The 288,358-nt window shown below is 40.6% G+C and overlaps 8 protein-coding genes across 13 annotated transcripts; 1 reads left to right on the top strand and 7 right to left on the bottom strand.

The window, feature by feature from the left end:
- Window positions 1–117,028: 117,028 nt before the first annotated feature.
- kdm4b (lysine (K)-specific demethylase 4B) lies at window positions 117,029–177,362 on the bottom strand. Of its 5 annotated transcripts, none has more exons than XM_049588724.1 (23): window positions 177,234–177,354; window positions 172,359–172,460; window positions 169,323–169,753; window positions 169,004–169,179; window positions 167,197–167,311; window positions 166,595–166,788; window positions 154,357–154,406; window positions 145,775–145,878; window positions 143,686–143,823; window positions 134,888–135,084; window positions 134,541–134,788; window positions 133,442–133,692; window positions 132,856–133,012; window positions 131,399–131,559; window positions 130,936–131,131; window positions 128,944–129,020; window positions 128,596–128,651; window positions 128,101–128,209; window positions 123,533–123,721; window positions 122,878–123,054; window positions 122,219–122,338; window positions 120,436–120,528; window positions 117,029–119,132 (listed from the first exon to the last, which is right to left on the bottom strand). In XM_049588724.1, exons 3-23 carry the CDS (start codon window positions 169,725–169,727, stop codon window positions 118,689–118,691), a joined length of 3,657 nt encoding a protein of 1,218 aa, XP_049444681.1. In that variant the 5' UTR covers window positions 169,728–169,753; window positions 172,359–172,460; window positions 177,234–177,354; the 3' UTR covers window positions 117,029–118,688. The 5 variants fall into 5 exon arrangements, with proteins under 5 accessions (XP_049444681.1, XP_049444685.1, XP_049444684.1 ...); XM_049588728.1 differs by having other exon boundaries at window positions 133,457–133,692; XM_049588727.1 differs by having other exon boundaries at window positions 133,442–133,689.
- A 1,041-nt stretch (window positions 177,363–178,403) lies between these two features.
- On the bottom strand, window positions 178,404–195,428 carry uhrf1 (ubiquitin-like with PHD and ring finger domains 1). Its single transcript, XM_049588732.1, has 17 exons — window positions 195,318–195,428; window positions 191,584–191,746; window positions 191,197–191,460; window positions 190,130–190,284; window positions 187,546–187,761; window positions 186,947–187,062; window positions 186,585–186,771; window positions 186,325–186,448; window positions 185,916–186,023; window positions 185,674–185,778; window positions 185,452–185,558; window positions 185,178–185,340; window positions 184,840–184,977; window positions 182,249–182,351; window positions 181,864–182,012; window positions 181,127–181,225; window positions 178,404–179,916 (listed from the first exon to the last, which is right to left on the bottom strand). The coding sequence occupies exons 2-17, from the start codon at window positions 191,734–191,736 to the stop codon at window positions 179,770–179,772; spliced, it is 2,334 nt and encodes a 777-aa protein (XP_049444689.1). The 5' UTR covers window positions 191,737–191,746; window positions 195,318–195,428; the 3' UTR covers window positions 178,404–179,769.
- A 1,787-nt stretch (window positions 195,429–197,215) lies between these two features.
- On the bottom strand, window positions 197,216–212,113 carry kcnn1b (potassium intermediate/small conductance calcium-activated channel, subfamily N, member 1b). Its single transcript, XM_049588731.1, has 10 exons — window positions 209,759–212,113; window positions 207,329–208,459; window positions 206,773–207,210; window positions 206,413–206,508; window positions 204,592–205,010; window positions 202,594–202,735; window positions 201,589–201,699; window positions 201,156–201,283; window positions 200,947–201,016; window positions 197,216–198,883 (listed from the first exon to the last, which is right to left on the bottom strand). The coding sequence occupies exons 2-10, from the start codon at window positions 208,442–208,444 to the stop codon at window positions 198,596–198,598; spliced, it is 2,808 nt and encodes a 935-aa protein (XP_049444688.1). The 5' UTR covers window positions 208,445–208,459; window positions 209,759–212,113; the 3' UTR covers window positions 197,216–198,595.
- A 149-nt stretch (window positions 212,114–212,262) lies between these two features.
- Window positions 212,263–215,513, bottom strand: ccdc124 (coiled-coil domain containing 124). Its single transcript, XM_049588737.1, has 5 exons — window positions 215,376–215,513; window positions 214,574–214,751; window positions 213,374–213,566; window positions 212,986–213,091; window positions 212,263–212,839 (listed from the first exon to the last, which is right to left on the bottom strand). Exons 2-5 carry the CDS (start codon window positions 214,730–214,732, stop codon window positions 212,635–212,637), a joined length of 663 nt encoding a protein of 220 aa, XP_049444694.1. The 5' UTR covers window positions 214,733–214,751; window positions 215,376–215,513; the 3' UTR covers window positions 212,263–212,634.
- Window positions 215,514–217,151: 1,638 nt separating this feature from the next.
- cluap1 (clusterin associated protein 1) lies at window positions 217,152–222,675 on the bottom strand. The gene is made up of 13 exons (XM_049588734.1): window positions 222,588–222,675; window positions 222,043–222,110; window positions 221,831–221,942; window positions 221,559–221,643; window positions 221,275–221,454; window positions 220,714–220,809; window positions 220,442–220,525; window positions 220,202–220,335; window positions 219,841–219,982; window positions 218,952–219,027; window positions 218,732–218,842; window positions 218,510–218,559; window positions 217,152–217,493 (listed from the first exon to the last, which is right to left on the bottom strand). Exons 2-13 carry the CDS (start codon window positions 222,062–222,064, stop codon window positions 217,317–217,319), a joined length of 1,269 nt encoding a protein of 422 aa, XP_049444691.1. The 5' UTR covers window positions 222,065–222,110; window positions 222,588–222,675; the 3' UTR covers window positions 217,152–217,316.
- Window positions 222,676–227,426: 4,751 nt separating this feature from the next.
- slc5a5 (solute carrier family 5 member 5) lies at window positions 227,427–246,446 on the bottom strand. Its single transcript, XM_049588733.1, has 17 exons — window positions 246,401–246,446; window positions 245,485–245,872; window positions 244,940–245,005; window positions 242,913–242,964; window positions 241,113–241,180; window positions 240,384–240,538; window positions 239,187–239,327; window positions 235,645–235,774; window positions 235,120–235,208; window positions 233,100–233,212; window positions 232,743–232,813; window positions 232,510–232,596; window positions 231,082–231,284; window positions 230,777–230,874; window positions 229,775–229,860; window positions 229,316–229,411; window positions 227,427–229,049 (listed from the first exon to the last, which is right to left on the bottom strand). The coding sequence occupies exons 2-17, from the start codon at window positions 245,830–245,832 to the stop codon at window positions 228,924–228,926; spliced, it is 1,929 nt and encodes a 642-aa protein (XP_049444690.1). The 5' UTR covers window positions 245,833–245,872; window positions 246,401–246,446; the 3' UTR covers window positions 227,427–228,923.
- A 6,838-nt stretch (window positions 246,447–253,284) lies between these two features.
- On the top strand, window positions 253,285–271,488 carry jak3 (Janus kinase 3 (a protein tyrosine kinase, leukocyte)). The gene is made up of 24 exons (XM_049588729.1): window positions 253,285–253,619; window positions 255,911–256,117; window positions 256,281–256,398; window positions 256,545–256,662; window positions 257,132–257,277; window positions 257,378–257,681; window positions 257,893–258,012; window positions 258,154–258,311; window positions 258,398–258,509; window positions 258,903–259,083; window positions 259,914–260,038; window positions 260,215–260,346; window positions 260,467–260,554; window positions 260,973–261,097; window positions 261,238–261,376; window positions 262,247–262,398; window positions 262,655–262,805; window positions 263,125–263,252; window positions 263,507–263,696; window positions 266,331–266,455; window positions 266,596–266,768; window positions 266,977–267,094; window positions 267,217–267,330; window positions 269,140–271,488. The coding sequence occupies exons 2-24, from the start codon at window positions 255,919–255,921 to the stop codon at window positions 269,257–269,259; spliced, it is 3,336 nt and encodes a 1,111-aa protein (XP_049444686.1). The 5' UTR covers window positions 253,285–253,619; window positions 255,911–255,918; the 3' UTR covers window positions 269,260–271,488.
- A 2,024-nt stretch (window positions 271,489–273,512) lies between these two features.
- LOC125896293 (N-acetyllactosaminide beta-1,3-N-acetylglucosaminyltransferase 3-like) lies at window positions 273,513–286,112 on the bottom strand. Of its 2 annotated transcripts, XM_049588735.1 has the most exons (3): window positions 285,988–286,112; window positions 283,746–283,852; window positions 273,513–277,676 (listed from the first exon to the last, which is right to left on the bottom strand). In XM_049588735.1, exons 2-3 carry the CDS (start codon window positions 283,778–283,780, stop codon window positions 276,524–276,526), a joined length of 1,188 nt encoding a protein of 395 aa, XP_049444692.1. In that variant the 5' UTR covers window positions 283,781–283,852; window positions 285,988–286,112; the 3' UTR covers window positions 273,513–276,523. The 2 variants fall into 2 exon arrangements, with proteins under 2 accessions (XP_049444692.1, XP_049444693.1); XM_049588736.1 differs by lacking the exon at window positions 283,746–283,852 and having other exon boundaries at window positions 285,988–286,092.
- Between the last annotated feature and the right edge of the window lie 2,246 nt (window positions 286,113–288,358).

Raw genomic sequence — 288,358 nt, 5'->3', positions numbered from 1 at the left:
CATATGTAAGATTTGTTTGATTATCAACAGCTTATTCAGGTGCCTATGTTTTTCACCATGAATACTGTAGGGTTTGATTAGCTCAGTATTAGGAAAAAGTGACGTTAATAAGAATTATTAAACATAACCACTTTAATTATTCGTCCAGTGATATAATTTCATAGTCAGACTAATAAAACCACATCTCTTGTTGATCAGACAAAAATGTTTAACGCACTTTGGGGAAATTATTAATTATCAGTTGTCAATTCAAATAGAGCTCAAATAGCCAGGATCTTTGCACCCGTAAAGTGACTGAATGTAATCCTACAGAAAACCAAGACAACGAGTTTATAGACAAACATTTATTTTAGACTACTGACGCAGAAGACCAAGATGCAATACAACTTACAACAGACAAGACAATGAGTAAATGCAACTATGAGTGGAATGAAATGAATACAGCGATGCTAATGAATGAATGAATGAATGACCAGAGTGAACCAGATGAAGCAGTGAGCAATGGTAAGATAATTATCAGAGGAAACTTTGACATGAACTGTGAAAAGCACCATTCAACAGCTGAGAGGCATGGGAAGCAAAAAAAAAAAGGAAACATCTGAAAACTTAAATTAGATTTATCTAATGCTCCCTACCATACTTATTAAACTATGCATCGAACCCCAGCACAGGAAAATTATGTTGTTTCACCTGAGTTGTAGCAGACCAGAAAGAAGATGCTCTGGAGGGGGAAGAGTCAAAAGCAGCGCTGCTCCTTAGTGTGAACCGCTCCTGGTGCTGTCCCACGGGGTAGTCTGCTCAGCTGGTCCTTCTCTTCTCCTCAGTCGAACTTTTTGGAGCCCTCGGGCACTTTTGGGCGTTCTTGAGCCCACATGGCAACTTTGGCTCGGTGAGCTTGGCTCTCCATGTCGGTCATCTTCACACACCCAGTGTGGGCATGCAGGAGTCTGCCTTTCTTCAGTCCTGACCTGTTCTTTCTGTTGGGTTTTAGCATGTTCAGTTCTGCTCAGGATGCAGTCAAACTGCCTGGCGGGGCCATGCTGGAGTTCTTCTTTTTCTCTCCTCTTTACTTTTCTTCTTTTACTAACTTAACAAGACAAAAAGTCTCTTCTCATCTTATAGTTGTTCAAAGGGGTTGAGACTGGCAGGCATGGTCCAGCCTCTGCGCTGTGATTGGCCTTGCCAGCTGGTCCTCCGGCTGATGTCCAGTAGGAGCAGTTAAATGTCACTGGCGGGACATTTCACTCCTCCCCTCCTGTACCTTTGCTAGTTTAAAGTTTAATATACTTTAATTGCTTTCTAGATAGTTAATGAAGCTTAGAACATTTCTAATGCTTCCATATTTACCAACGAGGCAATGTCTGCTATTGAATGGTACCAAACACACATTGTTTGCAACAGGATATTACCAACTTATGAATAAGTGGTCAACAGACACTACTAATTCAGATTTAAATGTTATACATGGTGATCGTGTTATAACATCATATATATACAGTACAGGCCAAAAGTTTGGACACACCTTCTCATTCAATGCGTTTTCTTTATTTTCATGACTATTTACATTGTAGATTCTCACTGAAGGCATCAAAACTATGAATGAACACATGTGGAGTTATGTACTTAACAAAAAAAGGTGAAATAACTGAAAACATGTTTTATATTCTAGTGTCTTCAAAATAGCCACCCTTTGCTCTGATTACTGCTTTGCACACTCTTGGCAATCTCTCGATGAGCTTCAAGAGGTAGTCACCTGAAATGGTTTTCCAACAGTCTTGAAGGAGTTCCCAGAGGTGTTTAGCACTTGTTGGCCCCTTTGCCTTCACTCTGCGGTCCAGCTCACCCCAAACCATCTCGATTGGGTTCAGGTCCGGTGACTGTGGAGGCTAGGTCATCTGCCGCAGCACTCCATCACTCTCCTTCTTGGTCAAATAGCCCTTACACAGCCTGGAGGTGTGTTTGGGGTCATTGTCCTGTTGAAAAATAAATGATCGTCCAACTAAACGCAAACCGGATGGGATGGCATGTCGCTGCAGGATGCTGTGGTAGCCATGCTGGTTCAGTGTGCCTTCAATTTTGAATAAATCCCCAACAGTGTCACCAGCAAAACACCCCCACACCATCACACCTCCTCCTCCATGCTTCACAGTGGGAACCAGGCATGTGGAATCCATCCGTTCACCTTTTCTGCGTCTCACAAAGACACAGCGGTTGGAACCAAAGATCTCAAATTTGGACTCATCAGACCAAAGCACAGATTTCCACTGGTCTAATGTCCATTCCTTTTGTTTCTTAGCCCAAACAAATCTCTTCTGCTTGTTGCCTCTCCTTAGCAGTGGTTTCCTAGCAGCTATTTGACCATGAAGGCCTGATTCGCGCAGTCTCCTCTTAACAGTTGTTCTAGAGATGGGTCTGCTGCTAGAACTCTGTGTGGCATTCATCTGGTCTCTGATCTGAGCTGCTGTTAACTTGCGATTTCTGAGGCTGGTGACTCGGATGAACTTATCCTCAGAAGCAGAGGTGACTCTTGGTCTTCCTTTCCTGGGTCGGTCCTCATGTGTGCCAGTTTCGTTGTAGCGCTTGATGGTTTTTGCGACTCCACTTGGGGACACATTTAAAGTTTTTGCAATTTTCCGGACTGACTGACCTTCATTTCTTAAAGTAATGATGGCCACTGGTTTTTCTTTAGTTAGCTGATTGGTTCTTGCCATAATATGAATTTTAACAGTTGTCCAATAGGGCTGTCGGCTGTGTATTAACCTGACTTCTGCACAACACAACTGATGGTCCCAACCCCATTGATAAAGCAAGAAATTCCACTAATTAACCCTGATAAGGCACACCTGTGAAGTGGAAACCATTTCAGGTGACTACCTCCTTGAAGCTCATGGAGAGAATGCCAAGAGTGTGCAAAATCAGAGCAAAGGGTGGCTATTTTGAAGAAACTAGAATATAAAACATGTTTTCAGTTATTTCACCTTTTTTTGTTAAGTACATAACTCCACATGTGTTCATTCATAGTTTTGATGCCTTCAGTGAGAATCTACAATGTAAATAGTCATGAAAATAAAGAAAACGCATTGAATGAGAAGGTGTGTCCAAACTTTTGGCCTGTACTGTATATATATACATGTGTATGTATATCCACTGAAATAGAAAGAAAGGTGAAGCATAAAATTTCAGTCAACACGTTGGTTCCCGGAATCCGCATTTCTGTCTGTCCTCTTAAAAGACAACCGCAGGGAAAGTTGGGTGTTATCATATTAGCATACAGTACACACAGGCGTCTGCACCATAGGGGCATCTCAACTTGAATCTTCTTCCTGGATAATACCAACACCAACATGTTAAATAATGAAGTTACGTTTGAAACACCTTTCAGGCCATGTGGCTGAGTCTGTCTCTGAAGTGACCCAGTGGTTGGTCACTGATTCGTCTCTGATGTCAGGAAGCTGGAGGGACAACTACGCAGGTTGATTTTAGCGCTGGTCATCATGGACTATATTGCTTGCATTGTTCATTTTAGTCAAACCATACAGTTTGACAACAAGGCGCAGCTCCAACAAGAATACAATGTTTTGATGCATTGGATGCGCCAAATGTGCATATTAAGGCAGTACAGGAGGCAGTGCACATTAATAATCCTCCAGGACTGTAACATGCTCATGCTTGTTTAATGTGTTACCCTTCAGTTACAAAGTTACATCCATGACCCTTCAAATGGACAAAAATGTCCATTTTCTAGAAACTTTTGTAGTGTCCAACAAAAGGTCACAGGGGGGTGATTTTTGGCGGGGGGGGGGGGGATTTGGGTTATATATTGGGTTATATTTTTTTCCTATCCATGACCCTTCAAGTGGACAAAAATGTCCACCTGTCATTTAGCCATTTGTTATTGTTGCTGGGATAAAAAATGCATTACAGGGTCAAATAATGGATTTTCATGCTGAAAGTTGGGATTTTCAAATTTAATCCAAAATTACCCCCCTTGACAAAAATTACCCCCCTGTGACCTTTTGTTGGACACTTTCTAGAATGGACATTTTTGTCCACTTGAAGGGTCATGGATAGGATAAAAATGCATTATAGGGTCAAATAATGGATTTTCGTGCTGAAAGTTGAGATTTTGAAATTTCATCCAGAATGACACCTCCATGCAAAAAATCACCCCTCCTGTGACCTTTCATTTGTCTGTGAGGGAATTTTTGAATTTTGGAAATGGACAAAAATGTCCAGGAGTAACACAAGGGTTCACCCAAAGAATGTGTAATGTGACTGCAGTTGGTTCAGATCGAGGTCAGAACATGTTCTCACCACAAACAAACTGCACCAGAGTTCGTTTCTAACCGGACCGGGACCACCTCGAGGGTGATTGCTGTGTTCACACCTGCCCAAATGAACAACACTTAGGGGGCAAATGAACTTGCAAAATGAATCACACATGACCAATCATAAACATGTCTAAACATACATATGATTTCAACAGGGGTCACTACATGCTGCAGCAGAAGGAAGCCCCATCTATATATCCAATCCATTACAATTAATGGTGATAACATTTTACTGATTTCTTTAAATAATGATGAGACAGTGTAGGTCCCTTGAAGATAAAATCCATTTGTTCTACATTTTGGTCTTACTTTAATCAATTTGTTCAACACTCGGAAGTCAGAATTGACCAGTGTCTGCTCTGGAGAATACTGCTGAAACATTTATTGTACAGAAAATATTCGTCACAAGGAAACTTGAGCAGAGAAAATCTTTGCTTCAGTCTGTGCTGCTTAAAATGGAGCTGCACTCTTCTTCCTTCCATTTACTTGGCACACATTTCCATCTACATAGAGTTGAAAGTGGTTCATTATGTTTCAGGTCATCTTCTTTTATCCAGAGTGACCCTCAGGATGGGAAATTATCTCTATAACCTGCGGGCCACTCTGCTGTCACTCTTGGGGTTTGTGTTAACAGTAAATGTGGTCAGTACTCGATCACTTGAAACCATCCTGAAGCAACCAGTTGCTTGCAGAAAGAAAAGGAAGACGGCACCATCTGGGCATGTTCTCAAGGCTCTCTCAAGCATAACACACAGCACATGGCACTCAGACACATTGAGCGACTCAGCAAGTATGTAACACCAATCCCTGCATACGTGACAGCCATCCTCGTGAGATGATATCCCAGAACAGAGTTCTTATCCTTTGCTGTAACTTTCTGAACACATGCCTTAGTTGTAGTTAAGAAAAGTTTTTTGCCAAACTCCTCCAACTGCTGTAGCTTCATCCCCTGGGGAATGCACACAAGAAAGAGCTAAAGGATCATTGTGCATGAGCAAAAAAAAAAAAAAAAAAAAAAAATGCATCTGAGCGAAAGAGTCTAAAGCTAAAAGGCAATGGAGCTCAGGCTAAAAATAGACAGTAACTACCAACCTTCACCTCAGACGAAAGTAGAAGAAAAGAGGAGAGAGGGAGAAAGGGAGGAAAGAGCTCATTCGATCGGATTGGACTTGAAAAAGTGGCAGTAAAACTGAGAGTGTGCAGGAAATGAGGCAAAGTTTTTTGTGTGAAGCACTAACAGTGAAGCTCTTCCACTGGGATACAGTTGCTGTTTGAGGTTTTTGCTGCAAGAAAAAAAAAAAATGCTGCCTGTTCTATTATGAAAAGTATATTTCACACGGCTGGGAGACTGTTGTGCACACGGACACCTGAGCGCAAACTGTGGAAAATGTGTGTGCAAACACTTTCTCTTGACAAGCAACCTCAGGATGTCACAGTACCTTCTTTCTGATTGAAACTACAATAGCTGCTTTCAATACATTTACAATACCTGTAGCTAGAAGAAGGAATTCATTCTTGAATGCTGTTGCCATTTGGTGGACATTTATATCCAGTATTTATTCTTAATCTGTCAGTGTACCTCCTACTACGCCGTGCTTTATGGGTTGCTATGCCAACTCTTGTGGTAACTAGAAAACTAATTTGTCCTTAACATGGTGATTTTTTATTTATTTATTTATTTTACAGTACATGACATCCGTTATGGCTGTCTTAGACCAAATAAGTTAAGGAGGCTTCTGCAAGAATGGTTATAGTGCTGCTGATTATACAAGGCCTCATATCCACTTCTAAATGATACTGTATCTTAGTTTTGAAGTATTGTTGCTGCATTTGAGGCTGGGCAGATGGGTATAATCATACCTGCCTGCCCTGTAGACTGTGTAGTATGTGTATAGATGCACAATTAGGGCCCAAGTTGAGGTGCATTCTGGTGGCACTTTCTTAACCTAAATTGAGAAGCATGATCGTTACTATGAATTGCCATTCATTTCACATAATGCTTTCTGTCTAACACTATGTTTGTGTTTGTCGATTTCTTGAAGGTAGCTTTATTATTTCATTTTGTTTTGCCCCAGCCAGTCAGTAGATAGTGTCATATCCATCCTGTCGATATCATTTTCAGACACAGGCTTGTGGTGGGGGTTGATAGGAGCAGATAACTTAATGTTGTTTTTTTATCCTTCTGCACCTCTCTTTTTTCTTGTGAACTTATGAATTTCCTCAAATTTGGCACAAACTTCCAGTTAGACTCAAGGATAAACTGATTACATTTTGCTGATCAAAAGTCAAGGTCACTGTGACTTCACTTCCGTCCTATTCCTGTGAGCATGATATCTCAGGAACGCCTGGGGGGACTTTCAATATATCTGGCACAAACATCTACTTTGGCTCAAGTATAAACTGATAACAATTTGCTGATCAAAGGTCAAGGTCACTGTGACTTCACTTCCGTCCTATTCCTGTGAGCATGATATCTCAGGAACGCCTGGAGGGACTTTCAATATATCTGGCACAAACATCTACTTTGGCTCAAGTATAAACTGATTACAATTTGGTGGTCAAAGGTCAAGGTCACTGTGACCTCGCAAGACATGTTTTTATGCCTCTGTGCCGGTGACAGCCATGGTGAAAGGCATTGTGTTTGCAGGTTGTCTGTCCTGCCATTCCATTCTCAGTAACGCCATATCTCAAGAATGCCTTGAGGAAATTTCTTCAGAGTTGGTACAAACGTCACCCTCGACTCAAGGATGACCTGATTAGATTTTGGTGATTAAAGGTCACAGTATAAACTTTGACTTCACATCTGTCCGACTTTGGTGAACATGATATCTCAGAAACACCTGGGGGGACTTTTATTACATCTGGCACAAACATCCACTTGGACTGAAGGATGGACTGATTAGAACCTAGTGGCCAAAAGTCAAGGTCACTGTGACCTCACAAAACTTGTTTTTGGCCTTAACTCAAGAATTCATATGCTAAATATGACAACATTTCACACAAATATCTAATGGGTTAAAATGATGAAGTGATGACGTTTTACATTTAAGAGGTCAAATGTCTGCATCACTGTGACATCAGACATGCATGTAAACAGCAACTTGACTGGTTGGTGGAAGCATACAATCATGAGGCGATAATTGTTGGATTTTTTTGTTTGTTTGTTGTTTGTTTTGTTTTTTGTTAACAAAGTTACAAGTGCTTTACATGGTTGATCCTGGATTTAAAGGGATAGTGCACCCAAAAATGAAAATTCAGCCATTATCTACTCACCCATATGCTGACGGAGGCCCTGGTGAAGTTTTAGAGTCCTCACATCCCTTGCACATTGGCAGGGGGAGTGGCTAGCACACCCAATGGCAGACGGCGCCCCAGACTAATGTCCAAGAGCACAAAATTGAATCCACAAAGTATCTCCATACTGCTCATCCGTAGTGATCCAAGTGTGCTGCAGCCGCGACATAAAAAGTTGTTTTGAAAAACGTCATATGAATGCTGTTTTTAGCCTCACTGTAGCCTGTAGCTCTGACTGCTTCTCTGTGCTCCGCGTTCACATGTGCGCGCTTGTGCGAGACCAGGGAGGGAGGGAGAGACAACAGTAACCCCAGTCGCTAAGATAATTTGCACTACGGCCTTTTAGTAAAGGACAGCCCAACATTTCTGAAGACTTTGAAATTGAGGAAGAACAGCATTTCTTTGTTGAGCCATATTTGTTTGAGCCCGAGTATACGCACGGAACTCAGGCTACTGGACGAAGCAACCGCTGCAGCTCATGAGCCTAACCCTCAGCCAGCCGCAGAATACCGGAGTCGAGCACTGGAAACCTGGTGGTGTAGTTGTTTCAAATGCAAAGCAATGCCAACGGATGAGGAAAGTCTTTGCTGCTCAGACTGGGAATTGGTGATGCCTGCACTTGAGAATCTGGACATCAGTACTGACGAGACTGCTGCTCTTCAGAGATCACCAATCACCCTGAGCACCCACACGTGAACGCGGAGCACAGAGAAGCAGTCAGAGCTACAGGCTACAGTGAGGCTAAAAACAGTTCATATGATGTTTTTCAAAACAACTTTTTATGTCGAGGCTTCAGGACACTTGGATCACTATGGATGAGCAGTATGGAGATACTTTGTGGATTCAATTTTGTGGTTTTGGACGTTAGTCTGGGGCGCCGTCTGCCATTAGGTGAGCTAGCCGCTCCCCCACCGATCTCAGCAAGGGATGTGAGGACTCTAAAACTTCACCAGGGCCTCCATCGGCATATGAGTGAGTAGATAATGGCTGCATTTTCATTTTTGGGTGCACTATCCCTTTAAAACAATCAGGGATTCAAGCAAATCAAATGAGGCAATTTCAAGAAATACAAAGAACAATAAAAAGCTGGCAACTAATTTCCCTGTAGATTGTACTGTGGTATATTAAAACAAACAATTAGAATGATACAAAAATAAAAGAATACAATAACCGATGACAATGCAAGATATTAACATCAAATGAGACATATATAAAATAGACAATGTGCTAAAATAAAAAAAGGCATTTTTGAACAGATAAGGTTTTAGAAGTGATTTAAAATTGTTTCTGAATACTACAACTACTTGGCCCACTATAAATGTGGCCATTTCCAGCACTGCAAATGACCACGGCTTGTTTATTACATCCTGCTGGTTGATCAACTAAAGGACAACAAAAAGGATGTCTTAGTTTGAGACTAATACGACATATTGTATAAAAACAATTAATTCTCATGTTTGATATACATATAAGATGTTGCCATGGAAACAGGATGCCTGACAAGGGGGTACATGTGGCATAAAGCAGATACCACAACACCATGATATTTGGAAATATATCAAGTTTGTAGGAATGTCAAACTGCAAGATAAAAAAAAACACTGGAGAGATTTGTTTAAGCATTAAAGTCTACGCTTTGAAATAAGAAGCTCATTTACTGGAGGAAAATTTACTTTTTAAGGATGCATGGGGTTATCATAAAAGGCTATAAAAAAGTTGATACTAAAAACACCAAACTGTAATCTTCTACAACTTCCTTCTTTATCCTCGGTCCATAATAATATCCCACAGAATGAGATGACTTGAGAGCACTTGCCAATTTATCAGCAATATGGTGACAATCCATCTACAACACAGCGCTTCACAACTGGCTTGTGTGTTTATTGGCTGATGAGTTAGACAACTCAGGGGCTCCCACTGAAACGGAAGACACAAGACAGACGCATTTGTCAAAGCAGCAAAGTAGGTTGAGGGGGGGAATAATGAGTCTGGATGGCACTAGCTCATTGGCAAGGCTGCCTGTCAAAGCGATGCCACACAGCGGCTCCCAGCCTGCCGTCTGCTGTTGAGATAAAGAACGAAACTAGACCGACATGGAGGAGGCCTTTCAACATGACATGTTTCACTTCAATTTATTACGTGTCACAAGCCACTAAAAGGAAGTCATGATATCGGTTCAAGACTAGGTGAGAGATGTGACAACGAGCGAGCTGGTGAAATATCACACCCAAGCCTGCAATGTGAAACATAAAACGCCTCTCTCATCATTAACTGAGTTGCTCCACATTTTTGAATCCGTCTCCATTTTAAAATTCCCTCTGCACCAGGCCTGCTCCTCCTTATCTATGTCATCGCATCATGATTGACACGAGTTTAAATGTAGCAATCCTATAACTGATAATCTGTTGTACTGAGACACTAGGGAGAGTAATATTTTGTACATTTAATACACTCATATCAAGCTTTTTTTTCATGAAACAAGTATAAAAAAAATATGCCACTTCCCTGAGAACTTTATGCCATTCAGATTTACGTGGTTCAGGTATTCTGTAGTATCGGCTTGTCTTCATTTTGATGCAGCGACTGGCTTTATTTCTTATTGTTCTAAGATTCATACATGGGTTGACAGGTTGGCATATTCATAGTGCACCGGCAGATTGTTTCTCTGCAGGATTAGTTCTCCCATCAGCCTCTTGTCGTTGGTTTGACAGTGAAGATGTAAGTCATTTGTTGGGTCCAAGAAAAAGTACCAAGATAAACTAACAAGCAGAGTTTCCATTGCATGAAATATCTGATATAGGATGGGATTCCATGGATTAGTAACTATGGTAGACTGTATACACATTTCTGTAGTGGACGATCAAACCTGATGCGCCAGATGGTTTGTTACACAGAACTATCACAGAAGCTGTTATTGGAAACAGTTTGGAAAAGGACAGGGACTCTCAAAAAAAAATATTTGTCAGGTGATTGGATGAACCATCTGCTTATCACCATGTATAATGGGGTAACTTCATCCAGTCAGATCAACTTACCAGCAAGACGGCAGAATAGCCAAAACATCTTTTTCATCAATACAAGCCTTCAGTGCCGTGCTGTGTTCTCCTTTCAATGATGAACAGCTCTCAAGTGCTATAGCAGCATCTGCGATAACATCTTTAGGAGCCGCCATCAGTTTGAACAAACGGTCGCCTCTAGCCCCTAGCTGCCAGTAGCTACTCACAGGTAGCTGATTGGTCTAAAACGCTTGGTACGTGGACACACACACATTACTTGAAGCCTGACTAGATGGATTTTCATGTGATATCGTGGCCCCATGATTCTTGTATGATCTTGGGATATCGGAAGAACCTAGCTTCCATGCAAGATGATCCACCATCTTCCTTTATCCAGTAGCTGTAGTCAAGGCTATTCAAGAAAGGCTGGGACACAGTCTTTGAACCCATGGGAGCTATGGGGCAGTGGTGCCAGCAGCTGTAATCCTGTACCCACTGTACATACATTTCTTTCAATGATTTATCATTCTATCTTGAAAATCAAATTGTGACAAAAGCAGCAGGTCGTGTCTTTGGGTTAGTTTTTACTGATGAACGTGCCTGAGATGCATTTTTTGGCTGTGTCCACTCGCTTTTGCGCAAATAAATTTGGATGCCGATCATTGGTGCACATCACGGGCCAGAGGTCAGTGTATGATATACATTTATGGCGCTCAGTTGTGATGCTAGCAATATTGTGTTACTTATTTTGTGTGTTAACAAGCAAAAGTAGTTAGAAATGAGCAAAAGAAAACACATTTTCAAGCTTTTGAAATAAGAAAGCAAACAAGCCTGCCAGCATTAACATACAACAACAGAGACTAGCAGCCAGCTACATGTCCAGGATCCACCCGGTAAGAATACTACATACAGTAACTCTCTCATCTGGTCTTTTTATTGTTTATTGTAGCAGCTTGGTTCAGGCTTCGTGTTCTATATTGTTTCTGTATATTGTTTATACCTAACTGTTGATGTTGTTGCTGTGTGATGCTGCTGCACAATAAGGGAATCTATTGTCTGCTAAACACCTGTACGTTTCTCTGGGCTTTATTCAGTGTATTATATTGTATTCTATTATTTTGCTGGCTGTTGTTGTCAGGTCTGTTGGCTTGTCTTTGAAATGCATGTGGTAGGCTAATCAGAGTTTTATTGTCATGCTGTGTCTGTAACGTTAATGTTAATCTCTTGCTCAGTCAGTGAGTAGATTGCATAATGTCAATGCATGGGAACCCTTGTGTTAAAGGTACCCTACAAGTGGGCAGGTGGTTCCTGTGCGTAGTATGACATGTAATCTTGCCAGCGCCACTCCTTGGATGCACTCTTTTTAGCCTCCTTGGGTGTGTTTGGCATAACAGTTAAGTACATTCAAATGGATGGCAGCCAATATACAACGGAACGTTTAATTTAGAAAGTTTATGGTTTATTATTAAAGGGAAATTTCGGTTCATTTCAACCTGTCTCCTATCGTCCTAAATTTGTTTCAAGTGACTAGTGACATAAAAATAATAGTTAGCATGTTAGCCGTTAGCCTAGATACAGCGGGGGTGCATAGTAGCGGCAGACCTGTTAAAAAGTAAGTGAACGGGCATACTTCAAGTGCAAAGTTAGTCCACTAAACAAGCTTTTTCTCCACAAAGACCACCTCATATCGTTAGGATAAATGTCAGAGAACACATAGAAAACGACATGTAAACGTGTTGTCTTACCTTACCGGTGTGCTGCCATGTTTGTTTACCATTTAGCTCTGCTTTCCAAAGTGCGGCCGAAATATATCTCGCGAGCTCTAGATAAAGCCCAGCTGGATACTACTCCAGGTGGAGGTGTCTCGTCCACGGTCACATCCAGACCTTGAAAATAAGGCTGCAACCGGTCCCATTCCTTGCAAGAGAGGCACTCCTCTTCTGTGGGCATTGGGGCACAGCATTCACAGGTACACCACCAATCTCCAGAGCTACGCAGCCTTGCAGCAGCCATTCCTCCTCTCTCGTCCTCTACCTGTTGCACCTCTCTCTCTCTCCCCTCCGTTCTTCAATTTCACGAAGCTCTTCGTCAGTGTATTCTGGCTCAAATAAATAAGGGCGGCTGCTTGTTCTCGCGATATTTCGGCCGCCCGTTGGAAAGCAGAGCTAGATGGTAAACAAACATGGCAGCACACCGGTAAGGTAAGACAACACGTTTACATGTCGTTTTCTATATGTTCTCTGACATTTATCCTAACGATATGAGGCGGTCTTTGTGGAAAAAAAAGCTTGTTTGGTGGACTAACTTTGCGCTTGAAGGTTGCCTGTTCACTTACGTTTTAACAGGTCTGACGCTACTATGCGCCCCGGCTGTACCTAGGCTAACGGCTAACATGCTAACTATTATTTTTATGTCACTAGTCACTTGAAACAAATTTAGGACGATAGGAGACAGTTGAAATAAACCAAAATTTCCCTTTAAGGACTCTTCAGTAATTGCAGATTTGTAATTCTCACCAGTATCTTTATATTTTGTATTACATATAATCCGACTCAAGGCCGACCACGGACACCACAGTGCAACAAATCAATCATCCACATGTTCTACAATAGAGCGCAAGCTGTTGAGCCTTTCACCGCGCATGTGTTGTACCCCAGTGATATGACGTGATGTCACCTCCTCTTTTCAAACTCCATGGTTGTGGTGGGACCAGACATTACTCATACAGTATAAATACAAACAAGGCTTGGGTTATCAGGTTAGGAGCTCACAGTTGAAGCTAAAATTTTTTGCACAATAACACACTGATCTCTGTTGTGGTGAGACATAATTCAAATACCACTTAACTGGAAGTCTGCTGTTAATTTGATGTTTTCACAATCCCACTGGTAAAGTGTGATGTACTGGGTTTATGCTGCATTTGAATGTGTTAAAATACAAATACATTGTATAACATATTACCATGCATTTCCCCAGTTGCTTTAACAGCTGTCAGCCATAACATAAATATGACCTGTAGAGTATAATAATATTTATGAATATAAGAGTATCGTATCTAGTTTCATGTAAATGTGTCAGTTTTGACTTCATAAAATAGTTAAACGGTTATAATTATTTAAAACCCATTAGTGAAACCAGCTTTGTGAAGGACTTATGGTTCATTATCTGCCAATACAGGCTCTTTAATCCATCACAGAGGACCATCTCTATGCACCGTCTGACCCCTACTTTGCAGAGCGTGGAATGCATACTTACATAAACAGAGTGCTATGAAAAATGTGTTCAGGGTAAATATGACCCAAAAGCAGACTCTCCAGGCAGGTCAAGTATAGTTAAAAGGCTCTTTATTCAAAGGTCAAGTAAAGGTCTGAACCCAGGCGGGCCAAATGATGAAGCATTGTGTTTTATGACTGTTACACCAATAATCAGAATTAGAGAGAACAGAAATGTGTGGCATGACAGGGTCTAAAAAAAAAAGAGGTGGAAACACAAGCACACAAACTAGAGAAAGAGAGGAGCGAGAGGGAGAAAGTGCAGGCACCGCCCTGAGAAATGTTTGTCGTCTCTGAGAGGAAATGCCAACTGAGGACACCCCTGTGAGAAGATTTTCTTGACTATTTCCTTTTGATATCAGTGTGGGAAATAAACTTTAACCGAGCATGAATTCTGTCTGACCACACTACACTTCAACCGAAGGACATTTGCTTGAGTTAAAGTCTCTAGTGGTTAGCACGTAACACATTCTTACTCCAACCTCGTCAGATATTGACGTTTGGTCATGGACTTTCCACGTCCACATACTGTATGACGTTGAAGGTACCCTTGGTGCATTGGTTGTTGACATTCTGGTACACCGTGTCAAGTTCTGTCTGTTACATGCATTGTCTTCTGTCAAAATACACTTCTGTTTTCACAGCAAATTTAACGTTTACATACAGTCTCTTTCAAAATAAACCCACTACGTCGATACAACACTGCAAATTGATGTTAGGTTTACGAAAAAAGAGCAGGGTTTGGCTTTATAATCTTACAAGGCACGAACACCGCTCTCTCAGGTGAAAGTGGGTGTTTGTTGGACCCATCCACCACCCCTCCTGCCCGCCCCAGTCGGACATTCGCCGCTATAACTTTCGTCCTGGGCACCATTAAACTATAACGGCAACTGGTCACGTATCATGCCGACGTTAAAGGACGCCTTGTTTCATTGGTTTCTGACAGCGCAAGTCATTGCCCAAGCGCCAGACTTCGACAACTTCGGAGTGAGACAGGGCTCTAGCAAGACAACCCAATAACTGACAGGTCACAGTTTCAACCCTAACTACATCTGATTTGTGTCATAGTAGTTTATGAGCATCCCTCACCATATATGGGAGCATAATCTTAATCCTTAATGTGAATCCTTAGTGGATTTTTTCCCTTACTTAGACAGCATATCTGAATCTGCATTGAACTCCCATTGGAGCTTAAGAGGTTAATTTCAAGTTCACTCAAAACTTTAAAAGAGCAAATAACCAATTAACCAGCGCTCATTCTCTTTAGAACTCATTTAATCAAAGCTAAAAGGTCCATTGTTACTCAAGTAATACACCAGCCTTTGTGCTGCACGGAGACACGCTGTACCCTGAGATATTACAGTTGAAAATGTGACTTCATTAAGGTTAAAAACTATCTTTCAGGACTTTTTGGATAAGATTAAATGAGATACTACAGCCTGGAGCTATTGTTTGAAACAGCATGGAAGAAAATCTGTTAGATTTTCCAATTAAACGTGTTTAATAATAATAATTCTATTAGAAGAGGAGATACAAGACAAGAAATGAATTCAAGAACTGCACTAAAAAATTAGATTCTTCGGGCTGTGTGCAGATATTGTAAGGCAGGTGTTTCCGTATGTAACCTGTGTTAGCCAGTATTGCCTAATTGCCTATTTTTATTTGTTTGGGTGTTGAGTTTGCGCTGCTAATTGCCCTACTTTTATCTGCATGTATGAGCACAAATGTTACAGCCTTAATAAGACGTGGTTATTGTTCAGGTAAGTAATACATCTCAATAAACATGAGGGAAAGATCACTCCCATTAACAGCTAATAATAATTATTGTTATTTTTACCTCGTAATAATTGAATAAAATGACATTGTTGTGAGACTGGATGGAAAGCCATGCTTCTGGTGTTAAAGGCAAACACATTATTCCCACCCCCCTGACCTCCAGTCTCTCATATGATTAAACCCACTCCAACTATTAATCATGCTGTGCTAGACTGGGAGTTAAGAGGACCTACTTTATAAATATGAATATATGTATCCTATCAATGTGTTGAAACGTGAGTATGTATACAGCATGGAGATTTGATAAAAATGCACTCAGTAGTTCATCAGAAAGATTGAGAGCAACATTAAATTGAAGATTTGAGCCATGTGTGCCTAAATAAAAATGAAATAGATAATTATCAACCTAAAGCAGCTATTTATGCATTAACACAAATACAAAACAAATGTAGGAAAGACAAGGCAAAATAACTAATATCTGAAAACAAGAGATGTTTTGTCACGATTTTCTGTTGGAGGAAGACTCTGTTGTTCCCTCCAAATCTGGGACAAACTGTTCTGTTTTCTGGACACTTGATGTGGTTACTGCACCTAACTCTAATGATCCCTCTTTCTCAATCTCTTTCTCCTCTTCTCTCTGTCACACTGAGCTCGCTGATTCTACATGCTGACAGCTGGGATTTAATCTCTCTACACTGTGCATCTCCTTTACCTTGCTATAAATGCTGGAAACAAACTCCTGCCAAATGTGGATCCCAGACAGGGTAATGGGCGGAAGAGGTGTGATTTTAATTAATCACTTTATTTGTCACATGAAATCACACAGGTAGAGTTCTAGTGGAATACAATCCCATCAGTTCGATCAACTTGTGCATTGCAATACATTTGTCTTTGCCTCCTTTACTGCTCTTCTTACATTGTAGGATGCTGTAATTGTCCATGTTTCCAGACAGGCTCCAGTGTGTGTTTATGGCATCCTGGGTGGTTCTGGTAATCCATGGTTCCTGGTTATGGAGTGCTTTAACTGTAGTTTTGACTACACTTGCTTCTGTTGTTTTGAAAGTTAAATAAACCACTGACTCAGTGATGTGATTTGTGAGGTCAACAGTGGTGTCCTACAACATGCTCCAGACTGCGTCGTGTGGTACAGATTGTAGGGCGGCGTCTGATTGGCTCCATCTTCCACATCACTGCAGGCATGCGTGGTACTTTTGTTTAGATTTTTTTTCTTGGCAGAGTCCTTTGTTTTGTAGATCAGATAGGTATATGGAGCATAGCGTTAGGTCAGGCAGGACACAATGTCAAGCTCAGCTCACGTCCAACATCAGCTGATCTCAAGCAGCTCAATCAACTGATGGAGCAGCGGAGTCACGAAGGTAGTCTGATAGATCATATGATTCCTATCTATGCAACCAATTGGTGAATCTCATTCAGGGCGCCCTATTTAAACTACTCTGGCCTGCCTACCGTTCCATTGTCTGCAAGCTGCTTTGCAACCCGCCTCCACCCCAGCTCCTTCTTTTCATGCTGTGTCTGACTTATCAGTGTCATCTCTGTTTGTCACTGATGCTGCTCTGTTCTGTTCCCGGGGGCATCTTTGCTGCTGCTCTGCCTGCCTTGAGCTTTTCTTGTTTGCACGTTGAAGGGCAGGGAGGTTTGCTCTCTCTGCCTCAGGTTTTCCTCACTGGCATGTGGAAGGGCAGAGAGCTGTGCTCTATCCGCCTTAGGCTTTCCATGTAGGCACTCAGAAGAGCAGAGAAGTGTGCTCTCCCTGCCTTAGGCTTTCCATGTAGGTGCATGGAAGGGCAGGGAGATTTGCTGTCTGTGACTCAGGCTTTCCTAGTTTGTGCGTGGAAGGGCAGGGAGGTGTCTTCTCTCTACCTTAAGGCTTTCCACATAGACACGTGGAAGAGGTTTTCTGTGTAGGCCTAGGCCCCAGAACAGAGCCATACCGCCAAATATAATACTGCAAATGGAAATAGAGTTTTCTTTGATTAAAGTGTTCCTGACTAAAATGGGTTTTACAGGATATTTGGCAATCAAAAACACTATTGGAGACTGTGTAGCATGTAGACTCATTCATCCGTGGTTTTAGCATGTCGCAGTAATAAAATTGTGTCAAATTCATCTACAGCAGATATGCAGTGGGGGGCGCTGTGGGTAGCTGCACAACGAATCATAGTTGTGAGTTGAAATGGCTTTCTAATGACTGAAGGTGGACATAAGTTTGTTTGTAGATTAGATTAGTAGGTTTGTTTAAACAATCACTTTCTATTTTATGCTATGATAAACAAATAGAATTTAAGAGATCTAAAGAAGGTAAGACTCCGGATGTCCCTGCATTGTTACCGCAGTCAAACCATATCTCTCGCTCAGACAAAGCCTGCTGGGAGGCAGGCTTTGTCAACGACAGGTCACACATCCTGAACCAAAGATTACACTATTTCAACTACCCCAGGTGGGTCCCACCCACATTAGTTAGCCTTTTACTGGTTGTTTTTGAGATCTTTTCGATGAGAATTGATAATGGATGAAAAAAGATAGTTCTTGCAATTAATCAGTTAGTTGACTACTCTTTGGGAGTAGTGGATGATTACTAAAATGCAGCTGAGAATGACCTAATATGTATAGATCTGTATTTTTGCCCACCAAAACAAAAGGTTGGGCTAAGGTATTAGGTTAACAATGGTCATGTTTAGGTAGGTAGGTAGGTTCATGTTCTGGCTAAAAGTGTAGATGTAATAAAAAAAAAATGTGCCAGATCTACAAGCATCACATCATTCCACTGATTTTTTTTTTTTTTTTTTTTTTTACATTTACATTTTTTTTACATTTACATTAAATGTATGGCTAATGAGCCCACCAGAAGCTCTCCACTCACAGTAAATGAATCACTGAAACTGCCAAAGCACAGCAGTCACTGTAGGTCAGCCATAGCTCAACGACAAATTTTCATCAACTGCATGCTTAAACTAAACACAATTTATGTTATGATGTGCAGCGAGTAAAAGTGATGACATACATTTAGTATGGGAGCAGTACACAGATATTATATAACGATATACAGTAGACACAGAATACACAGAACAATAAGTACGTTTCCCTGTTCAGTAGATGAGTTTAGTGTAGAGTATGAAATTCACTCTCTAAACACAATGCTGCCATCATTTTAGATTATGCGATTTTCCAGTTTGTAGTAAAATAACAAACTGCATCACTAAGCAAAATGATTTTTTTTTTTTTTTTTTTTTTTGCAGCGTAGACATCAAAGAGGGGGAGCTCAGTGATATGGTAAAAACAGGCACAAACACAAATCTTTGCAAAAGCCTCAAATCCAGATGAGATTAAACAAATACCTGGCCTTCTCTGTTGCCTGGATGATAAAAAATCCTATATTGTGCACTCCTGGTGTGACATTCAGGTATCAGCGTGGTACACTGGTTTATTTATAGCCACTGTGCAGCTGAGATGGCTTCTACACAGCAGCTTAGTCCCACAAGAGAGAACCATTTTGCTCTAACCTTGCCCTAACTTTAAATACATTGAAACAAAATATTTTACTATTCCGCAACAGCCACAGTCTTACTGTATGTTAACCCAAGCAAGCCACTGAATCTTGTTTTCATGCTCTATGAAATGTTTAATGCTGGTGCACAACCTATTGCTAAAGGAAACCATTTCATAGCAACAAGACTGCTAAAATGAAATTTGTATTTGCTGATATAGGTTAACAGTTGTCTGAGCCAAAATGGCAAGTCATTCAGTAGCATCACCTTACCAAGCAGAAAACAACCTGCTAATCAGGTGGAATCACCAGTGCCATGTTGTTGTTCTGATGGCTTCTAATTCCGAAGCTGAAATAGTCCAAAAAATGTTGTGAAAGCCCATTTGTACGACAGCCCAGTATGCTAAAAACGAATGCACATTGCTGTTTTAAAAACAGGCTAATGTTGTCATCAGACCTTCTACTTGGTAAATAGACTGCACTTGTAAATCACTTTTCTAGTCTTCCCACCACTCAAAGCGCTTTTTACACTAGTGGTCACATTCACTCATTGGTGACTGAGGCTATCATACATGGTGCCACCATTCACACACACTCACACATTGATGTAACAGCCAACAGAAGCCATTTGAGATCCACTATCTTGTCCAAGGATACTTCGACAAACAGACTGGGGGAGCCGGGGATTGAACACCCAATCTTCCAATTAGTGGGCAACCCACCCTACCTCCTGACTTGACAAACTTGCTAAATGCAGGTCTGTTTTAATGATTAAGATGGCCATAGATAGCCTATAGATAACACAGATAGCCCAAGTTTAAAAAATAGCCTTGGTTTTTTTAGTGGCAGAGGGCATAAAATATACAAATAAAACAAATCTTATATCCATCTATCATATTGAAACAGAGGTTTCATCACCACATTGTATACTGAAAAAGTGAGGGTGTAGACCAGTGAACATCATTTTTATTTTTAAGTATGTTAACGTTCCCTTTAAGGGGTTGGTTTGTTTCATCCTTTTACTCTACCCCACCCAACCCTGTCTTTTTTTAAATTAAGTTTGTATATTACTACATTGCATTCACAATTACACTGAGGTGACAGTGTAATCACTGCCTCGATAATGCTTAGAGACAATGTGACTTTGAGTTAATGAAACACTACATTTATGTACCACGCTGCATTTGCAACACAGAGGGTGGCGCCCACACTCAGGTCTGTGGTTAGATTCAGGCAACAACAGCACTTTGTTTAAGGTCAGGGAAACGGGGTCATCCCTATGTTTCTAGGGTTCTATGTTGCCCGCTCAACCAAGCGGGAAACATAGAACCCTTTTTGTGTAAGCGGGGAACATAGAAGCTTTTTTGCAGGGTTAAGTGGGGAACACAGAACCCGGGAAACATAGAACCCTAGAAACATAGATACGCTCCTGTGTTGCAAGATTGTCTATTTTGGCAGAAAATAAATAAAATGCATTGTCAGTAAAAATTATGCTGATACCTTGAGTATCAGGCACATTAATTACCAACATTGTATTACGTTCATAGAAAATGTAATTTGTTCAGGACCTCAAGTGCTGAGTCATTGTCCAAGTGATGTCATGAGTAGTTGAACAATATACCAAAGTCCCAAGACATCTACAAATTTATCATCATTATTATATTAATAAATCAATAAGAAAGGCCATTGTATTTTTTTCATTTTAAAACAGCTCGTCATATAGCCCTGTCTAATTAATAACCAGAAACTGAGATTAGTCATATGGTATTTACACACTACAAACCTCTGAGATGCTCCTCACAAGGTGCTTGTGGAGAGTGTATGCTGCCTGTGCTCTGTGCTGTAATCCCATTGTAGGACCTTTCCCCTCACTCTTCCACTATCGTCTGATGAAACTTCAAAGCCCATGGTCCCTAGCAGGAGTCAGTCACCTCTGACACTTATCTCCTCTGACCTGATTGGGTGGCTTGACATGGGTGTGCTAACCCAAAGGGTAGGCTTGTTGATAATCCTCATCCATGAAACATTTTGGAAGGAAGTGGGAGAGCGTGATTATAGCCTAGCGGTAAGAGGAGCCTGTGTTTGGAGCTGTAGCTTTGACTTTCTTTCTGAGGCAGAGTAATGGCTCCCTCATCAACTAATGTTAGGATGGGCATGAGTAAAGTACTTATTTCTCCTCAATTCAATAGCCACTAGAAGGCTGTGGTGTCGCTGAGCACCTACCATATATTGACTTCTGTCACTGAGTTAGGAGCTGGGTTTCCATTAGGGAAATCATTCAGGCTGAGAATGAAGCTCTCCCTCAGGCCACTCTGCACACACAAACCACAAGGGCACTGTAATTATAACCTTTTATATTACTGCTCTTTGCTTAAGCTCATCAAGAGCTAGCCAGAATATGCATTCATGTATTTAATACTTTAACACTCCTGGATTATAAAACTTGCACCTGTCACGTCCTTAATATTCTCAAAGGTCTTGTCCAGGTCCTGTGTGCACTTGTGCTTTCCATACCTCACTGTACCTATTGGCGTGACTGCATGATAGTAAGGTAGTTCTATTTTCATTGCTGAGGAAACGAGACTACATTTTAACTAATAAACAGTTTTAAATAACAAAGGAAAAAAGGAAATATCTCACAACATGGAAGTAGCTACCTATTGCTTGTCACATCAGGTGTCTTGCTGAAATGTGATGCGTCGCTACAGGTAGTCATGATGAAATGGTGAAATTGACATTTAATATTCAAACCTGCCTCACCTTAAAGGCCTTTGTTTTTGTGTTTACTCTATTTTAGCTTCTTATTATCCTGGTTTTGAAACTTTTTGCAAGTTCTGAACACAGTTCTTAAAGAATTTATCAAGATCTTTTGGACGATAAGTTTATGGTGTGATACGTAATGTGAAACCAATGCAATTTTAGAATGTTAGGCAGATACAGGTATCCAGATGTAAGTCATACAGACAGTCAGTGATCAACCAGACTTTTTTGACTGGTGTGACCCAAGCAGGCTGGAATGGCATTAATGCCTCCACTCCTCATATCTGTATCTATATCTGTGTTTATTCTTGAAGTCCTAAAAAATAAATCCTCCAAAATGCACATTCAAAAATACAGTCAGTATTAAGTACCAACAAAGCTAAAATAAGAAGCCTAATATCCTGCATCTGATGGGGCAGTCGACCAATCACAGTTTAGGACAATATGACACTCCCTGGACACACCCCTGCAGGATGCCACACACTGCAGTTGTAGTTGTCATAAAACAACTGGAAGTTGAAATAGTGACACCCAGTTGTTCTTTGTGGTTTGCTAATGGAAGTCTAAATACTCTACAAGCACTAATGCCACCTAATAGCACCTTGAAGCTTCACAGGAAATAGCCTTTGACTTCCTGTCTGAGCTTTAACCAGGAAGTGGGAGCACATGCCATGGGAAGTGGCTCCTTTTAGACCATCTGACAAAATCAGCAGCATCTGTGCACATCTTATGCCTCTGGTTGCATCGTCGGTATGTAATATAAATTTGTGTTTATTCACCATTCGTAGTTAATTGTTTCATTCAAGGTGCCACATTTGTAAGCTTTAGGCCTGTAAGTGAGATGTCACCTAAGGCCATGTTTACTGATGTTCTTTAGGCTAGTTGTGAATTAGGATAATTGTGGTCTCCCGATTACTTTGCGATATTTGTGAGAGTTTATTTTTAAAGCACTTGCATAAAACACGTATATTGCTACAGATATGTGCATGTAATTGAGCACTGAAGACTGAATCCTGATCTCCAGTATATTTTAGTATATTTCCCCAGGCTGTGTAATGGTCTCTCATCCACAGAGTTAATAAACACAGAGTAAACTATGCAGGGTTTTCCTTGAAAAATAAATAAATAAATAAGCATATATACTCATACAGACGTAATCCTTCTCAATCATTACTTGCTGCACTAGAAGTTTGTGATGATGTACTTTTCTGGAGAGACTCTGCCCTCGGCCTGTATTTTCTTCTTTTTTTCTTAATTTCTATATTCAGGATGTTTATGGGTGTGTACCCCCACTGTGCTTTGGTAATGTCAGGGCTTTATAAAAAAGGTAGCGACTAAATGGCAGACTGCAAGCAGCAGGCACCTAAAGCTCCATTTCCACCGAGCAGTATGGTCTTCCATATATCAGTAAACTATAACTATAAAATGGAATCCATATGCTGCAAAGAATAAGAATTCAAGGTGGAACGTTTACTTGTAGTGTTGCTCGGTGCATGAGTTAATGATGCAAATCGGTGCACCTTATTTTTCAATATGTCAAATTTGGATCTTCAAGCGTTTCAAAATATATATCAGTTTTGACCGGATTATGTGAACCGCATATATTCTAATCCGCATTCTGGGAAAAAATAAAGCTTTACGGAATGCCGTTCGTTTTGGCTACGGCAACACTAAACCCCTGAGCTTGCCTGAGTAGGACTAAATGCACAAACTTGCTATTTTTAAATATTCCATTGGAAGAGACTTTCATTCTTGCCTGTTCTATTTTGTTCTGAAAATATCAGCGTGCAACCCTGTTCTGTTGACGATAGATGAGGTGCAGACAATCCTCTTTGTCACCGGTAGTGAGGAAATACAGTGAGTGCTGGATGGAGCACCATCCACATTTAAGTACTGTTTGTTGCCAATATCTCAAACAAGAGTGAATCTAGAGTTGGCTTGTTACGCACAGTAGCCAGCTATCCTGCATAGTAGGCCTTTAGGGACCAGCGTGTTCGTAGAAAAAGGTTGAATATCCCCAAAAAGACACCCATCACTCTGTTTTTTGCAAAAAAATATTTACCGCAGTTCAGTGAATGGAAAGGCCCCCAATTTACATTTGAGTTTTTGCAACATCTGAGATGTGTCTCAGTGTTTGCACAGCCACTACACACAGTTGATTTCTTTCTCCTGCTTGACTCTCACTCCCTCCCTCTCTCACACACACCTTTCTCTCTGACACAAACACCTCTCTCTTTCACATTCTTATTTTTGCTCCTGTTATCTTGTTTGATAGAGATGCCCACACAGTTTCCATGGCAACACAAAAAAAGGATGTCTTTGACTGGGGCGTTGCCTGATACGAACCGAGACAGAGGAGAGGGAGGAAAGGAGCACAGCACGAGCATCAACTTTTAAACCGATCCAGTGTGCCATCGGTGTACCTGGACTTTTAAAAACATTAATAAAAAATGAGCTATGAGGAGCTGTTGTGCTGTGAAAGAGCATCTGATCACAGCTGAATGATTTTTCACTTCATTTCACTGACCTTCTCTTACACTGGGGTTTCTAGTGACTGGTGTGTGCGTGTGCATGTGTATATAATAAGTGGATACAACAAACAGATGCTACTGGTGTGTGTTCATTGTGCTTGGCCACACTGGTTGTTTTCAGGGTCATCTACCAAAGGCCTGTGGGACTGAGGATTGTTGCATGTGAAGGCTTGTACCTGTAACCTTTCTTGTCCTTCTTCTCTGTGTGCACGAGTGATTGCGAGAGCATGTGTGTGTGCGGGTCCACCTGTGGGGCACTAGAAGGAGAGGCATTAAAAGATTGCATCTGACCCCACTGAGTAATAACTTCTCAGTGGCCGCAACTGCACGTCGGGGAGGAGGACTAGCTTTATCTTTGCCTGACAGTCTTTCTTTTATTCCCTCTCACTCTCTTCTTCCCTCTGCTTCTTCATTTCGTTTCTCTTTCTGTTGTCAGCGGTTTTAGTAGAGCTGGATCACATCTCCCTCTCCCCCACGTCTTCTGTCTGTACTCACACATTGTCCTGATTACATTTTCTCTTGGCTTTATTCTTGCGCAGATGACTGCAGAAAGCACAAGGATTTATGTTACGCCATAGTTAAGACACACATGCACTTTACATTTATTATTAATCGAGGTAACGTATGCAATGTTAGGCCATTATTCTGTAGATTTCCATATCAACCACAACTGATTCAAACCAAATATCAATACTAGTGCTAGTATGACCACCAGTATAAAAGGCAAGTATTTCTAATTAAGCTGAATCCAACTGGTAAAACAATAGGTGAAACATGCACATGTCAGTCAAGTGTGGTCTTGTTTGAGGAAAAAAGTCAGCAGACAGTGAGCAATGGACTTCACATGACAATATTCACAACTTGGATTCATTTTTTATTAAAAACTGTTTTGATTCTGTAGATCAGTGGACCCTTATGGACTAAAGAAAAAAGCCTGTTAATCTGAATGAATTGTACTTTGGTGCCCATGGTTTCTGTAAAATGAACAAAACAACAATATCTAATTTGACAAAAACTTACAAATGTATTTTTGCCTGTGCAATTTAACCAGCTTAGCCCTAGCACAAGCGAGTAGCTGACAACCCAGTGTGCGTCAAGAGGTTTTATGCATCCCAAGAACTACTTTAAAAATTAACTGCTTGTCAGTGTTGAGGGCATCAGACCACAACTATTTAGTCGCATTTTGTAACCATGGAGCACATGGGCGACTTGCAAATATTACTCATATATGAACTGGAGAGCTGTTAGTTCGTTTCCCACTCAAATTGAATAAAGCCACATTTAAGGCTGTCATAGTACAAGTTTGATTATATTGAGTTCAACAACAGTGTGAGCAATCAAGACGTGTGCTTTGTATCACCAGGACACCAGATCACAACTATTAAGTCGCATTTTGTGACCATGAAGCACCACTGTGACTTGGAAATATTATGTATATACAAACTGTAGAGCTGTTGGTTTGTTTCCCACTCACAGTGAATAAATCCATACATTTAAGGGCACCACAATAATAGTTTAACTTTTAACAAGTTTACAGACAGTGTGATCAGGTGAGGTGTGTGTTTTTGTATCTGACCGGCTCCAGACCACAACAGTTTAGTTTAGTTTTGCGACCATGGAGCACTAGTGCAACTTACAAATATTAGTTTGTTTCCAGGTCACAGTGAATAAATCCACATATAACAACAATGTGAGCAGGAGAGGCGTGTGTTTTTGTATCTGCAGGGCAACAGACAGCAAATATTTTAGTCCCATTTCCACCAAGCAGTACGGTATGTTATAGTTCAATTTGGTATACCTTTTTTCTGTTTCCACTATGAAAAGTTGTGGATGGTACCAATGGAACTGTTATGTAGGGTCCCCATTTTTGGTTACCCCTTCTGTTGGGGTACCTAGCACACAGATCTGATAGTAAAATGTGGAGCTACAAACACTGCAGTCCGTTGATTGGTCAGTAGCGGATGGTCACTCTTGCTTAGGGCTGAGCTGTGGCTGGTTTTGAGGCTAGGTAATCTCTGTTCATACCATGTGAGTTTTATTTGTGAACTGTAACTCTAAAATGAAAGAATGACAACAACCCCGCCCACACGAAAGAATACTGTTTGCGATGGAAATGCTAAGCTGACCTAGGGTCTAGGTATTTTTTCTTTGTCAGTGTGCGTGTGTGTGGCCTGAAGCTGAGACGTTTGAAACAATATACACACACGCAAACATACAATAAAACTAACTTGTTGTGTCTCTTCTGTTATCCCCTTACATCATCATTAGCAACAATGAGATGAAGCCCAGCTCAAATTAAGGGGAGGTACAGGAGAGAAAGCTACAGTATAGCAAGCCTCTTTGGCGTAATGGCTTTTCAGTGTGTCTGTAATTATGCTGTTTCTTATGGGAGTTAAAGACGTGAGAAATGAACCAAATAAAGGAAATGGCAGTGTTATTCTGGTCCCTGGCTCTGAAACAAGAGGAAGATAAGCTCCTGTATCATTCAAGGTGATTGCTGGACCTTGCTGTGGCTTGGTGGGGCTCTTTGTCTCCAACATGAGGAGGATTTCTTGGCAAAAGGCATCCAGCAGTGATACACATACACACACTTGTGGGGGCAGTCACAGTGAGGATAATAGGAGCCATTTTGCCCTGTTGTGTGAAGGCCTTGGCAGCATTCTTCCCCACTGTTTAACACACATGTAAGCTGCAGGCACACTTGCAGATATGCAAGGACACAACTTTCTGGATAACAGTTATTTATTCAGATATAATAATGCACGGCCCACTGTCTAGTCTGCAGACAAAGATGTGGTGCACAGCCTTTGATAACTCCTTATTCACTTCAGGCTTTTGTGCTAACGTGATTTTCCCGAACAGCTTCTCACAACATGTGCCATGGAGGTGTATATCACTCAACACTTCAAGAGCTGATTGCACTGGTTATGCGCTCCTGACTGCAGTATTTAATAGCAGCGAAATCCTGCAGACTTTTGGGTCTCAGTGACACATGGTTGGGACTCACTGCACCATGACATCCTGCTGCACCTGGATAAATAACAGTTTATGTTTCCAAGCTCGTCATCCCACACCAGCTGATATGTAAGGTTACACAGGTCATTCCTCAGCCCCCATCAGCCAGCACCACATCAGCAATATTAAATAGGCCGAGGCTCGGCCAGCCCTTCTTTTATTTATCACCTGAGCCTTATCATCCATGAAAAGTGCTGAAAATGTGGGGATCAGGCCCAACACCCCCCACCCCCCACCCCACTCCCCCCACCCCCCATAGTAGCAACCCACCCATCCATCATGTACACCAGCTCTTAAAACCCTCTCACCCTATCTCCCCCTGTTCTCCCCAAACCTGCCACTGGATCTTAATAACTGGTGAAATCACTGGCACTGGGGAGGAGACAGCAACATCGCTGCCTCACCTCAGATGATAGATGGAAGATGCTAAGGATATCATATTGGGTGGAGAGGTGATGCTTGACTGTTTGTGTAAGAGTGTGTTTTTGGAGGTGGGGTGCTACAGGTATGTGTGTGTGCAGTGAACCACAGTGTGGACACTTCTCAGTACCTGAATCGTGTATTTCTTCACATCTTCAAAGCCCCGCATTGGCATCTTAAGAACAGCAGGTACTTTCTTGGCGCTCACTGTTCTTTAATGTCCAGCTTTAACTACAGTTGAACTTTCAGATCCGGTTTTTCCACTGCAGGCGTGTTTCCATGGTATTTTACATCGCCAGTTCCAAAGAGTTCCCTTATTTGTTTTCATTTTTCAATCAAATCCTGTAAACAAGACAGCTGCCAGATGACAGTAAATGAGATACAGGTTTGAGGTTTGGAGTGTGAGTTTTTTCTATCTGTCTTTGTGTATGTTTAAAATTAAATTTGCAGTGTAGGCAGTTCATGTGCAAACACTACTGCAGCACCGATTGCTATGATTATTTTAGCAACCATCATTTGCTAAGTTAAGATATTGTAGAGTAATGGCGTCTTGAGCAGCAAATGAAGTCAGGCTATCTCTGTGTGTTTTAATCCGAGCTTCACTGTGGTTAGCTGCAGTAAGCCCGTCTGGCCACATGTGCATGTTGGTGTATTTGTGTATCCAACTGGCTAGCTCATCCTTGCCACTTTGCGCTGTACTCATACGGTGTCTCCTGCTAATATCAGGACGGCGTCATTGTGGAAGCATAGTGCTCGCCCTTAGGTTCTCCCTGGTTAGCATCATTAGCTCTAGGGGCTATTAGGGGTGGCAGTAGCTTAGTTCATATGGACGTTGCTTGGGAACCAGAGGGTCGCCGGTTCAAGTGCCTGTACCGGCTAAGTATGGAGCATGGATCATAGCTGGAGAGGTGCTAGTTTGCCTCCTGGGCACTAGGTGTCTTTGAGCAAGGCACTTATACCCCAACTGCTCCGGGTGCCTGTCCAAGGCAGCCTCCTCACTCTGACATCTCACCAATCCTCGGGGATTAATAGAGTATATCTTCTTCTTCTTCTTCTTCTTCTTCTTCTTCTTCTGTCAGCACTGTTGCTATTGTTTAGTGCTCTTTATGGAGTTAGCATCGTTAGCTGCTAGCCACCGGCTCAGCTGCCGCCATGTTGAGAACCACATTTAGACTCATACACTCTGCATTTGGCATAGAGCCCCTGAATCACTGGAGTTTGGGAAAGGCTGTCATACCCGGCCTTTTCTCGTTGTATGCTCAGTGTCCTTACACCTTCTCTGCCTGCCAGACATACTGGGTGGTGAGTGGTAATGTTGTGAATACCTGGTCATCTGTGACAAATGCGATAATTGGATGGGGGATGAGAGGTTCAGGGAGAAGAGAGTTATTGACCTACTACCAGTAATAAGAATTCTAGAGGGAGCTTTTGTGATAGGGAGTACACCCATATAAACAAGCAATAGTACAGTAATGGAAGGAGTGAGGGAACATTTCTGATTCTGAACTGAAATTTCAAGCCAAAACTGACACAAGAAATTTGACAGAACAATTACGCAATATGTGTTCATAGCTTGCAATGTCTTGCAATGTTAATAACACTGAAAATAACCTTTGTATCTGCCCATTATTCGGATCTGCTCCAAAATTTAAGTTCTTTCTTTCCATGCTACAACCTTCCACCAAGTTTCATGAAAACCAGACCAGTAGTGTTTCTGTAATCCCGCTGACAAACAAACTGGACCAAAAGCATGACCTCCTTGAGGTAATAACAATCTATGTGATTATATGTACAACGCAAAATAATTATATTTATTTTGGAGTCCTCTTAACACTTATAAAGGCATAGTAAAGGTCATCACAATACACTTTCTAAGTTTAAAAGTAGGAGCTTGGTTCCTAACCAGAAGATGACCTATATTGGCAGGATACCATTACATTGCCACAGGTGTCAGATTTGTGCGTCAAACTGTCAGGTGGATGCTCGCTACCAGCTCCGACTACATAGTGAAATCATTGCAGGTGAAAACTGTGTTTTTGAGGTGACTCTTAGGACACATATTGCTACCATTGTCAAGTGCTACTGCTCGTTATGTTGTGGTAAATGTGGTGGTTATGTTTCAGTCAGTATTGGTGTTCTCTCATTGGGTCTAATTATCATCAGGTCTGTTTCAAACCTGTTCTGACTCTGACTTTTGGATCGGAGGCCTGGACCATGAAGCAGGATTTGGAGTTAGCGAGGTAACTTTAGGGTTAACTCTGGGTTTTCAGTACTACGAAGCTGGTTCACTTTTTATTGAGATAAATCTCTGTGGTAACTTATGCTGAACATAACCTTCTCTGAAGCAGGTTAATACGTTCAGAGTATCGGACAACATCCCAACCTCTGACCAATCAGATCACTGAAGAAAAAGTATCCATGGACAAAAGTTCGGAGTCTCACGTAAAAATAGAATAGCCTATATATTGTTGTAGGTCAGTGGAATCATTTCATTGTTTCAGGACTCTGTTTCCATGGTTTTAGAACACAGCTTCTAACAAACACAGAGATCATTTACAACACTAAACACATGACTTTAGCTGCATTTTAACTTGTGCAAAGTTTATTTCAGTCCACAGTGATAGTGTTGCTATTTTACACTCTGATTCCATCACTGCAGCTTAAAATAACGAGACACCTGTGTCGTGACAACTGGGAAAAAAGATCAGATCTTATTAGAAAAATAATCCACACACTTTTAATTGGCTCCTGTTATTATAAATGCGACAATTCTGGTAGACAGACCTCACCCTTTACTTTGGTAGCAGAAGCAGTCTGCCATCACTTTAAAGTGTTTTATGTGACATATTCATCATCATCCAATTAAATTTTTAAAAAATACTCTACACTAATGTCACTTATAGCCCAGTGATACCTACACGTAGTTTAAGTCTCGGCCGATGTTGATTTTTTTTGGATACCTCTTTCACATGAACGCACCCTTTGCTGGATAGAAAAACCCAGAGTTGACTGAACTAGTTGATAACCAGCTTTGTAGTACCAGTTATCCAGATGGCCAATGTTAGGGTTAGTCAAGCTAGATACTAAAAAGATATCCTGGGTAAGCTGAACTAGTTTCGTAGCACAGGCCTCTGGTGCTCTTGTTTTTGACAAATGTATCAATACATATCCATAGGTATCCTATGGGTCTGTTTTGGATCAGCTTAAAAATTTAGGACCTGTTGACGTGTCATGTATAGTGCATTTATGACTATTTCTATCTGCCTCATGCATATTTATGATCGCCAAGATTGACATATGATTAACGTTGATATCTACTGAAGAAATAGTCCCTATGAAAAACTATTGAAAATTTGTCGATTATATTTAATGTAAAAAGTTAGTCATTTGCATTCATCCTCCATAAATGCTTTCGCCAAATTTCATGACATGTACATTCAACTGTAATAAAATATTTCCTTCTGTGTCACTCAAAAAACTGTACGTACAGCTTTAAACATACTATCAGGTGATGTTCCTCTGAATCCTCACATTATGCATCCTTATAGAATACTTAGCTAGAGTTTAGCTGTGTTGGTAAAGCTGCTCCTGAAGAAATCATGCGACTGTGTGTTACCCACTGAAAATGCATCATGGTTTAACTGTACCCAAACAGCTCCTCAGCTCAGGTACCCAAATGCTAACTGACAGAGCAACAGTCCCGCTGTGTGAGTCAGAAATGAGATATTTTCTCATTAACATGTTACACAAAAGACTGGCACTCTCAACTCTAAACCCTAATGAATATGAAAAAGGTGCAGACTCATGGATATTATGGAGGATGTCTGCACTTGCAAAGGCGTGATTTAATGCTTCTTTATGTGCGCGGCAGCAGTCAACAATGGGCATGTTTTAGTGCTAAGTCCATCCCCATAAGAGCATAAACACTGGTGACAGCTTAGAGCTGAAATATGCTTGTTGTTGACTAATGCAGTGCACATACAGAAGCATAAATTCACAACTGTGGACATCCTTATTTCAACAGTCTCACTCATTAAAATGTTCCTTTTGTACAAATGGACCAGTGTGTCAGTGTTTCGTAGATATTCCATAATCTGAAAAGAAACCTTGGTCCTCTTAGTACATGGGTGATTTTGATGTAAAACATGTATTAACATAAGCATTACTGTAATATAGAGCATATGGGACAGTGCAAAGCTTACAGTATACCCTTCATATTACAGCATTACAGCAATAGTGGTTGTCAATCTTAGCCTGTGACCTGCATCTGAAACTGTTGCTGGGTTTCTGTCCCACCAAGTATCCAATAACATCCACCTGGATTCCTAGGAGCAATTAAAGGGATACTTTACAGATTCCCAACCAGCTTTATGTCATAACCAGTCATTACCAGTGCCCAATCTCTCTGCTCATTTCCCAGCTAAAATCCATCGGATGATGTGGTGCCCATCATCCGATGGATTTTTGATTGCTCATGCGCTGTTCCTCGAAATTCAGATTGTACTTCTGCATTTTCGTATGCCCGCCACTATGGACACAAAGAGTATAGAAGTGGATCAATAGGGAGAGCCACTCCTCTGTTTCTCTCAGTCTCAAATTTAGACCAATCTCCAATCAAATTGTAAAACGAGACGTGTTGATCAAATATAAACCAGCATCTTGTTACTGTATTGCCTATTTCTCAGTCTTCATAAATATATTTTAGTGCACTGTTGGGCTGTAACACAAGAGTTTGTGAACAGATAGTGGGTGCCATAATGTTTCCTCTGTTCTGAAAATGGCGGCTGAAAAAACTGAAATCAAGCTCACCCAAACTCACAAGCGTTTATTGATCCGTTGTGGCACAGTGCATTCTGGTAGTTGGTAAACACAAATACACAAATTGGCTTCATAATAACTTCATATCATTCGTAGACAAAGCACAACGAAAAGGTAATACAATTAATGTTAATTACGGCACTTGTGGATCAAGGCACTCAGCATACGGGGAGAATTCCCTGTATTCATAGCATTCACAGACAAACACTTGTCTTTATCTGGACAGGGACAACAGCAACATTTAACAAAGGTAATGTTACAAAAATAGGTTCCATTACAACTCACAGGGTTTACCGACAAAACAATTGTCTTATACTAAACAGGTTTTCCGAACAAATATAACATGCTGACATTATTAGCACAAACGTAGCCTATGGCATTTTACATTGTAGAAATTAGCCTATAGCAAATAGAGATTTGCTCTACTCATATAAATTGCAGATAAATCACACAAAAGACTTAAAATGCTATTTTGTGGAGGCTTTATTGTCTTCACAATCTTATCTTATCAGCATGTACTTAAATTTTTGGGGAGGTGCACATCAGGCTACAGCGTAGATGGTAGATAGGCTCGACGTCATAGGTACAGCATTGATTCAACGCAGAAGTATAAATCCTGCAGTAGTCTTCTTATACCGTCACTCTGCCTTAACATTGTTGATGATTTTGACCTGCTTGCAGTTGATTAATCTGTCCTACCCTTAAAAGTGGGACAGCTTGCTAAAACTTGTGCAGGTATTTTGAAGGTCACTAATGTTCCTCACAAATATTTTATGTGGAGCTAAATTCAGGAGGCACCGCTTGATATGTTACCCAGCAACACGACAAAATGATCCTGCAATATGTAGAAGTGACAGTGTGCAGTTACACAACAACTGAAGTTGTTCTTGGCAGTTTAAGTGGTTGTGATAGTACATGTCACATCACAATGGAGAGCTCACAAACAGAATTTAGTGTAGTACTGCGCTTCAGTCAAGCCATTAAGCAAGAAGAAGGGGGAAAAAATCCACAGATGCATGACACATAATAAAAGCTGGAACAGTTCCTCGGCCCATTAACGATAAAGGGGGAAGTGGGGGATGATAGGCACGCTAATGCATATTAAGCACAACACTATTGCTGGCAACTATCATCACTAGTCTTTATGTGAAAGAGGCTTTAATGGATAATTGATTAAGCCATAAATTAGCACCCCACAAACAAGCAAATCAAAAGAGTGGAGACAGGCAATTTCTCACTGGCCCTGGATGTCGCCAGTGGAAGGGGAGGAGACAATGAGAGGGGGTTATGGAGAGGCGCTTGATTTGCGATATTGTGTGTATGCGGTAAAAATAATTTGCATCGTCTAACACACAGCTGCATTCACTTGTTCATTTCCATCTGTCCATCTATTTGTCAGTCCTTCCAACCCGTAAGTTTATTCAGTCACAGCTGTCTGTTCATTTATTTGTTTACCACTCCTTTTTTAACCATTCATCTATCCATCAATTAGCCACTCCTTCATTCTGCATCATCAATAAATCAGTCTTTCCTTTATGTATCCCTTCACTTAAAAAAACATGCAACTGTCCATCATTTCTGCAGGGTGTCATTTATCCATCCACTCATCCATTGATCTTCCATGCATCAACCCATGAACTTTCCCATTAACTTTTTCCATAACTTCCGTTCATATCCTACCATGCTTATATAATTCATCCGTCCATCTGTCCATCCACTAAATCATTCATTATCAATCCATCCTGTCCATTTGTGTAATCCTATCCCTCCACTACATAGTTACTCATCTGTCTCCCCATTCAGAGTCTTTTCTTTAGCTACTGTACCTGTCAGTCATTCCATTGATTCATCACCTCACTGTTGTATCAACCATCCTTTCATCCCCTCATTCCCCTACCTATCCATCAATCATGTGCCCATTCAGTCATCCGACCAATCCCTCCACTGTTTTAAACCAGCTGCTGTATTCCTCCGTCCATTCGTCAGTCAATAATTTATGAATTCCTTGCCCTTAACCCTTTCATTCGCACATCCGTTTATTTTCCATTTAATCCATTCATAGCACATTAGCGCTACTTTTGTTCATAAGTCACCAACAAGTGCTGACCTTGGGCCACCACAATCACCCTGCCCAGGACCCTCTTCCCCGGAGAGACCATTTCAGCTGGAGAAATACAGCGGACAGAGCCAGCAGGCATTTGACATTTCTCTGACATTTCCGTTCTTCCCTCTCCATTCTTTGTACATACACCTACTTGTAAACAGTATGATGGCTTTACACAAAAGCTTGGGTTTTTTTTTTTTTTTTAACAATGGGCGACTGGGAAGCACATAACCTTTTACAAGGCACAGGGTGCAAAATGCAAGACCTCAGAATCTCTCGTTCTTTAGATCTCACTCCCTGCTTCTCCCCACCTTGTACTGTGAAAGTGAAATATTGAATGTGGGATGTGTGTGTGTGTGTGTGTGTGTGTGTGTGTGTGTGTGTGTGTGTGTGTGTGTGTGTGTTGATGAAAATAAAAAAAGATGTGTGCACACATTAAAAAGCTATTGTGTTGTTGCTAGTCCTGTATAGTGCTAAACAGCGTGTTATGAGTTTATATTTCACGTTTATTTTACGTGACACACACAATCTCGTCCCCAAAACTGGCTGACTTTTAATCTAAAAAGAATAAAACAGTAAAAGGACAGATTTTTGAACCACGCTGCCCCCTCTGTCATCCCCCTTCAAATAAAACTATCCTTCTTGGCCTAACCAATTTCCTATTGCTTTACAGTTCCAAGGTTGTGTCCTTCTCTGACATCCTGTTTCAACGGGAAATAAATCAAATTAAGGAGGTAAAAAGCCATTTTATTGGGAGATTAGTCACCATTTAGATTCTGAGCTGCTACAAACTCTCATTATCTCCGTTTTGATGTAATGCCAGTGGGAAACAGTATCAGACAACAATGCAGTATACTGCATTCATCTGCAACAGAAACACAGAGGGAATCTCGTCAATATTCTAACTCTTGAACACAAAAGTTGTCCAACAGATCAGTCTTCTAAATGTGTGCCGCATCTCTTTAATTTATCTGTTTTGTCAGTGGTGGGTGTGTCGTTGCTTTCAGTGATTCTGCAGATGCGTGACTACAGCTTCACATCTCCCTCTCACTTGCATTCACACACTCAAGAACACAGACAAACAGACACACAAAGCTCAAACACTCATGCAAACACACCACATGCACATTTGCACAGCCGTGCACCACCCTCCCCAAATTCATTTCCCTGCATACCAACATAAGCATGTGGGAATTCTACCACATGCAGATACACTGTACACATTTATACACATTTGTATACACATACTGTACACACTCCATTAATTAATCATTGGCCGCAATCTGTACCGCAGCAGTCATAATTATGCCATCATTCAACATTGCAGGGTAACTGAGTCTGAATGGAAATGAAGCCATCGCTGTGCCAGTGTCTCGGCAACATTCAAATTGCAGTCTTACCCAGCCCTTAAAGGTCAGCTCAGTCCTTAGCAGCAGTATGATCAGAGACGCAAAATACATGCATGTTTGTCCTAATCCTGGAAAAAGGCTGCCTTACATTCCAGACATGCTCTCTGCTGCTAGACAATGTTACCGCCTGGATTATCGTACATTCATTATGATAATGTGCTAATACACAGAACTGGAAAAGGTTGAGGTGAGCAATGCACTGTAGACACGACATAAGTTATTATTAATGTGACAATACACAAATCAGTCTGTCTCCCCTTCATCTTTTCTGTAAAGCTTTAATGTATTTGTGTTTATCAGAAGCACAGAAGTTTTTACAGTGCTGTAACTTGTGCAGCTGAGGTCACCTAATTATCTCCCCCGGGATGCACTGAGTGTTTCTGCATGGAAAGTGTCTACTTAAATGTTGAATTGAATATAAATACTATCAATTAATCACTTTACAGGGGCAGTTTCTCTGCCATATTTGTACGCATGTTATTTTTTTCTAGAATTTTCCTAACTATCAACATCGTGATGACGCAGAAATCTTACACAGTCTTTGTTTAACAAGTTCTTCTCTGCTGTCAGTCATGTGAACACTCTAACCCAGTTTTGCCTTTTTTTCCCCCATTTACATATTTTCCACTTAATATGTCTGACTGCTGGAAATGTCAAAAGTGCTGTGTTCATAACATCCATTTTCTCTTTTCTTATCTCATGTTCTACCCTTCTTCGCTCTTCTTCTTCCTTGTTACTACTTGCTGCTGCAACAGCAGTTTCCCCACAGGGATCATTAAAGCTGCATAACTTCACACACTGGCAGCCCCAAATAGTAGTGAAAGGGAAACATGTTTGAAAAGTTTTTACTTCAGTACTGAAATATCTTGTAAGGTGATATAAGTAAACTGCAAACAGCACGGTCATAGAAACCAGCTGCTGTCAGGAAATAATCTTTATGTGACACAGGATGCGAGTGGAGCAGAGTGTCCGCTGTACAGCTTTGCCGGTAGTGTTGAACCGTCCGTCTCAGTGCACTGCAGTGAGTTTTTATGGCTATGGTAAGCCCTGAGGGGAAGACGTGTCACAATCCACACTGCTAAAAGTTTGTCACAGTAATTAAGGTGGTGTAGACTACGACTGAATTAAGGTTGTTGTGCTTTCTTTGCAATCACTGCCAGTGTGTAGTTTGTGTGTTGGTTTATGAATATGCAGAGCCAGGAAAAGCGGTTGTCAAACGAAGAGTAAGACACTGATATACTGGAAGCACTATGCAGACCTGGTACGAACCAAGCTCAAAAGGGAATATGTGTATATGACACGGTTGTTTGTTTTTGCCCAGCACCACAAGATACTAAATACACAATGAAAAAAATACAACATGACCTCTTATTTTGTCATTACAATTTAGACCATTTGTATTTTGCACTTTGATTGTACTTTTTCTTTTTACTTTCTGTGTGAAAAGAAATGTTAATAACTGTATTGCGTTTGAGTAAACATGGTTTTTAAGCTTTGTCAGTTGTGATCACATTTTCCACTACCTGCCACTGCCACTGTCTGTCTGTCTGTCGTTCTATCTATCGTTCTATCTATCTATCTATCTATCTATCTATCTATCTATCTATCGTTCTATCTATTGTTCTATCATCGTTCTATCATCGTTCTATCGTTCTATCTATCTATCATTCTATCTATCTATCATTCTATCTATCTATTGTTCTATATATTGTTCTTTCTATCTATCGTTCTATCTATCGTTCTATCATCGTTCTATCTATCTATCGTTCTATCTATCTATCATTCTATCTATCTATCTATTGTTCTATATATTGTTCTTTCTATCTATCGTTCTATCTATTGTTCTATTGTTCTATCGTTCTATCATTCTATATATCTATTGCTCTATCGTTCTATCTATTGTGCTATCGTTCTATCGTTCTATCATTCTATCTATCTATCGTTCTATCGTTCTATCATGCTATCTATCATTCTGTCTATCGTTCTATCTCGGTATATCCATCTATCGTTCTACTGTATCGTTCTATCGTATTTTTGCACTGTGGTATTACTCCTTTTACTCGAGGCAGCCCTACTTTTTGCGGATGGAACGGTATTGTACACATGTACATATAAGAACATGCCAGCCTATGGTGGAAAGACATGGCAACTTTAGAAGAAACAGGCAGTGCTGCACTGGGTTTAGACACTGTGTGGTTAATTGTAAAAACTAAGGTGCAGGCAATATATTTATATTTTATATTTTGTATTATTTATTATTTTATTATTTATATTTTTTATTTTTATTTTTTATTTTTTTTATATTTTATATTTATATTTTATATTTTTATATTATATATTTGCAGGGCAAATAATCACGTAAAGATAAAAAGCAACAACTGGCTAGCATACTTGGTGTAACAGTCCATGGTATAGGCAGGCAGTCCAAAAATGCAGCCACAGCACTCTGATTGTACGTGGTTAAAAATCCTTTATTGATTCATGGGATGGGTAAACCCTGCAGTATTTATCCAAGGGCAAACTGAGAATTCAATTGTAGGGTAGTGTGGAAATATGTATGGCCAAAACAATCGGACAAATAATAATAACTCCATAAGTGTGGGGAATGTTGCTGTAATGTTATAGGGTTATCATGCACGAGTGGCTCGTCTCGTCTACTGCTGCTGCCGCTGCTGCTGCTGCTGCGGCCCATTCTTCTTCTTCTGGTTGGCAGGTGGTGTTGAGGGTGCATTAATATTTTTTACCTTTTTTGTAACTGTATTATTATTATTCACAAAAATTTACTAGTTAGACTCCAAAGTTTCATCCCATCTCTCATGAAATAAAATAGATGTACAGTATGAGCATCTTCTTATCACAAATATGTCATTACTGCATCACTGAGGCGATATCCCTGCTGCATTTACCCTTACTGGACTGAACACCATGCGTACTTTTCCCGAATCCACACTGTTCACCAAACCATAGAAAATTGTCCTGATTGGCCGACATGGAGAGGAAGTCAGGGCGGTTGGGTTCCTGCCTGATGCGATTTATTGCCCTGCACACAACAGACTAATGGCCCATTGGCTGCAAACAGGGAGCAAAAAGAGGCTGCTGCTAATGAGGACTGTCTGTGAGAAGAAGGTAGAGAGGGGAAGACCAGAAAAGAGGTGAAGACAGAGAGAGAGGAGGAGAGAAACAGAGAGGCAACACAGACTGGAAAGAGAGGGGTGGTGGCAGATGGAGAGAAGGGGTGAGAGCAAGGGACAGAGATGGTGACAATAAGCGGAAGAAGTGATAGAGACAGGAGTGGAGGGAGGGAAGAGGAAAGGAGAGAAAAAGAGACGGGAGAGAAGCAGTGTTGAATAGCTGAGCATTACTGAGTAACATGCTGTAATGATGCACATTCTTTTTGGTGTTTAGTGATGTATGTTGTTACTGTGATATAATTGGCCTTTCGCTAAGCCCCGCCCCATGTGATGGTCGAACAAGCTGTTGGAGTAAGCAAGGAGCCCACACTGTGACTAACTGCACCCCCTGAAGAGATATTATCATATTCTTGGAAAAATGAAACAGTGATTCCAGAGAGAAGCAGACAGAGGGGTCTACAGTCTGTGTTTGAAGGATATATCCAGGATGTCAAACTGACTCAGCAGCAACAACAGGTTAAAAAGACAAAGATAGTTAGAAGCTAAAGCCGAACTATAGGCTACAGATCACAGTGTAAAAGTGAACCACCTCATCACTGCTGATCAGCACAGATGGCAATGGGTTTCATTCATGAAACGTGAGCAGAAGGAATTTGTGTGTAAACTATTCACAGACGGAAATTTACATACATGTCCGCATTCATCAATATTTTAGTAGCTCCGATCTTTTCATAGCTACTAACAAAATCTACTCCTGCTCCTGACCACTCATAGTGCTTGTGTAAATTTAGTAGAGCACATAAATATTGCTTGTCACTATTGGAAATTACAATTTTAACTTGTATTGCGCTCTGTTATGTACACAATACACAGATGCCTTTGAAACACGTAATCTAAACATGACAAAATATTAAAAATATAACACATTTTGTTAAATTAGTTGGCAATTAGCAGGTTTAAGATCCAGATTAGGTTCATGATTGTGAATTATCTATGTAAATCGACTCAATAGATTACACGTTCTTTCTACATGTTGAATGATGATAATAAAAATATCCGTCAGGACAGACAGATCACGGCCCCTTCGGCCTCAGTGCCTGGGTTCAGCAGGGGCAGCAGGAGCAGCAGGTGGTGGAGCCATGAAGGAGCACGCACCAGCTGAAAGAATTATTTGAGACAACACATTTTTTTGTGGCTTTTTCATTTGAATGAATAAATCTGATTTGAAAAATGTTTATTTTACGTTGTATAAAACAGAGCTTTAGGCTATTAAGATTCAAATAATTTGAAGACGATGCATACAAACTGCTGTAGGCTATATGTTATCCGTATCATTTGTTAAAATAAATGTTAAATGGCTCTACATTCCGACAGCCATCACTGATTTAGAGTTTATCCATAACGCACAAAACATCTCCGGCTTCTCGTTCCCACTTCATTCAAAACCCCACAAATGAATCTTCTGTTTGTTTGTTGACCGCTGTATTTTTTGTGTGTGCTTATGCGTTTTTTTGTCTCCAGTTTCATATCAAACCATTTACGCTTCACCTCTGACATGGTTCTTTGTACCACGGAGACAACATTAACAGCATCTGTTACCTCTCTCCAGGCCTTTACTTTGCCTGTCTCTGTCACACCACTGCTAACTGAAGAAAATAAAATGTTTTTTCTTAAGTCCACTTCACCCAAAATTATTTCGATCTCCACTTCGGAAAAATTATTTTTCTTTCTCTCTTTTTCTTTGTTTGCTCCATGACTGACAGGTCGACTGGATGCACCTACACCTCCTTATATGGTGGTCATTGGCTATTCATGGGCAGGGATTTATGCTAATTGCTGATTACTGGGAGCGCGCTGTCACTTTACGATGGATTGGCATTCATGATCATACACACATGTTTACGATCAAATCTGAGTTTCCCACTGCGTTCCTGAATCCGGAGAAGGTTTTTAGTAGCGTAGGGTTTTATGTGCAAATCTACACACAGATTTACTCACTTTTCATGAATGAGACCCAGTGAATATAAAGGGAAACTGTGCCAATACTGAATCAGCTGTGTGGCATTGCAGTGTGTGCAGATGAACAGTGTTTGGCTTCACCCCCGTGCTGCTGCCAGCACCTGGACCTCCGCTGCCGGAAGGGCGGGGATCTCTGGGGGAAGTCAAACAATGTTCATCAGCGCACACTGCGATGACACACAGCTGGTTCAATATCAGCAAAGTTTCCCTGCTTCACTGGTTCCTGTACAGCAGGGTCGGTCTTTTTTCCACTGTTATAATCATTAAAAAGCAAAAGCATCATGTGTATACATTCAGTAGGCTATATCTTCAGTAGCTAGCTAGCTAACCCTACACTTTTCTGGCTCTGATTTTGGGAAGAAACGTATATCTTTTTCCAATCTCTCCAGGTACATTTAGCTCCAAATCCACAAAACCAGCCTGAAAATGAAGGAAATCTGAAGCGTTTGCATTAGAGTCAATGGAGCACAGCTGTGTTGTTGTCGGACCCTGGTCTTATGATTGGCCAATCTGTATCCAGGGGCGGGACTTAGCTAAAGGTCAATCACTCTAACATTTTGGGGGTCGCCTTGTTTGCTGTCTTACCAGGAGTTATGTGGGAGGGTTGGTGTCATATCTGTTTGTCCTGTAAAGAGATTGGTCCAGGACCTGTTAGTGTAGCTTGGTGCAGTGAGTTGTGGTGGGGGGAGACTAGCCTCTGCTAGCCTCTGCTAGCCTCTACCAGAAGTGGGACATGCACATTTCCATAGCTTCAAAGATGTAATTATGTCCTTTCTCCCTAAAACTAAGCACTTTGCACGTGCACCTTGAATGTCAGGGTAATCACTGACATTCACGTCACTTACAACACAGAGCGCTGCTATCCTCGTTTATTCTTTGGTTACATATATTGATTATTGCAATTCTGTCCTCTTTGGTCTCCATCTCAAGTGTCTTAATAAACTCCAGTTGGTCCAGAATTCAGCCGCCTGTATCATTACCAGAACCTCCTCCATAGATCACATCACTCCTGTTCTCCAGCAACTTCACTGGCTTCCTGTTGAATATGACATCGATTTCAAGATTCTGATTCTCAAGGCCCTTCATAATTGAGTCTCTTCCTGCCTGTCTGAACTCCTTTATATATACACATTCTCCCATACTCTTAAATCATCTTCTGCAATCCAGCTCACATCACCATCTGCCCACTTGACTACCGTGTGTTCTAGAGCCTTCAGCCGTTCTGCCCCCTCCTCTGGAACTCTCTCCCCTACGACATTCGCAATATTGACTTTCTTTCCACTTTCAAATCCCGTCTGAAAACACACCTTTTCAAGCTGGCATATTCGGTCTGAATTAATGGTGACACACATATTTGATGATGATTTTATACCTAATATTTATAATAACGATTTCTCTTGTAGTCTTGTAGGATGTTCTTGAGTACTCTGAAAGGTGCCTATAAATAAAATGCATTATTATTATTATTAATCTCTGGTGAGTGCAGCTAAGGCTAGATAGCCTACAATTTTTTTTTTTTTTTTTACCTGGGGGGGGGGGGTCATCTTCTTAGTTTTCTCCTTCTGTTGCCTGTGACCAGTATTTTTACAAGGATCTGTCTGAATGACAGGATGTCAGTTGTGCAACATTTTATCCACCACATATCCAGCCACAAGCTGCTTTAGTTCTTTGTCAGTCGTACCCTGCAGCTGTTCATGATTAAAAACCAGTGTTGGTTGTTTAGCCAGTGAAAAGACAACAGCCATCCTCTGCAGCCGAAGAGGGCCACTGGAAGCCGACTTTGAAAGAACTGATGACATTTGTTAAGTAACCTGCCCAACACTGAAAAAGAGATGGAGAAAATGGTGTACAGCTAGGACAGACAAGAAACAAGGGAGAAAAAAAGCAGGCAAAGTGATAAAGAAAAGTGGAAAAGGAAACAGGAAGTGAGAAAAGAGAGCGAGAGAAGGATGTCGCAGTGTTAGAACAGTGTGCACTCACTCCTGACAGCTCCCACTTTAATCACATAGAGCACATGGTGATATGAGCGCCAGTCAGACGCTCGAACAGAAGGACATGTCCATGCATGTTCAAACACATGTACTACATACACTGGTACACGCACACAGACACACACATTGAACAGTGTAGTTTCTTTGCACTGCGGTAGCCATAGAGACCGCAGGCTTGTGACCAGAGGGTTTCTAGTTCAGATCCATGCCTTTCCTACAGGGATGAAAGTGCTCTGCCCACCTGCATCGCAGTGCCTTTGTAAGGCTCTTAATTTCGAACAGCTTGAGCGGAAGCTGCTCAGCGGCTGCAGTGTGTTTGTACGCATGTGTGCTACCCACACAATTCAAATTAAAATGCATCCTAAAGCAGTACACAGAACAACAGCCACAGGAGATGTACTTTGTCATTCTGGGTCCATTTTCTTATGTTGTGATGTGGTTCTATTATTTTTGTGTGACGCCCCATGTTTGGTGGCATTTATACCTTGAATCATGATACCTAAGAGGTTCACTGTGGTACTTTTAGGAGGTGGCCGGTGTGTTTTTAATACCAGGAAAGAAATAAAAACTAAAAGATAACGATCTAAACACATCTTGTGTTACTGTTTTTGTTGTTTTGGTGTTCCTGAAGGTTTTGAGAGGCAATCAACCCATGCCCAGTCTCCGTGCACTGCTGTTAGTCCAAATTTGTTTTGTTTAACAATCTCCCTCGTTCCACTTATACCCAGTAGACTGTTGTGTGTGTGTGTGTGTGTGTGTATATATATATATATATATATATATACACACACACAATATTCAGATCTCCAGACATTTTCTGGAGTTGATATGAGAATACGAGTCTCCTCCAGATAATATACTGTAAAACAATTAATAGCACAGGCTATTATTTGCTTAAGATTGATTGATTTTTATTTTCTTAGAAGAGTGTCGTGCACCGAATTTAGATGCCCAGCCCACATGGACTTATAAGACACTACAAAAACAAACTCAGTTTAAATCACTGAAATCAACAGGCCTATATTTGGGACAGGCCTCTAATTTCTTTCACATAAAACTGTTGCTCAGCAAAGATCAGGACACAATACAATCAAATTGTTTATTTAAACCAGTATGAATATTACTTGAATCAGTTGTGAGTCATTCATTTGATCTAGGACAGATAGAGACAGAGAATTAATAATACATTTTTATTTATACAGCGCTTTTACAGCTCCCAAAGACGCTTTACATTTAAAACCAAAGAAAAGAAGTACATACATACAAGTGCAAAGAGATAAACAGAAGACAATGACAATATACAACAACAAGGTGCAAAAGCATAGTGCAAAACAAAAAAAAGGAGGGCACATGAGAAACAGAGAACGAAAAGGTAATATAATTAATGTTAATTATGGCACTTGTGGATCAAGGCACCCAGCATACAGGGAGAATTCCCTCTATTCATAGCATTCACAGACAAACACTTGTCTTTATCTGGACATATTCTCCCCACATATACAACATGCTAATGTTTATAGCACAAGCCAATGGCATTTTACAGTGTATAAATTAGCCTAGCAGTTGGCGGATTTTTCCTCTACTCATATGAAGCCAGGGACAACGGCAACATTTAACAAAGGTAACGTTACAAAATTCGGCTCAGTTACAACTCATACGGTTCACAACAAAACAACTGTCTTATAATAAACCTGTTTTCCAAACAAATGTAACATGCTAATATTATTAGCATACATTGTATAAATTAGCCTAACGACTAGCGGAGATTTCCTCCACTCATATGAAGCCAGGATAAATTACACACAAGACTTAAAATTCTATTATGTGGAGGCTTTATTGGTTTCACAATTTATTGTTTCTTGTCTGTGAAATTAAAGTGAATAAAAGCTTTGTTTCCACTGAGGGAAATGGTTTCAGCTTACAGAAACAGACAGGAAGTCTGCGTCGCCGTGATGTGTACTTACATTTCTGGGGAGGTGCACATTGGGCTACGGCGTCGATTCTACGCAAAAGTGTAAATCACGCTTAAGTTGATGAGGTTTCAGGGTAATCTGAAAATTTGCATACTCCTCTGTGCATCTTTAAATGTGTATTCGGTCGCGTTACTCAATAACAGATTAAAGTGTAACTTAACACTAGGCTGAAAAGCATTGTTTCACTGAATTCTCTTGTTTCAAGCCTGTTTTACCTCTGACAAACAGACAAACATGGACACACACACACTGACTCATCTGAGCACCTACTCAGACATAGAGGAAAAAAAGCAGGTCTGCGGCTGAGCTTCAAGGCAGCCAATCACGCAGCTGTTTAGCCTCAAGTGCCCACATTAAAGTCATCAACACTGTTAGCCAACAACCTTGATGAACCTAAATGGGTGTGTATACATCTACTTTCAAAAGAAGGGAAGCAACTTTGCTCCAGTTTCCTGACAAACAAATTGAATTTCAAGTACTTTCTTTGCTTTAGTATACTAAAACAAGTTGGGCCACATACGTCAGTCTTCAGTCACTGTCTTTAACGCCTGCACGGTTAATAAAAGGAGCACCTTGTAGTGCCAAACATGTTTTTGAGCAATCTCACAGCAGACTAACAATGTTTCACATCACACACCAGCAGCAAAGGTTTGTTATGATCAAGATCTTTTTGATTTGCAGCCTCCTCGTCTGTTGTTATCGCCCTGTATCTGAGCTGAATGCCGAGTCTGAGACACTCATCATAGCACATCACAGCATGATGCAACACTCCCACTCCCCTCTATTTTTTCTGCTTTCCCCCTTTCTTACCCCAAACTCACACTTCAACACCCACATCTCTGCAAGCAACAAACTGTTAGCAGGAAGAAACATTTATAGATCCCCCTGTAAGATTTGTCTGCAGGAGCCACAAAATATATATCTACTGTATACGGCATCCTCCTCCTCCTCCTCTTCTTTTGTGACTTAACTGGCTGTGCCCTGCAGTGGAAGGTCTCCAGGGTGTTAAGGTCCACGCAGGGAGTTACTCCCACAGCAGTGCTGCGGAGCGAGCTGTCACTGGCTCAGCAAACAGGAGGCACAGAGGCTAAACGCCTGTTCCTGCCAAGGGAACAAGGCAACAGAGGAGAAAAACGATGGACGAGAGCAAACGGCACATCACTGCCTCCATTTAAGTTCTAGGAAAAGATGGATTTTTACAACCCCTTGCTTTAAGAAGTGCTGAAAAGGTAGCTACTGTATAAGCCTCACTTTACTGCATCTATCCTGCCTGTCCCGTTTTAATACTGCTCACAAAGCTGTTGCAAAGCTCCATCTTCATTGCATTTATCTTTGAACAACCCTGCACAGATTTTTCTTTTCTTTTTTAAGAAATAAATAATGTCAGAGAAGTGTTGTCTTTCTCAGCTGGTGTATTAGCTCACCACAATCCCTGTAAATTCAGAGAAGATACATTATTCAGTTTTTCCTTGCTGGAGCCAAAGTGCAATATTATTTCAGCTTGGTAAAAAAAAAAAAAAAAAGAAAAAAAAAGACTTGGACTCCCACAACAGTCTCAGCGTGTAATTGTAGTGGCACAGTGTTTTCAATATGTGTCACAGCTGTGTGCAGACTGCCCGTGTTTTACCAGAAACGTTACAAATCGTTAGTTTGGGTCTAACAATGCCACAGAATTGTCACTGTAACTAACAGCTCTATAATGAAGATGCTGTATTTACAGTAATGTGTAATCCCTCCATGATTAGGAGGGGTCTCAGTGCCGTGAATCTCAAAGCCAAGACTGAAGAGCGACACCCAGTGGCCACCTGTAAAACTCTATACCTCACCAGAGCTTCACAGGGAGCTGTGAATTTTTACAACTGTGTACCTGATGGTCCAGCAGTGTACAATTCCATCTGTCAAGCCAGAATGAAAGTTAAAACATGCATAAATTTACAAGAGAGATTAGTTTCAAAGTCTGATCATCCCAGCACCAGTCCTTGCAAACCGCCTGTGTCCTCGTGTGTTCATGATTTAGTCATCTGTTGGAATCCTTTTTGCTCGTTCCTCCGTTTGCCAGCTATTTTCATCACTAACCCTCTGACGCAACAGCGCAGCATCCACCTCATCAGAACCATCAGAAGTAACACATGAATCGAAATTGATGCAGTCCAATTCCTCGCTTTGATCTATTATTTCTAACCTTAAGTCAAGCTCACATTACTTAAGATCATTTATGCATGTTGCATGTGAGGAGAATCTTAACGTATCCGTCTTAAAGTACAAGTGTTATGTAAAAGACCAGGCTGCCAGACTTTTTGTTTCTGTAAATGTATGTGACCTTGGAATAGCAGTTACGCAGCTGTTCAAGCAGAAGGGAAACGAACACAGCTTAGTGCATCATGTCAGTTTTAAGTTCTTAATAGTCTGCTGACAGTAGAGACAAAGAATCTAATAAAGGTTTATGATGAATAATTTCACATTACAGAAATGGTGCTGCAGATAAAGATGGGCTGAAAACAAAACAAGCACAATCTGGATTTCCAGTCTGTGTGTGGCAGCTTTTGGGTTTTTCAATAAAGGAAGAAAACCAAGCTGAAGACTGTGCAAGTATGGTAAGAGAAGAAAGATTGACAGCAAACAACATGCTGTATTTGTGCCTTAAATCTAGTTTTTAGGACAACACATTCTCACTCCGACCTCGTCACATATTGACGCTTGATCATAGCTATTCCACGTCCACATAGGATGTGAAAGGTACCCTGGGTGCGTTGGTTGTTCTGCCCGTTAGATGCATTGTCTTCTTTCAAGATACATTTTCACAGGAAATTTGATGTTTATGTACAGTCTCTTTAAAAATTAACGCAGGTCGACACAACACTGAATTGATGTTTGATATGGTTAGGTTTAGGAAAAAAGAACGGGGTTTGGGTTTAGAATCTTATAGGACACGAACACCGCTCTCTCGGGGTGAAAGTTGGTGTTTGTTGGACCCATGCACCACCCAGCCCGCACACTCCAATCAGACTTTCATGGCCTTAAGTTTTGACCTTGTCCCGGCATATTTCCTTCTGTCGCCGCCGTTAAACTATAACGGCAACCAGCCGCGTATCATGTGGACGTTAAAGGATGGTTTCTGACACTGCAAGTCACTGCCTAAGCACTGGATTTCGACAACTTCGGAGTGAGACCAAGCTCTTTAGGAATATTACAATTGCAGTTTTTTGTTTTTTTGAGAAATCCTCCTGGTTTCACATCTATAACCTTGATTTTGTTAGACTTTAATTGGCATCAGTGAGGTCTTGCAATGTGTAAAACAACTTTCAGAAATTTAAGAGCTGAGTTTGTGATGAACAGAAGATATAAAAGGGGACATTTTCCAATTTTCCTTGAAACGTGAATCTTGAAGCAGAACTCTAAATTGAATCTTTACATGTCCACCAGGCAGAGGTAAGGTCAAAACAACATCACTGTTTTACTGTTGGCCACATGAAATCATTCAACATTGTGCCTTTTTTACTATTTGTGCATTTATAAGTAATCCGTCCAATATTTTAAAATATATAGGTTTCTCTTGTTTACCCTGGAGTGGCATCTGGAGCACAGCTGTTTTGCCTCCACACAGTGCTTTTACCTTTGACGCGTTTAGTATTCAGATGTCTTTTTGCTATCCATATATTATAATAAATTAATATGCTACAGCAGTTTCAAGAAAAGCATATTGCAACTATTTGCCTCCTCTCTTTATTAGGTTATCCCACTTTGCTTCCACTTTCCCTTTTTCCATCTAGATTGATTTTTGCATCAAAAATATGAGCTTTTGTTTCCCTCTTTCTAGTCTCCATGTGCTTTCATCCCTTGCCCTTCCTCTTTTATGCAGTACATTTTATTTTTAAGTATTTAGGCACTGCTATTCTGTGACAGCAGATTAGGGTATTAGGTAAAAACAAAATAATGATATGGAGCTGGGGGATGGAGGATAAAAATAATAAGCCTACGTTGACTCAAACAAGACACAAACCCCACTCCCCTGGGTGAAAGTCCTGTGCTGGATCCATTCATTAACCATGATTTCATCACTAAGAGGACTATGTTGCTCTTTATAATACATCAACTTACTTTCCTGCAGTAAATTTGTCACTGTTTGTATTGTAAATGTATGACTTAAAGCTCAGAAACTCAGAGATTGTTCTTGGAATATTACCTTCCTCCCCTGGCTCAGTATTTTTAGCCTGTAATGGTGTCAATCACGTTCGTAGGTTCGTAGTTACCCAGAATGCATCATTACAATAAACAACCTTTTGTTTTGTGATCATTCTGCCCAAAAAATGCAGCTATCTGTTGTTCTATACCGTAAAAAATAAATATATATTTTTTTCTATCCACATGAAATCAAGTAAAACAATAACAGCCTGACACTGTTGTGAGTTGTTGAATTTGTTGCAGTGTCCCATAATCCTTTCTCTGCAGAGCAATGTACAGGTTTTCCTGTCATTTTTGATTTGCAGTGATAGGGTGAAATAAAATCTTTTGTTTTTATGTCTTTATTTTTCCTTCTTAACGTTTCTTTCTTTTGCATCTCCCCCTCCCTCTCAGACCTTCCAACCATGGAGAAACCTAGAAGCCATACCTCCTCTCAGGCGCAGTGGAAGCCATCTGACACGCTCCATTACGTTGTGCTTGTTCCAATTAAACCTGACACCATTTGCTGTCAAGAGCATGGTGATACCCTGCAGAAAGGTAACCCACCTCTGCTACACCCACTGCCCAGCGGGGGGGTGTTAAGTGTTCCTGGATGTATATTATGTTGTTAGAAGAAGATCTATACTGTCAGATGGCAATCCAAACGTTGGACCTCCAAAGCTGTCCCTGAGGGAAAATGTGTGCTTGGTGTTCACAAATGAAGTTTTGGAAATTCAGGATTTGAAAGCAACTTAAAATGAATTAATAGTATAAAAAGGCTATGGGGAAACTCAGGTGCAAAATGGTGGCACCTTGTATGCTAAAGATGTCATAAGACTAATGCTCTCTCTTCTTTGATTAATAGGTTTTCTGCCTCTTGAGCAAAAGCGAATACGACAGCCCTTCCTATGTGTTTTCTGCGGTCATGTAGCACCAGTTTCAGAAGTATTTGTGTTTTTCTACTGCGTAGACAGTCCAGCTTTATGAAAGACCATCTTTCCAGCAGTGAAATATTTCTTTAACAAGTGAATTCACACATACACAAGTTATAGGAAGTTGTGTTTGAAAAGTAGCTGTAACTTTTTGTCGCATCATGTGGGGGAACACCAGCGTGGAGGCCTCAAACAGCAGACTGACCAAGAGGAATCTGTTTGGCTCCCAAAGCTATGAGCAAAAGTTCATCCACAGCCTCCTCCTTTGGTTAAAAATACAAAAACACTGAGTCAGCAGGCCAGACACTCAGCCTCTGTGTCCCATCTGAGCCCTTGATATTTAGACAAACACCAAACCAAATGTAAACCCAAGTATTGTACTTTGCAAGCATTTCATAGTATAAACTTTTAGACCTTCTCGTGTGATGCTACTTTTAGAAAATGTATCTATCATGGCTGTTTACATGATTTGCTTTGACTGGAACTTTCCTCTGAACGTCTCATCAAGCAGAGTAATGTTAATGTACAGAATCAGGGGACAGTGGAGCCCCTGTGAAAACTATCTTTTGGGCACTCAAAGCAATGAGGCTGAGAGAAAGTTAATCAGAAGGCCCCTCCTTTGATGAAATGACCCCAAGTAAAGTTGTGGAGAAACTCAATATGTTTCCTCTGCAGCGGGCTGCAGTCCACCGACCACCCAGAACCAATCTGAGGCTTATGACGGCGGCAGGGGAGAAGATACATTAGGCCTCCCTCCAGTGGGTAATGAATGGAACTAATAGGAAGAGGCAATCCTGGTCCACACCACTAATATATGTAGAAAAATACGAGATGCAGCCTCTGTTGTTTGTTCCTAAAGCATGCTGTGATGGCAGTTCTGAGCACCACATCGTAGCCAACGTATCCACATACAACTGTTTGTATGATATCTCAGGAAAAGTAATGCACATGGTTGGTATAATATATTACAAATTAGTGCCTCCACCAGACAGATTAGATATCAGAAAAGAATGGTTGGGTGTCATCACATAATGTACTGTACTTAATAGATATATAGATGGATGCACATTCATGCTGCACTCGGGATAAATGATCAACTTTAGCAATCTTAACTTTTCATGCAACATCATCAGGTCATCATTTTAGTTTCACTAAACTAATAACTAAAGTCCTGCAAAACTAATTATATTTCCATCAACCTCAGCTGTATTTAGCTTTAAAGAGAAATTTCGGTTTATTTCAACCTGTCTCCTATCGTCCTAAATTGGTTTCAAGTGACTAGTGACATAAAAATAATAGTTAGCATGTTAGCCGTTAGCCTAGATACAGCCAGGGCGCGTAGTAGTGTCAGACCTGTTAAAACGTAATTGAACGGGCAATCTTCAAGTGCAAAGTTAGTCCACTAAATAATTTTTTTTTCCACAAAGACCGCCTCATATCGTTAGGATAAATGTCAGAGAACATATAGAAAACGACATGTAAACGTGTTGTCTTACCTTACTGGTGTGGTGCCATGTTTGTTTACCCCTTTAGCTCTGCTTTCCAAAGCGCGGCCGAAATATCGCGAGAACAAGCAGCGATCTCATAGCGTGCCTGAACAAGCAGCAACAGCTGGAAGGCAGAACCGGACAGTAGCCTGAAAAGTTCATTCATTTATTTTATGAAAGATTTATAGAATAATGGCTGACTTTTTGCCAGACTTCGACTTCGACCTGACGCTGCTATGCGCCCTGGCTGTATCTAGGCTAACAGCTAACATGCTAACTATTATTTTTATGTCACTAGTCACTTGAAACAAATTTAGGACGATAGGAGACAGGTTGAAATAAACCGAAATTTCCCTTTAAGTTTATTATTATTATCACTGTGGTGTATCTACACTGATTTTCCAAGAAATATTATTCATTCAAACAGTGTAACAGTCACTGTTATAGATTTCAATCAGCTGAGACAAGGAATGAAGTAAAGATAATATTCCATTAAAAAAAATATGAGTGTACAGATTAACAGATGATTTGATCTGATTAAGATTCAACAGAAGTCTTCCACGCTTGGACACCAGAGGGAGATATTTGTAAATGAGGGACATGAGCGGCAGCAGGAAAATCCTCCCATGGAGTCCAGATACTGTTGGTGATGGTGGCTGATGACTCTGAGGGTGCTGAGACGGATGAGGCTGATGAATCAGTAAAGAGAAGGCGGTGATCGGGAGGTGGAGGGTGAGTAAAGAACTACAGCAGAGAAACAACCGTATTTAAAATGGGGAGCAGTAAGATGATAGGCTGACAGAGAAGGTGTATCGCTGTGCTATTGGTTGATTGTGAATTAGCTGATGACTCATTGACTTACAGCTTGAGCATGAAAAAGTATTGTCTTCCTGACCGAACTTTCACGAGAGGTTTATTTGTCTGGTCAGTCTTTGACGCATGGAAGCTGCTTTTCTTTTTGTTCCGTTTTGTTTAATAAATTAATGAAACTAATTTAAGAGAACAGTCCTAAAATATACCACCTCACATGCACCAGATAACTTTTCTTTGGCAGCATATTACCAGCTTGTAACAGTAAATCAGGACTGGTTTAGTTAAGTTGAAACAAAGGAGCAAAATGAACATTAATATAAAAAATGTACTTCAATTTATTACTTTATGGTTTTATTCATCTCTGCCAGTGAGTTATGATGCAATAAAACACAAAATGTTGGCTTTAGTCCCAAATTTCACCACAGCACCAGGAGTCTTTTACTTCTGAATTTGATTCTTTAGTTTACACAACATTTATGTAACACCATGTAGAATTAATTATGTATGTTGGTTCCATATTTAAAAAGCCTACATTCTCATCATCATTATATTTCAATACATAACATAGACCCAAGCTCTAAACCAGTGGTTCCCAACTGATGGGTCGTGATCCAAAAGAAGGTCATGAGTCCATTCTGAAAGTCACTTGCCAACATGTCAAGTTTGTAAAAAAAAAAAAAAAAAACGCTTAATTTTTAAGTATAGTGAATTTCTGGCACAAAGCTTTTATTTTGAAGTGCTGTTTCCTTCTGTACAGTGAGTGGCTAATGGACAGCTCCTTGACAGAGACATCAAACTAGCTGGACGACATGGGCAAACGCAAGTATGGCGCTTAATATATCAAACTGTGTGGACCTTGAACTAATGACAAAGGACAAATATTGAAGAAATCCGGATTTGTTGCACACGATGTATTGCTGCTCCCGTGCTTTATTCCCACACCAAACAAATAAGCAAACGTTTCGCCTCACGTAGGAGGCTTCATCAGGCTTACAGAGTAAAGGGCAGTCCCTCTTTTTATAGCATGTCCTCCAATAAGAGTGAGGCTATCTGTCTCCAGATGCAAGTCATTGCATCAGATGGTATTTGGATAGATCATGTAAACAATACAGTATAGGGCTGCACGGTGGTGCAGTGGTTGGTACTGTCACCTCACAGCAAGAGGGTTTGGGGTTTGAATCCACCAGCTGGCTGGGGCCCTCCTGTGTGGAGTTTGCATGTTCTCCCCATGTCAGCATGGGTTTTCTCCAGATGCTCCAGCTTCCTCCCACAGCCCGAAGACATGCACATTAAGTTAACTGGTAACTCTAAATTGCCCGAAGGTGTGAATGTGAGCGTGAATGGCTGTCCGTATGCATCAGGGCTGTGATAGATCTTTCCAGGATGTATCCCTTCCTCTTGCCCAATGACAGCTGGGATAGGCTCCAGCACGCCCGTGACCCTGTACCAGGATAAGCAGTTACGGAAAATGAATGAATGAATGAATGAATGAATGAATGAATGAATGAATGAATGTGAACAGTACGGCTAAACTACATTTTGTTTAGTAAAGTGAGTGAATTAGACACATAGGTTGCGGTTTTGAAGCCGACCCCAACCTTAGACAGTCCGAGAGGGGGTTGGGAATGTTGGTGTATAAGATTAATACCCCACAGTGATCAATAAACTATCACATTACTATAATTCAATGGGGCCCATGGGAGTGGATCTGACTACTACAACTGAGAAACAAAGTCCGCATTGCAGAGCTGGCCATAAGTGATTTAATCAAACACTGACTCCTCAATCATTATTTTTAATCTTTAAACTGAATGTGATATTTTCATAATTGAATACTCTTTATGAATTTATTAACATTAGATTAATCTTGCTGAAGTATTCTACCATATTTCAACATTTTTAAACAAAACTTTAAAGTGATTTGATTAACCCTGACACATTGATAAATTTCACTGGAAACCTTTTTCTACCTTGTGTTACAATTCAAAACAAGATTAAATTATTTGTGCTGATGAATATTTCCTCCAATGCGCAGCGTGGAACTCAGTTGCGTAATATACAGGCTCACTTCTGAGGCATTTCTTTTCCTAGGGCCATGGCTGCATGTCAGAGTGATGTAACAGATCTGTATGCCAGGCAATTCAGTATCCACTATTTATGAAGGCTCATAAAAGGGAATGTAGAAGTGTCATTGACCATTTGCATAGATATTTTGATCGTTCGACTGAGTCTTTTGACAAATGTATTCATGAAGCTCTTACAAGAACAAAGTGCATGAACACAGATAAGAGGAAAACAAGAAGATAAACAACAAGAGACAGACTCTATGTCAAATCTCTTGTAGATTTTCTCTTCCAGGGGGGATCTTTTGACCATTGCAACAGTTAATGTCTAAAATTCGTAACCCTGAAAACACTTTAATGAAACTTGAGAAAGTCTAGACTTAGAAGAATGCTTCTGAGTAAGACTTCCAGGTATGCAGAGCCAGTCCATCTCAACTCACTGCTAATGATGAGCAAGACTGAGACGCAATCCCAATACACCCCTTTCCCCCTGCCACTTAACTCTTACCTCTCTGTTTTGAGTGTTCAAGTCCATGGGTAAGGTGTCCTGATTCTTGTTGGAAAAGAAGGATAGGGCAAAGTGCAAGAGCTACATGGCCCTCCAAATGTAGGTTTTTGAGTGGCACACTTCAAACTGAGGTTTATGAGAAATCAGAGGCAGGATGGCTGTACGAGCAACAAAAGACACCAGCGACTGTACGTTCTACATTAACAAAGATTTAAAGATTCAGATAACCATCGTATTATCTGTATTACAGTCCTTTTCTTTCTAACAAGCATAATGTAAGAAATCGCTAGTTTGCCAGTATCTCGGTAGCTAAACAGCTAGCATTACATTGTTATTGTTGATTTGTGTATGACATTCCCACATTCTGACTGTTTGATGCCCAAAATGTAACTTAAGTCCAGCAGCAGTGTTGCTCAACTTGTTATCACTCCTCTGATATAAGAGCACACTGGCAGGGTCGCAGTACAAGTTGCTAATATTAGCCTACAGAGCACTGCTAGCGGTCTGGTAATGAAACTGCGTTCTGTTTTGTTTGACTTGTTTGATCAACTGACAGCATGAAACTTAAGTTGTGAACAGATTGTGAGCATCCTGACAACTGCAAAAGGATAGGTGCAGATAACGCAAGAGAAATCACTACTGCAGAAGATGGCATATTCACAATGTCTGGCAACACTTACATCTCTTTATATAAATGTCAGCATACCCATGGCGTATCAGCGTCTTGATTTTATAGAAGTTTTCAACCACATTGCTTTGTACCTCTGTTTTGAGGGGCAAATTGGCAGTCGAAAACAAGGGATAGGGGTAACAATATGAACGGGGAATGAGCCTTAGTATCAGTGCACTAGTATCAAAACTTTAGGTATTACACTGCCCACCACTACCACACAAATTACTAGGGCTGCCCTCAACTAAGAATTTTCCTAGTTGACTAATAGTCGTCATTTAGGGCCATTAGTCGACTAGTTGCTCGGATGTTTACCATATTAATTTAATTATTAAATTATATATTTTGGGCAGGGAAACACAATGGTTTGAGTTGAAGGTGTGAGAAAGAATAGTATCAGTAACATTGTTAACACTGTGCTACATTACAGAGAAATACAAAGCCGTACTAATGAACCTTCATTAATATAGGCCTATATTTTATCTACAAGTGCACATCACACACTGAGCGAGCCATCTGTTAATGACGCTGTCGGCAAAGCAGTAATGATTGTGCTAAGTGGCTAATGGGCATGTAGCTATTTACATGTTTCAGATGATACGTCATGTTTGTAGTCGACCAATGAAGATGAGTTTACATATCACCTTGGGTTCGTCCTTCACCTTCTCAAAATGATCCCACACTTTGGATTTCCTGCCCGACATGTTATTAACTAGCCTGTGGAATAACAGCAGGTACCAGCCCTTTGAATTGAAGGCCGTGCAAATGTCTCGTCTTCAACCACCTGGAAACACTTGGTCAGGCCCCTGGCGCTACTCTTGTGCCTTTTTTTGTGCCAGCTTTCAAGAGCGTGGTGGCAGATTGCATCTGAGGTTGCTAAGCAACCTTAACAAACATTGTATAGCCTATTTACCTGAAATCCTGAGTGCAGAGCTGATCTGCTTCCAGGCATTGTTTGCGTGTGTAGACCTATCATTCATGGGACAGATGTAAAGTCTAAGTAGCCCTGCACCAAATAATCACCTTTTCTGTGTTTATCAGACTGATATTTACAGAAAAAGAGAAAGATATCTGTTGGCTGTGATTGGTTTTTTATGCGACTCCTAATACTCCAACTCTTAAAACAGTTTCACATTTTGTTTTGTTTTTTCTGCAACTAAGCAACCAATGGAATCTTACCTAACTAATGACCTTTCTGGTCGACTAACATTTGGTCTACTATTAGGGGGCAGCCCTACAAATTACGCATTCCAGGTGACGTTCCTGGCTGGCAGATGGTCATGGCCAACTTTGGAGTTCACGGCAAACTGCAAGTGGTACAAGTTCTGAGAAAAATGAATGACAAAAATTACCCCTAACAGATGCTTAAAGCGCTGGCTTTTAGCATGTACTATACTTTACTCTTATCAACACATCGGAATAAAAACTCCATTAAGACCACACTAATGCACCCACTCACTAATTTCCTCAAAGATGAGGAAAGCTAGAAAAGCCTAAAATCTTTATTTCTAAATTCAGGAAAGCAACAAAGCAGCATGAGGTTATTACATCTATTACTTAGGGGTGCTTTAACAAAATCCAAAATATGTGTTAATAATTTCCCAAATGTAGGAGTTGATGTGTAGTGCTGCACCACTCTGAAACAATGTTTCGTTACACTTGCTGAGATGGCAGAACAGTCGACACACTGAACCACAGAAACAAAGACAGTGGGGAAATCAATTTCAGTGACTAGGCTCGCAAACAAAACCTCATCAGTGGAGAAAATGGCTTTTTACAACCACTGCAAATTGTAAGCTTTTATAAATTTTGCAAACAAGACAAGGGTAATGTTGGTCGTAAACATTTAGCTCAGCATAACTGCTATTAGGAGGTGCAGTTTGAGTGTGGTGTTTGTCTGATAAGTGCGTCTGTGGATCTAAACTTGCTGGATCTAATTCACCTTAATGACAGCCTTGTCCAATATCCCAATACAAATTAATTTAGGCCATACTCATTTTATTTAAATATTGATATTTAATATCTATTGATAAATGTTTTATAACTGGTAAGGATTGAGCAACATCTCTGCTTAATATAGAGAATGTTTTAAGCTTGTCTTGTTATAAAACCAGATCTCTTGCTACATTTTTGATTGTCATTGCAACACAATGTTTCGTTACCTTCAAAGGAAGTTAAGTAGCTGAAATAAATCATCACCTTCTTTAACATCGGCAGGCACACACACTCAGTGGTATAAACCATAGTCAGGTCAGATCCTGTGCATCCGCAGGCTCAAAATAAATGATGTCAGTTTTATTTTGTTTGCCGGTCAGTGACATGTATTTTGTGGTGGACCGACTGGTCAGCTGTGGATGTCTCGTTTTCCAAGAAAATCCTTCAAAGCAAATTAATGCCTCAGAAAGCCTGAAAGAGAAGCTCGTCAGTAAAACATGGGCAGCATCTTTAAGGCCGGCAGCTGAGCTCTGAATAATGCAAGGCCACGGCCTCCATCGAAACCAGCTTTAATTGTGTTTTTTCCCTGTTTTCTGATTTGGCTTTAAGTGGGTTTGCTGAAAAACATCTACTCCCGAAATCCTTTTGAAATGACCGGGGGGTAAAATCAATTGTCTTCCACTTACAGGGAGGCTGTGTGAGTACACCTGCAGGCACGTGTGAGCCCACGTGTTACTACTGTATGTACGCTGACTGCAGTCATATGTGTCTATACTGGCCGATGGACTATACAGATAAAAGCCCTGTAGTTTCTTTCTGTCACCAGAATGAAAGGACAGGAAGCTGACAGCTGACAAGATGCCCCACTTTTTTTATTTGCATCACCTTGCACTGCCACAAAGCAATCTCGCGGCTCACTTTATGCTGACTGGCTACTTCTCTGAGCAGCGGTGGATAGAAAAAGGGAGGCAAAAAAGGAGAAATCAGTCCTCTGAGAAGTTTATGTCTTTCCTCTACTCCTTTAACTCCCAGACTGCTGCCCTCCGTTTCCTCACTGGTGTAATTTGTGTCTGCCACAGCCGTTGCCTTTTAAGCAGACAAATGAGTCACGGGAGGTGGCACTTATGATTATGTCTACAACCAAGGGAACAAGCATCCGAGGCAACAACCATCTACAACCAAGGGAACAAACCTGCAAGTGTTTCCCCATTTTCTGCAAAAACTTCCCCATTATCCCCACTGGAGGTGTGCCTGAGGCTTGGTAGTCAAAGGGGGAGTTGAGGTTGAGGGGAAGAACAGAGAATTGTATGTTTTAACCTCCTTATGTTGTAAAGTAAGGCAGAATTTATACTTCTGCATCAAATCGACACCATAGCGTGTATTTGTGGGGAAAATGTGTCCAGATAAAGACAAATGCTTTGTCTTTGAAGCTGAATCATGTACTTGTGTTTGAAATGGGGTCTGCCCATTGGTCCGATATCCCCTTTTTCCGACCATATTAAACCCATTGTTCCGAAGTCCCGTTGTTCCAAAATCATCATGATGCCCTGTGGTTAAGGTCTGGTTAGGTTTAGGCACAAAAACCACTTGGTTACGCGCACCATCAAGGCAGAAATACGCCCGCCGGGAGCCATTCAGCACCGCGGAGAGCTCCCCACACAACCCCGACCCCAGAGTTAATAACAGGAGGTTATGGTGTTTCACTCTCTTCTCTCTACGGCACTTGTATCTCGACCAGTAGCCTACTTTTGTTGCGTTGCTGATCCTCTATGGCACACAAATACAGTATAGTCTAGTATAATCACATATCAGAACAACGGGACGTCGGCACTTCACAGAAGCCTCCACCGCCAACTAGTGTTCTGGAGGTGTAACTGCAGAGTGACCCAGACTCACCAGCGCAGAAGTATAAATGCTCACAACGCCTGGGCCACATGTGTAGGCTACAGTGTAGGGTCTGCAGCACAAGTACAAATCCCCCTTAAGTTATCTGATGCTTAAACAAAAAGTTAGGCCACATAAACTAAATTATTGATGATAGAATCCTGGATTTTAACTACGTTGCAGCTTAGCTCCAGGGATGGGAATGTCCGTTCACCACTTTGGTACAGAATGAAATATCTCAACAACTATAAAATAAAATGGCATTAAAATTTTGTCAGGACATTCATGGTTTGATCAGTCCAAAACATAAAATGGTATTTGTAAAGTAAGACTGTGGTGAAAATGTGTGCACCTTACGCATTCTTCAGGCAAATTATTTTTGAGTGAAACATTTCATCATTTTTATTTAATTCATCTCCCTGTTTGTGATCGTTAAATGTTATCCTGAAGCTCTTTGTAAGGTCTGTTTGAACATGAGCACTAAATCATTGATCATCATTCTGATGTTTAATTATAATGATCATGGTTTAATCATGATGATGGTCTGCAGAAATGTGCTGAATTAGTGGTACGGATGCTACAAATAGCCACAGCCATGAATGACAGCCACTCTGGCACTGTTGGAGAACCTTGTTGATGTGACACAAGAGAACACAGAAATTGCATTTCTTTACCACATTTAATATTGACAGTCAAATCAAAATTTGGTTACCCTAGAGTTTGAAGTTCTAACTTAGGTGACCCTCTGACTTTTCATCTAGTGGGATCATCAGGTCGATTGTGCCTATAGTTTGGATTGTGACCTGCACAACGAATGACATTTCCATGAGCTTCAGCTTGTGTTTACCACTAGTTTGCCAGTGCTATATGCTAACACAGAATGAATGTGGCAATCAGTAAACCTGAAAACATCATCATTTTCGCATTGTCATTGTGATCATGTTAGCATGCTGATGCTAGCAGCCAAGTCTACTTATTCAGTTGTCTAAACTTTAATCAGATGGGAAGAGGGAGCATTCCCACCAGCCCGCTAGGACATCAAATATTTAAAAAAGAATATTTGTCTAATTTGTCATTTGAAGCCTAACGTTTAACTCTCATAAAGCACTTAACACTCAGAACAGTAGAGGATTGAGTGAATGTCAAATGGGGTATTGGATTAAAAAAATCATTCCTGCATCCTTGACAGACACAGAGCCACAATCCTGCCCTAAGGAATGTGAGTCCTTCAGCAATGCATCACTGTATATGTTTATGAAAACGTTCGCAATCATTTCCCTGGGTTTGCCATCGCTGGGCAAACCCTCACTTGACATCTGATATTAAGTACAGTGAAAGCAGGGATCAGCATAATGCAAACACTTATGAGGAAAATAATGATCCACACAGTAAAGAGCGATCCCCACTGAGAGGAGAATTACATCTCGGTACCACAAATACGAGCTGATTGAGCTCTTGCTTTTCCACTACATTACAGCTCTCACCTCACAACAGGAGAGACACTTGAAATATGAACTGACTCCAGTGGTGTACCCTTTATATAGCCAACACCAGTAATGTTTGAGTTACAAGGAATTTAACAGTTTATTGAGTTCTGGAGCAACTGTTCTTACAGCAGATAATACCTTGGCAAATAACAACCACAAAGTGGAATACAATATTGTGTTTCCACAAATCACAGCAGTCAAATATCAATCATATTTTCGAGTTTAGATTGTCAGAATTAAATTTAAAGGTATGGAGTGTAAGATGTAGGGAGATTTAGTGGCATCTAGTGGTGAGGACTGCAGATTGCAACCAGCTGAAACATCTGCCGATAGGAATTCTTTCAGTGTTCATCGCTCAGGAGGTTTTTCACAAATCATCCACAGAGGTCTCTATCTCTTTAAAACAAACAGACCAAGGGTCCCATTTATAAACACTATTATGCACAAAACAAGGCCTGAAAGAGGTGTATGCCACTTCCCACGCAAAAGTTGTGATCTGCAAAAGCAGGCTTGATGGGAGAAACTTTGACCCATGCTTACCAATGCTTTGGACACAGGAAACTGGCGACGCAAATGGTGAGGTGGAAACCTGATTGTAGAAATCAGCTAATATTTTTTGGCGTGCACCATTTTTGGCTTTTGTCCAGACGTATATTTTTAGTATGGATCCTACGCATTGTTTTATAAATGAGACCCCTGGTGATTTAAAGTGGTAAAACACAGAATAAAGCAGTTTTAGGTTACAAATCAGTGTTTCTCCAACTCTGCTTGGCAAGTCAGAGATGGGCTGTTGGTCTAGTACCTGCTAATGTGTGTTTACCTTTTTACTCAGATAACTTAAGATCCAGAAGTTCAGGAGGTTTTTACTGGAAGACGAATTATCACCAGAGGTCTCTCCAAAACAATTAGACCCAATGATTTAAACAGAGAACACACTGAATGAAGCAGTTTCACGTTTAAAAATTGTGTTTTTCTGATGCTGCTTGTCATGCAGGGGTTTCTAACTACAGTGGCGGATGCAAAAACACGACTGGCCCTGTCTAGAGCCAGCGTTTGGTTTGTCCATTGTGGGCTATTGTAGAAACATGGCGGTGAAACATGACGGTCTCCATAGACGAGGACCCGCTCCCTATGTAGATATAAACAGCTCATTCTAAGGTAATGAAAACACAGCAAATCTTATTTTCAGGTGATTTTACACTAAAGAAAACACGTATTATTTTATATTCCCTTTTCTAAATCCTACATACCGGACCTTTACCATTTGATTTCTTTAACCTACCAAGAACAGGAAGCAAGAAAGAAATTCAACTCCTGATGGAAATTAAGAATGCATTCTAAGGAAACAAAGTTTTCCTGAGTCTTAGAGGATCTCTAAGTATATCTGGTGAAGATGCCAGTAAGTGTGTGTGTATATTTATTTGTGTGTGTGAGAGAGAGCGAGAGTGAATACATGAGAGCAGATGAGCAACGCATCTTGGCACCTATCAATCAGGGCACTTCCAAGAAATGTGACTCAACCGGGCGGTAAAAAGAGAGAGAGAGAAAAAAAAATCCTACCCACAAAACACCTAACACAACATTCAGGCATCACAAGAAAAATGCTCACGACGCAAAAGCAACCCACCTAACCTGGCTTAGAAATCACTTTCACAGACACTCATACGCAGCAAGGAAACAAAATAATTATCAGTTGGTTATGGCAGTGCATGCATGAAATGAGTCCAAATTCAAACTTCTTAGTGTTGTATTTTGTATAAATTGTGCTAATTAGTGCTGTAAAAAGCCAAATACAAAAGAGTCAGGAGTCAGGAGAAGTCAGGAGATGAGTAGTATCTTAAATATCATGAGCATTACTCCATAAAGTCTAAAAAATCATTATGAATTTGCATTTTTAAAGGTGAAAATATGACTTTCCTCCACTATATTAATGCAGGGCTTACATATATTGAAACCTGTTTGGGTGCTTCCTTTTTCTCACCTTAGACTAAAGAATGTACATCATACTGTTTGATTACAAGTGAACCCAACTCATTTCTCCGTCATGATTTTAAGCTTGACCTCCACAGTCGACCAGCCGCCGTGTCCAGGAAAATAAAATATTACCGTTTCCTGTGTTGCTTACAACCAGCCCAGAGGGCGTGTAGAGGCCCCGCTGGTGGAAAATGTGGTGGTGATGTAGTGCTGAGGCTGATTATTCACAGTCACACTTCAGCGGCTCCCCTCGCTAAGTGAGAGTGATCACATCGATAACACATCCTCCAGGTTGTCGATATGCTCCTCTTCTCCAACACTTTGCACCTCCGTGTGAAACACGGTGAAAACATTTGGTTTCAACCTGAAAGCATAAATGGCTTCATTAATCAGATAGTTAATTCATTTAGAAATGTGCTAAGAAAGATTTTTGCTCGGGTTTAAAACACAAATTGGATGATGAAGAGAAGCAATTCCTCAAATGAGATGCTGAGTCAAGGTTTAAGTGTCTGAATAGTTCAGACTTTAAACGCTATGTCTATTTCTATTAAGTCCCTTTTAGACTCGTATGATCTCACTTGATAATAAATCATGGTATAGACAAACTCTTTTTTGTTCTCTAAGCCCCTTCTGACAAACTTCATCAAGAGGAAATAGTGAAAATATTGGCATGGAAGGACGAACCATATGTGTATGCAGCTGGAGAATTAAACAGTGTTTTCTTCTACGTTACTTTCAGTTCTTGCTAAACTTCCTACATTTCATGCAAAAATAAATTCAGATTAACTACTTAGCTCATTACACAGATAACTTTGCAGCAGCTTTGCATCTTTTAACTGACTCACAACTCAGCGAATACCATCTGCCAGGAGAACTGCATTAGACACAAACTCACTGCTGTTTGAAAGAAGTAAACAAGAGGTCAGCACACCGGACACTGCAGCAACAGAACAACTGTGGCACTGGCTCAAGGTTATAACTCAGTATGAATCTGTTTGGATTTGTTTTCATTTTTTGAATTTATCAACGCAAAAATTATATTGAGGCAAAGATAATATATCAGACACACATATTACCAAATGATAAAGATGGTGCTAAACAAAAGAGGGCTGCACAGTGGAGCACTGGTTAGCATTGTTGCCGCACAGCAAGAGTGTTCCTAGTTCGAACCCAGGGTGAGAGAGCCCTTCTGACTTTGCATGTTCTTCCCGTGTCAGCGTGGGTTTTCTCTGGGTACTCCAGCTTCCTCCCACAGTCCAAAGACTTGCAGGTTAACTGGTGACTCTAAATTGTCCGTAAATGTTGATGTGAGTGTGAATGGTTGTCTGTCTCTATGTGTCAGCCCTGTGATAGTCTGGTAACCTGTCCAGAGTGTACCCAGCCCCTTGCCTAATGTCAGCTGGGATAGGCTCCAGCCCCCCCCGCAACCCCCAACAGGATAAGCAGCAGACTGACAAAGTACAAATACCTCCAGGAGTTCATAAGATATTGAAAGCATATTTCTGATTTTGTTTATGTGGCTATTGCTTTCGAGTAGTAACACATTTGATGTATACAGGAAAGTGACATGAAAGTGGGACATGATTAAGTAAAAGGAAGTTATGTTTAAGAGTGAGGTGGAGCAGGCATAGTGTGAGACTGTAACTTTACGTGAGGCACTGCATGTTAATTTATTTTGACAAGTTTCTTGTAACTTGAAGAAGAGTTTGTGTGATCTGATAAGTGAAAGAGAAAGATGCCTGAAGGATGAGCGGGAAAAGTGGGCTGAGAAGTGACATGGAGGGACAAATCTGTTTTTAAGGAGTTTATGAAGTGGAGTAAAGTCACTGTCTTTTTTTCCATATTGTGTTTTAAAACACAGGGTGCGTTCTGAATCGCATACTTTTTATCTTTATTTTAGTACTGCAGCTGCTTTGAAAACGGGAACTGCCCATTGGTCCGACAGCCCATTGGTCCAACAGCCCATTGTTCCGACCATATTAAACTCATTGTTCCGAAGTCCCGTTGTTCCGAAATCATCATGATGCCCTGTGGTTAAGGTCTGGTTAGGTTTAGGCACAAAAACCACTTGGTTAGGGTCAGGAAAAGATCATGGTGTGGGTTAAAATGAAAAAGAAAGTGGCAAACACATAAGCCGTGAGCCTGCTTCGCCTCAAGCCTTTCCCAGCTGACCCAGAGCCGGTCACCGCACCATCAAGACAGAAATACGCCCGCCAGGAGCCGTTCAGCACCGTGGACCGTCGGACTAATGGGATGTCGGACCAATGACATGGACCCTTTGAAAACGTGCATACTGTTGCATGCAGTATGCATACAGTCAGGACACACTACTTCCTCCTAACATTATGCCCTAAACTTTGACCCTCTTACTCATATATCCGTTAGCATGGAGACTGCCAGAAACGGAGGTCAGCCCAGACAGCTCTGATGCTGTTATTCTGCAATAAGTAATAACTGCATACATTGTAGATTCTAACATATTATACTCATGATAGTAAAATTAAATTACAGAGGCTGCACATTTCTCTGTCATTGCTATTTAATACTTATGCCCCTTTGTTGCTGGTTATATTTATGATTATTTTTATTCAATTAAACAATTAATATTCCTATTATTACTAATCGACTGGTCATTGATCACCTGAATGTTCTGTCATCCATCATTGCGACTTCTGACAGTCAATGTGACATATCGTCCACTGCGCAGAGGTTTGTGGGTCAGAATGGCCAGGAAAGCATGCTGGCTTGCATACTGCAAAATCGGACTGCATGTAGTAGAACATCCTGGTATTTCTGGCATACTGTATTTCACATACTATGTATTGGGACATACTAATCTTTTTCTGGCATACTATATAGTATGGTAGTATGGGTATTGGAACACACTGTTAGTTTTGTCAGGCCTAAGGTCTCTGAAGTCCTTTTGCCGTTTTCTTGAGTGGGTTTGCTCTTACTGATCAGCAGTTGCAGAGCGGTATTTCAAAGGCTGAATCCATATAGCCTTTTGCCATTGGCCTGAGTCTTTTATTTCTAGATGTGGGCCGTATACGTCATGCACAACATGGCCGGAGTTCAGTTATCGGGTATTCAGCTGCACCTCTTAGTACAGTTATTGGCCCATGTTCAGCCATTTTACAACAGGCGATGTCGCTTAAATCAGCTTTGTTTGGGACTGAAGAGAAAAGTTTGGCTCTGCCTTCCCTATGCTCCTGCTTACTCTTCTTTCTCCCTTTCCTCTCTCCTACTTTTCTATCCATCTAACTCTTTGGCTCCCATCCGGACCACCAAACAGCACTATTTCTCCTACTCATAGTCTCAAGTATGTTCATCAGGGATTGTAACATCTAGTCCTTAACTGAACTGATTGAAAATGAGAAAATCTGGTTGCATGGTGCTACCAGACCTCTGTAGCCTGCTTATCTCACAGCTCAAAGCTACATTAGCCGCTACTAGCATACCGAACCCCCAACCAAACTGTCAGTGGTTTGTGGCTAACATGCAACAGGTTTTGACAAGCAAGAAGAATGTGGAATAAAAAAGAAGATTTCTCTGGTTCTGCTGCATCAATTTTGAGTTTCATCTGTGAGGGAAGCGGAGACAAAAGGCCCGAGGTGTGTGTAGGCAGGTAGAGTTAGAGCTGAATTTAATTTAAAAGACACCCCATCCACAGAGGCCAAAATGGCTCCTGCCCCCACCTCATTTAGGCTATATAAACCAGTGCTCACACTACAAAACACACTTCACACAAAATTGCTGCTGACCTGCAGTGGCCGGCTGACCTTTGACACTCGCAGTTTGAGAATGACAGCGGCTGGCAGCACATGCACGGATAGGTCAAGTTCAGTTCAGCAGAGTTCATTTCCTGATGTTGTGATGCTGAGTTGGAGCTAGAATGTTGCCAATTAAATTACTTTGGTATAAAAATAGTCCCATATGTAGAAAACTGAGGAGATAGAAGTACATTAAAACATAAAAGGTACAGCATTTGCATGTTGAATGTGGTCTTCGACTGTGACCAACCATCTGCTTCTGGTCTTTACTTCAATTAAATTGTTAATTTAAATAATAATGGATATCATGAGCATGTTTTGCTCGTCGGTTTTAAAGCAGAGGAGATCACCTCGGCTTCAGGCAGCAAAATGGTCAGAGCAAACCTTTTTCTCCGGCTGTAACTTCAACCCCCCAAAACTTTGCTGCGGATGATCTCATTAGTGTCTTGGCAACTCGTGGGACAAATTGTCCAGATAAGTCGATCCCCAATGCCGAGGAGAGGCACCGTGAAGCATCACCAGACATTTTAAAAGGCTCCCGTCTCATCCGGGTGAGTGCCTCGACAAATAGGGAGGAGAGGAACGACAGGGGAAAGAGATGGAGGTGAAGACAGAGGTGGTGGAGGAGGGGGAATCAGTCAGGCGGAATGGAAACCCTGTCGAAGGTTAATGAGCAGAAAGATAATGTTTAAGCTCCAAATACGACCCTGTCACTATCTGAAGCCCTGGTAAGAGGTATAATGGAGGGAGTAGGGTGTCAAAGAAAGTGAAGTATGAATGTGTGTGTGTTTGGCAGTGAACGTACCCCTGCATGCATGCTTTTGTGCATGTTATATCTTTACATATAAGGCACCTGGTTGACTCTCTTATCTAAGATTACCTAAAACGATAAGCCGTACCTGCAGGTCTAAAAACATATTCAAAAGTGCTGAAAGATTTTTATGGATCCCAAAAAGCAAAGCAAACTCAATAACATAAATGACATGAATCATGTAGTTGTCACTTTTGTTTTATGCTTTACTACATTTATGCACTTCCAGTTAGCCGCAGTAAATTCTACCAACAGGCTTGTGCACTCTCGGATTACCAGACAGCAATAATACAACATGCCTGCCATATTTTGTTTTCACTGCACCTGCCGCAGCAAACACCGTTGCATATCATGTCCCTAAACATTTACTCTGGTGTTGTCCTTCGTCTTACGCTGTTGATTTGTCGTTTCAGAGCTTTCATTAACTTTGTTCAGTCAGAAATGGAGTCTATGCAGCTGCGACACAAATCTCAGCGACGTCTGGTTCATCATGCAGATGCACTGGAGAATTAACTTTGTGCAAATAAAACAGCAAAGACAGAAAAATATGAGGAGCTGAAAAAGATTGTTCTGGTGTTGTAAATTAGTTCACAAATTAATAAACCATTATTACAATAACTAACAGTGGTAGAGAGAGTATCCCGATATTTTTATGAATTTAAAGTAACAATAATACAATTGAAAAGTGTTAAAGTGTTACTCTTACAGGGAGAAGCAAAATAAATCAAAAAGGGTCGAAACCCCAGCAACACTTGTGGGTTTTAGAACAACTTTATTGCAACCAATAAAGACCAACGCATTTCTGCTTGTGGCCTTGATCGAGGTCATCCATTAGAACTGAGGTCAGAGGTCACCTACAGTCATTTTTTGGACTTTTGGGAAGACTTACAACCTGGTCTCACTCACTCATCGAAATCCTGCACATGGGCAGTGACTTGCGGTATCAGACACAGACAAAAAAAGTCATCCTTTAAGGTCAGCATGATACAGGACTGGTCGCCGTTATAGTTTAATGGCGCTTGGCAGCATCAGGGGGAAATGCGGCGGGACAAGAATAAAAACTAAGGCAGCGAAAGTCCAAGTAGGGTGGGCGGGGTGGTGGATGGGTCCAACAAACACCAACTTTCAATCGGGAAAGTGGTGCTCACATACCGTAAGATTATAAAGCCAAACTCTCTTTTTTCCTACACCAAACCTTGTGCGTTAGTTGTTGGAGAAAAAAAAGCTTTGTTGTACCGACAAAGTGTCTTTTGAAAACAGACAATGTGTACAAAAGGCTCCAAAATCTATGTGGATTTTTGGGATAATCGTTATTGTAACAAGGCAGATATATATTTCAGTTTAAATATTTCATCTTCGTGTTGAGGCGGTATTGCTGCGTTCGTTTTGTACTCGGAGGTCAGAAGTGGGAATGACGTCGCCTCCGAGTTGACAACAGTTTTTGCATTCTAGTTGACGACGGTGGAAAAAAAACATGGACACCCGCAAGAAAGCCTTTGTTGCCCTTGCACTTTCGGAGTATAGACAGCTTCAAAAACATCATGCACTCCAACTGATGAACGCCGCAGATGAGGCTGGCCGAATGTAAAACAATGAAGATAAAATTGCTATAAACAGTACTTTAGCAGAGTGTTTACTCACTATGTATGTGACCGGCAGCCATCTTGAATTCATAAGTCGGGGTTGATGTGGTTGCTCCGAGTTTCCGAGTTGGAAATCCGATCTCAGGGTGCGTTCGAGTTTAAACTTCTGACTGGGAACTGGGAAGTGTGTGTCAATGACGAAGTAAGTTCATGCACCCCTCATGTTATTGATGTCTTTATGGGCAGTTAAACGCCATTACCGAGTGTTTATTGTTGGCGGAGTTAATGACGGTAGTTACGATCGTAACCTGGGTGCTAGGAGTGCGGATATTGCTCTGTATTAAAGCTAGCTAAAGACTTTCTCTCCTTAATTATCAGGTGTTGTTCATACTGGATAGCTTTAATTCTGTGTCTGAGTGTAAGAGTAACGTGGCTACTGTTCACATAGTTCCCTTGATGTATGTTCAGGCTACAATGAATATCTAGCTAAATGCCTACTAGAGTGATGAGAGAAGCATTAGGCTACCTATAGTGTGGTATATACATGTAATTTGCTCCCATTTTAAGTTGTATATTTGGTTGTCCTGTGCAGATAATGAGAGGAGTATTGCATTATTATTTTAGAACACCACACACACACATGAATACAGTCAGGCTGAACCATCCCTGGGTCTCGACTCTTTTGTCTCGGCTGCAGACGTTGCGCTAGACTTTTTTATGACAGAGTCATAAAAATCTGGTCATAATCTATTTTTACCGGTCATTTTAATTTTCGTTTTTAAATGATAATAAAGATATTCAAAGACATTTAGTTTTCATTCGTTCGTTTTTAATAAATCCAACAAGCAAGTTATAAAGTGTGCATTAATAAGGACATGAACGAAAAGATGAACGGACATCCACACACCCGTGCAATTAGGCTTCGCCCTGGACACACTGGACGGCACTAACACGTCACTAACACATCCGGTGTGTCCAGGGCGTTATGTAGTTATGCCTGTAGGCTTGGTGACACAAAATTAATTGGTGACTGTTGTGTTATTTTAAATTATAAACACGGTACTTTCTCCTCACATTCCTCAGTGCGTGCTGTTATTTTATTTTGAAAATTGGCCGGATTCTCTCGTCTTTTCTGTATCCGACTTCCTGTTTGGTACAATCCGCTCGATCCAGCTTGACAGAAGTGCTCGCGGCTCCCGAGAAAAATAGACCAGACGCCGAACTGAAGCGCTGCCTCTACTCCGCGGGCGCTCCACTCTGCTCAGCGGCCTGTATGGACAGTCAGATAGGTTAACATGGGCGCTGACTGAAAACTGCCTCTGCTGCTGGGCGCCGTGCTTCGGTTCCATGTCCGACGTGTCCATGTCAACAACGCTACATGAAGCAGATAAATGACTTTTTCTCTGCAGTACTGTGCACTCCGCCACCAAGTGGGCAGGGGTGGTAATTGCAACCGGTCAAAGTGACGGACGGCCTTCAGATTTTCCGGTCATTGTTGTAAAAAAACGAGAATATCTGGTTAACGCGACCCCTGCTCGGCTGTGTGAAGCCCATGCCTGCACCTGCACGACAGAACCTACATCCGTGCCTTCAATAGTGTTCTGGCCAACACTCCAGGTTGAGAGCAGTGATTAAACACAAACAGGACCTTACAGTCCTGCAACCCAACAGTTATCTCTCCTACACAATGCATGTAACAGACATAACTTGACCAACATCCCAGAACGTCAACTTGACGTGAAAGATCCATGACCAAACGTCAATAAGTGACAAGGTCGGAGTGAGAATGTATTGAATTTCTCTACGTAATTGCAAGGTGGGTCAATGTCCACCAGGGATCTATGAAATTTTTCTGATTCCGATCTTCATGTTGAAGCAGGTGGAAGACACGTACTTTATATACTGTTTGGTGGCATTAGTAAAAATATATATGACATATTTTTTTAATTTATATGTTTTGTAAATTCAGTTCTAATCTGAAGTAACTTGTAGCTGTAAACTAAATGTAGTGGAGTTAGAAGTACAATATTTCCCTCAAAAATACAGAGGAGTTAAAGTATAAGGTAGCATAACATATAAATATATATTTAAGTACAATTATTTTAAAATTTTACTGAAGTACGTTCCACTACAGGTAATGAGAACAGATAAATCAAAATGCTGGTAATGTTATTGGTTCCCGGACTGCTGTAAATGGACAACTTAATTAGAATTTTCAAAACCAGTCTCTCCATGTATCATACTGCCCAAGCTTTCCAAGTTAATTTTCTCATCCCCACCAGTTACCCAGGATTTTATTTAAGATTTTTTCACCGTGTAGTTTCACACTCAGATGATTTTTTTTTTTCCTCCCCCACTTCTGTCATTATTGGATGAAGCCATCTCCATGTCTTCAGGATGGTGGAAATTGATTGTTAATGGAACAGTAATTGCCTCTTGGCCCTCACACATGACAGTGAGATTCATCTTGTAATTCACAGAACCAAGGCTCCTTCTTCATTTTCCCTTCAGTTTCACTCTGACAGACTCTCTGGACGCTGCCTGAACCTTCTTTAATGAGCGTTTTAAACCAGAAGTCTCGTTTTGCTTAGCAGCTCCACGTAAATTATGTTGTCTTGGGTGTTTCTACTCTGGATCCCATTTGCTATGTTAATGTTTTCTTCCAGAAGCTGCCTCTGTAATAGTTTTAGATTATTAACCTTTGCCCTGAGTGTTTCTGGTGTCCTCTCTCAAAAGCTCAATTAAGGTTTTATTGAACTCCACTTAATATTCTGTAGTTGTTCAGTCATTGTTTGTGATATTAATGTCACTGGTTCATCTATTTCTTTAATATCTAAAATATGAGATCTGATATAATCTCAGATCTATTGACTGTTGATTTGTTTGCTCTTTCTTGTTCTCATGTGTGTCATTGGACATTTAAATCCAGTTTAACACAGATTATTGATCAAATAATGATCCCTTTACTCAAGCTTAATATTTTTTTTATCATGTATTGTATTTTAAAAAAGGCAAAATCTGGAGTTAGCACCAAGCTAAGCCTTACTGTTTAGCCACAGATATTTACATTTGGCTCTCTGAAACCTAGAAAAACATTTTGATCATAACCTTAAAGCTTCTATATACGACATTTAGAGCATTAGCAAATAACTATTTGCTATGTAAAGATATAGTGGAGTGATGGCATCCTGAGCAGAGAATAAAGTCATACCTTCTGTGTTGTAATCCTTCTCTGATTGTTGTTGTCCACAGGATCTGTTATTTCTACACTTCCCATTCATTGTCTATGTAAGCAGCTATGCTATGCATTCGCGTAGTGCTGCGTTGCGCTTCGAAAGACAGAGCGTCTGCTCTGCATTTGCATAAAGTTGAATATAGGCTACTTTATGCACATCAGGGACGTCCTGCATGACTGCCAAAAACCTTTGAAACTAACCTATGTCAATCTAAAATGAAGACAGATTCAGCAACTGTATGGCTTATTTCTCGCCTCAAATGGTTTCAGCAACATATTTCAGTGAATGCTGAACTATGCTTGTAATATAAGAGAAAGTTGCCAAACAAGCCACCAGGTTGGTCCGGTTTTAAATCCCAGAGCAGACAGCCCACATGCCCACTGGCACGCCCATCAAGCATCCAATGCTGGGATCAGCACAACCTGTTGGAAAAATGCCCCTGTGGACACGCAACATTAAGCATGATTCACACTTGTGCGTAAGCTCTATGCAGACCCTACGCCGTAGCCTGTGCACATGGCCAACACCATTGTGAGCATTTATACTTGTGTGTCAGTGTCACTCTGCAGTTACACCTCCAAAACACTAGTCAGCGACAGGGTTTCTGTGAAACACTGTAAAGTTTAATTATTTCAAAGCACACATGAAACACACATTAAACATGGCTTAAAAGCGACAAATTCAAACACAAGTACACAATTTTTCCTCACTAAAACTCGCAGTATTCACAGACAAAGCATTTGTCTTTTGCTGGACACATTTTCCCCACAAATACAACACGCTAATGTTTTTAGCACAAGCCTGTGGCATTTTACACTGTGTAAATTAGCCTAGTGGCTAGCAGACTTTTCCTCTATTCATATGAAGCCAGGGACAACAGTAACATTTAACAAAGGTAACGTTACAAAATTCGGATCCATTCCAACTCACAAGGTTCACCAACAAAACAACTGTCTTATACTACACACATTTTCCAAACACACAACATGTTAATGTTATTAGCACAAGCCTATGGCATTTTACATTTTATTATTAGCCTAGTGACAAGTGGAGATTTCCTCTTCTCATATGAAGCCAGGATAAATTACACAAAAGACTTATTGTCTTCACAATTTATTGTTTCTTATCTGTTAAATAAAAGTAAATAAAAGCTTTGTTTCCACTGAGGGAAATGGTTTCAGCTTGCAAAAATTGACAGGAGGTCTGCGCCACCACAATTTGTAGTTACACTTCTGGGGAGGTGCACATCAGGCTACGGCGTAGGGTATAGTGTAGGCTCTACGTCGGCGTAGAGTCTACACCATAGGTAAGGCGTAGATTCGACAAAGAAGTATAAATCCCACTTTCAACTGCACAGCTGCATGTTAGTGCTTGTGTGTATCACACTGGCTAGTTAATCACTGCTGCTCTGCACTAAGCTTATACGACAGTTACCACCGATAATCGCAACATAGCAAAAGTGTAACGCCCGCCCTTTGGTCCCCCCTGGTTAACACCATTATCTCCATTAGCACTGTTGTCTTTATTTGCACTGTTAGTGCCGTTAGCATCATTAGCTGCTACCTGCCAGCTCCTCCATGTTGAGAATTATGTGCAGACAATCTGGCTCTAACTCTAAACCATTGATATGCTCTGAATGTCTCAACAGCTCCTTCAAATATAGATATTGAGCATTAGCAGAAGCCAGAGAATCAGCAATTTGGAGTTATTTTTACCGACCAATTTTAGCCATCCGCAGAGCAACAAGCTTCCAACTTCATAAAACACGGATCCTCCAGAGACTCGGAGAGGGAGGGAGAGAGAGGTAGACAGTGAGAAAGCTGAGGCAGAAAGAAAGCCAGCAGGAGGAGGAATAACCGAAAGAATTGATCATGTGTTCAGGGGGAATCGGGGGAGGGGAGGAGGAGGGGGTTGGATATATGGAAACACAACAGAAAATGAGAGGATGGAAAATTGGACAATCAAACGCACACACAAACAGAAAGCAGACAATTTCAGAGGGTTGTACAGACGTCTAATCGATTTCATTCCCCTCATTCTCAGCTGAAGCAGCGTCCACACACACACACACACACACACTGGGAATGACAGCAGGGTACATAATGAATACTGTAATCGAAGGAAACATCTCAGATGGCTTCAGCATGTTAATATTGAATAATCACTCCCTCATTTCTCTCTCTCTCTCTCTCTCTCTCTCTCTCACACACACACACACACACACACACACACACACACACACACACTTCCTCTGACTCTCAGATTTATTGACGGAATGAAAATCAAGGCTGCTAAAAGAACAAATTAGAGGGTTGGAGAAGGAACACTTCCCCTGCGGGCGAGGGGACTTCAATTACAATGGAGAGCCGTGTTTGGCAAAAAACTAAATAAATAAATAATCATAATCATAATTCAAAAAAAATATATACAATAAAAATTGTCTGGTGGATTTGCCGCTCGCCTCTCCCCAAGAATCAATTTGTCATATTCAGGGACGTACATATATGAGAAGCAATCTATTTCACACTCTGAAAGAATTACTCATTTCCAATTTTCCTTGTTGACATTTGAGCCGTAGGGGTGGGGGCAGTGTTTGTTTCTGTGTGTGTGTGTGTGTGTGTGTGTGTGTGGCTGCAGTGTTAGGAACTTGACATCTCTTCTTTAAATCCCTCTCTACTTCTGCTTTCATCATTTTTCTTTTTTACTCTCCCCCTCTGAGATGCACCACCACACTCTCCCTCCAACACACACTCTCTAACTCTTTCTCTGTCCACTGTGGAGTCCACCCCACAGCAGTATAAGTCAGTGAGGTGTGGATCAAATGCAGACGATGCAAAAGAATAAAAATGACAAAAGGACTTGTCCAACACCAAAACCAACCCAAATCTTTGAACTTCTTGGTATTTATCTTAACATTTTCTACAAGTGTGGGCACAAACAACAGCTTTTTGTTCACACGTGACTCTGATGAAGCATAAACAAAACATGCTCATCTGTTTGCAGTAAAAACTAAAATAAATGCATGAATAAAAAGTTTTAAGTTTTAAGAGAATAGTTTTTTTTTGTTTGTTTGTTTTTGTAGAATAGAAATGTGTAAATAATTAGGGTATAATTTTTAATATTATCTTGAAAATTCATATCGTGATACTCACGTCCTGAGTGTTTTTATAAACAGCCCCGGACTTCTCAGACTCTTTTAGCAAGTTACCGCTCAGAGGGAACTCATTCAGCAGGTCCTCTGGCAGCAGCACAGCGTCTCTCCCTCTTCTCTCTCGCCGTGTGCACACTGGAGTTGGTGTCGTCATGTGATTTTTGTCATAAAACTTTGGTAATGTAAAACCTATGTGATGCTCGCGGCTCGACAAAAGCTACATATATGAATGTGTGATAGTTATAGTATCATAACAACCTGTCACAGGTTTCAGTGTGATGATTAGAGGAGAAATGGCAGAGCATAACAATCAAAATAACTCATTTAGGATTTTGCTGAAAGAGAAGGAAATAGAGTGTGCCAGTAAACCCGGAACTCTGTTAGCGCTTTTAGCACTTCCGGTTCTCTCATCTAAAAGTTAATACGTTTTTGAATGGGATTTTGGTAAAATGCCTCAAATAAGGTCTGTGGTTAACAAAAGCTTAAGCGAGTTTCAGGTTTTGTTCTACGACATAAAACACGTCAGTAAATACCCTACTTGTGAATTTTGAAGGTTTTACGTGTCGTAAAAAAGGCAGTTGCTAACAAGTTGCTCAATACGACTACAAACCCTGTCGGGGACATTAAACGTCATCACCCCCGAACAGGCGAGAGTGCTGGCAGTCCACCATTACAGCTTCTTATTTAGCTTAAACAGTCCGATTTCCCCATTATACAATGTTTTTAAAATAAAGCGGCCGAAATCAGTTGAAAGCTTAGTGGCGGTGACGTCAAGAGTCATGCGACCGTGGAGTAGTCATGTAGTCCGTTAAAGCCTAACGTTAGCTTTTTACTTCTGGCGATCGCATTTAAGCTTCAAATGCAGTATGAAAGGTGTTCATATGTATAATATATATATAAGATTATCTCGCTGAACAAAACCTGTAAGTATCATAAACTTGTGTTAGCCACAGAGCTTATTTTCTGACATAATCCAAAACGCAATGCAAAAATCACATTCACTTTCTCTTCAGGAACCAGCGCAATGCTAAACTTACGGGTTTTGACGTCAGCCCTGGCACACTCTATAAAGCTACAGACCAGCTACATTACTGCCAAGTTGCCATTCAAGTGTTGGTCCAGTGCTCATTAACGTGTGTGTCTGCTAATGGCCACAAAGCACTTCAACTGAACATCATAAAGTTTGTGGTCATAATAATACCCATGTTTTTGATCAATGTCGGAGCCCATTTTTTAATACCACATTTCGCCACTCCACTGCATCCTCATCTGCACCGCAATGCACTTAAAGCTAACAAAGTGTTAGCTAACTAAGCTGAATGACACAGGACCACAGCTAGACACAAAAACATAATAGATTAGTTGGCCAGCTCAACTGTGATTTGTAGCACAAACCAAACTGGCACCCATCTCCAGTGAAAGGTGTCGGGCTTCAGTTTGTAGCTTCATGTTACAGGCCTTCATTCAACAGCTTACTTGTAAGCATAGCCTACCTACTTAGCAAGCTGACTCGCTAATATTCTAGCCTATTGGCAAGCTCACTCGTTAGCATAGCCCCTACTTAACAAGCTAACTCGCTAACTCTGCAGTAGCGTACAAGGTTTTACTAGGTTGTTACTAAGAACTTTGTTGTAATTGTATTCACTTTGGAAAACTAGCTTAGCTCGAAGAAGCACAAAGGAATTTTGGAAGAAGCACAGGAGCAGCACACTGAGATGTCAGATGGCTGTGATTGGTTGATTGCAGTGTTGGTCCTGGAACGTGATGTAGGATGTTGATCCAGGAGCATGTCCTACTTGGCAAAATCATGTCGTGCTAGTGTGAACACAGCATAAAAACCAAGGAGTTTTTTTGGCTTATTTTAGGATGAGACAGTTTGACATCTGTTGTCAGTCATTGGGCCTAACTGCAGGTCATAAAACGTACATAGAAAGTGGTTTAGACAAAATTTGTTTCGATAGGCTATCTTGCCGTTTACCTACTGCGATGTAGACAGTTCACTAACATGAACTAGAGCCTATGTAAGCTACCACTTGTTGCAGTCGCCGCCACAGAAGGCCCGTCTCTCAGTACATCAAATCAAACAACAGAGGTAGAAAAATATGAAGTTGGGCACTCTTTCAGGCATTCAGGGGGAAACTGCCCATTGGTTCGACTGCCCATTGGTTCGACATCCCATTGTTCCGACCACATTAAACTCATTGTTCCGAAGTCCGTTCTGAAATCATCATGATGCCCTGTGGTTAAGGTCTGGTTAGGTCTAGGCACAAAAACCACTTGGTTAGTGTCAGGAAAAGATCATGGTGTGGGTTAAAATGAAAAAGAAAGTGACAAACACATAAGCCGTGAGCCTGCTCCGCCTCAAGCCGGTCGCGGCGCACCATACACCTGCCGCGAGCCGTTCACTACCGCGGACAGTCGGACTAATGGGATGTCGAACCAATGGCCTGTCGAACCAATGACATGGACTCATTCAGGGCGCTCCTGCAAAAAAATGCAAGGTGTGTAAAGCAGAAAAACATGAGCAACCTAATAGCAGCAAGCAGAACGCTTCACTCATTTAAAACAATCGCAGAAATCCACCCCAGGGTGCTAAAACGCGCTCTGTCTGACTGGGGCCATATTCTTTTTCTCCTTCTATACTGTCCGTCTCTTTCTCTCCCACATACTCTCTCCCTCCCTCCCTCCCTCTGTCCCTCTGCTTGGCTGCACCGCCAACTGGGGTCAATTAATCATCAAATACTATTTGCATATTTACAGTTGGGCTAAGCTAAGCTGATTACTGCTAGTCCAATAGCCGCTGATTCAACAGGGCTTATGCTGCGACATAATGTGATGAGGATTTGGGGAAAACGGCTTTAGAGTGATCTGATTGGCTCTCATCCCTGAAAGCCTAAATAACAGAGGAGTGCAACATCAGTGACCTTCACAAAACACCTCGCCGTCTTCTAAATCCTCACGACCGCAGAAATTGATTCTGTCCTCTCACCTGGAATTCTCTGTCGCTTTTTGTCTACTTCCTGTCACTCTGTGTGTCCATGCCAGGGACATCATGGCAAATAACCTCAGTTTTTGGGAGATTTCTTGGTCAAAGCTCCAGATCCCAGTTACGTTACTTGCCGTGTTGAGAGAGTCTGCAACTTGATTTCTATTCAGACTATATTTAGTCCAATCAGTGGTGGCTCAGAGTCTGTTGCTGTGGGTCTCAGCTCTGTGTGTCAACCAAAGAGAGGACTTGCAGATCTGATGATATGGTGTCTCATAATCATCAAGAGAGAAAAAAAAAAGTGCTTTTTGAGGCGAGACAGTGTTGACTATGAAGTGTATGTACTGCTACTCTTTCCACCAGGGCTGCTCATTACAGTAATTGGTGGCACATCATGCTGTTACCAAGTTGGTGAGCTCGCTCTATTTGGGTCTGTTCAGGTCAGCTGTGTTTTGGATCAAGTCTAATTATCTACAGGTCTCTTTCAGACAAAGTTCAGACTGTCCTCACTGTCAGATTGTGTCTCTCTTTGAAAATTAATTTATGCGCAAAGGTTTTGGGAAGGGAGACCAAAACTCTGGAACCAAGTTTTCTTTACTTGAATGAAGTCAGTGCTTCGGTGCAGCATGGGTGCCAACAAAGGGGGCTCTGACAGAACAATGCAGGGTCATCTATCAAGACACTGCGTCAGGCAATCAAATACAGGCAAGGACACATTCCTGGTATATTACTATCTAACAAGAGCTCTGTATTACTACTGTTTACCTCATGGTCATAGTGATGAAAGATGCAATAGCTGCCCCTGAGATAACTGCAAAAATGTATTACAAACCGTTGTGCAGTGTTTTGGCGTCTGATAAGCTCTTAAACATATTTATCCGTTACTCCAACTGGACTTCCTGGATTGTATTTCATTGTCTCACTGGTACCTTGAACAAGAACTGTTTTCAATCTGAATCATCACTTACAATGGAGGAGTATTTGGTCTTTCATAAGGATGACAGAAATGTGACCTTATGAGAACAAACACAGTCTATGGTCTGAAGAGTCATACATTGTAAAAACGTGTACCATCACCCACCTTCTGCACTTTCCATAGAAACTAAAGGTAGTCCTTGTTCATGTCCTTGTTCGTGACAAACATCATGACTTCTGAGATACACTCAGCAGGGTGTATGTGAGCTATATCTATCAATATCTATACACAGAATAGACCAGATGTTGCTTTTCTCATCTGCCTCCACTCCCACCCATTCTGCCTCTTACCCCAAACACCTCCTCACCCCTTGCCTTTACTCACCTCTCTACCCCTCAAATCACCTCCTCCCTTTCTGGTATCTCTCAGCCTCCTCTACCTTCTTTCCCTGCTTCATGAAATGGGGCGGGGAGAAGTGGGGGGTGGGCAGGGAGTATTACGCTGGGATTAGGTCTCAGCCGGCTTTAATTCCACCTCCTGAAATGAGATCCATGCCGTAGCCAAAGAGGAGGCAGCTCACAGCCCTCACACACTCACACACACACACACACACACACACACACACACACATAATCCAAGAACCTACTGTCCTCTATTTGTGTGTGGGTTAGTAAAGTAGTAGAAGACAAAACTATGGTTTACATATTGCTTTGTATCCAGACTTGTCAACGTCACATGTCTCATTCGCTGACCCCAAAGTTAATTAAAAATCAACAGTTATGTTTTCAGGTTGTCCGTACGTCCGCACATACCATCCTTGTCAACACAACATCTCAAGAAGACCTCAAGAGAATTTCTTCAAATTTAGCACAAATGTCCATTTGGACTCAAACATGAATTGATCAGTTTTTGGTGGACATTGGTCAAAGGTCAAAGTCACTGTGACCTTGTCTGTGTCATCCTCATGAATGCTATATCTCAAGAATGCCTCAAGGGAATTTCTTTATTTGGCACAAAGGTTGACTTGGACTTCAGTATGAACTGAATAGATTTTGGTGGTCAAGGGTCAGAGGTCAAGGTTGCTGTGACCTTGCATCCATCTCATTCTCATGAATGCGACATCTCAAGAACAGCTTGAAGGAATTACTTCAAATTTGGCACAAATTATCACTCAACAATGAGCTTGATTTGAGTTTGGTGGTAAAAGGTTAAAGGTCAATGTGACTTTGCATCTGTCTCATTCTTGTGAACATGATATCTCAAAATCACCTTAGGGGAATTTCTTAAAATTCGACACAAACGTTCACTTGGACTGAAGAATAGACTAATAAGAATTTTGTGGTCGAAGGTCAAGGTCAGTGTGAAATCACAAAATATGTTTTTGGCCATTACTCAAGAATTCATTCTAATTGTGACAAAATTTCACACAAATGTCTAATATGATAAAATAATATGTGATAACATTTTAGATCCAAGAGGTCGAAGGACATCATAATGTTCTGCATTACTCAGCGTCAAAATTTGGGAACAGAAGTGAAGACATTTGTTCAGGTACTTAATTGGTGACACTAATCTTGGGCGCCTGCCTTGAAACTGTGCTGATTGTAAAGATCTTCTGTGCTGCTCAGGAGGAAAATGTGTGTGAAGCATCCATGTTTTTTTCAGACATGGATGTATGCTGTAAGCAAAGTTTGACTGGTGTGCAAAGGCATACAACTGGGGGGCAGTAATTCTCATTCTGTTTTGTTTGTTTTGTTTTGTTTTACAGTATTTTTATTGAATTATTTTTACCATGAAGAAAACTAAAACTACAGAGGATTAACAGGGCCAGGTTAGAAATCAGGCTGAAACTAATATGTGTACTGTATATATTATTTAATGCTGAAACTAAATGCAAAACCATCTATCCAATTTTGGAACTTTTCTGAGTTCAAGTTCTTAGGGGAAAAAAAAGGTTTTTAAAAGGCAGAACAGATTAGTTGCTAATGATTTTTTTTTTTCCCCAAGATATTTTTTTGGGCTATTTTGCCTTTAATGGACAGGACAGGTGGGTGTGAAGTAAGGGAGAGAGAGGGGGGATGACATGCAGCAGAGGGCCACAGGCTGGAGTCGAACCCGCGCTGCTACGGCAACAGCCTTGTACATGGGGCGCCTGCTCTACCACTAAGCCACCGACGCCCCAGTTGCTAATGATTTTAAATTACAACTTTACTTTGATTGTCGACAGCCAAAAGACGCCACAGTAAAGTTCAATTATTTTTGGCTGCTGAAAATGTCTCTTACTTGCTGCTACATAGCAACCCCTTGTCAACTGGCGCTCGCAACTAAGTAAGCATATTAATCTTAATAATGCAATTGATTGTGTGGATGATTTTAATATCTATAGTCATTTGCTCTTGTTTACAGAATTCACATGTAAAGAGCTGACAGTATATCCCCTGGTTTTCCTTTAAATACACCCACACGGGGACTGAGAGGAACTTACCTGACAACGCTCTGTTTAAAGGAGAAATGGTGGAATGGTGATTGCTCAGATTTTGCAACTGACAGCTCTGCGTCAGGGTTTAAGATTTAAAGAAAAAACTGGTGTGACAATTTAAAAACATGCAGTAAAAAGTTAGCTTTATTAGAAATGGTAACACAGATTGAAATATTTCAAATGTTGCTGTATTATGTTTCCAAAATCAATGCACTTATATTGACTGAATGTAAATGTGTGTGTTTGTGTGTGTGTGTGTGTGTGTGTGTGTGTGTGTGTGTGTGAGAGAGAGAGAGATAGAACGTGGGTGTGGACCAGTTAACACAATGTTATCATGTGTGAACATGTGGAGTTTTACTGCCCCCTAGTGGCAACATATGGACAGAGAGTTGACCAGTTATGAAATGAGGGGCAGCTGTATGTGTGTGTGTGTATGTGTGTGCGAGTGTGTGCTTGTGTCTCCGTGTGTGCACACATGCAACTCTGTGTGTGAGAACGACGCAGCGAGATAAATTCGGACGGGGACAGAAGGGGTGTGCTTGACAAACAGAGCGAGAAAAAAGGACTGAAAGGAGGTACAAAAAAGCAGACAGACAGGGTGCAGGCTCGGTCACACTTGAAACAGTCTCTGCAAACACTCGCTTCGACTCTCATTCACTCGACAAATTCAAGAACATGTTTCCTTGTGGCTGAAATATTGAGTCCATCCAGTTTGAGAGACAGGGTGAGACTGACCTGTTCAGAAGATATTGATTGATTTTATCCTTGTTTATATAACTTTGCGGTGAAAGAAAATAACCAGCAGAGTAAAAGACATGCTGTATGGGTGGATATGAGAGCAGGGACGCTGGCAGACAACAAAGTGCTTGATTTTTGTTGTTCCCGACCAGTTCTGGTATTATCATGGGAAAAAAAAAGGATAGAAGAATGGAAACACAAAAATATAAGCATGAGGAAGGTGAGTCAGAGAAAGGCAAAATTGGGAGGAGACAGAAAAAAGTGGGCTAGAAATATAAAATACAATCAAAAGAAAGAGAAAAGTCCATCTAAACAAAGCAGCACGTACAAGGAACTGTATGTATATTAAAAGAGATGAGCAGAGAGTGCAGGAGCAGATGGAGGATAATAGCATTTAGACTTTCCATTTAAGGGATTTATACACAGCAGTGTTGATGACCCTTTAACTTTGAGAGGCTGCACAGCACACACACACACACACACACACACACAGAGTGCAGGACACAGGTCACAGATGTTCACATCTGCAACGCACACATTCATTCGTTCCTATTTCTGGTTATTTGTGTTTAGGGCTGTGTGAGGTCCATTCAGGAGCACTATTCACAGGTGTTAATTGAATGACAGCAGATGCAGACATTTTGTAGAGGTGTATGGGAAGGTGAAGTGGGGGTCAAAGAATTCTAAGTGTTGCAGTGAGGTGCGAAAAGAGGAGCCAAACTCATCTTTATGCTAATTTCAAGTGTCTGCAGCAATTGCACAGATACAGTAGCGAGCGTCCACTTGACTGATGTGAGTTCATGGAACATTATGTTTAAACAAGTTCAAATTAACTCGTTGCTACCAGGCTGACCTGATTTGATTGTGGCGGTTAGAAGAAGTAATCACTTGTGATTTTAGATGGTGACAACTACCGTAACTTTTGTGATTTGCTTTTTTGTTATTAACTTATAAAGCGCAATGCAAACGGTGCAGAGTAGGCTATTATGGCTCCACATTACTAATGAGAAGATGAAGAGATGTGAAATATAACAATCTCCAGTGGACTTCACTCTTAATCACTATTTTTGTAGTGCCAGGAGTTGTAATGACCCAGTTAGAAGGTGTTTCCCCTTAGACATAATTTTTGCAGGAGGCGTGTGATCAGGTAAGTGTTATTTCTTCTGTGTGAAACCTGCTGGATCTTCACAACATGACAGTGATCAGACACCTTAAATTATCTAAGATTAAACTGTTAAAGCAGCATATATATCAGTGGTTCCCCACCGGTCCAGCCACAGGCTCCAAATTTGTCCTTAGTTATTAGTAATAAAGCCACACAGTTTAATACATTAAAGTGACAGTTCAGGTTTTTGGACACCATCTGTAGCTCTGATGTGACGGTGTCACTACTCTCAACAAGCCTCCTGCTCTGAGAAATCACCCGTAGCTTACCGGAGTAGTTCTGAAGATGTACGGGGGACATGTAACCAAAAGGTTTTAAGCTACAAAAAAGTATGCATGTGTTTTGTTAGACTATTTCAATCATTTTAAAACATCCCTGCATTACGTCAGACCTTGCTATCAATTGGGACTATTTTCTGGCCAGTATCACTCCGCCGTGCAGGCCCACAAGACAGCACGGCAACAGAAATCAATTAGACAGTTCATCACCACCCCATGCAGGTGCGCAGGATAGCAACGGCTAACGAAAACTTCATCGGCTGTTTCCAACAGAGAACCAGTAGGCTATTATTAGTGAGGAAAAAGATGTACTAGCCCTATATATACCTACTACTACAGCGCAAACACCGGCTCAGGCTCACGACACACCCTCGTTAGCTGCTGTGGGTAAACAGAGGAATACCAAAATGGTGCCAACTTGTGATTTCCCCAGCTGTGGGAATAAAAACATTGACAGCTCCCATAATAATAGCCTGTTGTGTTGTGGAGAGTACATTATACGCGGCCTCGTTTTACCATAGGCATTTAGTTTATTATATTAGGCTAACTGCTAAATCCATGACATGAGTAATCAATCACATAGAAATGTGAATTCATGTGTGATTATGACCAGTCTCTGCTTTGTTCTGGTGGTGGGTTAGCCAAAGTTGCCTACGGGTTACATCTGTAACAGGAAACCGATGGAATTGGGAGCCGGCGATGTTTTTATTCCCACAGCTGGGGAAATCACAAGTTGGCACGATTTTGGTATTCCTCTGTTTACCTACAGCAGCTGACGAGGGTGTGTCGTGAGCCCGTGCCGGTGTTTGCGCTGTAGTAGTAGGTATATATAGGGCTAGTACATCTTTTTCCTCACTAATAATAGCCTACTGGTTCTCTGTTGGAAACAGCCAATGAAGTTTTCGTTAGCCGTTGCTATCCTGCGCACCTGCATGGCGTGGTGATGAACTGTCTAATTGATTTCTGTTGTCTTGCGGGCCTGCATGGCGGAGTGATACTGGCCAGAAAATAGTCCCAATTGATAGCAAGGTCTGATGTAATGCGGGGATGTTTTAAAATTATTGAAATCTAAAAAAACACATGCATATTTTTTTGTAGCTTAAAACCTTTTGGTTACATGTCCCCCGTACATCTTCAGAACTACTTTTTCTCCGGTAAGCTACGGGTGATTTCTCAGAGCAGGAGGCTCGTTGAGAGTAGTGACACCGTCACATCAGAGCTACAGATGGTCAGCGTTTCACACAACTTCATGTCCAAAAACCTGAACTATCACTTTAAGCGTCATACTTGCATTTGGCCATATTGTTGAGCTAGTTTGCTGTCTTTGTCAAGTTGCTGTCCATTAGTCACTAACCTACAGCTGTAAATGGCGCTTCACAATGAAAGCTCTTCACCGGAAATTCATTGTACTTAAAAATAAAGTGTGTTTTTACAAACCTGACACGTTCGTGAGTCACTTAAGGTCCATTCAGAATGGACCCACGACCCACCTTTACACCGTGACCCACCAGTTTGAAACACTGTTATATATTACATTTATCTACTTTATAACCAGAGGGGTCAGAGGTCAAACCCTGCAGCGGGTTGCAGGAAGCTGCTGGAGGACTCTCTGACGAAGATGAAGATAGCGTCAGTGTTTGTGTTCGTCTACTTTTTGATCAGCCTCGCTCTCTGTCTCCCCACAAGAATTTCCTGCCATCGCCCTTTGTCAAGCAGTTTGTCGTGGCGGCCTGATTAGGTGCTGAGGTTGCCAGCTTGAGTCGTGAAGTACAGAGCAAGAGAGCGAAGCCAACAGGCAGCCTCTACTTACAAGGCCAAGAAGCAGCTGCAGTTCTGGAGTTTCCATGTTGGCAGGCACGGAGACCAAGCTGTCTGTGAGTCTGTCTGGTCTGAGCTCTGGCAGTTTGCTCACATGCCTAGATGTTTGTGCAGTCACTTTTATCAGCTGTGGAATTTGTTGGTGATTTTAAATCTACAAACCGTGTCTGTAATGTGTATTTAGTAAAGTAATAGTTCCACTTTAAATTCAATTTCTTTATGTAATTAAAGTTAAGGTATGGGTTGTGGTGAAGAGGCAGCAGCTGGATGGTTATACGGACTCTCCTATAACAATGTGAGGATAAGAGATTGCAAGATGAACAAGACCCAACCTAATTTACTGTAGGTTTATCAGTGATTATAAAATTCTAATCCTTAAAATTTCTGTCCTAGTTGATGTGACAACATCAGTGGTTACTGGTGTCCATTTGCAGTAGCTGTAATTTAACACGACTCAAATATGGTGTCAGGACAGTGAGCACTAAACAGGGAGGTTATCATCAATTGCGTTTACATGCACAAAATATTAGTTTTTGCCTTATTACGAGGTGGTTTAATACTTCTACACATTACAGGGGTTGAAGTTCTCCGGCACAGCGCTGGATTTCCAGCGTGGTGATGTTTCTGTCCGGCACGGGCAGAAGTGCTCTGCAATGCGAGTATTTCACTTGCATTTGCCCCTAAAAATATATATATGTGCAAACCGGGAAAATGATTTAGGCGCACAGTGTGTGAGTAAACACAACCTATTGTTTACCATAATCAACATCGGACGTTTTTTCATCGATAAATGATCAAGTAAATGTATTTTAAAACTCCCTCCTTTGGCTCTGATGCAACCGTCGCTTTCTCTGCCTGCAGTCCCCACTGCACTGGGCTTGTAACAATGTCCCACCTACAGCCCCCTCTGATTGGTTACACAGCACAAGTGATAGCCAATCAACACTGACGCCTGTGCATGCTTTCACATCATGTCACATTGAGACACAGAGCTCAGACAGAGAGAGAGGCTCTGGTAAGACAGCAGTAATTTTGAAGGTAAGGTAACAGAAACCAGACAGAAACGAAAGTTGCAATAAAAGTCCTCTATGCTGAAGTTTTAAAGTCACCACCACAATGTTATATGATCCATTTCAATGATGACATGCTTGCCCAGAGGCGAAATTTCGACGTAACTGCCTGTTTAACTCACATCAAGCGCAATACAATTTTGCAAACAGCCTATGATTTAGCTTCTAAAAATAAATAGCACCAAGGCAAAAAAAGAGATGTAGGAGCTATAAGTCAAAAAGTCTGGTGACCACTTAAAGTCTAATCTTTATTTATAAACTCATTATACTATAAAAGTTTAATCTGAAAAGTAACTACTAAATCCAAGGTAATCCAATTAATGTTTGTTTGTTTTTTTGTTTGTTTGTTTTATTTTGTTTTGTTTTTTTTGTTCCTTGTTTATTTATTTGGGCTTTTTTGTCTGTGACTTGGCAACCAATGAAATCATGCCGACTAATGACCTCTCCGGTCAGCTTATATTTGGTCAGCTATCAGGGGGCAGCCCTAGTTTTTATTGTGGTTGTTGTTTGGCTGTAGCTTTTTGTTATCGTTGATCTCAGTGGAAATTACTTGGTTAAAAATGGTTTAAAACCATCATCTTAAAAATGTCTGCATTGCAATAATTGTGCATATTCAAAAACCTGGTGATACCCATGTCTTTTATAATGTTTAAAATTAGGTTTGTTTCTTTTGGGCACGCATCTCTACCTCAGCATTGCAAACTGTATACATGTCCAAAGAATGCTATTAAAACTTGAATAATACCAGCATTTACTGAGTGTCTTAATCTGAAAATGCTAAATTTATAGAAAGGCCTAATTGGGGAAGAAATATGTTGTTTGCATGATCTGCATCAAATTCAGAATGCTGTCATATTCAGAATAGCAGTGAAGTATTAGTTTGTGTGTAAACATAGGTCAGTTAAAGATGGCTTACATGCACCCTCCATCCTAAATACCTTGTGCGTTTAAGGGTATGTTGGAATGGTAGACTCCGCCACTAACACTGAACACTACCATGTAGAGAGTCATTAACAACATGGAAATTGAGTGGTTGACTATAAATAATACCAAAAACTTTAAAGGTCAAGGTCACATGGTCAAGGTCACATTTATTTCTATAGCACATTTAAAACAACCGCATAAAGGCGTAACACTTTAAAATATTGGTACACCCAAATCACAGAAACATATTTTCTCATCTATCCAAGGTGATATCTAACCATGCAGATGTCAATCCACCAAACTTTTGCCAACCCACCTCAATGGAGGTAAATGGAATTTTGTTTGTGCTTTCAAAGTACTGAAAAGTTGTATTTGAAAAACTCAACGGTAACTTGTTTCTTTTTTTTTTTTTCAAAACAGTTTTATATGTCTTGTAATGGTAATTTCTAGACCTCAGAGGTGTACTGATGCATATATGCAGTTATATATTCACTGGGTTTCTTTTAAAAGTAGAAAACTGTTATTTTCAAAATCACTATTTCTTAGTGAGATAAAGTGACATATTGAATGACAGGCTCCAAGTTTTAACAGCGTGGGATGCCTAAAAATACAACCCGAATAGTAGGAAAGAAATAACTTAAAAAAGAAAAGTGCAAGAGAAATTATATTCATCATAAAACTTTTCTCTACGTTTGAAGTCGCAGAGGAATATTTGGGGCTGGCAATAGAGGCTGAGTTCCTCCTTCACATTCACCTCTTGTGGTCGACTTTAAAGACAGGTAAGATTTCCAGATACAACGCTATCAAAGAAACTGTGACGGTGAGCAAAATTCAGCAAATCCTGGAGCTTATCACCGCCACAGAAACTAAGCATGACTCTTAGTTTTAAACAGCAGATTATTTAGGAAGAAAAGGCAGCAACATTAAGCCGCTTTGTTCTTTCATACTGCAGGATTTGGGAGGGTTGGGGTTGAATTTTCCATGAAAGCTGTAAATTCCTTTCCAGTGGGATGTTAAATAACATTTTCATTAGAGCAGAGAGGACAAGAATTGTGTTTCAAATGGTAAGCAGGGCTTCTGTGGCTGCAGTGTTGTTTTGTAGCCTGGAAAAACATGAAACTAAAAACATCTTAGTGGTGGTACCATTACTGTAAATCCAGAGAGTGGGCTACACAAACAATTTCAAACATATTTGGTCTTTAAGACAAAGCAGAAGAGAAATTGTTTTCTGGCAATTAAGGCCACAGCAGTTGCCTTCTCATTCAACCTGAATCTCGTTTCAGCTGCGATGAGATGAGCACATTTGAAGTTCTTACGAAACTGCCAATTACTTGTTTTCTAATTTAAAAAACAACACGAGGTATGCTGAAAAGTCTGCAGTTTCTAATATTTAAAGTATACTGTATCAGTGGTGTAAGGTAGTTAGGACGGGCCCCGGTGCACGCTACTGTGCACATATCGTCTTGTCACATTACCCAGTAGTCATCAATGCATATCTGTATATCACAAAAAATACCAAAGAAAATAAGAAATTATTAATTTAATTTAACTATTTTATAGCTGATTTATAGTCACAGACTAAGCACATAATTTTGGTGTAGATGCTACTGACTGATTTACAAACAATGCAGATGCACAGATGTCACAGATTGTTTAAAAGAAACACTTGTTAACATTTCAGTTATCACATTTCTTATTTTAATTGTTCCAATACTGTCATGGGCTTTCCTTTCATGACATTTTCCAGTAAAGGCATGAATTATTTTTAATTGGTTGCTTAGTTAGTTTCTGATTACTGTGTACTTGAAAAAATGTCAGAATACTGTACAGGCACATATGCCATTTGTGCAGAACCCAGCGTAACATCTTTGAACTACTTATGTTGTTTGAAGAACAGTCACAAAGATATTCAATTACATTGCTATAAAACAGGGAACAGCAGCAAATTCTCACATTTGAGAGGCTGAAACTTAAGAATGTTGCAATTTTCTGTGCTAAATGACTGATAATGATTATTCAGAATTGTAGCTTAATTTTCCAGCAGTTGACTAATGGAGTAGCTGAGTAAGCAACATGTTACTACAGCTTTAATCCACAGTTTAATCTATATATTTTAGCTCTAGGTCCACCAACAAAAGCTCCAAGGATGAGTAACGACTTCACAGAGGTCACCTCTGGACAGATATATTGGCTCATTTATGTCTTGTTTCCACTTACGTATGTTTACAGAGACGCAGCAACTGGAAGACCATTTATGCCTGTGGGAATCTCCTTGATATCCAATGTGCCTGTGAGACTCTTCTCTTCTGTAATATTTCAGTCCAGAATTGCCTCGAGTACATTAAAAAAAATTGGACTTTTGCGGTGGATTTCTGAGCGACAGTATAACAGTGCGCTAGCTTAGCTAACAGGCTATTTTCTTCATTTCAATTGCCTGTGGTGATCATCAGGTGAGTTTGTCTGATTATAAAGAACTTCTTTATCTAGTTTTAACATATTGTGAATCTGAGTAATGTTACTCTGCTAAAATATGGTTAGTCATTATATACAGCCAGACCGTCATTATGACTCATTCAGCTGTTAATTAGCTGAACAAAGAAAGAAAAAATTTGCCCTGTCTCCCAAGTAGTTGCTATCAAGTTTCTATCCATCTGTAAAAAAAATGCACTTCCTTGCGTTGGACACTAGAGGCATCATCCGTATATTTACGGATCTGCTGATAGCAGTCACATACGTATGTGGAAACAAGGCATTATCCTCAATGTTAGATACGTATACGGACACAGACAGAGCTCTCTGTCCGTACCCTGCATTGATGGATGCAATGGATTCAGAGTTTGCAGTGATGCCAATTATGTTCCGCCTCATTAGTTCACCGCACGGACCGTTGCAGTTAAAAAACATAGACACATCAAGATCCAGGCACTGCTCAACTCAGCACCCCCTTACTGTACAGCCCTTATGATGAGGGTTATTACGATTGCACATCCAAGGTCCCTTCATTAATCAATAAAGCTTTATTTTCTTCTAAGAGAACTTTTTTAAACTAGTCTGTAATTTTCAAACCATTTCCTTTCTTATTCTCAATGCAAATTTGGCATCAACAGAGAAAATTGATTTTATTGCAGATCAGCTTTGTTTGCCATATGCACCTGCAGAGGATTCTGAGCTCCTGGACAGCACAAAATGAGTGAAAGATACAGGGTGAAAATATAGCCAACAAAAAGAAGCAGGTGGGAGCATCAATACACTAACTGCTTCATTGCACAGTCAGACTGAAATAGAAAGCTCACGCAGAAGAGGAAGAGTGAAGCTCCTGTGCTGTATTTATCCTCATCACCTGATACAGAAATCAATGCTGCTGGTTAAACCCATAAACTGTATATAAAGATGGACGATGCATCTTCACCTCCTCCTCCTACTGTACAAAAATGAAGCTAAAATATCCAGGGGGGAAAAAACGCTGCTGCCATCTTATGCTGGTGATGTTATTGGGGCCAGAGTCTGCACAGTAGCAAACCTCACAGTTATAAGTTCCCGCCCATACACCCATCCAACCAACTGACCCTTTGCTAAGTCCCCCTGACGCAGACTGGCCAATCATAATGTAGCATCGTGCTGGCTCAGACCAGGGTCCAACAACAACACAGCTGTGCTCCTTTGACTCTAATGCAGTTGTTTCAGAGTTCCTTCATTTTCAGGCTGGTTTTGTGGATTTGGAGCTAAATGTTGTGCCTGGGGCACATCGTGTATTAATGATACTCGTTACCTGGAGAGGTTGGAAAAAGATATACTTTTCTTCCCTGTTCCAAAACCAAAATCAAACCCTGAAAAGTGTAGGGTTAGCCAGCTAGATACTGAAGATATAGCCTACTGAATGTATACACATGCTGCTTTTGCTTTTTAATGATTATAATACCGAAAAAAAGAGTGATCCTACTGTACAGGAACCAGTGAAGGGAAGCAGGGAAACTTTGCTGATATTCAACCAGCTGTGTGTCATCGCAGTGTGTGCAGATGAACGTTGTTTGACTTCCCCCGGAGATCTCTGCCCATCCAGCGGTGGAGGTCCGGGTGCTGGCGTCTGCACACACTGTGATGCCACACAGCTGGATCAGTCTCAGCGAAGTTTCCCTTTATGTTCATTGTCTTCTGTGGCGATCAGCAGTGATGTGGTGGTTCACTTTTACACTGTGATCTGTAGCCTATAGTTCGACTTTAGCCTGTCGGACCATCACAAAGGGGTGGGGCTTAGCGAAAGGTCAATTGTTAGCATGGATCGGGAGTACATGGATTTGCACATATGGCCAATTCAAAAAAAGGAACACTTGAACATACTAAAATGACAGAAACCATGGGGGAAAATGGAGGGGGCGGGGTTTATGACCTGTACTGCAGCCTGCCACCAGGGGCTGATTGAGATATTTTGGCTTCACTTTTGGGGAGCTCACATCGTCTGTATTTATATACAGTTTATGGTTAAGCCACACACAAAACACCAAGGCGTGTCTCTACTTTTAACCATCTGGTTACGTACGGTCCAGTTTTGTTTGAGGCTGAGCCAGCTGTAGCCTCAGTGTACTAAACCACCTTAACTGTTACTGAACAAACACTCCACGGTAACTTGGATTACATTTCTTCCCGTTTCTAATTGGTCTAAACATGCCTGCGTGCCTTTATGCCTTAGGTTGCTGCCACATGACTGTCTGACTAAATATTTGCATTAACGAGCAGGTTTGCCTAATAAAGAGGCCACTGAGTGTCCATTCATGCCACCAGTTTCATGCTATTCCACTAATGGACAGTTGATGGTGACACACAAGCAATAGTGAAGGCAGTAATGAGAAAGAAGAGGCCAGCTTGCAAACAAGGACGTAAACAATGCAGAAATAGGAATATTTTTTTTTTTTGCTTTGTAAAAGTTTTGAGGAAGGAAATGCATTCAGCTTGTTTTTAAAACCCCAAGGATACACAAAGTGCATTTTGGCATGAAACACTGAATGTAAATATAACTTGTGTTTTTTCATAACTCCACATGGCACCCTAGAGGAAAGGAGATTCAAAGTAAGATCTCCCCTATGGCCAGCCTGTTTCACCTGGACATAACTGGGCTCAATATGACACCAATGTATGATTTTAATCATATTCTCATAGCTCTTAAATTCAGCTCCTGAGAAATAAGATGTTAAAATACTCTTTTTCCTCTCTTGCTGCAGTAATCTTTATTTAGCTTGAGATAACAGTAAGATTGAAATTAAAAAAAGAAACTTGATTAGCTCATAAATGAGCCGGGGAGGATTACTTAATCAGAATTAAGTAATCAACAAATAAGAAGTTGATGTATTTCTTATGAGACTTATTATTTTATTCTTTGGAAAAAATATTGTTTTGTTGACCTTGAGTTGTTCTAGGCGTTGTTGTATTTTGCTGCAGCGATGCAGAAGGGTACACTGGGTGTGTTGGTACACTGTGACATTATCAGCTGTGGTTACAGGTGCAACAACAAACTGAGCCATTCTGCAGATGTCAAAAGAATGCAGTGAAATGCATTTTTTTAGCCTGAAATTAAAGTTGAAGATGCTTTTTTTTTTTTTTTTACAATTTCAGACTATTATTGTCATTAGACAACTCAACGAAACCCGGAGTGCTACTTCTGTTAATGTGCTGGAAGTTAAAAACCAAATCCTCCCTGCATTCAACCATCCAATTTACACAATGATAAACAATAAATAAGTGTAATAGGTAAAAGAGTACACATAGTACGTCTGTGTGTATTGCACATATAGTGTAGTAATTATACCCAGAAATAAAGGTTCATCCTGTGTATTTGAATTCGTTCAAATACCTTATTGCTGTGGGGGAAAAGCTGTGTTTGAGTCTGTTTTTCCAGGTTTTGGATGATCTGTGGCACTTTGAATATTTATTCCTTTACATCTATCTGTTACCTTACTGTTGGCAGCAGCCTGTGCTGGGGTTAACCCTGCTGTGCTGCACATGGTATCCTGTCAGAAGTCTGATTGTACAGACAACAAAATGACTGAAGCTAAGAATCATAATCGCAATCCCTTCAGACATGAAACATTTACAGAAAACAGCTATCTGAGACTGAGAAGTATTTGCGATTTAAGAAGCCTTTTTCAGACCGCTGCCATCACTTTCTGTTCTGCAAGCAGCCCTCTGCAGCAGAGGATGAGCGGTGTCCTGCTCTACAGCTGGGAGGGACGAGCAGCCAATTACATCTTCTTCCCCTCTTAAGTCCATTAATCACCTCATTACAAAGGCCTCCCTTCCCTTAAAGGAGAGTTCTGTCCTGCTATAACACTTTATCACATTAGTGCTTAATTAAGAATTATGTCCTAGCATCTTGGATTTAATTCTGCGAATGCCCGGCTCCATTTGTAAAGTAACCGTGTGGTGACATGCAGCAGCATGCAGGAAGGACAGGGAGGGAAAACAGGCTGTGGCCTTTTGTTGAAGTAATGAATTTAGCTGTAATGATGGTGGAATGGAGGGCAGGGCTTCCAGGCAGCTGCAGCTTATTTGGAAGAGCGAACATTGATGCAATCAAAAGTAAAATGGGGGGGTTGTGAAGTATGTGGCATGTCACCTTACAAGGCCAAAGATGAATATAGATCCACAGGCGAAAGTTTCATTTGCTGACAGCTGTGATACTGTCAGCACAATACAAGGGCTGCTGCAACGAGAATGTTTGTGGCTCCTTCATCTTCTTCCTCTAAACATATTTTGTTTTGAAGAGGGAGGATAAGAGCTGCTGTTATTCACAGGGAAGCTGATGAGACTGCTGCATGTTTGTTGTCAAGAAGGTTTAGTCCTTCGACTTCTCCTGCTGAACTTTGTTTCCAGAGCAACACATGCTCAGAAACTGATTCACGGCGGGTTGACACGGCAGACAAAACAGAGGTAGCAGCAACAATAAGCCGACAAATATTCATTTAAACATTCAACCTTTACCTGTACATGATGTGTCCAATAAGAGCAGATCACTCCTTTGCATGGGCGCCTTATGTACAAAAGCAAAACATTTAGAGAAACATTAAAACTTGCATTAAAAGATGAAGTATAAAAGGGCAGAACTAGAGAGAAAGCCATAAATAAAATAAACACCACACTGTGGGATGAAGGCCTAGTTGACCTCAAAAATCTATACTTCACTCACTGCTTTACAAAGATACAGGTAGACTGTATATCCCATCAGATTGACATGAGGATCTTAAAAGAGATTGCCTGGTCAAGAACTTTGAATTTGCCCACTCCACAAAGTTGGAGTTGCCAATTCTGTCTGATATCAGACAATAAAACAGACACAGGCTGTGGGACAGGCTAAAATACAGTGTAGCGCAAAGTAACGACAATAAGTGAAAGCAATACCGAAAGTTGGCACTGAAGGCTTGTTCAGATTTTTAAGGTGCTTTCAAACCTTTCTCATTTTACAGCTAAACAGTGCACTAAAATATGTTTCTGAAAACATTTCAGGTTAGAAATAGGCAATGCAGTCACAGAATCTTGATTCATATTTGATTAGCCCTGCCTAATTGGACAGGTTCAACAAACATGACACAAAGTTATGTTCAAAAAGTTACCAGCTGTATCTTTAATGCCAGTTTTTAAATAGACAAAGATTTAATTATGTTGCTTTGGTAACAGTTGTGCTTAAATGTATTTAAATCATTTTTAAAACCCAAATTCGTGTCTCTAAATTAATGCGGTAATTACTCACTGATTTAAGCACTTCACCACGCACATTAGAGCTGATCAGCTGACGTTATGAGGGTTATCACAAAGGTCGGAGTTGGTTATCACCAGGAGTCAGCCGGCATGATTGAATATTTGTTACTGCAGTTTTTGTTATTCCTGTTTTTGTGTGCTGAATGTTTCAGTTTTGTTTTGTTACCTGCAGTTTCCTCTTTGAGCTGTTGTTTTTGTGCTAAATTGGGACTTTGTGTGCGAGAGTTGACTAATTGCTGTCTATTTTTAAAAGTGAATCTGATGAGGACTAGTGACTGTCATCTGTGAACTAACAGGAACACAGCTCACAGAGTTAAAGTGATGTCTGACAGCACTCAATTTCCACGGAGAAATGACTACACAGAGTCTCTTGAAGTTCCTCCACGCATAAAAGAATAATGAAGTCCAGTATATAAACCCTCAAATGTTTGTCATGATGCAAGTGTAGGTTTCCTAACCAGAAGGAAATAAAGAATGAGCTCATTGTTTTGGTCTGGGTGTAAGAAGAACCCTGGAGAAATCCTCACACTGAGAATGTGAAGTGAGTTTGCAGCTGAGAGGAGGAGTGTTTTGTTACTTTCAATTAGCAAGAAAAATAAAAGGGATCCTCACCGAAGGGGGCTGAGGTTGGGGTGTCGGATGTGATAATGATTCAAGGGTTGATGCAGGATGAGACGGGGGAGGGAGGGTCGACAAGTGCATGTCAGCGCAGCGAGGGGTGGTTTCTCCCAGAGTGCATTTCTGTCAGATGCTTAAGGAGGGACAGCCAATCAGATATGGTGAAGGTTGATGTCTCCATTTTCAGCTTCCGCGCCGCCGGCTCGTCATCTGTTGCATCAGCTCTGCAGATGTAGCTCTCTGCACAGATTGATGTTCACGGCGGCTTTGATAACAGCTGGCATCAAATCGTAAATCGATTCGTGAATGGATCGGATGTTTCGTTTTGCAAAATGAGATGTGCTACTTGAATGAGATGTCACCTACGCTTTCAAAATGATGGATTTGGCCCCATTTTACACTGTTAATACATCAAACGTGGTGTTAGCCTGATAGGTACTTTTCTGTGTGTGTGCGTGTGTGTGTGTCTGTGTCTGTGTGTCTGTGCGCTTAGACATGAGGGAAGATGAAAAGTAATTTTTCTTTCTAAAATGAGATTGTGACACCTGCTCTAATAAGTAAAACAGAAATTATGTTTCATTTTTACAGATGGAACCTGCTGGAGTTTTCTTTTTCTGGAAAAATCTTAGAACTTCTGAAACAGTGAGTAATGTTACAGAGATACTGTTTCATGCATTAAATGAAGGCTGATTAAGAAATCAGCCTCTTCATATGTAGGCTATGATATGAAATAAAGTGTATGCTTGGAAAAATGAAGACAGTTGTTGAATATGTGCACACTTCTTGATTTAGTTCTTGTGTGGTTTTGTGTGTTTTGTTTTTTCTAAATTGAGTGTTTTTAAAAATCAGTGAATCAGTGGTTTTTGGTTTCTTGTATTGTACTTCGCTCCATTTCAACCGGTTAATTGATTAATGATGAAGTAAAATTAATTCTAGCTAAGGTTAAAGGCAAAAAAAGAATGCATATACCTCTAATTAATGACAAATGACTAGTTTGATGAACCACCTGGTGGGCCTACAGGTGTATGCTTGGTGTGGTGAAATGTTAAATGCTGACATGCTCATCGTGGATCCTCCAGCAGTGACTTCTGCATACACTGAGAAACTTTAACCTTCCATGAGATATGTAAGGACTTTATGCTGTTTTTGGCTGGAACCGGTTATAGTGGGACAAGGGCTGCCCCCTAATAGTCAACCAAACATTAGTTGACAAGTAAGGTCATTAGTTGGCAAGATTTCACCGGTCACTTTGTGGACATGCTTAGCAGTCAGACAGGAGTCACGTTACAAACCAATCACAGCAGACAGAAATTTTTCCCTTCTTCCGTAAATATTCAGTCTGATAAATATGGAAAAGTTGATCATTTTAGTGCAGGGCTACCCAGAGCTTTACATCTGTCCCACAAACCATAGGCCTACACACTTACAAACAGTGCCTGGAGGAAGATCAGCTCTGCATGCAGGATTTCAGGTAAATAGGCTATATGATGCTTGTTTAGGTTGCTTAGCAACCAACCTGTCGCCACGCTCTTGAAGGCTTGCACAAAAAAGGCCCAAGAGTAGCACCCAGTGTCTGACCTCACGTTTTCCAGGTGGTTAAAGACGTGGCATGTTTACAGCCCCTAATTTACAAGGCTGGTACCTGCAGTTATCACACAGGCTAGTTAAAAACATGCGGGATCATTTTGAGAAGGTGAAGGACGAACCCAAGGTGATATGTAAACTCATCTTCATTGGTCGACTACAAACATGATGTATCATCTGAAACATGTAAGCAGCTACATGCCCATTAGCCACTTAGCACAATCATTACTGCTTTGCCGACAGCGTCATTAACAGGCGGCTCGCTCAGTGTGTGACGTGCACTTGTAGATAAAATATAGGCCTATATTAATGAAGGTTCATTAGTACGGTTTGGTATTTCTCTGTAATGTAGCACAGTGTTAACAATGTTACTGATACTATTCTTTCTCACACCTTCATCTCAAACCATTGTGTTGCCCCGCTAATTAAATTAATATCATAAACATGCAGGTGACTAGTTGCCCAGTGGCCCTAAATTCTGACTATTAGTCAACCAGGAAAATTCTTAGTCGGGGGCAGCCTTAAGTGGGACAGAAAGGTTGAGTGAACGGGAGAGTGAAACAACAAACTTGTTGTGATTGTTGTAACTCTCTCTTCAAAAGGAGTAGGTATGTAGTAGCATTGCTTAGCAAAGCTGTATTGTTTGCATGTGCACTACACATGCAACAATTGTGCAGCTCTCTTTTTCCTTTAACATGTGTGTTTGAGTAATATCGTATACATGTTTGTGTTGTCTGCTTTGACGATGTTTTATTCTGCTGCTGAAGAGGCAGGTCATATAATTCACGTAGCCTAACGATGCCTGTGGGACCCACCGCTGTGTCCATAGCTGTTTTTGTTATTGTCAGTCATTTTTGTTTAATTCTCTGAGTTGTTTCCTCTTTCCTGGTTAAGTCTGTACGGCTGTATTTTAAAGTATTAAAGTATTTTATTTTTAGTTGAATAGCTCTATCATGTAAATCATCATTAGATGTATTTCTTTCCTTATGATGTTACATTTGATGCTCCAAGACGTCTTCACTCTTTGGCTGCTTGGTGCTCACATGCTGCTGTGTAATGCAGTGCAAAATAATAGGAAGCTGTCAGGACTGGAGCCATCCAAATGACATTTTTGTCCAGTCCTCCAGTGTCAGATAATCCTGCTATTTCAGGTGTAATTTTCCTATACAAAGCACTGTCTCATATTTTGGCCAAACCTGTAACTGCCCCAGATGAGCTGCTTAGTCCTCACTAGATTAGGGGACTCTTAGTCTGAAAATGGCACTGTGGGCTATGTCTAAAATAAGTGTGGAGGAAAAAATGTCATTCTACCTTTGCCACAGATGACGTCGGTGTCATCCAGCAATGTACTGTGTGACTATTTAAATAATCACACTTATCTGGTGAATTATACTGTAGCATGTAACTTGCACTATTACTGCTGAAGCTCTATTCACACAAACACAGTAAGTCACTAGTGTTTTGCTCAACCATATATGAGCAGTGCAAATGTGTGCATGTCCACACTGGGTTTGAAACCATGCTATCTGACTGGAGGGAGGCCGTTATGTCATTACTCAACAACCTGAACAACCTGACATTTAGTGAAATCAACATTTCAAGTACTGGTCTTTGCATTCTGTCAGATTCAGTTATACTGATCAAATAAAATGATTTAACAAGGCATATTTTTTCCCATGGTGCATGGTTGATGCTCTGGGGCCCTCTGTTGGCCGGCAGCCTCCGTGTAACGATGTGGAGGGCGGAAAGATTTTCTCTCCTGCTGACTGAGTCGACAATTAATCAAATTAACATATTTGTTCCCGTTGACGAGAGCTAGTCAACGGGAACAAATATGTTCTCTTGTATAAATTCCCTGGTTGTTCATGTTGACCCTCAGAGCCTTGATGGCACACACACACACACACACACACACACACACACACACACATATCATTTTCTCTGTGAAGCTGATGTAATTCACTTTTTATTCAAATGAAATCCCCACAACGGCAGCGCAGGTGTGGCGAGCGAGGAGAGGAGGATAATTAGCAGCATTAAAGTGTTCGCTTTCCTCCTCCATCTTAGCATTTTTTAATTATGGGAAAGAAATCTGTCTTCATTCTCTCACACACACACACTGACACACACACATACAAGCACACACACTAACACAAACACATAGAAACGATCCGTATAGTTGCACCCACATAGGCACACACATAAATATGCAGCAATACAGATATAAAGCACACACACACAAACATGTAGAAAAAGACTGTGTTCATGCAGATGTATCAAAATTACATACATGCACAAAACGCAGGCACACTTCCAAACAATAAATCACATACACACACACACACACACACACACACACACACGCATCTCTTCAGGGAGAGATTGTCTTCTGTGTCACACCAGGGTTTGCCATTGTGACTGAGTCGGTGTTGTGTTGCTGTTAGTAAGAACATTTTTTCAATAAGGATTTCAGCAGGTGTTGATTTAGCTGTGAAAGCAACTGCAACACATTTCCACATTCCTCCTTAAGAGGAGTGAAGGGAAAAGGCAATCCGAGCGGTGCTACTGAGGATGTCAAGGTCTCGTCCTTGGGATTTCATTTCATAATAACGCACTGCGAGTCTTGAAGGATGATTCCGATTTTTTCAGACTAAATATTGTTAAATCAGATCCTTTTTTTTGGTGGTGGTGGGTGGGTGGGGGGAATTCCTGTGGGGAGTGATCCTTTGAGTTGTTTTTGATTTGTTTACTTTGAATTGTGTGCCACGAACTCCATGAAGCTTTTTTTATTTTGAGAACATTGGGGCTTTGCTCAGGGATGCTGCAGAAAATTCCATTGTCTCTCATGCTGCGTGCTTTTAAGTGGAGAATAGTCTTTCATTACTTTGTTTTCACTCATGACAGAGGTTGCTGTAGTGTTGAGAGGCTGTTGACAAAGATTTGGTAACTGACTGAAATTGTTCTAAATTAAATTCGGGGCTGCATCAAGTCTGAACAGTTTGTTTTCAGTGGATTTGTTGCTACCCTCAGAATGATGTTTATGGAGACTTAGATGGAGAGGCACCTCAGCTGCTGTTTTTAGGTGAGGAGCTGGTTCTGCCTCCTTTTTTTTATTGTATAGTACAGGTGAGGAGTGACAGGAAAGAGGGGAGACAGAGGGGACAACATGCAGCAAAGGGCCTCACCTTGAAATTGAACCCCAGCTACTGCAGTAAGCACTCAGCCTTAGTATGTACAAGGTGAACCTGTTTTTCTGTTGTCCCTATTCATCATGCAAGGCCTGTGGAGCACTTGGTACTGTATTTCTCCAGGTTGTCCAGGTCACTTGATCGTGTAGTCTGGTTTTAAAGAACTGATTTATCGATAAAGGGTTTACATCAGAAGTTTAGCTGCACAGAGCCACTTGCCTTAAATCGTGGTAGTGTTGAGAAGGCTTTGCAACAATTAGACCATCAAGTATCAAAATAAAAATGACTGAAGGTAAAATGTAGCAGGTCAAAAGCCCATACACTCACAGGACAATGCTTAAGTGCAAAAACATTTCTAAACTGACCTTTTGCTAAGCCCCACCCCTTTGTGAGGGTCCGTCAAATTGATTCCAGAGAGAAGCAGACAGAGGGGTCTACAGTCTGTGTTTGAAGGATATATCCAGGATGTCAAACTGACTCAGCAGCAACAACAGGTTAAAAAGACAAAGATAGTTAGAAGCTAAAGCCGAACTATAGGCTACAGATCACAGTGTAAAAGTGAACCACCACATCACTGCTGATCGCCACAGAAGACAATGAATATAAAGGGAAACTTTGCTGATATTGAACCAGCTGTATGGCGTCGCAGTGTGCGCAGATGACCAGTGTTTGGTTTCACCCCCGTGCTGCTGGACGGGCAGGGATCTGATTTTGGTTTTGGAACAGGGAAGATATGTATATCTTTTTCCAACCTCTCCAGGTAACGAGTATCATTAATACATGACGTGCCCCAGGCACAATATTTAGCTCCAAATCCACAAAACCAGCCTGAAAATGAAGGAAATCTGAAATGATTGCATTAGAGTCAATGGAGCACAGCTGTATTGTTGTCAGACCCTGGTCTAAGCTGGCCCGATGCTACGTTATGATTGGCCAGTCTGCATCTGGGGGCGGGACTTAGCAAAGGGTCAGTTCTTCTCACCGCCTGTGTATTTTGGGTTGAGCTTTCACTGATAGGTCAGACTTATAGCTAAGTTTGTGCTGAAGAAACATGATGCCATGTAAATAAATAAATAAATAAAAATGCAATAGCAATGAATGCATGAAGAGTTGGCAAAAAGGTTAAAGGGTGTACAGATACTTGCATTCTCCATAATTGACGGATGCTAAAAAATTGTGTGTCTGAGTGTGGGGCTGCAGTGAGAGAAATTGGACCAATGAATTTGTGACTACAGCCCTGCATGCAGCATCTGCTCCTGATGTTGCATCTGCTACAAATCAAACTCACTGCATTGTTCAAACGTTTCTAAATCCCATTTCTGCTTTCTCACATTATATATTTTTTAATTTCTCTGCCCTCTTTTTTGCTCACATTCCTGTCTCTCTTTTGAGCACCTTGCATTCAGTCTCTTCTTTCTCTCTCTTTTCCCACAACCCTTTAGAACTCTTTCTCTTCTTCTGTGGTGGTTTCCTAATGCCTTACCTCAAGCCAAGGTCTCAGTACACAATTACCCACAGCTTTGCAATCACGCACCTACCACTCTCCTCCCTGCATACACTGAGATGCTCCCATCTTGCTCAACACACTACACTGCTGATCGCAACAAGAAATAGCTGTTATTAGGCAGGTGGGGTTGGTGAGACGCGGTATGTAGCAGAGTTCAGTCTGCTGAATGAACTGAAGCTTTTACCTCAAGCTGAGTGACTCTTAACTAAGATTTTGCTTCATGACCTACAAATAGTTATTTGCTTTGCCGCTAAGTCATTATTAGATTAACAACTAAGATACTTGAACCATGTCCTAATTTTGCTCTAATAATGCAGGTTTATAATCTTTTTAAGTTGTAACAGTGACTTCTAGCTCACATGAGGACTTCAAAGGGACTGCAGACGCGAATTAGCTTGAAGCTATAATCTGGTACGGTGCATCAAATGGTGACATTTATGTTTGAGCTGTACATTGTCCCTTTTAAATAAATAAAAGAAAAAAAAAAGGAGATCATTTAATGAAATGAAAAAGTAAGAGATACAATGTACATTTACACCATCATTATCTGTTGTTTATTCACAAAGAGGCACAGATAGAGGTCCATGGACACCACAGCAACTGATCATTAAACACAGATTCCACTGGACCCGAGACTGAATTCAGTGTGGAAAAAATCTACTGTTAATGAAAGAGCAAACCTTGAACTGTGGCTTCAGGGTTGTTAGGAATTCTGGGATTTCTTAAAATGTTTTGTTATTTATTTGATTTTTGATTCGTTGCATTTTGAACAATGTGTAGAAGTGGGTTGTACATGTCTTCAGTTACATTTGTAGTTAGACATGCTGTAATTTCTCTCTTCAGGATGTTAGGCAAACAGAGACGAGTGGCCATAAAGCAGGTGGAGACTTTAGTTCAAGGGCCCTTCAGCACCAGCTGCTGAGGAATTTGCATTTAGTTGACTAAAGCCCCGTTTCCACCGAGCTGTACGGTACAATTCAGTTCAGTTTGGTCCACCTTTTTCCCGTTTCCACTGTGAAAAGTTGTGGATGGTACCAATGGAACCATTCCGTACAGTCCCCATTTTTGGTCCCCCCTCTGTTGGGGTACCTAGCACACAGATCTGGCACTAAAAGGTGGAGCTGTGAACACTGCAGTCTGTTGACTGGTCCATGGTGGACGGTCACTCTGCTCAGGACTGAGTTGTGGCTGGTTTTGAGGCTCATGTTACCACTGTTCATACTGTGGAGACTTTTATTAGTAGACTTTAACTATAAAATGAAAAAATGTTTGTTGCCTTGCAGCAGCTGGAGTTGGAGAAAAAATAATTTAAGTCACTGGGCCGACTGCCGGCGACTTTTAAGGTGGAACATTAACTTGTAATGTTACTCAATGCATGAGTTGACGACATGAATCAATCAGCACACCTTAAATTACTTTCAGTTTTATGACATACACTTTTAATAATGAGTGGATCTTCAAGCATTTATTGACCGTGTGATGTGAACTGCATATATTCTAATCCTCACTCGGAGAAATAAAAAAACAACATCGGAACATAGTTCCTGTGAGCTCGGGCAACACTAAACCCCTGAGCTTGCCTTAGAAGGACTAAATGCATATACCCGTTATTTTTAAATATCCCATGGAGAGAGACTCTCTCCAGCCCGTTCTAGTTTTTCAGAAAATTTCGGCATGCAACCCCATTTTGCGGTGGCAATGCTAAGTGCACCTAGGGTCAAAGTACCATGTCTGAAGGGTTACTTTGAGTTCCAAAGATTTGGTTCTCCCTGTATCAGCGTGGGTTTTCTTCAGGTGCTCCGGCTTCCTCCCACAGTCCAAAGACATGCATGGAGAACTGGCCGTAGGTGTGAATGTGAGCATGAATGGTTGTCTGTCTCTGGGTGTTGGTCCTATGATAGTCGGGCGACTTGTCCAGGGCGTACCCCGCCTCTTGCCCAGTGTCAGCTGGAATAGGCTCCAGCCCCCCCGCGACCCTCAACAGGATAAGTGGCTACAGAAAATGAACGAATGAATGAACATACTTGAGAATGAGCTGTTTATCTCTACATTCAGAGCGGGTCCTTTTCCAAAAAGTCCGCCATCTTGTTTCTACAGTAGCCCAGAACAGACAAATCAGACACTGGCTCTAGATAAGGCCTTTCACATTTTTCGCATCAGCCACTGTAGTTTTCTGACACGCTTAGCAGACTGGAGAAGTTTCAATTCTGCAACCTCACCACTATATGCCACTAAAAAGTACTTATTAATTAAAATTGAATGGCATTTCATTTACTTGTGGAGAAAACAGTTAATTAAAAACAGCATTAGTATATTAAAACAGGACGTTCAGTGCCTAAGGTTTGTCATTCAAGAGCTGGCCTCAGAAAATCTGTCATTCTGATCTAAAGACAACCTGTAATCACCAAGTCACAACATCACTTCCACTTCACAACTCTGTTTTGAGGATTTTGATAATAAACATAACATCAACAAAAACATCGGGTAGCTGAATGACCACCCCCTCAGAAGCTTCACAGAAAAATCTGTAAAGAAACACAGGCACTTTGTGCACTTAGCCAAACAAAAATTACCCAAATGTGTTGAAAAAATAAATAAACCCATTTAGAGGCAGCTGCAGAGCAGACGCAGTAAAATTATGCTGTGACTTGCCTGCAAAGTAAAAATGATGAGCGTCCTCATTTTGCAAGCTCTGCAGTTAAGAGTTTCACAAAAAAATAAATAACAGCAGCAGGGCCGGGTTCTGCCGCAGTGAAATCTCTCCCTTCAAATGTAATTAAAAAACTTCTGGCAAAGGAATGAATTAAAGGCTCCCAGTAGCATTGATAACCCTGGCGTGGCAACAAGCGAGGGTTTTAACAGGCTCCTAATGGGCCTGCTAAAAGGCCCTTTAATATGTTTTCTCCTGTAAATGATCAAAACTCCTTTTCAGTAACCTCAATAATGATCTTTATCGGGGAGTGAAAGAGAAAATGTTCACAAAGGATGAAAGGAAAAAAAACACCACAGGCGACGGCACTTGGATGGGCTAAAGGCTAATTGTGTCTGAAATGAGATTTTAAGCGGCTGAATTAGCAGAGGGTGCAGCGCATGGCGGCTGAGAAATGGAAGGAAAATGGAGGGAAAATAAGCGCAGGTCACATACAGATAAGCATGCCAGCTCTCTGAGAGTCTGACTCTGTGTTTGTGCAGCTCTTTAAACCACACAGGACACCGTCTGGTGATTAATTAGGCTGACTTAGAAGAACAAACCCTGTCATTACTTGGTGTATTCATCTTTCGTTTCAGTCATTTAGGCAGTCTCCTCCGCAGAGCAGTTTACAGTGAGTCACAGCAAAAGATTGAATTCATACATCAGCAAATAAAAGTCACTGCTGCCTGACACCAGATGGAACAAAATATTCCCTAAAATGATTGTGTAGGGTAAAGAAGTGCAGTGAAAAGAACAAGGGACAACAAGGGGGGGGGGAGTGAAGATGTAACGGAGCCTCTTGAACAGATGAGTTTCCAGGTTACTTGTGAAAAGGAGTAATGTGAGACTTTAAATGATGGAGGGAGAGAAAGGAGACGGGCTGGAGATGTGGAGAACAGTGTTTATTGCGCAAGTAAGGGACTAAATATGATGTAGCATCTCCAGCTGTGCACTCAGCTCTGTCAGCACGTGTGGTCGGCATGCAAATACGGGGTGATGGATGTATCTGGTCTCGTCTAAAGGGAACAAGCCAAAGAAGAGGGTGGAGTATGGGGGGGAGGCTGTGGTCGCTCGAAGACTAATGGGCCGATTAAGAGCTTCAAGGAGGCGGCCATTTATTTGTCGTGTGTGACTGGATGAAGATTCACTTCATTAATAAGGCCAGGCACTTACCAACATTGTTTTTTTTTCCCCGTCCCTCTTGCTCTCCAACAAGCCTCTCTCCTTTTCAGTTAATTGTGTCTGGAGCAAGAGAAAACAAATGGAGACACGTGAGACAGAAAAACAGCAGACGAGCTAAAGAACTGCATCTCCAAATCCAGACACTGCAGACAAAGTTTCCCTCTTACAAACACTGATGAATCATCAAACTGTGATGCATCTTTGGACAACAACATAAACAGACAATGAATGCATATGGTCCGATGTGTGTAAAGATAAAACAGTATGGCCACTTGCACATCTATTACTTTCAGTTGTCTGAAAATCCCTGAGCCAGTTCATCTGAGCCACAATTTATGGTGCACTTCCTGTAAACAGCGTAAACATGCATCAGAATCCATCACTGTCTTCTGTTTACAACCCTTTTAGTGGCAAGTACATGGTTATAAAACACAGTGCAAACGGAAGATAATAAAACAGCATGAAAACTGCCTAAAGAGGAGAAATGTGATACATGTGTACAGGCATGACTGAAAAGTTGTGTTAAAAACATCACGCTCTGAAACACATGCATTCCTCCTAAGACAATAAAACTTTCAGCTAATGTAACTTATTTCAACGCAAGAAAAGACACACTATTTTTCATCACACAGATGTAGTTTTCCAAAAGGAGTGTTTGTGAACATGAAAAACATATTGCATGTTGCTGTGCATGTTTCAAAGGGTTTTTTATGCCTCCGTACCTGCAACAGCCGCGGCAAGAGGCATTATGTTTTTGGGTTGTCCATCCATCCGTCCGTACATATGTACGTCCCATTCTCATGAAGATGATATCTTAAGAACACTTTGAGGGAATCTTCTCTTCAAATTTGGCACAAATGTCCCCTTGGAGTCAATGATGAACTGATTAGATTTTGGTGGTTATAGGTGAAAGGTCAAGGTCGTTGTGACCTCATCTGTTTCATTCTCATGAACGTAATACCTCATGAATGCCTTCAGGGAGTTTTTTCAAATTTGGCACAAACATTACTATTTCTGTGTGCACATTTTGTAATTAATATGGTTATCGTAGATTGGCTGGGCTAACCGTTAGATGTTAGCCCCATTAGCAGTGTCTGTCGTAACTCAGTAACTCAATAAACAGTCCGTGAAAAAAATATTTTTTCCAGCGGATATCTTAGTTATAACATGATTGAGCTAGCAAAGCAGTTTTGTGTTGCTATGTGTGGTATTTATTCAGTTTTGGGAAATCACGATGTCTAGAGAGCATTAGTGGCTGCATCTGACAGGGACAGCTAACAGCAGCAGCAAAGCTAACATCAGGACATCATCTGTTAAAAGCCTCCTGTTGTCGGATACGACATGAAACTCCTCCAGTTAGCTCAATCATGTTGTAACTAAGACATCCGCTGGAAAAAATATTTTTTTCACGTTGACGAGACGGCGTTTTGGGTGGAGCGGTCGCCATGTACGCGGAGCTTGCTGTTTCTGTAGATACACATTTCCTGGGGACACCTGCACATCTCGGCCCCACCCCCTCAATTGTGATTGGCTAAAGTGCAGCATCTTTCAAACTCAAAGCCCCGCCCTCCCCCCCCTGTAGTCGTCTTTCACACAGGGCTGCTGACAGATGCTACAATGTAAATTGCAGAATCTGACTTGAGAGATTAATGATGAACTGATTAGATTTTGGTGGTTATAGGTGAAAGGTCAAGGTCGTTGTGACCTCATCTGTCTCATTCTCATGAACGTAATACCTCATGAATGCCTTAAGGGAGTTTTTTCAAATTTGGCACAGACACTCACTTGAACTCAAGGATGAAGTGACTAGATTTTGGTGGTCAAAGGTCAAAAGTCAAGGTCACAGTGACCCTTCATCCAACACATTCTTGTGAACATAGTATCTCAAGAACACTTTGAGGGAATCTTCTCTTCAAATTTGGCACAAATGTCCTCTTGGACTCAACAATGAACTGATTTGATTTTGGTGGTTATAGGTCAAAGTTCAAGGTCGTTGTGACTCATTGTGTGTCTCATTCTCATGAATGCAATACCTCATGAATATCTTAAGGTGTCCAAAGGTCAAAGGTCACTGTGACCTTGCATCAGTCTCATTTTGTGAACATGATATCTCAAGAGAGCCTTGAGGAAAACGCCATAACTCAGGAACAGAATGGGAGACATTTGGTCAGATACTGTATCGGTAACACTAATGCTGAAAGTGTGCTGATTGTGTAGATCTTCTCTGCTGCCAAGGAGAAGATGTGTGTGAAGCACCCATGTTGGATGTTTCCTTCAGTTACAGCACAGGAAGTACAGGGAAATGTACAGCTTTTAGTATTTGGTAATGTTGTGTTGGTCAGACTAGTTCAATTGTAGTTTGTAAATGTAAATTTATAGTTATCTTGTTTTTAGTTTATATATGTGTTGATGTTGTGTTGGACCTCCTCCCGTGCTGCTTCATTTCAATCCACCTTTCTATCTTGTTGCTCTGTGTGCTTCTGCTGGGTGATTTCCAACCAGACAACAGTGTCTTTGGCGCTGGTAAACTTACAAAACCAGAACACACTGTGGGAGGAAATCTGCTGAACCCATAATGAACATGTTAGAGGGAAAAAAACTTTCTAGGAAGTCAAACTTCTGTACAGAAACAGTGTAGTAAGACTGGAACATGTTCTCACTGGCAAAATGGCAAAGTGTAGAGCTTAAAAATGGCAACATAGATAACATAGAGTTAATGTAGGATTTTTGTTTATCTTCTTAACTCTCATCAGGTCAGAAATGTAGGTGTAGTAACACCTACGGTTTTGGTTCAGATTCAAAGTCAGGGGAGAACATGATTTGTGTCTTCTACAAAAATAACTTCTGTCTGCCTTAGCATTCAGACAAGAGACGATAAAATGTGCAACAAACAATTCTATTATGTTCAACACTACATTTAATTTAAGTCCCAATGAGTAATGTAAACATGTATTTATTGATTGATAAGTCATTCTTTTTCCTCCACAAATATGGACTAGTGTGTGACAGAGTTAGTGACTGGTGAACGTAGTGATTCATTGAGCAGTTAAAAAACCAGATAGTTCTCCCAGGAGTTAGTGGAGACCAAAAACAGAGCTAAAAGAAAATAAATATTTAGCTTACATTCACTGGGAGACCAAAACATGACTCCAAGTGAGATGAAGCTTTGTGTTAGTTCATGCAAGACACCAAAGATATACGCTCCAGCTGACAGCCAGCTGATTGGATCACTGCTTCTAATCAGTCACTCACCAATCACAGCCCACGCTCACACAAGGTGGTCCATTGAACTTCCACCTCACTGATCCCTGCTACACCGAGGCTGCCACACACCGCTGCTGCCACTGCTGCTGCTGCTGCTGGCAAAGCTTTGCCTCCTCCACCCCAGCCTCCACCTTCCTAACATGGCTCAAAGGTTTAAAAGGTGTTTTATGTCTTACTTAAGGCCCACTCTTGTACACTCAGGGGGGTTTTCTGCATTGTGCTTCCTGTTTTGGTTTAGCATGCTGTTTGTCTGATCCAGGGAGATTAGGATGCCTCATGTGCACCTCTCGTTAGAGGTGTTTCGGGTACATCCAACTGGTAAAAGGCCCCAGGGCAGACCCAGAACACACTGGAGGGATTTCATATCTCGTTGGGCCTGGGAACACGTTGGGGTCCCCCAGGAGGAGCTAGAGAGCTTTGCTGGGGAGAGGGATGTCTGAAATACTTTGCTCAGCGCACTGCCCCTGCAACCTGGCTTTGGATGGATGGACGGATGGACAGACGGATGGACTGGTTAGCATGTGGTTAGGTTTAGGCATAAAAATCATTTAGTTGAGGTTAGGAAAACATACTTTTTTGGCTAGGGTCAGGGGTTGGGTTAGTGTCATTAAAATATACCAGGTTTTGTCTCAACAAACACAGCTGGAAATGTCCCCTCATTTCATTTAGAGTATACGCTTTCATTGGTTGTTGGTCTCAAACAGTGGCCTGCTGCTGTCTGCCGACTAGACGCTCAGCTCATATACACATCTGAGCTACGTCACTTTACAAAATACTGAAGTGATAGATATAAAAGGTTTCAGTGTAACTTATTCAAGGCTTGTAGAACTGTACAGTGCCAACATTTTATTCTAGCGACTGAGCTGGAGCACCACTCCTATGTGAATCACACTGATGGTTAATATGACCCCAGGATGTCACGTTAGCTGCCATCCTCTCACCAACACATCTGTCCCATTAGTGAAAACTCTTTGTAGTGGCTTAAGCAGTTCCCAGCAGATGTACACCCCTCCTCCACCCCCCAAAGTGAAAAATGAATATGCTCTGGCTGTTGTAACATCCCTCCATGATAAATGAACTAACATACAAGCCAGCTGTGTCAACAACAGTGTAGCAATGAAGCTAACTAGACACAACAGCAGGGGAGTTAAAGCTGTAGTTGGTAACTTTAATGGAAAGGAAAACTTTGTGATATTTGCTGAAATTGTCACTATATTCACACAGCACTAAGTTTGTGACCTGGCTGCCATGTTGGAAACAATCCAGCCCAAACAGGACACCTCACACTAGCCAGAGCAAAATGCTAAAGAGCGCACTAAAATATGTTTCTGAAAGCATTAGTGACAAGAAATAGGCAATGCAGTAACAGAATCTTGATTCATATTTGATAAGTGCTGCCTAGTTTGACAGTTTGACCGCAGTTCATGAGGCGTGATTGACATGACTGACAGCTGCATTAGAGACTCGGCTCTGATTAGTTGTTTTCGGGGAGCCATGGTAAATTCTAGCAAATGCCATTAGAGGTAGACGGAAGAGGAGGAGGGACGTTTTTTTTTCATACATCTGTCTCACTGTGCTTCTTTTACAGTTTCAGCAAATATGACAAGAAATTATTTTCATTAAACTTACCAACTGTAGCTTTAACCCTTAAATTTCAGTTGCCTTTTACTGACATGGTCGCCCAAGAGTCAATATTCAATATGGCCACCAGAGAATGTTAATCAATGCACAGTTACGTCACTTGAAAGTCCTCTGTGTCTAGAGAAGTTCATAAAGATCAGGCACCTCTAACTTTTCAGTCCAGTCCCCTTGAAACACGTGGCAGTGTTGACAGACTGAGCTCCACTAAGTCATTATGGTAATACTGCTTCAGTGATGTGATTTACTAGGCAGAAATGTAATAAAAGCTTAAGGCTATAATGGAGCCTGTCATATCAACCAGCTTGTCAACATAATTGCCACTTCCATCTGCAATTAGATCCCACTGCGTTCGCTGATTTCCATTTCCATGTGAGCCATTCAGCTGTCTCATAGTCATCGAGCAGGTTAGAGGTTTCAGTGTCATCCTCAAGGACGTTTTGGTGGAGACAGACTCACTGTGGCTGTCCTGAACTTTGAACTTATATATGTGTGTGGGGTCTGCAGCCACAGGGATGCATGCTGTTATAATGCCTTCTTGGTTAGATTGTTAGATTGTAATTAAACCCTGAAACTTTCCTGTTCCTTTCCAAACCTCAGCTAGAGTTGGGTCAACCTAAACTTTTTCCTTTTAGAGTCCTCTTCTTCATGTTTCTCCTCAGTTTTACCCCTGGCTGGGTTCAACTGAATAAAGAAATCAAACTCTGGAGTTGTTAAAGTAATTGCCAAGCTGGCACATCCCCAGTTCCTCTGCAAAGACACAGCGGGCACTTCAGAATGTTAATGGCCACCCCGATCCAGCGAGGGCAATGCGGAGCTGGCATATGCACAGCTAGTAGTGGTTGTGTGTGTGTGCGCGCATGCTTGTGTGTGTGTGAGCACATGCCCACATTAACGATTTGTCCAGAAGACACAGATTTCTTGTTCTTCCAGTGACCTTCTCGCTCTCCACTTCTGTCCTCTTCTCGTTGGGTCTCTTCCAAATTTCAAGGCTCTTAACAGTGAGGAGTCAAAGTGAATCCTGTTAGTATGAGGACATGAAGGAAGGAAACATGGACAATGTTCTCAACAGCTCTCACTGATCCCATTGTGTTGGTTAGAGGTGTATTTTTATCCTGGTGGACAAAGTGACGTAATTTTTTTCCCCCCATGGCTATGGAGTTTGGACAGCAATACTTTTAGGCTCCAATCACACAGAAAACGTCTTGTAGATTGCAAAATGCGAGGCACCTTTTTTAATTGAATGCCACTAGTGAAAAAAAAAAAACACTTGCTGCGCCTTTTTATTGTTGCCACTTGCCAGGCAACCACAGACTCACCTCCTTCTTCTAACCTTCCCATGTAATCAATATACCGTTATTTATTTTAGGTATTTGACAGTAATTAGTATCTAGTTCCTAAAGTGGACAGGCAGAGGGTATCTGCTGTAGGTCTGGTTGAGGGTGAGAGGCTGTCAGCAAATAGTTTGTTGGGCACAGGGAAACAGAGATCCGTGTGGGTACATGCGACTCTGATAAAGAGGGTGGATCACGGGGAGTACCACTGGTTGGTCCAGGAGCTTCTCCTCGATGATGGCCATTTCCAGACATATTTTAGGATGAATCAGGGGCAGTTTGACAACCTGCTGTCTATCATCGGGCCGTATAGCTCTGGGTATCCAGCAACCTCTGTTGTTTACCAACTGTAAACTTGTTGTCGTGACTGCCACAGAAGGCCCGCCTCTCAAATCCTCTGATGGGACAATGGTAATGGACATGCTCGACACACCTCCCAAGGGAGGCGTCCGGAAGGTATCCTTACTAGATGCCCGAACCACCTCAACTGGCTCCTCTCGATGTGGAGGAGCAGTAGCTCTACTCCGAGTCCCTCCCGGATGTCCAAGCTCCTCACCCTATCTCTAAGGCTGAGCCCAGCCACCCTGCGGAGGAAAGTCATTTCGGCCGCTTGTACTCGCAATCTCGTTCTTTCGGTCACTACCCAGAGCTTGTGACCATAGGTGAGGGTTGGAACGCAGATTGACCGGTAAATCGAGAGCTTCGCTTTCTTTCTAAGCTCCCTCTTCACCACAACGGACCGGTTAAGCACCTGAGTCACTGCTGATGCCGCCCCAATCCGCCTGTAAGTCTCCCGCTCCATCCTACCCTCACTTGTGAACAGGATCCTGAGATACTTAAACTCCTCCACCTCAGGCAGGACCTCCCCCCTAACCTGGCGTGGGCAATCCACCCTTTTCCGACTGAGGACCATGGCCTCAGACTTGGAGGTGCTGATTCTCATCCCAGCCGCTTCACACTTGGCTGCAAACCGGAAGAAGAGATGAAAAATAGACGACGTGGGGCATTTTTCCACTTTGAGTTTAAGTTTTTTTCAACTCCAGCAGTTTAGAGTGCTCCATGAAAAATGCCAGGTGCCTAGCGTGTAGGAACGCAAGGCACGTTGCAACGCAAAAAAACATGGGCAAAAACCTTCACTCTCATTACAAACAATTACAAAAAGGAGCATCCAGCTGCTAAAACGCTTTCTGTGTGATCTGGGCCTAAAACAACTTTAACACATGTTTTGGTGTCATCCTGTTGCTTTAGTACTTTCCAAATTACTTCTTCTATTACAGATTTGTCATAGCAGAATTGTTTTTAAAAATTGAGTGTCTATTTGCACCAGGATGTGAATAGTCACACTGCAACTATTAGGCTACCCATCCCTACGATGTGTTATTAGTGTGCTGTAATTTGCTAGTATTCGTCACACTGATATGTCAAGGCCAGATGTGATTAGATGTCGTAGTACTAGCCAATCTCAGATATTCTCTTAGATTAAATTGGTCAGTTTACACAAAGAAACTCACAAATGTACTGCCAGAAACTTATAGTATAAAAAAAAAAAAAAAAAAAAACACAGTCCATGGAGATAGTAAGATGCGATGGGTGAGTGGGATAAGCATGGGACTTCACACAGGAGACTGGGTTTCAAGTCCTGTGTGAGTCAACATTGGCTTATTACTTTGGATGTATGAAGTCACACCACGTACATAAACTTTAGCAGTATAGCTGAATCGGCGTTCATGTCAACGTTGCTCAGACATCCAGGAATACACACTCAGATGTAAATTGCCACATTTGCAGCCTGGATGCAAACAGCATTGTTGGCTGTGTGCACTTAGGTGGACACCATCTATGGACACCATCTGCCTATAAAAACAGGAAATAGATAACAGCCAGTTTTATGAAATGCAAAGATGCAGTTTGAAACATGAGATAATTCTATTTTTTGAAAATAGAGTAAACAAGCATTTCGTCAGGATTTGCAATAAAAAAAAACATAATTTAACATTTCATTTCATACCAAAGAGTGACCTTTGACCTTCCCATGTGTACTGGTGCAAAATGAAGCAGTAAAAGAATCAAACAATTGAATACTGCTTAATAACAATCAGAGTGAGTCACTGTGAGACAGACATGTATAATCCCCCTCCTAAAATACAAGACAGCACATTTCCTATCCAGATAAAATGCTTAAGTAAGTGATGGCAAACTTACTAAATTTACCTCTCATCCACAGCTCCATGAAAATATAAGAGTAGTTCTTTCACAGAATAATTTATTCAGTTTCCTAAAATATAAGATGTAGAATGTATTTGGAGGGTGTTCCAGCTGGGTGGTGGTTCCTACTAATTATACCATCTAAAAATAACTTTGTGACGAGCCCAGCAATGAAGCACAAAAACACACTTCCCTGCTGTGTGATTAATGTGCAAATCCAGATTTCCTGCCAATGAGACACTGCAGCGAGGAATAAACAGCAGTGCTGCTGTTTGCACTGCCAATTACTGAAAATACACTTACAATCTCTTCGTCTGACGAGGAGGCGGAGGATCGTGTCTTAAAAAGGCGATTACACGCCGCAGACCTGCAGCAACCCTGTTGGCCCTAATTAAATTTCACCATTACTAAATGAATAAATAGAAAAATAAAATAAAATCTCCCCCGAGGCTTTAAGGGGAAAACATTTCAACGATGTAAAGTAAATGTTATGCTGAATCTGCTTAATATGGCATTTTCTTCAAAAGTGTGGCACTGTGTTTGGCTGTCAAAGCCAGAGTTTGGTTTACTTATACATTAAAGTTGTTGACAAGACATTTCTTATGGCCTTTTATGGATGATACATCTCTTTTTAATTACACTTTAATGGCATACTATACTATGACATTTTTCATGCCATACTATACTATGACGTTTTGATGACATTTTTCATGCCATACTATACTATGACGTTTTGATGACATTTTTCATGCCATGCTATACTATGACGTTTTGATGACATTTTTCATGCCATACTATACTATGACGTTTTGATGACATTTTTCATGCCATGCTATACTATGATGTTTTGATGACTTTTTATGCCATGCTATACTATGACGTTTTGATGACATTTTTCATGCCATACTATACTATGACGTTTTGATGACATTTTTCATGCCATGCTATACTATGATGTTTTGATGACTTTTTATGCCATGCTATACTATGATGTTTTGATGACTTTTTATGCCATGCTATACTATGACGTTTTGATGACATTTTTCATGCCATACTATACTATGACGTTTTGATGTTATTTTTCACGACATACTATACTATGCCTTTTTGATATTTTTCACAATATACTATACTATGACATTTTGATGACATTTTTCATGCCATACTATACTATGACGTTTTGATGACATTTTTCATGCCATGCTATACTATGATGTTTTGATGACTTTTTCACCACATTTTTCATGCCATACTATACTATGACTTTTTCACCACATTTTTCATGACATACTATACTATGACGTTTTGATGACATTTTCGATGCCATATTATACTATGACTTTTTCACATTTTTCATGCCATACTATACTATGACGTTTTGATGTTATTTTTCACGACATACTATACTATGCCTTTTTGATATTTTTCACAATATACTATACTATGACTTTTTGATGATGTTTTTCATGCCATACTATGCTATGACTTTTTGATGTTATTTTTTTCATGCCATACCATACTATGAATTTTTGAAGATATCTTTCACGATATACTATACTATGACTTTTTGATGTTTTTCTTGCCATATTATACTATGACTTTTTCACTACATTTTTTATGCCATACTATATTATGATGTTTTGATGACATTTTCGATGCCATACTCTACTATGTCTTTTTCCACTACATTTTTCATGTCATATTATACCATGACTTTACTACATTTTTCATGCCATACTATACTATGTCTTTGTTAATGACATATGCTTTTTTATATTACTACATACTGAAGAGACTTTTTCTTTATCATTAGTTCAATTATTTTGACCATGAAACTACTTTTTGAATTTCTTGGCTACTGAACAGACACAACACAGAGGAGCTGGCGACTAGCAACCCACTTTAATCCCTATGAAATAAGATTTTTTTTGATGGATAGCATTTGGATACAGGAACACGTTTGTGTCCCAACATTTCAGTTGTGGTGACAGAAAAAATGGAAAAGAAAGGTATATGTGGGACATTTACAAATTTGATTCACAATACACAAGGCCTGCGGTATGTACATGGTGACAGTGTTGAGAAACTCAGTTCATCAGTAGTTTAATGTCTCTGTAGCACCTCTGAAGCAAAAATTGCCATATCCGGAAAAAGAAAGATGTACAAGTACTAGTACAAACTGAGCAATACACCTGTGAAAATCTGTCAAAAATAAAGTTATTGTTTTAGATCAGCCAAGTTTGTGAATTCAATTGAAAATGAACATAGAAAGGATACAGTCATAGAAAAAACAGACATTAATAATATACAATATTGACTTATACATACAATTTAAACCAAGAATGGTACAAAATATTTCCAGATTTTAGGGTTCCTACATATACATAATTGACTTTTTCCAAATAGCAGACATTTTCCAGACTCTGACCTCATGATTTGGCCAGTTCATGTGATAATAGGAGAATGGTGACAGTAAATAAATGTATCACTCATCATAGTGGACAAACTGTTGACAGGAGCAAATATGACAATGTAAGCATTCAAGTGCCAATTATGACTGAGGAATATCTGCCTGGCTGTTCTGTACTCTCATAACTGTGTGAAGACTTGGATGTTAAAATGAAATTTATTTTCCACATGTAGGAACCCTGAGATAGTTTTGGGTGTGAAAAGTGGAGCTGCCAAATGACAGTTTGAATTATAATGACAATACATCTCATCAGTTAACTACCGTGACACATCTTCACAAAAATTCAATGCATCCTGCAGACAAATCTACTATTGTTTGCATTCAACATGTTTCTTCTATTACAAATAATTCTTTCAATATATGACTACCACATTTAAATACTGAGTTCCCCCTACGATACATTTTTTTTTTTAACCCCATTTGCCCCGTTCACCTCTTGCAGTTCAACAATAAAACACCTTACGGAAAATATCCTGTAGATGGATAATGTGACACTTCAGTTCCACCAAACAGTTTCAAAGCCACAAGTGGCTGGATTGAAAAATAGATATTTTGTTGCTGGTTATCTGAATTAGAAAAAAGGGGAAAAAAAGAGGTGAAGTCCATCTGGGGCCTCAATGCTGAGAGGCTGTCATAGTAATTAGCTTCCTGTACAAAAGATAATGGGAGTGTGCTGTTATTTAATTAATGCAACGAGGTATGGAGTTGATACCACCCAGAGATGTATTCATATTAAGATGGAGGAGGAAAGCACAGCAGCTGACCAAAAACAGAAAAACCCCAAAAGGTCTAAAAAAACAACAAATAATAATAATGTTAAAAATAAAAAAGCCTTCCTTAGCTGCTGCTTCAGAGCAAGCCAAAGCACCACAGCAAATACATTAACTCAAAAATAGAAAAAGTAACATGCATTAAAAGAGTGCTTGTGTGTCTTTTCCTGCTCCGCAGTGAGCTCTCAGAGCTGGTGGAGGAAATGTTTTTGTCCATTAACACAGCACAGTAGAATCCACCTCCATTAGCTTACTTCCTATTGGCTCAGCCTCCATTGGCCAAGTAATAATATAGTGGAGTTGGTTTTTAATACAGGGCTGCGTTGGGGCTATTGTCCTGAGGGAAATGTGAATTGAGGAGGGTCTCCATGTAGGAAACGTCGACTGAAAAAGGGGTCTGCGGAGTAGGCGTGGGGTCCGAGGCCAGGGTTGACTCTGTTAGAGCGTCAGTGAGGGCGACGCTCGTGTCCATCGGGCTCTCGGCCTCCATCTTAATACCATTGGTTGGGGCAGGGGCATCGAGTGGGGTCGTAGTGGACTGGGATAGGGGTTGTGAGGTCGGCAGTGTACTAATACTGTGATGTTCAGCTGCTGGTGCTGCTACCGGGGCTGTAGTTAGGGGGCAGGCAGCTGTGTCAGTTGTCTCCATGGGGGTTTCAGCAGGTGCGGCTGAGCCTGAGGGCAGACAGCGACGTTTGGCTGCTTGAGCTTCATCTGCTGAGGAAACCTCTTCCTGTGGGACAGGTATGGCCTGAAAACAGACAAGTACAGACTTAGGCAGAGTACACATGAGGATTGTCAGGAGTTTCTAACTGTGTCTTGAAAATGCAATTCTTGTTTAATCTATTCATTTTGTGTAGTACACTACACTGGTTACCTGTGGTGTTTAGAATTGATTTTAATTTTTTTGTATTCAGATCATTGAGTGGCCTTGCCCCATTGTACATGAATGACCTTCTTACCCCTACACTACTGCTTGCACTCTCAGATCTGCAGAGCAGATATTGTTATCAGTCCCTTGGGCAACACTTAAGAAGGAGGTAAGGGGTTCTGGACATTTTGGGTGAGCCGAAAAGCCAGCTCAAGGACACACTGGAGTCATTTATAACATAACCTCTTCCTTACTGTTTAAAGACGATGCTATTACTGACATTAGAGCGCTTAGCATCAGTATTCATTCACCCACTGTGTGTGAACGGTGTATGTGTGTGTGTGAGTACTGAACTGAGAGCCTCGTACTGAACAGTTCACTGCGAATACATGTATTGTAAAACCCCTGGTGTCCATGGGAGGAGCAGTGCACTAGTTACACAAGTAGTACATTACTTTCTGCTTGCAATCCCACAATGCAGTGCTCTAGATTTTACAGATGACAAAATTAAGGTTGTACATCTCTACATCTGTCAGTGAAAATGCAAAAATGATTTTTAGTGTCCAAAATCTCAATTTACTGTTCACTATTAAGTGTCCATGATATATGTAGTAGTGAGTGACAAAGTGATTTCAGACACAGCCATAATACTTAAGCTGGAAAAAATATTATTTGGGAATCGCAAGAACTTCCCAGTGTGTTTTTATCATTATCATTACTTTATTTAATAAGTGAAATCTGCTGTGTGCAGTGTCTTCACAATTGATTAGGATTTAAAAAGTCACCTCAGCCTACCTCCAAGACAAATATTCATGGAAAGCTTTGTTGGCATTTTAGTGTATCTGCACACTTTTCTTACCAGATACAACAGATATTTATTAAAACTAACAACCTACACATTTTGGCCCACAAACAAGCCTTTATCCTCTGTGGGCTGCAAAGCGTTGGCTGTTTGCTTGAATAAATAGTTGCTTTATCTGCAACTACTTTCGTGTCCTTTTACTGAACAATACAAGCTACTGTTGGGGCCGCCCTTTCTTATCATTTGATTCTGCAAATAATTCTGAAATCTAATGTGTCATCCGATCCAAATATCTGCCAAACTGAAGTGTCTTCCTCTTAATAAAAATAAGACAGAGTGCCCTGTGTGTGGTGTGTGAGCACAGTAGAGAGCAATACTCACCAGTCTGGCTCGGACTCTCTTGGGCAGTTCCAGGTCCAGCTGATGGATCTCTGAGTGTTTTAGTATCAGCTGACTCTGATCCAGAAACTCAACCTGGGGGAAGATATGATGAAACACTGAGAAACAAACATTTCCAACTGTTTTTTCTCCAGTGAGTAAAGAGCACAGCTGGACACACGTGCAAGAGAGTAAAAACATACTGTCTCAATAAACTCAACCAGTAACAATTACTAAATGCTTCATCAGCAGGAAACTATTGTTCACATCGCAGAGGAAGACATCCGTGGGTAGTGAAGAAAAGAGTAGCCGGGTGGCTTAGTGAGCAAAAGTACAACTTTCTACCCAGAAAGTTACAGATGGGATCTCAACCACAAAAAAAGGTTCAATCAACAACCACCAAAATGTCCTTGACCGTCGCATTGAACCCTGAAGCTGATCACTGACTGGACGAGAGCATCTCATCAACGTTAAGGGGGGAAAAAAAAGACAAGGTCAGGGTTGTAGCTCTGACACGGTGACCGGCTAGAGGCTTGTTTTTAATTCGTTACAACAGCTCTCCTCGTCTCTAACAGGACTCTCAGTGCTGCAGCCAGCGGGCTACACGGGGACATGAGGAGAGCGGGGGAAGATGTGACACTGATTTACTTTCTGAAGAGGAACTCACTGGAAAACCAGACACAAGAAGTAAGTGTGTGGTGCATAACAGATATGCCATCTGGGGAAGCAAGACTGAGAAACTGAATAAAAGTGTCCTTGTAAGCTCACCTGTATACTTAATGGAAAAAAAAACTCTAGAAAACTGGTGCAGTATTTTACACATTTAAATACTTAACTGATGTTTCTACACACAGAGACTGCATGAGCCAGACAGGGTTCAGCAGCTGATGTTTGGGATATGACGCAGCCTCCATAAAGACTACCCCTGCTCTGTGTGTGTGCACGTGTCAGTAAAAACACTTCCAAACGTGCACACAAAACCATGGTCACGCATACAGGATAAACAACCTCACTTCAGCTCATCTGCTAATGCATTCCTGCATCTATGTATGTAAGTGACTTTCAAGATGGCCTCCCCAGACGCCAGTCCCAGAATCATCTTTTTCAATTCTGCGTTTTCCACTTTGTAAACACTCTGCATATTTGCTCCATAAATTCCCCACCTTGCACCAGTGATGCTAAATCCCTCCACTTTATGTTTTAATGCCACACTGTATCAAAATGCTCAGCTATAATCTATAAGGGCAGCCAAGCTTTTCACACATTGATAAATACCAGATTGGGGAAACCAAACCAGAGGGTGGCAGAGGAGCTATTCAGAGCAGCCTGTTACCAAAAGTTCACAGGTTCAATAACTTCAGGTCGCTCTGCAGAAGAGCATCAGATAAAGTATGTACTTGATGCTGCTGCTCACAGGGTACTCGCCTAATAGGTTTTTCTGTACCCCGTCTTAGTAGAAATGTATTTAGAGATGATTTTTAAAGTGGAAAGTTAATACATTTACACACTCTGCAGCTGGGAATTGGAAACACTGCTTTAAGACCTTTGAAAAACAGGTTTTCAGGAATGTGATTGTTTTTTATTCCTTTTACATTTGCCTATTAATTATGTGATTCATAAATCTATACTGAGATTTTTTCCAATGAAGTGGTGATTTTCCAGCCACAGATCTGATTTTCTAGTTCTAGTTCTGATCTTGTTGACTGTGGAGTTTTGACCACACATTTTAAGCAGGTTTGACTGTAAGTGAGTGACACTAATATCTAGTAGCTGTGCTTTTCCTCACCTGGTAGAACTTGTGGGTGTGCTGTCTGACAAACGAAGCGTTGACGACCTGTCCCTCGGGCGTACTGACCACAATCAACTCCCCCACCTCAGGAGGACCGGTATGTAGGCAATCATGACTCTGAATGAGGAGGAGGGAGGAAGAGAAACAGGATGTAGACAAAGAGGAAGAAGATGAAGAATAACAGAGTATATGAAGGAGACGGAGAGGAGAATGGCAGAAAATGACAATTGAGAGATCTGCGTGCGTCATTTTACGAAACACTTGTCTTTGAAAACGCTGATGAACCCCTGATTTACAAAGAGTATTAGAAGAGCTTGTCCTGAGGCAGCGCACAGACAGATTCAACATGCAGAATAAAGAAGTTTGAGTAAAAAAGATGTGATGGCAGGCTTTTCCCAGTTGTTCAATTAAGTTGGAAGACCTTTCACCTTTACACGATTGGAACTGCTTTTAAGTTTTGTTATTTTACAATATTAGACTCCTCGGACTCCTCTTGCATATTATTTTTCAGTTCAACTTAATCCTCTGAGGATTTAATTATTACAGTTATGTAAAAATGTCACAGTTGCTAGGATATTTCCTTGTGGCTTTAACTTTGTTCGAGGTATCTCTATAAATTGTACACAGGTGGGTATCTGAGCTGTAAAAGCACTCACAAGTATGTTTTCTGGGTGCAGGTTGTCACAGTATGAGCCGTCATCAAAGTTGACTTCGTAGAACGTCTGCGTTGCCATGCCAATGATGGTGCAGTGGTAGTACCAGCCATCACTGTTGCGACCAATCACCCTCTGGCCCAGAATCAGAGGCTGCGGGCCTTTGGGGGCTGTCCGAGGCTGGAGGGAGACAAAACAGATAATTTGAGGTTAAGACAGGATCAAATCTCACAACACTTTGTGTGTGCTCATCCAGCAAATATTGCAATCAGCAGTCGTACAGAAAGTCGTCTCTCTTGAGAGAAAAACTAAAAGGTTAACTTTTCATTCATTGGAAGTCAGTGTGGAAACCCCAAATGACTAAAACCTGAATAAGAAGAGAGACAAGCTTGCATTAACATAAAACAAGAGTGATGCTAATAGGATTTTAGTCGTAAAGCAATACATGTTCGTGTGGGGAGGGGCTCTGAAATACATTAAAATCATGCTCTTTATGTACTTTGTGTGGTTCCTGAGTAATTGTTTTCTATGGTCAGATGCCTGTTATCCATCTTTACTATCACAAAGTTCAAGAATGGTGTATCGAGTCAAACCAGTCACTCTCTACTTTACTTTTTGTTATGTTAGCTGATTATTTCAGCTGACTCTTTGCACTTACCTTCTGAGGTACCCTTTTATGCTTGTGGCAGGTGACGGACACCACGTAGGGCCAGTCTGCAGGCGTCATGGCTACTCCGGCAATTTGGGCGCAGGTGACGTGAAAGGAGGTGGCACAGTTCTCGTATGAGCACTGGATGCAGGCGCCACGGTTCTGATTGGCAGTCTTGCCATGGCAGAACACACACTTCTACAATAAAAACAGAAACCAAATACTTGAGTTCAGTCAGGAACGCTTTAGTCAAAGAAAACTTTATCTCCATTTGCAGTTTAATATTTGGCAGTATGGCTCTGTTCTGGGGCCTCTCTGCCTTTCCTTGGGCCTACGCAGAAAGTCTCTTCTACACGCCTACATGGAAAGCATAAGGTCGAGAGAGCAAACCTCTCTGCCCTTCCATGTGCCTACATGGAAGGCCTAAGGCAGAGAGAGCAGCAGCAAGGACTCCCAGGAACAGAACAGCAGCATCAATGACACATAGAAATAACACTAAATCAGACACAACATGAAAAGGAGGAGCTGGGGTGGAGGCGGGTTGCAAAGTGGCTTATAGAGGAAGCAGCAACAGTAGGCAGGCCAGAGCAGTTTAAATAGGGTGTCCTGAATGAGTTTCGTCCATTGGTTGCAAAGAAAGAAATCATGTGATCTATCAGCTGACTCCCTCCAATCAAACAGCTGCTCCGTCAGTTTGCTGGGCTGTTTGAGATCAACTGATGTAGCTGGGATGTGAGCTGAGCTTGACATTGTGTCCTGCCTGAACTAACGCTATGCTCAATTTCGTGATTCAGGTCGGAGACTAATTCTTCACTTATTTTTACAAGTGCAGTCTTTCATAGACATTGAAGGATCACACGAGTGTTATACTTGTGTTACTGTTCACACTGTTGCACATTATAAGCAACGTCCGGTTTCTTTTAATGAATGAATGTAAACGTTTAGCCTGTGCCAAAGGAAAAACACAAAGGTACTGGTAGATGGGTTAACACTGGTGTTCACAATTACAGATCCTCCTCCAAAGCACACATTTCAGTCTTGTGTTTGGGTGAATTTGCTGCTGCTAAGGTGGAGATCATGTTGGGGCTTTTGTGACAAGAATAACAAGTCCTACTGAGGCTGTTCTAATATTCATAAGAACCACGAGAAGCTTAAAAAAGTTAAAGCGATGATGAATTGTCAGAAGTCTGCACACAATCAGCATCAAATTGACAATGAATATTCTTTATAAAGAAAGTTAGTACCTGACCTCTGTATAATTTATCCACAAAAACCATTTCAATCTTTCACTCCAGCAAGTACTCAAATTGCAGGAATTGTGGGGCATCTCGTGAAACAGTGACGGCGGAGGAATCAACTGCGTAACCATTTTCTCCTCTCTTACATCTTTGATTCTGTCTGGTACTCTAACAGGTTTCTACTCATTAAAAATATAATGGATGTTTTCAGCGTAGCGCAAGGCATGCTTGTGCAGTCATCAGTGTCAATAGCGTGGTGAGATTCTCTTCCAGCCTCCACAGAAAAATGTCATCACTTTCTTTAAGAACAACTTGTTAATAACCGCCTGAACCGTCACTATGACATTCAAAACATTTTTTTTTCTTCACTGCATCCTTTTTTGGTGTCTTGCATCACTTGCTCAACTCCTACTCTTGCAAAATCATACAAGGAATTTGCTATTCCCCCCTTGAAGCACTTTCCTTTTCAAATCCCTTCATTCCATCCCCACATCCTGAGTGTGAAATTACCACCAGCCAACCAAATCTTCGCCTTTGGCCGGGAACCTGGACTGCTTTCCACTGAGACACTTTGACATGTGCCACCCTGCACACGCAACCCCACAACATTCATTCTTCATTTTCAATTTAATTCAAAGCCTTCAACCCTCCATGTTTACCCCCCTTTGTCTCTGCTTTCTTTCCCCATCCTGTACTTGTTCCTCAATTTGGCTGTAACAGAGAGAACAAGGGACAGGGAAAGAGAAGGGCAGCATGTGAAGAAACCAGCCTGTCAAACTGAGTTATCTTCTCGATACACCAGGGTGGGTGTGTTTCAGAAATATTATCTCCTTTCAAAATCCTAATGAAAACAATTATCTATAAAGAAATCACCTGCCAGGAAATAAAATGGGTAGAAGGAAAGTGGAATTATACTGTATATGTTTAACTCATTACAACATACTTTGGTCGAACACACAGACTCGACCTTTTACTCCAACCAGCTTTAACAGATGCCTCAGCTGCCTCATCTTATGTGACTGGAATCTCTCTGTGTACTTGTTTTATTGTGATTATCTATCATCGCCACTCTGTGTCTCAACACTCCCTCTCTTTCCCTCTTATCCTTCCTTCTCCGTCCTCCTCCTTTTGACAAATCACACAGCGAGCAGCTGTAGCACAGTGCATGGCCAATCAATAAAAAATAAAAATTCTTTATTAAAGTGTCAATACTTCATTTTTGTAGTGGTGTAGGAAAAACAGCTCTTAACGGGGGCTGTGCTGTGTGATACTTCACAGGCTGGTATGGTTTTATAGTTTTCACCGGCTGGGATACTTTTCCACTCCTGAAAACACAGGCAGGCAGTGACATGACACCAAGAGCAGCATGGGAAAGTCTAGCTGTGAGACACATTAGCTGTATGTCCCTTATCCTCTTATGGGTTGCAGGGAGGCTAAAGCCTATCCCAGGTGGCATTGGGCAAGAGGTGGAATACACCATGGACAGGTCGCCAGACTATCACAGGGCTGACACATAGAGACAGACAACCATTCACGCTCACAATTATACCTACGAGCAATTTAAAGTCACCAATTAACCTGCACGTCTTTGGACTGTGGGAGGAAGCTGGAGTACCCAAAGACAAACAAACTCCACATAGAAGGACCACAGCTGACCAGCAGTTTCAAACCTTGAACCCTCTTGCTGTGAGGGCATAGCAAACCAACAACGACCTCATTTACTGTCAGCTTTTTTCATACATTTCCATCAGTAGAATTTTAAAATGTCTGATTTTGGCCCTGTCCCCTGGTAGCATCAATACCAAAAAACAAACTCCATAATTAGAGCAATAGCCATTATGAAAACTGATAAAATCATTGTCAGTGTGTTGGCTTGTGTGTTGCTGTATGTGACAGGAGAATGGACCTAATATGGTTGGTGGAAAACAGTTTTAAAGATTGTATGATGATTTATTTAAGCGGCTTGCTTTTCCAAGCTTGAGGCTGTTTTCTTGCAAGAACAGAAATCGCAGTGCCTCCAGGCGCAAGATGCAACACTACCTTTGGGGAAGGTACATTTTTGAGGAATGCACAGTGTTACTGTGGCTGAGGAATTCTGAAACAACTGAGACAAAAGCAGCCGGTGTGAAATCTCACTGTCCATGAAAACTAAATGTTCAAAGATGGAGGGAAAACACAGATTGCTGAACACGGTGCAATATTAACTGGTTTCCAAGGGTGCGTATTCACATTTGATCAGCCCAGTCATCCGAATCATTAGACCGCAGAGCTTCTTCTCATGGCCTTTTAAGAAGAGACGGGAGGAAACCTGCTTTGACAGCACTCGGATGCAAATGTCACCCAGATTGTCTTTGATAGATTATTCAGAGAGAAGGGAGGGGTGACATTATTTGTAGATTTGTGATAATGCACCAGCAAGCACTGCCGGTGCCTGTGAAGTGGGATCATGTGAATGGTGAAAGAGCAGAGACTGGGAGGGAGGGGTGCAGAAAAAGAAGAAAGGGAGGGGACGGGTTGTGTTCAAAGGCGCGGCAGCAATGGGGAAATTGCCTCCTGCCCACGGGATCGATGCAGTTCATTTGGCGCAGTGAGAAATGACAGCTGATTATTCAGCCATTCCCCTCAGCACATATGTTTTACCCCATGTTCTCCACGGCTCCCAAAAACACAATCTATCCATCAACCGTGGGAGGGAGGGAGGGTAACGGAGAGAGTGACAGATACAGAGGCAGTGAGCAGAAAAGACAGGAATTCGCTTAAATGCGGGAAAGGACCGTATGAGTGAGAGAAAGAGAGAATTCCATAAAGCTGAGACAAGACAACAGAAATGAAACTTCTGCAGTGAGTAAGTCAGTGTGGTAGAAATTTCTTAGGCATGAAGGATGACTGCATTGTATGCGTGATTTGTGCAATGTTTCCACAGTCTGATATTTTGAGAGGCCAAAGAGTCGTTTTCACTTAGTATGCTTTACGTGGGGAGGCTCTGGGTATCTGGAGATTGAGAAAAGATGAAGACCTTGATGATGTTATTGATTTATGTGGTCAATAGTCTGGACGAAGAGTTACACAACATTGTTTTGCCTCCTCCCTGGTGGCACGATTATACTTGATTCTGTATGATGTATAAAGCCAGGGGAATGTGATGGTACTTAAGTTTTTGGGAGGCCTGTGTCCATGCATACAAGCATGATATCAGATTTGTGTTGTATTAAACTTATATTAATCAAGTAAAGACAACTGCTGCTCACCTAGGAGGAAGATTGTGACTGGGATTAAATGCTGTCACATCACACCACACAATGAGAGAGACTAATATACTTTGTCACTGTCTGAACTTACCAGATTCTTGCGTGTATCTGGAACGGCAGTGACGTCCACTGGCTCCCTCTCCATGGCGTTGACGAAGCGAGCTTCGGCCACAGCGATGGCACAGATGACGTGGACCCACCTTTACAGAAAGAAAGAGAGACCATAAAAACTTCAGGCTTTTGAAGATCCCACAGAAGCTGCACTGCTAGAAATACAAGGCAGAGAACTTCACTGAATGTGGTGGTCAAATATTGTCAACTCTGCATTCTGTATTTTCTGTGCTTGATTTACAAAGTCTGTTCCAAAAACAGACTGCAGAGGTAGATTTGTTAGAAAATTTGTGGATATCATATTTTACAATCGTGTCCTACGTATGGAATAATTTAAGGATAACTCGAACTATATCAGAGACATCTTCTGGAAATGGACAGCCACTGAAATTTAAATAATACTTTTGTTATTGTGAGTGTTTTTGCACATGCAAAAAACAACTGCAACAAGAATACCAAAGCTTATGCAGCTAACCTGTTGTCTGTGGTGATCTTCAAAGCTCCTCCCCGCAAGTTACAGAGACAACACTCCTGAAAAACAGAATGCAAATGAGCACAAGACAGAAGACACGGTCACATAGATCTTCTGTGCTCTTAGATCGCGGCCAATTCAGTCTTTTCCTGAACAATACCTTGGTTTGTCTTTTGTCATAGGTGCTGGTGAACATGATGAACTAATCTTTATGACAGCAGATTTTAATTCTGAGAAACCTATATCTTCAGATTCTTGTCCAATTCTGATACTAATACTCCTGGAGAAGATCAAACTGTTCTTTTAGACGTGTGTCATTGTTTTTTTGCATAAATTATTGCTGCTACTCACCACTATCCAGGCTCCTGCTGCACACCTGGAGCACATCCAGGAATCCCTCACAGCATCTGGCTTTATACCGTAACAACCTATAAGAGAGGAGAGATTTATGGCTTCACATATCTTTCCTATAACATTTAACATTTAATGTTTCCAAAGCACCTTTTAGATGAAGTGCATTTATTTTAGGTAAGACCGGGCTCCATGGCAACTGGAGTCAAGCTCTTGCATTAACTCAATATCTAGTGAGTGCTTCTAAATTTTTATAATTGCTACGCGCTTGACACCAAACCTGCTCGTTAACCGTTTTCTATGTAACTCCTCGTCACCATCTCCAATTTGAGCTTCTGGACCAAAAGGCTTGTACGTTCATGTCACACCTAGACAGGTCTGAATGATTTTTAGTTGAATGTCCACTTCAAAACAATGAAGAGCAAAGAAATAGAGCGCAGAGCTGGGGGTTTCTGACAGGAGTTCTTTCTGCTTCATGTCCTCTTATCAATAGCAGCGCTGCTTCCCCAGCTGAGTTCAGCTTATCCCTGGATGACTAATGAACTGGCCTTTTTGAAGGTGCACTCCAGCTTTAGGGATAATAAGAACCCAGGAGAGTTGGTGTGTGTGTGTGTGTGTGTGTGTGTGTGTGTGTTACTGACTGAGTACATGTCCATGCTGTAATTTATCCAACTGTATGTGCTGCCTGACACAACACATCCACATGTGCTGACATTTAAAAAAGCATTGCTCTAATATTATATATATGATATATAACTATTTTTTAACATTTGCCACTAAATTAATAGATATATATTTTTAAAAACATGTTTCGTTTTTTTTGTTTAGTCTAGATAACGGACGCTAACACTTGACAACTGGAAGTAGAACCAACTCGCACAGAGCTCATTCACTCATACACAGAGTTAACAAGCTGCCCATCCTCTCCCACTTTGCTTTGACAGAAACCATATTCCCTTAAAAGTCGACTTCCTCTGTGAAAAATTGTTAAGTGTGGAAAGCAGAGTAAATAAGAGCTGGGGACGTTCATGGTGTGCTGCCTTCAGAGAGGCCTTTGCGTTGCATGAACAGCCTCTTAGCTAGTTTAACCCGAGTCAAGGAGAGTTAAGCTAGGAAGCCTCGCTGAGCGTGGCAACAGGGGGATTGACCAGTTCTGTGCTTCCTATTTTTCCAACACTATTCTCAAGGGTCTAGGGATAAAAGAAAGTGAAGAGGAGTAGCAAAACGCCCAGTAGATTCTGTCGGTACAGCTTGTCAGTCCATGTATGGGCTTGTAGCTGGCTGAGACCAAGAGTGCTATAAATCAAACACTGCAGTGTGCCCACAGCTGAGAGTCTCCCAGTTGAACTGAATCAAACAGAACTTTTCCACAACAATAAACAGAAAGGAAATATCAATCCTCTTTTTTTAAATCCACTTCATCCATTGTTAAGCAAAAGACATTAGATACACTGCCTGCTTATGTATGTGCATCTTGCAATGTTAACTACATAGTTAAGCCTTACAATTGTTTGTTTTTATTGTATGTTTGCAGCTGCAGCCTGCCCTTAATAGCTTAGATTTAAAAAATAATTTAATTATAATTATATAAAAAAAAATAACTGGCATAAATAAAATGTCAAGACCAACTTCTGACATCCTTTAAAACCTTGGTAAACCTGAGGCTGCTCTCAGTGACTGTACTCGCACTTCCTGGAGCTGCTCCAGTGTAAAAGCTGTAATCAAATTCTCTTTGCTGGAAAGCTTCCTGCAGCTGCAAGAGTGTTGACTTTTCATTAAGAGCGTATCTGTTGTGCTCAGATTTTTTTTTTTTTTTACTGCTCATCTGAAAAAAAATTTAGATTTGCAGGGAAAAGCCCTTTTAACTGGTACAGCTGTCCCCAGGAGTTATTACTCCACTGCAAACCAGGCTGAACAAACTACATTTGGTTCCAGTGTTCCTCAAACACAGCTAGCATCCTTTTCTTACGGGAGTGAAGGTTTTATACTTACTGGCATGAACCTGCATGTGGCAAGATGAACAGCAGAGCAGAGGACTGGTTCCGTCCTCTCCGATGTGATAGTTGGTGGGCGGAGGCTCGGTGTTGCCTGCACCAATGCTGAAACACATCTCTGGGACCAGGGGACGAGTCAGACGGGGAAGGGAGGTGCGCTGGTTGTCCTTTGCAAGAATAACATCTTTGTGTGCCTGGAGAGGCCAGAGGAGAGAAGATGGCACCGTTAGTGGGTCGTATCTATGGCTGGGATGAAGTGAGGATCAAAATTTCTTTGCTTTTATGGTTCACAATTGTTGTAATATGTAGCTGTGAGAGTTACCTATACTGTCACAGTCCTCCCACTACTACAGCTACATCTAAACTACTGCTACTGAACTACTGATTTTTGGAGCAGCTACGACTATCACTGCCTTTACTCCTTCACTGACACGTGTGCCTCTGCTGCAGTGTGTCTGTACCTTTGTATAGGGACAGAAGAGTGAACAGATCGCGCAGTGTGGTTGGAGTGCTGCCACTGCAGCATTAAAGGCCTTCTCCGCCAGGAAGTTGGGCGAGTGATTCTGCCACAGGTGCTCCTGCTTCTTCATGTCGCTGTCCAGCGGCATGGGAGATGACAGCTCTGTGGGTTAAAAATAAAATGCATTAAAGGTGTGCTGCTCCACAAGTAGACATCTACAACCAGAAGTAAGTTGCATACACTGAAGAGATGTTGGAAGATTCATTATTGGTGATGATTTTATTTTTGTCTGGAATGCATGTGAAGCATTTTTGGAAAAGCACAAGGATGTTTTTTAAGAAGGGAGCCCTTGCCAAGAGACACAAATAGCACTTTCTGTTCCAGACAATAACAACACCACTACTGATATAATTGGCTGATGAACACAAATAGCACAGGCATCAACAACTCGCTGTTGTGGGCCTGGAATCAATTTCGCAGTGAAGCCCCTGAAGCTACTGATCCAGACCGTTTGTTAAACCTGGACAGAAGGCAGGAAGAACTCCTCACAAGCTCGCCATTTAACTCTCTCTTTTCTTCCTCGACCAGCTCTCTCTTTCTCCTTGTTTCCCATCCACCCTTCTGAAGGACAAGCCCCGAGTCAGGTGCCCTGCTGCCGACTTAAAGTGACTTTGAAAGCAGGTAATTGGAAGTCATGATCCCTGGATCAATAAGTGTCAGTCAGAAAATGAAAAGAAAAAAGACAGGAAGGGAGGGGAGGGAAAAGAGGCCTTGCGGTCTTGATTTCATTATCCCCACAGGGAGCTTTAGTCCTGTTTGTTTTTCTTTCCCCGGATCAATAATCAAAACAAAAATGGTGTCTTCTTCATTTTAAGTAGCGTGATGGAGAGGACAATGAGTGGGATGAATAATGAGGGGGACAGAGGGAAAAAGAAGGATGGCGATAACAGTGCTGGGACAAAAAAAAAAAAAAATCACCCTGGCATTTTGGCCCAGACAAAAAAACAACAAAAAGAGGACTGTCGTGTCGGCCCAAAAGCCTCCTCAGCCCACAGAGAAAGTGCCCGGTATGCCAGATGGCCAGTTCAGCCCTGGGCGAGAGTTGAATAATGGTCAGTTCAGGGGTCAACTGACAAAGGTTTCTTGCAAGTCATGTTTTTGATAAATCTGCGTGAATAATCTCCATCTTTAAATGTACCTGTTTTCATGGCAACTATTATTCTGCTAAAATTCACTTGTTCTACCATACTTTTATTCATCTCAAGGAGAAATCAAACAGCACCTCACAGTGTATTTCTCAACTGACTTTCAGAGTTAAAATTCTTTTAAGTGGTTTTGCAACTCATTAAAGAAGCGTGACACCCATTTAACAGAGGACTTCTACAAAGAGTACATCATTCACAATAAAATACACTCGAGGTTAGAAAAGTGTGCAATGACAGACACAAAGCCACGCACCTTTGTCGCTGGTGGGGTCTTGCTTGAGGATGGACAGAGGGGAGCGCATGGGCGGCTTGCTGAGGGGGTGACGGCGGCTCTTTTTCACCTCCTTTGGCTTCTTCACCTCTTTTGGTATCTTCACCTCTTTTGGCATCTTCACCTTGGAGTAGCATGCCTGATGAAACACAAGATCGTTTCATATTGTCTTATTTTATTATGAAGTGTTTTTAACATTTCTATATGCAGCAGCAAATAAATAAATTCTTTCAATATATTAAAAGTTGTTTTGTAAATTTTTTGTCATATAAATGTGTTATACATTTTTTTCTACATGTAGGCTAATTTGTTATGCAATATCACATTAATCATCAATGAAAGATATTCATGTGGATTTAATATGTGTATTTTTGCTTTGCTAAATGAACAGGCTTTACCTGCAACTCTGGCAGAAAAAAAAAATCTGAATTGAAGGGTTAAACTCTTTCAGATCAGCGGTAAATACCACCATCTGTAGCTTGAGATTAATAAAGATGTGATGCCATGCTGGACACTTAGTTACAAGTCAATGGACAAATCTAATTGCCTTAAAGCTGAACAATCTAACCTCGGTGGCACTCACATCCAGCTTGATGTCTGCTGGGATGTCACTCTGTCTCGGAGTCAGAGGGTTCCCCACCTCTGGGTGACTGATCGTGGCGTTCTTTGAATTCTTAATGCCGGATGTAGCAAACTGCTCGAATGCTGCCTCAAACCCGGTGATGGAGTTGTTGCTATTTGACATCTTCTTTTGCTTTTTCTGCTTCTTTTTCTCAGTATCCTCCGTCGGGTACTGCGGTTTGGCCTCGGGTTCTTCTGCTGACACAAAGAAATTAAGAAAAAAAATCAGACCACTAGCGATGGCTGTCCTGGAAAACAGACATTTAAAGCAATTAAATACTCCAAAGAATTATTTATTGCTTGCAAACAAGAGCCTCCATGTACACTCAAGGAAGACACACATGAGAACATGAAAAATTGCTTTCACTGCAGCTCATACTTGAATATCATTCTTCGTTACAAACCGGTGCATGCTTATCAGCAAGGTCAGAACAAGGGCTACAGCACTCCCTTTCCCCCTTTTCCTGGGTGTCCTAACACTCTCTCCTCCTCGATCTCTGCTCACCCGCCTTAACACACTCACAGTCTTCACCTGGCAACAGTTGTCATGCAGTTGATATGCAAATTGGATACTTTTACACAGACACACTGGGAGGTGTCTAATTGTCACTTACAGACACACAGAGACACAGAGAGAAGCCTAATACGTCACCAGGCTTTTATCATTACCCCTATCATTACAATATCTCTACAGTCACTCTTGTGCGTGTACTTCGTTATGTTTTGACAGCTACAAGCACATGAGCATTTTAACACAACAATCCCTTTAACAGTAGTGACTGCTAATCAAAATATAGAGGAGGGTGAAAATGTAAGGTACTGGGATTATTACTGGGTTGGGGGCTGAGCTGAGACATGATGAGTTTTGATGATGTAGGGCTCCATCTCAAGTGTTAAATTGAGTTGAATTACCCATATTTGATGCTGCAGCTGCAGAACGTTCAAGAAAGTCTGTGGTGACACCTCTAATTCAAAATAAAGCAACTACCTGTTTCATGTGTTTACACAAACAAATTGCAGTCTCTTACTGCTCATATCATCCTCACCCTCTACAGCTGGGTTCTCTGCTGCTCTAGCAGCGGCCTCTGCGGCCTCCTGCTCCTCACGCTCCATGGCCTCCAGGGTCATCATGGCCTCTTTGGCTAGACGCTCCTCTCTCTCCTGCCTCCGCTGGGCCTCGCGCTCCTCCACCTGACGCTGGTACTCGGCAGCATTCAGCTCAATGCCTTCCTGCGCCAGCACCTTCACCTCCTCCAGTTTCAGTCGACGAACCTGTTTCATCTTCTGCATGGCCCTGGTGTGTGGCCCAAAAACAGATGAATAACAAAATTCATATACTACATATAAACTGCGTCCATTCGAGAGCAGAGGAAGCGAAAGTTTTATCACTTACCTTCGCAGGACGTTCGCTCGGTGGTTTACACGATGCTCCCTCCACTGCTCTAGCTCGGGGCTGCTGAGCACAGTGGCCTTGAGGTGGTCCAGCACTGTGATGTCTTTGCCCTGCTTCCACAGCTCGTAGCGGTCAGGCTGCAGGCAGCGCACAAACACGTCCATGGAGATCTTCACCATGTCTTTACGACAGGTACACTGGAGAAAAACAAGTGGATATGGAAGAGGTGACTTCAGAGCAGAGAATAGCTGCAGGTAAGGCATGAAGCAAAGTCTATGTTCCACTGTAAACAAACACGCCTACTCCTCTACAGTGGCAGAACACAGGCGTCTGTCTGCACATGGAGCAGGTGCTACTTGTAGTTACTATTCACAGATTTCTGTTTAACAAAATCTGCAGTGGGTGATCCAAAAACGGAGGTAACGGTATTGGCATTTTTAACCTTTTAAACTTGCCCACTTAGGATTCTGATAAAGAGTCAAAGGAGCAGCATTTCTCTGTTCCCCTGTGCAAGTGTTTAACCACCCTATCAGAACCAAGTCGTTGGATTCAACCTACCTCCCTTGGTTCCCAGTAAACATACACAGCAAAAGACACAGTCTACACATAAGGTTGTAAATGTTGAGACGAAACAATGTGTTTATTAAAAGCCACCTGCTAAGAGGAGAGCTAGGGATGTTATTGACGCACACCTGTCTGTACAAGTACCTTCCTCTGAACTTCTTTCAGTATCTTTGCCAGACTGACAAACTGGGAGATCCGCATTTGCAAATGTGAACTCTGTATTGCAATAAAACTCAGAAAAGACAGATGCTCTCTGTTTATTCATTTTTATTCATTTTATTAAGAGGAAAACTTCCACAACAAGTTTGGCACTGTCGGCAGGATCCCAACAGAGGTGAACACTCGGTAAGTAGAGAAGAAATTATTTTCCTCTATCTTACCCTGCATGCCGCTTGACAGGATCACAGAACAAGAGAAAATTGTACCAAATTGAATATTTGAATAATAATGACACCAGTACATTGGGATCAACTAAGGGTTGTTTCGCAAATTATTAGGCAATGATTTACTGGAGCATCACAGGATTAATAACGAGTGAGCAGTGAGGACCACACTTTGAAAACCGTTAACCTTGTTAACCGTCTGTGAAAAACTGATATAGACAAAAATAAAGAGTGGAAGAGGATGGTTAAGAACAGCATCGCAGCAGAAATAACACTTCACAGAGACATGAGTCTTGAACTTAAAATCACATTAAGAATTTGCATGTTTTACAATTATTACATCATTAATTCATATGTATGGCAAGTCTTTTATGCACTCTGCCAAGAACGTGTCTTTACTCCGTGCATGTAAGAAGTAAACATGATCTATATGCACCAATTCTGCATTTGAAATGCAATGTGTGCAAAGCATATTAATTATGATACGCCCAACAAAACTTGGTTTCATCCTAATTAGAGACGCAGTATGGAGGAAGATACATTACCAAGGCTACATTCATGCAGCCAGCGCACTGGATTAACAATCCTTTTTACAAATGATGGTTATTTTTTAGTAATATTGTATGTAATATTACTGCAGTGTGGAGAGACAACAACACTGCAAATAAAAACAAGTAAATATATTCTGGACTGTTGGCTAATCTGAGCCTAGGACAACTCCTGTAACCACAACAACAGTTGTGCAGCTGTTGTAGTCATAGACTGTATTTAAAGATGGACAATGTGTCTCCACTGTACAAAAATTAAGACAAAAATTCCAGAAACACTTGCTGCCATCTTGTGCTTGTGATGATATTTGGAGCCAGAGTCTGCTTAGTACTCGTCTCGCTCACCAGACCTTTCTCAAGAAAAGAACTTTAAGATTGGAGAGAAAAAAACGCCCCAGCTTTTTTTATTTCTTATTATTATTTCAACCAATCACAATCGTTCTTGGCGGTGCCACAGCAACGGTGCGCTTGCAAAAATATTGCCGGGGGGAAACAGGTTTTGGTGTAACACGCCCACAAAAATATCACCTACAGGACGCGAACCATGGCAGAAAAATGGCTACATCCCCGCAAGATCAAACACCGTTAGTAAAGGACGTTTGTCGACGATGTGACACAACCCACAACAAGTTGTGAGGAAACTCTGAAAACTTTGCTACACAACCGAAGGTGGTAGGGCGGGACTTCAGCGGGTGGCTCGTTCTGCCCAATGAGAGGCTGATCTATGAAGCAAACTTCTGCCCACTCACACTAGCGCAGTATCAACCTCTGCGGAATTGAGTTTAACCCATACACATGTCCGAACAATCACAAGCAGGGTCATTGATCGCGAGAAAAACAAACATCAGAAAATACATCAGTGCAATGAGAACTACCTAAAATGTCAGAAACCATCTTTAGGAAAAAATTATTTGGCGTGTACTTTGATCCTTTAATTTGGTCCATGTTCCATCCGCTAACAAGAATGAGGGTGGGGTTTTTGACCTAAACTCGAAAGGCTTGGGTATCACTTTTAAACAGCTGCCATGTCATTTTCTGTACAGTCTATGGTTGTATTCTTGGTGTTTTCACCACAATTTAGCATTGAGTCAGCATCATGTGCTTAGTTTTGACTGCTTCATCTGGTCTCATTTAAAGCAAACAGCTGATGAGAGCAACTTATGTAGACACATAGTCACTGGGATGGAAAGGTTTGGATGATACGACACTCCTATCTCCATCTTTGTGAGGCCATAAGTGCACAGTGAAGTGGCCAATAATTGGTGTCCCATGGGGTTGTAAATTTACATCAAGCTAAAACATGGTTGTGAGTAAAATATGGCAGGTAATAAGACTTTGGTAAATGTGGCACTGTTCTGATGGTAAATGTGCCACTGTGCAGATAGTTCAGAGGTAAATGAGAGTGATAGCTGCAGCCTATAACCACTCACACCTCAAGGTGCCTCAGCAAACCTTCATAACGGGTCAATGAATCATTCTGCTGACTAGAGAAGGTGGGAGCTGTAAAATGAAACCACAGTGCTGAATATAATGGCAGGTACAGCAGAAAGAAGTTTGGGAATGAAGTAAACAAAAGATGAAACAAACCGAGGGGGGGTTGAGGGTGAGAGAGAGAGAGATGAAAATATTTTCTTTTGTGCCTTGCTTGCTGTATTACATTCTGGCCCTATTATTTCCTGAGCTGTACTGAGAACCTTATGTTCAATTACTGGAAACATAGCGGCTCACCCTCCCCAGCAAAACAATATCCAGCCTACATCTCATCTAGACACCACTTGACAGACAGAAACATTAAAATATGATGTCAAGTGGAGGGTGTTGGAGTGGAAAGTGGGAGGGCAGAAGGGGGCAAGGGAGAACGGTTACAGCTGATTGTTACCATCATGAAACCTTTAGCGGAAACAGCAACATGCCAGGAAACTACAAACGCAAATCAACACAAGATAAACATTGCTCTTGCACTGACTGTATCTGGCAAATTGTGCTATTTTCATTTGTAAAAGCATAGCCTCATTTTATTTTTATGAAACTATTAAGAGGTTATGGAGATTGTTGCCATCGTCAAGGGCTTGAGGATGAGTTACACTTTATTATCATATAAAAACTTAATTAGAAGAGGGGAAAAGATTTGGAGATGCACAAGATCTGGGAAAACAAAAACTCGCCTTGAGGCGGGCAGTCAATGAGCCCTGAAGTATACTTGGGCTCCTAATGAAGCTAAATTGTTGGAGCCACAGAAAACCTAGAGCTTGGGGACTCTCTATGGATCACTGGACACAGTGGATGTGCCAAGTACTAATAACAAGACAGAGTTTTGGCCTGACCTGCCTGACCTGACCAACAGTAGCGGGGAAAATCTGATCACTCAAAATTCTTCATGTTTGCTTTGGTCACACTGTCACTTATGGGGACACAAATAAACAGAAGGATGACACTAAGAATTAAGAGTAACTGGTAAATAAATAAATAAATAAATAGGTAAGATGCAAAATGCAGAATATTCTACACAGCAGGGCTGTAAACCATTCTGCTGCTCATGCTGTTAAATGCTACTGTGAAATAAGACAAAAAACTTCTCTGAGGCCTTAGTTGTTTGTGTCTGATCATTAAATGTATCTCAGGATCATTTTTCCCACCCTCCCACTGATTTCTTACTCTTCTTTATCTCCTAATATACGCCCCCATTCAACAACAGCTGCTTAATATACTGAACAGAATGGGGTAGATGTAAATAAACATTTAGCAATGGAGAAATGTTAATTAGCAAGTGGTGTATGGCTTTCACAACTGTAGAAACTGTGTGCATAACAAACAGTATATACAGCACTGTATTGCTGCATCTGTCAGGTTTATGTTTATGTTGCACCAAGCTTTGTGTTGTAAATGTCAGTAATATTTCATCTGTGATGAAACACTGCCCACTGATCTCACTGTGTGGCCAGAAGTCTCTGTCCTTCATTACAATATGGCTGCCCTCTAATGGCAGTGTAGGGTGGGCTGGGTATTACATAGCTTGCCTTTAAACTGAAGTATCAGATCATATTTTCATAGTCTTCATCAATTATATATAAAAAAAAAAAAACTAGTTTGCTGGTGAAATATTGAACAGAGCTCGTTTCTGTGGACACATTTTGTCCTGGGCTCTGTGCAGTGTTTTCTACAAAACCAATCATCCTGTTTTATCCTTTTAATAATGCAGTACGCCTACCGCACAACTAAAAGACCGCATTTCGTTTATTGGTTATCGTGGACATAGGCTGCACATAAACAAAGTCTAATACAAATTCAGTATGTCCAATCACAGCATGTTTCAGGTTTGCCAAAACAAGACAAGCCTGCAAACAGATATAAAAAAGACAGAGTGAGTCCTCCGCAATTCACTTTCGAGATGAAAAAGTGATGTGATTTAGTCTGGGAACTGGGAGGATGATTTCTGCTCCTCTCCCAGACAGAAAAAAATCACAGTGGAAGCCTGGGGGAACAGCAGCAAAGTGTGACTGAGCACCAAACGAACGCAAAGAGGCTTTCATTGAGAATACTACAGACCCGGAACACAGAAACTGTTAACATTCAGCAACATGATGGTGCGGCAGACATAACTATTTTCAGAAATAATCTGTACGGTCCTTTTTGCCATCTTCAGTGGGCTCATTGCTGAGCTGTTTTCTCGCTAACTTGCCAAAAGCCATTGCATGTGCAGTATGTAACTCTGTGTGGCTGTTAGTGCAATGGCTTTCTTATTGATTTCTACGGTAAGGGTTATTTCTAACAAACTGGTTTAATCTTTTCTCAGCACTGGATGTCACTTGGTGACCACACCACAAGAGTTCAAACTCAAGTACAAGTTTTTGTTCAGATTAAACAGGGGACTTTAGTGCCTGGTATCTATTGTGAATGTGATGTCATGTGGATGAATGTTGTAATGATGCCTGGTATGATATTTTGATTTTATAATCTGATCCCTGCAGCATGTCTGTTTGAAGTTATCTTAGATGCCGAACCCCGAAATCCTGAAATGGCTGATACCTAATGCATATTCAGTAAGGCTGAAGAGAAGGTTAATTAAGACTGCAATGTCCGAAATAATAGAAGTATAAGTAGGTGCACACACAGCACGCAAGGAGTGCTGACAGTACGCCTGCTTTGACCGCAGGTGTGTGTTCACTTGGTAAGTCAGACAGATGGGTCAGCAGTTGGGGAGCTTGTATTTAAGAAGACTGAGACATGAAGCACGCCCGAGCTCACTCTCTCCTCCTCTCTGTCGTGTGCTGGCAGCCCCCAAACGGTGACAAATTCGATCCCGAGCCCCATCGTTCACTGTCCTGTTTGGTGCTGACAGAATAAGGCTCAGTGGGGAGAGGGCGGGAGAGGGAGGGGAGACAGCCAAACGAGTTAACAGATGACTGCTTGAGCTTAAGACAGAGAGAGAAAGACGGGGGGGAGTTGGAAAGACCGAGAGAGATTGGGAGATTTCATTGTTGCCAAGCAAGTGGATGGCATCGGCGAGCTATATTAAACTACTCTATATAAATAACAAACTACTCAAATAAAACTGGCAGAGGTTACTTTCTAATCTCTCACTGAAAATGCAGAGTATTTAAGACTGTATATATGAGCACCAGGAGTGTCATTTGGTTTCAGTTACTTTTGCTTCTCATAGGCTGACGCCCATTATTCGGTAACTAACTGGTTATTCTTAAGGAAAGAAAAGCTAAATTATGTGAAATGCTAGAGATCTTTCCTTGAAGTCTGGCACTCCATTGTCTCAGTGAGCTTCAGTGCTGCATTTTGAAGCGCTATCCGTTTAGAAGAGGTGAAATTGTAATATGTGATGCAAATATCTTAACTTATATTTCATTTTCTGTTAGCTTTACTGACAGATAGCCGGCTAGCTGCATTAACATGCGAAAATATAGTGCCTGATCCCAAACCCTCTGGTCTCGGCTGGTAAGCTAACAATAGCCTTGGCTGTTCTGCTATGCACACCACTCAGGTCAGGTGGCAGCTAGCTAGCAGTGCCACACAATAATCGCTGGTAGTGCCAAAAGGGACGGCACTGCTGCTGAGACATTGTGCCACCCTCTGGTCTCGCCACAGGAAGTCCCAGTGAGCAAGCAGCTTCATTTTGAACCACAATATCCCTCTAGCATTGTTAGCAAACATACATTGCACCACTAGCCGTGCTGACACTATTAACTATGCTAAAAGAGCTAACAGTGATAACATGGACCTAGTCAACAATGCTAAAGGGGGTTTGCAGCTCAAAATTGTTTCACATACTCACTGGGGCAACGAGGGGGAGACCAGAGGGTGGCATTACATTTCAGTGCAACAGTGTTGGGTCAGGATGGCGTTACTAGTGGTAATTGGTGAATAAATATGCTGCTAGCTAGCTACCACCTGACCCAGGCGGTGCGCAGTGCAGTTAACTGAAAAGTAGTAAAATTAACCTATAGACCAATATGTGTAACTGGTCAAAAGTATTCTTGATGGTCAAAGATTAATGACTGACACTGACAATTACACAAATTACAAAACAGCATAATGGTAAATGATAAAACAGAGAGTAGCACTAAGTGTACTGAACTGGTCATGGTTACATTTTATTGCTAAAAAATTTCGCTGTGTAAGAATAAGGTGTTATTTCTTCTTTCAAAACTGACATGGTCTCACTTTAAGAACTGAGTTGTACTTAAAAACTTGACTTTCAAGGCCTTGAAAACAGGTGGTCCAGTTTATGTGTCCATGATCTGCATTTGGAGTTAAAAAGAATCAAAAATTTGGTAACTAACCCCAGTCAGTATACTGACATTTTCGACCGACCAATAAACTATTGGATGTGTGTGTAGTAACTGTTCTAACTGCACTCTTGAGAAGTAAAACCACTGCCAAAATAAGTCACTTTAAGTTGCTGAGTTGGCAAATGTTGCCGCCTTCAGCTAATGAGCACATACAGGAGGGCCAAAGCAAGCCAAAACCAGATAATTTAGTGTGATTTGTTTTTCACTATTAGTTTTTTGTGTGGTAGTCAAGAAAAGGGCTTTGGTTACTGCCAAAAAAATAATTCCAAGGGACTCAAGACATTTATGTTACTTTAAAGGGCCCACTTATTAATGAGGCTGAGAAGAACACGATAAAGGCAGGGAGAGTAATTTCACAGGTCATGTGCCATTTTTGACAGCCACTGAAGAGGAGTTGAGCCTACCTTCTTACTCAGAATGATTCATGAGTGAGGGAGCCTGAATGTGCTCAAGGTCCTGCTTGAGGACATACAGCACTACTGCTGTTGGGACTGAATTTAAGCAGCTCTAGTTAGGGGACAATCTCTATAACCACTATGCTACCACACCGCCCCAGGAGAATAAAAATGTCTGTGTGAAAGACGAAGAGAAAGAGGTGGACTGGCAGAAAGAGCCTGTCTCATTGGCCGAGCTGTTCTCTTTCATATTCCTCCGACTGTGTGTGGTGCTGCGCTGTCGATTTCTCGACTCGGATTAGCAGTGCAGAGTGGACCACTCTTCTTTATCGCACTGAGACAAGTGTAGCGGGGATGCTCCCTTGAGCACTGGGCTGGGTGGAGGGAAGACTGCTGGAGCCTGGACTACTGGTTCTTAAATTACAAGTGGCCACATGGGTAAAGTAGGAAGGCCGAAAATGAGAAAGAGGGAGAGGGGAGGGGGGATGTAGTTCTGAAAACTGGCACCTCATAAATCTGACATGCAGCCAAGTAGAGAGAAAGCTGGGTAGAGGGACACACACATACACACACATGTGAGCACTCACACATGAGCAAAGAGAGGGGGAACTGAACAGGAAAATGAAGTGGATGTATAGAAAAGAGACAAGAGGGGAGGTTTTTCCAGAGGACATTGTAGTCAGGCTCCCGTCCACAACCAACCCATGCCCTGTCAATTTCATGCTCAGCAGCCCACAGGCAAGGAGGCAGCTTGCGTCAATGGAAGGATGCGAGGGTACGGTTAGTGTCGGTAACAGATGGTGTGCAGCAAAGAACCAGACGCTGCTTTTATATTTCGATATGATCTATTACTTCATTCCTTCAGAGAATCAAACAGCCAAAGCGGGAAGGCTGCAAAGTTGCTGCTGAATCACACATCGGATCAAACCTCTTCATGTGGAGTCTCTACATTTGCCTAGAGGGTGTTTGTGTGATGGTGATGATATCAGTGGAGGTTTACATATGTTTTCTCTCATTTCAAGATTTAAACAGACAAAAATGTGCAATTTCCAATCATCTCTGAGACTTCTTTTAGTTGTCCAGTGGAATTTAGCACTGTTATCTTACCTGGGTTGCCATTTTCCCGTAGTCCACCCAGCGCAGGGTGGCAAAGTTCGTGGACTCTGCGCAGTTGAAGCCATGGTTGAAGCCAGCATGGTAGCCATAAGGAAAGGTGACCATGAACTCCCCTTCATTCTGAGTTATCTGTTCATACAGAGAAAACAAAATTAGATTAAATTCTAAACATGTTATAAATCTTATCTTCTGTGTTCAAAATAAATGACAAAGACACTGCTTACATTGCCAACCCTATTTTGAAAATCTAATTCCAGCTGAGTCCCCATCAAATTTGTCTAAAGTTAAAGAAAATCCCTGGCTGCACTTAGTCCACTGAAGCGTCAAGTCCAATGAAGACAACTATGCATCTCATAAACTAGCAGGCTAAATAAAAACTAATTAGGTCTCTCATCAAGGACACTATTAAAAGCTTCTTTTTAATTAGTTTGGGAGACAGAGCTCGTTTTCTCAAGTTTTGTTCGGTCATTATAAATACTGTAATTTCTTGGCATGTTTGATATCCTTTAATTAATATTTCTTAAATTTAATTCAGTTTAATCTCATTTAATTTAATTCAATTTCATTTAACATTTTAAGATTTTGTTAAGATTTTTTTACTGGCAAAAATCATATGGAAATAATTTGCACTGAATACTTGGAGGTTTTTAAAGTTTTAGGTTGTTTACTGACAGTATAATCGGCACCTATTTCTCCATTTTCAGCACCCATTTCATCCTTCAAGTCGTTTCACTTTTAGGAAACTGTTATTAAAAGTAACACTTCTTTTAACAGCTGTACTTCCCACCCTTGCCTTTACAAAGTGGCCATTGTGCATGTGGAAATGTTGTCACTTATTCCTGTTTAACATGTCTAAGTGCTGAAATTCTAAGTTGTATGTGTATGCTACACCTTTTGCTTTAACCTTATTTGTGATATATTGTTTTTAATTTACACAATCGGTACCGTGACTCCTATTTTATGACCGTTAAGTACTATCTAATTAAATTCTAACATATATTCTATTACCACTCGTGAGTCTCACATCCACTACATTTTCAACTCCTCAGCAACAACTTTTCTCTAAACTTTTCTGTCTTGCGAGCAAAATTAAATCAGCCTAACATGACTGCTGCTCCAAGGGTTGAGTGTCTTCCCATGAGCTCAGTGTTATTCTGAGAAATGTTTAAAAATGTGAGGACAAGTTAAGCACATTCTTTTTTAATGCGTTGCCCCAAAACTTAAGCCCTACATGTCTGGCTGCGGATCGCAACTCCTTTGTGAAGCCTGGATCCAGGCATTCAAGAGACACATCAAGCCAGGCAAGGTGACAGGCGTGAGGGGAGAAACAGGGGTAGAGGCTGCGAGTGGGAGACAGACTTCCTCAACTAAAGGCAGTGGTTCAGATATCAAACGTCCCTTTTTTGCTCTTGCAAAAAGGCAAGACGACGGTTTTATTTTTACACATGAATCGAGAGAGGTACTGTAGGTGTGTAACAAGTAACATGTTCACTGTGATAATGATGTCCGGGGGGGGGGGGGCATAAATGGGGTGGGGATGGGGGCCCTCTTCTGACAATGGAGAACTTTCTATGCCTGCTCTGTGACATTTTTTCTTTTTCCTTCAATCTTCCATTAATTTTACACCGTGAAGATTTATATTGCCTACTGAACAGATCAAAAACAGAAAGAATGCCAATCAATTTCCTGGGACAGACACCACAGAAGATCATTACTCATACTGTATCATTAGTGCAGCCTGGAGCAGTTGTGATGGTTGCGTCAAAGCTGAGCCACTCACTTCCCTTGCGTTGTCATTCGTCACTCAAAATAAGCCCACCTCTTCTTATGCAAGACACACAAATGTTATCAGAGACCAGGCAGTAAGGATACATAACTTTAGTTCCTTCTTCTAACGTTATATAATTCAAGCTCCCTTATTATTTTAATATCAATGTCTTTGCCACATCTATGCAACTGAGGATATGTCAGTAAGCTGGACTGTCATTGCCCCCTATACTCAGAACATAATTAACTTTGTTTATTTCTCATGTTGGCCATAATGCCCTTATATGTCATGCAACATGAAGTTGGCAATCACCCTGTCAAAAGGAATGCCGTATTTCTTCAGGATGGAAGGAGATATCAGCGTCATCTTGTGGCGAAGGAAGGCGTCACAACCTTGAGAGCTGCCAGGAAAGAAGCCTGCAGGGGGAGACAGCAAACATGGGGTATTTTACTGACAATCCAGGAAAGACATGGCAGCACATTTTCAAATACATGTTGTAATGCATGACATGATTGCCAGCAAATACTGCTGATTAAGATGCCTCAAATCAAATCAAACAATAAGGATGGTTTTAAAATGATCTTTGGTGTCTGTGTGGGGTACCGTCTAATGACAGAATATAGCTAGTGAGTGTTCATCAGAATGGGGGAATGTTCAATAGTTTCGGGTTAACTTTTCAGTTAGGAGCTAAACCCTCTGCAGCAGTTGCTCCAGAAAGCATTAATAATCATAACCATTCCCTGGTCCCACAGCCCTGTGGTCACTGCCTGTCAGCTGGCGCAGGTGAGTGTTAATCAAAGGAAAACGTCAGATGACACAGCAGTTGAAAAGACAATAAATGCAGCGTTAGATATGTGTGATAATTGATGTATCAACTGCAAACTGCAGGCATATTATTTACTGCTGAACATTGATCAATGATTTGCTCGGATAGATTGTTACGAAGTATTATTCCACCAATTCTGCTGTCAAAAGCTACAAAGCACAAATGAAATGCTTAGAAAAATGTGGTTCCTGGTATAGGACTCAAGCAAGACATTTTAAATGCATGACCAGCACTGCCACAATATTTGAACTTTACTCTGATACAGCCCGACTCAGACAAACTGCTCATCTGTGTAGTATTATGATCTTGGACCTTTAGACAGTCAGCGTCTTGACTGTAACTTGGATTTCATACATTTATATGCACACCATTATATCTATATGCAAACCATATATGCATGTTTAAATGTGTTGCACTTGATGATCACTCTTGATTACATTTAAAAACCTCAGTTCACATGCTGTTTGATCAGTAATCAGAAATGTACACTGCCTTCATTTTTACTGTATATGTGGCTATTCATCTCAGTATTGGAGTATTCATACATTTATTTGAATTTGTTATGTTCCAAGTGTTTCTGCTGTAAGATATCAGAGAATTGTTTGATGATAGGATGCTGCTTTAAGAGTTTTTCATGAGTTTTGGAAGAGAGCTTAGTTGGTAGGTAAATATTTTAAGAATGCCAGATAAGCGTTGCCAACTAAATAGATTTCTGCAGCAGAAATGAAGCTGTGTTTACTATATTACTGTTAATCCCACAACCTGGAAAGGGAAATCCGGTTTCCCCATTGACATGGGCGTGAATTAATTTATTGCCCAAAGTGTGGAATAATCACATTACTGCAGTGCATGTCAATGCATTGTTTGTGTGCCTCCAGGTTGGATTTCAGGGGATGTCTGCTGGATTGCATTATGGTACAAAGAAAGACTACAGCACAAAACAGGGACTGGGTGCTGTCAGTTACAAAAATCTTTATCCCATTCAGTACGACCAAAGAGAAAACCTTTGCCTGAAGAAGATGTGCTTTGCAAAGGCAGACAGTTGTGTGTATAGATATTGTGGTATTTACTTTAAGAAGCATTAACAAGATTGGAGGACATGGGCTACCAATTGTCTAAACCATGGTCTCATTTGTTTACTGTGTTATAATTAATCCCAAAACAATATAATGAGCTTTTAAACTGATTTGCTTTAAATGTTGATGTCTGTGCCCCCAAGGTCACTCTTAAATAAACATCTGCATCTTTACAAAATCAGTCAAACAACATAATGTGTGACTGCAACTACTATTACTACAAATATATAAGCACCAGCACACTTGCATAGCTGCTAACTCTTAGCAGTGTTACATTTTAAGTTACAAAACAACCAACCTACTTCCTTAAAAACACAGATTGCTTTGAGATCATAATATCCCCATCTGACATTTTGGGTTTTCAAAGCACCAACTCTCTCTCTTAAACAAAGGCTCACTTTTGCTCTTGGAGACAGAGAGACTCAGACGGCCTCAGCATAATCAAAAGAAAGAATTTCTCCTCCATCGCTCACTCTCCCGCTCTTTACTGTCTGTACCCGCCAGTGCCTCAAAGGGGGGTCCATCCAAGCCTCCACCCAGTTAAACTTTAATGTGACTGACAGTATAATCGGCACCCATTTCATCCTTCATTTTCACTGCATTGTTTCAGCCTCTGTTCCACCCTACAAAGCAAGAGAGGGAGAGAGGGCTTCTATTCTCTCTTCGCCTGCCTGCTTGTTGGAGCTGATAAAGGTGAATAATGTGCCGACAGAGCCCGGGTATTAATCCCCATTAAAATGCAGCTGGCTCTCTGAGCTCTCTGCGGGGTAATATTAACTTAAAGGCTTCATTCTGTCCTTTTGAGTTTGAAAATTAAGTTCCTGTCTCTAACCCTGCACCCTCCCCACCCAAAAAAGTCTGAAGCCATGACTGAAATAATGCGGAGATGAGGGGCGATAAGAGCAACGGCTGTTGCAGTGTCAAATGTTTGGAGAGGAGTTTTCAAGTAACAAGACCATTGTCCCAGCCCCATTAGGCATTCCTACGACGCTCATAACAGCCTTTTAAGGACCTCGTAAACAGTTGGCTACCTGTGCTGACGATGGCTTTGATAGGTCAGTGGGTGCTTGTTAAATAACGTTGGCATTGCTTTCCTCCCACTGCCAGCTGCTTAGATGAGAGCAGAGAGAAGGCTGCAATCTGACTGTGACTGAGAGCTCAATGCCCACATGAAGAGTGATAAGAAATGTCTACAGTGTGCGTTTTAAAGTTGGGGTTTGATATCTGTGAATCTAGTTTTGAATTTGCTATAAAATCATAATCCTTTTGTATCTATTCAAGTTCAGCTTTCAACTCACTGAAACGTCCTATTAATATAACAGAAGCATTATATAGAGTTAAACAAATTTCATCTTTGATCTAGTTTTGTAATTTGGCCACTGAGGAAACTTTAGTTTCATTGACTCAAGCTATCTGCTACCATTACCAGAGGTTCAGATTCAGAAGTATTCAGAAGTATTCAGCTGATGAGCTTAAAATAATGTGAAATGCTTATCTCAGTCAGCTTGGGAAGACTCACCACTCTCAATGATGTGCTAAATTGCAACACTGAAACAATACTGAAAGGATAAACAGGGCACTTCAGAGCAGCATTATTGCATCTGACAAACAATGCATGACTGAAAGTTAAAATCTGCTTGCGGTCAGCGCACAGCACTCTGATATTTATGGCCATTTCACAACAACTGTTTAGTGATTCTTTATCAGCAAAGGCTTTTTTTGTGTACTGTGACTTAAGTTGTCAATATAATGGGCCCTTCTCACGGTAAACATTTGACTTTCCATCGTAGGAAAAGAACAAGTGGAGGTAATAACACTAACTGTGGCTCCATTCCATTAAGGGGGGCCAGTAAGTCAACGAGAACAACATAAGGGCTTTGGAACCGAAACAACTAAATAGAAAGGAGCCAGTATTACTGTTATTCATGTTCGATGTGAAATTGGTCTATTTTCTCCGAGGCGTTGGTTCTTTTTAAAACTGAATTTTGTAGGTTTTTCACCAGGTGTTTAACTGAAACATGAATCAGACACTGACTAGGGGGCTTGGTGGAAGGAAATGGAGCTTTCTCATGTGTTCATGAACAAGATTTAGCATAACACAGATGTAATCAGGAACATGGTAAGTGGCTGTCAGTTTACGCCACAGTCTTGAGTGACTATGATGTAGTTACATATGCATATAGTCAAATCTTTGATCATCTAACCAGCATGTTTTAACATAAATTACACTGTAAATCATGTGTTTAATATCACCTGGACAGTTTTGTTTTCCTTTGAAGAGACTCCTTTGAGCTTGTCTGTCACAAATCACATACTGTGTGTTACATATTCCAGCCACTCCGGTACAAAAGAGGGATAGCAAGTGACAGGGGCTGCATTGGGGATTATTGATTTGTTCTCAGCTCCTCACAACAAGGACAAACGGCGTGTCTATTTAATGTAGTTTGGATTGGGGCGACTCCATCATCATCCCCACATTTTATACCGCACTCTGAGCAACTTGCAATACACAAGTTAATCTTCATTGATCAAAACAAGGGATAGGAGGAGGAGGAGAACATGAGTGGTGGGAATAAAAAGGGAGAGGCACAAGGAGAAATCCTATTTCACAGAGAGAGGAGTGGATGGCAATAGCATTCAGCAAAGCATGTAATAGCGTTGTCACGACACCAAAATCTTTGTTTCTGTACCAATACCAATATGAATTTCGATACTTTTCAATACTCTTCGGTACTTTTCCTAAGGAAAAGTCCTTTTGGATACAAACCTTTAGAACAATAAATAGTAGGGGTGTAACGATACCAAAAAAATCATGGTTCGGTAAGTACCTCGGTACGGATGTCACCGTTTGGTAACTCAAATGTTCCACCAAGTTTGTGTAGTCTCGTGTTGTCTCCCTCTGCAAGGCAGACTTTCTCGTGTTTTTTCACGTGCGCCAGCTGCGAATGTTGATACAGGTGTTGTCATACACACCACTTGCGCAATCTGTGCTTCAATAGGAACAAGAAAGGCGTTTGTGTGCATAAATGAGTAAAATAAATTAACTAAATTAATGAATTGAATCAATTTCAAAGTACCGGTATTTTCCAAATGCAGTATAGTACCGTTTGAAATACTCTAGTACCACAGTACTATTTTAGTACCGGTATACCGTGCAACACTAGCATGTAATGTTGAAAGTTACTGTTTGTCAACACAACATTCAAACTTTGCCCCTCCTCCCTACGCTGCCTATACGTACACTCACTGCAAGCTACTATTGTAGGAACGTAACATTTGTTGCAATGGAACAGCCAATACTTTCGCTAAGTAAGCTAACAGCGTAGGTTCTTCCTATACTAATACCAGTTTCTGGAAAGCTTCCGATACTGCCCAGAATGCTGAATCAGGTTTCGGCGAGTATGCTAGTCTAAGCAATGATCCAATAACACGTAATGTATTATCAAAATTGAAATTAAAGTTAGTTTACACCCTGATAAACTGCAAGTATCGCTGTGCAGTCAACTGGCAACTACCATTTTAAGGCCAAGACATATCAAACTGAACTATTGGCAATGAAAGCTGACTGTTGTGTCACCTTGCATCACCTGTGTCTGGGCCAAAAAAGTTGTAGATGAACACACCACAAAGACTACAGCACATAGATTCTGTGGCTTTATGAGAGGAAATAACTCTCCACATCAAAGGCAAACGTGGAAGACCGTCTTGACGCCAGTTGATATCAAAATGTATTTTAGCCACCTTAAAAGAGGCCCACCTCAAAATTTCACTATCAGTCTAAGTGGATGCTATAGTGGATTTTTTTCACCGCTTCACCTCGCCGTCAGACCATCCTTTTCTTAGGCACTGCATCTTCTCAACCGTAAAACTTCCATATAACTGTAAAACTTCCAAGCGCCCTAGCCGGCTTGCGATCTGCAGTGATAGTTTCCACATATGGTCTATTTTTTCAGCGATTTGCAAGTGAATCTGGCAAGAAAAGACACTGAAAATGTATTGCAAACACCGCATCAACTGATACACAGGTTCAGGTATCAGAATCAGTGTCAGGGACGGCAAAATAAAATCTCAACATGTATACTAACAGCTTACACCTACCTATCCAACATAAAAAAGCCAACTCTACATCGATCTTCATTCCCATTCCCCAACAAAGTGAAAGCCAACCCCAGGTTCACTCTCATTTTGGAACTAGCTTTGTCAGTGTGGCATTTCGCCTGGCAATATTTCTGTTTTTTCTGGGCTGTGTCTGCGATTTTCAGAGCTTCCTAGAAACGTCTCGACCACAGCAAAATAAGAAAAAGAAAACAGGAAGATACAGGCAGAGGGCAGTGTCTCCGCAGGTAAATACACCACCACACAAGTCCAGTGGGTCATAAGTGATGATTGAGAGGGATTTCCTGGGTTTGAGTATATACAAAGTTTTTTTTTCATGGTATAACTTAGATTAAATTAGAGATGGACACTAATTAAAACTATGTACATTAATTTTGAGATGTGACACGTTCGAAGACAACATAGCAAGCAGCAACAGCCAGTGGTGCTCCTCAGCGCCATGAACCATCAACCAATGCATAGTCTGGACTGACTGGACGTCATTGTACAGGATTTGTAGGTTCCCTCCAACTCATTCTGCAGAAGACACAGTCGATGCTGCGCCTTCACTTAAACCAGCCTCTCTTCCAAATCCAGCAGCCCTCCTGATCTTTTCAGAACAAGTGACTGCACCCACTAAGTGCTTCAAGCTGCTCTTCTTTCTCAGGCTCCATTTTGGCACAGCCAGGTGACACAGAAATCAATGTTTTTGTGTGTGGTGAGAAAGTGGAAATCAAAGTTTCTCACCTGCTGAATACATGCAAAAGATTTTTCAATATGTGGCCCGCAGCATGTTCCACAGTGTTCAGCGTGAAGACCACTGTGCCCACCACCACACAACAAACTGCCAAAATGTTGTTTATTGAGAGTAGTAAAGGGGTCCTAACAGTGTTGTGTATGTTGTGCTTAAGAAGAATGGGGCAGGATGTAGCTGAGAAGTGCTACTTTACAAGGTACAACCACATACATACATACATACATATATATATATATATATATATATACAGTACAGGCCAAAAGTTTGGACACACCTTCTCATTCAATGCGTTTTCTTTATTTTCATAACTATTTACATTGTAGATTCTCACTGAAGGCATCAAAACTATGAATGAACACATGTGGAGTTATGTACTTAACAAAAAAAGGTGAAATAACTGAAAACATGTTTTATATTCTAGTTTCTTCGAAATAGCCACCCTTTGCTCTGATTACTGCTTTGCACACTCTTGGCATTCTCTCCATGAGCTTCAAGAGGTAGTCACCTGAAATGGTTTTCCAACAGTCTTGAAGGAGTTCCCAGAGGTGTTTAGCACTTGTTGGCCCCTTTGCCTTCACTCTGCGGTCCAGCTCACCCCAAACCATCTCGATTGGGTTCAGGTCCGGTGACTGTGGAGGCCAGGTCATCTGCCGCAGCACTCCATCACTCTCCTTCTTGGTCAAATAGCCCTTACACAGCCTGGAGGTGTGTTTGGGGTCATTGTCCTGTTGAAAAATAAATGATCGTCCAACTAAACGCAAACCGGATGGGATGGCATGTCGCTGCAGGATGCTGTGGTAGCCATGCTGGTTCAGTGTGCCTTCAATTTTGAATAAATCCCCAACAGTGTCACCAGCAAAACACCCCCACACCATCACACCTCCTCCTCCATGCTTCACAGTGGGAACCAGGCATGTGGAATCCATCCGTTCACCTTTTCTGCGTCTCACAAAGACACGGCGGTTGGAACCAAAGATCTCAAATTTGGACTCATCAGACCAAAGCACAGATTTCCACTGGTCTAATGTCCATTCCTTGTGTTTCTTGGTCCAAACAAATCTCTTCTGCTTGTTGCCTCTCCTTAGCAGTGGTTTCCTAGCAGCTATTTGACCATGAAGGCCTGATTCGCAGTCTCCTCTTAACAGTTGTTCTAGAGATGGGTCTGCTGCTAGAACTCTGTGTGGCATTCATCTGGTCTCTGATCTGAGCTGCTGTTAACTTGCGATTTCTGAGGCTGGTGACTCGGATGAACTTATCCTCAGAAGCAGAGGTGACTCTTGGTCTTCCTTTCCTGGGTCGGTCCTCATGTGTGCCAGTTTCGTTGTAGCGCTTGATGGTTTTTTGCTCCACTTGGGGACACATTTAAAGTTTTTGCAATTTTCGGACTGACTGACCTTCATTTCTTAAAGTAATGATGGCCACTCGTTTTCTTTAGTTAGCTGATTGGTTCTTGCCATAATATGAATTTTAACAGTTGTCCAATAGGGCTGTCGGCTGTGTATTAACCTGACTTCTGCACAACACAACTGATGGTCCCAACCCCATTGATAAAGCAAGAAATTCCACTAATTAACCCTGATAAGGCACACCTGTGAAGTGGAAACCATTTCAGGTGACTACCTCTTGAAGCTCATGGAGAGAATGCCAAGAGTGTGCAAAGCAGTAATCAGAGCAAAGGGTGGCTATTTTGAAGAAACTAGAATATAAAACATGTTTTCAGTTATTTCACCATTTTTTTGTTAAGTACATAACTCCACATGTGTTCATTCATAGTTTCGATGCCTTCAGTGAGAATCTACAATGTAAATAGTCATGAAAATAAAGAAAACGCATTGAATGAGAAGGTGTGTCCAAACTTTTGGCCTGTACTATATATATATATATATATATATATATATATAAAAATCACCAGAAAAAAGATCTGATAGAGATTTAAAATCTAAAAACACAATAAAAACAACACAAGTGATCATTGTATTCTGAGTGTGTACTATGTGTGAAGCATGTGCAAGATTTCATGGTGTGTGTTGGACCGTCTAAAGCACCTTCTCCTTTACTTACAAAGCCAAGGCAGGGGATGAGAGGGGTAAAAGAGACAAAAAATAATGGACTTTAACTCAACGCATCATCGAGGCCTCACCTTGTGCCAGCCTCTCCAGCCTCTTGCCGTGCTCAGGTGGGACAGCATACCTGCAAACAGAGGGGAAAAACAGTACTCGGTTTAGTGAAAGGTTGGCAAAAGAAAGGCCATCGTCTAAGCAGGACAAATTTTGAAATGTAAAGCAACATCTTAAACAAGTACCACACCTAATTCTTTAACCTGTTTAGTTACATTTTCTGTATCTTCCATTTCCTCCAATATTTTGTCAAGTAAAATACACAACTCCCTATGAATATTTTGCTATTTGTTTCATGTATAACGTATTCTCTCAGATATTATCATTTTTAGAATGATGATATTTTTACATCCTTGACATGGTCTTTCTGCCCCTCAGCTGATGGTCTACAAAGATGTTTTATCCAGTCGAAACGCACCTTTAAGACCTTTTCGATCAGAGGATTTTGCAAGTAAAAAAGAAGCAAAACATAAAGTGTTGGCTCGTCTGATTGTGACTGAGCTGCCTTCTTGGCATTCAAGATACTATGTATAAGAAACAGAAACCAGTATTTTCTTTTCAACAGCCTTCCAGTATAATCAGAAATGTACAGAGTTGAAAGGATAATATGAAGACACTTGAGGGAAATCATGTAAAAAATAGAAGTTTCTGTAAAGGTTTAATAACAGTGATAGTCTGAGCTGTCAGACAAACAGCACAGGCACAGTCCAAGTCCCTGTCCCATTTCTACCCCTTAAATATTCCACTTGGTATTGAGTGCCCTCGTTTGCGAGATAACCCTTGATGAGGGAAGTGGGACATCACTTTATGCAAATTGGCGTGGCCGACATGCAGGCATACGTCACGCTTAGTAGCGATGCAATGAAAATGCCGGCTCCAGGGCTTGTGTTATGGCATGTGCTATGTTTATTCTTTTCCGTCTGACGAATCATCGGAGAAAAAATACTGAGGACAGGAGGCGCCTACGACGTCTTCTAGTTCTGACTGATTTTGTTCGGATAAGTCAGTTTGTTCAAATATTTTTGACGCTGTGTTCAACCGAGTTGCTGATGAGTTTCCGCTAGTCCAACCATCTGCTGTTTGTATAGCCTACATTCTGATTGTACAGTAACAAATTGTTTTCCAACAGCTGCCGAAGTTCCTGACTTTGCAAGGTGTTCTGGGAAATTTCATCTTCCAATTCATTGAAAGTGCGGGTCGGGGCTCCCTTGGAATCTAGGGCAGGTTTTAAGTGTTGGAAACCACTTCCACTACCTCAATTCTGTTTTGGGACACCACTAGCCTAAACGTGAACACGCACAACCAAGTGCAATTGGGTATTTGTAGGGGAAGTGTGGGTATTGCGACAGGCCCATGGTCATGTATATGTTGCTAGCTAGCCACACTTAACATCGCTACAGTTGTACATCGCCTGTTTGGGGCAAAAAAACATGGACTGCAAATCCCTCCAACGATCACATTTTCACAAATGGCCAGACACATAACACCTGCTTTGAGTGAACTAAACATAATAATTAAAGCTTACACAATAGCATCAATCACTTAATACTGCCCTAGATAACAGCTTTGTCGAGATACTAAAAAAAAGTTAAATTTGAAGGAGAGAAGAAGGAGAGAAAGGGAGAGTGGAGAAAAAAGATTAAATGGCTGGTGAAGGGCAGGACCAGGAGAAATTACTGTTTTGGGAGTGCTGGCTTATTTCACTGCCCTCAGCACTCACCGTTTTAAGAAATGAAATTACCCATGACGTACACCTCGCCGCCCCTCCCTCCCCTTCTGTTTTACACATGCATACATCATGAAAACCAACCATTATTCTTATCCGTGTTTGGGGGATGCTGTTTTTCAGTTTGCTGCCATGTTGTTTTGATCTGTTATACTGTCTTGATCCACTCTACTTTGTCTTCATCCATTACCGCTGTTTTAAAACTCTGTAATCCGTGCACATTAGCAATTAAGACCCTTTCTTTTTGTGTTTTATCATATTTAAGCGGTGTTCCTACTGTGACATTGCTTCTGTTTTTATTACTGTTCATATACAGAAGCCCTGTGGCACTGCTTCTGAGTTGCTCCACAGCGGGTAAAGGAAGATACTAAAATCACCAAGGGATCAAAGTCTTTGTACTGTTAATACATAAGGTAGGCACTGTAAAGTACAATTACATTAAATGTCAGATGCTACATTTAGAAAGCAAGTTTATTTGTAAAACAGAGTGGGAGGGAGCCAGCTAAGCTCAGATCTGATCTGTTCATTTGTGAAGTTATTACAACGCTCTTTATTACTGCAATTATTTCCTCTGGGTTGCTTAAACCTCCAGAGATCTGAGGCAATGAACTATGGTGGTGATGGGGTGGGAGGTGTGCCTACATTTCTCCCTCCTTACTCAAGCCTCAACAGCCGTATGGATGTCTCAAACAACGGGAGAAAGAGAAGCAGAAAATGAAAAAGAAAGGAACAAAGATGGAGAGATGATGAGGAGCAACAACACTTAAGGGGAGACATAAAAAGAATGAGCAGGAGCATAGGACGGAGAGAGGGGGGAGAGTGAGAAAAATAATCAACACAAAGAAAGTAAGAGGCAAAGTCAAATTCAGTCAGAGGTGCCAAGACACGGTGCCACACTGCCATCTGTAGACGAAAGCTTGGAGCTTCAGAGAGGTGCAGCCTCCTCCAATGCTTATTATTCCAGCCTGGATTTACACAAGTATCCCACATCATAGGCTCGTGACCAAAGTCTGTCATGCCATTTGGGAGCAATCAAGTGACATCTGAAAAAAACAAATGTACTGAAATTTAGGTTATAACCTCAGAGTTGTAACTGGCCTATTTTATTGAATAAATATGCAGTTAACTACCTTCTGTAACTTTGTCCTGGTTTTATGAACATGTAAGTTCATAATTATTATCTACATGTTAATATATATTTTTTTTATTTGTGCATTTTGCTCTTAGAAGATAATTCATGATGGGTAACAACAGTTATGAACCAGGTTATCAGGTCGCAGCTGTAATTAAGACAATAGACAATACGACAACTTCTGACCATTGTCGTCTCACTTAACTGTTAACGAAAAAACACTGCATTAATTTAAGTCTAGCTTTGGGTTTTGGTTTTAATAAACCACAGTTCCAACCACACAATATAATGATGCAACAGTCTTTTTTGTGTGCCAATATGAGCAGATAAAGCGCTCTGTGTCCACATGGATTACTGTGTCCATGTTTTTAAAACTGTACCTGTACCTTAGCAGCTTCTAAATGGCCAACAACTACACTGCACAAACTTTCCTGCATCCGTCTTTTTCTACTGTCCACTGCTAATACTTGAACCTTTCTGCTGTTGTGTTACTGAAAAAATGTCACAAAGCATTTTTGTGTGATATACTGTGCACTGTGAGGACTTGCGTGCATTATAACATGTCTATATTATATTTATGTGGCTCAAAACACACTTTACAACTTGATGAACAGTAAAAATCACACTGCACTCATCATTGTGATGTCAGACCTGCAGTTCTGTTGGGAGTCATACCAGGGAGATTAAGCAAGGTGGGTGTTGAGTAATGTGTGTTACGGTGCTTAGCTAGGCTAAACACGTCAGGGATATCCCTCTGTTTTGAAGATGAAATTAATATTGATCCTCTCATCTCACTCTCGGTAAGACAGCAAATAAGTACATTTCCTAAAATGTCTGAGTATTCCTTTAAAGGCGTCTGTGTCCTCGGGGAGGATCACATTGCAGAGTTTTTTGTGTAAATGTGCATCTATTTCAGAGCGGAGAACATCCCTCAGATGATCCCTTCCATCCCAGCATCGAACTAAACAAATCAGCCGATCAGCGTGTCTCCTCCTGTTCACTCCCTCCTAAGGCCATGGTTGCCATGGCAGCAACACGTCTGTCACTCCGGCAGCAGAGAGAGAGAAACGCACAAATAAAAACAACACACAGCAATTGAAGAGTTGAACTTTTCCACCTATCTGAGGTGGAGTGTAATTTATCTGCGGTGGGACAGCATGGCTGGCAGGTGGAATTAAGCTGTCACGACAGCATGCTGTACACCTCGGCTGACATGCTAAATGTGCAATCTTCTTATTTAGTTTCTACTTCATATCCACATGAGGAACTATAATTACTGCTGCACTAAAATAGTGACAAGCAAGTGTCTTTTTTTTAAACTTTACCAGGACAAATGCATGCAACTCCAGTCTGTCACAACCGTCCTCACAAATACCTGAAGAGAAATTCAAGTACTGAGCTCACATGTCTGCCTGATCACACAAGCAAGGGGGTTTGTTTTAATGCTTCGTAGGCAGGATGGCACACTGCCATCCTCTGCTGTGGCAGAAGCTGGGAAGTAAAGAGCTAGCAGTACATGATTTATTCAATCATACTGTGAGCAAATAATACCAGCATTATACTGCATCTGTTATTCCAACTCAGGACTGTTCACACAATATTCCAGGTCAGATACCTCTACTGTTAATGCTAAGACAAGTGAGAAAAATAGCTTAAATTAGCCACTTTTGCTGTGTCACATATTTGGAGCAGTTCGTTAACAAGTGAAAACAGAAAAAAATGAAAAAAATTGCACATTGATTTTAGATTTTATTTAAGCGTAACTGCCAGAAAAAGTGCTTTTGCGGCTACTTTGCCACTGGTTTGTTGACACTTGTGTAGTTATGCTGAGAGTTTTAATTTCTGTCAGTTTCCTGTTAGACATCCAGATAACCAAGACTCCAAATTACAGCTGACTGGATGATTTTTCTGACTCTGCTGCCTGTAATTATGGTTTGAAAGTTATTATTTACAATAAAGTATTTAGTATTCAGTGAAAGTTCACTTCCAGTATTTCCTGTATTTTATGCCCTAGCAAATACTGGAGCAAACACACTTGACATCTCTTGTTTCTTTCACATGTCTCAGACACTCTTGCAGCGTATTTGTAACTTCTATTAAAAGTAACACCCATGCAACCTGTAAAAGGTGCACTGAGTTAAAGCCTAGAACACCCTACCAATCACCCCAACAGTTAAACTCCAACTAATGCGATATGCAGATCTTCAGCTCTCCATCTCTCTCCTCTGGGACAAAGAAAAAAAATTGCAAGCGAGGAACGGTTCAAAACCTTTGGACTACAGAGGAGGTTGAGGACTGATGGATTCATAATAAACTCCTGCCTTCCCGGGAAGTTGCAGCTGGGGTACACTTCAAAATATCCCTTTCAATTCTCTTTCGTCAGTCTCTCCCTACCTTCTCCTCACATGCTCTGAGGCTAATCTTTTATCTGACAGGAGATCTGCTGGTGTGTGTTGGGGGAGAAGGGTGATTGAGAGGGTTTCAGCAATGAAAATAAAGAGAAAAAGAATGATGGAGGTATAAAGACAAGGAGAAAGTGACAGACTGCTAAGGCTGAGATCTTTTACACACCCGCCCGAGTGTGTATGTGTGTAGCAGTAGTAGTCGTTATGGTGGGGTCTGACTTTGATGGGAGCAGAGTTGCAGGGGGAATGGACTTAATTTCACAAACGGCTGCACTATGAGAGGAAGAGTGTGCGTGTGTGTGTATGTGTGTGAGTGTGTTTTAAGGGAGCATGCTCTGTTTAACAGCCTGTAATTACCCCACCACACACAAGTGTAAAAGTGAAAATGATTTAATTTTAGAAAAATGAGGGTGGGAAGGCTCGGTGAGCACTGAGAGAGAGTGACAGAGAGAGAACAAAACCAAGCGAAAGAATTAAAAGAAAAAGAGAGGAAAAGGGAAACGCACAGAAATGAATGGTGTGCATCCATCCATGGAAAAGTAAATTTGTATTAACAGGGATGATGGTATGGGGAAAAATAAGTGGACGTATAAAGAGGAAGAAAGCAAGTTCAGAAGCAAAAAAAGTTAATATGCATTAATGTGTTGGCAAACTGCAGACTCAGCGTGGGCAGATATTAGCTTTAAAAAGCCATACTGGCAAAACAATCTCTCCTTAGATGTGGGCCCAGGCTGATCCGTCTGACCTGTCTGAGAAGTGGAGGGTGTGGGACGTGCCAGGGGAGCAGCAGACATGGAGAGAACAACAGGGGATAATGGAGATCCCCCTACATTTTGTGTGTTGTCCCTGACATTTAACAATTGTTGGTCTTTGGATTCATAACCATTGGTTGGACTTGGAACAACTCATTATTTTTTATTTCACAATTGTCATTGATGTGAATCGTCCCACATGTGGATGGGTAAAGTCCGGCAGCGTCTGACACATTCATTTGTGTGGTATTTTTATGTACGTGTTTGCTCTTTTTTAAATCGACAAGATCTTCTCGAATGTTTTTTCTGTAACACTGGCCGCCTTCTTTGAATGAGTTTGTGATTTTTGAGATCTAATTTGTTTTTCTTACGACTGTTTTTGGGTTTGGTTTTTAGTTTGCTGTCTTTTATGCAAAGCTCCATATCCTCACACATCAAATGTGCCTTCTTTTGGCCCCGCCGGGTCGAACCCTTTGGTCTGTTTCGCTGATTTTTCAGAGAGTTTTTGAATGTCCTTTAGATGTTTGTGATGTTTGCAGCTGACAATAGCTACTGGTGATATATTCTACACTTTTCTTATATGTTTATTAGAGTTATAGTTATAAGTTTATAACTGTACCATTTATTAGTAATATGTAGTAGGGCAATGTGCAATCTTCATTTAGTACTGGTTAATTTTCTGTTATGCAGCAGCACTTTATCTAATATGCACTAGCACTTTATAAGGGCATCGTGCAATTTAGATTTGTATTTATTTAAATCTGTGCAATATATATTTTATCTATGCAACAGCACTTTATGGTCAGCACTTTCCTCTTTTGCACACTAGCTCGAATGGTCACCTACCACTGAATGTTCTGTGTACTTGTATTGTATATGTTTTGTTTCTTTTTTCTCTTTCTCTATTTTACCTGATGTAATATCAACCTGCCAAGGGACTACAGATGGAAACTAGCCTACGGCTATAATCTGGCATATTTACATGTATATATTCATTAATATGCACTGTCCCTTTTTAAATAAATAAATTGCAATTGCAATTGAAATTAGATTGGTCAGAGCAAGCAATTTTAATGTTTAGATGAAGAAAAAAAAAAACGTATTTACAATTTTTGCCTATTGCACCTTTAATTTTCCAACTTTGAAAAAAAAAAAAAGCTTACAGTTCTGCTCTAGACTTGCAAGCACGAAGGGAAGGGGGGCCGAGAGAGGTGTTGTTCTAAAAATAACCGCCTGTGTTTGTGTACTAAGGGGAGGAGGATTGACTCCACCCAATGGCCTGCGGGGTCTTTCCTCTCATACCTTTATTCGTATACTAGTCAGTGAGGGGAACAATTCTTTATGCTGTATTAGAGTTGTGCCACGCTCAACCAACCACACTCACTACTTGTAATTTCTAACTGCATCACACTTTTCACACACACTCACAAACTCAGTCTGCAATGACATTCAGCTTAACACAGCTCACTTGAACAGTTTGTATCTATGTGCTCACCACAACCACGATCATAACTGAATCAAATTGGGACAGAGTGAGACTTAAACTACTCTCACACTTACACTCTATCCCTATTTCACGTCCAGAACATCAATACTTTATACAATTTATCCCTTTTTCAGTTGAACTGGATAGCAAATATTTAAGGCACAGGCATCTTTGTGTAGCACAATTTTATACGTTTTGACTTAACAAGTTTTTAAACATGCATTCAAACACAGTTTAACAGCTAAAACACAGCAACTGAACTATCAGAGACTTGATAGGAAAGGGTTAAGGCACTGCTAGAAGCTGCATCAAGCTTGGCAAGTGTGCGGTTTCATGCATCCGTCAGCTGCACACACTCACACACACACAACAATTCCACACGTAGACGACTCAAACACCTTTATAGAACACAGCCAGTCCATCAGTGGTCAAAGTCAGTCCGCTGGGTATCGTCTTAGGTAGATTATCAGATATGAAATTTCTTTCTTTCACTTTTGTTCTGTTTAGAAGGAGATACTGACTCGGGCCGTCCTTATGTGTACATACTCGTCCACCCTGGCTTCAACTACTCCTTTTGCCAATCGTGGCTCATATGGGGGAACCCTGAAAAGGTTCTAGTTCCCTCATAAATCTCTTTCAATATTAACAATTAAATTCATGAGCCTACTGGACTATTTGAAAACAGTTTTGTTTATCCTGTAAGGTTCCCCTCGTCTCTGTGAGAATCATTTAGTTGTGAAAATATTCTAATGCATCAATTAATTTTGCCCTTCTAGAGACTGAAATAACTCTTCGGAGTCACACGGTCATTGCAGTTGTTCTTTGTGTTTTCTTACAGTCTGGTCACCTGCCATCCAACTGCTTCTCCTTTATAGTGATCTTCATCACATATAACACTAATAAATAAGCCTGAAATCTGTCAGGTATTCACTTTTCAGAGCTTTTAAAAGGAGTGCCTAGGACAACAGATTTAACATGAGCGGACTCTTGCCGGTTTTTCTGACCTTTCAGACCAGTGTTGTCTCTCACACGTGTTTGAGATCATAAACGGTTATGAAAAATTAGTACACGAAAAACTTTTTTTTTTTAAGGGGGAACGGGGTGATACTAATTCTTGATTAACTGTGATAGACTGTGAATATGACAAGAAATGGTGTGAGACTGGGTTTGACAACAGGTCAGTAGCTTATGTGCTCCGTTCTATTAAAACGGCACGTTCGTTAAGGGGGTCTCTCTAGTACTGGGCCATCAAATCACAGCATCCGTGTTTGCGCTTTTACACACTGGTCAGTGGTGAAGTGGCGCACGTGACTCATGCTACGGACAGACGGACAAGCCATGTATCTCGGTGCTGCTTAAAAACAGGTAATACATCTGGCTACATCTTTCCCACATCAAATATCCGTGCTTTTACGCCCGTGTGCGTAAAAGCGCACACAATTCCATGTCCTCTCACCGCGGATGCTGTGATTTGATGGCTGGTACTCATTGTAGCCCACTCTTGTAAGACACAACAACAATAATAATAATAATAATAATAATAATAATAATGATAATAATAGTAATATTAAGTTACTGTGGACCTATATGCCATGCTTTTTAATAAAATTATCAGAGGAGTTCGCCGAAAAATAGGTAATGTCAGCCTGAATTACTCGCGTGCGTCCCCGGTGAACATCGCTGACATGCATGGAAAATACGGCTTCTACAGGCTCGCCATAGCTTAATGTCAGGACTCAGGGACCAGAATTTGGAATGGCGGACCGTCGAAATGGCGATATTTCAGAGTGGCGGCCTGTAACCGTTGGTTAAATGGCCCGTTCGGTTGGTATTCCGATAACTGGGGTTTTACTGGTATAATGCAACAGCACTGCCTAACGGTGAAACCGGTGTACATGTTTACACGAAAAAAAATTACCCACTCTAAACGTTTAGAGATTTTTGTACACAAACTCAACCTTAATTCCTTAATTCTAAGTTAATGAAACACGATGACTCTTATTTTCAGGTGATTATACACTAAAGAGAACTCTTATTATATTACATTATATTAAATTTCTGCCAACATATACCCCTAAATCAGAAACACTGGACCTTTAAGGGAAGCACACACTGCACTGGTGGCCCTAACGAATGTCCAAATGTCTGCACCTGTTTTCTGCATAACACACCGACAGTGTCTTTAAACACATGCTATCACAACTGATGTTCCACAAGGCCTCTGAAAAATTTCTTGCATTTAATTCATTCAGCTCTTGTTCAAGAAGTTTGCTACGAAAGACAAATGTGAAATCTGCAGTAGAAAAGCGTGCAGAAGCTTTCTTAAACGTCTGAAGAAGAGTGCAAGCATAAACCTGCACTGTGCTCTGTAAGCCTGTTGAACACCAGATTGAAAATCACAGCTTGATGAATGTCATTTTAATGTACACACACCCACACACACACGTATACGTTGACAGTAAGTTGTAATGATACCTTCCTGCTCTCAGTGAGAGGTGTGAAAACGAGACAGATAGATGATTTTAATGAGATCATCAACATCTCGGAGAGGGGGAACTACTAACACACACATACTGAGCACCACTCCAGGAAGCCGACGGGAGAGGGAGAAAGGTAGAGGGGAAGCATACTGTGACAAAAAGGAAGACAGGTGAGAGCGCAAAAAGACACACACACACACACACACACATACATACACACACACAGGTAATACTGTATTTCTAAATGCTCCAGGGCTGGGTTGGCTCTGCTCACCACCCGCAGTGCCACGGATGGAAAACAACGTGGAGGTAAAGAAGGGAAAAAACAAACACACACAAGAGAAAATCAAGAGGCGGGAAAGGAAAAGAACATTTTCTGCAGGTACCAAGGACCTCCAGGGGTGAGTGACAGAAACAGAGGAAAATATAATAATGATGCACTGAATAGAAAGCAAGTGAGCAAAATAGCTCAAATCCCTGTCGATACCCTTACAGCAGCTACAAATGGTTCAGCAAACTTTTTTGCGCCTTCACAAGTGTGGAGTTTGGATCAAACCTCTAATTTTACAACACCTGGGAAAATCAGGTTATGATGTTTTTCTTTTGTTCAACAGTCCCCAGAGACACACAAATTGCAATTCTTGAAGAATCCGAGGACAAATCATAGTGACGTGATGTGAAAACAAAAGAGGAAAACATTTCTAAACAATTCTTAGAAATACCAGCTGGAAATGATGAAAGACGAGACGACAAACAAAACTGAATTCTAGCATTATTCATAAAGTGTTTGTATCTAAAGGTCAAAACCCAATTCGAAAACAAAAGAATGTCAAGCACGATCAAATATCTCAAACATTTATTACCAAATAAGGAGCCCTCGGATGGTGAAACAATCAGTGGGAAACCTCAGTGGAGTGCTCAAAGTAACACTAATAAACAGCATTACAGTCTACAGCAGAGACTGAGTAGTATCTAAAGCTTGCTGCTCCTGAAAAAAACAAGAATCCAAGAACTATGAATGATGTAGTTGGCCTTAAGTTTTGATGTTTAACACCCAATAAAACCTTCCCACGTTCTAGCCCCGGTCTGTCATGAGGGCTTTGGACTGCTTCACTGAGACAAATGGGTAAAAGACCGCTCATGTACACTTCAGAGTAGATCAAACAGCAGTGAAATAGAAAGAACATGTGCTGCAGGGACAGAAGCTTCCACTTGGACTAGCGTACTTTGATGGGGGATAGTGCTGCACACAAACACTGTCATACACCTTATACCCCTGTAAAATTTCAGGAAGGTAATAAGGAAGACAAAAATAAATACTGCCCAAGCCTAATTTTGATAACAGACTGCATATTTAGAGCCATTTCAAACAAAAATACCGACACTCTTAGATTCCAGCTTCTCCAACACAAATATTTGCTAGCTTCTTCAGTCTTCTACCACTGTAAACCTTAGCTTTCTGGGTTTTGGACTCTCAGTCGGGTAAAACACGACATTTGAAGACCATACCGTAGACTCCAGTAATCTGTTAAAAGGCTGTTTTGACGATTACCTGACATTTTCTGTTGGATCCAACAGTGAATAGATTTATTAAAACACTAAGTAACAGCTCTGACTGATTGGACCAACCAAGCATTATGTGCTGGTATTAATTACAAATAACTCTGCCTGCAGTTCTTAAAATTAAACCATGTAAAACTTCAAATACATAAAGCAAATAAATAACCTTCACTCAGACACTGTTTTCTCTGCCTGACTTATCAGGCTGCTCTATCTGCACCACACAGGCAGATTATGTTCCTGCTAGGTTCCACATGGTCTTTAGATGGTGCCGTTAACCACCATAGGAGTTTAGATACTATCAGGCAGGCAGCATCTTCCTGCTGTTGGTGTGCCCACAGTGTAAGCCAACACTGTCAGCTGCTGTTTGTCACACAGCTTCCCATCCAACCAGTTCTGTGGTTTTTGCAATCATAAAACCGGTTGGAGTCTGTAACCAAGCCTACAGTGGCACTACTTTTGTAAAACTGATGTAAAAATGTCTGCTTTGCGATGAGTCACACACAGATAATCAGTGATTAGATTCAATCAGTAATCAGAAATAAGCCTAAAAAGCCAAATCAGAGCACAGACAAAGGTGGCTTTAGATGTGCTGAGGCCTCAACTAAGTTATCTATGCAGCATGAAATTGTGGCAGAACTCTGCTGCTGACATCTAAAGTATAACCTCCATTATGTTGTATAATTTGAGTTACATGATAATAAAAAATAAGCCACTGACCAGGACTTTGGCTGTCCAAAGTGCAGGTAGTTGATGCTGTAGAGGTCCATGTCCTCAGTGTGCCAAGCAAATGTGGTCTTCCACATGCCGAAGTACAGGTAGGGAGTGTTGACACCCTCGATGACAATGCCACACTCCTGCTCCACCATATCCAGCAGCGTATTGAGATGGCCGATGTTCCACTCTTGAACGTCCTGAACAGAGACAAAAGGCATTTTTTAGATTAGCATGTACAGAACTGTCAGCACACCACACTCACAGTGGTTCTTTAAGTCTATTAGTGACCACCTGATGGTGCTGTACTCAAACAAAAATGTAACTGCTGGCTCCCTGACCTCATATCTGGTCACCATGGTAAAACTTTTTTAATGCAGGGAACAAATCATGAAACACAATCTTAAAACTAGCTTTCTCATATTAAGAACATACGCTGTCATTAAAAACAGTTGAACTACTGGCATATAGTGCCAAAAGTCTTTTTTTTTTGTCCTCAAATCACTGAATAATAGTCCCGACTAATAACTCTATCAAGCAAAATAAGCAGGGTTAGAAAAAGCAGCCCAAGCACTCACACACTTCTTGGGAACACACACAACCCTCACCTCATCATAGATGGAGCCACTGACATCGGCACCATAAATGGGTGACACAAATGTCAGGTTCTTCCAGTACTTCCTCTCTAGGTCGTCAAAGTCTTTGTGCCGAGGTGTGCAGTACCTGAAAACAGCACAGGAGTCATAATGTGAGCGGTGAGTGGGGTGATGGCCCTTCAGCTGAACCTTCATTTTGATAAGCATCCAGCACTATGAGCAGTCAGTCTTAACAGCACAAGTGGAAAATATCAGTGTTATCATATGCAACATATTGACTATTATTAGTGTTTTACATGCCCATTCCTTTGCTAAATCCTCAGTAAATATAGATATGGTTTTACTATCTTCTTTATTGAATTTAATTTAAGCATTTTCTGATCACTAGAGGGCAGAAAAGACACCAAAACAGACCTACAGCAACAAGACTATACAAAGTACTTGTTCCTTTCTGTTAATCTTTTTCATGTTGTGTTGGTTTTTAACTTCGAATCAGCAGATTAAAATTGTTTTAAACACTGATCAACAGAAAAAGAATCCAAAAAAATCTCCTTTAAGACAACACCATTTTCCAAAGGTGAATTATTTATCTCAGCAGCAGCTGTATACAACTGTGTAAAAGGTACCAAGTGTTGGCATCACTCAGTTACAATTCAAGCAGAAAACAAACAATTTGCTACGTGCTTGAGGAGTGTCATGCTCATCATAGATCAATCGCTCTTGGGGATGTTGGTTAACCATTTGCAGGACTGTTTGGATAAGTGGTACAAGCTATTCCTTTTTTTATTTTTACAGCATTCTTGATAAACCAGTGTTCTTTAAAGTGAACAACGTGTGAGAACATGAATCTACAACAACACTGCTTGGAGGGAAAAAGTCATGTGAAAGCCTCTCATCATCAGGCTCTATCCCTTTTAAAAACATGGGGCACTATTTAAACGATCTATAGCTTATGGTATAAAGTGCATGGCGAAAGTGCATTTAGGGCATGTCCAGTCTCTTTTGCTAGTTCAGCTGTGCATAGTGTGGGTGCAAAATAAGGCACAGAGGTCAAGCGGGTTCTATTTAGGCTCTTAATTAATTATAGGTGTGTTTAACCAACCAAATTTTAATATACTATTGCCTTTAAAAGCAAGTACCAGCACCTGCACCTGATGCACTGCTATTTATATACATGGCAGACTTTTCTGCTGAGAGTAATTTAAGAAAAGAAGTCATGTCACTGCAGCAAATATTGTGGGACATTCAAGCAGCAAAACTAAATGCTACACAGTTCTAGTTATAAACTAGACAGAGGGAACAACTAAACATTTAGCTTCTGAAATAATCAATGAAGTTATACTGCTTGTCGTACAGATGCACAGCTTTTCTCTTAATGGGAAGTCTGCAGCAGAATAGCAGCAGAAAGCAGCATTGAAGTTCTGCTCTCTGTTAAATTCACATTTTAAATAATGTAATAAATATTTCACTCATTAATGATGTATTATTACACACGCAACCTATCCGCGCATCCTTGTGTGTGTAACAAGCACAGTGTTTTGAGAGCCCGCCTATGTAAGCGCATCTTACAATCTCAATAACGCGCCCTTTAAATACCATGTCTTTCGACCAGGTTTTCATTGGTCAATGGTGCAATTGCTTTCTGGTGCCTTAAAATAGCAATATGCCACACCTAATTTTAAGACCCACATACCCTACTACCCTGCTACTTCCACAGCATAGCCAGTTTGCGCCAGGTGTAAGATAGAGCCCATGATGACAATGTCTCCAAATATAAAAGAGCAACCACATAAGGTCTCTGAACTGGGAACCAACTTACTTTTTACTGTTGGCGAGCTTGCGGTACTCGCTCACAGTCATGGACTTCTTCTGGATGTTGTACTGGGTGAAGAGACCCGACTGTCCGGTCACCACCTGCATGATGGGAGCTGGAATCACCATGTCTTCAATGGTGTCATAGGACCTTCGCGGCTTCCAGCCCTCTGGGGGAATCACCTGGTGAAGATTGTTAGCGTTTATATTTACATTCAGAAAGCTGACATTGATCTTGAGGGTTTCACAATGACCTACGGCCACATGCAACGTATTCTTAACACTCAACAGCCCATCTGAATCTTAGCTGAATAGTTTGTCCTCACCTTTGCCAGGCCAGCACGGTGAGCTCCTTGACTCTCCATGTAGACGATGTATTTAGCGAAGTCCTTGAACTCCTCCATGGTGGGGTGGAAGGTCATGATTTTGCAGCTGGGGTTATTGGCGCTGGCTGGCGGCAGAGGGGCCGGAGGTTGCTCAACCTTTGGGGCAACGTCTGGGGCCACATCTGGGTTTGTGGGCAGAGCCGGGGAAAGATCTGGAGCAGCATCATTTTCAGAAGAAGTTGCTGTTGGGCCTATGATTTCACCATTTGCTGGCTCCTGGGTGGCAGTCTGGTCTTGTGCTGCACTGGGGCTGAGAGCAGGATTAGAGGCCAGGGCAGGGTCAGGGGGCGAGGCTGGGGCAGGCTGAGGAGCTGGCACCGTGTCGATAGGCATGTCGGTAGCCATGGGTCTTTTATGGGTTGCAGGTAAACCTGGAGGGGAGAGCATTGGCAATGAGGACATATTTAGTCTATTTCAGTTACTTTCAAACTGCCAGCACCTTTTTGCAAACATACATTATACACTATACATGTCAAAGAATACATACCCCTTACAGTTAAATTAGGGAGGTAAAAAACTACTGTGAGAAACGAAACCTTAAATTTCCATCTGTGCTTCCAATAGCTACACCAATAGCTGTTGGTAAGAAACTGACTATGGACAAGTACCTCATACAAATCCACCCAAAAAATCTTCACTTTTCCTTTAACTGACAACTGAATATAATATATATATATATTATATAGAATAGCAATTACTCAAAAATAATAAAGATATTTGCCTAGGTCCAGACCTTGGAACACTCCCACTCCCACCACTGAGTTCGAGTTTACTGATTCGCTCAACATTGGTACATAGAACAGCTATTTCTATGTTGAAATAAAAACACGACTAATGAGCGCCCCTAAGGCAGTACAGATTAGCCAGTCAGCACGACAGGCAGGAATAACACCGATGTCAAGCTGCTGTCAACCAACTGTTGTCCACTGCGCTGGAACCAATGAGGAGTAAAAATGGCAATATAGAGAAGATAGACCCTGCCCTTGAGACTAAATCGAGGTGTCTTTTCAATATTGCCCAACATTGTAATTTTTCCTCACTCAGCTACTCTCTTAAAACCCAGGCAAAACCAGTATGTTGGCAGGGCTACGCATCAGTGTGGATATAAATTAAGTTAGTCTGATACTAGGCAGGGCATTATGAGTTCTCATTGTAATTTGAGTGTATTTATGCCTTGTGTTACATTATAGGCTACTCAACTTGTGATGTAGGCTATAGAAAATTAATGGAGGGTATCTGTGATATACAAAAATTTCCCTTAATAGTGACTTTTTCCTTAAATACTACTGGTTCTGTGGTGTTTGCATTACAAATCTAAGCCCACAGTGCATCATAGGAGCATCAATGGACATGAGTCAAAATCAGGCACATCAATTATCACTTGGATGCATTTGGGCCATAATAGTATGGAAAAGATATCTGATTGCTCCAGAAACATTTGTCAAAGAGGTGTAAATCCACCTGTTGCTCCAAGCTGCATTTAACTTTTACTAATGCACATTGTTATGTTTTTGTATTATGAATTATTGTTATACAATACCAATAATCATAGGATGGTTAGCTCCAACTATGTTTTTGTCCTCAAGTCCCCAAACTTTTTTTGCTTGATATTCCGACAAAATTGTGAACTCGAAACACTCTAGTCTACACGTTTCTAGTCAACTCTGTGGAGAGGGCGGATTCTAAGAACTGGACTAAAAGCCCTAAAAAAGCCCTGTGAGGCAAATTGTGATTTGTGATATTGGGCTTTATAAATAAAATTGATTGATTGATTGATTGATTGATTGATTGATTGATTGAATGACTTAGGGGCCGTACACATGCCACATTTTTTTGCGCCCTCAAATTCATTGTCAAGGTTGCTGTATGGCAGGCGCGCTCAAATACCAGAATGACACAGTTCCCGAGCACCTATTTTTAAGGACACAACGGCTGCGCGCTAAGATAAAGCGTGCATCATATGTAGAGATGTACTGATACCACTTTTTCCTTCCCGATACCAATTCCAATCCCTGAACCTTAGGTATCTGCCAATACTGAGTACCGATCCGATACCAGCGCGTAAAATAAAAATGGATGGGATATGAATTGTTGTATGTCTCAACTCCTAACACTCTATGTAAAATATTAAGAAATGAATACATAATAGTAGAATGAATGCCATAAAACTTTTTTTAGTATTATTATCCAGTGTTGACACAGATCAAGACACAGGTTAAAGTGCAGCCACACAATTTGGTAAAAAAAAAAAAAAAAAGACATTTTAAAGGCTACAGTAGAATGCTTTTTAAATTCCGCTCCATTTCCATTTCGTTTGCCTTCAGTGTGCGTATGCGTAATGATGTGAGGCATTACGTGGTATCGGATTGGTCATAGGCTGTACTCGCCGATACCCGATACCGAATTTTAGGCAGTATCAGAGGCATTTCCGATACTGGTATCGGTATCGGTACAACTCTAATCGTATGTCATGTGATGAAGAACAACCAATAACAGATGACAGATATCTTTTCCTTCTATAAATTTCAGTCTGTAATAGGGCTGCAACTAACGATTATTTTCATTTTCGACAAATCTGGCGATTATTTCTTCAATTAGTCGACTAATCGTTTTATCGAATAATGTGTTAAAATGTTGAAAAATGTTAGTCTGTCTCTCCCAAACCCCAAAATTATGTCATCTAATATCTTGTTTCATACTCACGCCAATAAGAGTATTTTGGGGTACTTTTATAGTACTTTTCTATGAAAAATGACTCAAACCGATTAGTCGACTACTAAAATAGTCAGTTGATTAATTGACTAATTGCTGCAGCCCTAGTCTGTAATAAATATGGAAAAGTTGATTATTTTGGTGCAGGGCTGCAAGAGCTTTTTTATCTGTCCACTGGCACCTGGAGGAAGATCAGCTCTGCAGGTGAATAGGCTATGATATGGTGCTTGTTAAGGTTACTTAGCAACCTGATACGCAACCTACCACCACACTCTTGAAGGCTGGCTCCAAAAAGTCGCAGAAGTAGCACCCAGTGCCCAACCTCGCATTTCCCAGGCGGTTAAAGATGCAGCACATGTACAGCCCCTTAGCCATTAAAAAAACAATAGAGAAAGTTAAGCTTAGCCAAATTAACTCCTAGTTAATACAGGTAGTCAATAACAGGTAGTTAGTAGTTAAAAAAATACAGACAAACCGCCATTCTCTCTGGTTTACTGCTGCGTGACTGATGTATGCTTGAATATTTTAATGGCATTGTTTTGTAGGTAGGCCTATTTGGGTTTTTTTTTTCATTTTTTCATTTAAGCAAACAGCTAACAAATTGTTTTCTCCCACCTCACTTGTAACTGCTGCTCTCCCCCTCTCGTTCTCTCTGTCACCCACAGAATCTCTCCCTTTATCTCACTCTTTTAGCAGGGGGACTTTTACTTAACTTTGTTTCACAGAACATGTCCACCCCTAATCCTAATATTGATACTACTGGCAACTTGTGCTTGCTTACTGTGTAAATGAGAGTTTACACAGACTGGAGCTGCCCTGAGGCTTGTGTTTGACAAACCAGCGACCCCAAGTACAGCAAACCCCTGCAGCTCCAAGGACACCTGTGAGAGCTACCTGTAAAGCGCAGACTTCTCTCTGGCATATAGAGCTATAACAATTGGTTGGTCGATCTTTTATTCTAACAAAAAAAAAATTCCTTGATTTTTTATTAAAGCAAACTGAAAATCTTTGGATTTTGGTCTGTTGATGTGATTAACTTAATACACTGGGCTCTGGGAACTTGTGACAGGTGCTTTCACTACACTCTAATCTTGGGTTGATTTCCTGTTTTGCCAGTCCAGTGTGGTGTGAGAACTAACAACGGTTTGAATTTATGCAAACCACCACCATGAAGATCAAGTTTCAGTAGAGGTGGGAGGGAGGACCAGCAGCACACGTTATGTTTGTTTACTAGAAGGTTCATGTATTTTTGGGGGTGACCAGAGCAGACATCTCAGAGGGTGTGTTCGTAAAACCATTCTGCTGCTCTAGAGATAAGAGAGCTGTTTTCCATTTCTACATGAATTAACAAACAGTTAAGTTAATCACACATTCACTTGGCTTGGTGCTCTACTGCTCTGTCTCCCTAAACAGGGTGCCCAGAGTACCTTCGGCTGATCCCAAAGTGTGGTGCTCTGAATAACTGATTGGTACATTTCTGAAGCCTCTGAATTTACGAACGGACCAGTTTGTGCCACATTGTGCTGCAGCACTTGAAAAGACTATTTCTGAATGTAACCTTAGTCTCTCAAGAAAACTTAAACTTGCACCAATATGACAGCATTTTGGACTTGTAGTCAATGAAGCAGATGTCCCAACTTACCATGGGCAACACTGTGCACCGTTCAGAGCTGAACTTCTGTCAGATGGATGCCCCATTTCTGTTTATTCCAGTCACGCCCAATGAAATAACGAGAACGGGCGGAGAACGTCAGAGAGCTGTACGTTTCTGGTAAGGTAAATGACCATCACTAATAACAACCTAGGCTAAGGCTACCTGCTGTTGGCTATATTGTTTGTCATTTCCAGTAAATACCAAAATCAATCACCCATTCTTTAAGCGGTTACGTCTCCAGTATGATCCTGATTAGAAAGTAGATATTTAGCTGGTTTGTCTACATTATGTAATGAAGTGCGTATATATAATGGATTCAGTGTGGACAGAGGTCTGATGTTAAGTGATGTGATAGTCAGACGCTTGCTTACTGTTGGGACACAGTATTGTGGGAGGCGGAGTTGCTCAGTCACATGCAATACCTTAGTGGTAAAATATGGAATACCAAGGAGCTATATGTAAGAAATCTAAAGCAAATAGTCGTAAAATCCTCCTAATATATCACAGAGACTAAGGAATAATGTTCATATAACATACTGATCTCACCGACAACAATAGTACAGCCAGAATATTCGCATTTAAAAAACATTTTTACGGTCTGCAAATCATGTTTATGTTTTGAATTTGTGTTTTGGCCTGTTGCGCCACCCACCGCCATCTACCAGTCACACAGTCAGTACAGTCTCAGCATCAGTTACAGTTACGACTGAGCTACAGCAGCATGGCAAGCAGCATTAGCAGTGTCCCGGTACATAGCATTAGCAGCCAGCGCCTCCTCAGCTGTATCCCGGCAGCAGCGTTAGCAGCAGAGAAGCCGGACTTGCTCGAACGGTCCGCTGGAAAACCGAAGATCAAGGACACGGCAACGCAGCCCTGCCACGGCAGCCGCCCGTGGGCAAACAAATCAGTCTCCAGCGTGCCGCTGTCCAGCAACCACGAATCTGTAGGGGAGGGGGGGCGGACACGACTCGTGGCAGTATTTTGAATTTGAGTGCAGTAACTGTTTTGGCCACATTCTTACATACAGTGCCTTTAATATCAAACCAGTTTGAACATTTTTACACTGACCCCACCCTGCTACCTTCTGACCGTTTGTAGACTTAACAATTAGGCTAACTGCAATAAATAAGGTGATCCATTTTGACACCTGTGGTTCTCTGTTTGACACCAGAATAAGCAGGTTGTTTCTCTGCCTACCCTGTATGGAAACATTTGACGTGATTCACCTCTTGAATGTCTGTATTTATTCAACACACAATGCATACATATTTCCTATGTTCACTCTTATTGTATTCATTTTATTCTATGTGTACTGTAGTTATTTCTTCACACTTACAGCCTCAGCACAGTGACAATATATATTTTATTATCGTTCAAAGTTACCACTGCGCTCTGACCCTCCTGGTGCGTAGTCCAAATATATATTCAGAAAGAACAAAAATAGTTTGAGGATCGCACACAGATATGTCCGTCAGCAGATAAAAAAGTTTTATCTGCTATATATATTCAGAAAGAACAAAAATAGTTGGAGGATTGCACACAGATATGTCCGTCAGCAGATAAAAAAGTTTTATCTGCTGACGGACATATCTGTGTGCGTTCCTCCAACTATTTTTGTTCTTTCTGAATATATATTTTATTTAAATAGTTTTAATATCTTGAGTACTTGTGTTAAACACTGTTGCACAACACACATTTTATTTTTAATGCACAATTTCATTGCCATTTTATTTAATTGCTTTATATTTACATATTTCTATTTCATACTCTTATTATTACTTTTTATAATTCTCTGTTCTTTACATCGGAGCATCTGCAACGAATCACAATTTCTCCTCTGAGATCAATATTGCTGAGATATTTTCTTTTTTTGTATGACACATAGATACTAGGGTCCTCATCTGGCTTCCATTCTATTTCATGAAATCAAAAATGAGTCTATAAAAAAATCACAATTTAGTCTGCTGCAGGCCCTGTTTTCTGGTTTCTGCTCAGGATAGAAAAAAAAACTTGACATAACAGATTAAAAAATACAATGACTGCTGACTGTGTAAGATATGTACTCCGGACGTGCATGTAGAGCTTAATTAAGATGACCAAATAAAAGACATTTGACAGAAATTTTCCCATCACCAAACAAGCAGTGGCATACAGTTAAGTTATCTGTTTGAAAATGAATGCACAGACCCTGTAAACCACATTTGTGCCATGCACAAGTAACAAAAACATTTTCTCATTGACTGTCCCCAACTGCAAGAAACATGCCACTTTTAGTGTTTCATCACATTTGATAATATATTATGACAAATACATTTATTAAAAGCTTTTGACTTTAGGTTTAGCATGCCAAAACAGAATTTAAAATTAAAAAAAGTAATAAAATAGTTTGGATAGTGCCATATAGTATTTCTGACCTCAAATCAAACATACGCACACAAAACAGCACATAATTACAGCCATAAATATGGACTACGTGCAGCTTCTCGTTCCCAACCTCACACCAGTTCATGCTACAAGCAAGGCAAATAAAGACAATTCAACAAGTCATTTGCATCAAGCAAAAACACCCAAAACACCCAATACACCCGGAAACATGGTGTGAGCTTGAAACGACATTGGCTTCAAGCAAGATAGATATCTTTGATGAATTAAACTTATAGTATTTATAAATAAATCTTCAACACAGCAAGCTTTCCTGCACAGTGACTGATAAAGGCAGATGATACAGATAACTGGCTGCTCATAACCCGACAATTTACTACATGTTTCATTTTCACAATTAATACTTACTCATCCTAATTTTTTAACGCTGTCTCATAAGCATGGGCCTTCTTTTTAACCGGGACTGACCCATTCAGTGGATCACGACAGGCCACATGACCCCCAGCTGTCTAACCACAACAAAAAGGGGCCTTCACAGCCCCTTTAACCCTATCTGGGCCCGAAACTTGTCTTAATATTGCAGCATACTGCCCCCTTTACTGAGAGCTGCCATGCTAATAACGTTACTCATAAACAGTATTTCCCCCTTTAAGTGAATTATCTCCGACTCGAAGAGGGTAAGACGACGGTGTTTAATTTGGTAACAGGTAAAGGCAGTTACAGGCTGCTGCTGCTGCTGCTAAGGGCGACGATGGCTCTGCACAACTAACATTACATGTTAGCATTATCTTGAGAAAGCAGCGAACAAAAAAACGTAGCCGAAGCGCTTCAAAATGAGTTACATGTGGAAATCGCATTAACCTTCAATGCAGTGTACTTAACTTGTGCATGTCCGCAAATACAACCCTTATATTTAACCACTCTTCACCGTGTCCTGACGTTTATGTATTTTTAGCTAACGCTAGCTTCTAGCTAGGGTAGCTACTTCCATATCTGCATTTAGAAAAAACAAAACACCGCGACGGCTGACGCTACACAGCACCATTACACGAGAATAAAGCCTTCGTGATTTGATAAAATTAGTACCATTTGATGAATATTACCTCCTGCAGCGAAGTATAGTCCTCTCCGTGTTTTATTTTAATCGATTTGGTTTCGTTTTGTAAAAATTCCTTGGATGGATTTTCCTCTAGCGTTAGGGGTTAGCTAGCTGAGGCTATTACGGAGTCACGCCCACCTCAGAAACTACGCATTGCGATTGGTTGTATCACCCGGATGACAGAACTCCTAATTCAGAAGCCTGATGATGTGATTGGATCAATCTGTTATTGACATACATATCAACCAATGAGAGCTGACACTTACTCCTGCCCCTCCTCCTTGCTCGTATGTGCACGTCACGCACGTAGTCGACACTGCCGGGTCGCCATAAGCAAAGGCTTCCATGCTCCGTTGACCGTGAGAAAAATAAAATATCCTCACTGCAAATAAACGCTTTGTTTAACCTGTATTTGTATGACCCTTGTAGGCGTAAGAGTTTGTCCCAAAACCCTGAACTCCATGTTCTATTGGTCAAAGTTCCCCCCCCCCTCCCCCCCCCATCTAGTTTCTCTGAACCTTGGTGTTTAAGTGTCTTTCTACCTTTAATATAAGAATACAGCTTAAATTACTAAAAATGCATCACTGTAAAACTTGTTATCCTTGTAAGAGCTAAAGGCTCTACCAGTTCATTCAAGGTGATAAAAACCTTCAAGATTACAAGTCAATTTTAATCAATACAAAGCCCCCCTCCCAAAAATAAATATATAATAAATAAACAGAGCAAAATGACTCATTTTCATTTTTTATTGAATAACACTGAAAATGTATTGACAATTTTTTGCACCAAACTTGTGCAAGCCATTCTAAAACTACATATCAAAACTAAAATGAACTAAAAATTATACAATTTCAGAAAATATACATTTCCCAGTCTATGCAAATCTTTGTCTCTCCATCAAAACTCAAAGTGCTGGCATGTGGATGGACACTGTCACACACTGCTGGTTATGTCAACACCAAATATTCATCAATGACAAAGGCAACGGTATGAAGTCGATAATTAGTCGATAACAAACTCAGATAGCGGATTCAATATCAAATTTCAGGAGCAGTGTGTGAAATTTAACATTTCATCTTAATGCAAGCATTTTCTGTTTATTTCAGTGTGGTCAGGTAGAACAAGTGACCACAGGAGACACAAAAATCTGACTGAACAACATCCACCACCCCACCCCAGATGGCAGTAATAGATTATAAAAGATGAAAAAGTACAAATTTTAATTTTAGCAAAAAATACAAATAAGGTTTCTAGACTCACTTAGGTTTGAGTGAGGGCAAAGTCTAAAGAGCTAGATATATGGGAGACCTACATTACACTCTTGGTTAAGTAGTTTCGTTTCTTTGGACTTTATTAAAAGTGAACTGGGGAAATTCAAATCTTCACCGCAGTATATAATGGGCTTAAGAATCTATAATGTTTAGCCGATTGTATCAAATTCATAGTAACTTTTAAACCAAACCTCACAAGCTTCACATACAAATATAACATTAGGGTATGACAATATTTAAGGAACCAATACACAAACTGTCCAACCACATTTGATGACACCATTCCCTGACACGACACTCTCAGACTGTCCAGCAGAAAAACAAACAAAAAAAATGTAAGTGGTTCAGTTTGTGCTTGTATCACAGGGTCTCATCTACATGTTATGGAGCTCTGATCACTTGTCATGTTACTGCAATTGAAATCATCTGATCCAAGTCAGCACAAATGCAACGCGTTACATTTGGAAGCCTGTCAAGATTATATTATGCAGTTTATGTCCACCTGCAACTGTGGCTGATGGATTCCAGAATCTACTGGCCACTATTGTTTGTTTCTGGCAGCCACGTGCATATTTTACCAGCATTTGGCCGGTGGATGGTGCATATTTCAAACCCTGACTATGTTGATGGTTTGTCTACTTTTATCTAGTTGGTCAACTGAACCCTAAACCAGGTATTTAAAAATTAAAGTAAAGACAAGTACAGAGCTACAGGAGTCACATAATGGAGCCTTCCAGGTCAGATGATGGTCAGACAGTTGACATTGACAGATGTTAAAAAATTGCACCAAAATGACGACTAACCACAGCCAAACTAAAGGCACACCAGATATGATCTGGATTCTAATAAAAGCCTCGTACAAAACAACCTCCAAACAACTTGGGCAAATGGCTAAACCACTTTTGACTCAACATTCTCTTAAGGAGTGCTAAAAATGGAGGGATTTAGTTAAAGGTAACAAACATTTAACAATATGGATAACATTAGCATTAGTTAATGGTACAAAATGAAAACGCTGGGAGTAAAATCACGGTGTAAAGTATTAACGGAGTAATGGTACAATTACAAAAAGGAATTTTCAATTTATCTTTCACTACACGTCATGGCAGATCCAAGGTGAAAAATGGCAGCATTGAAGTCCACAAAAATTGTAGTTTTATAAATCATAAAAATATATTAAGAGAAACTGATTCTTTATTGCCTCTACTGAAAATTCCCCTTACAGTTTACATCGCGTTTCCTCGAGGGCTGAGTAGACCGAGCCAATGATCATCGCCCGCTGCTGTACCCTGGGAAAAACTGATTTAGAATATCTTGCAGGGATTTGTTGACGGTCATGGAGTAGTTTTTGCCCAGGTCGTGCCTGCAGGCCGGGCAGGTGTACACGTCTGCTTTGAAGGACCGCTGCAGGCATTCCTGAGGTAAAAAGAAACAACTTTCAATTTCAGGAACTACTACTTTTTAAAATCAACATGTCACTGTGTAACAGGTCACTCATGTTCTGTTAGATATCAATTTGTAAATTTAAGATAGCGTTAAGTTAGAATGCTATATGACAGTTTCAGAAACATTTCTGTCACAGGGTGGATGTAAGGTTGGGATGTGTCAGAAGATCAAAAGCTACTACAGCTACCCCAATGTTTAAGATAACCATTCTAACCCCAACACTCCTGCAACACAATGAAGTAATTTAATGTTTTAGGTCATATCGTTTATCAAAAACCTCCTTCATCTGTTAAAGAGGTATGATTGAGTAACTGCATACAATCAAGTCATATTTAAAAAGAATGATTTTCCAATGTTTTTCCTGCTCTCTGAATTTCAAAGATGTGCATGTGTAAGCTAAAAGCTAGGGATGTTAACAGTTAGCCACTGACAGTATTTTTGACCGGTTACGCATTTTGTTCTACAGGCTAACTTTGCTACTCTTCAGTTTCCTGCACTGGGCACCAACCAGCTTTGGTGGAAACAAGTTAGCAGCTGCGCCTGCAGTCTCCCCCCAGCGAGTAAGTGGCTCTATTTTTAACCGCAAACCTCCACTGGCACTGCAGATCTGTTTGCGCAGTTAGCAGTGACAGTGTGGCTAGTGGTGCTAACAAAGTTAACCTTGCTAAAGGGCGTTTGCGGCTTAAAATTAAGCAGTTACTCACCAGGGCTACCTGGGGGGACACTGGAGGGTGGCCTGTACGTTTCTGCAGCAATGCAGTACTGCCACTAGGACAGTATTAACAGCAGTAATTGCAGAATGAGCAGCACCGCTAGGTAGCTCCCATCCAAACCAAGCAGTGAAGTGTGACCCTCTCTAAAATGCAGCGCTAAAGCTCACTGAGTCACTGGAGCACCGGACTAAAAGTAAAGGCCTTTTACATTTTGTTTTCTTAAAACTTGCTGGTTGGCAGTGTTGGATGGATGTTACTCTCCATCTGAACTTTTTTTCCGGAAACAAAAATAGTCGAATGTGTTGATCAGTAACTGTACTGTGTTACGGTAACAACATCCCTACTGAAAGCTCATCTATTTTGGTGAACAACAGTGTGTTCATGGAGTCTTGTTTACTGCTCTTTTTGCACCTGCAATCAAGCTGTCACTCTGGATCCCAAAGTTTGTGACAAAGATAGTTTCTTACCCTGCAGACATTGTGTTGGCACTCTGTGGTTATGGGCATATAGACCACTTCTTGGCAGCAAATGCAGAGGAAAACTTCTTCAACTTTGTTCAAGAATTTCTGCAGAAACAAATCAAACGTGTGAGAAGAGATTACACACAGTTGTATCACTATTCAGAGAAGGAGGTTTAAAGCAGGTCTCGTTAGTTGTTTTTTTTTTACTCAGACTTCTGCTATTTCATATGTGCAAGAGACTTTTGAGGCACCTAAAGGTCATCACGTGCAAAAATGTACACCAACAAGCTTCTGCTGCGCCTGAACTCAACACCCATATAGCGATAACTGGTTCACACTGTGGTTTCACAAAGCCACAGCAAAATGCAGCACTGACAAAGATCCAACACTCACACAAACCAAACTTTTCATTCATAGAGGGCATTTTAAGTTAGGAAATAAATCCACTGTAGGTACATACTTCTTGTCAATAGAGCTTCCAAGGTATAGGGTGTTGGACAAACTTAGCTTTTTTAATTTAATCACACCAATGTGACTGTGCCATTAATTAATCACTAAAAAGCACTACTGCTTCAGGCTCACTGAATGAAGGTGTTAAAGTGGTTTTGAAATTTAAGCTTGATTTACCGCTTCGTTGCTCTCATTCACATGCATAACAAACAGAGCCACAGTTTCTCCAAAACATTAGCTTAATCATTTAGAAACCCGGCTGGTGACATCACCAAATACACGGCCATGCTTACCGGTCCAAGTGACAGTGACTCCATGGCTTCATCCCACAGCTTTTTGTTTGGTGCATCACTCTTGATAAGACCTTTCTGCTCCTGGGTGAGCTTGTACACTTCTACCTTTATTTTCTTGGGAGTCTTTGCTGGTGAGGTCTTGGGGGATTCTGGCAGAAAGAAACATTTTCATTTCACTACAGAGTTGGTGGCAGATTATACTTGACTTTCTACACAGAAACAAACAAACATAAAATTCAATCTCCCGTCAGTGATACAGTACACCACAACAACCCAACACACAGCTCAGGGGTGATTCACAGCAGTTGAATATGGGAGAAAGGTTAAAAAAACAACAACAACAACAACAACAACAACCTCACACCCACATACACAGAGAACTTACCACTGGCCTGAGATTTTCTCTTCCTCTTTGACTTGTTGGGTGTTGCCGCCTCCTCCTCCACTTCATTTTTGTTCTCTTTCTCTTTCTGATAGCCAGCAGGATACTGAAACAACATTGAGACCATTTAATTGAAGTTACGCTCTCGCTACCAATCAGCTCAAAGCAAAGCTAATGTCTGCATCTTAACATTTACTATGCAACAATTAAATATGCACCTGCTCGTACTTTAACATGCTATAATGAGTTTAAGTGTTTAATGTAATGGTGACAAAACATGCTAACATTAGCATGCTAGAATGTTTGTGCGAGTTTAAGCATTTTTTACACATCTTCATTGAAAATTTTTTAATCCAGGCTCTGACCCCATCTTAGGGACCCTGACACACCAAGCAGACGGTTGGCCATTGGTCAATGCTGGGCCATTGGTGAGCATCTGTTGCTCTAGTTTTGGCTGGGTGTCCTGCACCGTTGGCCCTAATTGCCTGTTTTTCAGACGATTCAGCATGTTTAATCTGCGTCGGACTCAGCAGAGCCCATCAGTGACTAAAATTACTCTGTTTGGCAGTTTAACTCAGTGAACAAGAAGAAAAACAGAAGCGAGGAAAGCAAACAAATGACAAAAGTCAAGAGGGAGTGAGATCGAAGCAAACTTGTGAGGCAAAATTATTTTTTTCAGCCACTGAGCTCTTGGCAGACACAATTCATAATGGTGTGGGTTACTATGCACTGGCACACGGTAAATATCCTTTGTTCTTTCAACACCAGAGGGGTATTCCAGGTAGGAGGTTCAGCAAACTGAGTCTAACCCTGAACTCTGAGTTGATTTACCCTGAGATGGGAAACTCTGATTTGAGTTAGTCAGTCAGTCAACTCTGAGTATGTTCACTCTGAGTTAAGCCGACAATAAAAAGCCATCATCAATGGAGCTCCGACTCCACGATTCACCATGGCAACAGGTAAATAAAAGACAGCACCTCCATTTTAATTCAGTGGATGTAGAGATATTAATGCAGTAGTAGTAGCAGACGGTGCACGTTTATCTTTAAAAGAAGAGCCTGAGTCAGAGCGAGGAAAATGTAAATTAGTTAACCATAAAGTTAATAAAAAAGTTTTATTCAGTGTTGTCCGTTTATTCATCATTTATCAGACTTACATTTCCTTAATGAAGATAAAGTGGTGGAATCTGACTGTGTATCAGGCTGTAGATACATTATATTAATAATATATAAAAATATATTTGTTCATATTTAATCTGATGGGGAAAAACACAGGAGGCAGCAACTGAAAAATAGGAAGATTTAAAACATATAGGCTAGGCTATAGATCAAAGACAAAGACATGACTGTAAACTCACAGTCTGACCCAGTAATAATATGTTTGGTGATTTGCACTTGAAAAGACGCTGAGGTTAAAATACAGTAGATTTTAAAATTTTGGACATCTATTTGTATCTTGACTCAACAGCATTCAGTGACTTTATTTCAGCTACAAATGTAGTAAATTTAAAGACACTGAAATGTTGCTCCATTGCTCACTCAGAAATATGAACATATAATCCTCAATATTAGGCTATAGGAATTATGTTCCATCGGTGCGACCAATGACATCAGTGATAGAGATCATTAGTCATGGATACTACGTGTCTAAAGCTTCATACCGATTTTTAAAATTTAAATAATTAGACCTACACATTATGTGCAATAAACATTTGGGAGGTGCTCTAACAGACTGACAGTCTGATCCTTGTGCACAGTGTTATAAAAAAATAATATAAAAAGGACAGATGTTTGATTCTGAGCTGAGGGTGAATTCTTGCTGTGTAATATTTGAATGTAAAGACAAAAACCGATGTCCAAAGAAATGACTGATGTGCACAAATTCAGTAACTTAAGATGGTCCTGAGTATCAAACTAATATCCAGCAGGATTTAGACTGTGACAGACGGTAAATCTCCGCTAATTAATGCGCTTCGATACAAGCTTTGACACGGACTGAATGAATGAGGAAATGAAACAGTGTGTAAAAGGGAGGAGACAGAGAAAAACTCAGGGTTTATTGAAGAAAACCTGTCAGCGAGCAGGTTATGTTCACAAAGTCTGTTACCATGGTGACTGACTCAGAGTTTCAGTTACCTCTCTTTCTGGAACGGATAACTCAGAGTTTCCCTCATCACAGGGTTAAATTACGCTGAGTTTTCACATAACCCGCTTTCTGGAATACCCCCTGGTTGTGTTCATGTGCTAACTGGCTAGTGTCTTGATTACATCCTGTCAGACTTCATGTTTCCCCTTTTTGTATGATGAATACAGACTACTGCCGCCTGCTACCGTCCAGAGTTATTTCTTCTCACACAGGTGCAGAACATGTGTACTTGATGCCTGTTGGCCGTAGTCTTTGCAGTATGTTTAGGTGCAACTTTTTGACCGAGACACAGTTGACATGAGGCGACGCAACACTCCACTCCCACGCAACTAGTTCTTCGATGTCTGTTTGATGTGTCTGGGCCTCAACACCACTGCAGACCTAAGAACTGGGACTTTTTGTATAGAAAAACCCTCTTGGTATGAAGTAGTCTGAGTGATCATCTCTACCTGCATGGTGAGACCAAGCTTCTTGATGCGTTCCTTGCCGTCTCTGGTCCACGGTGCTGGCTCATCATCATCACGCTTAAGCAGATAACGCCAGACCAAGAAGCCAGACTTGCCTTTGGCTGGCCAGTACTTCACCACCTGAAGGAAATCAATGACAAAGTCAAGTAAAACTACTGAGAGATGCTTCAAATCACACGAGTTATTCAAATAAGCAGTAGTTGCTGGCTTACTGGACTTCTTTATTCTAGATTCTAGATCTTAGTTGAGTCAATCAATTCATCCATGCGATGAGTTCATTGTCACACCTCACAACAGGACATACAGAAACTTGTCCTTACCTTATATATCCCATCATATCTGTTTCCTTCCTCAGGGGAGTATTTACTATGCTTGCGACCTTTGCAGCTGCGCACAACTCTAACGGGTTTGCCTTCTTTCCAGTTCTTGGCCTCAGCTCCGTTTTTGTCATTGACAGGCACATTGCAGTTTAGAGCCAGCGCCCTGGTGAGAACCAGAGAAAGTAATTTGTATGTGCAAAATAAAATGAAGCAAAAAGTAACAATTCAAAAATTTAGAGCAAGTTATAATGTGTGAGGGCCATTAGCGTCATACCTGTTCATGTGGGTAAGTGTCTGATCACACGACTGCTCAGCGGTCCTCTTGTTTCCAGAAAGATCTCGCCCTCCAGACCCAGTGTAAGTGAACTCATTACCATCATCCTACAATGCAAGACACAATAAATATTAAAATGACACACCCTGTCTGATAACATTACTTAAAATATTATAAATAAAGAGACTGAAGACAAAAGGGGAAAAAAGAAAAACAGCATACCACATCATCCTCATATCCTCCTGCCAGGACCAGAGAGTAGGCACCATCGTTGCTCCTGCCATGAATGCCAGCTACATGAGGCCTGTGGACGCCAGATTCACTAACCTGGATAAGCCAAAGAAATTCAACATTATTGGAGACCAGTGGGACAAAGCACAACAAAACCCTAGTACTTTTTATAATCAACATATGTTGCAACAGTTCAACAGCATTAATTGAACTCTTGAGTTGCGTGGGCTGACCTGCACTCTGAACTTCCACAGGGAACCGACAGGGATGCTGGGGATTGGGCCGTAGTGGTTGGACGGGACAATGGTGCACTGCTTGGTTCGACCAACGCAAGCCATTCCCTGGAGGGGGAGGAGTAATTTATATTTGAAAACTTTGGTGTTAATCACCAAGTACAGTAACACAGCTATTTTTCTACAGGACATTGAGCATGTCATCTGTATTCTTATTTCTCACAACATACTGTACGTACTGTCACCAGTGCCAATATTTTTGACAAATCAGTTGGTATAAAATGTTAATTGTTGTTCATTTCAACTGTGATAACAACCCTAATTAGTGACATATCAAAACCATAATTTTAAATGTCTAAAAATGATCAAAATCTGAATAATAATTGCTGTCTGTATCAGCAGCACTCACCTTGCCCCAGTCCCTCTGGCTGGAGGAGCTGGCAGATGCCATCTTGGCTTTCTTCTTGCTCTCCTTCAGCTTCTCTCCAGCCAACACGACCTCACTGGCGTCATTACGGCAACCTGGGCAATACCTGAGACAGTATGACATGCAGAGGTCAATTATAGCACAGTGTATCAATAACACAAGTGATGACTCCATGTTACAGAGATGTCATGGTATCTGTGCGATTCAATGGATTGTTGAGTTCTGCACATGATCCTACTGACCAGTCCTCGTCGTCAGGGATGGAGGTGAGTGGAGGGTTCAGGCAGTAAGTGTGATAGGCCATGTCACATTCATCGCACAGCAGCTGTTTGTCAGGATCCTGCTTGATGCCGCAGATATGGCAGTTACACCACTGACAGTTTTTCTTGGGATCGTCCTTACAGTGCTTGCATTCAGGTCCATTTGACCCTGGAGAATACAGACATTTCAGTGAGGTAGGGCGAGTTTCATCTGTACCAATTAACATCAACTGTTCACATGGATGATTCACACGCCACATTTTTTTTTTCACAATGACTACATTTACAGGCACAGAATATTCTGAAATATAGAATATATCTGAGGAGAATATTTTTAAACCTACTTTTTAGTGGACTCTCAGATCCAGCTGGGGCGTCACCCAGGGAACCAGGCTCCTCGATTTTGTAGATTTCAGTCAGGAACATGATCCGGCAGTCATTAAGAGAGTCACCAGCATCACTGTAAGTAAAGACACAAACTGTCAGAGTGTCTGTCATAGTAGAAATAAAGTAGTACATTCTCCCACTTATAATATTTCATATGAAACACTTGGAAAGTTTAGAACAGCGAACACATGAAACTTAGCAGGGACAATGAAAACCTGTAGACAAACACAGCTGTGTGCGTGTAATATATACAAAAATATGTCAATACACTTTTTCTGCTATCAAATGATTATCAGGAGCCAAATACAATTCTTTTTCTCAAGGTGTTAATGAGATCCATATCCACATAGGGATTAATACCCAAACCTCTTAGAGCATTACCAACACAAATTACTATGATATGAAATATACTCTGATAGCACAGCAGGAAACCTCTTCCCACCTGCTTCTGTGGCTTCCCAAAACCCAACAACTTTAATATATAGATAAAAATGGGACCACAAGATGATCACCTGCCACTTATTTAAAAAAATATTTGACTTATGGCAGTCCTTACCCAAGGATAATCTTGGCATAGATCTCTCGCACGGTGCGTGTCTCCCTCTTCCTCTGGATCTCAGCATCATACCAGTAGCCACGCTCCTTGGGGTCATCTGGATTGTAGTTGACCATAACGACCATTTGTGGCTCCAGCTGGTGCCACTGGTACACTGTGCGGGCTCGTGGACGAACATCCTTGGCCAGCAACTGAATCACTCCGTTTTCTGGGTAGCTGGGATGGTAAATGTGATATCACATCAGTTGCAGTTTGGGGGCAAGCCACACACCACCACAGGTGCTTCCTACACAGTGCAGTGTAGCTGAATTTATAAAAGTGTGTTTAAATGGTGAGGATCGTCTACTGGTGCAGCACTGATACAACAATTGTTGAATGCATCTGTTAGGACTGCAAACTCCTCCAAACTTAAATTTTTAGCTCAATCTTAATTCCTTTCTCACAAAGATTTACATTGCAATGCCACTGTCTTTCAAATCATTCAATTCTCTTAATTTGAAACTGTGCCATTTCATGAGGATCTGTCAGATGCCCTTGAGGTGAAGCTGCAGCAGGAAGTGATCCATTTTACAGCAGTCGTAGATTAACAGCACTTTATTTCAATTAGCCAATAAAAGCACACGTTATGTTGACTAACTGGTGATAGGGTTTGATGGTTTAAATTAGTGTCGTGCCTTCAAATCTACTGTGCTTCTATCCAGCAATGACTTTCTTCAAATATTTACACATTTTACGACAGGAGAGAAAACCGTTTCATTGTAAAGTGTCATGTCTCACTGAGAAAGATTAGTACTACAGCAGACTAACTACCCTTGGACTTAACACTGCCTCTGCAGTCTGCAGACCAGATTAATGTAGGTATGATGTCTTTATGTAAAAGATATCACATCTGCATTAGACTCTCTGGAACTGACATGTTACCACTTAAAGGTTGAATATTAAATACACTGACTTTCCATCACTGCAGCTCTGACAGATTATGAAGTTCACATTTTGAACAAAAAATATCACTCACTGTCCCTCTCACACAAGCAATCAGTGTGTTTGAGAAATAAAGAATTGATAAACCAATTGATTGAAACCTGCTTATATGAACTTTGGGGTTCCTACACATTTACCATTTTAAAATTCCGTAATTTTCCACACTCAGATTTCAAGGATTCTGAGCAGATCTTCAGAGCATATATGACACGTGAGTACAAATAACTAGAATAGGATGAAAACGTTAATTAAAGAAATCTTCATGGCATCTGTGCAGCCTTGTTTATTTATTGTGTCAATTAAAACAACGATGAACACATCCATAATGCTGCATTCACATGGAATCAAGGGGGCAGAAGACGTCATTTTAGTGAAGGAGAGCAGGACGGGTAAATTGAATGAGGCCAGCGACAGTAACTGAACAGCACTGCCATTTAAAGCTAAAATATTTAAACTTTTGCCGTCCTTCACGGCGGAATTTAAAACGGGAAGTTACATAGCCCCGTCACACAAGGTAAACACATGAAGTCTGGATAATCACTGGACATTACTAGAAAAATTATGTTTAAAAGAACGATTTCATGTATTTTATTAAATTCTTTGTTAACAATATGGCAACACATCAACATGCATGTTTTCGTTTTACTGTCCTGTCATTTCATCTGACTGTTCCGTCTGCCTGATTCCCCATGAACGCAGCATAAAGGTATGGCTTCCTTGCACAGATAAGATACTGTTTACTTTTCTGGCCATTAAATTACTGCATAATTCAAATGTTCAGTGATTAAAATTAAATGTTAAGTTTAGTATTTGGTTATTTTTGGTGCTATGCATACATGCATTTGAAACAAATTTCCTAATTTTTTTTTGTTTAAACCAATCTGGTCACGGATCAACAGATTTGGTCCAGAGCTGCTTTGCAGACTCTGACATACAGGCATAGAGGCAGCTCTGCATAGGAGCGGGCATTCAGTCCCATGCCATACTTCTTTCTTTGCTTTTGACAACATCAAGCTCTCCTTGGCCTGCACTCTTACATACTGCGTTAGCTGCCTGCTCTAAGCCCCATGAACAACACTCCACTTATAAGATTAATTCACTTTTTAGAAATTCTGCCTTTAATATTTTAGAAAACAGAATTGGGGCAATATCAGTCATCTGGAAATGCAATTATTTTTCCATACTCATCCAGACCTGGAAATTTCTGAAATCATCTTTGATGAGCAATAGTCTTTCGTTCACCATTTGGTTAATACTTTTAATTTTAAAAATATAGAGTATTAGAGTGCTCCATCTCCTTCCTGTAGTTTAGATAGTCAACATAATCCCACTGCCATTTATAATCAATTCTACTGCTTGTATCAGTTATGTTATTCAGTCGTGTACTTTAAACAGCAATTTGTTTCTCCTTCTACAACTATAAAATAACATCTGCATTGCAGATGGCCTATTTGTTAACAAAACTTTTATGTTAATACAAAGATAGCTCACAGAGTGGGGTTAATTGGGCTCAACATATGTAATTGATGACTGCTGATTGGTGGTCAAAATCTTTGGGGGAAAAAAACAGTGATAAGCATGCGTAATAGAAAAGGATTCTTACTCTTCATATTTAACATGGTACAGTATCTCCTCCCCCGCTGGCTGCGCCTCAGCACCCTCTTCTTTAGGCGTCTTTTCCGTCTTTGTAACATTCACAATCTGGGCCTCAAACCACGCCCCCATGTTCAAATCCCTTGCATCAACCAGCTCATTGATCTTAAAGACACACAGAAAAGAAAAGGTTAGCCAGATATTCAGAGCAGAGACATTCGCACAGCGCAACATGTAATAACTCAAAAAATGCATCATGTGAATGTACAAAAACAAGATCCAAAGGCTAATCAGCATTTTAAAATGTACTGGAGGGGTTTCTGAAGCTATTCGACCATCCGACATGCAGCTCTGAAGAAATATACTAGCAGCTGAAGTTTTCATATTGGTGAATGTCTCCTGCTTATAGTGGAGGGTGGCCAGTGCCCCCTGCAGTATTCCCATTTATTTACACCCTCCCTCTTACAGAAAGTGGCCCACACAAATGTCAGCATGACTTCATGTGGAGAAATATGCATTTTATTGAGATGAACACGATTATCAGGAGGTGTCACTGGCCAACAGCTGTTGTTAGAGGCAGCAAGAAAAAAGAACGTATTCCGGGGCGTCTGTGGCTTAGTGGTAGAGCAGGCGCCCCATGTACAAGGCTGTTGCCGCAGCGGCCCAGGTTCAAATCCAGCCTGTGATCCTTTGCTGCATGTCATCTCCCCCCCCCCCCCCCTCACACTTACCTGTACTGTCCATTAAAGACAAAATGGCCCAGAAAATATCTTTAAAGAACGTATTCCAAATCACCCCAAAATGAAACATGAAAAAGTAGAAGAAATATCCACGTTGCAGTCCAGCTCCATTAAACCAACAGTGGTGACTAATCCAATTGGGTCAACGTGTTAGTTAGTGAACACGCTTGATGACCTCTTCTAACCACAGCTAAATGCAGGTCATACACCACAGCTTTTCACCACCTATCCCTACAGAAATAATTGTTTTCCACCTCCCCACAAGGCAGAAATTACCTGTAAAGACTTTCAGTATAAACACCCAATGTAATCCCAACTACCAGCTTTAAATACGTACCTTGTAAAATCCAAACCCTGGGTCGATGAGCTCTGGGGTCGTCTGGGCAGAGGTGCCGGCGGTCTGACCCTCTACCTCACTGTGAGTTGAGCTCTTGTCAGACTCACTCTGGGTTGAGCCACAACCAGAATCGGAGTCGGAGAGCTCAGCTTCTTTGTCCTTGCTTTTGACGACATTGATGGGCTGCATCTTCTGCCTAACAAGCAGCTGCACTATGTCATTAAGACCCACGTTGTAGTCGAATATGGTATGGCCATCCTCCATCTGATGAAAGACAGAAAAATATGAATTTTAAGGAAGCTTTTATTAACTTAATAGGACACAAATACCTCCACAAACATCATCAAAGATACATCTTTGAGCATAATTTTAACCATGCTGCCTCACCTGCTTGCCACGGTAGAACAGCCTCTGCCTCTCTGGCTCCACCTTGAAGATCTCGCTGATTTTGAGACGCAGCTCATCTACCTTGGTGAGTTTGGACAGGGAATCCACCCGGTGGGTTTCCTTCCCATCCATTGTGCGAACTTGAATCCACATTGCAGCTGCCCTGTGTCAACAGCCAAACCATGATCCGTTATAGCAATAATAATCATTGCAATTACGTCACTAGATACTGTAATCAGTCTTGTTTGATGGATTGACTGATTGTTTACACCTTCGACTCCAGCACAGTGATCAGAAGCGAGCCAGTTTTGGTAAATTTCTATCACTTGCATGGGCATCGTTTACTATTCATTTGTGTTTGTTTGCATCTGTTTCCACTGCAAAGAACATTTTAAACCAAAGTAATACCTGAAATAAAACATGTAGATAAAGCCCAATGAACACCACTACGGCTTTGTCTGATAAAATATGATTTGGTCTGTGCATCAATCCTAGATTTTATTTTTAACATTTTCCTCTAGAGGCAACACTGTAGTGAAGAGGTTTTTAAAGGTCAGTTTGTTTTGCAAATAAATGAGCATTGGTTTCCTCTGCTCACTGCATTAATTGAAGCTAAAGTAACATTTTTTATAAAAGTAATTTTGTGTCCTATTTGTAGAAACTAACACCATATTCTGAAAGACGTGCATGAGACAGATAGTCTGTGAAAAAAAAGATGCACCTCCTCCTCTTCCTACTGCCTCTAAACGGATGTGCCAAAATCAGACTGCCTCATGACAGCAACCAATCAGAGCAGAGGAATTGCTAACGCAGCTGCACTCCATTTTAACTGCATCCAACATGGCGGACAGGTCAAAAAATTTAAATTTTACAGCTTAACAGGACACCATGATACATTTCTGGAAGCATTTAAAAGGCACAGAATGGGCAAAGCAGTAAAAGAATCTTGATTCATATTTGATAAGCGCTGGCTAGTTTAACAGTTTGACCGCACTTCCGGATCCTTAATTGAGAGCCGAGACTCCTTGGCTCTGACTGGATGTTTTCGTTCGCATGCAGTAGGGTCATTAGAAATGCCTCAAGGCAATAGAGTCGGCAGAGGATTTTTTTCACAATCTGTCTCATTTAGCGCTGGTTGAATATTTGGACAGTTTCAGCAAATATAAAACATTTTTTAAAAAGTTACCAAGTGCTGTTTGTGTGTATTAATATTCCTCTATTCAATGACTACTGTTGTTCTCAATTTTAACCAAATTCCACAGCATGTATTTGCATATAAATACATGCTATGAATATACTTGCATGCTTGATGCACTATTATATTTCTTTGTACCTTACTATGTGTTGTGGTTTTTGTTTTCTTGTGAGCCATTTCATACACACATTTCCTTGTTATGGTCAATAAAGATTTGCTGATTCTGAACCCGCAACTGTGACTATTTAGCCCATGTCCACACTGAGCTGGCCAAATTTTAAGTAAGTCTTTCCCTCCACCCTTAAGCTTTCAATCCACACAAATCCAGCACTCTGGTTTGTTGCTTATTGAAAGCACTTTGTAGACACTGTGAAAGCATAAAGTTCCTGCAAACTCAATCATTTAGAATAGATTTTGAAGTCCTTTTACTTCTTAAAAGCACTTAATGGGTGGGGCGTCGGTGGTTTAGTGGTAGAGGAAGCGCCCCATGTACAAGGCTGTTGCTGCAGCGGCCCAGGTTCGACTCCAGCCTGTGGCCCTTTGCTGCATGTCTCTCCCTCTCTCTCTCCCCCTTTCACACTTCACTATCCTATCAATTAAAGGCAAAAAATGCCCATAAAAATATCTAAAAAAATATTCAAAAAAGCACTTAATGGCTTCACTCTCTCTCATAACATGTCCCTACATGAACCCTGAGATCCTCCGCAATTGTTTTCTTAACTGTTTCTACTTTCTAAGTCATGACCAAAAACTTTGGAGATGCCCCAGAAGATTACAACACCCTGCCTTTTAATATTGGGGGATGCAGCCTTTGTCAGTTACACCCCAAATCTATGGAATGCACTACCTACAGATATGAGGGAAGCTAGCTTCCTAAATATTCTTCTATATAAAAGACAGCTAAAACACCTTAGCTTTTAATTCGCTCTGACTTTCCTGCAGGTCTGAAACTCTTTCCTTTTACTTTCTGTTTACGCTTCATGCTGCCACAGCGCTTTTAAAAATCGTACTTGATTTTATGATTTGTAGTTTTACAACTCTATGACTGTATGAATCAGTTAATCCATGTTTTAATTGTTTTGAACTTCATTTTATATTGAATTGCCTTGCCTGATTAATGTCTGTTATGTCTATTTTCATGCGAAGCCCTCAGTGCTTATAATGCTTTTATTGTAAAGCAATTTGTGCTCCATTTCTCAAGCTGATGTGCTATATAAATAAAGTTTGGTATTATTATTAGACTTGGTGGCTGACATGACAGCGCAAAACATACATTTTCAATATTGCCTATAACTAGCAGTAGTCTGATTTAATATTGTGTGATTTTCTCTCATTTCTCATTGCATGAGTGTTGTCTAATAGTTTAAATTTACCTTTTTGCCGCATCTATCTGCTGCTGAACTGTAAAGCACTTTTTGTTGCATTCTGTGCATGCATTAAGTTAATCTATTCACTGAAATGGTACATTCTTTTTGGTCTAAATGAAATTATTTTTAAAGGATGGTTTACAAGTTTCTCAGCAGCAATAGTTAGATTATGCCAGTCCTTGGTGGGTGTATTGTGCTGCTGTCAGCACTGGGCTGTCACTTCAACAGAATATCAGAAAGGGAGGGAACAAGCTGATTTAAATACAGTGCGGGAAACTGAGCTGTAGGCCACTCCCAGTTCTTTTAAAAGCAGGCACATCCGGACGGGAGGGAGCGCTAGCAAACAATGTGCCTTCGGTCTCTGACAATAAAACACACCGAAATACTACATCATATGCAGTTTGTAGGCGATTTTCACAATAATAAACCACTCATTTCTCCACACAGACCGTGCTTTGTTCCTACTGAGCGGTGAGCTGCGGGCTCGACGGCTGCTTGTCTTTTACTTTCACGGTCTCAGCTGAGGTGTTGTTCGCTCTGCTGGCTCGAAATAAACCAACACCAGTGAACAAAACACGACTGGTAACATCGAAAACAAACTCCTTACTACCACCTTCAACGCACGGTTTCACCAAAACCATTCATTTAATTCAAAATACAGACGAAAAACACGAGCTAATTCATCAGGAGCCAACACGGAAAAAGAGGAAAATAAGCATGTTGTTTGAGGTTAGCGTGTTTGTTGTTGCTTCATGGGAAGCAGTTAGGGGGCAAAGCTGGTTTTAATATTGCCATGTGTTACACATAGTGTGGCTTTACTACAGATAAACACCACAAGATAACAGCTCGTGGTAGTCAAGTTCATCACCACCCATCAATGCATAGAGCAACCCACGTTACAACTTATTGTTAGAGCTCTCAACTGGTAACTGAATCTTAGCAATTAGGAGTCAGAGTACATTCAGCAGCATGAAAACAGTCCCGGTAACTTATTATTTCAATTATTTTGAGTTTAACATTTAGCTGGCTGGGGAACTTGGTGAGCTTAGCCAAACAGAAACGAGGCTGGACTAAAGTCAAGTTAGCTAACCATAGTGAGCTAGCTTCTGAGTGAACATATCAATGAGCACAATTTTAAAAGTTATCACAACATGAGAAAAAAACCGCTTTACCTGTTTGTTCGTCCAAGTGAAACCAAGAAATTGACGTTAACGGAGTAACGCGCACGTTTTCCGCAAATAACTTCTGTGTGCGGTTTGTACGACCAACTCTTGCCTTGTTGGAGATTGATCAATGAGTTATTCTTCAAGACTTTCATACCCCGCCTGCTCTAAAAACTCAGCTTCGCCATTGGCTGGCTTCCTCTAAGCAACTCGATTCTATTGGCTGGCAGAGCTGTCAATCTGGAATGTGACTGGAGCTTAGCTTCAGCGCGCGAAACGACATTCTCGTGGGTGCAGCTCGCCATTACCTCGACATTTATCGCGAGATTACGAAGCGCTCGAGTAAACCGGCAACCTGAAAAGACAGATGGTGGCTCTGGTAAACAACCCCGCTGGTAGAGCTGTTTATCATGTCTGAAGCGTGAGTGCTTCGTTGTTTGGCGAGCTTCCGCTTTAAACTGACCGTCTAAATATGATAAACTTTAACGTGGAGCCCCTCGATTGATTCACTCATGATGCTGTTAATTAATTATGTGCAATTACCTCCGGTTCAGTTTGGCGGGAGCTGAAAAGTGAATGAGGCCAACTCATTTCAAACTAGAGCAGTGGAAATAAGAAGCAGGTGTAGGATGTGTGAGAGGAGGATCTGTATTTGGGTGAATGGGAGAAACTGCGTGTGGGTGTGTGTTGGCTCGGAAAATACTACATCCACAAAGTGCAACACGCTGCATGTGTCATGTGCTTCTGACACAGCCTATCTCTGTTTCTCTTTGCTTAGTGAGTACTGTACTAGGTTATATGGTGAACTTGTGGAAGGAGTGTACCACTGATGCATGTGACCACAGCATCCCCAGCTCAAGTCTGGTCTTCCAGTGTTTCCTGTCATTCTATTGTGTCACTATTAACTTAAAGGTCCAGTGTGTGTGTGTGATTTAGGGGCCCCAGTTGGCAGGAATAGTATACAATATTCATGTTTCTATTAGTTTATGCTCAGATAAGATAAGAATCGTTGTGTTTTCATTCCCTTAGAATAAGACGTTTATATCTACATATGGAGCAGGTCCATTTTTTGTACAGTAGCCCAGAACAGACAAATTAAACACTGGCTACAGAGAGGGCTATTCTTGTTTTCATGTTTTCATGTCAGCCACCATAGTTCTCCTAGACGCTTGGCCCACAGGTGAAGTTCAAATTCTGCAACCAGGAAAAATATCAATTCAAACTTGTCAATTTGCTGTTGGTGCACAATTGTCACAGCCATCTGATCTCCTGAGACACAGCTTTTTTTAACCTAACAAATTAATTTCTGCGGCATGGTGGTGTGGTGGTTAGCACTCTCTCCTCACAGCAAGAGGGTTGCCGGTTCGATCCTGGGCGTGGGAGCACCCTCTGTGTGGAGTTTGCATGTTCTCCCCGTGTCAGCGTGGGTTCTCTCTGGGCACTCTGGCATCCTCCCACAGTCCAAAGACATGCAGGTTAATTGGTAACTCTAAATTGTCCGTAGGTTGGTTGTTGTCTCTATGTGTCAGCCCTGTGATAGTCTGGCGACCTGTCCAGGGTGTACCCTGCCTCTCGCTCCAGGCCCCCCCCGCGACCCTCAAGAGGATGAAGCAGTTAGAAGATGAATGAAATTAATTTCTTAACACTTAGATCTCTCTGTTATAAACAATTTATTTTGTGTAATGTTAGCCTACTTTCCAAGAGAAGCTGCCTTACTCACAAGTCCTGCCAAGCCAAACACTTTATTCGTGACTGTCTTTAAAAAAAACTACAAAAGTTAAAACTTTTTAAATATAGCAAACAATACACCGTATTAATGTTGTGTAAGGCCAGTGAAACAAAGGAAGTAAATAATATTCACAATTCATTAAATATAATTAAACTTTATTTCTATGGCACATTTCTTAAGATTTTTATGTGTACAACTTAAAGGTCCAGTGTGGATTTAGAGGCATCTACTGGCAAAAATGGTATATGATATTCACAAATATGTTTTAGTCAGTTTAAAATCTCCTGAAACTAAGAATCATTGCTTCTGTTGCCTTTGAATGAGCCATTCATATCTACATATGGAGCAGGTCCTCTTCCACGGAGTATGTCATGTTTCTACAGTAGCCCAGAACAGACAAATCAAAGGTTGGCTCTAGATAGAGCCATTTGTGTTTGTGTGTCAGCCAGCATAGTTCTCAAACACAGTTGGCACACAGGAGATGTTTCAGTTATGCAACTTCACTGCTATGATGCCACTAAATCTTACACACTGGGCCTTTAATAGGATACTGCTACACAGGAAAACGTTGCAAGAAGCAGCAAATCACCATACAAACAATAAGAAAAACAAGGATGTGAGTGAAGAAAATAAACAAGAGCATTCGGGTGGCTCTGAAACAATCGCCATGTTAAATAAATCCGATATTCTAAAGTCTAGGCTCCCTCAGTGCAACGTTTCTTCCCCTTTAGGCTTTAGTCTGGCATTTACCACAATCATAACAGTTTGGTCTGACCATCTGAGACCACACTTCTCACAAGCCTTTAACAGCTCTGAAATCTCAGCTAGCACCAGACCGTTATTGCTTTGAAGCAGAAAGTCTTCCCTGTCTATGCCTAACCACCCTTCTCTAATGGGGGACCTGATGGAAGAGGAAAAACAACAACTCTTGGATGTATGGGAGCACAGCCTTCATCATCTTCACTGCCAGTTAGGCAGCAACGACGAGCCCACCCCCGAGATGATCATTAATAACTAGTAAACAAAGAACCTTTTCCAGTTCCATAATGTTAGATTTTTCAGAAATAAATACAGCAACATAGTGGACTGGTGAGCAAAAACAAGACAGGCTTAACAAGATGAGGTCTTTGAGCTCAAAAAAATTAGGAATCCCTTATTCATTTAATTGCTTAGGAGTGAACTCAGTTAGGCTGTAGAAGATACACTGTATTAATCATGGATTTTATTCACCATGACAGTAATATGGATCTCTGGAGTGAGATAAAAATAGGCTCTATGGACTGATGTTTGGGTGTTTGTATCTGAAAACCCAGCTGCTGGGTTATGTGTGAAACTTTGAGAAGAGGAAATGAAGGAGTAATGCTTTTCCCTTCCCCTCCAAGACTGAGGGACTTCCCTTCTCCCTGGAGCGGAAGCTGTAACTCCCAGGGGTGAATGTGTGTAACTGTATGAATGTGTAGCAGAGCACAACTTTTAAAAAAAAGTGTGCATGTTGAGAAAATCCTTCCCAGTGTAAAAAAAAAGGTCACAGACTAAAAGGAAAACCACTGAGTGAGGCCTATGAGCTGTACGGTGTCTCTGGTGTGGCGGGTCCTTGACAGAGCTGCCTGGCAGGGACCGAACAGCACTCAGAGCTCAGGGAGGATGACAGGAAGTGGACACGACAGGCCAAGTCGTCCAGGAAATCCTTTTGCAGCTTTGTTATTGCTTGAGAAAGCACAACGGGCAGCGACTGCACGCTGAGAAGGATGGAGTCCAGTTTCTCTTCCAGAGCTGCGATCCTCCTGTCCAGCTCCTCGCTGCGATGCTGCAGCTCCAACACCAGATCATACATCATGTTCTGAGTCTGGAAACCAACAGGGGAGCACAGTTCATACATCTGACTTTACAGCATGTTGTGGTGCATTTGAAGAGACAGCAGGGTAAGTGGCGTGGGGAACCTCTCTCCCACATTAGGATATAGTTTTACATACAGATTATAAATGCGGAAAAAGTTGCCATTTTATCTGCTGGTTGCTAAAAATACTACAACTTTTGTATAAAGGTTTAATGAAGTTCTACACAATATGGTGTATTTACAGTAGTAAAGCTGTGGGCCCATTCCATATGTGAAATTAAGTGAATGGTCTACAGTATCCTCAAACGGACTGCAAAAAAAACTTGTTGCTAAGCATGTTAATATAGTAGAGCAGTGGTTCCAAACAGGTGGGTCATGGTCCAAACATAAGTCACGGGTACATTCTGAATGGACCACAAGTGACGTTTCCTGCTGTACAATGAGTTAGAGCGCGGCTCGGGTCACATTTTCCTGACTGTACCCGACCCAGATCTGAGACAGTTACAACCAAGCCCGGCCCGACCCCGACACACTGTCTGATTTTTAAGTCTGAACCCGACCTGAGCCCGACGCAGTTTGTTACCTGACATAGTTTGGAGCAGAGTTAATAGACACACGCTGTGGCCTCACCTTTTACGCAATCTCACTCACACACTACACTCACACATATTACACACCAGTTTCGGCAATTTTAAACTTTTCTGATAGCAAGTTTTGTCTAGCGTCCTCCATTTTCATTAGTTCAGTCTGAATATTCACGGCCTCCTATCCAAAATGCAACTAGCCTATTGGTCTGTGTTGCGTTAGGGCGTTGTCACATAAATAACAAATTCCAGCACTTGAATAGGTCATAGCACAACACAGCAGCATTTCAAGTGCGCCAAACCCGAGCAAAATATCTGATTTGTTATTCGAACCCAGCCCAACAGGTCCCATCATGCTCGGGTCAGGCATCCACACTCTACATTGAGTGAATAACGGACAGCTACTTAACTGAGACAGTAAACTAGCTCCATGACATGGCCAAACGAAAGTATGATACTGAACATATTAAACTGTGTGGACCCTGAACTAATGACTAAGGAGAAATCTGGACCCCGTGACTGGACCAGTTGGGAACCACGGCAGTAGAGAGTAACTGCTAAAGATCAACAGTTTTCCAGGACATAAAGTAATGGGGATTTGATCTAAAAATATACAAAAATAATGTTTTGTGGTTGTGTGTTTACGATAGAGGTTAAAAGGCAATAAGACATAATTCGCTAACAAGGTGACGTATTTTAATTTCTATGGAACTTAAAGATCCCCTACAGATCACATGTTTTGAATAATAAGTGACTTTTTTTGTTTGTATGTTTGTTTTCTGCAAGAAAAGATAAACAGTATTCAAATTCTACAAAAGACAACTTTCATTGAGTGCGTTAACATGGTCAGGAATAACCCATAAATGAATGTGTTTTTGAAGTATCCTGTTTATGTGTTTGAGCACTGAAGCACTATATTCCATTAATTAGCAACCTGGACATGCGAGCTGGAATACTCTGAAAGAAACTGGGATGTATACAGGAAATATGAATAACCTCCTAGCTTGCATTCTAATGTACATTATATTCCCTGTTGTATTAACGTCATACACCAAGGCTGAATCACTGTTGAATTATGTTTTTGATTTTGAAAAAAGAACCAATGTTGTTTCATAAACTTGTGCATGTCATCACATTCAGTGAAACAAGCGATGTTCTCTAAATTACTGCAAAATCCATTCTCAGTATATGAGCACAGGAGGTTACAAGTTCCCACGCTTCTGTGAGTCGCATACCGGACCATGACTGACTTAGTTGTGATATCAGAAAATCCCACCATGCATACACATGTTCAACTCAGATTTCAGTTGAACAGAGCACAGAGACACATTCTCCCATCAGCAGAGGAATATGAAAACAGCCTTCTAGTGTAACACTGAACATACCTTTAACATCCAAGTAATGTAACAATGAGAAAACACTTTTTCTGAGGATGGTTTGATTTTTTGATGATCTGCAAATTTTATGAAATGTGCAGCTTTTACAAACCTTGGCAAGGTCAGCGACTGTGTTGGCCTGATCGGTGAGTTTCCTTTGCTCCATTTTGACTGTTCGCAGTCTGAAATCAAAAATCAGAAGCAATGTCAAGTTTGTACCAAGTGAAATAAATGCAGAGTTCAGTGTGTCTTGATAACTACTGGAGACCTCTCTGTTGTCTAAACTCTGCACTCCGTGGTGATGACATATTTAATACCTACTGGTGGATGGCTTGCAGGAATTTGCGCTGATGGTGGCGCACTCTGGCACGGTCGATCTTTTTGACCAGCTTGGTGTTTTTGTAGATGAGCCACGTCTCCCTCAGCACATTCGCTGCTGTGTTTTTTACCTGGCAGGGATAGAATATCATGCAGATGAAACAGCAGTATAGGAATGTAATGAACATTTACATTAAGTAATGTTTGTATCATGAGCTTTTTATTCCGTTTTCTTTATTTTATTTTGCTGGTGTACTGTATCATATCATGTTGCAGATTAGGTTCCTCTGCAAACTCTTTGAGACATAAATCAAACAAAACATAAACTGACCCAAGTTGGTCAATAAAGTAATTATTGTAGTCATGTTCAGACACTTTTACTGTGAATAATAATGATTGTGTACAACAAATGTGCATGCCTATGTGCATATGAGACCTTTTTATACAGCTGAGTATCCATCATGAAGTTATGGACGTGCTTCTCAGCTCGGGTGAGTTCTGACTTTCGTGCAACAACGGCGACCACTAAGGCTGTACAGCCCGCTCCCTGAGGAGAAGAGCAGTGGTTAGTGGCTCAGAACATTACTATCATCTACAGCCTTACCAATTTTACAGTCCGCACTATACTGGTATTTAAGTGACATTATTATAAAAGTTGTTATAAAAGCAGAAATGAAGGAAACTTTGCGACTACAATAATCATGTGTAATAGAGATAGGTCAGGTAAACTGTGATAAAAGTACAGCAAAGCGTAAACACATCCTCCAGTCATGCAGTAATGAATTGCATATTAAGAGAAGTATTGTTAGGTGTAGGGATGCAGGATAACATTGTTATGTCATTGGTATCAGCAGCAGAAAGCCTTTAAAATTAAATCTTTAACTGCCAGACAGAACAAATCCTTGCTGGGTTGACAGATCGATAAGATGACGACTAAATTATGCAACTTTAATTTGTCCACATCGGTCAAATTTGCCCTGGTTGTGGGTACTGTCAGGGTTGTCTCAGGGAGGGGATTATCCAGGCCTATTAAAGTAGAATGGCTTTTACAGTTTTGTTTGAAAATGTTACATAAAAGTTAGTATGGCATGTTTTATATTTAACCTAAGGCCATTAATGATAATAAGAGAAGGGTTAATAATATGTTAATTTCAGTACTGGAGAGACTTGGTGGTCTCTGCAATTAGGTGGGAAAATCAGCCAAAATGAGTTAGAAAATATCTGTATATGAGATACTGGCAAAAATTCAATATTGTGCATGCCTAGTTACGTGTATATTGCTTTATAAGTTTATTAAATTAAATTATTAAATAAGTTTATTAGCAAATTATGAGGTTTACTATAAAATTTAAGGACAAATATGTGTTGTCATATGGCAGTATGTAACTTGGCTATAGTGGGAATGCTGTGTCTGGTTGTACTGTGTCTGTACAAATCTCACCATGATTCCTGTCAGCAGGCAAACCCCCTTCCCACAGTAGGTATGAGGGACCATGTCGCCGTAGCCGATGGACAGGAAGGTGATGGAGATCAGCCACATTGCTCCAAGGAAGGTACTGGTCACCTCCTGTGCATCGTGATACCTGTAGAGACATGGCACCTGGACGTAAAGGCTGAGAGACAATGTGTGTTTGTTGAGATATGCTAAGGAAGATGTTTTTACAGTTAGACTAGCACAGATTTTGTTTTTTCAAAATGATATTCATCATTTGAACAACATGGAAACACACAAACCTGTGATACTAAAGTAATGTAGTTGGTTACTAGTGCTTAGATCTTTACTTAAAGAAATACTGCACCTGTAAAGTGACCATTTCTATGTCAGTGAATCACCCCGCGTTAACTTGAATTCTTTGTTTTTTACTAATGCCTTCACAAAGAGCGGAGAATCCAAAAAAGGCAAACATTCTTAATGAACTGAAGTGAACAGGGACCAGCAAAACTATTTCAAAACATCGGTTCACAAACTCTCGCACAACTTGTGCAGTATAATGCAAGTCTCATTTATCCACTCGTGAGCTCAGTGTTCCCCAAACACATGCATTATTGCTAAAACCTTACTACTTTAAACACATAAGTACAAACAGTCTCATGGAAGGCTGAGTAGCACGCCTGTGCACATGCATCCTTTTGAACTCTGCTCAAGGGCAGCTAGTAGGAACACACTGAGTGCACTACTTGAAGGCAGAGTTTTTTTGTTTTTATTATCATAATCTTTTAGGTACAGTGCATGTGTTTGGGTAGAAATGTGCATATGTCTGGATAAAGATTTAGATTATACTGCACAAGTTGTGTGAGAGATTGTAAACAGGTGTTTTGGTATACTTTTGCTGTTGTTAAAGACATAGTATGCAGGATTTTCCTCAAAACACTGAAATAACCCTTCTTAATTATCACTTAGGACCCAATGTAGGTGTGTGGTGGTGTATTTTTCTGCAGAGACTCTGCCCCCCTGCCTGTTTTTTCTTAATTTATTCTTATTTTCTGTGTTTGGGACATTTATAGGCCGGTACCCCCACAGTGCTCAGGTATCCAAGAGACACAGCACCGAAAAAACACATATTTAGCGAAGTGAAACAGGAAATGATAGTGAATCTGGGGTTGGCTTTTAGTTTTACTTGCCCTGGCGAGCATGATTACAAACAGCAACTGAGAATCCTGCACAGTAAAGCTTTAAATGTGGTCCCCAGTGACTTAAATTCACAAAGAATGTTGGCCTTTTTTTGGATTCTCTGTTCACCGTGGAGGCATTTTCTTCACAAATTAATCGAAGTAATCAAGTAACTGACATTCAAATGGTAGTATATAAAGTATATTTTGAGTAAAAGTAGTAATACCACAGTGCAGAAATACTCTGTTACAAGTAAAACACTTAATAAAAGTACAAAAGCATTAGCATCAACATAAGAACTCAATATGCAGATAGCATATTTATATATAATTTATATTATATTATTGGATTATGATTATTGTTTAATTGATGCATCAATGTGTACATAACTTTAATATTACAGCTGGTAAAAAAAATTATATTCTACACACAGAATAGTAGTTTATATAGGGCAGGGTAGCTTGTGAATTTCCTCCTGTGGATCACTTAAGTCTTACATAATAATATCTCATTATAATAATATCATCATGTATTTGTTAAGCTCTGTATAATCTGATATTGTTGTTAGACCATAGCTGATGGATATTGAAATTGTGTATTTGTTGATTACTTTTTTCATGATTAATCTGAACCTAAAAAGTATCTAGTACCTAAAGATAAGTTGAAGTGCAGCAGAAGTATTAAGAAACAGAAATGGAAAAACTCAATACTCAAGTAAAGTACAAGTAAGTCCAAATTGTACTTGAGTAAATGTACTTAGTTCCACCACTGTTATTTACTATAGGAAGAAAAGGAAGAGTGAGAAATTCAGAAGTTCTGAGTTAATACCTCTCACATACGCGCACAGTCCACGCTGCAATGATCCAGCAAGACACGCTGAAGACCAGCAGGACCGTGCCGGGGCAGATGGTCATCAGAGTCTTCATGACAAAACGAGTGTCAAAGCTGATCTTGTTGAGTGCCCCGATGCTGCGGGAGGAGGCGTCCGTGAACAGCTTACTGTGGAGCAGCATGACCCGACCAATCAGGTAGAGGCGCAGGAACATGGGCACAGAGAGGATGATGTCAACATCAGCATCCGCCACTGATGCTGTGTAGCTGAAGGCCAGTCGAGCTGTCCAGGTGAACACATACTGGCCTGGGATTGGGTGGATGGCACAGATGAGCAGCTCAAACGCAACGAAGAAAATCCGCTCAAAGGTCATAGCTATCCTCCAGTCGTCCGCTCCATTGTCCACCATGAAGAGCTGCAGAGAGGAGAATTTAGGGTGAGGAACTTTGCATATTAAATGACCCAACTAACCACAAAAGCAGAGAAATATTAATGATAAACACACAGCATTTGTTTGGACTGTTTTAATTTAACGTATTATTCAACGAGCAGTGTGTAGGATTTAGAGGTGGCATCTAGTGGTGAGGTTGCAGATTGCAATCAACTGAATGCCCCTTCCCTCACCCCTGCTGTTCTAAGTGTGTGGGGGAACCTGCATTGGCCTTCAGGTAATGCAAAAACACTAAAGGCCTTCTCTAGAGCCAGTGCTTGATTTGTCCATTCTGAGCTACTGTGGAAATAAGGCAGTGCAGCATGGCGTACTCCATGGACAAGGACATGCAAGGCAAACATGTAATGTTATATTCCATTGACCTCTGGACTAAGTGGTGAAGTGACAAGTTAAAGGTCCAGTGTGTAGGATTTAGGGGGCTCTTTTGGCAAAAATGGAATATAAAATAAGTATGTTTTCTTTAGTGGATAAAATAAGAATTGTGTTTTCATTGCCTTAGAATGAGCCGTTTATATCTACATAGGGAGCGGGTCCTTGTCCACGGAGATTGCCATGTTGCACCGCCATGTTTCTACAATAGCCCAGAACAGAGAAACCAAACACTGGCTCTAGAATGGGTCATTCATGTTTTTGCATCAGCCAACATAGTTAGCAGTCTCTCTGCAACGAGTGTTGGAAAAATATGGATTTATTTTTTTATTGTAAAACTGCTTTACTCAGTGTTTTTATCAATTTAAATTGCCGAATCCATTTGTTATGGAGAGGAAGAAAATTCTGTGGATAATTCAGCTCCTGCTAAAAACCTCCCAAATGTCTGGATCTCCAACGCGCTGAACAATATCAGAGACACAGCGATTTGTAACCCCAAAACTACTTCGGCATTTTTATCAGTTTAATCACCTGGTCTGTTTGTTTTGGAGAATAAGAGACATCTGTGGATAATTCGGCTCTGGTAAAAACCTCCTGAACAATGACTGCTAAAGAAATTCAAACCGGGAGAAGTTTCAGCTGGTTGCAATATGCAGTCCTCACCACTAGATGCCACTAAATCCTCCTAAATTCTACACATTGCTCCTTTAAATGTTGATTGCCCCTTTTTTGGCATGTTTGGCATTTCACCTAACTGAGCCAATAGATCATCTACTGTATTCTGTGAAACAATATTTTGTAAAAATAAAACAATTTCCTGACGACTTGTGAGCGCCAGGATGATGTGCCACAAATCAGATGAACCACATAGTTGACTTGGCAAGTTTTCTTTCCCAGTAAGAGTGCTAATTTAAATATTGCATTCTCAATTATGATAATTAGATTTACCAAGGGAACTAAAAAGTATAAATGAAGACATCTTAATTTATCCACACACCTGGATCTCCCTTGCATGGTACATCACAATGAGTCCAAGAAGAATAGCAGTCGAGAGGCTGATCAGGCCTTTCAGTACATATGAATATATAGATTCCTGTAAATAATGGAGGAAGAAACATGAACATGATGATTGTGGCCCATTGTGAAGACATACTGACTGACCAAAACAAATAAATGAGGATATGTCTGTCCTAAAAGTTAAGGAAGTTGTTACTAGGGCTCTTATTTTTTAATAAAGTTGCTTATGTGGCCCTTAAAGTGTGAACAGTCCATGAAACTTTTTCCTGCTCTACAGTGCACTTTTGTGTATATCTGTTACACTCCATGAATAAAGTCAGACTGAAAAGGACTAGAGTACCTTGCCATAAAACCCCCTCGACAGCTCCGTCTCAATCACCATGACGATGATGCCAAACATCCCACAGACCAACGCATAGTCACTCAACTGTTTACGCTTCCCGAAGAGCGCTTTTCTCTGACCCAGCCGGTAGCTAATGTCCTTGGTCTTCTTGTGTGGTACGCTGCCTTCCTCTCTGGTCAGGTTCTCACTGTTGGCCTTACTGGAATCTTCTCTGATGACTTTAGAGAAGGCATCCTCCAGGATGGCACTGTGGAGAAGCTGAAGAGGCTGCTGGCCTGAGGGGAGATCTGCAAGACTGGATCTAAGAGTGCCCTGGCTGCTCAGCGGTCGCACTGCATCCCCATTGACTGTGCCACCAGATTGGAAGGTGGAGGATGGTGGAGGAGTGTGTTTAAGGATTGAGAGTCTTGATCTACTGAGGTGTTGAGAGTTGGTCTGCAAAAGAAAGTAAGAAGTTCAGTTACAATGCTGTCATTTTAGCAAAATAAATTAGGGGGGAATTACCTCCCACACCAGGTCAGGAAGCTACACCATTTAAAGAAAATCCATGTACCTGACTTTGCCGTCGTCTAGCTCTCTCCTCCACTAGATCCTGGTTCTCAAGTGAGCTATACTGGCTGGTGGAGAAGGATTGGACACTTTTGTTACTGGCTGGCGTAGACGATCTCTGCACCCGCGGAGTGCTGGTCAAAGGCTTGTACGGGAGATGACGGCACTTGAGGACAATGGAGGGATCTCCAGATGACTTGCAGCTCTGATCACCGCTCATCGAGCACTGAGAGTCTTTCCTTTGACGTTGCTGAACTAATAGTGGTTCGTTGCCAAAGAGCTCTCTCCAGTTGAGGTTTGTGGTGACGGCAGGCTGAGAGTGTTGGTGGAGCTTCTGATTTGTCTCAGCACACTCGATGGAGGTCAGGGGAATGTTGAATAAAGTTGCGTTGCTGCTGTCTTTAAGTTTAAAATGATTGCAGGACTGCTGCTGCAGTAACTCCTTTTGACCATCTTGGTCACCGCGCTGGAGCGTGAAATTATCCTGCGGATGGTTCGTTGCAGGTTTCAAAAGATTCCTTTGGTTTATTTGCTGTGGTAAAACCTGGCAAGGGGTTGGAGCTTGGGTGCATTGGGAGAAAGGCTGGGTGTGTGGTGAAGATGAAAGGCTTCTCCTGTTTGAAACCCTGGAGAGGCAGCCTTGCTGGACTGGGCCCTGATGAAAAGTAGAGGCCTCTGGATGTTGGTGTACATCAGGACAGGAACAACCACATCTGTCACTGGGGTTTGGATGTCCCACGCTGGTTCCTGCTCTTTCCACTGAGGGTGATTCATCTCCCACGCTGCTAACCTGGCCACAAAGCAACAGCCAGTCCTGGTCACTCAAATGTGATAAGTTTAGGTTTTGGGTTTTCAGTGGCGACATCTGGGCTGAATCTCTTGGTGGGCTGATTCCATTAGATCTTTCATGGGGCGAAGATGAAACACAGCAGAGACTCATCTCCTGCGGGGAAGAAGACACTTCCACAGAGGCACCTGAGTATCGATCCCGCATGCCCTCAGGAGTTTTTGAGGATGGACCTCCTGAGGTACAATGCTCATGGTCCCCATCATGGAAGACCTCACCTGTTGAGTCAAGACGTCGCGTTGCGTTGGTGGGTTTGACCAGAATCAACCTCATGGCATCAGTGCAGAGCTGAAATGAGATCACAGATCATTTAAGAAAGAGGATGGCTTACGATAACGATCCTGAAATATATTTGAATTCAGGATGTTACAGCTGAATGGTATGCACATTGTTTTCGTAGTTTTGCTGCTTTTTTGCTTCATACACAGCCCATGAAAGAGCAAAAGGTATAAAGCATGAACTTTCAGATCCTCAAATAACCCAAGCAGAATAGAAACATACAAAAAAGTGTGAACAAATTTTCTTAACTCTGAAGTTAAACACAGTCCTCACATAGAAACCGATGTTATTCTACTTTAAAAATGAAATATTCTCACTATCTGGAAGGGCATTTTATCTCTGACTTTTGTCTCTTTTGCCTCAGTAATGGGCTTCGCTCAGTGTTAAATAGTCTGGGAAAAAGCTTAATCCTTAAACAGTCGTTATTTAACACAATGACATAGAGTATCTGTTCAAGGCAAAAACCTTGTCATGTTGTAAAAGCAGCGGTTTGTTAAAATCTCAAATTGTGTGTTCAGCTGGTTGTGAATATGAAACACTCTGTCAAAAGCAGCTGTGACCCCCCTCCTCTGTTAGTTTACTGGACAAAGAAATCAGAAAAGCTCAGAGAATTATGCCAATTTCACACAATATTTAACTATTTGGGGGGAGAGAAATCAATAATTAGAATAATTAAGTCATAAATTTTTATCTACAAAGGTTTAAAAAGTGGATGTAATTCAATGTAATCTGCTTTTGTTTTTTACTGTGATAAAACAGAGCAGTGACTGAAACACACAAAATTGTCTTTTTTTTTTTAATAGAAAAGTGCTGATTTATCCTTTTATTTTCATAAAACATGTCATCCTGGTGTGATGTACATAACAAACATGATGCACCACAGACTTTATGCTAAATTTTTAACTCCTAAACTCAACTGAAAAACTTAAATTGTCATAGGTAAAACAATGGGCAGATAAAAAAAACATCCTGAAAATTAAAAAAAAAAGTGAGCTAACAGCATCTTTGTGCTCAGTCATAAATTAGCTGGAGAAAATAAATCCCAGAGTAAATATAAACACTCAAAGATAACAGCATTTGACTGCGAGCTAGTTGATCTTAATGTGCTTTCCAAGTTACGCATCATTTTCCATGGGTGCTAATCATTTTCTAAGAGTGCAAACCTAATTAAATTTAAATTGCGGCTGTCTCAATTTAGACTTTAACCCTTCAAATGCAAGTTAACCCCTTAAAAATTGTTTTTATAATGTTTTCTTCATAAATGAAAATAATATATGAACAAATCCCCACTATACTGGTGTTCCTTACCTTCTTCTTCCATATGTTATCTTCTCCAAACTTGAAGAAGCAGGTTACTAATAGGAAATACGCACGGCTTGCAGAACAGAGAGTTAAGCAGAGGAGCAGCCTGAGTGGGTGCTGGACAGCGGCTTGCCTCCTCCCAGTACAAACACTTGATAAAGGAGCTTTGGAGACGCTCTCCTTTGAAAGTAATGATTAGGATTCAACATGACGAAAGAAAAGGGCAGCAGCAGCTGGCCCAGTAAAGGGTTGCCATGCAAATGGACAGGGAGTGGGAGTGTGCAGGGAAACAAAAACCTGTAACATCAGACCAGAGTGTTTAGGGCGGAACATCACACACACAAGCTCAAAGAAATCCCAATAAATTGGGAGTGGACTGATTGGTTGCTATGGGGGGGAAAAGGGGACCGGTCGCTTTCAATGCAGAAAGGAAAACAAAAGGTCAGCCGAAGTTGTCATTGAAGCTCTGTGGTTCAAAGGCCTTCGCACAGGCTCTTATCTCCTCCGCCACAACAGCCTGGCTGGACAAAAGTGGCCTGTTTTTAAATCTGGTTCTGAATGGATCGAGTCTCCTCAGATGTCTTCTTACAAATCTAACAACTTTCTGATAATACTTTGAAAAGATATATTAAAGAAATACTCCTGTTTAAAAGCCCCCCCACATGTTTAAAATCTAGATTCAGTCAGCAGGAGTGGCCTTGTTTTTTTTTTTCTTTCAACCAAGTACTTTGTTGTTGCCTCTTAATGTGAAGTACATGCAATTTAAAAAACAAAGTATTCCCAGAAATGTAATTTGCTTTTCTTGAATATCAACCCAAAAATATTTTTGCATTCCCGAAGCATTTAAAATCTCTATAAATGTCTACACTCACACTGTATATTTCCCTTTATTTTCAAACCCGTGGAAGAGCCAACCCCATTTCCCAAAAAACGCTGCAGATATTTTAAATAGTTGATCTTGTTTTACCTATATGTTACGAACATTTAAGGCTGCCAAAGCTCACTTTCTATTCCTGCTTTCTGCCTCTCCACCTGGCATCACACAAACCTACAAAGCCGACAGCATGCTGCCTCAGCAGCTCAGTATGTGAATGTTGCTGTGCTGGAGAAAACCTTTGTGACAAACAGCAGCACTGGACGCCGTTGCTGGCTAAATAAATGACTGCAAAACTAATTTAATAGTTTGAACTACTACCACAGTTGTGTTAAATCAAAATGATATAATTCTGAAAGTCAGGATGTGGAAAAAAAACAGGAAGTAGATCCCTAATTTAAACTTTGTTGTTGCAGTTATCTGGATTCACGTTTTGTTTAGATTACCAGTGCAGTTCCTCCAAATAGCGGAGCATGTGACTTGTTTTTAAAATGGGTTTGTTGCATCCATGCACACTGCAGCATGAGTCCAACTTAAAACACAAAACCAACACAGCTCTGTGTGTTTGGATCACAACCTTGGTGCTAGGATAGGATAATAGGACCTTGTAGTCGCTGCTGGCGAAAGGCCAAAAGGTCTGCTTGAGAAGATAAGGGAGGCCAAATTCATTGCTACAGTTTGACGCATGGAGATGGTTAGGATGAGAAAAAAACATCTTGATGATTTTGTTGACTTTACAGAGCCGTATCTGTTGTGTAAAGGCTTTTCTGTAATGATGAAATATTATAGAGCATCTGTCACCTCGTAAACATGGCTGAAGTAGTGTTCTCTCTCTGTAGCTGAGAAATAAGGCAATGAAGTGACAGTTATACCGGGCCTATGACAAGATTTGATGTTAATTTCTCACTCTGGTGTTGAAAGATGTATCACACTTGGGTTTTAATAGAAACTATGTAACCAAGTCTGCGCTCAGCAAACTCCCCTGAGAATGACACTTTAAGATACCGGAGGGATATTGGAGGCTGAATGGCCTGTGAAAGAATCCTACCTATGTAAATACTCGAGCTTGAGTACAGTCAGGAGTAACAATTCAATCAATTCACATTTTACATTTGCTGCATTGAACGGAGCAGTTAACCTCCACAAGTACAATTTATCTGTGTAACCATTCCAACCATATGATAAAATAAATGTGAAAGGGTTTAGCATTGTTGTCGTATGCCTAAAACACCCAGTGAAGATATCCTGGGATAAAACGCACTTTGCATGTGTTTATATTTAGGGCAAGACTCTTAATCCTCTAGCAACAGTGACTTCAATGCCAATTGTTCGGCTATTAAAGCAAACAAATGGCTCCTTTGATGAAACTGGTTAGTCAACTGCCAAAGTAACTAAAGGAACAGGAGAAAAAAAGTTATTTTCAAGTTTTAAAGTACCATTTCAGCTGGTGAATGGTGAGCGTTCTTTACCCTGGACTTGAAAACTGTATCCACTTAAGTTTGAACTCCATCATCTTTTGGGAGGAACCAACACAGCAGCAAGAGGCAAAAATGCTTGACTTCAGTGTGTGACCTGATTTATGTGCCCCCTAACGTCAAAGAAGGACACGTCTCACATTTAAAAGCAAAAAGACATGTTGATGATCGAGTGGTGAACTTTAATAAGTTACTCTCAAAACATCTGGCTTCCCACCTCCCCAGATGTGCTAGAAAAAAATCACGTAGTTAAATTCATTAGACGCTTAAGTGCCACATTAGAGGCCACGTGCACAGACATCGTGATCGCTCGTGACCTTGTTGGGGAAAATGAGCTTCTCCTTGCTAGTGAATAGAACAACCAAGCTGAGTCATGTGGCACTGGAGAGATCGTTTCTGGGCAGGAAGTCGTGAAGCTCTCATCAGCAACTTTTCTCTTTTCTAAATGAAATTATTTAATTTTTTTCAATGGAAGTCTCCCGTGTGCACAGGCAGACAGTTTTTAAATGGAGTTGCGGGGGGGAAGAGTGCAATCACTTCGTATTGTACGCGGCAAAGCGCTGGTTCAGGGGGTTCTCTGGCGACTTCATCCACTCCTTCTTCAACTGTTGCTTCAGCTGCGACAGCCTCATGTTGGGGTTCTCGTTTTTTAGGCGAGGCATGTTGGCCTCCTCGTAGGCAGCGAACGCTGCTTTCATCCTCCGCTCCGGGTGATGGTCCACGTCCTCAGGTCCAGTGCTGCAAACAGGAAGAGAGGATGTAATGAGGAATTGGTGACATCCACGTATCATCAGCGCTGTTTCATTAGGCTAAGAAACTTAATTCAGATCAATATCAGAGTAATCACAGGGACAATCGGATGTCACACACAGTACAGGTGGTACCTGAGCACCGCGATGGCATCTTCTATTGTTCTGGCTTCCACGGTTCCTTCCTCAGGGATAATTCTGTTCACGTTTTCCTCCAGTGGAGTCTCCAGGTGGCTCTTTTCTGTGAGAAGAAATTTTATTTGATGGTAACTGGTTTGCTCTGTGGCTACACGTAATTATTATTGTCATTGTAAATTAATCTGTCAATTTTTTTTCAATCAATCAATTAGTTCTTTGGTCAGAAAATGGTGAAAAATGCTGATCAGTGTTTCCCAGAGCCTAGGATAACATCCTCAAATGTCTTGTTTGATCCCCAAAACAGCCAATGCTGCTGGATTGTATCTACACTCATGAGTCATCTTTATTTTGACACTTGTGTCGTCACCTTTAACCTGAAATTTACCTTTTGGCTTGAGCTGTTGCTGCTGCTGGTGCTCGTTCTGAAGCACCTCCTCGATCTGGGCACGAGTCACTTTTCCCCCAGGTCCAGCCTCCCTCTGAGATTTGCCTTTTATGCCCGAGCTCTCCTCATCCAGAAGTCGTTGGTTTTCCTTTTTCCTCTCAAGGAGCTCAAGCCTCTTCTTTTCCTTGTCATCCTGCAAAAGAAAAAAACAGTCTTGTCAGATTTTTGTGCTTAAAGAAGTAATTCACTGCTGGAAAGATGGCTTTTTAATAAAACTAGAAGGTCTATGCAGTAGAAATACGGAGATACTTTTGAAATTGCTGTTACGTGACCAGAAACAAGTACACAAGACAAAGGGCTATGGCCTACAACGACCAGAATGCACTGCGCCAAACCTGACCAATAAACGTTACTGCTGGTGGGTGAAGAAAGGGAGATGTAGGCACTTGTTAGATGGAGGGAAGTTTGTCACAGTACATTTACATATACTACCCACACTGTTATTATACAAAGCTGGTTGAAAATCAGCAAAGTATGCCTTTAAAAATGTAATAATGTTGGTTTAAATAAGTTTGACCATTAGATATATCATGACAAATGCAATCAACAAGCTTCACCGATGTTTCCTTGGTGTCACAGAGGAAAAAGTATGGTGCAATCAAATACTTACAGCAGTCGGTACCAAAGAAATGCTAGAATAGTTCCCCTATCGAGTCTCCATAAGACTGTCTGCTGTGGTCAATTAACTTCTGTGTGTAATTGATAAGACGTAAAGTTAACTTTTATGCTGATTATGGTATGTCTCCCTCAGCTGCTCCATTCTCATTGTTGTTTGATCTGTGACTACTTGCCTATACAACATGTCCCACTAGGGATAATTAACTTTTAATCCCATCTAGACTTTGGACCTGTGTGTGTGTGTGTGTGTGTGTGTGTGTGTAATAAGAGGCTACAAGCAAGGTTCCTATCCAGATAAAAACATTGAGTAAAAAATAAATAACTGCTCTGCCAGCATGAGCTTATATGTATTTATTTTCCTTTCTTGTTCATGTTTTTATTATTTCAACTTAAAGTAAAATGACTGTATACACATCATCCACAAAAAAGCAAAAGAAACAGCAAACCAGTTAAGTCAAATTTAGCAGCAGCACAACTGTGACTTCCCCCAGTATTGAGCATCACGCTGAAGAGGCATCTCACCTTTCTCTGCTCTTTTTTGAGTACATGTTTGTCGGTTTCCTGCCACAGAGCATCCTCTTCCTGCTGCTTCTTCTTGGCGTCTGCCACTGCCTTGGCCTCGGCCTTGCGGGCTCTGGCTGTGGCTGCCTTGGAGTTCTCGCCCTGGAACTTCTTTGGCATCCCAACAGCTGCTTTTCAGCTGAGACAAGAGACAGAGAACATGGGATCATTCAGAAGAGTCTGACTGACAGGAGAGTTTTCAAGGCTGACGCTAAACACTGATATAACCAGTTATACCTACAATGACTCAAACCCCTACCTAAATGTGTACTTATGTCAAGGTGGTAATGGCATTTCCTATTGGTGTTTATCACTTAAGTATTGTTCAAGCTATGATTGTTTAACATTCATTAGTTATATTATAAGTAATGCTCAGGAGCAGCGTTAGATGAGAAAGTATCAAACGTTTCCTTAATTAATATCATGTAACCTATAAATAAAGTAATAGAAGACTATTATCCTTATTAGGTGGCTACCATAATTAAGCATTACTTATAAAATGTGGATTAGCAAACACGAAAATCAGTTGTTGGCAGATAAGGAGGTTAACTGCGCCATAACTGAAGTCTCTAAGTTACACAAACGGCTGCAGTTTTGCTTGTCAGTGTAACGTTAGCTAGTTAGCTACAGCTAGCTGATGCTAGTCTGATAAACAAGACTGGATTGCTCGTTAACGAGTCGGTCATTCCTTATTTTAATTTAACCTACATTTAGCTAAGATGATAATAAGCACAACACACAAAGCAAAACTATGGTTTCATACCAGTATGAGAGGAAAAACAGGTCGTAAGCAAACGACTGTTGAGTGTTGTTTCGAAGAGGCATCTGTCTGCCACCTCCTCTGTGGAACCACCGCGCACACTGATGACGTGAATCTCCTATGGTTACAAGACCGGATGAAATCTTTCATATGTACTTTTATCGCATATTTAAAAGTAGCAGGTATTTCACGTACTGTTCGTTCCATACTAAGGTTAAAATAAAATAGAATAAATAATAACAAATAGGCTTTTAACTCAGCTATATCTTTTGGATAAATACTTCTCAGTTTTCAAGTGTATCTATCCTACAGAAAATTGTGAACATGCATTTAAAATCCATCTTCCTATTGTGAATACATTTTGCCTCACTGTCCTAAATGATTAAGTTGATTAGGGACTGTTCCTTATTTATCATGAGGGAGGGGTGGTGCAAAACGAGGGAGGCATGTCAAATGACTGGAGAGGGACATATGTTTTTTATTTGTCTTAGGGGAGGGACATACAACTTTAAATGGTTGTATTTGGCACTTATTTTAAATACTTTTCATAAGGCATGTTTTTAAAATTGCTTAAATAACACCATTTATCATATCCAGAAACTGTGAAAACAGAAATTGTCGTTGGATTTTCAAATTTCAGACAGTCCATAAACATATCATATGCAATAAATGCTTCTGCCAGGAAAAAAAATCATAACCAAAGTTTAAATTAGTGATATTTCACCCAAATCACTTTGTCCTCCTTATTACCTTATTTAAAAATTTGTGAAAAATGAACTGTAGAGGGAGGATCATGCATCTTCCCCAGTCATTCAGGGTCTCAAGACAAAATATTTGTAGCTTCTGGGAGGGTCAAGATAAAAACAAAAAAAAAAACAACTTACATCCCAGCGGGACACTTCCCCTGATAAACAAAGAACAGTCCCTTTATTTCAGAGAAAACCAGTTTAATGAACCTTATGTTCTACTATTAAGAACAGATATTGCTTCAAATCTCCCAAATTGAAACTGAAGTGTCTTATAAGTTTCTTAATGTTTTTCCATTTCAAATGTATTTTTTTTTTCTTAAGTATCGAAGAAAATATCTCATTTAGATACCAATGTAAAAATCCAACAAAGGAGTATTTATCTTAAGGTTACAACAGATTTTAAAGTATGGTGTGGTCCTTTAAAATGGGGTGTATAAACCAGTAGTAGAATGTAACTAAGTGCATTTACTCAAGAACAAATTTGAGCTCCATTTCAGAGGGAGGTATTGCACTTTTTACTCTACATTTGTCTGAAAGCTTTAGTTACTAGTTATTTTACAAATGAATATATTTGCATAAAAAACATAAGTTTATGAAGTATGTTTTGTTATAAATTAAACTACCTGACAGTTAATTGGTCAAGAAATCAGCTAGCAACTATTTTTAATAAACATTTAAGTCATATTAAGTCATTTTAAATATTTTTTAGGTTTCTCTTCTGTTTGGCTTTTATTCTTAGATTTTTCTGGATTGGGTATTTTTTTTACACTTTATACTTGAAGTACATGATTATACTTATTAGCTTACTTGAGTAACATTTTAAATTCAGGACTTTTACTTGTAACAAAGTATGTTTATAGTGTGGTGTTAGTACTTTTACTTAAATAAAGGATCTGAATATTTCCTCCACTACTGGTATGAACTATAAAATTGCATGTAATACTAAATACTCAGCCTCAATATATGACTGAATGACTCATAGCACAGTAACATTTCATACTGCTGTCAGACACGGAAGAAACATTAAATTAATATTTTATTAAGATACACAGTGTACAGATATTAAAAATAGGAATTATATTAATTCGTTATGATGTAAAAACAACATCATGATATATAATGTATGCATTTCTCTCAGAAGTAATCAGATGGTCTAATCTGGATACAGAAGCAGCTGGAGCTCATCTGTATTCATTTAGAAGTCATTGTCGCTCTCCTCCAGCAGAGGCTGTCTCATGCCTCCCTTGGAAGGGTGAGCTCCCCTGGACACTGGGCCCTCCAGACTGTCATCCTCCAAATCCTTGCTCTCCTCCTCCTCGCCTTCATCGTCTTCCTCATCGTCCTCGTCCACATCGATCTCACTGTCTTCACTCTGAAACAGCAGGCGAGCAGAGACACGTAATAACTACACAATTACAAAAAGCTCAGTTTGTAGAGTCCAGTAACATGATTCATGGACAATTATTTAACACACGATGTTAAACTACAACAGGGATGGACATGTTATCATTCTAACTGAACACTGAACCAGCTAATGTCTCACAAACACTTCAATCAGACAGATCTATCCACTGAATCACCTCTTTGGCTGTTATGAAAACAAGTCCAGTACAGAGCTGATTTAACAGGGACATGTCCACCTTGAGCCGGATCACTATGGGGACCAGTAAAACCATATACCTAATTTAAAGGAAAAATCCATTCTACACACTTCACTTCAACGCTGTCTTCCTCTTTCCATACCTCTCAGCAACACTAACACAGGTGGTGAGGTTTATATTACCTATGTACTTCAGTAGTGGTGTGATTTAAAAAACAGTAAATGTTCTCTGAGAGTTAGACAGTGTGTGAAAACCTGGGTGTACATCTCCTTCACTTTGTTACTTGTACAAACACTGATACAGGCTATGCTGTGCAACTGATGAGGTCCCGTTCCTTGGACTGGGAGACAAACCTCGACTCTGTCAGAGAATTTAAGAATGGATTTTTCCTTTAAATACACTTAGGAACAGAGAGTGAACTAGATCCTGGTCCTGCACAAACCTTTCCTTTCCGTTGTTTTTTGGCACGATGCAATGACCTTCTGGAAGCAGCTAAAGGGGGCTTTTGAAATGCAAGTGAAAGGTAAGAGTACAAAATGGAAACCCAAAGGGGTGTGAAACTGGTGAAACTGATCAGAACTGGTGCATGGGATACTACAGCTGTAAATGACAAAAAAAAGTAAAGAGCATGATGTTATTCTGTGGTGTTATTCTGCACAGAGAGCACCATCTGAGGCCACTGGAAGCAAAATCAGCAAAAAAGTCTTTAATCCAAATTGTAACACACAAAATGAAGAGATGCTTAAAGGAAATAATTTTAAATTGATGTAGCTATGACAGTACTAACCTCATCACTATCACCGCCTTGCATGTTCCCGATGAATCGAGCTCCTCTTCCTGTCGTGCAAAAAAAGGCAACGCTCAATTTATGTGAAATTCAATGCTAATTTTTATTGGGTTAAACATTTATTTGTGAGAACCACAGATATAAAACCAATCAGAATCATAGAAAGTAACTGAGGAGATAATTTTGTCTATAATGAACCAATTTTATCCCTCGTCTGTGTACCTGCCATGATGCCGTTCCGTGTGGGCCGTGGCTTAGAGGGTCGACACTCTTCCATGTCGCTGTCTGAACCTTCGTCCTCTGGAACATCCATGTCAGAATCCTCATCTTTCACTGCAGGAAACATATTTCATAAAACAAGCGTGTGAGATCATGAAAGGGGGTTGAGATTACAGTATGTGACTATTGCTTTGCTTTCACAGCATGTGATCGGTTGTCTCACAAGAACTCCTTGTCAGATCCCTCTCCTCCTCCTCCCTCAATACGTTCTGCATCATCCTCATTGTGTTTTCAGCCTCCTGCAGTGGAAACAAAAGAACAAGGAACATTATAGCCAGCATGAAGAGCGTATTCTCCTCTACCCACTGCAGTCAGAGTGTGAGTTACTCCCATTTATGTTTGGTAACAGTACTGTGATGGTGGTTACACCATCACAGGCCGGCAAATTATATTTTTACACAGAAAGGAAGGACTCTCATTTATCCCTTGTGTCGAACTCTTACAAGAGGTTACTCTCCTTTCAATTATGCTCATGTTTGTTGGGTGTGTACTGAATGTCTAGAGATGCCTTAGTATGGTAGTATAACTGTGGCAAATGCACGTGAATGTTCCCTTAAGTCGGAACAACTCAAAAAGTCTGCAAAGATTTTGGCACAAGTTGTCAAGTTGACATCCTAGAGCCTGAACACGGCAGAGAAAATAAATGTTCAGCTGCTGGTAATAAACTTTTAATATATGAGGTTGTAACCATTAGTTGCCGTCCATGTAGAGTGACCTAGATTAGTTAGAAAGTTATTTATAAGCAGTCAAGATAAGCAATTTTTTAGAACTTTTAGGGATGTACTGTTGCAGCAACAAGTCTGGGACAACACTTTAATACTTTGTAATACATAAACATGTTGCTTAAATGCTCTAAGCAATCAAATACAACACATATTCCATGTTGTTTCCACATTACGACTTAAGGCTCATGAACAAAATCAGCAGAACGACTTCTCAACTTGGGAAACGGGACCATCCGGAGAACACATCAATGCAGCATTTTATACAACAGATCTGTAGGACGTATGTGTAAAAGACATTTAAAAAAGCTATGTTTCATATACACACACCTCAAATCTCTCTTGTTCCAGTCTATGGTATTCATCCAGCTGAGACTCTAGGAAGCAGAGGTTCCTGAACTTCTCCACAAAGGTTTCGTATTGCTTCTGTAGATCTTCTTCAATCTTTTCATATTCATCCATGAAGGCTGGCCTAAAAAATGAGAGAGGAACAAAAAGATAAGCATTTAGAAAAGGGTCGGTTTTGCTTAAAGACTCAGTGTAAGTCAAAGACAAAAAGTTCTGAGCAAGTAATTCAACTCAAAATGAAGGTCCCTCTCATTCACCCTGTGCTTTGTTTTAATTTACTCGAGCACTGGGGAACCATTCCTGTCATTTAGCCTGTCTGTTACCTGTCAGGTTGTGAACTGACCTGACACTCTGCAGTGTCTGGAGCCTTTTCCGATTCCTCTCCAGCTCCTGCTTCTTCTTTTCTATCTTAGCGTCCAGACTGGTTTCATCCGAAACAACGTTACTCAGCATGTCTTTGGTCTTCTCCACACTTTCCTTCAAGTAAACACAAAGACATGGTGGCAGATTCAGAGGCATTTCACAGATAAAAACAAGTCCTGTGGGACTTTTGAAAATGAGGATCGCCAGGATGAATACATACCAAAACCTCCTTGATGGCAGCTCTCAGGGCCTTTTCAGTCTCATTGATCTCCAGAGGTCTGGCAATGGCAGCAGTTCTCATTTCCTGTGGGGATATTGAAAGCAAAGACAGCAAAGTGATCACCTTCAAACAGTAAAACATTCTGTCTGGTCTGGGTCTAGTGTAGGGCAACATTTTTTTTTTCATTGTCAAGGCTTGTGAGCACTCAAGATCAAGGTAAATGGAAATCAATGTGCATGTCTGTCTGTCAGTTAATGTGTGTTCTCCCTCACCCTTAGGTCCACTTCTTTTCCCAGTAAATCATACAGAGATGCTCCTTTAGCTGTGACCTCAGACGCCAGCTGTCGAGCTGTTTTAAGATCTGAAATCTAAAGTGAAGACAGAGTGAGACCTAATCAGCAACAGTTTTTTCTTGTACTCCCAGTCTGAGAAAAGATAGATTTAAAAGAAAGGAAGGAGCAAACAGGAGAAGGAATAGACGTCTGCAAAACATCCAATTATATAAAAGTTTTATAAAAAGGAAAAGATACAAAGATATTAAATATCATGGGATGTTAACTCAAACATATTGCATTCACCATTATCTGAGATTCAACATGCAAGTGAGTCAGACTTACAGTCAAGTTAAGTAATGCAACAAATCTAAATGCAGGGCACATTCACATCTGCTAAACTGCACAATATATGGCACTGCTTCATTTTATCTGTCTTAGTTTCCAACACTTAAATGTCACTCAATGGATTTTTTTCCCACTCAAACATCTTGGAGCTGATATCTTAGTTATTAAGTGTAGAAATGACTAACATTTCTCAGTATAAAACTTGCATCTCACCCGTGAGCCTAAGTCAAACTTGAACTTGTTGTTGTCCTCCTCCGTTCGGTCTCCCAGGGCCATCTGCTTGGTCTTCATAGCGCTGTACAGCACTGATGTGATTTTCAGCATCTCTTTCACTGCGTAACCATCGGCTTGGTAGAGACGTTTGGTGTTCAACTTGATGTGTGCCTTAGTTGCCTACAACCGAGTGAAACACTGGTTAAGACGGACTGAATAACAGCAGGCCTTCAATGGCCAGGAGTAACATGTATATTCTGTATCAATTTAAGAGATTAGGTCACCATAAACTGGGCCACGGCCTTGATGAAGAATATTCTGTCTGATTCTGTATCTACATCAGTAGGAATATCCATCTGAGGCTCGTATCTACATGTAATGGAGGAAGAGAGGGATAGGGAGCAAAAGACAAAGAGAAAATTATGTTGCAGTATCCCTACGCATACTGTACATGATGTCAATAAATAGTTTTGGTAGGCAGAGGTTATAATGCTCCCAGAGTTTGTAAATATTCTTTAAGCATGAAGCATGTGTCATTTGTGACTCTTGAGCATACCTCTTTACGAGCCATGTTAGGATTTCTGCCACTAAAGTAAAGTTTGGTGTTCTGAAGTTCTCCATAGATATCAACCGAGGATAGCCCAAGGCCCTCATCATTTCTGTGAAATCTGTCAAATGAAATGCAACTCAAATTACCAACACATATATAGACACAAAACACCGACTTTTGGTTAAGTCATATAATGTTAACCACATACAGTCACTTACTTCTTAAGTCTCTGAAGGACATTTTGACCTGCCAGCAATGAGCAGCAGAGGATGTTCTGGTTCCTCCTCTGGCAGCAAAGGAGACAGGATGTATTTACAGACAACCAAGCTACTTAACTCTGGGCATCAGTTTGTTTACAGAAAAGGCGCTTGAAATTATGTTGACCAGACTGTAAAGTCTTCTGAGAAATAAATATGATTTGGGCATACCGTTATTTGAATACATTTGACTTGACTATACTATAAATTCTAACCTCCATCACCATTTTAGGTGTGTGGAAACTAAAAATATGACAGAGTCTTTAATGATTTTACGCTTATTGGATTATTAATATTAAATGATAACTATTGCGTTAGCAGAGTTCATTAGCCTAGCTAGTTTGTGGCAGTGCTTAGCTAGTTAGCAAGAAGTTAACGCTAACGCTTGGTGTTTCCGGTTATTAACGGCAGTTCAACCTGCGACAAGATATTATTTTTCTAACCATCTGATTAGCTGCTACCAAACGTAGCATATCGTGTTTACAGGCCTGATAATGTTTCGTTACCTGTCGTTATTGTGGCTGAGCTAAGTGCTCGTTCGCCTCCACCATAGACGGTCTCTATGGAAACACAGTCTTGTCCTACGGAAGCTCTATGCAGTCAAAAAGACTAGCGCGGATCTTTTTAACTCTAGTCAACTTTATTTATATAGTACATTTCATGCGACAAGCGTACACTCAGTGTGCTTAAGATACATCATACATAACAAACATAAAATATCAAATAAAATAATAAAGTATAACATATATAAAAACTAGCAGGACATGATAAAAACAAACAAAATAAGAAGGTATTATTCCCAAAAAAGGGGAGATAATAAAAACAATAATACTATTTCCTAAAACAAATAAAAATACACTTAAAAATCGAACTAAAACCTTTTTAATACAGTGCATCAGGAACACTGAATGTAACATCTGATAATGATTTGGATATATGATTTAAATGATTTCCCCAAGCATTAAAAGGGGTATTTAATTGTAATAATGTTCATCTGTATATCCTTTATGTTCTTTTATTATGTTGTTAATTGGCTGTAACTTTTTTTTTTTGCATGCTGCTGTCTTGGCCAGGTCTCTCTTGCAAAATAGATTGTCAGTCTCAAAGCCTGGTTAAATATGGGTTGAATAAATAAATAAAATAACAGTATTATTATTTTTATTATTATTAATATTAATATTAGTATCAATAATAATAATATAGACAGTGTTGGAGGATGACTACATACATTTAGTATGATTTAGTATTAGTACATTTAGTATCAAGTACTGTGCTTAAGTTTGATGTACTTGTAGTTTAGTTGTTTCATTTGAAGGTTCTTTTATACATACAAATAGGCTACATTTATATTAGTCACTCAGTCAGCTGTATAATGAGTACTTCTACTTTTAAATACTGGAGAAATTGTGCAGAATGGTCACAACTCAGAATAATACATATCATATTATATCTAATCTATATTAGATCTAATGGAATGGGTGTGTCCATAATTTTAGTGAGTGTGTCACATAAACCATAGGCTAGCAAAATGTAACTTTCATGCAGTGCCATGTGCGGTGTAGCATACTGTCCTTACATCTGAAACATATATTTGAAATTGTAGGATTATAGCTGTGTAACTTTTAAGGGGTTACATACACTTGATGGAGAAAATTGTAGTTGACCAATGTCAGTGAAGATTCTCAGTCATCAAGGTCATGGTAATCATAAGTGCTATATTGTAGGCAACTGCCTGAGGTCTTTTTAACATCATGCCGGAGGACTGCAGTTGAAAATTAGCCTTTGGCTAACAGCAGCACATTTACAGCAATGTTCATTAATGTGCACTGTTCTCTAAATAAATTTAAAAAAAAAAAAAAAACTGGACTTGCTTGCGTTTCTTGAGATGTTTCGCCTCTCATCTAAGAAGCTTCTTCGGTTCTAAATGACTGGTACAGAGTTGCAGGCTTTAAACCCTGTCTGTGGACCCTTGCAGAGTGGTTGGAGTCACATCTTTTAACCTAGTAACACACTGAGACAGAAACTTGTGCACCCCAAGGACAAAACACCCAGGCACAGGCATGAGCAGAGTAGTGTAGTGTATGCAGTTCAGTGCAGCCAGGAATGCACAGATTTGTACATTTGGGGAAACAAAACAACCACTCCACAAGCGCATGGCACAGCACAGGAGAGGTCAGGACTCAGCTGTCTGCTTACATCTAAAGGAGAAGGGACACTCTTTTGAGGACAGCAATGTCCTCATCTTGGCCAGGGAAGAAAGATGGTTTGAAAGAGGAGTAAAAGAAGCCATCTACGTCAAACTGGAACCACCAAAGTTAAACAGAGGTCGGGCATATGACACCACTCATCATCCATCTACAATGCAGTCTTGGGACCCCCCCCCCAGACGACTTCACACCCATTCACATCTGGCCCCACCTGACCCTAACGACGCACATGATGGCCAGGTGGGTCAACAACTCATATGTGACCCCAACGACTCTGCAAGGGTCCACAGGGTTTAAAGCCTGCAACTCCATACAAGTCATTTAGAACTGAAGAAGCCTCTTGGATGAGAGGCGAAACGTCGTCAAGAAATGCAAGCAAGTCCAGTTGCCTACAGTATAGCACTCATGATGTAGTTGACCAGTCCAAATCTGGCATTTACAATGGCGAACAAACTGTTCTGACATCAGTCAGACCATACATCTTCACTGAATACTTTCCAACCACAGTCTTCCTCTGGCCTAGAGCTGCAGTGTGCATGCTGCAGTAATACCAGTGGCCACAGGGAGGCGACACTTCTCAGTCTACGCCGCAGAAGCCTTTCATATCTGTGGGCTGCACTCCTGACGCAGAGCATGATGGAGCAAACTGGTGAGCCACCTCACAACAACAACAACGCGACTGGAAATGAACCTCCTGCCTGCGGCCTCCACAGCAAACGCCTCAAAGAGCTGGAGAATGCCGCTCTGCAGACCACTTTAATATCACGGATGGAGACGGAATCCGGGGCGGACGCCGGGAGCTGGACGGAGCAGCAGCCCGGGGAGGACGAGCAGTCGAACGGCTTGCCCTTGAACCACCGTTCAGCCCCTCCGCAGCTCAGGGCGGATACCGAGGCGGAAGAAGCGGAGTCGGATGGAAATGTCGCCAAGGAGCGGGTCGAAGAGGAAAGGACCCTGACGGACCATTTAAACAAAAGGCTGCTCTCCTCGTTTCTGGAGAAGCTTAACGAAAGGGACCTGGCGCTTCCCGGTGTTCAGCGCCTGGACTGTGCTGTAGCGGACGAGGACTCTAACAGGGCCGCGGATGAGTGGTGAAGCAGCGGGCTGAAGACGAGCAGCAGCAACATGGAGGTGGTTGAGGGATTCAGGACCAATGTGCACGGAAGCACAATCCCACAACAGTAAAGAAAGACTCTCAGTTAGGCCTACCAATTTATTCTGGAGGATGGAGTGTCTGGAAATGTTATGCTTACTTTTGTATAGTGAGAATGGGTGAAAGATTAAGAAAATGCAATAAATGACCAACATGCTATATGAAGTGCTTTTGTACTCATTAGTTAACATGTATCTGGCAGCCATAATGGATCTGTGGCAGCCATGTGTGTAGGTCTGAATTCTGAAGTGACAGTCATCAGTAGGTGTCAGTATACACCATATCCACATTAATGGCTGGATACTATCACACAGTGTTTTATTATCAGTTCTAATTATTGTGGGACTTGAAATGAAAACTGAATACAGGAGTGCTTAAAAAAAAAGTCATTGTACTACTCTAGTAAAAGTATGCCTATTTTCCTACAAAAGATGGAAGTAAATAAATTTGTATATAAAGTACTACTAGGTTAAATGTACTGTTTTAAATCCTATTTAAAAAAAAAAAAACAGTGGTCATAACCTTTTAACATAAATTAAGTAAGTTATGATCTCTAAATTTGTGACCATCTTTTCATCGTCTGAAAGAGTCTATCACAACTCTAAAAGGAAGATAAAACAGATAAAATAAGTACAATGTTTAAAGTAAATGGTTACTCAATCAAATTGTCAATAACATACTCATAAAAGCACAAGAAAAAGCTATATATTAATGGCAGTCTAATAGTCTTCACCTATTTCAATTTGATGTACCCAGTACATCCCCTACTGTATATTTGCTCCTATTGTTCACCTAAAAATCCCTAGCTCAAAATTTAGCTCAGTTCATCCCAAAAAAAAAAAATCTAAAATCATCTAGATTGTTTCAGTGTGAGCTGCCGAGTCTTTGGGGTATTGGCTGTAGAGATGTCTGCCCTCTCTTGAAAATAACAGAACTCATTTGCATTGACCTTGTGGTGCTCAAAGCACCCAAAAAATACATTTGAAAAACTCAACAGCAATGTCTCTTTCCAGAAATCATGACCAGGTTACTAAAGATAATCCACAGGCCTTGTTGTGAGCAGTTTCATCTAGGAACTATTTTCTTTCTAGCAAACTACAGCCACCACTGTGCAGAAGGAAGCGTGCATCTATTCATGCTTTTGGTATTTTATGGAGAGCACTTTTGTTAATGAAATGTGCTATGTAAATAAACTTGCCTTGTCTTACTGCTAACTTACTGAGCATCACTGAACTTTAACATTACAGCCCAACTGAGGAGGATGCAAGGGATGTTTACCTCTCTCATTCATGAGTAGATGCACGCTTCCTTTTGTGCAGTTGTACAACTGGCGAGTGTAGTTCGGTAGAAAGGAAATAGTTCCTATATGAAACTGCTCACAACAATGCCTGTGGATAAAAAAAAAAAAACTAAAAACTTAAAGAACATAAAGGTTTAATTAAATGACATTGGAGCGTAAATGACGCAGAAGGATCCATGAAGCAATTGTCATATAGAGTTAAATCACCAAGTAGCCTAAATATACATGATCGGTCCCCACTTTATGCTGCAAACTGGAATTTATATCACAATTTATATATCAACAGGATCTTGTTTATAAAACCAGGACATTTGTTACCTAAATTAAAGTATTGTGGCATTCACAAAAACTGTAACCTCCCCCACTGATAACTAACCTGAACTAACACTTATCAGTCATCCTGATGAGCCATCTACCTGTGAAAGTGTCCATAAAGCCTCCACAGGCCTTTGAAGGTCAGATGGTGAAGTTTCAACTGGCTATCATTCTCTCAGTAGCCACCACTACCTTACCAGACATACTCACAGGAAATGCTTCATGACTCAGTGTATTCCTCACATGAGACAATTTCCAGCACACTGGGGTCTTGAAACATGGTCACAGAAAAACTTGAATAAGTTTTATTTTTAGTTGTTACAAAAGGTGTACATCAATCATAGGCCTATACTGTAGTATAGGTGTTGAAAACTTCTAATACCACTGGCATTGTGCTGAGGAATGTGCATTAGTTAAAGCCGACCTGTGTGACTTTTTCTGAACAGAGACGACTGTGGCAACAAGCAGAAAATACGGGATAAGTGCTAAATCATTGCAAAACGGTAGCTCAAGTGGAGAAGAGCCATAAAGTCAGGTTAGTTTATTGAAGATAGCACAGTGTATTTTATTGCTTATGAATCCTTTTTATTTGTAGGAGGAAAACTGTGATGCTTTAATGTTCTTCCACTGATGCTGGAGCTAAGCAGTAGCTTGCCAGACAGTGAACAGTAGCAACTGGAATCAAGCTAAAGGAAACATCTTTTATCCACAAAGTAATTTCAACAAACTATTCCCAACAGAGGACGTCACATCCATTTCATCAGTAACACTGCAGGGACAAGCATGTAAAAGGTGACGTCTGTTAGACCAAAAATGCATTCATGAGGAGCAATCAAACCAATCACAACACTCAGCTGATGATTAAAAATCCAAGATTTGTTCCCATTACTTGTATCCAAACTTGTTGAATATTAAATACACTACAAGAACATTGGTACCAGATAAAAACAGCTCCTCACCTGCCATGTTCCAGACAATTATAAGGAATTAATAAGCATAATAATAAGTGTATACAAAGTACATCCAGCCTTGCCCGTCTTCTCTTCCTGTTTTGTCAGCCGGCATCCATTAAATGAGTGTCCCTTGCATCATTTATTCCAGCATTGCCATGAGATGTGTGAAAAGCTAAATGCAGTGCATGTGTGAATGTTAAAAATAGTGTTGCGTAAAGGATTATCCCAATAATTTACCATTAACTTTGTGTGAAAGAGGCTAAAGAAAATGATGGCTGTGTGTAGACTGGATGAGTAATGATCTATGAACTCTTTTTTTTTAAATATCTATTGTGGCTGAAAATGGTTCCGATAGCTTTACAGTGTTTTCTGCGGCTCATATTTATGTAAAAACACATAAGGAGATCTTCTATTTATAGGAGTTGTACATGAAACTACTGAGAGAGTCATATCACTTTCTGTATAAAAAATAAAACTAAAAAAAGACTCTTCCTTAGCTGGCCAGGTGCTGTGGGTAACATAATGTATAAACATAAACTTGAAAATGAAACGAGCTGAATTACCATTACTGCACACACACACACAGTTAACCTCAGGCCGCCTGTCAGAAGTCCTCTAACACTGGTCGAAGTGCAGGTGTGCATTGCTACAGATATGGGACATACCAGAATTAATGACCTGACGACAGAGCCTTTCAACATTAAAGGAATTCAAATAACACCTGAGGGTATTTGATTACAGGCTATACATTTACTGGCACAACAATAAATCCCTTCATTATCCAAACACATTTTCACATATCTCCAAACAAAGAAAAATACACAAATATGAAACATTCTCACTGCCCATAGAGAGGAAATGCCACAGCCATTAGTGCTTATTGGTACAGTATAAAAAAGTTACGTTTCCAATTCTTAAACTCTGAGCTGTGATTTAATATTCACAACATCTGCTGGTCCTTCTTTTTCATTTGTGTCTTCTTTCTGCAGATCCGTCAAAGGCACAAGCTGTGGATTATGTGTCGCCTTGTCTCCAAGATTCTGGTTTCAAAACAATAAGAAACAAAAACTGATGGACACCAAGATTATACAAACACACACACACACACTGAGCAATAAAACTCAGGCGCACACTCCTTGAACATGATATTGATTTTTAAACGACTGTAGCAGTTGTCAAGCAAAGCCTTCTACAAGTTGTGGAGCTGTGATGCTACACATCTTATCCACCTTATCTGCCATAACTGTGTTTAAGTTATTTTGTTAAGCAGTAACTTATTGAATCTTTTTTTTTTTTTTTTTTTTACCTTTTTTTTATTGCTATGTAGGCTCACAGGTAGCTTCAGCATATCCCCGCATGTATTGTGAAGAAGGCAGGGACACATCCTGGACATTGTTCCAGTCTTAAAACAAACACAGACAGCCAACACATTCATACCTGTACATGCAGTGTCAGTCCAAAATGATCTAGTAATAATAATAAAGTAGTTTTAGTCTTAACAGGGATTCATTTTGTTAAATTATTTACAAAATGTATGTATACAACTTTCTGGAACAAAATCAAATCTGGAGTCTCCGGTGAAAACATGAAATGTGAACCAGAGTGTTACCCAGCCCAAGACAATAGATAATGCCCAGAAATCATTACAAGGTTTTATTCATTCTCCTCTATTTCCTCACTTCCTATCCGCATTCTTTTATTCCGCCACCTCAGATAAAACGACGGCTAACAAAGTAATAAGCTCATGATATACTGTAGTACTTACTCTGCGCTCTGATGGGGCATCCACGTGCTTTTTCTTCAGATCCCACCATAACAAACCCTCTTTGATCTGACTCCTCTTTGTTGGTCCTTTGAGAGAAACAACAGAATTTATTCAGTTTTCAATGTAATGTAATGAGATCAATCGCCACGATTAACAAGCAGCTAGAATTACTGCTTTGTGGTCAGGTTGCAGTTTTCATCCATTTTTGATTGGACTCATATAATACATGTAGTGAAGACTTTGAAGGACTTTAATAAAAGGTGTATTTTTTGGCATTGCAATATTGACATGTATGATTCCAGTGGATAAATTCCACTGAGACACATACTGTCGTCACTTCAAGACTATTTTTACAGAGTGCAAAGTACAGAGGACTGATGGAGAGCTTCGTGACATGGTGCAACTACAATCATCTGAAACTCAAAATCAGCAAAACTAATGACCTTATGGGCCACCAGGGGAGTAGGATATAAGACAAAGCTGTAGCCATGACAGTAGACACACATCTTCTAACCAAACATTACGATGTCACAGTGAAGTTGACCTTTGAAGTTGACCTTTCATCATTTTAGACATTTGTGTGAAATTTTGTCAAAATAAGAGTATGAATTCTTAAGTTATGGCCAAAAACATGTTTTGCAAGGTCACAGTGACCTTTCACCGCCAAAATCTAATCAGTTCATCCTTGAGTCTAAGTGGACATTTGTGCCAAATTCTTGGGATGGATATCCATATAACAAAATGGCTTCTTGACACGGCTGTCACTGACGTAGAAGCATGAAAATGACGGCAAAGTTCACACCTCTCTGTACTGTATCATCAAAAATGGAACATTATGAGCTTTTATTTCACAGCGGTTATGTCAGACTGCACTGGGTGAAAGTTACTATGTGGAGAATACAGGCAGCTCAGTGTAGTTTATTGGATTTAATTAAAACAGTAGCTCTGACTGCTGTGTCATTGTGTGTCAGCAGTTTTCACGTCTTTTTTTTATCTTTTTACCTGTTGCGTAGCTCACTATCAGCCCAACAAGCACGACCGAACTAGTCGCCATGGCACCGAAGTAGAGGTAGGACATGTAGTAGAAGTTAAGCAGGCCCCTGTAGTTATAAAAAAAGTTTTAAAATGTTTCTCAGTTTTAATGCTGTAGCATGTGACAAACAAACACCACATCCATTTAGGAATGTAGTCATCTTACCTTATTTTTACTTGTATTATTTCTAATGAATTGCTTCATCTTTAACAAATGTAAACCACCTGAGAACAAACAGTTGTGTATCAGTGCAGGCCTTGGTGAACTCACTGACCCCTGGTCATAAGAGTGAAGCCGGGTGGAGATGGAGTGTTGGTCCTGGTGGTGGGTGCTGTTCAGGGTGACGTTGCTGGCTCCACACTCGCCTGCGTAGCTGGGCAGGACACCCATGATCTCCTCACTGGGTGGGTAAAGAGTTGAACCAACAGCCAGCCAGAGAGAGACACAGAAGCCCACTGATATTCCCGCGAACGCCCCCTGAAAGACCAAGTACAGCTTTAACAGCAGATGTTAGGGAACATGAGGCAAAAGTGAGGCGACACAGAGCCGGTCTTTGTCTGTGTTCCTTCGTTGGGTGACAGGGCTCCAAAAGAAGCAAAATCTTAGCTCTTAAAGCACTGTAAAGAAATGTTCAACATGAGACATTTTACAGTTAAACTGCTAGTTTAATTACATGTAGTTCAGTTCACTGCTTTGCACTGTAAATCAGTAACACCTAACGTCAGTGAAAGTTGTCATAAAATTACTTGTTGCTGATGACTGACTGATGGACTGATTTCCATAAAAACGGTCTGGTTGTGTAACAACATACAGCTGCAGAGAGAAAGGTGTATGTGTGTGTGTGTGTGTGTGTGTGTGTGTATTCAGATTGATCTGTTCTTCTTTTGTCTTGAATGTTAAATTTTTGTTTGATTTAGTTGAGGTTTGTATGGTTAACACTGGGGCAGAAAGTGGGAATATTTACGTTTATATTAAGTTTATTGATGGTAAAATAAATAAATAAATAAATAAATAAATAAAAAAGTGGTAGGAGGACTTAATAATTATTCATTTCCTCCTGCTCCTTTTCGGACATGAAATACTTATGTTGTTTACTGAATATGTCTGCTGGGTATTATGGTTTTGTTTTCCTACTTATATTTTTAATTTTAATTTTCTTTGTCTGTTTGAAATAAAATAAAATCAATTAAATCTTTTGTGATTCTCTCTGTAAGAGCTTTATTTTAAATGAAACTAAACAAGACGCCACATCTCTTCTACTGTTCTGCTAAGTCCACTTACTTACATTTATGATGTGGCTACAACATGGCTACCAGCATACATTATTTTAGCGCTTGTTAAGCCACAAAGACAAGAAACAAACTCCTTAAGAAAGGAATGTGATACTGACCAGTGGCCAAGCGTTTGAATTTTTTTTTTTTTTCTTACAATAGCTGAAATTAATTCCTGATTGTTTTAGATACCGGATTAGTTTAAATGCATCATAACATGTTATCTTAACATGTTATAACATGTTATTTACAAATCATGTAAACTGTCTCTCATTTTTGGATACTACAGGTAATAGTTGATTTTTTTGATCCGTACACAATTTGAATCATTTTTACCACACCCAGGGATTTTCTCTTATTCCAGTTTCCCTGAATAAGAAAAGCAAGAAATGAACTACAGTCTATAACGCCAGACAAATCAAGCCACTCACCAGCCTGTTTGCTGCTGGGACAAATATCCCCAAAATGAATACGCCCAGTAATGGACCGCTGACCACACCCATGACTGTGAACGATCCCTGAGTAGACAAGACAAAGGCATTTCTGGAAAAACCACCAAATGCACCACTGAGATTTTATGACATTAAGTGCAACGTATATCTCTGTACATTGTGTTCATGTTACATTTTTACAATGGATTCAGGGTAGATGACGGAAGCTATACCTGAAGAACACCCCAGTCCAGGAAGGAGGACAAAGCAGCTACGGTGATACAGCCGACTCCATAAAGGAATGCTGAGAGAGACAAGAGAATAAATTGTGGCTGTGCAAAATGTTATGTTTGCATTCAACTTGGCTCCAAAATATAACAACAGGAGGTGGTATCATTTACTACTGAGTCAATGAGAAATATGAGGAAATGATGATAAAACATGATTTCTACTCCAAAATGTGAAAGGTGGTGCCAGCGAAAATCAAGTTTTCTTATTGTTTCTGTGTAAAACAAAAGAGATTTTTAAGAATACATACAAGAGTATAGAACAACTCATTATGTGGACATTCGTGGTGAGAATCAACCTACACAGTCCTTTGGAAATGAGGATCAGTTTCTTCTGGGTCAAGTGCCGCAGGTGAGGTCGCAGCAGATCCTCCATGGTTACTGCAGCCATTGCATTGATACTTGTGGAGGCCGTACTGTGAAAAAAAACGTGGGCACAAGTTATACTACATCAGCTGCTCACCGACAGTGCTTACATACTAATACTCTTTCTTGTGATAATCACAGACACAAAAGAAGGGCAGAGTGCTCAAATGTGTGTCTTTAAGGTTGGTTACTATCATAAAACTACACAACGTTTTACTTTAAAAATTCTAGAAATGTACTTATCTTAGTAAATGAACTTGTGATCCTGTACCTATGAGAGCCACAGTATTTTTGGTAGAACCACAAGAGACCGCCAAATGTAAAAAATTCAAAACCTAACACACTAAGGCTTTAATAGGCTGAATTAGTTCCCTGCAGTGGTAGGGAAAGTACTCATATTGTTTACTTAAATAATACAACAAAAACGTCCTCTATCACAGGTAAGAGTCATTCATTCAAAATCATACTGAGGGAAAGTAAACAACTATACTAAAAGCTATGTACTTAAAGCTACAGGTGGTGACTTTAATAAAAATAACCTTGTGTCATATTTGCTGAAACTGTCAAAATATTTTGAAAGAAGTACAGGAGAGACATCAATCCTCCCCTCCGCCTCTAATGGTATTCACTAGAATCAGCAGCAACAACCAGCCAGGCCCAGGAGTCTCTGAGGGTCCACATATGCCCTGTTTCCATCAAGCAATACGGTACGTTTCAGTTCGGTTCGGCTTTTTTTCCGTTTCCACTGTGAAAAGTTGTGGATGGTACCAATGGAACTGTTCCGTACCGTCCCTATTTTCGGTCCCCCCTCTGTTGGGGTACCTAGCACACAGATCTGGTACTAAAAGGTGGAGCTGTGAACACTGCAGTCTGTTGATTGGTCAGTAGAGGACGGTCACTCTGATCAAGGACAAATTGTGTCTGTTTTTGTAACCGGCAACTTTTAAGGTGGAACATTTACTTGTAATGTTACTCAATGCATGACTTGATGACGTGAATCCATCAGCACACCTTAAATTTCAATGTGACAAGTTTGACCATTACCTTAGTTGTTTTTTTTTCTGTCTGTTTGGATGGCATACACTTTTAGTAATGAGTGGATCTTCAAATGTTTAAAATATATATATTAATTTCAACCGGATTATGTGAACTCAATATATTCTAATCCTCGCTTGGAGAAGAAAAAGCATCATGGAGTGTTGTTCCTGTGGGCTCTGGCCGGCCTGAGAAGTACTACATCCACAAACTTTTCTTTAAATATTGGCAACATCACTAGCTCCTTTCAAAAAAGTTTTCAACCCAAAATGCTTGGGGCGGCTGCACTAAAAAAGCAGAGCACTCTGCAAAAAGACGCAGCACTTTTTGTCTATGCCACTGCATATGCTCTCTCCTCATAGGGAACAAATGAAGAAAGACACCAGCACTGAGACAAAACACACTATGTGGATACAGGCTCTAACACAGCTGAGGAGTCTCTAATGCAGCTGTCAGTCATGTCAATCGCTCCATGACCTGCAGTCAAACCGTCAAACTAGACAGCGTTGATCAAATATGAATCAAGATTTTCTTACTGTATTGCGTATTTGTTGCCACAAAGTTTCTCAGAAACATGTTTTAGCGTACTGTTCGTCCAGCTGGTGGGCGGTGCTTGGTACTCCCATTTTACTGCAGCCAACATGATGGCCATATCACAAACTTTCTCACTACAGCTAAACAGTACACTAAAATGTGTCTCTGAAACATTTGAGGCAAGAAATGTTCAATGAGATTTTTTTTCACAGATTACGTGTCTCATTTAGTGCATGTGAATACAGTGACAATTTCAGCAAGTACCTAAAAATGAAATACAGTACTGTGCAGTACTCAAATAAATGTACTTAGTTACTTTCCACAACTGGTTCCCATGTTAGGAGAAGGCCTGTAATAAATTTCGTTTACAGAAACCAAGTTTGAATACCTCAGAGTCCCGCTGTATGCACAGGCAAGGAAAAGACCAGGAAATCCAGGGTGGTTTTTGAATATGTCCAACACGAAGTATGGCATGTACTTCATCAGACGATAGGGGGTAATGGTGACAAAGTAAATATCTGTATTAGAAAAATATACTTTTCCAATTGTTCTTCATCAAATAAAACCAAATTCATTGGGTAAATGAATTATTTTCTCATTGTGTTGAGTCACCGGCCAATAATAGGTAACTTTTTTTATCCTTTTTACAATCTATAAAACACACTTTAACTTTCAGCACTGTTTGACCTTTATCACATCAAAGCACCAGGGTGGTAAACAGCTCAAGCAAATATTTGAGGTTTTAAGTGTTACATTATGTAGCCAAGCCAAACTTTATAATTTAAAATATGGAGGATGGAAGGAGCATTTGGCAAAGAAAATCTTAGAGGTGCAGATTTTGAAACCTCAATATAATATGAACCCTCCTGAGAATCATTTTCTGGTCATGGATCAATATGAGTGTCTTGTGTACCAGATCTGGGGCAGAAATCCTCCCAGACTTCAGCGGATCACAGCTGATGTAATAAGCAAACATGACGATGCCACAGGTCACTGCACTGCTCACAATGAGGCACAGACCCACTTGATTCACAAACAGCGCCCTGCAATCAAAAACAAACATGATTGTAGTGACCCCGGTTTATTGTTGGAATTCTGCATTTTCACTATTGACTTACTTCTGTGAGTGTGTGGGAAAAATACATCTTAAGGTTTGCTTGATCATGCTTCTGGGATTAAAAAACTTTAATTCTGAGCACTGTGGTGAAATCTAAAGGGCTGTGGTATATTTTAACGTCATTCTTCATGTAAAGTAAAGGCTTGACTGTCAACATGAAAAGTTGTCAGCTTCAACAAGATATTTTTTATCTTACAGGGAAATACCATCATGGAAATTTCAGGAAGTATACCTACTAAAAATAAGATATCAAATGCCTGATGACTAATTGCAAAGAAACAATGGGCTATCTGACAATATAAACAGTCTATTGAATACAACCCTTGTTTGACAAGGAACAAAACTATTACATTTCACTTTGTGAATTGCCTCTCGAGACAAGTTCTCATGTGCATGTTAGATGCAAATACATGTCTTTTCACCTTCAGGAAATGTGAAAACATTATGTCAACCTAAAACAAACAACTTGCTGATATGTAGACGCCTTGGTAAATAATGAAACTGCTCTGAAAATCGGCTATTATTTTTTCCACCTTCTATCCAAACACACTGGGGATTAAAAGAACATGACTCTCACTGTTATTCTAAGAAAGGGTGTTGTCTAGATGTGTCACTGTGACTATAATGCATGTTTGAATATGTCAACTTCTTGGCATCACATTAGTCCTCACTTGAAGCTGTTTTAGCATAATATTAGCCTAAATGTCAACAGCACCATCGAGTAATGGTGGGACCATAGCATAACATCGGACTAAACTAATATTTGCTAAGACATCGAAACTTGAGGGCAAAGGCTAGAATAAAAGGATATATCAGAGACAATGTAATGTGGCCAATGACTGTGGCCATGCTAGCTGCTCTGCGAAGCTTGTGCTAATAATGTTAGCATTTTACATTTGTTTGGAAAATGTGTTTAGTATAAGACAGTTGTTTTGTCAGTGAACCTTGTGAGCAGTTATGGAGCCGAACTTTGTGCCGTTACCTTTGTTAAATGTTGCTGTTGTCACTGGCTTCATATGAGTAGAGTAAATATACACTAGCTGCTAAGCTAATTGATACAATGTAAAATGCCATAGGCTCGTACTTATATTAGCGCGTTGTATTTGTGGAAAAAAACGTGTCCAGCAAAAAAAAAAAAAAAAAAAAAAAACTTTGTCTGTGAATCCTGCAAGTTATAATTAAGCCGATTTGTGTACTTGCGTTTGAAATTGTTGCTATTATGCCACGTGTAATGTGTGTGCCACAGCCAAATGGTGGTTTGGAGGTGTAATTGCAGAGTGACACAGACAAACCAGGCACAAGTATAAATGGTCACAACAGCATAGGCCACATGCGTATGCTATGGCATAGGTTCTGCATCGAGCTGACGCATAAGGCCCAATCCCAAACTCCCCCCGTGTCCACTACCCCTTAGCCCTTGGCCCTACCCCTAGCCCTTGCCCACTACCCCTTGGCCCTCGAAATGAAGCAACGAGGGGTAGGGGTTGAAATTTTTCCCTAGGAACTGGGACACCACTCACTACGTCACCGCATTGGTTACGTTCACGCATATATAACTATTTTAAACAGGAAACTGTGAGCCATCTACATTTCCAGTCGGCATCTACAATGGAGTCTCCAGTTGAGTTCATCTTACCGATCGCGTTTGCATTATTCATTATGCTTCGTTTGACGAACGACAGACGACAGGGGACTTCTGCTAGCTAAATAGCTCGATAGCTAGCTAACCAGCTAACATTACAAGGCAGCATAGTTATACTAGCTGGCATGTTATCGTAATGTGAAAAATCCGATAATTTGCAGAACAGGACAGATGACAGACGCCGGCTAGTGCGAGCTAGCTAGCTAGCTAACAAGCAACTTGATGACGGTAACGTTAGCTATGTATGAACTTTTTCCCCGTCTCTTGCTCAGTGGTAGCCATGGCGACGTCTACCCCTCGCTGGCAAGTCAGCATCTGAAATCCCTCGCTCTGAAGGGCTAGTTTCATACCCACTACTCCTCGTTATGCCCCCTACCCCTACACGCAAAAAGGAATTGGGACACCCCTACCCCTCGTAAATGTATGGGTAGGGCCAAGGGGTAGGGCTAAGGGGGGGTATTCATAGTGGGCCCTAAATCTGCCCTAGGCTAAGGGTCACTTGAACTCCCAACTTAAGATATCTAAATGCAAATAGGCTCAATGGGTACCCACGAGTATCCCCTAAACTCGAGAAGGCTTGTTAAAAGTAAATGTTTTGTTCTTTACAATCAGTGTACTTCAAATGAAAGCTGTATATTTGTCTTTCAAAGGAAAAGAAAACCAGCCTTTGAGGAACAATGAATTGCCTAACATGTATAGATACATCACACATTACAACAGGAATGTTGTGGAACTTAAAATGTTAACTGTCCTGATATTAGTCCATACATTAGATAATTCAATCAATAATAACTACGAAATAAGAAACCAAAGAAGATGCTATTCCTTAGGTTTCACATTGGCATAGTTTTCAACTAGCCTATAGCTATATTACAAAAGCATAATCTAAATCCTGAAATTCAGTTATGGCTTTTGAGTGGCTCCATCTGGCCACCCCTGTGAAAAAATTTCTGGGGGTGCCAGTGAGCTAGAGAAAAAGCCAGGATCACCAAAGTCAGTAGTATTCATACTCTGGGGACCATGAATGTCTGCACAAAATGTCATGACTATCCATCCAACTTTTATATTCCAATCAGTCACTGAATCTCTACCAGCTCCAGAGTTGCTGCCTTGTTGATTGCATACCCAGGGTTCAGGGAGAATAGAAAGTAGCCAGTTGATTGATCAGGTAGATGTGTCCTCACAAGAATGAACATAACACACACAACAAGAATCATGATTTAACTGTCTCTGTATTGACCAGGACAATCTATGTCCATGTCTCTCGTTAGTACTTGAATAGGGATGTCCACTGAGACAAAGTTGGAGTCAGCACAAAAAGGTGCAGCAGAGGAATTCTCAGACTGAACAGGGATACAACACACAATGTTTGATGAAGTGGATGTCGTTTTGTTAAAGTGTTAAAGTGAAAAATGCTAATACCAACAATACACTTGCACAGCATGTTTAGTTACTGATGTATTTGTTTTAGGCTGTGTTTGCTTGATTAGTGCCTTAGCCTGTTGTGCACTGTTTATTTTCCTGTTCTGACACCAAGCCTGAAAATGTCTCTTTAGAAACCTGCAGGTGACCTCACAGACGCTACATTGCTGTGTTTCTACAGTCCATGAACTCAACCCAAATTCAATTCAAATAACTGTTTTAAATACTCGATACAATAGATCTTTATGTGAATGACAAACAGGTCCCCACTCACCACTGCGCATCTCTTTCTGTTCTGCAGGAGATGTAGCGCTGGACTTGAGCTTGGTTTACCCCGTACATTGACAGCCACACCAATGCACCCCCAACAGTCAGGCTCCAGAAAGTATAGCGCTGCCGTGGGTCAACGCTAAAACTGGTGAAAAACAATATTGAAGAAATGAGTGACACTCCACTTTTTACAGCCTCTTTCCATTTTAACGACTGGACTTTAAGTATAGTTGACAAAAACATCTTTTCTTTAGGTCCACTTACTAGCTTTCTCATGGATGCAAAGACTTGATTTACAATTTACAATTTCATCCCATATACAACCACCTGATATCATATGACCGAAGTTCCATGCAAAGGTCCAGTAATGACAACTGAGCAAACCATGAGACGTGGCTGAACAGCCCAGCCGCCAGACGAAAATGTTGGCTGTTTATTTGTTTTTTTCATATGTACTATATGAACATTTCTAAATTAGTAGGCAAAATGCCTGCCAAACTGCAAACTTCTTCTGATAACTGTCTGAGACCAGCAAACAACATAACCAAACATCGCTGTGTTTCCTCCTGGCAGAGTGCCGTGAAAAGCGGTTGTTTTTTACTATCTTGGCATTTCCTGCCAAGATAGCACAACTAGAAGTGAATAATTTAGGCCAAAACATCTTTTTCTAACCATAACCAAGGGGTTTTTGTCCCTAAACTTAACCACAAGTTAATCACAGCATTGTTAAAATGTTAAGTTTCATCATACCCACAACATAATAATGTAAAAATGTAAAGTATCAACATTTAGTGTGGTGATTCAGTTGGGATGAAAGCTCAAGAAAAGGCTGGAAAGTGGACCAGGAATTAAGACTGTTTTGGTCAAACTTGTGTTTCCCAGGTAAGGAATGTGCTTGTGTGCCTAACTGTATAGTTTTTTATTTTCTATTTTTTTGTTTTGTTTTGTTTGTTTGTTTGTTTGCCAAAATGAAGGAAAAAACTAAGAAAGTAAGTAATACAATACAAGTTGTATTTTTTTAATATCACCCTAGAACTTTCAATTGATGCATCATCATAAAAAGGTTTCTTGATACTACTGCTAAGGAACTGTAGTAGGACTGTGACAAGATTTTAGTGTGTGAGCATTTTATTGTGCACTAATGTGGAGTCATCCAGTCATTTATGTGTTGAAGTGAAAGGAGAAAAAAAAGCATTTTTACTCATCAAAATTAATACGTGATCCGTTTTTGGCGATCTCCAGGACCACTGCAGGGCCACCAACAAGAACTGTGCCATAGATGTAAATGGCAACAAAGCCCGCAAACATGACAATGATCTGGAACACATCAGTCCAGATCACAGCTTCCATGCCACCCTGTTACAGACAAACGATGGAAGAGACAGCCAGGAAAACATACCACAACATCTGAGATTTCTTCAATAAAAACAAATGAAAGGTAAGGCCTGTTCTTCACGTATGCTGTTCCACCAGTTTCAGTGTGTGTTACAAACTTGAGAGAGACTAGTTTTTCATGCTCACCAATCAAAGTGAGCATGCTTGTCTTAGTGTTTTTGAAAAGTTCATAAAATTGGAAGGGGGTTCATCCAACAAGCACTTCAGATGAAACATACTGACATCTTACACAAAACCAGCTCTAGGAACCAATGCCTCCAAAACAACAGATGTATAAAAATTTAACTGCCTCCTCTAACTGTGACACTGCTAAGAGGACGCAGTAACATTGACCAAACTGCTGACATACAATGCTAAATCTTTAATAGCTAGAGTGACGACATTACTGCAAATGTGTAGCCTTTTCTAAAAGGATTGGACTTCTGTCAATTCGCATTGTGGATGCACCTTAAAAAATCAACAGAAACCAGTCCGGCCTGTTTAAGACTGACTCAATGTGCTATGCTGATTTGATGAAATGTAAGGAAATCCTTACCAGTGTGGTGTACAGGGTACAAATGATCCCAGTAGAAAACAGAGACACCCACATGTTGAGACCAGTTGCTGAAAAAAACATCATCGGTGTTAATGATCAGTGTGTAATTTAGCACCTTCCTTTTACTTGTCATTATTAGTGTTTAAAAAGCGTTCACCAAACTGTGATGACTCTCAATGATTTTGATTTTAAAATGTGTTAAAAAATTAAACACACTGAGTTTTAAAGTTCTGCAAGTACTCTCTACAGCAGTTCTTTAAAACTTGCTATTTAAACTTTCATAATTCACTCACAATGTAGATGAAGCTGTAATGAGATTAAATTTGCATTGGTGTGGTTGTCTGCCAACGAATTAGTATCGACAGCAAGCTAACATTATACTCACAAAATCATAAGGATGGGTGTGATGTTTTTTCGGTTTGTAGTCACATGAAACCTATAAAAATGTCTTGTGGGCATCAAACAGGCCTTGAGCATGTCAGAAATTCAGCGGAATTTCAGGTTTCTGTTCGTAAAGACGCTCACCTGAGAAAGTACAGCCAACCCCAGATTCACATGGACAAAGTGACACCTGTCTACACAGGTGTGCCTTTAGCTGGCTTTTAAAAGAGACTAGAGAGTCAGCAGATCGTAAGGGAGTAGGCAGAGCATTCCAAAATTTGTGTGCTATGGCCGCCAAACCTTGATCATCAGGTGTCTTAAGGCGAGTATGAGGGACAGACAACAAATGTAGCGTATGAAGTGCAAGCTGAAGAATACAGGTGAAGTATCTCAGCTGCATAAGAGGGTGCCTGGCCGTGTCATGCTCTGTAAGTAAGAATGAGAATTTGAACTGGATCCTAAACACAACAGGGAGCCAATAAATTTATTTTAGTACAGGACACTACAGTACAACATCTATCTAAACTAGTTAGTAGTCTTGCAGCAGCATTCTGGATTGCTTGCAGTCGAGCAAGAGCAGACATAAGGAGAAAAGTACATTAGTCAATATGAGATGATAAAGGCATGTATAATCATTTCCAGTTCAGCAGTTGAAACGACAGATCTCAGTTTACTCATATTTCTCAAGTGGGAAAAACAAGATTTGGTCAGATGCTTTACATGTGTATCACATGACACTGATGGATCAAATATTACCCTTAAATTACGTAGGTTTGAGTGAGCAGCAGAGGAAAGTGGCCCAGTACTGCATAATAAGGGGGACAACTGCAAGTTTGCAAGTTTACTGCAAGTAAATGATATGCAATGTTATATCTGTTCATTATTTGTCCTAATGGTAGCAAATATAGAGAAAATAACAGAGGCCCAAAAACCAAGCCCTGCGGGACACCACAGGACACAGGAGAGGAATCAGATACGAAGTTACCTATAGAGGTGGAAAAACTAGTCTAATGCTTTGCCTGTTAGGCCAATGCAGTCGCATTTACAACCTATTGTATAGCAATCAAAAATCCAATTTTTCCTGATGTACTCCAAAATCACTTTAGCTAAAAAATGTCATCCCTTTAGTGCTCTATTAATAATGTGACTCTGCAAAGGGAAACAACTAAAGCTGTCAAAATATATGCAACTGAGTGAAAAACACAATATGTGCCTCCAAAATGTGATGGGTCTGTTACCACAGGTTTGTCTTGCCAGGTCTTAGTGGTGGGTGCAAAAATGCCGGAACTCTCTGCCGGAAATACACTTAAACATGTAATGGAGTTGTGAATTCATGCTGAAGGTCAAGTATTATAATGATGTGATTGACCAAATATCAAAGAATTGTGGGAATTACAACCCAAGGTGCATCTCTCCTACCTTGGTTAAGGATCAAGGCAGGTGCATAGATGACAATCCCTGTATATAGCAGCTGGGAAAAGGAAGCAAAATAAATGAGCACACACAACAACAATCAAAGAGTTGTACAGGTGATACTTGCAAAAAGAACGTGGATGCCAGGAGTTAAATTCACTTGATGAATTGAGTCTGAGTCAAAGCAAATATTTGTGTGACGAACAGGTCAGGATTTTCACGAGGGCCACGAGGGCCATGACCCTCGTGCCCTCCTCATTTGGCCCTGTGCCCTTGAAAAAAATATCTGCCCTAAGGCCACAGTGGCCTTGATGCCCCGCCCGCACTGCCCCAGGTGATTTTGCTGTTTTCTCCTCTGCCTCTTTCCTGTCAACACATCTTTGACACCTGTGTCTATTGAGAAAAAAATGCGATGACATTCTGGAGTCTTAATGGGCAACATCAAATGAGACGATGCGTACATCACCAGTGGGGGGATTGATTACAGCCTGGCATGAACCGCTCGGATGGGCTGTAACGACAGTTTGACACCAATCTATCACCAGCCAACCAGGAGACTTCATCAAACGCCCGGACAGGGATCGGTACCGAGACCCGGTATTAAACAACCCTAGGCAAGTTTAATCAACACCGTAATAATAGTAAGCTTCGCCATTATCTGTGACACTTTTAAAGTTTCGGTTTCGTGTATCATCATACTGCAGCCTCTCTCCTGCTCTCTGCATGTCACCCCTCACAGCGCGCGCGCACACACACACAGACACACATGATGAAGGGAATATAACTTAAAGATGACTCTAGTTAACGACAACTACGCTTGTTACTGTGAGTAAGTGCGATAAAACCTCTGCCAGCCAAGCCAATACTTTATCAATACATGTGATCAGCATGTAGAAAGCAATAGCTATTTTAATCCGCTCTGTCCACAGTCTCTCATTTACCGCTATTATTATTTACTTTACTTAAAACTAAAATGAAAGCTGTCTGCATGTAGGCTAACACTTTATCTGAAGATGTACCTGAGGCAGCCGACCTGCAGACAGGGAGTGTCCTCAGTAGAGGAGGAACAGAGAGCAGGATGAATGACTGATACTGATGTTTGTCTTCATGCTGAGATAACGTGACTTTCTTCACTCAGTATTGTGATGTCAGGAGGAATATTTATATTCCAGTCAGATACTATTGGGTTTTAAATAGTGACTTTGTTGTTGTAAACATGAGTGTTGCTGCTATGGACTGTATAAAACTATATCCTGTTTAACTGACCTGTAAGGAAAGCATCAGGAGGTGAGGTGTGTGCATGTGTGTGTGTGTGTGTGTGTGTGTGTGTGTGTGTGTGTGTGGAGGAGAGGGGAGAGGGAGATGCTGGTAGAGAGATAGTGTGTGTTGTTAGATACTGTTAATGTCTCTTATTATGCTTCAATGAAAAAAAAAAAAAAAAAGTGGATCGGTTGCTCGCTGCTAAAAATGTGGCCCATCGACATGATCTGGTTTTGAAATGTGACCCAGTTGAAATAGTAATTGAATAGCCCTGCTGTAGTTTGTTTGTTTGTTAGCTATCTAACAACACATCAAAAATAATTGTAAGCCAGTCTTGTTCAATGAATCAGTTTATCATGTACACTCAAAAAAATATTTAGGCCTAATATTTAAGATTGTTTGCTTATAAATACATGAACCTGGTTGTTCTATATTTAAAACACATTGGGTTTATTAGTGCTATTAAATAAATCACATTATTACTTGAGCTTGTTTTATTTACTCATTTCACAGATAGGTATACATCATTAGTCCTTAAATTCATTATGAACATGGACTTAAAATCATTGTTTTATTGTATGGCCTTGCTGCCCTGGCTTTTGGCCTTTGTGCCCTCAAAAAATTGATAACACGGAAGGCCAAGTGGCCTTGCCCCTAAAATGACAAAATTCCAGGCCTGGTGACGAATGTTCCGAAAATGTGGCATCCTCTTTAAAAATACTGAATACAACTTTGTTTCAACAAGGCAGACTGCACAGTGATGTCTTGCTTACCGTTGCCACCACAAATTGGACACTCCCCAGCAGCTGCATCCCTCTGCCAAATCTCATCTTCAGATACTATGACAGGCAGATGGCTGGAGTTAGAACACAGTATCTCTGTACACATCCCTCATCTCTTCTCACCTCATATTCATCCCACACATCAGACCCACAGGTGCACTTCAACATTGTGTCAGAGAAATTCTGCCTTTCTTTCTACACTATGATTGGTTAGAAATACCTACTCTTATTTTGGGTAATTGAATTCCTATTTTTTTGTGTTTAGTTTGTTTAAACTCTCAACTTTAACCATTCTCTTGTATCTAATTCTTGTGGGACATCTAATTTTTACATAGTTTGGTCCAAATCTACAACCATTACCATCAAAAACTCTTAAAACAGCACTTTGATGACTCTTTAAGAATGAATTGCTTCTAAACAACACAAATGAAAATGTTTAAATTTTTGCTGATAGGTTACGTGAAACCACTCCACATTATGCTCCTTTTCAATTCATGACAATAACTGGGCTATAATAACTGGAGTCTTATTATCACCTGATTGGTGCTGGTGATGCCCAGTCGAAAGAAAACTGGCAGGAAGAGGAAAGCTGTCAGCAGGGAGTTGATGCTTTGTCCGAGGCACATGTAGAGGAATTTAAAGCCATAGCGAGAGGCCTCGGAGGGAACACCCAGAACCTGGACTGCCGACATAAAACTGGCACAGAGCGACAGTCCAACGGGCACTGCCGGCATGCTCCGACCCCCTGTAAAGAAGTCATCAGCAGTGGCGTCCCCTGGTCTCTTCTTCAGGGCCTGGAAGAGTCCAATGGCCATGGAGACCAACAACATGACAGCAAAGACTGCATAGTCGGCCAGGACAAAACCTGCAGGCTCCTCTTCCATTCTGTTACTTTGATGCCCTTGTAGTTTGGTTGATGCAGATCTGTTACAGTCAATTAGAGTCCATTAGTGACCATGATGGAGACACGAGGCATGAATGTGATTTACTCTTGGTGAAAGCAGTAGAACTTTTAAAGCTCAAATGTGTTTCCAGCCTGTGGCCCTTTGCTGCATGTCATTCTCTCTCTCTCTCTCTCTCTCTCTCTCTCTCTCTCTCTCTGTCCCCTTCACATTTAGCTGCCCTATCAGTTAAAGGCCAAAAAATATCTTGACAAAAATAAATACATTAGAAAGTTATAAGTATCCTCTTAGAGCAGCACAATGTCTTCTCATTGGTACATTATTCAAGTCAACTTTCAATTTATTATTGTTAATAACCTTTAGTATGTAATTAACCTCTGATAACTGATCCAGAGCTGATAAGAATGAAGGTACTGCAGATTAAAGGTGGTCAGTTAATCAGTTTAAAGAGTTGCAGCAAATAAGTAAGAAGATCAGTTTCAACACTTGCAAAGTTACCTGCATTGCATTTGTCTAATTGAAACTTGAATTAAAATCTTAAAAGACTCACCACTGTTGCTCCATTCCGTCCTGTTGCTTCCACTCAGTGAAAGAGGAATGTGCTGACAGAATCAGCAGCTGCTTCATCTCGCGTGCGGGCATGCGTGAACTCCTTTCCCTCCCTCTTCTGCTCTATAGAAGTAACTCAGGTGTGTTTAATGACAAGGTGGTTGCGTAGTCATATATATTTATAGTGGAAAGGAAAGTGATGGACAGGTGGCTCATGCTGATCATCTTAAGGACTTTCAGGAGTCTGAAAGTAGTCGGCTGTGTGTGTGTGTGTGTGTGTGTGTGTGTGTGTGTGTGTGTGTGTGTGTGTGTGTGTGTGTGTGTGCTTTATGATAACGTTTACTTTGTGTGCGTATGAAAGATGTAATGTTATTCTGTATGATTACTGTCTGGGTTCCGACTTTAGTCTTTTCACCATGTAAGACTTTCTGTACTGTACTGTAATAATGTGCTGATTAATTTCTTTATCCATCAGTTGTTTAGGCTATAAAATGTCAGAAAAATAGTGAAAAGTCTACATCATAATTCCCAAGAGCTCAAGCTGGCTACCTCAAATGTCTTGTTATGTCTGACCACCAAAAAGATATTTAGTTTATTATCATAAAAAAATCATAAAACATGAAAATATTTACATCTGAGAACCTGGAACTACAGAAGTTTTCACAATTGAGAGACTTCCAAAATATTAATTGGTCATGAGAATCAATCTATAGGCTATCTGTTTCCCTTATTTGATCTCAATTAAGAAGGGTATTCCTCAGGCACATGCACAGTTAGACCCCAGGTGATGCTCAAGCATTTTTTTGCTGGCAGACAGAAACATTGCACTTTGCATTTGCACGAGTTTTTGTGCATGCAAAAAAGCTAAGCTTATGTTTTATTTTATGTATTTTTTGTCATTATCTATTTGTATTGCCTTTGCAGCTGTTGTCAGAGATAAAATTAGATCCAGTACATTGAAAAAAAGTTCAAATCTCTCCACCAACCAGTAGCTTTTTCTGTTTTGATGTTGTCAATGCTTATTTCCTCAATGGAGTAGTTGTCCATTATCTTATCTCAAGGCTATTATCTTATCTGTCCTCTGCTACTTGTGCACTTGACCCCATGACTTGCAGTTTTCTGAAGATGGTCTTTGACTGTTTGTCGCCAGAGCTACTGCACCTAATGAACCTCTCTCTCGGAGTGGCTGTATCACAGTGACTTCCAGCATTGCTTTGGTATGAAGAAAAGCACATTTTCAATTGGTTTATTTTCAGCTGTGACACTTAAGGTCCTTTTAAATTGGCTTCTGATCAAACATAACACAGAAAGCTCTGTTAAATGATATCAGAAGAGATTTGAAAACCAGATAAATATCTATAATGGGACATATTGATCTCAATGCTGCATTATATAGTCAGTCATCATCTATTTATAGAAAGGTTAGAAATATTGGGCTATCTAGCATATTTCTACTAATTTAGGTATTATCAGGTCAAGATAACCTTGTTCCCTTTGAGAAGTTCTGATCAGAAAGAGGAAATATTTCTTGTGGTGTGCCCCAAGGTTTAGTCCTGGGCCCAGTTCTTCTCTGTCTGTACATCCTGCTATAAAGGACATAGGTTTGGTTTCAGAAGTGGAGGGAACACAAAGAGATATACACAATAAAGTATACATAAATTGGTCATTGCACTGTCTGTACTAATGTTAGTATAAGTTACAAACATAAAAGTAGAAATGCTAAAAAGGTTTATGCACTAATCCTACTTAAAATCATGTTTAGTCTTCTTGTTAGAGTTCTAATAATTTAGGATAGATGCTGAATTTGCACCATCAAAAACACTGTGCTGTAATGCTTTGATTGATGCTCAATTCTGTTCTGAAAATTTTAATTTTAAATTTTCATTGTCGTAGTCCAGTTATAAAAATGTGTAGTCTACTGAATAAAAAGTGTTACATTTGTGTAGACATTTCATCAGCTAAATGTGCCTCATATGGCCTATCACCTTTTCTTTTAATGTTTTTTTAAACCTTTATAGTGGTGGCTTGTCTTGACTCTCACTAGCTAAGCTTGCTATGGATTCCAGATAAAATAATGGTCTTGAAGGACAATAGAGAATTTAACAGTGTGTGGACAAACACTTTGCTTTTACCACCAACCCTACAAAGTTAAAGTACCCAATAATCATGTAGAGCCCACTAATGTTGTTAGGCGAATTTAGACTTACTGTTACCTTCATTATAAGGCTCAGATGTGTTTTGCGGCTCCAGGCAGATTATTTGTAAGCTTCTTTTGGCCAAAAATGACTCTTTATAGTAGAGGCTGCTGACCCCTGTTTTAGGGGAATATACTGTAGAGCTCCCTCATCTGGAATATGGCAGCTGGACAGTTGGAGGACACTGTTCAGACAGAATTTAGAAAAACCTGAAATTATAAACGTGAGAATATCATTATCTATTCCTCAAAAGGAAGTTAAACTCTTGCCTGCCGTGTAACATTCTAGTTCAAAACTGGGACTCAGTTGCAGAATAAACATATGAAGGCAGCTAGTGACGGCAGAAAAGTCCATTCAGGGAAATCACACAAAAAGCAGAGTCTGGGCTCCTGTGGAATCATCTTCCTGTTGCGGTCCGGGAGGCAGACACCGTCTCCACATTTAAGACTAGACTTAAGACTTTCCTCTTTGATAAAGCTTATAGTTAGGGCTGGCTCAGGCTTGCCCTGTACCAGCCCCTAGTTAGGCTGACTTAGGCCTAGTCTGCCGGAGGACCCCCCTATAATACACCGGGCACCTTCTCTCCTTCTTTCTCTCTCTCTCTCTCTCTCTCTCTCTCTCTCTCTCTCTCTCTCTCGTATTCTATTACTGCATCTTGCTAACTCGGCCATTCTGGATGTCACTAACTCGGCTTCTTCTCCAGAGCCTTTGTGATTGATTAACTCATATCGCAGTGGTGTCTGGACAGCGTGACGTGTGTGGTTGTGCTGCTGCCGTGGTCCTGCCGGATGCCTCCTGCTGCTGCTGCCATCATTAGTCATTACTCATACTTCTACTGTTATTTTACACATATGACTATTGTCACACCTGTATACTGCCAGATATTAATACATACTCTCAACATATTGTACCACAGTAGCCAGAACCATAACTATAATATTATTACTTTCATTAATGTTGTTGTAAGCTACTCTCATTACCTGCATCTCTCTCTCTCTCTCTCTCTCTCTCTCTCTCTCTCTTTCTATGGATTACTGTTAATTTATTATGCTGATCTGTTCTGTACATCTATTGCACGTCTGTCCGTCCTGGAAGAGGGATCCCTCCTCAGTTGCTCTTCCTGAGGTTTCTACCATTTTTTTTTCCCGTTAAAGGGTTTTTTTGGGGGAGTTTTTCCTTATCCGCTGTGAGGGTCTTAAGGACAGAGGGATGTCGTATGCTGTAAAGCCCTGTGAGGCAAATTGTGATTTGTGATATTGGGCTTTATAAATAAAATTGATTGATTGATTGAAATACACAAGGGTTGATTACTGAGTCCATACAGGTGAGTTGAACAAGACAGAGGTGAAACACATGGACCTTTTTGACATCCTAGCAAAACCACAGGTAAAACTGAAAACATTAACGATGGCTCAGTTCCATTAAGAATGCCAGCGAGCTGTTCCAGTGAGCCAGCATGCACAATACCAGCACCTACCCTGAATGGAATGCTGCTCTCATTAATGTCATTAAACACACCTGTGCTTTTCCTACCATGACAAGTCAAAATGTCTGCCGTGAAATAAGGTCTACTGGGTAATTAACAAAGGCAGGAAAACTCAGGAAGTAAAACAGTCATATTTTAGTCATAGTCATATTTATTAGCTCTTCACCACAATTGTAGTATGGAGTACAAACAAGACAAAAAAACAAAACAAAACAAATGGTAAACAGTCAGAATGAGTCATCACAGATCAAAATAAAGGACCAACCAAGGCAACCAAGCCTGCACTCAAGTTTGACTAAACACCAACACATGATCAGAAGACATTTCAAAATAAAACAGGAGGTAGACACAAACACATGAACATAAACTTGACAGAATATCACATGCAGTGAAGTTCTTACATCTATAAACGTGCTTTGTCTATGAAAAAACACAAAGTGTAAAAAAGACAGTTTCATGCGCCATGTGCACCAGAGTATTTCTTGGCTAAAAGCAACTCTCTTCCTCTCAGCAAACAAATAGTCTGTCACGAAACCGCTTCTAACCGCTTCATCCTCTCATCCAGGTACACCCTGGACAGGTCAGACTATCGCAGGGCTGACACATAGAGACAAACAACCATTCACGCTCACATTCACACCTACGGACAATTTAGAGTTATCAATTAACCTAGTCCCCAATCTGCATGTCTTTGGACTGTGGGAGGAAGCCGGAGTGCCCGGAGAGAACCCACGCTGACACGGAGAGAACATGCAAACTCCGCACAGAAGAGCTCCCACGCCCGGGATCGAACCGGCAACCCTCTTGCTGTGAGGCGAGAGTGCTATCCACCACACCACCGTGCCGACCCTATCACGAAACCATCTGCAAAATAACAAAGATTGGGTTTTGCTGTGTCACTGTCCACGCCTGTCATGATGTGATACAACTGACAGCACAAGCAGTTACACAAAGACATCACATACGGAAAATCATAAAACTTAAATAAAGTGAAATCCATAAAACAAATCTATAAAAGTATAGCTCTTGGAAACAAAGGTTAAGCATCATATTATATATTATATAATATTGTATATTAAGCTATTTGGTTTGTTGGTTGATTCAATCAAAGAAAGTCGACTTTAGTCTTGGACTGTAAAACCTGTGTTTTCTTTGGTCTTTATTCTGGATCTTGAAACAACCTCAGGTGTACAGGTAGGCTCTGAGGCTTTATACACATCTGCTCCATAAGGTCGGGGGAAAGGGCACTAAAGAAGGGTTATGTGGTAAATCTTTAAATCAGTTCTAAGTTTCTTAAAAGAGTGAACCAACAGACAAGATATGATTCATACTGAATTGTAACAGAATGCTTAATGTATTTTCTCAAGTGTAGAAAAGTTGACTACTATGTTGCAATATGAGCTGTTACATATTTTATGCCATTGTGAAACACTGTGAACCAGTTAATTCATAAAAACATTCAGAATGATGAGTTTTGGTGTAAAAAGACACATGTAGGTGGGAAAACAACTGACATTTCACCAAGTCCCTTTGTGATGGTTCAACAAGCTGTCAGATTAAGCATGGAGCCCACACTGTGACTAACTGTACTCCCTGTAGAAATATTATCATATTTTTGGAAAAATGAAACAGCGATTCCAGAGAGAAGCAGACAGAGGGGTCTGCAGTCTGTGTTTGAAGGATATATCCAGGATGTCAAACTGACTCGGCAGCAACAACAGGTTAAAAAAACAAAGATAGTTACAAGCTAAAGCCGAACTATAGGCTACAGATGACAGTGTAAAAGTGAACCACCACATCACTGCTGATCGCCACAGAAGACAATGAATATAAAGGGAAACTTTGCTGATATTGAACCAGCTGTGTGGCATCACAGTGTGTGCAGATGACCAGTGTTTGGCTTTGCCCCTGTGCTGCTGCCAGCACCTGAACCTTCCTCTCTTGGGGAAGTCAGACAACATTCATCTGCACACACTGCGATGACACACAACTGGTTCAATATCAGCAAAGTTTCCCTGCTTCCCTTCACTGGTTCCTGTACAGCAGGGTTGGTCTTTGTTTCACTGTTATAATCATTAAAAAGCAAAAGCAGCATGTGTATACATTCAGTAGGCTATATCTTCAGTAGCTAGCTAGTTAACCCTACACTTTGCAGGGTCTGATTTTGGTTTTGGAACAGGGAAGATATGTATATCTTTTTCCAACCTCTCCAGGTAACGAGTATCATTAATACACGACATGCCCCAGGCACAACGCTCCAAATCCACAAAACCAGCCTTAAAATGAAGGAAGTCTGAAACAATTGCATTAGAGTCAATGGAGCACAGCTATGTTGTTGTCAGACCTTGGTCTGAGCCGACCCGATGCTACAATATGATTGGCGAGTTTGTGTCCGGGGGTGTGACTTTGTGAAGGGTCAGATCAGCCTCTGTCTCTGCTCGCATGGGGCAGTTGGTGAACCCAAAGAGTTAGATATTTTAATAGTACTTTAAGTCCACAGCAGTACCAAACAATACTGAGGCTTAGGGCAAACTCTATCATTACCTGGCTGTCCAGGAAGACAGGTCAGGGAGACATGATGCTGCTTTGCAGGGCGCTTGATTTGCATGCAGCTGCCAAAAGTGAAGTTGAGGAGGGAGGGCAAAAGAGCAGGTGCCTGAGCACCACCTGGGGGTCTATCTCTGCATATGCCTGCTGTACCATCAAGTTGTCTGTCCAGTTTTTAGGTTTAAGGCTAAATACCTGAAAGGTTAAAGGTTAAAAACATTCCCATCAGTCTCATCTGTAGATTGTGTTTAATGCTAATTAGCAAAGGTTTGCATGCTAACATGCATCACTAGTCACTGTTAGCATGTTAACATTCGGCCAAATCACACCTGCTAGTATGAATGTGGCCCAGATGTAAAATTTTCAAGTGAGAAAATGTGACGACTTGAATTCATTCAGTTTAAGTAGATTCCAATGGTGACATATTTTCAGGGTTTCAAAAAGTATCCAAATCAGTACATGTAATCAGTATAAATTAATAATTACAGGAACATGCAATCCAAACATTAAAATGTTTGCAGTTTAGGCCAGGTGGTTTTCTAACAGCTGTAACAGGAAACTGCTAAAACACTGAGTACTGAACAAGGAAACCACAGTTGTCAGCGCTTTCCTGTAATGTCAGATGAGTTGATATCTGCTCTGAACTGCATTTGCTTTTACCAGAGAAAGACTATCATTTAACGCAAATCTTAGATCATTAAATTATGAAGAATCATCCACAGGTCTTCCTGTGTGAAAGCACTCTCTGACCGCTGAAAGTATCACTCCTCAGGGCTGGTGACAGTTTTACTGATTTTTGTTGATTCAGAGTCAGTGGACAGGATTTAAGATTTTTTTAGGGATTTTTGTGGCGTAATAGAAGAGAAATTTGCCCTACTTCTGCCGATTAGTTTTTCTTTGTTGCTTTTGCCAATTGTGACGACCTGCCTTGTTCACTCCCCCCTGACAGAGTCTACATATTTTTTAGGACTCAGCACCTGGACATGAAAGATGTGAGTGTTTTGCACTGTGATTTCATCTCAAATTCTCCATCAGGGTGCCAATAAAGACTTTGTTCTCAATCAACCTGTTCTTCTACATGAATGTACAACAAAACTTAGGACTACAGCTTTACTGTGGTAACTCACGGAGACTGTGATATTAAATACACCCCATAATGTAAAAGTTATAAAAGATGGTGTTGATTCTGCTTTTCTGTAATCCGAGGGTTGAGTTTGAGGAAAGGTCAGGGGGTCAAATTCAAATCATATCAAATAAGATTAATCTCCTTGCAAATTTCATAGCAATCTGTAAATTCAGATTACAACATTATTGAATATGATGAGTGAATGACTTATTTGATACTTTGACATCATGGTGATGGTAATATGATTCCAAATCTGGGCAAAACAAACAAAAATGCAGTCAGTAAATTTCATGGCATAGCTGAAAGTTGGAAGAATCCTCCTCTGGGGATCATAAATATGTGCTCTTGACCTTTTTGAGAAATCATGGACCATAGTTTGTGTGAGTAAAGGAATGCATAATGTTGAATATCTTGATGTTAAATGTTCTCCACGATATTTAATAAACCATAAATATCTGATCAGCTGTTGTTGACATATCTTGCATTTAAAGTTTTGGACAGGCACAGCCACCCTCTGAGCCGACATAATATTTTTTGTGCAAAAAAGTGTTGCACTAACATTGATGTAATGATTATGTATACAGCACCTGACATTTTGAATCCAATGACTCTGAAAAATGACATATTTTTCAATTTTTGTAAGTGTAACTGCGTCAGCTCAGTCAGTGGGATGAAAACAGTTTGACAGTTGACGAAGTTGATCTGCTTGTCTAAATGAGGAAATCCTATACAACTTCCTGCCAACACACACACACATACCCACACACACACACACACACACACATAGACCTAGTTTACAAGAACTATTCATCGAAATAAGGACTTGACGGACACATGAAAAGGTAACACAAACCAATACCTTGAATTACGTATAATATTGATCTTTAGCTCTAGAATCTGTGAGTATAAAGCTGCTCTGCTTTGTTAGGAGATGTCAGACTTTCATTTTATATCGACAAGGCCCACACTACACTGTGGAGACTAGTCTAAAGAAGTCCGTCTAGAGAGAGTTTGTAGGGTACTTGTGACATTTTAACAACTTAGTGGCCGAGTTTCAGCAATTCAGTTGTTTTATTGATTGTTTAGTTGATCAATCTCAGTGAATACGCTTTTCCAAATGTTACAAATAATCCACAAACTATCTGTGGGCAGACTCACCAAATATAGCAATACCGAATATGCTTCTGTTTTTCTGCTGTCAGTGGCTCTTATATAAGGTTTGTTTATTGATCAGCTGCCAAATGAAAGTAATGATGTGTAGTGTTATCAAAGTAAACAAACTAATCATAGAAATGTGGAACCTCATTATATTTTATTAAAGAGTATTTTAACATACTGTGTTCGTGATATAGCTACAGCAGAACATGGTGAGCAGTTTCATCTGATACAACGGGAATTCCCACAAATCTACATCTGACATTTAAAAGCATCACTCTCAGTCATGGTGGAAATTTTCCACACATGAGTAAATAAATATTAATATACAAATAAGTGACGTCCATTACATTATGAGCCTGTCTATATGTGGTATTAACACGTGTCTGGGGTGATCTGATCACAAGTGGACTAAATATAAGTGTAAACAGCCACCAAGATGCATTGTGGTGGTCTGGGCTGCATATGGCCACATTCTGTCAGTGTGAGCACTAACGTGTCCTGGGCCACATCACATGCAGCGCAACGATTAAATAAAATTTTACTTATTTTAGATAACTAAAGCTTTTAAGTGTGCATATACAAACTTTCTACCAGTTAAAAACAACAGCACATTTGTTCTTTGCAAACAGGAATGATTCCTGTGTTTATTTGAGTAAAGAGTAGGGAAGCCAGATGCATAGGTGTTAACAGACAGACATATGACTGTCCACTTGTGATCCAGTCAGCCATGACGCAGGCACAGACTCTATGACACATCCCATAACACTAACAGTTTGAGTTTCAGTCTTAGCTCTATGAATGGGAAGCAATGGAAGGGTTTCCCATAAAGTTTTGGGAGGATAATATGACTGTGAATCATTTTTTGTCTTCTCTCAATAACAAATCATACAAACCACATGAATTTGTATCAGCTCACCCAACCTGCTGACTAAATAATCACTAACTGTATCACTCAATGAGAAATAATAATTATAAAAAGTCTGCTGATTTTGCCCTCAGAAGTACACATGGATACCAGTGAGGAGGAGTCGGTCCCGCTGGTGATCAGAGACCGGGGAGGCAGCCAGAGGTCCAGTTCGAGCACTGGTTCCAGTTTACAAGTACACCTCTACTTCTTCCCAGCCACAAAGGACGCAACAACAATACATATTTCATCTGGCCAAATATCTGCTGAAAATGTCTGCATCCAAGCCGGCAAAAAATGTGGTAAGACTTCACTGGCAAGGCTGAAGGCTTCACAACACTTTATGTATTTTGTGCTCGAATGTTTTTCTTCTCTTGTATTTAGTCTTACAAGTGTGCAAAAAGCTAATTTCAGGGGAAGTCATGATAGCATCACCATGATGATGTATGTAATCTCTTACTCCAGGAATCTTACCAGTGTACCAAAATCTTTTTGGTTTGGCATCTGCCGATCTCTCGTTGTGGTATCCTCCGTCACACATGTTCAACACAGACGAAAACTTACAAGTCCACTTTAGAGTCAGGTAGGTGAAAGACTCACTCATTAACTTTGGAAAGTATTGTATATTACACTATGTTTTTTGGAAGTCCATGAATGAACAATTTTGTTCTCTGTACTCGGTAATAATGTCGTGCTATTATGAATGATGGATTAATTTTCCACGCGCAGGTTTTTCTTTGGAAACTGGTTTGGACAGGGACCAAGAACATCATACCGCTACAGTCTGACCAGAGGCAGAATAAGTCCAGTGCTTGACTACAGTGTCATTGACTACGTCTTTGCCCAGGTAAAGTGTAAAACATTTTCTAAAATATAATATACTGAATCACTACGATATAGCCATTAATTGTGCATTTCATTCTAATGTAGTATAACTGATGTTTTTATCAGTATTTTGAGATTTTTGGATATAATTACCAATACTCTTAAAGTATTCTTCAATTTGTTCATATTTATCCACAATGTCCTACACATTACGCTGGTGTAATGTGTAGGACATCCTCCTGACATGCTATACAAAAGAGAGAATGATCAAGTTAAGGGAGAAGTACAATACGTCTGATGTTCTTTTAATGACTCATTGCCACATAGTTATCCTTCTCAGCCAACATTTTCAGCATCTCAAAATGTATACAATAAAGCATAAAAAATGCATATTTTGAATTGAAGTGTAAAACAGAGAAATGTCATAAATATTTATATGTATTGTCCATATACTAAAGACCATGTCAATCATTGATTTCTTTGGTACATAGTTGCGAAGCGACTTTATCGCCAGTGAGGCAGGAGTGTGTCCACCTTTGAGTGCCCAGGAGGAATGCCTCGGCCTTGCAGTGCTGGACTTGTGGAGGATGGCTAAAGAGCGCAATCAGAGTGTAAGAGAGCTCTGCAAGACTGTCAGGTACTTTAAATTTGGATAATGTTTGTTTTGCCAAAATTGGGCTTTACCAGTCTTAAAGTTTGCAGTCATAACAACAAATTTTATACTCTTCTTCTTTCAGCTACAAATCGTGCCTTCCTAAGTCACATCGCCACGACATCCAGAGACGAAACCGCCTCGATCGTTATCGAATACGAAACACCCTCAAGCGTTTCTTAAAGAAGCTTGGCAACTGCTCAGTGGATGAGTGCAGCTTGAAGCTCAAGTACCTGATTGAACTGGCAGGTATCGAGCCTTCTCTGGGAAGTGAAACCTTCCAAGTGAATCCATCTTCCTCCCAATCGAAGTCAGCTTTCTCTCTTGTGCGGGTCACCGGGGAAAATGGAATTGAAACCAGCAGGAGTTGTCAACATGATGGTGCCCTGGTAAGAACATGTTCAGTTTAAGTTTGGATAGGAATGACGCACAGTGGTCAATGAGTCTTTCACCTCAGCAAATGATATGCAAACTACCCCCTTTCAACAAGAATCTGCCAGTCAAACTGCACTGGGCTGTTTCACAATTTAGTGTCCATATGCAAAATGTAACCCTTCATGCTTCAGTGGCCATACTCATATTCTTTTTCTTTTTTGGGAGTGGCAAACCTTCTGTGACTTCAAAGAAATCATCGACATCAGTATAAAGAGGGTATGCCATGAGCAGGTCCCCCAAGACTGCAGGATGGTGACAATAACCCGTAAAGATGACAGATGCTTGGTAAGGGTTATATTCTACAGTTAACACTTCCCAGTCATTAATGTCCATTAATTCAAAACATTATTAACTTTGTCAGATTGTACTGTTTTGATTTGATGCAAAGGATCTATTAAATCTTTTTATTCTTGATTTACATGACAGGTAGCCAACTTCCAGACTCTCAAGGAAGCCGTTTCATTTGTTTCTCTTGTTGATGGCTACTTCAGACTGACCACTGACTCGAGCCACTACTTCTGTCAAGACATTGCTCCTCCAAGTCTTCTGGAGGGGATCAAAAATCACTGTCACGGCCCAATCACGTGAGTCATTTTGATGAATACTGAATCCAATATCATCATTCACATCCAACTGTTTTAGATATTACCTTCATATCTTGTTTGATCAGATCAGAGTTTGCAGTCAGTAAGCTGAAAAAGTCAGGATTTAAAGGCGGCACGTTCCTTCTCCGGCAGAGTCCCAAGAACTACAACAGCTTCTTCCTCACTGTTTGTGTTCAGGTAAACGTTCCTGTGGAAGAAACATAAGAGATTATAGAAAAATATTGACTTAGACTAACTACATGAATTTATTGTGAGGAATAATTTACTAGCTATGTCTGTGCACATTGTTATGTACCTTATGGACCTAATGAACAAACATGTATTCAGTTTGTCACAAACTTAACAGAGTTGCAAAAATGTGAATTTGAAAAGATTGTTATTGCGAGCACCGTTTCTAGAAATGGCAGGTCTCACCACAATCATAAAAGTTTACCTCTATGCAGACGATGCACTTATTTCTAAACAGAAATAAACTTATAACTTTTGCACTTTTCAACTTTCTCTGAACTCTACTGAAGACTCAAACATTCAGTGTTGTGAAGCTTTGATCTGACATTTATATCTATGCAGACTCCACTTGGACTTGACTATAAGGACTGTCTCATCATTGAGAATGAGGACTACAGTCTTCCTGGTGTCCAGAAATCATTTTCCAGCTTAAAAAAGCTCACGAGCTATTACCAACACAACAAGCTGCTACTGGCTGAAGTACCGGTCAAGTTGGGCCGCTGCTGTCCACCCCAACCCAAAGGTGTGTTTCCCAAGCCATGGATATGATGATATTACCATATATATATGGTGCATATATAAGAGTGAATCTGTAGCTTTGTTAGTAAGTGTTAGCCCTAATTTTCTCCTTATTTCATTCTCATCTATGTACATATGTAGTCGTTAATAGTCTTAAAATGTGGTTATGTGATTATACATATGTACTGTACTGTACTGTATCTCAACACAGCACAGATTCTTTGTTATTTTCTTACACAGACATTTTAAGAGAACTTTGAGGGCGGGGTGGGCAGCAGAGACTTTGTCTAATTAGTGGTGAAAGTCTGATTCAATGGCAGAAAATCCTGCCAAAAAAAGTTTCTATTCCAGCATTGGCAACAACTTATACTGCAAAGCAACCCAAAAAAGGAAGACGGACTTATCAAAAAGAGAGTCTAAATTCTGACAATAAAAGCAATAAAACCCTTTAAAACTGTATGACTGGTGTATTTTCAAATTCTGGTATGCTCAAAAAAACTGACTATCCCAGCTTTAAGTATGTTTACATCCACACTAGTGTGCCAGATGAGATATTTTTGAATTCCATTTACATTTTTTTGTGCATTCAGACATTGTGTCCTGGATATAGCCATGTGCTGTATCCATGTTTTCAGAAAACCAAGTATATTTTGGCTGTGTTATTTCGAAAGAAACCAGCACACTGTTCCAATAGGCCAACATGTAAATGTATTCATTATCACCCTTTAGTGATCATTTATCAACTTCACATCTCATTGCTTGCTTTAACTGAGATATGCCCATTCATATTTGCAGCCTTCATATAAAGAAACATGTTTTCTGCCATTTCTACAGAGCTCACAAATCTGATCATTATACGCAACGGCAGCTCTGTAGAAGCTCAAGGATCCCCAACACCCGAAAGGAGCAAATTCAGCCATATCCAGTTTCACATGATCAAATATGAAGACCTGAAATGGGTGAGTGTGGGACTCTTCAATCTTACCACCATTACAGCTACTATTTTGTGACAAATGTTGGCACTACGACCTCTATTATGATACTGTAGTCAAGCTAATGTGAAAGATACTTTGAGGATAGAATGTTGTATATGATGGAGGAAACTTAGTTTCTCTATGTGTTTTTTTTCTTTTAGGGTGAAAGCCTTGGACAGGGATCCTTCACTCGGATCTTTAAAGGCTACAAAACGGACATTCGTGATGGGGAGAAACACGTGACGGATGTTTTCCTGAAAGAGCTCGATGCTGTTCACAAAAACTGCTGGGAGGTGGGTTTCTTCAGATTAAAATGCACTGAAACATTTTATATTTTTGAGGATTACTCGCGGATCTAACACGTTCATTTAAACATGATATACATTCTGTTTTTTTTGTGTTTTCCTTCCCAGTCCTTCTTTGAAGCTGCCAGCTTAATGAGTCAAATTTCATATAAACACCTCCTCCTTGTTTATGGTGTCAGTGTTCATGGAGTAAAAAGTAAGTTCAAACCAAACTGTAACCAACTTGTAGACTATCTATTATTTTGCCACAGTGTGATGATCGTTTTTTGGTTGACTGCTTTATGTTTTCTAGATGTGTTTATGTTCTGTGAATAATGTGCAGGAATTGGTACAGAAGGAAATTAAAATCAGATTGTATTGGGTTAATTTTGGTTCAGATTGGGAGCATTTAAAGACTCTGTTTCTGCAAAATTGTGTGCATCTGCAAACAACAAAGTTACTTGTGAACCAGTAAATGAATTAATGAAAATATTAAATCACTCTCTTCATATTGAGCCGAATAACTATCTTCACATGGAGTCCTCATATGACCCAGACTCAGTCCCTTCTCTGCGGGTGAGCATGACAAGTTTTGAAGTACAGCTGTAGAAATAAACCTTGCTGTGTGCTTACAGATATCATGGTGCAGGAGTTTGTTGAGTACGGGGCCCTCGACCTTTACTTGAAGAGAGGCAGATCTGTGTCAGTGAGCTGGAAACTTGACGTAGCCAAACAGCTCGCGTCTGCGCTCAACTTTCTGGTAAGATCAGCTTTCTGGTGTAGAGCATTACTACTAGATCCTACAAAAAGTAGTGACAGAAACACAGAGCAGGAGTGGTTAAAAGCTGTCCAATGCAGCACATTATAATGAGTCACCATTATCATGCAACTGTCTTGCAGGAAGAAAAGAACATCGTTCATGGAAATATCTGCGCCAAAAATCTGCTGCTGGCCAGAGAGGGTGACCCATCACAGGGTAGCTCTCCCTTTATCAAGCTGAGTGACCCAGGCATCAGCGTGGCCATACTGGGCATGGATGGTAAATCGAGGGTTTTGCAATATCCCTGTAACCATGTCCGGAGTCTTAGGGCAGTTGTGAAACTGCGCCTACTAGGGGTAACAAAAAAGTTTGTCTTATGTGCATCCGTACAATACACAAGTAAGGACAGCAGAGAAGATATCCACGGATATCTGAAATAAATTGGGTCTTTTTTGCATTGATCTCAGCCTTTTTGTGGCTGACCAGGCCAGTTGCATCGGTTTGCGGGTATCTTCCCGGCCGTCCTTTCCTGTAACCTTGTCCGACATCATCACGTCAATTCAAAGCACATATAGACCATTTTAAACTTGACAACATAAACGTTCTAAATGGGTGCAAGTGCATTTCCTGTTGAAATGTCCATAAATGCAGTAGCTGAAAGGAAGTGAGCCGGGACCAAAGCTATTAACCATTTCAGCGCAACTGAATAGCAATGAAATGGACTACGTGTGCATGACAGTCAGAAGGATGAAGGAAATTGAATCAACTGAAAGTGTAGTTAAGACTAAATATCTGTATTCTACATCAAGATGATATTGCCATTAAACATTTGAAATATGTTGGATTTTGGTTACATAACAACCCAAATGAAATCCATCAAAATATCAGCGTCATCTGTCATCATCAATCTAATTCAACATCAGCTGATGGTGGCATTAGACATTGTCCTGAAATTGAATTTTGGACCCTGGTGTCACGACCTAAATTCGGCCAAATATCAACATTGAAAGATGGCAGTGGCCAGCTGGAAAGACTTTACAACATAACAAAATTACATTTGTATCAGCCAAGTACATTTAGAATATTATATCTACTCTTTTGTGCATTTTTCATGTGTGTAAGTATATATTTATGTGTCTCCTTGTTAAGTGATCCTGGACAGGATCCCCTGGGTGGCCCCTGAGGTGCTGGAGGCCCCAGACAACCTGACTCTGGAGTGTGATAAGTGGAGCTTTGGTGCCACCGTGTGGGAAATCTTCAATGGTGGAAACGCTCCGCTACGAGGCTGGGAATTGGACGAGGTACTCCCACTTCTTAAGTTAAACAAACTGTTATTAGAATGACAGGTTGTCAAAGCATTTCATCAAATGGGCTGCTTGTGAGTCCAAGTGACTTTAAGTACTACTATAGTTAAGGAAAATGCATTTAAGGTCTTAAGTGCTTATGGGATCTGAAGGAAAGATCATAATTGCAAACACGCAGTTTACTGTCAAGGCTTTTGGGCAAACAGACTGAACATGGAGTGGATGATTTGAGCTTATGATGTGTTTAATGTAGAAGCGGCAGTTTTATAAGACCTTCCAGCAGCTGCCTCCCTCCCAGTGGACAGAGCTTGCTGATCTGATCAGTCAGTGTATGGACTACCAGGCAGACTTCAGACCTTCCTGTCGCAGTATCATCCGTCAACTCAACAGTCTGATCACTTCAGGTAATCATGCATCAATACTTAGCTGATAATTAATATGGCCAGTATCACAGGTCCAGTGTGTAGCATCCAGTCTGAACTACCCAAACACCGGTTCTAGATAAGGCCATTTGTGTTTTTGCATTGCCCCCCATAGTTCTATGCAATTTGGCACACAAGGAGAAGTTTCAGCTCTGCAACCTCACCACTTCATGCCTCTAAATCCTACACAATGGACCTTTAGCCATATATCTCAAAAAAATGTCAGGTTAACTTTTCTGAATTTTAAACTGACTCTGTTGAAAAAATAAAAATACTGATATGTTTTTGCATTTCATGGCAGACTATGTGATACTTCACGCCACTGAGCCTGTCACACAGAGCCCTGTGTGGAAAGCCCTCAGCCCTGCTCAGCATGACCAGACATTGTTTGAAGAGAGACACCTACGCTACATCTCCCCCCTGGGGAAAGTAAGTTTGCAGCTGCAGGACAACCACAGTCGCACAGTATCTATAATGCAGACCCCTTTGGACCAGTCAGTGCACTTTAATGATCATGAGCTTGTGTTTTGGGAAGATCTGATGAGTCTTGTCCAAGATAGTACATCAAGCCATTGTCTGCATGCCTATGACGTATAGCAGTTGTGTCCAAGAGATTGTATTTGATGGACAAAATCAAACTTTTTAGACGTGAACGACAACTGACTGACTCAAAATATTTCCAGGGAAACTTTGGCAGTGTTGAACTTTGCCGTTATGACCCCCTGGGTGATAACACTGGTGAGCAGGTTGCTGTGAAGAAGCTGCAGCCCAACAAGCAGTCGACCCTGGAGGACTTCAAGAAGGAGGTCAACACCCTCAGTGTTCTTCACTGTGACTACATCGTTAAATACAGAGGAGTCTGCTACAGCCCAGGTAACAACTCACTACAAACATGATAAACAGCACATGATAAAATGATCAACTTCAGTAAGAAAACAAAATTGTTGGTGTGCTTAGATTTTAAATTCCCCTTTAAAATCAAATAATTAGGTATAGAGACATTAGGTATAACTGTTTGTTCCTCACACACTTTTGTTTACTAGCAGTGGCGTTGCCAAGGGGTGGCATGCACATACTGATAGAATCGTACCCTCCTCCCACTGGCTCCCCCTCACAGAAATAATTGAAGGTGTTTTTAAACTTAATTGCGCTTGTTTCCAGTTTGTTCCTTACAGCCGATGCACACCTTCAAATTAAAACTGTACATCTGTTTTTGAAAAGGACCCGTATATGACAGTCAAAGCTTTAAAATGGCAGCAAACAAAAATTTGCTATGCACAGATATGGTGGAGTAATGGCATCCTGGACAGAGATTGAAGTCATGGTACCTCTGTGCGTGTCTAATCAGAGCTTCTCTGTTCATTGTTATGCTAGTTAGTGCATGTGTGTGTAGGCTATCCCACTGGCTTGCTGACTGCCACCACTCCGCACTGCACTCAAACAGGCAGTTACCACTGATGTCCGGATGCTGTTGTCGCTGAAGTGTAGTGCCGAACTTTTGGTCCCCCCTTGGTTAACACCATTATCTTTGTCAGCACTGTTTATGCTGTTAGCACTGTTAGCTGCGAGCCAGCTCAGCCACCTCCATGTTGAGAGCCATGTGCAGACAATTTCAGCTTAGACTCTGAAGCTCTGAATGTCGTACACAGCTCCTCTACGGAAAAGGACAACTAGTCTGTTAGAAGAACAATATATAGCCTAACATGTGTACAGATACATAATAGGATAATTGTGGAACTCAAAATGTTATTATTAGTCTATGCACATCAAATTATTAGTAACACTAACTGTAAAATAAGAAACCAAAGTATATCAGTATATGATTTCTTAACTCTCATACTGACATTTTAACATTTACATATAATTTTAACTGCAACAGCATAATTGAGTTCCTCAACTTAAGTTATGGCTTTTGGTTTTGGTGTACCACCCTAAGATTTTCAGTTGCTCTGTAACAATCAGCAACTCAAACTTGATTTATTCGTATATTATTCCCCTCCCCAAGTAAAAATACGGGAGAATTTGTTTTTAAACCAAAGTTATCGGAAGACTGTGCACTTTAATACTTATTTCCTTTGATTAACTTAAGATAATCCCAGTGAGGAAGAAATGTCCAATGCCCACTATTTAAAATGAAAAAACAGGAACCAGGAAAAACCAGGTCATTGCCCAAAAAAAGAGAAAAATATCCCCCCAAAAAAAGGTAGGTAGTTGGCTCAGTTCCTTAATGGTCCTCCACACACACCAGGTTGAGAAATCACCAAAAGCAAGAGCCCACTGAGGTTTATTTTCCTTCCAAGGCAGGCTGTCTAGTCTCCATCACTGTTTTGCTTTCCTCTTTCGCCAACAAAATCAAAAAAACCCTCCACAAATAATTCCCTGCTCCTTGGTTCTCCAATAGCCATGCCCCTTCACCTGTGTGCAGCAGCACACCTGAACCCAGTTAACCCACAGGTGGCAACAAGATAGACACACTGAGAGTATATTCAAAGGCTATTCTATTTTAAAAACCCTCCAACAATCCTGTACATGTCTCTCCCCTCGCCTTTGTGGCGGTGTCACAGCCCCACCTGGCCAGCCATAAGAAAAATTTCTGGGGGCGCCAATGTATAGTAGTTGGGTGTTTAATTAGAAATGCTTTTTAGACATTTGCCACCAATGCTACAAATATTATATGAATACTCTGAAATCTCCTAATTCATTTAAATAAATCTACAGATCTAGTTGGGGGAACTTTGGGGTTATTACATAGAGCACCATTTCAGAACTGATGAATCAACAAAATGTCATAACTAAACAGCTGTTGGGTAAACTTCCTTAAGTGTATGTACACCCATCAGCCAAAACATTAAAACCACTGACAGGTGAAGTAAACAACATTGATCATCTTGTTACAATGCAATGTTCTGCTGGGAAACTCCAGCATTCATGCGGATGCCACCTGACACGCACCACCCACCCAAACACCACTGTGGATCAAGCAAACCCCCTCATGGCAACAGCACTCCCCAATGGCAGTAGCCCCCCAGCAGGACAACGTGTAATGCCACACTGCAAAAACTGATCAGGAATGGCCCAAAGAACATGACAAAGAGCTTAAGACCTTGACCTGGCCTCCAAATTCCCCAGATCCAAATCCAATTGAGCATCCTTGGGACATGCTGGTACACTATCTCACAACCCACAGGACTCAATGGATCTGCCGTGAAGACCCTGCTACCAGACACCTAGGGGCATCCCCAGACTTCCCTTGTCCATACCTTGACATGTCAGAGCTATGTCCAATCCGTAGAGGCCCCACCGTAGATGGGTGGTACATCTGAGGTATTGGCATGTCCCACAGATGCTCAGTCGAATTGAGAACTAGGGAATTTGGAGGCCAGGTCAGTACCTTGGGCTCTTTGTCATGTTCCTTGTACAAACACAAGAGATGACTGGGAGTGTCTGACTTTGGAGGTTGTTTTTTTTCTACTCAATGTTTTTAAAATGTAATCTTTTCCTTCACAGGTCGTCTCACTATGAGTTTGGTGATGGAGTACCTGCCCCACGGCAGCCTTATAGGCTACTTGGACAGTCACCGACATAATGTCAACACCAGGCGGTTGCTGCTCTTTGCCTCTCAGATCTGTAAAGTAAGAGTTAGATATGCGTATCAGCTCAACATCTGAAAATGGTTGTCATCAAAAAATTTAATATTAAGTTATACAGTTGAATGGACTGTGTTTTAATTATTGGTTAACAAAATCTTGCAACACTGCTTTTAATTTTTCAGGGGATGGAGTACCTGCAGACCCTGCGTTACGTGCACCGAGACCTCGCAGCCAGAAATATCCTTGTGGCCAGTGAGTCGCTGGTGAAAATTGCCGACTTTGGGCTGACCAAGATCATTCCTACTGACAAGGAGTACTACAGAGTCACACAGCCTGGAGAGAGCCCCATTTTCTGGTAGCTTTATTCATGTTTTCCCTTTAATCCAAAGTGTTAAAGCAGAAACGTATAACGGTCTGAGGTGTTTGTTTGAATCAGACACTGCAAAACTTTGCTAGCTTTTTCCCTCTGTTTCTAGTCTCTGCACTAAGCTAAGCTAATCGGCTGCTCACTCTAGCCTTATATTGAATTTTCCACCTGACCACACACTGCTCATCTGATGCAGGTATGCCCCAGAGTCCATCAATGAGTTCAAATTCTCCCACAAGTCAGATGTGTGGAGTTTTGGAGTTGTTCTTCATGAGCTCTTCTCCTACTGTGACACAAACGCCAACCCAAAAAGGGTAAGAAGGTTTACCATCGATACATTGATTCATGCCTGGACCATGTTTCAAAATCTTTAAATGATGACACCATTGTGGTGCCCCCCCAATTTTTAATTTTTTCTGCAATGTTACCTTTCTAGCTATGCATGCAGGATGTCGGACACCATGTGCAGAGTCCGTCCATTGCAATGCATCTGGCAAATATTCTAAAGAATAACTGGAGGTTGCCGGCACCTCCAAACTGCCCACACAAGGTATGTCCACTCCATATGGTTCAATGGTTGAAACACAGTTGCCTTTTTGGAGGAGTTTTGTCTTCATTACAATTGACCTATAGCTAACTCCCGCCCTCAAACGTGATGAGTGTGTATAGCCATTCCCATACACTCGGACATTCTCTGCATGGATGTTCATTGAAATGCATTACAGAAAGTCAGTTTTGTTCGGTTTTATGAGCTTTTTCTGAGATTTGAAGTTTAAAAATGATCAAACGTTTGATCAACACAAGGTATCCTGAGAGGCTGGGTGATGGGGTGTATTTTTTACCCTTTCATAAACCACATCTCAACCGAGAAAAGTGTCTCCTTTGGATAAAGTTTTGTGGTAACGTTAGACCACGACATCAACTCAACGTGAATAAGATTAACAATGATGCCTACATCTGTTTTAAGGTAAGTCAACATTGTGTTTGAGGCAACATATCGTCACTTTGCTGGAAAGAAATATAAAGTTATCTTTAACATCTCTAGCTAAAGTTAGCCTAACGTTAGCCTAACGTTAGCTCCTAGCTGTGTTGTTCATCATGTCACCTTGTTTGCTGGGAGATCATTAGCCTATTTTGTTCTAGTTTTGTACTTTCGTGATCGTACATCATTGTTAGCTGTTGTCCATAGGGCTCTAGTTAAGCTAATGTTAACTTCTGGAGCTTAGCTTCATTTACTTATCTGTAATCGCAGAGATAACAAAGGTTAAACGCAAAGGCAAACGTTATGCTGAATGATTGAGTGTAAATACTGTAGCACCAAACTAATGAAAAGACACTCTTGGTAAAGATGTTAAAAAGGCCGTTATCCTTTTCTCATATTCTGAGCCAAAAACCTTAACTTCAGTGGCACTTTAGCTTGTTGTCTTTGATGGTGATGGCAACGAGATGCGGTTCACCAGCGTACACTGTGACCTGTAAATTTTGGCTTGTAATTTAAGCTTTTCATCGACCTTCTCAACAATAAAATGATGACTATATCCCTCCAATGTGTAGTTTAGGCCCTTTTGGTTACTTCTCAATGACATCTGATCGTTATGTCCCCAAAAATCATCAATTGCCTCCTGCGAAATGCCGTGTACTGTGACACCTGCCAAAGCGACCAGTCAGTGAATGTTGATAGTTTGTCTGAGTGAGTGGAGGGAGGCGTGGCTTAGCCATAGGTCAATTAAATTAAGTATTCCAATTGTGAATTATCCACACAGCTACATTTTGTCATCAGTGACAATGTAAGTGTCCATCAAAATTAATACCCCACATGATACTGTTAAAAAACTAGTCCAGTGAGTCCAAATGCGGACAGAGACAGACTGGAGCAGGATCAAGAAGGTAATTTATTTATAGATAAATGAGTGGAGGAGTAAAGGGGTGGCTGAAGTCTGAGGCAGGGGAGCTGGACTGAAGGAGCTGACAGAGGGGTTTTAGAGAGCAGAGGTAAATGGAGCAGATGTATGACGCCTGCACACCAGATTCCACTCCTACAATCAGAGGGAGAGGGAGAGGGGAGGGGGAAGCTCCTGGCTAGGAGGCAGAGGAGCAGCAGAGGCTGTGACAAACACGTCCCAAAACAGTCCTTTGTTCTGCGTTTACAAAGATTTTATCTCTTGTCTTTTTATTCCACCATCTGCTGTTGATTCTGAAAGGACCTGACTACTTTCTCAGCTACGGTTATACATGTTTTAAACATCTTATTTGACCTTCATCTCACCAAACTAGTCACTGCAACTCTCACACAATAACATGAAAATATCAACTTTGCTGTGTTCTGTTGATTATTATATTTTTATCATTGTAACACCAGGTGTACAGTTTGATGATGCAGTGCTGGGCGTACAACTTCGAGGAGCGGCCATGCTTCACCGACCTGGGAAACCAAATTGAAACTATAATGCAGGACGAGAGAGAGTACCCTAAAGGCTGATTGTAATGTGTAAAGATGCATTCACAAGTGAGCAGAGGGAGGACCATAAGCTCAGTCGCATGGACTATAAACACAAGATCAGATGGATGTATCTTTAGTTCTTCAGTACACATGGGACATACAATATAAGCAGTTATATTTCACAGCAATACAGCTCTAATAATAAAAACTCCGCCATATCATACTTAAAAGCCTTTACACACCAGGGGCATTTCTTTCTAACTTATTTTTATCATGAAACTTTCACATCAGGAAACATCAGGACAATGACAATGCAATCACTGCCTGTATGAATAATTTTGATGCGAAATATTTGTGTTGTTAATTTCATCATGTTTTCTTACAGTCAAATCAATATTATATTCATAAAACTGTACTATGTTCATACACAAGGCTCACAGATTTTCAGAATCAAGAATTACTAGTCCATACCTATTGGTAGCTTTGTCACCTTCTACCTATGCCAATCCTCAATGCCTATGTGCAGTTTCACATAGACTGACCAGTCAGTGAGTAGAAAAACGTGGGACAGACAGAATGACTGACTGACAGAATGACACACTGACAGTTTCCATGATTATGTACAGCATACCATACCATGACTTAGTCATACCAAAAATTAGAAAAAAAAACAACAACATTCGGCCACAGGGGGAGCCACAGCAATCGGTCACATTTTAGTTGTTTTTAAGCATTTTTCTGTTGTTATAGCGCCACCCAATTGCCAATTAGAGTTAAATTTCTCCAGTCACCTTGAGGCGTCCTGTTCTACATATCTACCAAGTTTAGTAAAAATCAATATGGCGGTTAGGCCTAGATAAGAAATTAGCTCTCTAGCACCCCCATTTTGTTTGATCGGGTCAATAATGGAGGGGTCTCCTTAGATAGATTATGTGGGGTCATATGCCTACAAAGTTGCGTGGTGATCGGTGGAACCCTTGAGATGTTATACACCTTTATGTGATGAGCCACGCCCTCCGCAATATTCATTGCCTTATAGAAGCTCAGTTTTAGTAAGTTTTCCAACTTTTGCCAAGAGGGAACTTTAGATATTGCTCCCTAGATTATGTTCACCAAGTTTCATGCAGATCGGTCAAACTTCCTAGGAAGAGATCGATTTTAAGTGTTTTTCAAAAAATTCAAAATGGCGGAAAATCTGTATCACCGGAAGTTATGGGTTCTTGCGGCAAATTTGTTCCTCATGAGGAGAGGCATCTCTGTGCAAAGTTTCATGTCTCTACAACATATGGGGCATGAGATATGCCCATTCAAAGTTTGCAATTTCAGTCGGTTGCTATAGCGCCCCCTTTGGCCAATTGATATAATATTGCTTCATTTGCATCCTCCCATGACCCTCTACCACTGTGCCAAATTTCACATGGATTGACCAAGTCAGTGAGGAGAAAAATGTGGAACAGACACACACACAGACAGACACACAGACACACCTACAGACAGAGTTTTTGTTACTATATAGTAAGATAGTAAGATGACATTGTTATTTTCACCAGTAAATATAAGATATTTAAGCACAACACGTTCCTTAAATGGAATCAAGCAGCAACAATTTACTTACTGACATGCATCCTATAGTTATTGTGAAATTGGTGTGGCCAAGTTTCAACCACATCAGGTATGACAGGAAGAAGCTGAAAGTAGCAAAGGTGAGGAGCTCGGCCGACAGGCAAATAAAACCAGCTCTGTTTTAAAGCTAGCTAGTTAAATATTTTCTCTGTGTGTTGAAATTACTGACTCGATATCTTGTGCTTTGTAATCATATTGTGTATATGTATGTAAAACAGCATGGCCTGAACGGGTCTGTAGCAGTGGTTTAGGACATTAGTTGGTCATTTGTTCAAGGTATGCATGGTTTGATACATTCAGTGTCATGCTTGCGTTTGGCCTTGTCCTCAAGCTTGTTTTCTGTCTCTGTCAAGAATGGACCCATGACCTACTTTTGGACCACAAACCACCAGTTTGGAACCACTATTTTTTTTTTTTTTAAATTTCTTTTATGAAAATGTATGGAGAAAAAGATTTTTTTGCATTTATATTGTGGTACTGTAGTATTGTAGTAAAGATAATGAAGATTGTATTCTGTGCTTTATTTACATCCTTTACTGTGTTTCAAATAAAACAATTCTGTAGCACCGTCTTTGTAAATACTTAGTGACAGCACTGAGTTCTGTGTAATGCCTGAAGCACTGACGCATCTAAAATAAATGGCTGAAGAAAATGAGTGAATACATACTTAAAGTTCTTGAATCCTAAGAAATTTCAATAACGTATGGGCGTATTCAAGGTGGTATGGCCTAAAGCGGAAATAGTTGGAATGAAAAGGATCTTTATAGATGTGGACCATCATCAGCATGATCATTTGTGTGCAATTTTGTCCATAGCATGTAAGTTTTTCATTTCTCTTTATGAACAGCAGAGGACGCTGCTGCTTCTTCACAACAAAGCCTCTTCACACTTTGAAATCTGTTTGCTCTAAATGAAACATTTCAGATGAGAGTGAATTTGATTCTATTAGGAAGAAATTAGAGATGACACATGCAGCATGACTTCAATTCGCTCCGTCCTCATTTAGTCCTGCAGTTATATATTTGTCCACAAGATGGCTCCCCATTTCTATGCTCCCTTTGGAAACTACTATTACACAGTTGTTCACTCCACTTCTAATTTAAACGCAGCACTTTTGTTTTTGCTCCCATTTTCAGAGGTGTGAAGGTAAAGGTAAAGGTGGCACATCAAGACGCTGATTAAAAAGCATTACTACTACACAGGTGTAGCTTGGGGTGGTTACAGTAAAAGGCCACTCTGAAATGTGCAGTTTGATCACACAACACAATGTCACAGATGTTGTAAGGTTTGAGGGAACTTGCCATTGGCCTGCTGACTGTGCAAATGTCCACCAGAGCAGATGCCCAAGAACTGAATGTTCATTTTTGAGTTGCCTCTGGAAAAAAATCTGTTAGAGAATTGCCCAATATCTTTGGCATTTCATTCAATAAAAACCCACTAGTCCTGTTACTTGGGGGAGAAAAATACCAGAAGAGATCGATTAGAAAGATTCTCACTTGTAGCAATGATTAAACAAATTACAAAAAAATGGTTTAAAGATAACTTAATCAGTGTTAAATGGAAATCTTGTGAAGAAAATATATACGAAATGGAAAAAATGACCATCAGAGTTAGAAATCAAGTCTCGTATTTTTGAAGAAAGATGGGGGGAAATGCTTGAGATATATAGAGGACGATGTTCCCATTGATTTTTGATAATATGACAGCTGAAGTCATGAGACTGATAGCATAGAAGTTTTTTCTTGTTCTTTATGGTTCACATAAATATGTAAACTATGTGTCCATGTTTGGGTACATACATTGATGGGTGTGAGCATGTATGATTAGGCATGTGGGTATCATGTGTGTTGATACCTGTATGTACCTAGTTTTTATAAAATGTATCCTTTAACCTTAATCAAAATGTATGTGTTTATTTAACTACATCCTATGAAAAAAAATTTATAAGTGATTTGCTTTGTTTTCTCTTTTAAATTTCTTAATTTATTATCATTATATGATTGTCACTTATTTCCTGCTATTTCTAACACTTTTGTTTGTTTATGGTTTATGTACGTATGTATTCATGTTTTCTTTTTTCCCTTTTACCTTATAATTTTCGATCTCTACATATGTTAAATAATCCTCAAAAATGTAATATATATATATATATATATATATATATATAAAATTATTATTATTAACTCAGTTAAGATGACAAACTGCTGTTGGGTCAAGACCCTGGTGAGCATGATGAATATGTCGATGAGTTTCCCTGACATGGTTTCTGACAGTTTGTGCAGAAGTTCTTAAGTAGTGAAAATTTGTTGCATCGTTGCATTGTTTGCATATCTAATTTATTGAGAACAGAACAGTTTGTCGGGGTTTGCCTTATCATGTATCTTTTTTTTAAATTCCGTTTAGGGTGTCAGTGAGTGACTTTTGCATTGCTAAAATTTTTCAGAATAGAAAAGTCACACAGAGTTGTCAAGCTGTCAGTGAGTCTCTTCTCATGTTCTCTAGCTCAGTGGTTCCCAACTGGTGGGTCATGGTCCAAAAGTGGGCATAAGGTCCATTTTGAATGGACCGCAAGTGACTCACAAATGCGTCAAGTTTGTAACAGACACACTTTATTTTTAAGTACAGTGATTTCCCACACAGAGCTTTTATTTTGAAGTGCCATTTCCTGCTGTAGAGTAAAGTTTCTTCATGCTTCTGCGTACATTCGACGCAACGTGCACACAATTTCTCCATAGCTGCTGTGTGCCTATCGTAGTTCTGCGTCTATGTCGCTATGCAATTCCCCGCCAAAGCGCTTGGGGGTGTGGTGTTCTTTTATATACCTACCTAGACTCTGTGATGTCTATGGTCGTTGCTCGTTCATTGTTTGTTTATCTTCCGGCTTTACTCTAGTCACAATGAAAATGGCAACCGAGAGAGAAAGACTGTTGCTGGAGCTCGAAATGATCAACATTGAACAACAAATGCTCTTAATACGTTATTACATCCATCTTTTAATCAAAACTCAAAACACAACTGATCACAATGGAGACTTTTGAAAATGGCAGTGTTGTAGTACTGAAGCAGGAAGTGAAACCTCACGAAATGCTGGAAATGATGTAGCTTGAAGGACCAATCATAGCTCTTGCAGTCTGCTTTGGGTCTTTGCCTCAACGCATGGTTGGATGCAACACCTCCACAAAAAGCCCTCTGCGTCGTAGGTATGCTGAAGCATAAACCTTGCTTCAGTGACAACCTGACAGAGACTAGCTCAACAACATGGCCAAACGCAAGTATGACGCTGAACATATTAAAAAGTGCGTGGACCTTGACCTATGCTGTACAATAAAACTAAACACAGTTTAAACACAAGAATGACAAAACAAATAAAATGTCCTAAAATGAAATCTAGCAAAAGATGAAATAAGGAAGGCCAAAGCTAAAAACAAGATAATAAATGGGCATTAAAATCTGGACCCTGTGGCTGGACCAACTGGAATCTGCTCTAGCTTATAACTGACCTGTTGCCGTCAAACAGGAGTTTCTAACATGCCAGCAGTATGATGGCAAAGAGGCCCTAATCTGTGCTGCCTAATTATTTTCTTTAATTTGAGGTCATTTGCAAAAGCTGACTTATTGGTGTTGGAATGTTTAAAGCTGTGTTGCCTATACATACACATGTCAGGTGTGCCCTGAAAAAGGTCTGAAAAAAAAAACCTCTGACACCAGTATTCAGCTTTCTGTTTATACCAAACACATGTTTAATATATGCAGTACACAATTTAATCTCAAATCTCAAATAATAAAACAACACAATATAAAACCTTTTCTTAGCGGCATGAAAATAAAAACAGATATATTCAATGATTTTTTTTCCAACTTACAAAGTCCTAAAGGCAAACCCTTGCAATGGCTATTACTGACTGTTGTTTCATTAATATTAAGCGTATGTGACAACACATAAACCCTTAAGTCCTCCATCTTTTTACAATTCTAACAGTGCTTTCTGTAGAGAAGCACTGATTTAAGGCACAAAAAACAAACATTAATTTCTTTCTGAACACAAGTATACAAAAAAAAAAAAATCTTAACATTAATGCAAACTGTAAACTCTTGAACTTAAGCAGAAGATTAAGTAACATTACATCTTCACGATTGAGAAACCCTGAGGAATTATTTCTGAATCATATCATTGTAAGGCTGTGGACGCCACTATCGCCCTGCCCCGATAAAACGTAGAAAACGTTGCATTGAACACCCTGCTTTGTTGCTCAGGAGCACTGCCTTTAAATATAGTGTGGTTTACTCTAATTCACTTCAAAGGGGCTTTACTGGCATGGGGAATATATGCTAAAATTGCCATAGCAAGTGTGAAATAAAAATGAAAATTGTATGTACAATAATTAAATATCTACCAGAATTTGGTTTATAAACAGGTCCCTGCTGACTGGGTACACCTTTGACACACTCGCCAAACTGGAAACCGTAGCAAAACAGTGCACACCATTTTGAGATTGTCCCTGGGCATTGTTTCGATACCTGTGCTCAGGTGTACAAGAAGTTTGCTTAAATACAATTAAATAAATTATACTTTCACACAAATACAAAAGCATGATTTAAAACAGGAAATATCAGATCAAACAAAAAGATGACACCACTGAGAAGTATTTGGTGCCAAGCAAAGGAAATGAAACAACAACCACAACACCGGGTCTGACAGAAGAGGACTGGCTGCTGCTGCAACTTATATGCATGAGGCACTCTGGGCCCAGGTGCGTTCAATGTCGCTGATTAACCTCTGACAGTTGTGCAGCCCAGGAGACAGACAACAGAGCAAGAGCAGAGCCAACCAAGCAGAAGAGCTGTCACATTAGTAATATATTTAGATAGACATGCTGTCTGCAGCTTTGGTGAAGCTTCCTCCCTGTAAACGTTTGCTCACTGTCAAGGCCTTGTTAAGATGTTGTTAAGCATGATGCATATTTGTGCATAGTTTAGCTTCACCGACAGCTTAAAGCTCCATTAGTCAATATTTTCTATTGAATATGAAAGTGACTCTATGTAAAGCAGATATGTGGAGTTATCAGCCTCTTATGGATGTTTTGTTTTACATTTAACAGCCTGCAAATTGACTTTATGTTGGATCAAATGGCTTTTCTCAACCCTGTTTCCAGCAGCTGTTTGTGTGTGGTACCTGCACAACGTTACACAAACTGGTAAAGAAAGGGTTACATCTTTTCTCAAGTGTTGAAGGAGTTCATCCATTAAAGTCAAAGGCCACTGGATATTGTACTCCATCAGGCACCATAAATATAATAATGCTCCATGTCTGCTGCATGGTCATAAAGGGAAGTATCGTTTCATACTCAAGCCACACTAGAACAACTGCACACGGAAATCATTCGTCAGTGCTATGTATCTGTCGGCTCAGATGCAGCCAACAAAGCCTGTTACAAAGTAAGTTTGCAACCCCTTTTTTAATTCCAGTGGAAGCTGCTCGCCCACACAGTATGTGGGAAAAAAAAAATTAAAAAAAATGCTACGCTACCTACTGCCGAGTCAGGCTGACTGCTCTCCCACGTTGTGCAAAAGCCTGCAGCTGAACAGTGGTAGAAAAACAGTCGAATCCTTTTCTCGTAAATCTCGAATGAAGGTCACACTCTCTCACATCCTAAGATCAGGTGCATGGTAGAAGGTGCTGCTATAGCGTTTTCTTGGACGGACCACATTTCAGATTGGGATCATTTATTCTGTGCCACATCAGATACATGTGAGGTGGAAGGAATCTGTGTACCAGTAAAACTTCTTTATAATAGCAAGGATCGAATTTATCTAGCGTGCTGGAGGGAATGTACAGTCCTGCCGTCTTAACACCCATATGAGAGGAAGGTTTTAGACCTGCTTTGGCCAGACACATCCCCATGTAAACATCATCAATGGGAAGAATGGTAATGGACTGGGACATGTTGTATATGACCAAGGCTGTGTAGCCAGACAGGAGGAAGCCCCCTCCACCACAGTAGGGGGGATATGAGTCTGACTTGTGTACCTGAACTGGGATATAGTACTTGCTCCACGTTGATCTAATGGGCCCCACATTCTGGATCAGATGGCCAGTAAAGAGGTGCTTATTTCCATCGTTGTCCTTGAGGCCTTGGAGATACTCGACCATGTTGTCTGTGTTGGCAAAGACGTCATCATCACCATTTAGATGGAAGCGAGCGTTAGGGCAGTTTCTTTCCATCCATTCCAGGAAGAGTATCTGCTTCAAGGTGAGGTTGTAGAATTTTTCATTGAAGTCCCATTGGAGGATGTCATTGTACTCACGTTGCTCCAGCTCAAGCAGTTTGTTCAGTCTCTCTTTCTCAAAACCAGCGTCCATCGTCCCTGAGATGAAAATCCTTCGGATCCACACGCCGTTGTGTAACCTCTCTTTCGCCCAGGTTTTACGCAGCACCTCTCGACGATCATAGTTCACAGGGGAGCTTTTAATGACCAGCAGAAGGAAGACTTCCGCTGATTTTTCAGCTCCTCCACATTTGTCAGGAAGGTCAAGTATCATGGGGAAATGGCGACAGTGTCGAAAGTACAGAAAGTCTTTTATAACACCAGGAAGAGAGTTAAAGCCTGTGATGTTCTCAGCAGTCACATTTCGCTGACATTTCGGCCAGGAGTATACATAGGAGTTATTTGTGGTGGGTCGCCTTATTTGACTGTTATCCTCTTTCACATCTAAGTGGAGATGGACGGTTTTGCGGTCAATAAAGTCTTTACAGAGATTGAGGACCAACAACAGACCAAGAGTTCCCACCAGCAATAAAGTCCTTGTTTTGATTTTTCTCATCCTTGAAACTCTGCAATGACAAACAAAACAGTTTTCTCATTAAAACATCTCAGTATGACATAAAATATGCAACACTAATTAGTTGTTAATTTCTTTGTAAACTTAAGGTTAAGGATGTCACACCTGAACACATAGCAGCCACTGCCACAATACAACTTAAAGGAATACTTTAACCCCAAAGTGACAATTGGTATGTCAAGTAGTCAGCCCGTGTTACGCTGAATTGGGGAAGAAACTTCTTGCATACCTTGGTGAATGCAGAATCCAAAAACGGAAAAAGTGATTGATAAATTGAAGTCATAGGCAACCGCATTAAACAACAGCAAAACTATATCAAAACTAGGGCTGGGCAATTAACCGAAAATTGAATGAAACCAACATTCAGAACCTCGAACCAATGTAATCTTGCACATATCGTTAATGTCGTTATTTATTTATTTTTTTTTACATTTTGTTAATACTTTCCCCCATTGTGTGTGTTCGTAATGCACTATTGCATGTGTAGTCACGTGACTCCGCCCTGTCCAGTCCGCGACCTAGAAGCAACATGGAGGAGAACTCAAACACAGAGCCAGCTGAGCAACTGGAGCACCTTGTACAAAAGAGAAATGTCGTGTCCGTTTTTTGGACACATTTTAGCTTTTGTGAAGACAACACTGAACAGTAAGAAATCAAATGTAAACACAGCGGACAAACCGTTTCATCGCCCAAAGGTAATACCACCAATCTGTTTCAGCTAGTTCTACCTCCATGTCTAACCCACTCTCTATATTCTTTGATTTGTACTAAATCTATAATTTGTGCAAATAAACAAACAAACAATAAAACACAGAGAGCACAATCATGTTAATGAATATGAACAGTGTGCAGCTTAAAAAAAGAAAAAACCTCCTCCACAAAGAAGCTCTCGATAACACAAGCATTTACAAAGGCTATATAATATGAAAAAGATTCACTGTTTTTCTCAATGGATTCTGACTTTCAAGAGAACATAGATTCGTTTCACTTTGGGTTCCTCATCTAAAAGAGCTGTCTGTTTGGAAAGTACTGAACATACGACTGGATAAATGAGACCTGGACTAGACTGCACGGGTTGTCTGACAGTTTGTAAAGGGATGTTTAGATATAGTTTTGCTGTTAATAAAATGCGGTTATCCTATGTCTTTGATTCATCAGGAATTTTCTCCAGTTTTGGATTCTACATTCACTGTGGAAGCATGTGAGAAAGACAACATTTTCTTAACAAATTCAACATAATACAGGATGAAAAACTGATGCCTACATGTCCCTTCGTCCATTAATGATCATGTGTCCATAAATGTTGTGCAGCTCCATTGTAGTTGTGTTTAAAGCTGTGAACCAAACACAGGTGAAAACACAGCCCATGCTGAGTTTATGTGTACACAGTGATATGTTGTAATATAGGGTAAACAGTGGAAACCTAATAGGTCAGTACAGCCATCAATTTCCTGAGATATTGCACAGCTAGAGCTTTCTACAGCACGCCTACATTATGCTAAGACACACAATATCATTTGTTAGTCAAGCACTCTAGAAAAGATCAGTGCTTTGATGTAACTATCTGTGGTTATTCTTATCTCTTAGCTGTGTTCTGTATTTACTACTTTCTTACCTGCTTATATATATCTTGTGTAAACTGTGTGTTCTGTATGTCCTTTGATGACTTTACATGTATATATTTTATGTATCCTCACAGCAATATCTGCGGATATCATCACAGATGCAAGAGGAAATTGGCATATTTATATAATTCCTATTTTAAGTCTATAACGGTCATTAGATTCGTGGCTGGCAAACGGGTGGGGTTAGAATGAATGAAATGGAAAGAAGGGAAGTGTTGTTATTATTCATTCATTTCTGTAACTTCTTCTCCTGTCTTACTTAACTAAGCTACTAATATCTGCAGCTCCAGTACTATGGTCTCTCCTTGTCAGAGTTTAGGGGGTCAGGGTGGAAGGGATCAGGGGAAAGGAACAAGGGAAATGAGAGGGGCAGAGAAATGTCAGATTTTTCCTTGTATTGCACCACAATAAAGATCCAATAAGCCAATAAACAGTTGATCACAAGCAGCTGCTGTGCCACTGTTAGTGTACCCGATCCACTCAATCATCTAACTCCGCAGTTAACTTGAGAAAGCACCAGTTTAAACAGTAACAATAAAGTTAGTGCACACCAGAGTACTTTGGTAGCCGGTTCTGACATCAGAGTCAGATTTATAAGTAATGTATGACTGGAGCACTATTTCAACCAACAAATTATTTACTGGAGATGCAACAGGAAGTCTGGAAGTGGTTTTAAAAAGCTCAGATGCTTTTCTGAGTCGGAGGCAAGAAATATAGACTGCAGAGTTATACTTAAGTCTACATTTACAGTATGAACCTGCTCCTGAAAGCCCCATTAAATTTGTTTTGCAAGACTGTATTGACCTGCCTCTCTGGGAAACAATGCACCAAAGCTAAACGCAGAGTAAGAAGAAGAGACCTCCCTGTGCCAAAAACACTACAGCTATATGCCTGAGAACAGAAAGAAGTCCTTCTGGACTAATGAGACAACTTGTTGACTATTGGGGCTCAGCCTCAAAGTATGAGGCACAGACAAGGTGACTTCCCATGAATAAAAACGTTCACACATTTCACCTCACCGCTCCGGATGACAAGCAGAGACCAACAGGAGCGAGCAGACATGAGGTGGCTTGGCATCTGCCCGCATGCTGCACTATTAGTGGCAATGGATCAAATGCTGTCAGGCCTCATCAAATTGGGTGGAATATGTTACATACAGATGATGTCAGCTGTGAAATCATAACAACAAACTAAACAGGCATTCAGAGAAATGTGAGTAAAAGGGAAGCGCCCAGTCAGACGTTACCATTCACTGTCAAATGTCAAATAACACGCCTAGACTCAACACCAGCCTCACCCTGTTATTCAACGTGAGAAAATCAGGCAGAAAAACACACAACTGACCGACTGACAATAAAACTCAAAATCTACCCGTCCAGATTAATATGAGAGCTGAGAGTTTCACTCTACAAGCATACTACAATGTATTAGAGGAGTATTTAGCAGCTACAAAATTAAAATACCGCCTACAAATTTAATGCATCAATAATAATAACAATAATAATATTAATAATAATTAATGCAGTATTGTAACAAATATTAATAAAGCTGTTTTTAGTCTTTCATTCAATATTTTGAATGCACAACTTGTAATGGAGTATTTAACATTGTTTCAGAGTACTTCTTCCAGAGCTGTAAACAAAGAGACTATAGTCAGGAGGGATAACTTTGCATTCATTTACTTATTAATTTTTACCATTCATCAGTTACTGATTATTGAAGTAATTCAAACTACTGATATTAATCTGATGCTTGGAGGGTATGATCTAAGCACCAGTGGCCACAGACCCTGTACACAGTCGCTTTACATATTCAAAATTTCCATACAACAAATATGAAATATTCCTGTCTATTGCAGTCAGTTCTGACTTTACGTAAGTAAGTAAGTAAGTAAGTAAGTAAAATTTATTTATATAGCACTTCTCACAGAGAGGACTCACAAAGTGTTTCACAAGATAAAATACAAAAAATACAATAACAGAAACAATGCAAAATACACAAAAACAAATAAAAAGTAAAGTGCCGCGAAATACAGAGATGATACAATGGACAATTAATGGAACGCAAGCCTAAACAGATGTGTTTTTAACTGCTTTTTAAAAGTGTCCACAGAAGAGGCCGCTCTCTACTTTACTTGTACTGCATCATGTATTTACCTCAAATTTGACTTCATGTGAGACTGTGCCCTATTTTTATTTATCGTTACTTTCAGTTCTCTAGAATCTGCTCAGGAACCGGAACTGAACATCTGTCTTTTATTTCTAATGAGCTATTAGCCTATGCTTTATAGTTAAATTATTATAAATAATAATTTAAAAAAAAAAGTGCCTATTTTCGTTTCCAGGTTTCTAAATTACCTGCAGATATATTTTTTTGGTGAGTATAGACTTCACTCTCAGTTTCTATTCCTGTGATTCTGCTGTTGTCCTTATGGGATTTGTAATATCCTGAGAGGGTAAACACTGTAGTAACCTGTTGTACTGACAACCTGCATCACCCATGCAAGAGTGAAACAAATAACTGGCTCTGAGTCATTTAGAAACTCAGGAAAATAACTGAAGAACTGGAGTGTGCATACGTCGCTCAAGTAAATCCATTTTATGCTCCCACTCTGCCACATTTCAGTTAATATAAATATTATACTGAATACTAATGAATTTATTTTACAGATGTAGTTAGTTATATACAGTACAGGCCAAAAGTTTGGACACACCTTCTCATTCAATGCGTTTTCTTTATTTTCATGACTATTCACATTGTAGATTCTCACTGAAGGCATCAAAACTATGGATGAACACATGTGGAGTTATGTACTTAACAAAAAAAGATGAAATAACTGAAAACATGTTTTATATTCTAGTTTCTTCAAAATAGCCACCCTTTGCTCTGATTACTGCTTTGCACACTCTTGGCATTCTCTCCATGAGCTTCAAGAGGTAGTCACCTGAAATGGTTTTCCAACAGTCTTGAAGGAGTTCCCAGAGGTGTTTAGCACTTGTTGGCCCCTTTGCCTTCACTCTGCGGTCCAGCTCACCCCAAACCATCTCCATTGGGTTCAGGTCCGGTGACTGTGGAGGCCAGGTCATCTGCCGCAGCACTCCATCACTCTCCTTCTTGGTCAAATAGCCCTTACACAGCCTGGAGGTGTGTTTGGGGTCATTGTCCTGTTGAAAAATAAATGATCGTCCAACTAAACGCAAAGCGGATGGGATGGCATGTCGCTGCAGGATGCTGTGGTAGCCATGCTGGTTCAGTGTGCCTTCAATTTTGAATAAATCCCCAACAGTGTCACCAGCAAAACACCCCCACACCATCACACCTCCTCCTCCATGCTTCACAGTGGGAACCAGGCATATGGAATCCATCCGTTCACCTTTTCTGCGTCTCACAAAGACACGGCGGTTGGAACCAAAGATCTCAAATTTGGACTCATCAGACCAAAGCACAGATTTCCACTGGTCTAATGTCCATTCCTTGTGTTTCTTGGCCCAAACAAATCTCTTCTGCTTGTTGCCTCTCCTTAGCAGTGGTTTCCTAGCAGCTATTTGACCATGAAGGCCTGATTGGCGCAGTCTCCTCTTAACAGTTGTTCTAGAGATGGGTCTGCTGCTAGAACTCTGTGTGGCATTCATCTGGTCTCTGATCTGAGCTGCTGTTAACTTGCAATTTCTGAGGCTGGTGACTCGGATGAACTTATCCTCAGAAGCAGAGGTGACTCTTGGTCTTCCTTTCCTGGGTCGGTCCTCATGTGTGCCAGTTTCGTTGTAGCGCTTGATGGTTTTTGCGACTGCACTTGGGGACACATTTAAAGTTTTTGCAATTTTCCGGACTGACTGACCTTCATTTCTTAAAGTAATGATGGCCACTCGTTTTTCCTTAGTTAGCTGACTGGTTCTTGCCATAATATGAATTTTAACAGTTGTCCAATAGGGCTGTCGGCTGTGTATTAACCTGACTTCTGCACAACACAACTGATGGTCCCAACCCCATTGATAAAGCAAGAAATTCCACTAATTAACCCTGATAAGGCACACCTGTGAAGTGGAAACCATTTCAGGTGACTACCTCTTGAAGCTCATGGAGAGAATGCCAAGAGTGTGCAAAGCAGTAATCAGAGCAAAGGGTGGCTATTTTGAAGAAACTAGAATATAAAACATGTTTTCAGTTATTTCACCTTTTTTTGTTAAGTACATAACTCCACATGTGTTCATTCATAGTTTTGATGCCTTCAGTGAGAATCTACAATGTAAATAGTCATGAAAATAAAGAAAATGCATTGAATGAGAAGGTGCGTCCAAACTTTTGGCCTGTACTGTATGTATGTATGTAAAGAGAGGAGATGTAATGAGCTTCTATGCTCCTTGTCACATTTCAAATTATTCAATATTTCACCAGAAAAAAAAAGCTAAAAAAAAAAAAAGATGTGTGTAGCAGACCTTTGTGTTGTCTTCTTCCCTCTGCCATTAATCATCTCACAACCTCTTCGAACTGACCCTTTGGAGGGACCCAACCCTCAGGTTGGGAACTACTGGACTGAAAGGCACTGTAAGAGAGATAGGAGCTTATTGTCATCCATCTGTACACACTGCAGTACAGTACATAAAGGAAAGCAAATGTGTTTCCCTGGTCTGCTATGTAAAGCAAAAGAATGAATGAACGTGATGTGCAAACAAGATTCACAAACAGGTGCAAAAGAAGACACAACAAAGGCAACACACATATCCTAGTGCAATGACAGACATAAGGTGCCATAATAAAAAAAACTAAATACAAGTAGTGCAAATAAATCTAAACAAATGTACAGTGAAGCAGGTCACTGAGGACATTTCTGTAGTAAAAAGATAAATAAATAAATAAATAAATGTCAATGACTCTGATATTTCTCTGCAGAATGAGGACTTTTACTATTTTACTAATACTGTGCTTAAAATATAATAAGCTGATACTATTGTACTTTTAAGCCTAATTAATTTTTGAATGCAAGACTTTTACTTGTAATCGAGTACCTATTTCTAAAATTGTTGTATTGGTATTTTAACCTAAGTAAAGAATCTGAGTATCACTGTTTAGATACACTCACTGGCCACTTTATTAGGTACACCTTGCTAGCACCTCTTTTAATTCTTAATAGCATAGATTCAACAAAGTGCTGGAAACATTCCTCAGATATTTTGGTCCATATTGACATGATAGCATCATGCAGTTGCTGCAGATTTGTTGCCCGCACATCCATGATGTGAATCTCCCATTGCACCGCATCCCAAAGGTGCTCTATTGGATTGAGATCTGGTGACTGTGGAGGCCACTGGAGTACAGTGAACTCATTGCCATGTTCAAGAAACCAGTTTGAGATGATTTGAGCTTTGTGACATGGTGCGTTATCCTGCTGGAAGTAGCCATCAGAAGATGGGTACACTGTGGTCATAAGGGATGGACACGGTCAGCAACAATACTCAGGTAGGCTGTGGTGTTTAAACCATGCTCAGTTGGTACTAAGGGGCCCAAAGTGTGCCAAGAAAATATCCCCCACACCATAACACCACCACCACCAGCAGCCTGAACCGTTGATCATACTTTCATGCAGCATGTATTGAGACTCATCAAACCAGGCAATGTTTTTCCATTGATCTGTTGTCTAATTTTATTGAGCCCATGCAAACTGAAGCCTCAGTTTCCTGTTCTTATCTGACAGGAGTTGCACCCGGTGTGATCTTTTGCTCTTTCTGAATTACTCAGACCAGCCTGCCTTGCACCAACAACCATGCCACGTTCAAAGTCCCTTAACTCACCTTTCTTCCCCATTCTGATGCTCGGTTTGATCTTCAGCAGGTCGTCTTAACCATGTCTACGTGCCTAAATACATTGAGTTGCTGACACATGATTGGCTGACTAGCTAGTTGCATTAACTTGCACAAACAGGTGTACCTAATAAAGTGGCTGGTGAGTGTGCTTAGACAAAAGAATGACTCAAAAGTAATATGAATCACCAAGTAGCATTTCAGTTTCCTACAGAAATTAAAAAAAAAATACAGTTTTAAAGTTCATTTATAGCAGCACATGTAGGTGGCACTGAACACTGTGTGATGCCACAAACCATTTCCTTTATGCATTTAACTATATGACCCAAATGTAAGAGGGCACCATCATCAAGTCATTTACACCCATAAAACCCTATTGGAAGGTCTTTTTTTTCAGGATATTGCACATTATAAATTAATTTTTCCTGCAGTCACAGAGTGCCTTCAGTTCCTACTTTGGCTGTCGCGCTCAAGGAAGTCGCAGGCTGATTTTAAGGATCAGGTGACGCTTATATTTAACTCAGATAACGGACTGATACAAAACGATGTATTATAAATTAGTCTCTGCAACTGATGACAGTTAAAAAAAAAAGACAAACGATTTTATTAAATCAAGACAAATATAAAATACTTTTTTCCCAGTCTGAGGCGTTGTTTTTCCGACGCCTCACACAAATATGGTTGATCAGCCTTTATATTTTTAAGTATCCCAATTATATGCGGTAATGTAATCGATAAAGCCTCGGGAAAAAATAAAAATGTTAATGTAGCTACAGGAAATATTTACCGTTATTGTAAAACGGAAAAGTGGCTACAGCTGCTGCACAAACAGGATCGCATGGAGCTGGAATGTGTATGTGACAAATGTAGGATTACTTACCGTTAGAAGGAGGCAGTTCCTCCCGTGTGTCTCTGTAGCTCCAGGTCTTATTGATGAGTCCAGTGTGCAGCTGCATGGCTCTGTGCTCCGGTCTGCTCCCACTCCCAGCCTGCAGCTGGGCGGGGCCTGCCTCTGCTGACGGACCAGCTGCGTCAGGGGTCTCGCGGAAGAGCGTCATCTTTCTTTCTTTCTTTCTTTCTTTCTTTCTATCCCTCTATGTATCTGTCTGTCTGTCTATCTATCTATCTATCTGTCTGTCTATCTGTCTGTCTGTCTGTCTGTCTGTCTCCCCCAACTTACTTCTCCCCTTTGGCTGTTGTACTCTATGGGAGAGGGGTTCGAGTTAATATGGTTGTAAGTGGCGGAGGATTTTGTTTTTACCTCTTGCTGTCAGAGCTGTAAGGAGTAAAGAGATTGACTCCAAAGATATCCACGGTCTGGGCCTCTTCATATCAACAACATCATGAGTACATGATGATACATGTTACATGAATACTTCAAACCACCACTCCTAGCCTGGGTTTAACAGCTCTGTTGCTCCAGTCTTTGGTCTTTTGACTCTGATTATTGTTAAATATCATGGCATCAATTATTAACAGCACAAAATACCCGGTGCAAATATCACAACTGCCACTTGCCTGGGTCTGGAACTGTTGGTTCGGCCTGTGAAGCTGTTTGAGACAACATCAGATTGGGGAGATACAAAGAAACTCTGCATCTTGGTTCTCAGGCGAAAAGCAGGTTTTCTGCCATTAGTAACTGGAAAATAATGATCGGATCTGTCTTCAATATTTACTTCACAGGAACAAAACAATATTACTCTGAAAAGATGCTAAAGTCAACAAAGTCAACCACATGGCTTTGGCTCAATAAGACAGAGCAGTCCCACAGAACTAAGATAAAGAGGTGGATCCTGGTCCATGATGCATCACTCTGCTTCGCTACAGGTTTGACTCATTTCTAATTGGCCAGTTTTGTCCACTGAGGGACAAGTGATGATCCCTTTTTAATCCATGGTAATAATTAAGCAAACGATCAAATATCAAATCACATGCAACATGGACAGCTCCAAAACTGATGCCATCGTGGCTAGTGATTAATAATAATTTAATAGCTTACATAAATGGGAAAACAAGCCAAATATATAATAACAAATATAACAAATATTGGCATATGTAGAGACCAGTGTGCCCCCTTCAGCTGATCCTGTAGTGCAATATAAGGCGATGGTTCTCAACCTTCTCATGCCTAAGACTCCTACACTGATACAAATTAGGTCACAGTCCTCCATTTGATAAGACTTTGCCTCAGGGACCTTTGTCTGAAAAGGTTTTGGTTGTTGGATATGATCAAGACCAGAATTCTACATTTGTCACCTACAGTTGAGAAGATAATGGTGGAAGACGTTGAACTTTTGAGCACCAAAAAGCAATGACACTTGGGGCACCCAAAAGGCCAGCAGTGGCCCTGTGTAATGAAATCAAAAAGTCTGAGACCACTAGCCAAAATACTTCTGTTTTGCATTGTGTTTTCAATGTAACACTATTTTCTTCTTAACAAATGAGAATATCAGCTTAACAATCTGTGTGAGAAGTTGAATCTTTAAAGGGACAGTGCACCCAAAAATGAAAATTCAGCCATTATCTACTCACCCATATGCTGATGGAGGCTCAGGTGAAGTTTTAGAGTCCTCACAACACTTGTGGAGATCCCAGGGGAGAGGAGGTAGCAACACAACTCCACCTAATGGAGGCTTACAGCGCCCCAGATTCAAACGTCCAAAAACACATAACTGAAACCACAAAATATCTCCATACTGCTCGTCCGTAGTGATCTAAGTGTCCTGAAGCCCCGACATAAAAAGTTGTTTGGAAAAACGTCATTTGAACTCTGTTTTTAGCCTCACTGTAGCCTGTAGCTCTAACTGCCTCTCTGTGCACCGCATTCATGTGAGACCGTGAGACATGGGCACCGCGTTCATGTGTGTTCACATGCTTTCACTGGTCTTGCGTTGTTTTTCCAAACAACTTCTTATGTCGGAACATCAGGACACTTGGATCACTACGGACGAGATATGCGGACTCGAGAAGCCAAACCGCAGATCGTTGGGCTGTGGTCTTAGAAACCTTTAGTCTTACAATGATTTGACACTTTGAGAAGGACCCTTTTTGCTAAGAAAAACAATTTGACTTATGAAACTCTCACTTAGTCCTGATGCCATTTTTCCCACTATCACAATACCACCTCATAAGCAATGATCTGCTGGGAACTTGAGGCACAGCCATATTTATAGCAGGTGAACACTGGCTGTGAGTTGAGTTGCTTGAATGAGCCTCAGATGAGTAGATCAAACCTGAGTGTCATTTGAACG

This window comes from Epinephelus fuscoguttatus, linkage group LG10, assembly GCF_011397635.1.
Source record: "Epinephelus fuscoguttatus linkage group LG10, E.fuscoguttatus.final_Chr_v1".
Taxonomy (NCBI): Eukaryota; Metazoa; Chordata; class Actinopteri; order Perciformes; family Serranidae; genus Epinephelus; species Epinephelus fuscoguttatus.
This window is presented reverse-complemented; position numbering and strand designations above follow the sequence as displayed.

Excerpts from the sequence above, each read along its gene's own strand:
- cluap1 (XM_049588734.1), bottom strand. The coding sequence starts at position 222,064 with ATGTCCTTCAGAGACTTAAGAA. Across the intron at positions 220,526-220,713 it reads GAAAAGAAGTGGACCTAAGG|GAAATGAGAACTGCTGCCAT; the intron begins GTGAGGGAGAAC and ends ATATCCCCACAG. Across the intron at positions 220,336-220,441 it reads CTGCCATCAAGGAGGTTTTG|GAAAGTGTGGAGAAGACCAA; the intron begins GTATGTATTCAT and ends GTTTACTTGAAG.
- kcnn1b (XM_049588731.1), bottom strand. The coding sequence starts at position 208,444 with ATGAGGTTGATTCTGGTCAAACCCACCAACGCAACGCGACGTCTTGAC. Across the intron at positions 207,211-207,328 it reads CTAGACGACGGCAAAGTCAG|ACCAACTCTCAACACCTCAG; the intron begins GTACATGGATTT and ends TTTCTTTTGCAG. Across the intron at positions 202,736-204,591 it reads ACTGTGCGCGTATGTGAGAG|GTATCACGATGCACAGGAGG; the intron begins GTATTAACTCAG and ends ATGTCTCTACAG.
- slc5a5 (XM_049588733.1), bottom strand. The coding sequence starts at position 245,832 with ATGGAAGAGGAGCCTGCAGGTTTTGTCCTGGCCGACTATGCAGTCTTT. Across the intron at positions 245,006-245,484 it reads GCATCACCAGCACCAATCAG|TATCTGAAGATGAGATTTGG; the intron begins GTGATAATAAGA and ends TGCCTGTCATAG. Across the intron at positions 231,285-232,509 it reads TCCCAGCAGCAAACAGGCTG|GGGGCGTTCGCGGGAATATC; the intron begins GTGAGTGGCTTG and ends TTGGTCTTTCAG.
- LOC125896293 (XM_049588735.1), bottom strand. The coding sequence starts at position 283,780 with ATGATTAATGGCAGAGGGAAGAAGACAACACAAAG. Across the intron at positions 277,677-283,745 it reads GGGAAGAAGACAACACAAAG|AGTTTCAAGGATGAGAAAAA; the intron begins GTCTGCTACACA and ends TTGTCATTGCAG.
- jak3 (XM_049588729.1), top strand. The coding sequence starts at position 255,919 with ATGGATACCAGTGAGGAGGAGTCGGTCCCGCTGGTGATCAGAGACCGG. Across the intron at positions 258,510-258,902 it reads TCCTCACTGTTTGTGTTCAG|ACTCCACTTGGACTTGACTA; the intron begins GTAAACGTTCCT and ends ATATCTATGCAG. Across the intron at positions 260,347-260,466 it reads TTCACAAAAACTGCTGGGAG|TCCTTCTTTGAAGCTGCCAG; the intron begins GTGGGTTTCTTC and ends TTTCCTTCCCAG.
- ccdc124 (XM_049588737.1), bottom strand. The coding sequence starts at position 214,732 with ATGCCAAAGAAGTTCCAGGGCGAGAACTCCAAGGCAGCCACAGCCAGA. Across the intron at positions 213,092-213,373 it reads GCAACAGCTCAAGCCAAAAG|AAAAGAGCCACCTGGAGACT; the intron begins GTAAATTTCAGG and ends TTCTTCTCACAG. Across the intron at positions 212,840-212,985 it reads GATGCCATCGCGGTGCTCAG|CACTGGACCTGAGGACGTGG; the intron begins GTACCACCTGTA and ends TCCTGTTTGCAG.
- kdm4b (XM_049588725.1), bottom strand. The coding sequence starts at position 169,727 with ATGGCTACCGACATGCCTATCGACACGGTGCCAGCTCCTCAGCCTGCC. Across the intron at positions 145,879-154,356 it reads GCTGGAGAGGCTGGCACAAG|GCTTCTTTCCTGGCAGCTCT; the intron begins GTGAGGCCTCGA and ends CTCCCCCTGCAG. Across the intron at positions 128,652-128,943 it reads CAGCAGGAGCCTGGATAGTG|GAGTGTTGTCTCTGTAACTT; the intron begins GTGAGTAGCAGC and ends TCTGTTTTTCAG.
- uhrf1 (XM_049588732.1), bottom strand. The coding sequence starts at position 191,736 with ATGTGGATTCAAGTTCGCACAATGGATGGGAAGGAAACCCACCGGGTG. Across the intron at positions 186,449-186,584 it reads ATCCCTGACGACGAGGACTG|GTATTGCCCAGGTTGCCGTA; the intron begins GTCAGTAGGATC and ends ATACTGTCTCAG. Across the intron at positions 181,226-181,863 it reads AGTCACTGTCACTTGGACCG|AAATTCTTGAACAAAGTTGA; the intron begins GTAAGCATGGCC and ends TTGTTTCTGCAG.